At 44.7% G+C, this 288,358-nt stretch overlaps 2 protein-coding genes and 1 long non-coding RNA gene across 4 annotated transcripts; 2 read left to right on the top strand and 1 right to left on the bottom strand.

The window, feature by feature from the left end:
- Positions 1-69,906: 69,906 nt before the first annotated feature.
- Positions 69,907-233,972, top strand: MLXIPL (MLX interacting protein like). Of its 2 annotated transcripts, XM_069761396.1 has the most exons (17): positions 69,907-70,168; positions 131,136-131,242; positions 132,551-132,633; positions 132,779-132,868; positions 141,475-141,519; positions 144,056-144,233; positions 150,120-150,200; positions 211,892-212,028; positions 212,324-212,801; positions 215,580-215,641; positions 220,269-220,497; positions 222,320-222,396; positions 222,478-222,597; positions 225,662-225,789; positions 227,082-227,205; positions 229,448-229,577; positions 232,897-233,972. In XM_069761396.1, exons 1-17 carry the CDS (start codon positions 69,930-69,932, stop codon positions 233,016-233,018), a joined length of 2,430 nt encoding a protein of 809 aa, XP_069617497.1. In that variant the 5' UTR covers positions 69,907-69,929; the 3' UTR covers positions 233,019-233,972. The 2 variants fall into 2 exon arrangements, with proteins under 2 accessions (XP_069617497.1, XP_069617498.1); XM_069761397.1 differs by lacking the exon at positions 232,897-233,972 and having other exon boundaries at positions 225,662-225,763.
- LOC138671951 (uncharacterized) lies at positions 75,225-75,998 on the bottom strand. Its single transcript, XR_011319501.1, has 3 exons — positions 75,670-75,998; positions 75,519-75,578; positions 75,225-75,410 (listed from the first exon to the last, which is right to left on the bottom strand). It is a non-coding gene; the product is annotated as an uncharacterized lncRNA (long non-coding RNA).
- Positions 233,973-269,632: 35,660 nt separating the features above from the next.
- TBL2 (transducin beta like 2) lies at positions 269,633-286,114 on the top strand. Its single transcript, XM_069761395.1, has 7 exons — positions 269,633-269,775; positions 272,051-272,178; positions 273,813-273,997; positions 276,293-276,441; positions 277,316-277,442; positions 279,735-279,887; positions 285,581-286,114. Exons 1-7 carry the CDS (start codon positions 269,667-269,669, stop codon positions 286,035-286,037), a joined length of 1,308 nt encoding a protein of 435 aa, XP_069617496.1. The 5' UTR covers positions 269,633-269,666; the 3' UTR covers positions 286,038-286,114.
- The last annotated feature ends 2,244 nt before the right edge of the window (positions 286,115-288,358 follow it).

Genomic DNA, 288,358 nt, shown 5'->3' with positions numbered 1-288,358 from the left:
TCCTGACCGGCCTGGGGGCTTTGGTGAGGGTTCGGTGACCCCTCCTCAAGGGGGGGGTACTGTTGTGAATTCTGCTCTTGGGCTCCCTCCGGTGGTTGTTGATGGTAATGCAGTTATTCCTGAGCAGCAGTCTTGGACAGATGTTTCTGCTAATTGCAATTCAGACTGGGGTATTTAGCAGTGCAGGACTCATTAGTCCTTGCTAGTAGTCAATGTTCCTTTGGAAGTGTTGGTCGTCTGCCTGGCCTCTCCTGCTTGCTGCCAATTCAGTTAAGATAAGTGTTTGCTTCATTTTTTTAGACACACTGCTGTGTGTTTATTTTCTGTGCTTATCTTGTTTCTATTTTGTTCCTGCTAGACTGTGCCTGATGTTTTTCTCAGTCTAGTTGGACTCGCTGGATTCGCAGATATACTCTCCACATCTTTAGTTAGGTGGTGGAGTTTTTGTATTTTTCTGCTGTGGATATTTTGTAGTGTTTTATGCTGACCGCATAGTATCCTGTACTATCCTTTCCTATCTAGGTAGTAGTGGCCTCCTTTGCTTATCCCTGTTTTCTGTCTGCGTGTGTCTTTTCCTCTCCTACTCACAGTCATTATTTGTGGGGGGCTACCTATCCTTTGGGGGTCTACTCTGAGGCAAGAGAGTTTTCCTATTTCCATCTTTAGGGATATTTAGTCCTTAGGCTGTGTCGAGGTGTCTAGGTCTGGTTAGGCACATCCCACGGCTACTTCTAGTTGCGGTGATAGGATCAGGGTTTGCGGTCAGTATAGTTACCACTGCTCCAGCGAAGGTCATTTCATGCTGCTCCAAGGCCACCTGATCATAACACACCACATTAGATGTGATGCAGCTGAAAGTACCTGGGATCTTGTAGTCCTGATGTGAGTTGGGGATCTTTATCTTGTCCGTGGTCATTATAAATGGACAGGTTTTACATTTTTTCTGGTTGCAAGGAAGGGTTCCTGCAGCTGTTTGAGAGGACAGGGATCTTCTGACAATGATACTTCTTAGATTTGGGGGCTTGTTGTGAATTCTGTGGTCAGGCTCCCTCCTGTGGTCATGAGTGGTACTTCGGCTGGTTCTGTCCATGAGCTTCCTTTGGTGGATGTGAGTGGGGCTGCGGCTTCTGAATTTCCTTCCTCAGGTGACAAGGTTAAGTCGTTAGGTGCTGCTCTATTTAACTCCACCTAGTTATTTGTTCCTGGCCTCCAGTCAATGTTCCAGTATTGGTCTTGCTCTCTCCTGGATCGTTCTTGTGGCCTGTCAGCCTGGCATAAGCTAAGTTCTGCTTGTGTTACTTTTGTTTGCTATTTTTTCTGTCCAGCTTGCTATATTGGTTTGTCTTGCTTGCTGGAAGCTCTGGGACGCAGAGGGAGCACCTTCGTACCGTTAGTCGGTGCGGAGGGTCTTTTTGCGCCCTCTGCGTGGTTGTTTGTAGGTTTTTGTGCTGACCGCAAAGCTATCTTTCCTATCCTCGGTCTATTCAGTAAGTCGGGCCTCACTTTGCTAAAATCTATTTCATCTCTGTGTTTGTATTTTCATCTTTACTCACAGTCATTATATGTGGGGGGCTGCCTTTTCCTTTGGGGAATTTCTCTGAGGCAAAGTAGGCTTATTTTTCTATCTTCAGGGCTAGCTAGTTTCTCAGGCTGTGCCTGAGGCGCCTAGGTCTGGTCAGGAGCGCTCCATGGCTACCCCTAGTGTGGTGTTATAGGATTAGGGATTGCGGTCAGCAGAGTTCCCACGTCTCAGAGCTCGTCCTATGTTATTAGTAACTATCAGGTCATTTTCAGTGCACTTAACCACCAGGTCCATTGTGGTTCTAAATCACCAGTTCATAACAGTACTGGAGGCCAAAAGTACTAATGCTTCTCAATAGAGGGAAAAGAGTAGTTCTGAGACCATTTTTTTTTCTCTGCACTGTGTTTTGTCTTTCTTTTCCCCTAGACATTTGGGTGGTTCAGGACACAGGTGTAGTGATGGACATTAAAGGCCTGTCTTCTTGTGTGGATCATCTCACTGCAAGAGTACAAAATATTCAAGACTTTGTGGTTCAGAATTCTATGTTAGAACCTAGAATTCCTATTCCTGATTTGTTTTCTGGAGATAGAGCTAAGTTTCTGAGTTTTAAAAATAATTGTAAACTATTTCTGGCTTTGAAACCCCGCTCCTCTGGTGACCCAGTTCAACAAGTTAAGATAATTATTTCTTTATTATGTGGCGACCCTCAAGACTGGGCATTTTCCCTTGCGCCAGGAGATCCTGCATTATGTGATATTGATGCGTTTTTTCTGGCGCTCGGATTGCTGTATGATGAACCTAATTCAGTGGATCAGGCAGAGAAAAATTTGCTGGCTCTGTGTCAGGGTCAGGATGAGGTAGAGATATATTGTCAGAAGTTTAGGAAGTGGTCTGTGCTCACTCAATGGAATGAATGTGTGCTGGCAGCAATCTTCAGAAAGGGTCTCTCTGAAGCCCTTAAGGATGTCATGTTGGGATTTCCTATGCCTGATGGTCTGAATGAGTCTATGTCTTTGGCCAATCAGATCGATCGACACTTACGTGAGCGTAAAACTGTGCACCATTTGGCGGTATTATCTGAGCATAAACCTGAGCCTATGCAATGTGATAGGACTTTGACCAGAGCTGAACGGCAAGAACACAGACGTCGGAATAGGCTGTGTTTTTACTGTGGAGATTCCACTCATGCTATCTCCGATTGTCCTAAGCGCACTAAGCGGTTCGCTAGGTCTGCCACCATTGGTACGGTACAGTCGAAATTTCTTTTGTCCGTTACTTTGATCTGCTCTTTGTCATCCTATTCTGTCATGGCATTTGTGGATTCAGGCGCTGCCCTGAATTTGATGGAATTGGAGTATGCTAGGCGCTGTTGGTTTTTCTTGGAGCCTTTGCAGTATCCTATTCCATTGAGAGGAATTGATGCTACGCCTTTGGCCAAGAATAAGCCTCAGTACTGGACCCAACTGACCATGTGCATGGCTCCTGCGCATCAGGAGGATATTCGCTTTTTGGTGTTGCATAATCTGCATGATGTGGTCGTGTTGGGGTTGCCATGGCTACAAGTCCATAACCCAGTATTGGATTGGAAATCTATTTGTCTGTGTCCAGCTGCGGTTGTCAGGGGGTACATGGTGATGTTCCATTTCTGTCTATTTCATCATCCACCCCTTCTGAGGTCCCAGAGTTCTTGTCAGATTACCGGGATGTATTTGATGAGCCCAAGTCCAGTGCCCTACCTCCGCATAGGGATTGCGATTGTGCTATCGATTTGATTCCTGGTAGTAAGTTTCCTAAAGGTCGACTGTTTAATTTGTCTGTGCCTGAGCACGCCGCTATGCGGAGTTACGTAAAGGAATCCTTGGAGAAGGGTCATATTCGCCCGTCGTCGTCGCCATTGGGAGCAGGGTTCTTTTTTGTGGCCAAGAAGGATGGTTCGTTGAGACCTTGTATTGATTACCGCCTTCTAAATAAAATCACAGTCAAATTTCAGTACCCCTTGCCGCTGCTGTCTGATTTGTTTGCTCAGATTAAGGGGGCTAGTTGGTTCACCAAGATAGATCGTCGTGGTGCGTATAATCTTGTGCGTATTAAACAGGGCGATGAACGGAAAACAGAATTTAATACGCCCGAGGGCCATTTTGAGTACCTGGTTATGCCATTCGGGCTTTCCAATGCTCCATCAGTATTTCAGTCCTTTATGCATGACATCTTCCGAGAGTACCTGGATAAATTCCTGATTGTATACTTGGATGATATTTTGGTCTTCTCGGATTGGGAATCTCACGTGAAGCAGGTTAGAATGGTGTTCCAGGTCCTGCGTGCAAATTCTTTGTTTGTGAAGGGGTCAAAGTGTCTCTTTGGTGTTCAGAAGGTTTAATTTTTGGGTTTCATTTTTTCCCCTTCTACTATCGAGATGGACCCTGTTAAAGTTCAGGCCATTTATGATTGGACTCAGCCGACATCTCTGAAGAGTCTGCAAAAGTTCCTGGGCTTTGCTAATTTTTATCGTCGCTTCATCAATAATTTTTCTAGTATTGCCAAACCGTTGACTGATTTAACCAAGAAGGGTGCTGATGTGGTCAATTGGTCTTCTGCTGCTGTGGAAGCTTTTCAGGAGTTGAAGCGTCGTTTTTCTTCTGCCCCTGTGTTGTGCCAGCCAGATGTTTCGCTCCCGTTCCAGGTCGAGGTTGATGCTTCTGAGATTGGAGCAGGGGCTGTTTTGTCGCAAAGAAGTTCTGATGGCTCGGTGATGAAACCATGTGCCTTCTTTTCCAGGAAGTTTTCGCCTGCTGAGCATAATTATGATGTTGGCAATCGAGAGTTGCTGGCCATGAAGTGGGCATTCGAGGAGTGGCGTCATTGGCTTGAAGGAGCTAAGCATCGCGTGGTGGTCTTGACTGATCACAAGAACTTGACTTATCTCGAGTCTGCCAAACGGTTGAATCCTAGACAGGCTCGTTGGTCGCTGTTTTTCTCCCGTTTTGACTTTGTGGTTTCGTACCTTCCGGGCTCTAAGAATGTGAAGGCGGATGCCCTGTCTAGGAGTTTTGTGCCCGACTCTCCGGGTTTGCCTGAGCCGGCGGGTATTCTCAAAGAGGGGGTAATTTTGTCTCCCACCTCCCCTGATTTGCGGCGGGTGCTGCAAAAGTTTCAGGCTGATAGACCTGACCGTTGCCCAGCGGAGAAACTGTTTGTCCCTGATAAATGGACGAGTAGAGTTATCTCTGAGGTTCATTGTTCGGTGTTGGCTGGTCATCCTGGAATCTTTGGTACCAGAGATTTGGTGGCTAGATCCTTTTGGTGGCCGTCTCTGTCGCGGGATGTGCGTTCGTTTGTGCAGTCCTGTGGGATTTGTGCTCGGGCTAAGCCCTGCTGTTCTCGTGCCAGTGGGTTGCTTTTGCCCTTGCCGGTCCCGAAGAGGCCCTGGACACATATCTCTATGGATTTTATTTCGGATCTCCCCGTCTCTCAAAAGATGTCTGTCATTTGGGTGGTTTGTGATCGCTTCTCTAAGATGGTCCATTTGGTACCCTTGTCTAAATTGCCTTCCTCCTCTGATTTGGTGCCATTGTTTTTCCAGCATGTGGTTCGTTTACATGGCATTCCGGAGAACATCGTTTCTGACAGAGGTTCCCAGTTTGTTTCGAGGTTTTGGCGAGCCTTTTGTGCTAGGATGGGCATTGATTTGTCTTTTTCCTCGGCTTTCCATCCTCAGACAAATGGCCAAACTGAACAAACCAATCAGAACTTGGAAACATATCTGAGATGTTTTGTTTCTGCTGATCAGGATGATTGGGTGTCCTTTTTGCCTTTGGCTGAGTTCGCCCTTAATAATCGGGCCAGCTCGGCTACTTTGGTTTCGCCGTTTTTCTGTAATTCTGGTTTCCATCCTCGTTTCTCTTCAGGGCAGATTGAGTCTTCGGACTGTCCTGGTGTGGATACTGTGGTGGATAGGTTGCAGCAGATTTGGACTCATGTGGTGGACAATTTGACATTGTCCCAGGAGAAGGCTCAACGTTTCGCTAACCGCAGGCGCTGTGTGGGTCCCCGACTTCGTGTTGGGGATTTGGTTTGGTTGTCGTCTCGTTATATTCCTATGAAAGTTTCCTCTCCTAAGTTTAAGCCTCGTTTCATTGGTCCGTATAGGATTTCTGAGGTTCTTAATCCTGTGTCTTTTCGTTTGACCCTCCCAGCTTCGTTTTCCATCCATAATGTATTCCATAGGTCATTGTTGCGGAGATACGTGGCACCTGTGGTTCCATCCGTTGATCCTCCTGCCCCGGTTTTGGTTGAGGGGGAGTTGGAGTATATAGTGGAGAAGATTTTGGATTCTCGTATTTTGAGACGGAAACTCCAGTACCTGGTTAAGTGGAAGGGTTATGGTCAGGAAGATAATTCCTGGGTCTTTGCCTCTGATGTTCATGCTGCCGATCTGGTTCATGCCTTTCATTTGGCTCATCCTGGTCGGCCTGGGGGCTCTGGTGAGGGTTCGGTGACCCCTCCTCAAGGGGGGGGTACTATTGTGAATTCTGTGGTCAGGCTCCCTCCTGTGGTCATGAGTGGTACTTCGGCTGGTTCTGTCCATGAGCTTCCTTTGGTGGATGTGAGTGGGGCTGCGGCTTCTGAGTTTCCTTCCTCAGGTAACGAGGTTAAGTCGTTAGGTGCTGCTCTATTTAACTCCACCTAGTTCTTTGTTCCTGGCCTCCAGTCAATGTTCCAGTATTGGTCTTGCTCTCTCCTGGATCGTTCTTGTGGCCTGTCAGCCCGGCATAAGCTAAGTTCTGCTTGTGTTACTTTTGTTTGCTATTTTTTCCGTCCAGCTTGCTATACTGGTTTGTCTTGCTTGCTGGAAGCTCTGGGACGCAGAGGGAGCACCTCCGTACCGTTAGTCGGTGCGGAGGGTCTTTTTGCGCCCTCTGCGTGGTTGTTTGTAGGTTTTTGTGCTGACCGCAAAGCTATCTTTCCTATCCTCGGTCTATTCAGTAAGTCGGGCCTCACTTTGCTAAAATCTATTTCATCTCTGTGTTTGTATTTTCATCTTTACTCACAGTCATTATATGTGGGGGGCTGCCTTTTCCTTTGGGGAATTTCTCTGAGGCAAGGTAGGCTTATTTTTCCATCTTCAGGGCTAGCTAGTTTCTCAGGCTGTGCCCGAGGCGCCTAGGTCTGGTCAGGAGCGCTCCACGGCTACCTCTAGTGTGGTGTTATAGGATTAGGGATTGCGGTCAGCAGAGTTCCCACGTCTCAGAGCTCGTCCTATGTTTTTAGTAACTATCAGGTCATTTTCAGTGCTCTTAACCACCAGGTCCATTGTGGTTCTAAATCACCAGTTCATAACAGGGGCTGCCTAAAACACAGTAGTGGGGGGTCTGGAAAAATGTATTGTTACCTGGCATCTTTTTGTAGTAAAGGTTGTAATTTCCGTGCAGCTCGTCTTAGTAACTCCAGATTTGGTTTGTAGGTAACTACTAGAGGGACCCGATTATTTTCTTCTTTAGCGTTGTAATGTAGCAGGTGATTCCTTGATATTCTAGTTGCTCTTGTAATTTGGTTTTGAATTGTTCTTGGATGGTAGCCCTGGTTCAAAAAGGTGTTTCTGAGGCGACCAAGGTGTTTGTCTCTATCCATGGTGTTGGAACATATACAATTGTATCTGATGGCTTGGCTGTAGACAATAGAGTTTTTTATGTGTTTTGGACGGAAACTGTCCCATTTAAGGTATGTTGGGCGATCGATTGGCTTCTGATACAGGGATGTTTCTATTTAATTGTTCTGCAGCCTAATGATGGTGTCCAAAAAGTTAATTTCAGTGCAGGAGTAGTTAAGTGTTCAGTTGATGTTGGGATGAAATTGATTAAACTGTTCATGGAACGTCTTTAGCTGTGGCTCAGACTGCGTCCAGATGATTAAAATATCATCAATGTAGCGGTAGTACGCCAGAGGCCTGATGGGACAGAAGGACAAAAAGTCGCTTTCAAGCTTGGCCATGAAAAGATTTGCATACTGTGGGGCCATTTTACTTCCCATTGCTGTGCCAGTCTCCTGTAGATAGATCTTCTTGTCAAATTCAAAGTAATTGTGGGTGAGGATGAATTTTATAAGTTTCACCACAGAATCAGCATCAGTCCCTGTGTTTTCAAGGAAGAATTTGCAGGCATTTAATCCATCCTGGTGTGGGATATTGGAGTACAAAGATTCCACATCCATGGTGGCCAGGATGGTTCCTTCTTGTAGAGGACCTATTGCTGATAGTTTATTCAATAGGTCAGTTGTGTCCAGAATGAAGCTGGGTGTATCCTTTACCAGTGGTTTAAGAATACCCTCTACCCATCCAGACACCTGCTCAGTAAGGATACTGATCACAGCATTATGGACATGTAATTACTTGTATTAAAAGGTAACTTCAAATCTCAGAGAGACAGAAGAGTCTGGGAATATAAGCTGATGATGACCTTTGACACACTCACTGCAGGAATGAATGTGTCGCATGGATTTATGTCTTTTTACATCAATTAAGGAATTTGCTCCCCAGACCATGTGGAGCATCATAACACAGAACCAGACCCCAGTCAGATGACAATAAAACATTCACACTCCTTATCTATGAACTGTTCCAATATTTATGGACATAGCTGTTTCTCACTCACATAATGGTAGTTCTGCTTCACGTCACCTATCTTATCTATGACATTATTTCTGTGCTGTGTTGTGCATAAATATGTGACTCTTCAGAATTTCTATTAGTCTATGTCTGATGAAGAGACCCGAGTAGTCTCGAAAGCTTGCAATTTGTTACCATCTTTTCAGTTAGCCATTAAAAGGTTTCAACCACTGAGGACTCTCAATTCTAAATATTTTTCCATTGACGACATACTGCACATCCAACTGAAAATAGTGTTGGTACCAGTGGGCCTTCTTCAGCCCCGTTAGCAGCTGGTACAGCCCAGCTCAGTGTTTTCTCAGTCAGCAAAAATTGTGAGCCCATCCACCAAACGTCAAGGTAATCTCAGATTGGATGGGTCCCTGACCTGTCTGCCTAGTGTGAACACTTACCTATGGCTAATAACATGGTAAAGCCTGCATTTATAGGAAGGTCGGAACCAACTTTGGTTGGTTCCGACCTTCCTATAAATGCAGGCTTTACCATGTTATTAGCCATAGGTAAGTGTTCACACTAGGCAGACAGGTCAGGGACCCATCCGATCTGAGATGGAAAGGATCCAGGAAAGGAAGAGAGGAAAGTGAGACTGCCCACACAGGACAGCAGAACAGACGCCACCAAGTGGTGAGAGAGTGGTCAGACAAGTCGAGTCAAAAGCACAAGATAGAAAGACAGTATAATAGGATTAGACAAACGGATAGTCAGAACATAGCCAGAGATCAGTAAACCAGAACGGGCAATATACAGTACAGTAGGGACAAACAGCAACGAAGTAAATAACCAAGCCAGGAGATCAGATTCTTTTTTCATGACACATTGTACTTCATATTAGTGGTAAAATTTATTCGATATAACTTGCGTTTATGAAAAAAAAAAAAAGAAATTTGGCAAAAATTTAGAAAATTTTGCAATTTTCAAACTTTTTTGTACCCTTAAGTCAGAAAGAGGTACCACACAAAATAGTTAATAAATAATATTTTCCACATGTCCACTTTACATCAGCAAAATTTTGGAAACATTTTTTGTTAGAACGTGATAAGGGTTAAAATTTGACCAGCGATTTACCATTTTTAAAAACAAAATTTACAAAACAATTTCTTTAGGGATCACCTCACATTTGAAGTGAGTTTGGGGGTCAATATGACAGAAAATATCCAAAAGTGACACAATTCTAAAAACCGCACCCCTCAAGGTGTGCAAAACCACATTCAAGAAGTTTATTAACCCTTCGTGTGCTTCCCAAGAACTAAAGCAATGTGGCAGGAAAAAAATGAACCTTTTTTTTGCTTTTTTCACAAAAAATTTACTTTGGAACCATTTTTTTCTTATTTTCACAAAGGTATCAGGAGAAAATAGACCACAAAATGTGTTGTGCAATTTCTCCTGAGTAAGCCAATGCCCTGTGTGTGGAGGAAAGCAACTGTTTGGGCACATGGGAGGGCTCAGAAGGGAGGGAGCACCATTTGACTTTTTAAACAAAAAATTGGCTGGAATCAATGGCGGCACCATGTCACGTTTGGAGACTCCCTGTTGTACCTAAACAGTGAAAATCCCCCCAATTCTAACTCCAACCCTTAACCCAACATACCCCTAATCCTAATCCCAACCCCAACCATAACCCTTACCACAACCCTAACCCGAACACACCGCTAACTCTAATCCCAACCCTAACCACAACCCTAATGCTACCCAGCCTTAACTGTATCCCAACCCTAACTGTAGCCCAACCTCTCTGGCCCCCAAATAGTATGATGTCCCCATACTGTTAAGGTGTCCATTATAGCGCCAATACAGTATAATGTCCCTGTCTTTGCCCCCTATAACGTATAATGCTCCCTCTTAGTCACTGCTTACATTGAAGTAAGAAAACACACAACACGATTCTACTCACCTATCCCTGCGTCCACGACAAACGACTCCTTCCAGCTCTGTTACAAGTCGCAGGCCGCACAGTGCAGTGATATCATATTTTGCCATCTGCAATGTCACTTGCTACCAATGACCTCCAATAGGCCAGCAGTGTGAGTAAGGTACTGTGGGGCAGGGAGCCAATAGCTCTCCGAGCTACAACACTTTTCAACTGGATGTGCGTCTGAGGACCTACTGACACAGGAAAGATATATATCTTGGTACCGTGTTAGCAAGTGGATAGAAAAATATTTAAAATTGAGAGTCCTCATTGGTTGATACCTTTTAATGGCTACCTGAAAAGATGGTAACAAATTGCAAGCTTTCGAGACAACTCAGGTCTCTTCATCAGGCATAGACTAATAGAAATTCTGAAGAATCACATATTTATGTACAACACAGCACAGAAATAAGCCATAGATAAGACAGGTGGCGTGAAGCAGAACTACCATTATGCGAGTGATAAACAGTTATGTCCATAAATATTGGAACAGTTCATAGATAAGGATTGTGAATGTTTTATTGTCCTCTGATTGGGGTCTGGTTCTATGTTATGATGCCCCCATGGTCTGGAGAGCAAATTCCTTAATTGATGTAAAAAGACAAATCCATGCGACACATTCATTCCTGCACTGAGAGTGTCAAAGGTCATCATCAGCTTATATTCCCAGACTCTTCTGTCTCTCTGAGATTTGAAGTTACCCTTTAATCCAAGTAATTTCATGTCCATAATGCTGTGATCAGGGAGACAAAAATGTATTGCCACATGTAGATCCATTCTTTTTTCTCATATTGTGTGGTGATGAGAGTTCATTCTTGTTCTAAGCTTTTGCCCTGTCTCCCCTACATACAAACCCCCAGTTGGACATTTAGTACAAATAATTAGGTACACCACTGTTGTGAATTCTGCTCTTGGGCTCCCTCTGGTGGTTGTTGATGGTAATGCAGTTATTCCTGAGCAGCAGTCTTGGACAGGTGTTTCTGCTAATTGCAATTCGGACTGGGGTATTTAGCTGTGCAGGACTCATTAGTCCTTGCCAGTAGTCAATATTCCTTTGGAAGTGTTGGTCGTCTGCCTGGCCTCTCCTGCTTGCTGCCAATTCAGCTAAGATAAGCATTTGCTTGATTATTTTAGACACACTGCTGTGTGTTTATTTTCTGTGCTTATCTTGTTTCTATTTTGTTCCTGCTAGACTGTGCCTGATGTTTTTCTCAGTCTAGTTGGACTCGCTGGAGTCGCAGATATACTCTCCACATCTTTAGTTAGGTGGTGGAGTTTTTGTATTTTTCTGCTGTGGATATTTTGTAGTGTTTTATGCTGACCGCATAGTATCCTGTACTATCCTTTCCTATCTAGGTAGTAGTGGCCTCCTTTGCTTATCCCTGTTTTCTGTCTGCGTGTGTCTTTTCCTCTCCTACTCACAGTCATTATTTGTGGGGGGCTACCTATCCTTTGGGGGTCTACTCTGAGGCAAGAGAGTTTTCCTATTTCCATCTTTAGGGATATTTAGTCCATAGGCTGTGTCGAGGTGTCTAGGTCTGGTTAGGCACACCCCACGGCTACTTCTAGGTGCGATGATAGGATCAGGGTTTGCGGTCAGTATAGTTACCACTGCTCCAGCGAAGGTCATTTCATGCTGCTCCAAGGCCACCTGATCATAACAGTACTACTGGCCAACAATGAGTTAATTGCATCTCAGAAGAAGGGAGGAAAGATCTTGAGCCATTTTTTTTCTCCAGTGTGTTTTGTCTTTTCCTCCCTCTTTATCTCTGGGTGGCTGAAGAGCCTTGTGCTAGCATGAGTGTTCAGGAATTAGTTTCTCGTATAGACCAGCTTGCTGCTAGAGTACAGGGTATTTCTGATTACATTGTTCAGACTCCTGATTTAGAACCGAAGATACCTACTCCTGATTTGTTTTTTGGTGACAGGTCCAAATTTTTGAGTTTTAAAAACAACTGTAAACTGTTTTTTGCATTGAAACCTCGATCCTCCGGTGATTCCATTCAACAAGTTAAAATCATCATTTCCCTGCTGCGTGGTGATTCACAGGATTGGGCATTTTCCCTGGAAACTGGGGATCCTGCTTTGCTTAATGTAGACTCCTTCTTTCAGGTGTTAGGATTACTGTATGATGAGCCTAATTCGGTGTATCAAGCTGAGAAGACCTTGTTGGCCCTGTCTCAGGGTCAAGAGGCGGCAGAATTGTATTGTCAGAAATTCAGAAAATGGTCTGTATTGACTAAATGGAATAATGATGCTTTAGCGGCAATTTTCAGAAAGGGTCTTTCTGAATCCGTTAAAGATGTTATGGTGGGGTTTCCCACACCCTCCAATCTGAGTGATTCTATGTCTCTGGCCATTCAGATTGATCGGCGCTTGCGGGAGCGCAGAACTGTGCGCGCTATGGCGTTATCCTCAGAGCAAATTCCTGAGCCAATGCAGTGTGATAGGATTCTGTCTAGAACGGAACGACAAGGTTTCAGACGTCAGAATAGGTTGTGTTATTATTGTGGCGAAAGCTTCCCATGTCATTTCTGTCTGCCCTAAGCGGACCAAGAGGATCGCCAGTTCATTTACCATCAGTACTGTACAACCTAAATTTCTGTTATCTGTGTCCTTGATCTGTTCATTGTCATCATTTTCTGTCATGACGTTTGTGGATTCAGGCGCCGCCTTGAACTTAATGGACTTTGAGTTTGCCAGGCGTTGTGGTTTTCCCTTGCAGCCTTTGCAGAACCCTATTCCTTTAAGGGGCATTGATGCTACACCCTTGGCTAAAAATAAGCCCCAGTTTTGGACACAGGTGACCATGCGCATGGCGCAAGCCCATCAGGAAGAGTGTCGATACTATCTAATAGACCTGACAGAATAACAAATCTGCAGGTGGTTGGGCATTTAGGAAATAGCGACCACAATATTGTGCAGTTTCACCTGTCTTTCACTAGGGGGACTTGTCAGGGAGTCACAAAAACATTGAACTTTAGGAAGGCAAAGTTTGAACAGCTTAGAGATGCCCTTAATCTGGTAGACTGGGACAATATCCTCAGAAATGAGAATACAGATAATAAATGGGAAATGTTTAAGAACATCCTAAATAGGCAGTGTAAGCGGTTTATACCTTGTGGGAATAAAAGGACTAGAAATAGGAAAAACCCAATGTGGCTAAACAAAGAAGTAAGACAGGCAATTAACAGTAAAAAGAAAGCATTTGCACTACTAAAGCAGGATGGCACCATTGAAGCTCTAAAAAACTATAGGGAGAAAAATACTTTATCTAAAACACTAATTAAAGCTGCCAAAAAGGAAACAGAGAAGCACATTGCTAAGGAGAGTAAAACTAATCCCAAACTGTTCTTCAACTATATCAATAGTAAAAGAATAAAAACTGAAAATGTAGGCCCCTTAAAAAATAGTGAGGAAAGAATGGTTGTAGATGACGAGGAAAAAGCTAACATATTAAACACCTTCTTCTCCACGGTATTCACGGTGGAAAATGAAATGCTAGGTGAAATCCCAAGAAACAATGAAAACCCTATATTAAGGGTCACCAATCTAACCCAAGAAGAGGTGCGAAACCAGCTAAATAAGATTAAAATAGATAAATCTCCGGGTCCGGATGGCATACACCCACGAGTACTAAGAGAACTAAGTAATGTAATAGATAAACCATTATTTCTTATTTTTAGTGACTCTATAGCGACAGGGTCTGTTCCGCAGGACTGGCGCATAGCAAATGTGGTGCCAATATTCAAAAAGGGCTCTAAAAGTGAACCTGGAAATTATAGGCCAGTAAGTCTAACCTCTATTGTTGGTAAAATATTTGAAGGGTTTCTGAGGGATGTTATTCTGGATTATCTCAATGAGAATAACTGTTTAACTCCATATCAGCATGGGTTTATGAGAAATCGCTCCTGTCAAACCAATCTAATCAGTTTTTATGAAGAGGTAAGCTATAGGCTGGACCACGGTGAGTCATTGGACGTGGTATATCTCGATTTTTCCAAAGCGTTTGATACCGTGCCGCACAAGAGGTTGGTACACAAAATGAGAATGCTTGGTCTGGGGGAAAATGTGTGTAAATGGGTTAGTAACTGGCTAAGTGATAGAAAGCAGAGGGTGTTTATAAATGGTATAGTCTCTAACTGGGTCGCTGTGACCAGTGGGGTACCGCAGGGGTCAGTATTGGGACCTGTTCTCTTCAACATATTCATTAATGATCTGGTAGAAGGTTTACACAGTAAAATATCGATATTTGCAGATGATACAAAACTATGTAAAGCAGTTAATACAAGAGAAGATAGTATTCTGCTACAGATGGATCTGGATAAGTTGGAAACTTGGGCTGAAAGGTGGCAGATGAGGTTTAACAATGATAAATGTAAGGTTATACACATGGGAAGAGGGAATCAATATCACCATTACACACTGAACGGGAAACCACTGGGTAAATCTGACAGGGAGAAGGACTTGGGGATCCTAGTTAATGATAAACTTACCTGGAGCAGCCAGTGCCAGGCAGCAGCTGCCAAGGCAAACAGGATCATGGGGTGCATTAAAAGAGGTCTGGATACACATGATGAGAGCATTATACTGCCTCTGTACAAATCCCTAGTTAGACCGCACATGGAGTACTGTGTCCAGTTTTGGGCACCGGTGCTCAGGAAGGATATAATGGAACTAGAGAGAGTACAAAGGAGGGCAACAAAATTAATAAAGGGGATGGGAGAACTACAATACCCAGATAGATTAGCGAATTTAGGATTATTTAGTCTAGAAAAAAGACGACTGAGGGGCGATCTAATAACCATGTATAAGTATATATAAGTATATAAGGGGACAATACAAATATCTCGCTGAGGATCTGTTTATACCAAGGAAGGTGACGGGCACAAGGGGGCATTCTTTGCGTCTGGAGGAGAGAAGGTTTTTCCACCAACATAGAAGAGGATTCTTTACTGTTAGGGCAGTGAGAATCTGGAATTGCTTGCCTGAGGAGGTGGTGATGGCGAACTCAGTCGAGGGGTTCAAGAGAGGCCTGGATGTCTTCCTGGAGCAGAACAATATTGTATCATACAATTATTAGGTTCTGTAGAAGGACGTAGATCTGGGTATTTATTATGATGGAATATAGGCTGAACTGGATGGACAAATGTCTTTTTTCGGCCTTACTAACTATGTTACTATGTTACTATGTATGTATGATTTCTGGTGTTGCATAATTTGCATGATGCTATCGTGCTGGGTTTTCCATGGTTGCAAGTACATAATCCTGTTTTGGATTGGAAGTCCATGTCTGTGACTAGTTGGAGTTGTCAGGGGGTTCATAATGATGTTCCTCTGATGTCTATCGCCCCTTCTCCCTCTTCTGAAATTCCGGAGTTTTTGTCTGATTTTCAGGATGTATTCGATGAGCCCAAGTCCAGTTTCCTTCCACCACACAGGGACTGCGATTGTGCTGTTGACTTGATTCCTGGCTGTAAGTTTCCTAAGGGCCGACTTTTCAACCTGTCTGTACCTGAACATACCGCCATGCGGAGCTATATTAAGGAGTCTTTGGAGAAAGGGCATATTCGGCCATCTTCTTCACCGTTGGGAGCAGGGTTCTTTTTTGTTGCTAAAAAAGATGGTTCCTTAAGACCCTGTATTGATTATCGCCTCTTGAATAAGATCACGGTCAAGTTTCAATATCCTTTACCTTTGCTTTCCGATTTGTTTGCTAGGATTAAGGGAGCTAGTTGGTTTACTAAGATTGGCCTTCGGGGGGCTTATAATCTTGTTCGTATTAAGCAGGGTGATGAATGGAAAACTGCGTTTAACACACCCGAGGGCCATTGTTAATAACTTGTGATGCCATTCGGACTCTCTAATTCTCCATCTGTTTTTCAGTCCTTCATGCATGATATCTTCCGGGATTATTATTATCTTGATAAATTCCTGATTGTATATTTGGACGATATTTTGATTTTTTCAGATGATTGGGAGTCTCATGTGCAGCAGGTCAGGATGGCATTTCAGATCCTTCGTGACAATGCCTTGTTTGTGAAAGGGTCTAAGTGTCTTTTTGGGGTGCAGAAGGTTTCCTTTTTGGGCTTTATTTTTTCTCCCTCGTCTATAGAGATGGATCTGGTTAAGGTTCAGGCCATTCATGACTGGATTCAGCCCACATCCGTGAAGAGCCTTCAGACATTTTTGGGCTTTGCTAATTTTTATCGCCGTTTCATTGCTAATTTTTCCAGTGTGGTTAAACCCTTGACTGATTTGACGAAGAAGGGCGCTGATGTGGCGAATTGGTCCCCTGCGGCTGTCTCTGCCTCTCAGGAACTTAAGCATCGTTTTACTTCTGCTCCTGTGTTGTGTCAACTGGATGTTTCTCTTCCGTTTCAGGTTGAGGTTGACGCTTCTGAGATTGGGGCAGGGGCTGTTTTGTCTCAGAGGGATCCTGTTGGTTCCTTAATGAAACCGTGTGCCTTCTTTTCCCGTAAGTTTTCGCCTGCTGAACGCAATTATGATGTCGGCAATCGGGAGTTGTTGGCTATGAAGTGGGCGCTTGAGGAGTGGCGACATTGGCTTGAGGGAGCTAAGCACCGTATTGTGGTCTTGACCGATCATAAGAATCTGATTTACCTCGAGTATGCCAAACGTTTGAATCCTAGACAGGCTCGATGGTCCTTGTTTTTTTCTCGGTTTGATTTCGTGGTCTCGTACCTTCCGGGTCCTAAGAATATTAAGGCTGATGCCCTCTCTAGGAGTTTTTTGCCTGATTCTCCTGAGGTCTTGGAACCAGTCGGTATTTTGAAGGAAGGGGTGGTCCTTTCTGCCGTTTCTCCTGATTTATGACGGGTTCTTCAGAAATTTCAGGCTGACAAACCTAATCGTTGTCCTGTGGGGAAGCTGTTTGTTCCTGACAGATGGACTAGTAGAGTGATTTCTGAGGTTCACTGTTCTGTGTTGGCTGGTCATCCTGGCATTTTTGGTACCAGAGACTTGGTTGGTAGGTCATTTTGGTGGCCTTCTCTATCGCGTGATGTGCGGTCTTTTGCGCAGTCCTGTGGGACTTGTGCGCGGGCCAAGCCTTGTTGCTCCCGTGCTAGTGGGTTGCTTTTGCCATTTTGCCATTGCCGGTCCCTGAGAGGCCCTGGACGCAGGTTGCAGCAGATTTGGGCTCAGGTGGTGGACAATTTGGTGTTGTCTCAGGAGGAGGCTCAATGTTTTGCTAACCGACGTCGCTGTGTTGGTTCCCGGCTTCGGGTTGGGGATCTGGTTTGGTTATCTTCCCGTCATGTTCCTATGAAGGTTTCTTCTCCTAAGTTTAAGCCTCGGTTTATTGGTCCTTATAGAATTTCTGAGATTATTAATCCGGTGTCTTTTCGTCTGGCGCTTCCGGCCTCTTTTGCTATCCATAATATCTTCCATAGATCTTTGTTGCTGAAATATGTGGAGCCCGTTGTTCCTTCTGTTGATCCTCCGGCCCCTGTGTTGGTCGATGGGGAGTTGGAATATGTGGTTGAGAAGATTTGGGATTCTCGTTTTTCGAGGCGAAAGCTTCAGTACCTTGTCAAATGGAAGGGTTATGGCCAGGAGGATAATTCTTGGGTTTCGGCCTCTGATGTCCATGCCACTGATTTGGTTCATGCCTTTCATCTTGCTCGTCCTGACCGGCCTGGGGGCTCTGGTGAGGGTTCGGTGACCCCTCCTCAAGGGGGGGTACTGTTGTGAATTCTGCTCTTCGGCTCCCTCCGGTGGTTGTTGATGGTAATGCAGTTATTCCTGAGCAGCAGTCTTGGACAGATGTTTCTGCTAATTGCAATTCAGACTGGGGTATTTAGCAGTGCAGGACTCATTAGTCCTTGCTAGTAGTCAATGTTCCTTTGGAAGTGTTGGTCGCCTGCCTGGCCTCTCCTGCTTGCTGCCAATTCAGTTAAGATAAGTGTTTGCTTCATTTTTTTTAGACACACTGCTGTGTGTTTATTTTCTGTGCTTATCTTGTTTCTATTTTGTTCCTGCTAGACTGTGCCTGATGTTTTTCTCAGTCTAGTTGGACTCGCTGGAGTCGCAGATATACTCTCCACATCTTTAGTTAGGTGGTGGAGTTTTTGTATTTTTCTGCTGTGGATATTTTGTAGTGTTTTATGCTGACCGCATAGTATCCTGTACTATCCTTTCCTATCTAGGTAGTAGTGGCCTCCTTTGCTTATCCCTGTTTTCTGTCTGCGTGTGTCTTTTCCTCTCCTACTCACAGTCATTATTTGTGGGGGGCTACCTATCCTTTGGGGGTCTACTCTGAGGCAAGAGAGTTTTCCTATTTCCATCTTTAGGGATATTTAGTCCTTAGGCTGTGTCGAGGTGTCTAGGTCTGGTTAGGCACACCCCACGGCTACTTCTAGTTGTGGTGATAGGATCAGGGTTTGCGGCCAGTATAGTTACCACTGCTCCAGCGAAGGTCATTTCATGCTGCTCCAAGGCAACCTGATCATAACACACCACATTAGATGTGATGCAGCTGAAAGTACCTGGGATCTTGTAGTCCTGATGTGAGTTGGGGATCTTTATCTTGTCCGTGGTCATTATAAATGGACAGGTTTTACATTTTTTCTGGTTGCAAGGAAGGGTTCCTGCAGCTGTTTGAGAGGACAGGGATCTTCTGACAATGATACTTCTTAGATTTGGGGGCTGCCTAAAACACAGTAGTGGGGGGTCTGGAAAAATGTATTGTTACCTGGCATCTTTTTGTAGTAAAGGTTGTAATTTCCGTGCAGCTCGCCTTAGCAACTCCAGATTTGGTTTGTAGGTAACTACTAGAGGGACCCGATTATTTTCTTCTTTAGCGTTGTAATGTAGCAGGTGATTCCTTGATATTCTAGTTGCTCTTGTAATTTGGTTTTGAATTGTTCTTGGATGGTAGCCCTGGTTCAAAAAGGTGTTTCTGAGGCGACCAAGGTGTTTGTCTCTATCCATGGTGTTGGAACATATACAATTGTATCTGATGGCTTGGCTGTAGACAATAGAGTTTTTTATGTGTTTTGGACGGAAACTGTCCCATTTAAGGTATGTTGGGCGATCGATTGGCTTCTGATACAGGGATGTTTCTATTTAATTGTTCTGCAGCCTAATGATGGTGTCCAAAAAGTTAATTTCAGTGCAGGAGTAGTTAAGTGTTCAGTTGATGTTGGGATGAAATTGATTAAACTGTTCATGGAACGTCTTTAGCTGTGGCTCAGACTCCGTCCAGATGATTAAAATATCATCAATGTAGCGGTAGTACGCCAGAGGCCTGATGGGACAGGAGGACAAAAAGTCGCTTTCAAGCTTGGCCATGAAAAGATTTGCATACTGTGGGGCCATTTTACTTCCCATTGCTGTGCCAGTCTCCTGTAGATAGATCTTCTTGTCAAATTCAAAGTAATTGTGGGTGAGGATGAATTTTATAAGTTTCACCACAGAATCAGCATCAGTCCCTGTGTTTTCAAGGAAGAATTTGCAGGCATTTAATCCATCCTGGTGTGGGATATTGGAGTACAAAGATTCCACATCCATGATGGCCAGGATGGTTCCTTCTGGTAGAGGACCTATTGCTGATAGTTTATTCAATAGGTCAGTTGTGTCCAGAATGAAGCTGGATGTATCCTTTACCAGTGGTTTAAGAATACCCTCTACCCATCCAGACACCTGCTCAGTAAGGATGCTGATCACAGCATTATGGACATGAAATTACTTGTATTAAAAGGTAACTTCAAATCTCAGAGAGACAGAAGAGTCTGGGAATATAAGCTGATGATGACCTTTGACACACTCACTGCAGGAATGAATGTGTCGCATGGATTTATGTCTTTTTACATCAATTAAGGAATTTGCTCCCCAGACCATGTGGGAGCATCATAACACAGAACCAGACCCCAGTCAGATGACAATAAAACATTCACACTCCTCATCTATGAACTGTTCCAATATTTATGGACATAGCTGTTTCTCACTCACATAATGGTAGTTCTGCTTCACATCACATATCTTATCTATGACATTATTTCTGTGCTGTGTTGTGCATAAATATGTGATTCTTCAGAATTTCTATTAGTCTATGTCTGATGAAGAGACCCGAGTCGTCTCGAAAACTTGCAATTTGTTACCATCTTTTCAGTTAGCCATTAAAAAGTTTCAACCACTGAGGACTCTCAATTCTAAATATTTTTCCATTGACGACATACTGCACATCCAACTGAAAATAGTGTTGGTACCAGTGGGCCTTCTTCAGCCCCGTTCGCAGCTGGTACAGCCCAGCTCAGTGTTTTCTCAGTCCACCAGTAGGTCTGTTCGACCCTGAACATAGATGTGCGAAACTGGCTTTAACCACTTCCCAAGATATGACGTACTAGTACGTCATATGCCAGCTCCCTGACTTTGATGCAGGTTTGTACCCTGAGCCCGCATCTTTCCCTGATTTAATTAGCAGCAGTTTTCCATGCGGTTTACAGTACCATGTAAACCTATGGGAAACCAAATCTGCAATGCACATGCTGCGGAAAATACCGAGCAGAAACGCTGCGGTTTATTTTCCGCAGCATGTCAATTCTTTGTGCGGATTCCGCAGCGTTTTATACCTGCTCCTCAATAGGAATCCACTGGTGTAAAACTGCAGGTGAAATCTGCACAAAAAAACGCAGGAAATCCGCAGGTAAAATGCAGTGCGTTTTACCTGCGGATTTTTCAAAAATGGTGCTGAAAAATCCACACACAAATCTGCAATGTGGGCACATAGCCTGATTCTCTTGCAGTAGATTCTAAGATATTCTCATATAATTCCAATGTCTCCAAGTTTGCCTAAATTCATAAACATAAACATTCGCCAGAAGACTCGCTACACTCATCAGGAGGGCGTTAAACTAAAAGAAGAGGGGACGGGGAGAAAAACATTAGACTTGAACAAAGAAGACCCAGGAAAACATACTCAGATGGGAGGTAAGAACATTTCTAAAACAATCCACAGCGAGGAGATTGGAACAAAACAAAATCCTCTAAACTGCATGCTCGCAAACGCCAGAAGCCTGACAAACAAGACGGAAGAACTAGAAGCAGAAATATCTACAGGTAACTTTGACATAGTGGGAATAACCGAGACATGGTTAGATGAAAGCTATGACTGGGCAGTTAACTTACAGGGTTACAGTCTGTTTAGAAAGGATCGTAAAAATCGGAGAGGAGGAGGGGTTTGTCTCTATGTAAAGTCTTGTCTAAAGTCCACTTTAAGGGAGGATATTAGCGAAGGAAATGAGGATGTCGAGTCCATATGGGTCGAAATTCATGGAGGGAAAAATGGTAACAAAATTCTCATTGGGGTCTGTTACAAACCCCCTAATATAACAGAAACCATGGAAAGTCTACTTCTAAAGCAGATAGATGAAGCTGCAACCCATAATGAGGTCCTGGTTATGGGGGACTTTAACTACCCGGATATTAACTGGGAAACAGAAACCTGTGAAACCCATAAAGGCAACAGGTTTCTGCTAATAACCAAGAAAAATTATCTTTCACAATTGGTGCAGAATCCAACCAGAGGAGCAGCACTTTTAGACCTAATACTATCTAATAGACCTGACAGAATAACAAATCTGCAGGTGGTCGGGCATCTAGGAAATAGCGACCACAATATTGTACAGTTTCACCTGTCTTTCACTAGGGGGACTTGTCAGGGAGTCACAAAACACTGAACTTTAGGAAGGCAAAGTTTGAACAGCTTAGAGATGCCCTTAATCTGGTAGACTGGGACAATATCCTCAGAAATAAGAATACAGATAATAAATGGGAAATGTTTAAGAACATCCTAAATAGGCAGTGTAAGTGGTTTATACCTTGTGGGAATAAAAGGACTAGAAATAGGAAAAACCCAATGTGGCTAAACAAAGAAGTAAGACAGGCAATTAACAGTAAAAAGAAAGCATTTGCACTACTAAAGCAGGATGGCACCATTGAAGCTCTAAAAAACTATAGGGAGAAAAATACTTTATCTAAAAAACTAATTAAAGCTGCCAAAAAGGAAACAGAGAAGCACATTGCTAAGGAGAGTAAAACTAATCCCAAACTGTTCTTCAACTATATCAATAGTAAAAGAATAAAAACTGAAAATGTAGGCCCCTTAAAAAATAGTGAGGAAAGAATGGTTGTAGATGACGAGGAAAAAGCTAACATATTAAACACCTTCTTCTCCACGGTATTCACGGTGGAAAATAAAATGCTAGGTGAAATCCCAAGAAACAATGAAAACCCTATATTAAGGGTCACCAATCTAACCCAAGTACAGGTGCGAAACCGGCTAAATAAGATTAAAATAGATAAATCTCCGGGTCCGGATGGCATACACCCACGAGTACTAAGAGAACTAAGTAATGTAATAGATAAACCATTATTTCTTATTTTTAGGGACTCTATAGCGACAGGGTCTGTTCCGCAGGACTGGCGCATAGCAAATGTGGTGCCAATATTCAAAAAGGGCTCTAAAAGTGAACCTGGAAATTATAGGCCAGTAAGTCTAACCTCTATTGTTGGTAAAATATTTGAAGGGTTTCTGAGGGATGTTATTCTGGATTATCTCAATGAGAATAACTGTTTAACTCCATATCAGCATGGGTTTATGAGAAATCGCTCCTGTCAAACCAATCTAATCAGTTTTTATGAAGAGGTAAGCTATAGGCTGGACCACGGTGAGTCATTGGACGTGGTATATCTCGATTTTTCCAAAGCGTTTGATACCGTGCCGCACAAGAGGTTGGTACACAAAATGAGAATGCTTGGTCTGGGGGAAAATGTGTGTAAATGGGTTAGTAACTGGCTTAGTGATAGAAAGCAGAGGGTGGTTATAAATGGTATAGTCTCTAACTGGGTCGCTGTGACCAGTGGGGTACCGCAGGGGTCAGTATTGGGACCTGTTCTCTTCAACATATTCATTAATGATCTGGTAGAAGGTTTACACAGTAAAATATCGATATTTGCAGATGATACAAAACTATGTAAAGCAGTTAATACAAGAGAAGATAGTATTCTGCTACAGATGGATCTGGATAAGTTGGAAACTTGGGCTGAAAGGTGGCAGATGAGGTTTAACAATGATAAATGTAAGGTTATACACATGGGAAGAAGGAATCAATGTCACCATTACACACTGAATGGGAAACCACTGGGTAAATCTGACAGGGAGAAGGACTTGGGGATCCTAGTTAATGATAAACTTACCTGGAGCAGCCAGTGCCAGGCAGCAGCTGCCAAGGCAAACAGGATCATGGGGTGCATTAAAAGAGGTCTGGATACACATGATGAGAGCATTATACTGCCTCTGTACAAATCCCTAGTTAGACCGCACATGGAGTACTGTGTCCAGTTTTGGGCACCGGTGCTCAGGAAGGATATAATGGAACTAGAGAGAGTACAAAGGAGGGCAACAAAATTAATAAAGGGGATGGGAGAACTACAATACCCAGATAGATTAGCGAAATTAGGATTATTTAGTCTAGAAAAAAGACGACTGAGGGGCGATCTAATAACCATGTATAAGTATATAAGGGGACAATACAAATATCTCGCTGAGGATCTGTTTATACCAAGGACGGTGACGGGCACAAGGGGGCATTCTTTGCGTCTGGAGGAGAGAAGGTTTTTCCACCAACATAGAAGAGGATTCTTTACTGTTAGGGCAGTGAGAATCTGGAATTGCTTGCCTGAGGAGGTGGTGATGGCGAACTCAGTCGAGGGGTTCAAGAGAGGCCTGGATGTCTTCCTGGAGCAGAACAATATTGTATCATACAATTAGGTTCTGTAGAAGGACGTAGATCTGGGGATTTATTATGATGGAATATAGGCTGAACTGGATGGACAAATGTCTTTTTTCGGCCTTACTAACTATGTTACTATGTTACTATGTATGTATGTGCACTGGTCCACCAGCTGGTGGCAGCACTAACCTTCTGGTAGTAGTTCTGCTTCTTTTGCTAGAAGTGGAGGCAGCAAATGTCTGTGCAACATAACAAAATCCTTTTATCTTATTCATCTATTTATCTTAAAGGGAACCTGTCAGTCGGTTCACGCTGTACAAAACATAGGCAACGTGAATCAGAGCATGATTATATTTTTTCTCTTAAACACTCTGACACTTAACCCCTTCAAGTCGCGGCCCTTTTTCATTTTTGCGTGTTCGTTTTTCGCTTCCCTCATTCCCAGAGCCATAACTTTTTTACTTTTCCGTCAATATGGTCATGTGAGGGCTTATTTTTTGCGGGACAAGTTGTACTTTTGAACGACACCATTGGTTTTACCATGTCTTTTACTAGAAAACGGGAAAAAAATTCCAAGTGCGGTGAAATTGCAAAAAAAGTGCAATCCCACACTTGTTTTTGTTTGGCTTTTTTGCTAGGTTCACTAAATGCTAAAACTGACCTGCTATTATGATTCTCTAGGTCATTTCGAGTTCATAGACACCTAACATGACTAGGTTATTTTTTATCTAAATGGTGAAAAAAAATTCCAAACTTTGCTAAAAAAAAAAAAAAAAAAAAAAAAAAAAAAAAAGGGCCATTTTCCGATACCCGTAGCGTCTCCATTTTTCGTGATCTGGGGTCGGGTGAGGGCTTATTTTTTGCGTGCCGAGCTGATGTTTTTAATGATAGCATTTTGGTGCAGATACGTTCTTTTGATCGCCCGTTATTGCATTTTAATGCAATGTCGCGGCGACCAAAAAAACGTAATTCTGGCGTTTCGGATTTTTTTCTCGCTACGCCGTTTAGCGATCAGGTTAATGCTTTTTTTTAATTGATAGATCGGGCGATTCTGAACACGGCGATACCAAATACGTGTAGGTTTGGTTTTTTTTTTATTGTTTTATTTAGGATGGGGCGAAAGGGGGGTGATTTAAACTTTTATATTTTTAAAAACATTTTTTTTTTTACTTGTGCCATGCTTCAATAGCCTCCATGGGAGGCTAGAAGCTGGCATAGCCTGATCGGCTCTGCTACATAGCAGCGATCATCAGATCGCTGCTATGTAGCAGAAATGCAGGTGTGCTGTGAGCGCCGACCACAGGAGGGCGCTCACAGCAGACCTGCATCAGTAACCATAGAGGTCTCAAGGACCTCTATGGTTACCTTCCTGATGCATCGCCAACCCCCGATCATGTGACGGGGGTCGGCGATGACGTCATATCCGGCCGCCCGGCCGGATGCGGTAGTTAAATGCCGCTGTCTGTGTTTGACAGCGGCATTTAACAGGTTAATAGCGGCGGGTGAATAGCGATTTCACCCGCCGCTATTGCGCGCACATATCAGCTGTACAAAACAGCTGACATGTCGCGACTTTGATGTGGGCTCACCGCCGGAGCCCACATCAAAGGGGGATTCACGGCATGCGCAGTAGATGTACGGCGCATGTCGTGAAGGGGTTAAAGGGGTTTTCTGGCCTTAGCTATCAAGTCCGCAGTTACTCGACTGCAGACTTATGAATCCTCACATCATGCATAGTGCGCGCTGTGAGGATTTTCCAGCAGCATGCGCATGACTTTGTTGGGGGGCAATTAATCAGATAATAGTAGCTTTATTACATAATTGCATCCATAATTTTCTAAATAAAAGCGAAGCAAGAGCCCAATTTATGCAAAGTGCAGCCTGTTTAAGGCCTGTCAAATACTAATGATGAATATTGATGATCACTACACTGTTATCGGTTGCTAAAGTAGAAGCGAGGCAGGGCTGAGAGGTGATAAGTAGAGCAATTGATCATAGTTTCAAAGAGCATCTGCATCAACTAAAAAAAAAGAGAACACAATGTATTACAGTTGTATTGAAGAGTGCAATCTTTGAATCTCCATCTCTTTGCCTAAGAAAATAATAATAATAATCTTTATTTTTATATAGCGCAAACACATTCCATAGCGCTTTACAGTTTGCACACATTATCATCACTGTCCCCGATGGGGCTCACAATCTAAATTCCCTATCAGTATGTTTTTTGGAATATGGGAGGAAACCCACGCAACACAGGGAGAACATACAAACTCTATAGGTACATCAGTAGACCCCACTGCACCATAATTGTACCCCATTGGCACATTAGTATACTCATGTCTCAGCTGGGGGTGCACCTTAGGTCTATTGCACATGGCCAAGACGGGGAAGACCAAGACACAAAGAGCAGAAGAGAGTTTGGCTGGACAGTTCACCCTGTAAAGGACTGATATTTGTGGAATGTTGGCACCTTGTGTGCCCGCTACCCACCCACCTGGTCTGTATAGGCATCATCCCTACACTGTTAGCCAGCATGGTGCACTACATGGAACTGTGATTGGTGTTGGTTTGCACCTGTATGATTGTAGTTATTGTGACAGTCACAAATGCAAATTGCAGAGGTGACTGGGTCTGTGTGCATTGTGTGCTGGGGCTGCCCGCCGTTACATGCACCGCTACACATGAGAATATTGTATGCTGTGATTTGCTCACATCGAGTGGTTTTTGGACAATCACTCGTGTGCACTAGTACAAAGTCTAATATTGGTCAGTATGCAGTCAACTGCACAATAAAGAAAAACAGAGCTGTGGCAACCTGGCCCAATCCTGAGCAGCCATCCTACTCTCAATCGATTCATGCTACCCAAACCACGGGCATCATGAATCCGAGCCTGGCTGTATGATGGCAGCCAAGTGCAATCAGCCCTATAATGCTCCAGAGCTTCAGAGAAAACATAGTTTACATACAGATCTATAGGCAAAGACTAGACTAGTTCTGCGCCTTCCCAGCCGGCTTCTCCCTGCTATGCTGTAATTGATTGACAGGTCTTGTCCAGTGTGGGGAGAACTATGACTCTAGAACTCTTAACTACTGTGGGCATTATAGTCCATGGTTGGATCATTTCAGCAAAAAGAAAAGACCTGGCTACAATCGTGCAGTCAGGCTCTGCTTTATGCTGCCCGCGGTTTGGGCAGCATGAATCACATGACAGGTTCCCTTTAATATAGCTAGGGTAAGTGAATGACACAATAATGGCTTCCAGCTGTGAGGGAGTTAACTTGCAGCATTGTCCACATGTTGCTCTGCTCAGGGTGTTTGCTCCAGCTGTTCATGAAGACCTTTGCACTTATTTTCTCTCCATTTGATGAAGCTGGCATTGCAGGTCACACTACTCTTCCCAGAGAGTATCGCTGCAAAACACAAAATGTCAATACATTGCATATGATAATCCTATGTAGATCCTTTTCTCCTAACATTACCCCACTATGTTACCATGTAATCAGATTTGCCCACATCACAAGATACCACACACCTTTGTTTCATCTAATGAATGATTTCCTGCAACATTTCACCAATGGATCATCACAAACGAGAGTCCAGAAGTGGTCATCCAGTATGGGGGCCTCAGATGAGACTGTCATATAGATGAGCACATTGTTATAAGTGTACTGTGGCTTGCAGCTGGTGATATGACAGAAGTAAGGCTGGTTTCACATTTGCGTTTTTTGCCGCTGCGTTTTTGCGCAAAAAGATGCATGCGTTTTTTTTCTATACTTAACATTAAAAACGCATGCGTTTTTTTGCATGCGCTTTGCTGCGTTTTGACGACGCATGCGTCGTTTCTATGCTTGCGTTTTGTTGCGGTAATGCAACATGTAGTAATTTCTAGAGGCTTTTTTTGCTGCAAAAAAACGTATTGCTGTCTATGTAAACGCATGCTTTTTTAAGCACATGCGTTTGCTTGTGTTTTTAAACGCATGCGTTTCAATAGAAAAACACAAGAATACACACTGATAAGCCACCCCCAACCCTAACCCTAACGGGATCCTAACCCTAACCTTAACCCTAGGGATCCTAACCCTAACCCTAGGGATCCTAACCCTAACCCTAGGGATTCTAACCCTCACCCTAGGGATCCTAACCCTAACCCTAGCTATTTCTGTTTATAGTGGGTTTTCTAGTTGATTTTGATGATTGGCATCTGTCACACACTTATCATGAGTTTCAAAAACGCAAACGCAGGAAAAAACGCATGTAAACGCGTCAAAACGCCGCGTTTTTTTTACCACATGCAAAAACGCATGCGTCTAAAAACCACAGCGTTTGCACGCGTTTACATGCGTTTTTCTCACCACATGCGTTTGCGTGTAAAACGCTGCGTTTTTAAACGCAAATGTGAAACTAGCCTTAGTGCACAGAACCAGCATGGCAGCATGCCAAGTCCCTAAGGGAATGTGCACAAAATGTATTTTTCAGGCAAGTATTCTCCCTAACCCACCTGAAGAGGCGCTAAATAAATGCGAAAAGGAAGGAACATCTGCCCTGCAATGTCAAAACAACTTTTTGGACCAATGTCTCAGTGTTTGATCCGTGTGTCCATTTTTACAATCAGTGTATCAGTGTTTTTTCACGAATCGATCGATAAAAGAACAAAGCTTCTTCTATACCTTGCAATATTAAATAGTGACAGCAGACAGATGGCTCACAGATTCCATTCTTGTGCTTTATGTGTTTTTTAAGGACCCATAGACTTCCAGGGGCGGACATATCACTGGTGCAACATGTGCAGTCGCACAGGGGCCCAAGAGATAAGGGGGCCCATGTATACATCCAGAGTAGGTGAAATTGTGCATTTTGATGAACTATTGGATTGGAAATGGCCCATATATTGTTATTGCCCAGGGGCCCTTTTCTGCCTGTGAAATTTTCATCCCTGATATTGGAGAAAATGTCTCAGCAAATTTTGCACAGACACACGGTCCATGAAAAAACACTGACGTGAAGCCCAGTAGACTATAATAGGTGCGCGCTTTATCTGTGAAACCAGAGGACATGTACATGCAACACGGACGTCTGAATGAGGCCTGATATACTGTTCAATAGTGTTTGCAGATCTAGAATATCAAATTGTTGTTTTTAGAATCATTGGGAAATGTTTTCTTTACATTTATAAATTAAAGGGAACCCGTCACCGTAAAAATGCAGTCTAATCTGAAGGTATCAATTTATAGAGCAGAAGAAGCTGAGCAGATTGATGTATCATGTTGTGGGAAATGATCCAGTATATCCGGTGTTTCAATCATTTAAACTTTGGCTCTTTCTGGGATTTTCGGTCAAGTGGGCGGTCCTATCAGTGACTAACAGCTTTCTATGTATAAGTGTGCATACAGACACAGTGCACATAATTATTTGCAATTATACCGTAGCAGTGATATTAATATTTACACTTAAAGGGAACCTTTCAGCAGGATTGCGCACAGTAACCTAAAGAAAGTGTCAGGTTGGCGCCGTTATACTGATTAACCCTTTTCTGGCATCAAAGCAGGGGATTTGATCTCGGACATACTATCCCGTCCGAGGTCGGATCCCCTGCTTTGATTTGGGCTCCGGCGGTGAACCTGCATCAAAGCCGGGATATGTCAGCTGTTTTGTACAGCTCACATGTGCCCGCAATAGCGGCAAGTGGAATCGCGATCCACCCGCCGCTATTAACTAGTTAAATGACACTGTTAAACACTGACAGAGGCATTTAACTACCGCTTCCGGCCATCGGGACTGAAAGGAGCGCATCGCTGACCCCCATCACATGATGGTTGTTGATGCCGGCTTGCTGTGAACGCCACCCTGTGGTCGGCGCTCATAGCAAGCCTGTAATTCAGCTACATAGGAGCGATCTGATGATCGCTCCTACAGTACAGACCAAAAGTTTGGACACACCTTCTCATTTAACCCCTTCATGACCCAGCCTATTTTGACCTTAAAGACCTTGCCGTTTTTTGCAATTCTGACCAGTGTCCCTTTATGAGGTAATAACTCAGGAACGCTTCAATGGATCCTAGCGGTTCTGAGATTGTTTTTTCGGGACATATTGGGCTTCATGTTAGTGGTAAATTTAGGTCAATAAATTCTGTGCTTATTTTTGATAAAAATGGAAATTTGGCGAAAATTTTGAAAATTTTCGCAATTTTCACATTTTGAATTTTTATTCTGTTAAACCAGAGAGTTATGTGACACAAAATAGTTAATAAATAACATTTCCCACACGTCTACTTTACATCAGCACAATTTTGGAAACAAAATTTTTTTTGCTAGAAAGTTATAAGGGTTAAAATTTGACCAGCGATTTCTCATTTTTACAACGAAATTTACAAAACCATTTTTTTTAGGGACCACCTCACATTTGAAGTCAGTTTGAGGGGTCTATATGGCTGAAAATACCCAAAAGTGACACCATTCTAAAAACTGCACCCCTCAAGGTGCACAAAACCACATTCAAGAAGTTTATTAACCCTTCAGGTGCTTCACAGCAGCAGAAGCAACATGGAAGGAAAAAATGAACATTTAACTTTTTAGTCACAAAAATGATTTCTCAGCAACAATTTTTTTTATTTTCCCAATGGTAAAAGGAGAAACTGAACCAAGAAAGTTGTTGTCCAATTTGTCCTGAGTACACTGATACCTCATATGTGGGGGTAAACCACTGTTTGGGCGCACGGCAGGGCTTGGAAGGGAAGGAGCGCCATTTGACTTTTTGAATGAAAAATTGGCTGCACTCTTTAGCGGACACCATGTCACGTTTGGAGAGCCCCCTTGTGCCATAAATTTGGAGCTCCCCCACAAGTGACCCCATTTTGGAAACTGGACCCCCCAAGGAACTTATCTAGATGCCTAGTGAGCACTTTAAACCCTCAGGTGCTTCACAGAAGTTTATAATGCAGAGCCATGAAAATAAAAAATCCGTAAAAATGAAAAAGTACTTTTTTTTCACAAAAAAATTCTTTTTGCCTCAATTTTTTCATTTTCACATGGGCAATAGGATAAAATGGATCCTAAAATTTGTTGAGCAATTTCTCCCGAGTACGCCGATATCTCATATGTGGGGGTAAACCACTGTTTGGGCACACGGCAGGGCTCGGAAGGGAAGGCGCGCCTTTTGACTTTTTGAATGGAAAATTAGCTCCAATTGTTAGCGGAAACCATGTCGCGTTTGGAGAGCCCCTGTGTGCCTATGCATTGGAGCTCCCCCACAAGTGACCCCATTTTGTAAACTAGACCCCCCAAGGAACTTATCTAGATGCATACTGAGCACTTTAAACCCCCAGGTGCTTCACAGAAGTTTATAATGCAGAGCCATGAAAATAAAAAATAATTTTTCTTTTCTCAAAAATGATTTTTTAGCCTGGAATTTCCTATTTTGCCAATGGTAATAGGAGAAATTGGACCACAAATGTTGTTGTCCAGTTTGTCCTGAGTACGCAGATACCCCATATGTGGGGGTAAACCACTGTTTGGGCGCACGGCAGGGCTCAGAAGGGAAGGCATGCCATTTGGCTTTTTAAATGGAAAATTAGCTCCAATCATTAGCGGACACCATGTCGCGTTTGGAGAGCCCCTGTGTGCTTAAACATTGGAGATCCCCCACAAATGACCCCATTTTGGAAACTAGACCCCCAAAGGAACTAATCTAGATGTGTGGTGAGCACTTTGAACCCTCAAGTGCTTCACAGAACTTTATAACGCAGAGCCGTGAAAATAATAAATACGTTTTCTTTCCTCAAAAATAATTTTTTAGCCCAGAATTTTTTATTTTCCCAAGGGTTACAGGAGAAATTGGACCCCAAAAGTTGTTGTCCAGTTTCTCCTGAGTACGCCGATACCCCATGTGTGGGGGTAAACCACTGTTTGGGCACACGTCGGGGCTCAGAAGGGAAGTAGTGACTTTTGAAATGCAGACTTTGATGGAATGGTCTGCGGACGTCACGTTGCATTTGCAGAGCCCCTGGTGTGCCTAAACAGTAGAAACCCCCCACAAGTGACCCCATTTTGGAAACTAGACCCCCCAAGGAACTTATCTAGATATGTGGTGAGCACTTTGAACCCCCAAGTGCTTCACAGACGTTTACAACGCAGAGCCGTGAAAATAAAAAATCATTTTTCTTTCCTCAAAAATGATGTTTTAGCAAGCAATTTTTTATTTTCTCAAGGGTAACAGGAGAAACTGGACCCCAGTAATTGTTGTGCAGTTTGTCCTGAGTATGCTGGTACCCCATATGTGGAGGTAAACCACTGTTTGGGCACACGTCGGGGCTCGGAAGTGAGGGAGCACCATTTGACTTTTTGAATACAAGATTGGCTGGAATCAATGGTGGCGCCATGTTGCGTTTGGAGACCCCCTGATGTGCCTAAACAGTGGAAACCCCTCAATTCTGATGCCAACACACCCCTAACCCTTATCCCAACTGTAGCCGTAACCCTAATCACAACCCTAACCCCAACACACCCCTAACCACAACCCTAACCCCAACACACCCCTAACCCTAACCACAACCCTAATTCCAACCCAACCCTAACCCTAAGGCTATGTGCCCACGTTGCGGATTCGTGTGAGATATTTCCACACCATTTTTGAAAAATCCGCGGGTAAAAGGCACTGCGTTTTACCTGCGGATTTACCGCGGATTGCCAGTGTTTTTTGTGCGGATTTCACCTGTGGATTCCTATTGAGGAACAGGTGTAAAATGCTGCGGAATCCGCACAAAGAATTGACATGCTGCGGAAAATACAACGCAGCGTTTCCGCGTGGTATTTTCCGCACCATGGGCACAGCGGATTTGGTTTTCCATATGTTTACATGGTACTGTAAACCTGATGGAACACTGCTGCAGATCCGCAGCCAAATCCGCACCATGTGTACATAGCCTAATTCTAAAGGTATGTGCACACGCTGCGGAAAACGCTGCGGATCCGCAGCAGTTTCCCATGAGTTTACAGTTCAATGTAAACCTATGGGAAACAAAAATCGCTGTGCACATGCTGCAGAAAAACTGCACGGAAACGCAGCGGTTTACATTCCGCAGCATGTCACTTCTTTCTGCGGATTCCGCAGCGGTTTTACAACTGCTCCAATAGAAAATCGCAGTTGTAAAACTGCAGTGAAATGCGCAGAAAAACCGCGGTAAATCCACAGCGGTTTAGCACTGCGGATTTATCAAATCCTCTGCGGAAAAATCCGCAGAGGACCAGAATACGTGTGCACATCCCGAACCCTAACCCTACCCCTAACCCTAGTTCTTACCCCAACCTTAGTGGAAAAAAAAAAAAATTATTTATTTATTTTTTTGTCCCTACCTATGGGGGTGACAAAGGGGGGGGGAGGTCATTTACTATTTTTTTTATTTTGATCACTGAGATATAACCTATCTCAGTGATCAAAATTCACTCTGGAACGAATCTGCCGGCCGGCCGATTCGGCGGGCGCACTGCACATGCGCCCGCCATTTTGGAAGATGGCGGCGCCCAGGAAAGAAGACGGACGGACCCCGGGAGGCTCGGTAAGTATAAGGGTGGGGGGGGAGATCAGGGCACGGGGGGGCGTCGGAGCACGGGGGGTGGATCGGAGCATGGGGGGGTGGATCGAAACACGGGGGGGTGGATTGGAGCACGGGGGGGATCGGAGTGCGGGGGGGTTTGATTGGAGCACGGGGGGAGCGGACAGGAGGATGGGGGAGCGGAGCACAGGACGGAGGGGAGCGGAGCACAGATCGGAGGGCTGGGGGGGCGATCGGTGGGGTGGGGTGGGTGCACATAAGTGTTTCCAGCCATGGCCGATGATATTGCAGCATCGGCCATGGCTGGATTGTAATATTTCACCAGTTTTTTAGGTGAAATATTACAAATAGCTCTGATTGGCAGTTTCACTTTCAACAGCCAATCAGAGCGATCATAGCCACGGGGGGGGGGTGAACCCCCCCTGGGCTAAACTACCACTCCCCCTGTCCCTGCAGATCGGATGAAATAAGAGTTAACCCTTTCACTGGATCTGCAGGGACGCGATCATTCTGTGACACAGCATATGGGTCACAGGTCGGATTGGCACCGACTTTCATGACGCATACGCTGTGTCACAGGTCGGGAAGGGGTTAAAGATTTTTCTGTATTTTCATGACTATGAAGATTGTACATTCACATTGAAGGCATCAAAACTATGAATTAACACATGTGGAATTATATACTTAACAAAAAAGTGTGAAACAACTGAAATTATGTCTTATATTCTAGGTTCTTCAAAGTAGCCACCTTTTGCTTTGATGACTGCTTTGCACACTCGGCATTCTCTTGATGAGCTTCAAAAGGTAGTCACCGGGAATGGCCTTCCAAAAATCTTGAAGGAGTTCCCAGAGATGCTTAGCACTTGTTGGCCCTTTTGCCTTCACTCTGCGGTCCAGATCACCCCAAACCATCTCGATTGGGTTCAGGTCTGGTAACTGGAAGTCAGGTCATCTGGCGTAGCACCCCATCACTCTCCTTCTTGGTCAAATAGCCCTTACACAGCCTGGAGGTGTGTTTGGGGTCATTGTCCTGTTGAAAAATAAATGATGGTCCAACTAAACGCAAACCGGATGGAATAGCATGCCGCTGCAAGATGCTGTGGTAGCCATGCTGGTTCAGTATGCCTTCAATTTTGAATAAATCCCCAACAGTGTCACCAGCAAAGCACCCCCACACCATCACACCTCCTCCTCCATGCTTCACGGTGGGAACCAGGCATGTAGAGTCTATCCGTTCACCTTTTCTGCGTCGCACAAAGACACGGTGGTTGGAACCAAAGATCTAATTTGGACTCAGACCAAAGCATAGATTTCCACTGGTCTAATGTCCATGCCTTGTGTTCTTTACCCCAAACAAGTCTCTTCTGCTTGTTGCCTGTTCTTAGCATTCGTTTCCTAGCAGCTATTTTAAGGCCTGCTGCACAAAGTCTCCTCTTAACAATTGTTGTAGAGATGTGTCTGCTGCTACAACTCTGTGTGGCATTGACCTGGTCTCTAATCTGAGCTGCTGTTAACCAGCGATTTCTGAGGCTGGGGACTCAGATAAACTTGGCCAAAAATTGTGAGCCCATCCACCAAACGTCAAGGTAATCTCAGATCGGATGGGTCCCTGACCTGTCTGCCTAGTGTGAACACTTACCTATGGCTAATAACATGGTAAAGCCTGCATTTATAGGAAGGTCGGAACCAAGATCTGAGATGGAAAGGATCCAGGAAAGGAAGAGAGGAAAGTGAGACTGCCCACACAGGACAGCAGAACAGACTCCACCAAGTGGTGAGAGAGTGGTCAGACAAGCCGAGTCAAAAGCACAAGATAGCATGACAGTATAATAGGATTAGACAGACGGATAGTCAGAACGTAGCCAGAGATCAATAAACCAGAACGGGCAATATACAGTACAATAGGGACAAACAGCAACGAAGTAAATAACCAAGCCAGGAGATCAGAACCGGAGAATCAAGCAGAGAAACAGACAGAGAAATACTGGGAAAAGGGCAGACAGGGGGAGTTAACAGACACAGGACAAGTCAGGGTTCACAGCAGGGCAAATCAAGAGCTACCAGCAGGATCAGGTTAACACACCAAAGGCGAAACTATAGCTGACACTGCCAGCAAGATTCATGGGAGCTAAATAGCAAACCTGAACCCAGAATGAGGCATAGCAAAGTTAACCCTTGACATGATCCATCGAGAAAAAAGGGCAGATACTAGAATGGATCATGACAGTACCCTCCTCTTAAGGGGGGGCCACCGGACCCCCTCGTTTCCCAGGATAACGTGCATGAAATGCCCGGACCAATCGATCAGCATGGACAGATCGCGCTGGGTCCCAAGATCGATCCTCAGGACCATAACCCCCCCAATGGACCAAATACTGAAGAGAACTACAGACTATGCGAGACTCCACGATCCGTTCTACTTCAAACTCGGTCTGACCATCCACAGAGACAGGAGGCGGAGGGGATGGAGGCCCAGCGGAAGATGGTACAAAGGACTTAAGAAGGGATTTATGGAACACATTGGGGATCCAAAGCGACTGAGGAAGGCGTAAATGAAAGGCAACTGGATTGACCACCTCAATGATCTCATAAGGACCAATAAACCTGGGACCAAGCTTAGCAGAAGGAATCTTTAGACGAATGTTCTTGGTAGACAACCACACTTTATCTCCTACCAGGAATATAGGTCCTACAGACCCGTCGCTTATCAGCAAAAAGTTTATGTTTGCCCTGAGCCTTCCCAATGTTCTTCTGGACCTCCCTCCACACCTCCCCCAACCGTTGCACTGCCGTATCAGCCCCTGGACATCCTGAATCCAGCCTAGAATATTCACCAAAATGGGGGTGAAAACCGTAGTTACAGAAGAATGTAGAGGTGCCCGTGGACTGGTTAATCCGATTATTAAATACAAATTCAGCCATGGGCAACGAAGAACACCAATCATCCTGCTCAGACGTAGCAAGACACCTCAAAATCTGTTCATATGACTGATTGGTAAGCAGAGGAGAAGGTCAAACAAATACCCAATCTTTTACAAAATGCCCTCCAAAATTTGGACACAAATTGTACTCCTCTATCAGAAACCACACTCAAAGGCACGCCATGCAGCCGTACAACGTGCTAAACAAACAATCTAGATAGTGTCTCAGCATTAGGCTTGCTTACTGAATCTGTCAACCACTACCCAGATTACAGTTTTGCCATTGGAAGGAGGGAGATCAGTGATAAAATCCATGGACAAATGAGTCCAAGGTCTATCTGGAATTGGCAATGGCATCAATTCCCCGGCCGGCCGGTTATGGGAGCTCTTAGCACGGGCACAGGTATCACAAGCAGACACAAACACAATGATATCAGAGTTCATGGAGGGCCACCAAAACAGCCTAGCAATAGCTTTCCGGGTGGCAGAGATCCCCGGGTGACCACTAAGAGCAGAGTCGTGGAACTCCCGGAGAATCCTCAATCGGTACTGAACTGGGACAAAAAGCTTATTGTCAGGCAAAGAGGGAGGAGCAAGAGACTGAGCCTTTTGAATCTCCTGCTCCAATTCAGAGGATACCCCTGCAACAACCACCCCGTGCTGAAGAATGGAGGAAGGAGGTTCGGGGGGGTGATATCGGATCAAAACTGCGAGATAAGGCATCAGCCTTGACATTCTTGGAACCAGGCCGAAAAGTGATTGAAAAATGAAAACGAAAGAAAAAAAAGCGACCACCTAGGCTGTCTAGGAGTTAACCGTTTGGCGGTTTAAATATAAGACAAATTCTTGTGGTCAGTAATCACCGTGATCCGATGAACCGCCCCCTCCAAAAAAATGCCTCCATTCTTCAAAAGCCAATTTTATGGCCAATAACTCCAGGTTCCCAACATCATAGTTCCTCTCAGCAGAAGAAAACTTACGGGAGAAAAAGGCACATGGTCTTAAGTTGGTCAAAGTAACGGGTCCCTGAGACAACACCGCCCCTACTCCCTCCTCTGATGTGTCCACCTCTACAATGAATGGTTTAGATGGATCGGGCTGAACTAATACAGGAGCAGACATAAAACATTTTTTTTATGTAATAAATACTTCAACTGCCAAGGATGACCAAACTTCGAGATCAGACTCCTTGCAAGTGAGATCGGTGAGTGGCTTGACTACCTGAGAAAACCCTTTGATGAATTTCCGGTAATAATTGGCAAAACCCAGAAATCGCTGCAACCCCTTGAGGTCTCTGGGTTGCACCCAATCAACAATGGCCTGTACCGTTCCGGGAACCGTCCGAAACCCATTCACAGAAAGGATGATCCCCAGAAAAGAAAGCTCCTGGACACAAAACAAACATTTCTCTGGTTTAGCAAACAAAGAATTTCCCCGTAACCGGTGAAGAACAGCACGTATATGACCAATGTGAGATTCCTTATCAGGCGAGAAAACAAGGATATCATCTAGGTATACAACCATAAAGCGCCCGATAAAATCAGAAAAAACATCATTCATGAAGTTCTGAAACACCCCGGGCGCATTTGTGAGACCAAAGGGCATGACCAAATTTTCAAACAGGCCCTCAGAGGTGAGAAATGCAGTTTTCCACTCATCCCCTTCCTGAATGCGGATAAGGTTATATGCTCCCCTATGATCGAGTTTGGAAAATCACTTAGCCCCAGACAATTGGTTATAGAGATCAGGAATGAGTGGGAGAGGGTAGGTATTTCTCACCGTAATTTTATTTAGTTCCCGGAAATCGAGGCATGGGCGTAAACCACCATCTTTTTTCTTGACAAAAAAACCCCGCGGCCACAGGTGAGACAGAGGGACGGATGTGACCTTTGCGTAGACTATCAGAGATATAGTTTTTCATAGCAGTACATTCCGGGCCAGAAAGATAGTACAAACGGGCTTTGGGCAATTTAGAACCCGGAATAAGGTTGATGGTACAATCATAAGGACGATGGGGTGGTAAGCCTCTTTTTCGGAGAACACATCACCAAAGTCCTTTAGGTACTCCGGAATACCCTCCGGACTAATGGCGGACACAAACAGCAGAAAGGCAACCATTGGAACAATTAGGACCCCATTTAACAATATCACGAGATCCCCAGTCTATAACAGGATTATGCCTCTGCAACCAGGGGAACCCCAACACCAGTCCCGCAGGAAGATTATTCATAGCATAACATGAAATTCATTCCTGGTGCAAAGAACCCACCTTGAGGAGGAACTCCTCAGAGACAAATTTAAGGACATTTTGAGCCAATGGTATCTTATCAATGGCAACGATATGGATGGGAGTCTCTAGCCTAACTGTCCCTAACTTTAACTTGGACACCAGACTATAGTCAATGAAGTTCATGGAAGATCCACAGTCCACAAATGCTGAAGTGGATGCAAAAATACCTCCATAACACAGTTCCACCTCTAACAAAACTTTTTGAAATCACGAAAATGGTACCTTTGAGTCTGGATGACCTCCTAGACCAGACCTGGGCAAGATGCGGCCCGCGGGCCGCATCCGGCCCGCCTGATGATTTTAAACGGCCCGCCAGCTAGCTGTCACTTCTGACAGCCGCCCCCGGCACCGCTCGGCCAGCCGCTTCTGAAGACCACTGGCGGCTGGAGTGAAGGTGACACGCTGTCAGAACTGCGCTTGCAGAGCTGAGGGTGATGAGGAGCCATGTTCCCCTGTGCTGTGTGAGCAGAGCTGCGGGTGATGAGAAGCCATGTTCCCTTGTGCAGGAGGATGCAGCAGCAGCGCCGCCAGGTTCCTGTTTCCTTCTCAATCTTCTGCCCTCCCCCCGCATCCCAGAAGTCAACATGTCGAGTTTGCACACAAGAGCAAGTAAGAGCTGCAGAAGAGGGGAGTCCTGGGCCGGTCATGGGGGCTGCAGGTGGGAGAGGAGGGGTGCATGCAAGGCTCGGGGCAGCCTGCCAGCGGGGGTGACTGGGGGGCAGTTGCTGTCTCTGTGTGGGGGGATAGGAGGGCTCCATGCCTGTGCACCTGTATAGAAAGCTCCTGCTTTGTATCATGCATTGTGTGTTCTATATAACAGATACAAACTCTGTACATCTAGTGCTGCGTGTGATCTCGGGGGGTGCGGAGACCCCATTTCAGTGTTTGGGTGGTCCCCCAGGACACTATGAGGCTGTTACAGATACCTCAGCACTTGGGGCTCCTGTCAGCCCCATAGCCATTGCACATACAGTATGTGTTCCACCACTTGGGCGCAGGATCTTGTGAGCAGACGATCCCTCCTGTGATCAGACAGACAGCTCTTTTCCTGTAGAGGGGTCATAATTGCTCTTCACGGGCCAACCCCTTTAAAAGGGAACTTCCTGGATGTTTTTTCTTTTAAATACGGAAGCAGTGGTGTAAATGTGTCAGTGCTTGTCCCCCCATAAAAAATGAGACTTTTTTTGTAATGATCCAATGTGCTAATCTTGAGAAATCTTGCATAGAAACCATATGCAAATCATGCAAAAAGTGCACTGTGGAATGTCAATGCACTTAAAAGACAATACTGCTGCAGTGACACGCCCCCAGTGCACGTCCAGCCTGATTTGCATGTGACGTCTATACTAGATTTCTCAATATTGGTCCGTTGGATTGCTATACAAAAGGTGTATTGTTATTGGGGACAAAAAGCTCCTCCACAGCAATATTCCTACTGCCAGCTGTAAAGACGCGCTGACGGGCCCCTTTAACCCCTCTGTGACCTTAGACGTACTATCCCGTCGAGGTGCCCTGGGCTTATCTGACCCTGGACGGGATAGTACGTCATAGCCGATCGGCCGCGCTCACGGGGGGAGCGCGGCCGATCGCGGCCGGGTGTCAGCTGCTTATCGCAGCTGACATCCGGCACTATGTGCCAGGAGCGGTCACGGACCGCCCCCGACACATTAACCCCTGGCACACCGTGATCAAAGATGATCGCGATGTGCCGGCGGTGCAGGGAAGCATCGCGCAATTGTTATTGGGGACAAAAAGCTCCTCCACAGCAATATTCCTACTGCCAGCTGTAAAGACGCGCTGACGGGCCCCTTTAACCCCTCTGTGAACTTAGACGTACTATCCCGTCGAGGTGCCCTGGGCTTATCTGACCCTGGACGGGATAGTACGTCATAGCCGATCGGCCGCGCTCACGGGGGGAGCGCGGCCGATCGCGGCCGGGTGTCAGCTGCTTATCGCAGCTGACATCCGGCACTATGTGCCAGGAGCGGTCACGGACCGCCCCCGACACATTAACCCCTGGCACACCGCGATCAAAGATGATCGCGATGTGCCGGCGGTGCAGGGAAGCATCGCGCAGGGAGGGGGCTCCCTGCGGGCTTCCCTGAGACCCCCGGAGAAACGCGATGTGATCGCGTTGCTGCGAGGGTCTCACCTCCCTCCCTGCTCCCTCCAGCCCCGGATCCAAGATGGCCGCGGATCCGGGTCCTGCAGGGAGGGAGGTGGCTTCACAGAGCCTGCTCAGAGCAGGCACTGTGAAGGCTGCAGCGCTGCATGTCAGATCAGTGATCTGACAGAGTGCTGTGCACACTGTCAGATCACTGATCTGTGATGTCCCCCCCTGGGACAAAGTAAAAAAGTAAAAAAAATTTTTTCCAAATGTGTAAAAAAAATAAAAAAAAATATTCCAAAATAATGAAAAAAAAAATATATATTATTCCCATAAATACATTTCTTCATCTAAATAAAAAAAACAAAACAATAAAAGTACACATATTTAGTATCGCCGCGTCCGTAACGACCCGACCTATAAAACTGTCCCACTAGTTAACCCCTTCAGTAAACACCGTAAGAAAAAAAAAAAAAAAAAACGAGGCAAAAAACAACGCTTTATTATCATACCGCCGAACAAAAAGTGGAATAACACGCGATCAAAAGGACAGATATAAATAACCATGGTACCGCTGAAAGCGTCATATTGTCCCGCAAAAAACGAGCCGCCATACAGCATCATCAGCAAAAAAATTAAAAAAGTTATAGTCCTGAGAATAAAGCGATGCAAAAATAATTATTTTTTCTGTAAAATAGTTTTTATCGTATAAAAGCGCCAAACCATAAAAAAATGATATAAATGAGGTATCGCTGTAATCGTACTGACCCGAAGAATAAAACTGATTTATCAATTTTACCAAACGCGGAACGGTATAAACGCCTCCCCCAATAGAAATTCATGAATAGCTGGTTTTTGGTCATTCTTCCTCACAAAAATCGGAATAAAAAGCGATCTAAAAATGTCACGTGCCCGAAATTGTTTTCAGTAAAAACGTCAACTCGTCCCGCAAAAAACAAGACCTCACATGACTCTGTGGACCAAAATATGGAAAAATTATAGCTCTCAAAATGTGGTATTGCAAAAAATATTTTTTGCAATAAAAAGGGTCTTTCAGTATGTGACGGCTGCCAATCATAAAAATCCGCTAAAAAACCCGCTATAAAAGTAAATCAAACCCCCCTTCATCACCCCCTTAGTTAGGGAAAAATAAAAAAAATGTATTTATTTCCATTTTCCCATTAGGGCTAGGGTTAGGGCTAGGGTTAGGGTTAGGGCTAGGGCTAGGGTTAGGGCTAGGGCTAGGGTTAGGGCTAGGGTTAGGGCTAGGGTTAGGGCTAGGGTTAGGGTTAGGGCTAGGGTTAGGGTTAGGGCTAGGGTTAGGGCTAGGGTTAGGGTTAGGGCTAGGGTTAGGGTTGGGGCTACAGTTAGGGTTGGGGCTAAAGTTAGGGTTAGGGTTTAGATTACATTTACATTTGGGAATAGGGTTGGGATTAGGGTTAGGGGTGTGTCAGGGTTAGAGGTGTGGTTAGGGTTACCGTTGGAATTAGGGTTAGGGGTGTGTTTAGATTAGGGTTTCAGTTATAATTGGGGGGTTTCCACTGTTTCGGCACATCAGGGGCTCTCCAAACACGACATGGCGTCCGATCTCAATTCCAGCCAATTCTGCGTTGAAAAAGTAAAACAGTGCTCCTTCCCTTCCTAGCTCTCCTGTGTGCCCAAACAGGGGTTTACCCTCACATATGGGGTATCAGCGTACTCAGGACAAATTGGACAACAACTTTTGTGGACCAATTTCTCCTGTTACCCTTGGGAAAATACAAAACTGGGGGCTAAAAAATAATTTTTGTGGGAAAACAAAAATATTTTTTATTTTCACGGCTCTGCGTTATAAACTGTAGTGAAACACTTGGGGGTTCAAAGTTCTCACAACACATCTAGATAAGTTCATTGAGGGGTCTAGTTTCCAATATGGGGTCACTTGTGGGGGGTTTCTACTGTTTAGGTACATTAGGGGCTCTGCAAACGCAATGTGACGCCTGCAGACCAATCCATCTAAGTCTGCATTCCAAATGATGCTCCTTCCCTTCCGAGCCCTCCCATGCGCCCAAACGGTGGTTCCCCCCCACATATGGGGTATCAGCGTACTCAGGACAAATTGAACAACAACTTTTGGGGTCCAATTTCTCCTGTTACCCTAGGGAAAATACAAAACTGGGGGCTAAAAAATAATTTTTGTGAAAAAGATATGATTTTTTATTTTTACGGTTCTGCATTATAAACTTCTGTGAAGCACTTGGTGGGTCAAAGTGCTCACCACACCTCTAGATAAGTTCCTTAGGGGGTCTACTTTCCAAAATGGTGTCACTTGTGGGGGGTTTCAATGTTTAGGCACATCAGTGGCTCTCCAAACGCAACATGGCGTCCCATCTCAATTTCTGTCAATTTTGCATTGAAAAGTCAAACGGCGCTCCTTCCCTTCCGAGCTCTCCCATGCGCCCAATAAGTGGTTTACTGCCACATATGGGGTATCAGCGTACTCAGGACAAATTAGACAACAACTTTTGAGGTCCAATTTCTTCTCTTACCCTTGGAAAAATAAAAAATTGGGGGCAAAAATATCATTTTTGTGAAAAAATATGATTTTTTATTTTTACGGTTCTGCATTATAAACTTCTGTGAAGCACTTGGTGGGTCAAAGTGCTCACCACACATCCAGATAAGTTCCTTAGGGGGTCTACTTTCCAAAATGGTGTCACTTGTGGGGGGTTTCCATGTTTAGGCACATCAGTGGCTCTCCAAACGCAACATGGCGTCCCATCTCAATTCCTGTCAATTTTGCATTGAAAAGTCAAACGGCGCTCCTTCCCTTCCGAGCTCTCCCATGCGCCCAAACAGTGGTTTACTGCCACATATGGGGTATCAGCGTACTCAGGACAAATTGCACAACAACTTTTGGGGTCCATTTTCTCCTGTTACCCTTGGTAAAATAAAACAAATTGGAGCTGAAGTAAATTTTTTGTGTAAAAAAGTTAAATGTTCATTTTTATTTAAACATTCCAAAAATTCCTATTAAACACCTGAAGGGTTAATAAACTTCTTGAATGTGGTTTTGAGCACCTTGAGGGGTGCAGTTTTTAGAATGGTGTCACACTTGGGCATTTTCTATCATATAGACCCCTCAAAATGACTTCAAATGAGACGTGGTCCCTAAAAAAAAATGGTGTTGTAGAAATGAGAAATTGCTGGTCAACTTTTAACCCTTATAACTCCCTAACAAAAAAAAAAATTGGTTCCAAAATTATGCTGATGTAAAGGAGACATGTGGGAAATGTTACTTATTAAGTATTTTGTGTGACATATCTCTGTGATTTAATTGCATAAAAATTCAAAGTTTGAAAATTGCGAAATTTTCAAAATTTTCGCCAAATTTCCGTTTTTTTCACAAATAAACGCAGGTACTATCAAAGAAATTTTACCACTATCATGAAGTACAATATGTCACGAGAAAACAATGTCAGAATCACCAGGATCCGTTGAAGCGTTTCGGAGTTATAACCTCATAAAGGGACAGTGGTCAGAATTGTAAAAATTGGCCTGGTCATTGATGTGCAAACCACCCTTGGGGGTAAAGGGGTTAAGCATTTTACCTTGTCATCCAGTCACTGGGGGTAGGTTTCCCTTTTTTAAGCAGTGATCAGACCCCAACTGGAAAATCCATAGTGCTTTTATGTTACAGTGGGTGGATTTGCTGTTTTAGTACAGTCTTAAAGGGGTTGTCCAAGATTAGGAAAACATGGCTGCATTACTCCAAAAACAGAGCCATCCCTGTCTGTTTGTTTATGAAAAGATAGCATATGTATACTACAGTATGGGTGAAAATGAGTTAATTATATTAGTCCGGCCCTCTAAAACCATCCCAATTTCTCATGTGGCCCCATGGCAAAATTAATTGCCCACCCCTGTCCTAGACCAGACCTGGGCAAGATGCGGCCCGCGGGCCGCATCCGGCCCGCCTGATGATTTTAAACGGCCCGCCAGCTAGCTGTCACTTCTGACAGCCGCCCCCGGCACCGCTCGGCCAGCCGCTTCTGAAGACCACTGGCGGCTGGAGTGAAGGCGACACGCTGTCGGAACTGCGCTTGCAGAGCTGAGGGTGATGAGGAGCCATGTTCCCCTGTGCTGTGTGAGCAGAGCTGCGGGTGATGAGAAGCCATGTTCCCTTGTGCAGGAGGATGCAGCAGCAGCGCCGCCAGGTTCCTGTTTCCTTCTCAATCTTCTGCCCTCCCCCCGCATCCCAGAAGTCAACATGTCGAGTCTGCACACAAGAGCAAGTAAGAGCTGCAGAAGAGGGGAGTCCTGGGCCGGTCATGGGGGCTGCAGGTGGGAGAGGAGGGGTGCATGCAAGGCTCGGGGCAGCCTGCCAGCAGGGGTGACTGGGGGGCAGTTGCTGTCTCTGTGTGGGGGGATAGGAGGGCTCCATGCCTGTGCACCTGTATAGAAAGCTCCTGCTTTGTATCATGCATTGTGTGTTCTATATAACAGATACAAACTCTGTACATCTAGTGCTGCGTGTGATCTCGGGGGGTGCGGAGACCCCATTTCAGTGTTTGGGTGGTCCCCCAGGACACTATGAGGCTGTTACAGATACCTCAGCACTTGGGGCTCCTGTCAGCCCCATAGCCATTGCACATACAGTATGTGTTCCACCACTTGGGCGCAGGATCTTGTGAGCAGACGATCCCTCCTGTGATCAGACAGACAACTCTTTTCCTGTAGAGGGGTCATAATTGCTCTTCACGGGCCAACCCCTTTAAAAAGGAACTTCCTGGATGTTTTTTCTTTTAAATACGGAAGCAGTGGTGTAAATGTGTCAGTGCTTGTCCCCCCATAAAAAATGAGACTTTTTTTGTAATGATCCAATGTGCTAATCTTGAGAAATCTTGCATAGAAACCATATGCAAATCATGCAAAAAGTGCACTGTGGAATGTCAATGCACTTAAAAGACAATACTGCTGCAGTGACACGCCCCCAGTGCACGTCCAGCCTGATTTGCATGTGACGTCTATACTAGATTTCTCAATATTGGTCCGTTGGATTGCTATACAAAAGGTGTATTGTTATTGGGGACAAAAAGCTCCTCCACAGCAATATTCCTACTGCCAGCTGTAAAGACGCGGTGACGGGCCCCTTTAAGCATTTTACCTTGTCATCCAGTCACTGGGGGTAGGTTTCCCTTTTTTAAGCAGTGATCAGACCCCAACTGGAAAATCCATAGTGCTTTTATGTTACAGTGGGTGGATTTGCTGTTTTAGTACAGTCTTAAAGGGGTTGTCCAAGATTAGGAAAACATGGCTGCATTACTCCAAAAACAGAGCCATCCCTGTCTGTTTGTTTATGAAAAGATAGCATATGTATACTACAGTATGGGTGAAAATGAGTTAATTATATTAGTCCGGCCCTCTAAAACCATCCCAATTTCTCATGCGGCCCCATGGCAAAATTAATTGCCTACCCCTGTTCACCCAGACTCGGCAGCTTGTTACTCTATAGACAAGAGGGGCAGTCCTTCTTCCAATTTCCCGGATCTCCACAATAAAAACATAATTTCCCATCACGTCGCCGTTTCCTCTCCTTCTCCTTGAAATTAATGGCACCAACTTCCATAGTCTCCTTGAATGACATCACCTCAGACTTGGCAGGCAAAACAGGAATCTCACGCTGGATAATTCTCTCCCATAATCTCCGGTCCATACGAATGGCCTGAGTCATGGCCTCCACCAGGGAACTGGGAGGCGTGTGAAGGGCCAGCGCATCCTTGAGATGATCAGAAAGTCCTCTCTCAAACAGGCGCCTCAGAGCAGAGTCACCCCATGACACCTCAACGGACCACCGCCTAAACTCAGAACAATACTGTTCAGCAGTGAGTTCATTCTGGGAGAGACTCATGATCATGTCCTCTGCTACCCTGACCCGGTCTGGTTCGTCATAAATAAGTCCCAGAGCCTCAAAGAATCTATCCACAGACACACGTTCAGGGGCAGAAGCAGGTAAAGAGAAAGCCCATGATTGAGGTCCCTCCCGCAGTAAGGAAATAATTATCCCCACCCGCTGACTCTAATCTCCAGAAGATCAAGGTCTAAGAGAAAAAAAAAGCTTGCAACTCTCCTTAAAGGTATGAAATCTCTCCCTCTCCCCAGAAAAGGTATCTGGGAGCTTGACAGTAAGTTCAGGAGAGTGCAGAGACATCAACAGTGTCAGAGTGCTTACAGTCAGTTTGCAACAATTTAACTGTGTCAAAAAGCTCCCTTTGCAGGTGGTTATGAGACGAGGACAAGGACCTCTGTTCCACAAACAGGTCTTGTATCATAATCGTCAAACTGTCCATTTGATTCGCCAAGCTATGGAGCGGATCCATAGCAAACAGAGCAGAGTAGAAAAAAAATGCAGAAAGCCCTTTAAGGCTATGTGCACACGTTGCAGATTTCCTGCAGAACTGCAGCTTTTTTTTCTGCGCAGAAACGCTGCAGATCTGCAAGTGATTTACAGTACAATGTAAATCAATGGCAAAAAAAAAAATGCTGTGCTGATGGTGCAGAAAAATCTGCACTGCAAACGCAGCAGATTAAAAAAAGGAGCATGTCACTTCTTTTGTGCAGTTCTGCTGCGTTTCTGCACCCATTCCATAATAGAAATCTGCAGGGGTAAAAAAAGGAAGAAATCAGCACAAAAATCTGCAACGTGTGCACATAGGATTAGACAGACGGATAGTCAGAACGTAGCCAGAGATCAATAAACCAGAACGGGCAATATACAGTACAATAGGGACAAACAGCAACAAAGTAAATAACCAAGCCAGGAGATCAGAACCGGAGAATCAAGCAGAGAAACAGACAGAGAAATACTGGGAAAAGGGCAGACAGAGGGAGTTAACAGACACAGGACAAGTCAGGGTTCACAGCAGGGCAAATCAAGAGCTACCAGCAGGGTCAGGTTAACACTCCGAAGGCAGAACTATAGCTGACACAGCCAGCAAGATTCATGGGAGCTAAATAGCAAACCTGAACCCAGAATGAGGCAGAGCAAAGTTAACCCTTGACATGATCCGTCCAGAAAAAAGGGCAGACACTAATAAACCCTGGAACGGTTCATGACTCTTTTGGTCTGTACTGTATGTAGCTGAGCCGATCCAGTTGTGCCAGCTTCTAGCCTCCCATGGTGGAGGCTATTGAAGCATGGCAAAAGTAAAAAAAAATGTTTAAAAAAATATGAAAAAATAAAAAAATATAAAAGTTTAAATCACCCCCCTTTCGCCCCATTCAAAATAAAACAATAAAAAAAATCAAATATACACATATTTGGTATCGCCGCGTTCAGGATCACCCGATTTATCAATAAAAAAAGGATTAACCTGATCGCTAAACGGCGTAGAGAGAAAAAAAATTAAAAACGCCCGAATTACTTTTTTTTGATCGCCGCGACATTGCATTAAAATGCAATAACAGGCGATCAAAAGAACATATCTGCACCAAAATGGTATCATTAAAAATGACAGCTCGGCACTCAAAAAATAAGCCCTCACACAACCCCAGATCACGAAAAATGGAGACGCTACGGGTATTGGGAAATGGCGCAATTTTTTTTTTTTTTTTAGCAAAGTTTGGAATTTTTTTTCACCACTTAGATAAAAAAGAACCTAGACACGTTTGGTGTCTATGAACTCGTAATGACCTGAAGAATTAAAATCGCAGGTCAGTTTTAGCTTTTAGTGAAACCAGCAAAATAGCAAAACAAAAAACAAGTGCGGGATTGCACTATTTTGCAATTTCACCACACTTGGAATTTTTTTCCCATTTTCTAGTAGACCACATGGTGAAACCAATGGAGTCATTCAAAAGTAAAACTCGTCCCGCAAAAAATAAGCCTTCACATGGTCATATTGATGGAAAGATAAAAAGTTATGGCTCTGTGAAGGAGGGGAGCGAAAAACGAACACGGAAAAACGGAAAATCCCAAAGTCATGAAGGGGTTAAAATAATAGCTAGGTTTTTTAGTATGTGCATATATTCATTATTTAACCCCTTTACCCCCAAGGGTGGTTTGCACGTTCATGACCGGGCCAATTTTTGCAATTCTGACTATTGTCCCTTTATGAGGTTATAACTCCGGAACGCTTCAATGGATCCTGATGATTCTGACATTGTTTTCTCGTGACATATTGTACTTCATCATAGTGGTAGAATTTATTTGATATTACTTCCGGTTATTTGTGAAAAAAATGGAAATTTGGCGAAAATTTTTAAAATTTCGAAATTTTACAACTTTGAATTTTTATGCCCTTAAATCACGGAGATATGTCACACAAAATACTTAATAAGTAACATTTCCCACGTGTCTACTTTACATCAGCTCAATTTTGGAACCAAATTTTTTTTTTATTAGGGAGTTATAAAGGTTAAAATTCACCATCAATTTCTCATTTTTAAACACCAGTTTTTTTAGGGACCACATCACATTTGAAGTCACTTTGAGGGGTCTATATGATAGAAAATACCCAAGTGTGACACCATTCTAAAAACTGCACATCTCAAGGTGCTCAAAACCACATTCAAGAAGTTTATTAACCCTTCAGGTGTTTCACAGGAATTTTTGGAATGCTTAAAAAAAATGAACATTTAAATATTTTTCACAAAAAATTTACTTCAGCTCCAATTTGTTTTATTTTACCAAGGGTAACAGGAAAAATTGGACCCCAACAGTTGTTGTGCAATTTGTCCTGAGTACGCTGATACCCCATGTGTGGGGGTAAACCACTGTTTGGGCGCATGGCAGAGCTCGGAAGGGAAGGAGCGCCATTTGACTTTTCAATGCAAAATTGACTGGAATTGAGATGGGACGCCATGTTGCGTTTGGAGAGCCACTGATGTGCCTAAACATTGAAACCCCCCACAAGTGACACCATTTTGGAAAGTAGACCCCCTAAGGAACGTATCTAGATGCGTGGTGAGCACTTTGACCCACCAAGTGCATCACAGAAGTTTATAATGTAGAGCCGTAAAAATAAAAAATCATATTTTTTAACAAAAATGATATTTTCGGCCCCAATTTTTTATTTTCCCAAGGGTAACCGAAGAAACTGGACAACAAAAGTTGTTGTGCAATTTGTCCTGAGTACGCTGATAGCCCATATGTGGGGGTACACCACTGTTTGGGCGCATGGCAGAGCTCGGAAGGGAAGGAGCGCCGTTTGACTTTTCAATGCAAAATTGACTGTAATTGAGATAGGACACCATGTCGCGTTTGGCGTGCCCCTGATGTGCCTAAACATTGAAACCCCCCCACAAGTGACACCATTTTGGAAAGAAGACCCCCTAAGGAACTTATTTATATTTGTTGTGAGAGCTTTGAACCCCCAAGTGTTTCACTTCAGTTTATAACGCAGAGCCGTGAAAATAAAAAATCTCTTTTTTTCCACAAAAATTATTTTTTAGCCCCCAGTTTTCTATTTTCCCAAAGGTAACAGGAGAAATTGGACCCCAAAAGTTGTTGTCCAATGTGTCCTAAGTACGCTGATACCCAATATGTTGGGGCAAACCCCTGTTTGGGCGCACGGGAGAGCTTGGAAGGGAAGGAGCACTGTTTTACTTTTTCAACGCAGAATTGGCTGGAATTGAGATCGGACGCCATGTCACGTTTGGAGAGCCCCTGATGTGCCTAAACAGTGGAAACCCCCCAATTCTAACTGAAACCCTAACCCAAACACACCCCTAACCCTAATCCCAACCATAACCCTAACCACACCCCTAATCCCAACCCTAATCCCAGCCGTAAATGTAATCCAAACCCTAACTTTAGCTCCAACCCTAACCCTAACTTTAGCCCCAACCCTAACCCTAACTTTAGCCCCAACTCTAACCCTAACCGTAATTTTAGCCCCAACCCTAACCATAACTTTAGCCCTAACCCCAACCCTAATGGGAAAATGGTAATAAATACATTTTTTTAAATTGTATTATTTTTCTCTTACTAAGGGTGCGATGAAGGGGGGTACGATTTACTTTTATAGCTGCTTTTTTAGCGGGTTTTTATGATTGGCAGCCGTCACACACTAAAAGACGCTTTTTATTGCAAAAAATAGTTTTTGCGTCTCCACATTTTGAGAGTTATAATTTTTCCATATTTTGGTCCACAGAGTCATGTGAGGTCTTCATTTTTGCGGGATGAGTTGACGTTTTTATTGGTACCATTTTCAGGCACGTGACATTTTTTGATCGCTTTTTATTCTGATTTTTGTGAGGTAGAATGAACAAAAACCAGCTATTCATGAATTTCTTTTGGGGGGGGGCGCTTATACCATTCCACGTTTGGCAAAATTGATAAAGCAGTATTATTCTTCGGGTCAGAATGATTACAGCGATACCTCATTTATATCATTTCTTATGTTTTGGTGCTTTTATACGATAAAAACTATTTTATATAAAAAATAATTATTTTTGCATCGCTTTATTCTGAGGACTATAACTTTTTTATTTTTTCATTGATGATGCTGTATGGCGGCTCGTTTTTTGCAGGACAAGATGACGTTTTCAGTGGTACCATGATTGGCAGTATTTTGCCTCTTTTTTTTTACGGTGTTCACTGAAGGGGTTAACTAGTGTGACAGTTTTATAGGTCGGGTCGTTACGGACACGGCGATACTAAATATGTGTACTTTTATTGTTTTTTTTTATTTAGATAAAAAAAATGTATTTATTGGAACAATATTCTTTTTCCTTATTTAGGATTTTTTTTTTTTACACATGGAAATATATTTTGTTTTACCTTTTTACATTATCCCAGAGGGGGACATTATGCTATAGTGTCAGATCGCTGATCTGACACTTTGCAGTGCACTGTGTCAGATCAGCGATCTGACAGGCACTCCAGGAGGCGCTGTGAAGCCACCTCCCTGCAGGACCCGGAAGGCCTCCCGCGGCCATTTTGGATCCGGGCCTGCAGGGGGGAGGAGGTAGAAGACGCTCGGAGCAACGCGATCACATCGTGTTGCTCCAAGGGTCTCAGGGAAGCACGCAGGGAGCCCCCTCCCTGCGCGATGCTTCCCTGTGCCGCCAGAACGCTGCGATCATCTTTGATCGCAGTGTGCCGGGGGTTAGTGTGCCACGAGCGGTCCATGACCGCTCCTGGCACATAGTGCCGGATGTCAGCTGTGATAGTCAGCTGACACCCGGCCCCGATCGGCCGCACTCCCCCCGTGAGCACGGCTGATCGGTGATGACGTACTATCCCGTCGGTGGTCATACGGGCCCATACCACCTCGACGGGACAGTACGTCAGATGTCAGAAAGGGGTTAAACTAGGGGGCAGGTCAGTGAGCGATCAGTGACCTGTCAGCAGTCTGCATAAGGCCAGTCTCACACGTCCAGATAATTCCGGTACCGGAAAAATCGGTACCGGAATTATCCGTGTCCGTGTGTCCGTGAGCTCACATAGGCCATCCGTGTGGCACACGTGTGGCAGCCGTGTGGCAGCCGTGTGCCGCCCGTGTGCTGATTGGGTACCACACGGAGCATGCAGGAGACAGCGCTAGAGATAAGCGCTGTCCCCTGCATCTGATGCTGAAGCCGCCATTCATATCTTCTCTCCAGCAGCGTTCGCTGTAGAGAAGATATGAAAAATCCTTTTTTTTTTGTGTTTAAAATAAAGATCCCTGTGCCCACCCCCCTCCCACCCCCTGTGCGCCCGCCCGCTGTTGTGGGAGCGGGAATTCAGAGCTCATGAATATGGAGGGCTACAAGGTAACAGGCTTACTACTCCTATAATGGTAATCTCCTGTTTAGCATAGGGGATATCTACAATAATGTTGGGGGGGTTCTAACCACTGGGCCCCCCACCAATTTCGGTAATTGGAGCTTTGAAAAGCCCTGTGTGAATGGAGCAGTGATCAATCATGCGCACTGCCACTACATTCATTATCTTAATGGGCCGCTAGATAGCTAAACACTGTGCTCAGCTGGTTTTCAGCATAAGAATGAATGGGACGATAGTGCAGGATTGATGACTGCCCCTTTTACACAGGGCCCTTCACAGCCCTGATTCTTAAGGTACCGTCACACATAACGATATCGTTAACGATATCGTTGCTTTTTGTGACGTAGCAACGATATCGTTAAGGAAATCGTTATGTGTGACAGCGACCAACGATCAGGCCCCTGCTGGGAGATCGTTGGTCGCTGGGGAATGATCAGGACTTTGTAGCTGGATCACCCGCTGACATCGCTGAATCGGCGTGTGTGACACTGATTCAGCGATGTGTTCACTGGTAACCAGGGTAAACATCGGGTTACTAAGCACAGAGCCGCGCTTAGTAACCCGATGTTTACCCTGGTTACCATTGTAAAAGTTAAAAAAAAACACTACATACTTACATTCCTGTCACGTCCTTCAGCGTCAGCTTCCCTGCGTCCCCCAGTGTCAGCGCCGGCCGGCCGTAAAGCAGAGCACAGCAGTGACGTCACCTCTCTGCTTTCCGGCCGGTGCTTACATAGTGCAGGGAAGCTGACGCTGGGGGACGCGACAGGAATGTAAGTATGTAGTGTTTTTTTTTTACTTTTACAATGGTAACCAGGGTAAACATTGGGTTACTAAGCGCGGCCCTGCGCTTAGTAACCCGATGTTTACCCTGGTTACCCGGGGACTTCGGCATCGTTGGTCGCTGGAGAGCTGTCTGTGTGACAGCTCTCCAGCGACCACACAACGACTTACCAACGATCACGGCCAGGTCGTATCGCTGGTCGTGATCGTTGGTAAATCGTTAAGTGTAACGGTACCTTTAGGATCAGTGGTGGTCCCTGCAGTCAGACCCCCAACGATCAGGCATAACTTCCAAACATGAGAATCCCCCTTAAATTTATATTTCCTGCAAATTGCATTTATTGCATTTCAAAGTGTGAAGTTTGCTGCAAAATTCACATAAATGTACATTTAGGCATTTTGAAATGAACCCGTCAGGTCCAATAACACCAGAAGTTACACCAGAAGGATACAAAGTCACTCACTGATGTCATGGGTGGATATTTTGTCCTGCTTAAGGTACAACAATGCTATGACCCTGCAGGTATGGGATTAATCTGCACGTTAATAGTGTTAAGGTGTGCTCACGTATAACATCCGATGAGTCTCTCATGCGCGAGAATCAGATGCTATAAGCAAATGACCCTCAGCTCAAACTCTGCTGTGAGTGTGCGCCGAGTGTCATTTTACTGTGATCTGATTCTCTCCCATGCAAGAATCGGATCACAGGTGCGGAGAATATGAGAATTTAATTTCTCCATCTTCTCCATTGTGTGAGTCGGTGTATATAAGCACTGCACTCAGATGACATCCGAGTGCAGTCTGATGTTTTGCATGCACCCATAGATTTGTATAGGTGCACGCCGTCCAATATATGCTGACAATTGCAACATGCAGTGATTTTTGTTCACATGCTGACTCAGCATGAGAGAAAAAAAATGCTAGTCGGCATTGCTCCATAATATAACATTGGAACATGAGCTGTCTGATGAAATATCAGATAGCACTCGTCTGAGTTATACGCTGGCTACTCGCCAGTGTGAGCGAACCTTTATGAAGGTGCTCGGCTGCTGTTCTGAAATTTCAGCACTTGGGGGAAAATGAACTTTATTTCTCCTGGAAGCCGTCAGCTTCCAGTCATGCAGGCAGAGCAATGACAGATGCTGCTCATAGCACTGAGAATGACAGCTGTAAGCATACCCTGGCACTGACTGACAGCTCACAGTGCATCAGTAGAGCCGGCTATCAGTCAATGTGCTGGCGGTGCTTATGGTCGCCATTCTCAGAGCGGTGGCTAATTGCTCCGGGCACGCCTGCATTACTGAGAATCGGTGGCTCTCGGGGAACAATAAAATTCATTTTCTCCTGTGTGCCGCACTTCCAGTACACTGGCCGGGCACCTTCTAAACTCTATTAACCTGCAGATTAATCCCACACCTACAGCTGTATAGCATTATCCAACCTGACAGGTTACCGTCTAAGCAGGAGAAGATATGCACCCATGACCCCAAAGAGTGACTTTATATCCTTCTGGCGTAACTTCTGCAGATGTTTCATTACACAATGAGAATACCATACTACTCGTTTACAGGCATTGATACTAGTTCACAATGTAATGTTATGAAATCTGGTACAAAGGTTAAACATGTTTGTGTAAATGTAGTACATGATGAACAGAAAAAGTATCACAGTAAGACCGGAGTCACACTACCGTAGAATACGGGCGAGTGCTATGCGAAAAAACATCGCATAGCACTCAGCTCAGTGTTAATCTATGGGGCAGCTCACATCACCGTTTATTTTCTCAGCTGTATTCGGCATGAGTGTAAAATCACACCATGCTGCAAATGTTGCAGAGACTCGACAATGCAAGCCTATGGGTGCGAGAAAAAAAAAATCACACTGCACTCGGTCCATGCGAGTGCTGTCCAATTTTTATGCACCAATGTAATTTGAAAAGCCGGCAATTCATTTGCAGCCTGCCATGTAGATGTAGCATAGCTAGACCCGTTGTGGGACAAATGGATTATCTTGATCTCTGCGGAAAGGTGAGGAATATTGTTTTTTTTTTTAACTCTTTTGCAAACGACAATGACATCAGTGGAATGGGAGAGGTCGTAAGTATGGTTTAATTAAGATTTATTAAAGGAGTCTGACATTCTTTCAATTAAAGAACTTTAGTCTGGGTGTCTGTTTTTATACGATAAGACTATGGGGTTAGTAATGGGGCGTCTTATTGACGCCTCTCCATTACTAACCTCGGGGCTTGATGTCACCTGACAATACAAAGGTGACATCAACCCCCCCAACCATCACCTCACTTGCCACCGCTACAGGGCAAGTGGGAAGAGCGAGGCCAAATGCCGGAATTAGCAGATCTTATAGATGCACCTTTTATTGGGGCAGCTAAGAGCTGCTTTTTTTTAGCCTAGGGGAGCCAGTATCCATGGCCCCTTCCTACGCTATAAATATCAGCCCACAGCTGTCTGCATAGCCTTTGCTGGTTATTAATTATATGGTGACCCTACGTCATTTTTTTCGGTTCCCCCATTGTAACAGCCAGTAAAGGCTAAGTATACAGTTGTGAGCTGATATTAATAGCCTGGGAAGCTCCATGGGTATTACCCGCTTCCGAGGCTATAAACTTCTGCCCCAGCTGTTGGCCTTCCCTCTGCTGGTTTCGAAAATTACGCAGGAGCCCACGCCATTTTTTACAGATAAATGATCTTTTATTAATTAAATACATGTACAGTATGCTGCACACACACTGTCCTAATTGTATTTGTCACTGACATCTGTATATCTACCTATTCTATGTGTATTTACTGTATGTAATCCATCTCTTCTATCCTGTCGGCTCCTGCAGTGATTTTACACTATGCGGCTGCTGGATTTTCAACTTTTCTTCTATCTATGTAATGTAATGTATTTACATATATATGCTTGTGTCACTGACATCTACATATCTATATATTGTATGTGCATATACTGTATGTAATCCATCTGTTCTATGCTATCGAATCCTGCTGTGATTTTACAGTAGTAGCTGCTAAATTGAATGATTTTTCATATGTTTAGTGTGATTCCAGCCTAGCAACCATCACCAGCGGCCAGAGACAAGAACTCGCTTCACCTGCTCTTGTCTGCTGAGATACACTTGTTTATGGAGTTCAGTTTTGCATTTACCGGAGGGAGATCAGTATGAATTACCAGCAATAAAAATACAACATGTTGATAAGTGCAGTTTCCTGATAGATTTGTGTCTGTGTCATTGACACATGGCCTTCAGTTACACTCCTGGCAAATACTTTGACCTGTAGACTTATTTTTAAATTATTGGATGGATACATGGGGGCAAGAATGGATATATAGGGGCCCAGATGGACATATGGGGGCCATTATGGACATATGAGGGCCAGGATGGATACATGGGGGCCAGGGTGGATACATGGGGAAAATAATGGATATATGGGGGCTAGTATGGAGATATGGGGGTCAGTATGGGCATATGGGGTCAAGAATGGATTCTTGGGGGCCAGGATAGACATATGGGAGCCAGGATGAATGTATGAGATCCAGGACAGACATATGGGTTCTAGGACGGAGATATGGGGGCCTGGGATGGAGATATGAGGGGCAGGATGGACATATGGGGGCCAGAATGGACACTTGGGAGCCAGGATGGACACATGGGGGCCAGAGTGGGTATATGAGGGCCAGGATAGACGTATGGGGGCCAGGATGGATGTATGGGGCCAGGATGGACACATGGGGGCTAGGACGGATATATCAGGGTCCAGAATGGACAAATGGGAGCCAGGATGGACATATGGGGGACAAGATGTACAAGGAACATATGGGTGCCATGATGGACAAATGGGGGCCAGGATGAACAAGGGACATATGGGGGCCGGGGTGGATACATAGGTTAAAGAATGAATGTATGGGGGCCAGGATAGACATATGAGGGCCAGGATGGGAATATGGGGTCAAGAATTGATATGTGGGGGTCACCATATACATATGGAGGCCAGGACAAATACAGTACAGACCAAAAGTTTGGACACACTTTCTCATTTAAAGATTTTTCTGTATTTTCATGACTATGAAAATTGTACATTCACACTGAAGGCATTAAAACTATGAATTAACACACGTGGAATTATATACTTAACAAAAAAGTGTGAAACAACTGAAATTATGTCTTATTTTCTAGGTTTTTCAAAGTAGCCACCTTTTGCTTTGATGACTGATTTGCACACTCTTGGCATTCTCTTGATGAGCTTCAAGAGGTAGTCTGTTATGAAAGGCAATTCAGTACCACAATGGACATAGCGATCAGAGCACATACAGTGATCTGACAATAACCCAAAATCATAGAACGAGCTCAGAGACGTGGGAACTCTGCAGACCGCAATCCCTAATCCTCTCCAAACAACACTAGAGGCAGCCGTGGATTGCGCCTAACTCTGCCTATGCAACTCGGCACAGCCTGAGAAACTAACTAGCCTGAAGATAGAAAATAAGCCTACCTTGCCTCAGAGAAATACCCCAAAGGAAAAGGCAGCCCCCCACATATAATGACTGTGAGTAAGATGAAAAGACAAACGTAGGGATGAAATAGATTCAGCAAAGTGAGGCCCGACTTTCTTAACAGAGCGAGGATAGGAAAGATAACTTTGCGGTCTGCACAAAACCCTAAAGAAAACCACGCAAAGGGGGCAAAAAGACCCTCCGTACCGAACTAACGGCACGGAGGTACACCCTTTGCGTCCCAGAGCTTCCAGCAAAACAAATAGACAAGCTGGACAGAAAAAATAGCAAACAAATAGCAAAGAAGCACTTAGCTATGCAGAGCAGCAGGCCACAGGAATGATCCAGGGAAAAACAAGTCCAACACTGGAACATTGACAGGAAGCCAGGATAAAAGCATTAGGTGGAGTTAAGTAGAGAAGCACCTAACGACCTCACAAGATCACCTGAGGGAGGAAACTCAGAAGCCGCAGTACCACTTTCCTCCACAAACGGAAGCTCCCAGAGAGAATCAGCCGAAGTACCACTTGTGACCACAGGAGGGAGCTCTGCCACAGAATTCACAACAGTACCCCCCCCTTGAGGAGGGGTCACCGAACCCTCACCAGAGCCCCCAGGCCGACCAGGATGAGCCACATGAAAGGCACGAACAAGATCGGGAGCATGGACATCAGAGGCAAAAACCCAGGAATTATCTTCCTGAGCATAACCCTTCCATTTAACCAGATACTGGAGTTTCCGTCTTGAAACACGAGAATCCAAAATCTTCTCCACAATATACTCCAATTCCCCCTCCACCAAAAGCGGGGCAGGAGGGTCAACAGATGGAACCATAGGTCCCACGTATCTCCGCAACAATGACCTATGGAATACGTTATGTATGGAAAAAGAATCTGGAAGGGTCAGACGAAAAGACACAGGATTAAGAACCTCAGAAATCCTATACGGACCAATGAAACGAGGTTTAAACTTAGGAGAGGACACCTTCATAGGAATATGCCGAGAAGATAACCAAACCAGATCCCCAACACGAAGTCGGGGACCCACACAGCGTCTGCGATTAGCAAAACGTTGAGCCCTCTCCTGGGACAAGGTCAAATTGTCCACTACATGAGTCCAAATCTGCTGCAACCTGTCCACCACAGTATCCACACCAGGACAGTCCGAAGACTCAACCTGTCCTGAAGAGAAACGAGGATGGAACCCAGAGTTGCAGAAAAATGGCGAAACAAAGGTAGCCGAGCTGGCCCGATTATTAAGGGCGAACTCAGCCAAAGGCAAAAAGGACACCCAGTCATCCTGATCAGCAGAAACAAAACATCTCAGATATGTTTCCAAGGTCTGATTGGTTCATTCGGTCTGGCCATTAGTCTGAGGATGGAAAGCCGAGGAAAAAGACAAGTCAATGCCCATACTACCACAAAAGGCTCGCCAAAACCTCGAAACAAACTGGGAACCTCTGTCAGAAATGATATTCTCTGGAATACCATGCAAACGAACCACATGCTGGAAGAACAATGGCACCAAATCAGAGGAGGAAGGCAATTTAGACAAGGGTACCAGATGGACCATCTTAGAAAAGCGATCACAGACCACCCAAATGACTGACATCTTTTGAGAAACGGGAAGATCTGAAATAAAATCCATAGAGATATGTGTCCAAGGTCTCTTCGGGACCGGCAAGGGCAAAAGCAACCCACTGGCACGAGAACAGCAGGGCTTAGCCCGAGCACAAATCCCACAGGACTGCACAAAAGTACGCACATCCCGCGACAGAGATGGCCACCAAAAGGATCTAGCCACTAACTCTCTGGTACCAAAGATTCCAGGATGACCAGCCAACACCGAACAATGAACCTCAGAGATAACTTTATTTGTCCACCTATCAGGGACAAACAGTTTCTCCGCTGGACAACGATCAGGTTTATTAGCCTGAAATTTTTGCAGCACCCGCAGCAAATCAGGGGAGATGGCAGACACAATTACTCCCTCCTTGAGGATACCCGCCGGCTCAGACAAACCCGGAGAGTCGGGCACAAAACTCCTAGACAGAGCATCCGCCTTCACATTTTTAGAGCCCGGAAGGTACGAAATCACAAAGTCAAAACGGGCATAAAACAGAGACCAACGAGCCTGTCTAGGATTCAACCGCTTGGCAGACTCAAGATAAGTCAAGTTCTTATGATCAGTCAATACCACCACGCGATGCTTAGCTCCTTCAAGCCAATGGCGCCACTCCTCGAATGCCCACTTCATGGCCAGCAACTCTCGGTTGCCCACATCATAATTTCGCTCAGCAGGCGAAAACTTCCTGGAAAAAAAAGCGCATGGTTTCATCACTGAGCAATCAGAACCTCTCTGCGACAAAACAGCCCCTGCTCCAATCTCAGAAGCATCAACCTCGACCTGGAACGGAAGAGAAACATCTGGTTGACACAACACAGGGGCAGAAGAAAAACGACGCTTCAACTCTTGAAAGGCTTCCACAGCAGCAGAAGACCAATTGACCACATCAGCACCCTTCTTGGTCAAATCGGTCAATGGTTTAGCAATACTAGAAAAATTGCAGATGAAGCGACGATAAAAATTAGCAAAGCCCAGGAACTTTTGCAGACTTTTCAGAGATGTCCGCTGAGTCCAATCATGGATGGCTTGGACCTTAACAGGATCCATCTCGATAGTAGAAGGGGAAAAGATGAACCCCAAAAATGAAACCTTCTGCACACCAAAGAGACACTTTGATCCCTTCACAAACAAAGAATTAGCCTGCAGGACCTGAAAAACCGTTCTGACCTGCTTCACATGAGACTCCCAATCATCCGAGAAGATCAAAATGTCATCCAAGTACACAATCAGGAATTTATCCAGGTACTCTAGGAAGATGTCATGCATAAAGGACTGAAACACTGATGGAGCATTGGCAAGTCCGAACGGCATCACTAGATACTCAAAATGACCCTCGGGCGTATTAAATGCAGTTTTCCATTCATCGCCTTGCTTAATTCGCACCAGATTATACGCACCACGAAGATCTATCTTAGTGAACCAACTAGCCCCCTTAATCCGAGCAAACAGATCAGATAACAATGGCAAGGGGTACTGAAATTTAACCGTGATCTTATTAAGAAGGCGGTAATCTATACAAGGTCTCAGCGAACCATCCTTCTTGGCTACAAAAAAGAACCCTGCTCCTAATGGCGACGATGACGGGCGAATATGCCCCTTCTCCAGGGATTCCTTCACATAACTGCGCATAGCGGTGTGCTCAGGCACGGATAAATTAAACAGTCGACCTTTTGGGAATTTACTACCAGGAATCAAATTGATAGCACAATCACAATCCCTATGCGGAGGTAGGGCATCGGACTTGGGCTCATCAAATACATCCCGGTAATCAGACAAGAACTCTGGGACCTCAGAAGGGGGGGATGACGAAATTGACAGAAATGGAACATCACCATGTACCCCCTGACAACCCCAGCTGGACACCGACATGGATTTCCAATCTAATACTGGATTATGGACTTGTAGCCATGGCAACCCCAACACGACCACATCATGCAGATTATGCAACACCAGAAAGCGAATATCCTCCTGATGTGCAGGAGCCATGCACATGGTCAGCTGGGTCCAGTACTGAGGCTTATTCTTGGCCAAAGGTGTAGCATCAATTCCTCTCAATGGAATAGGACACTGCAAGGGCTCCAAGAAAAACCCACAACGCTTAGCATACTCTAAGTCCATCAAATTCAGGGCAGCGCCTGAATCCACAAATGCCATGACAGAATACGATGACAAAGAGCAGATCAAGGTAACGGACAGAAGAAATTTTGACTGTACCGTACCAATGGTGGCAGACCTAGCGAACCGCTTAGAGCGCTTAGGACAATCAGAGATGGCATGAGTGGAATCACCACAGTAGAAACACAGACCATTCAGACGTCTGTGTTCTTGCCGTTCAACTCTGGACAAAGTCCTATCGCACTGCATAGGCTTAGGTTTAATCTCAGGTAATACCGCCAAATGGTGCACAGCTTTACGCTCACGCAAGCGTCGACCGATCTGAATGGCCAAAGACATAGATTCATTCAGACCATCAGGCATAGGAAATCCCACCATGACATCTTTAAGGGCTTCAGAGAGACCCTTTCTGAAAATCGCTGCGAGCGCAGCTTCATTTCATTGAGTGAGTACAGACCACTTTCTAACTTTCTGACAATATACCTCTATCTCATCCTGACCCTGACACAAAGCCAGCAAATTTTTCTCTGCCTGATCCACTGAATTAGGCTCATCGTACAGCAATCCGAGCGCCAGGAAAAACGCATCAATATTACTTAATGCAGGATCCCCTGGCGCAAGGGAAAATGCCCAGTCTTGAGAGTCGCCACGCAAAAAATAAATAATAATTCTCACTTGTTGAGCTGGGTCACCAGAGGAGTGAGGTTTCAAGGCCAGAAACAGTTTGCAATTATTTTTGAAATTCACAAACTTGACTCTATCAGCATAAAACAAATCAGGAATAGGAATTCTTGGTTCAAACATAGACTTCTGAACCACCAAATCTTGAATCTTTTGTACATTTATAACGAGATTATCCATTGAAGAGCACAGACCCTGAATGTCCATGTCCACACCTGTGTCCTGAACCACCCAAATGTCTAGGGGAAAAAAAAAGGCAAAACACAGTGCAAAGAAAAAAAAATGGTCTCAGAACTTCTTTTTTCCCTTTATTGAGAATCATTAGTACTTTTGGCTTCCTGTACTGTTATGAAAGGCAATTCAGTACCACAATGGACATAGCGATCAGAGCACATACAGTGATCTGACAATAACCCAAAATCATAGAACGAGCTCAGAGACGTGGGAACTCTGCAGACCGCAATCCCTAATCCTCTCCAAACAACACTAGAGGCAGCCGTGGATTGCGCCTAACTCTGCCTATGCAACTCGGCACAGCCTGAGAAACTAACTAGCCTGAAGATAGAAAATAAGCCTACCTTGCCTCAGAGAAATACCCCAAAGGAAAAGGCAGCCCCCCACATATAATGACTGTGAGTAAGATGAAAAGACAAACGTAGGGATGAAATAGATTCAGCAAAGTGAGGCCCGACTTTCTTAACAGAGCGAGGATAGGAAAGATAACTTTGCGGTCTGCACAAAACCCTAAAGAAAACCACGCAAAGGGGGCAAAAAGACCCTCCGTACCGAACTAACGGCACGGAGGTACACCCTTTGCGTCCCAGAGCTTCCAGCAAAACAAATAGACAAGCTGGACAGAAAAAATAGCAAACAAATAGCAAAGAAGCACTTAGCTATGCAGAGCAGCAGGCCACAGGAATGATCCAGGGAAAAACAAGTCCAACACTGGAACATTGACAGGAAGCCAGGATAAAAGCATTAGGTGGAGTTAAGTAGAGAAGCACCTAACGACCTCACAAGATCACCTGAGGGAGGAAACTCAGAAGCCGCAGTACCACTTTCCTCCACAAACGGAAGCTCCCAGAGAGAATCAGCCGAAGTACCACTTGTGACCACAGGAGGGAGCTCTGCCACAGAATTCACAACAGTAGTCACCGGGAATGGTCTTCCAACAATCTTGAAGGAGTACCCAGAGATGCTTAGCACTTGTTGGCCCTTTTGCCTTCACTCTGCGGTCCAGCTCACCCCAAACCATCTCGAGTGGGTTAAGGTCTGGTGACTGTGGAGGCCAGGTCATCTAGCGTAGCACCCCATCACTCTCCTTCTTGGTCAAATAGGCCTTACACAGCCTGGAGGTGTGTTTGGGGTCATTGTCCTGTTAAAAAATAAATGATGGTCCAGCTAAAAGTAAACCGGATGGAATAGCATGCCGCTGCAAGATGCTGTGGTAGCCATGCTGGTTCAGTATGCCTTCAATTTTGAATAAATCCCCAACAGTGTCACCAGCAAAGCACCCCCACACCATCACACCTCCTCCTCCATGCTTCACGGTGGGAACCAGGCATGTAGAGTCCATCCGTTCACCTTTTCTGCGTCGCACAAAGACACGGTGGTTGGAACCAAAGATCTCAAATTTGGACTCATCAGACCAAAGCACAGATTTCCACTGGTCTAATGTCCATTCCTTGTGTTCTTTAGCCCAAACAAGTCTCTTCTGCTTGTTACCTGTCCTTAGCAGTGGTTTCTTAGCAGCTATTTTACTATGAAGACCTGCTGCACAAAGTCTCCTCTTAACAGTTGTTGTAGAGATGTGTCTGCTGCTAGAACTCTGTGTGGCATTGAGCTGGTCTCTAATCTGAGCTGCTGTTAACCTGCGATTTCTGAGGCTGGTGACTCGGATAAACTTATCCTCAGAAGCAGAGGTGACTCTTGGTCTTCCTTTCCTGGGGTGGTCCTCATGTGAGCCAGTTTCTTTGTAGCGCTTAATGGTTTTTGCCACTGCACTTGGGGACACTTTCAAAGTTTTCCCAATTTTTCAGACTCACTGACGTTCATTTCTTAAAGTAATGATGGCTACTCATTTTTCTCAACTTAGCTGCTTTTTTCTTGCCATAATACAAATTCTAACAGTCTATTCAGCAGGACTATCAGCTGTGTATCCACTAGACTTCTGCACAACACAACTGATGGTCCCAACCCCATTTATAAGGCAAGAAATCCCACTTATTAAACCTGAGAGGGCACACCTGTGAATTGAAAACCATTCCCAGTGACTACCTCTTGAAGCTCATCAATAGAATGCCAAGAGTGTGCAATGCAGTCATCAAAGCAAAAGTTGGCTACTTTAAAGACCCTAGAATATAAGACATAATTTCAGTTGTTTCACACTTTTTGTTAAGTATATAATTCCACATGTGTTAATTCATAGTTTTGATGCCTTCAGTGTGAATGCACAATTTTCATACTCATGAAAATACAGAAAAGTCTATAAATGAGAAGGTGTGCCCAAACTTTTGGTCTGTACTGTATATGGGCGCCAGAAAGGACAAATGGGGGCCAAGATGGACATATGAGAGCCAGGATGGATACTTGGGGCCAGGATAGATACATGGGGGGTCAGGGTGGATACATGGGGAAAATAATGGCTATATGGGGGCCAGTATGGAGATATGGGGGCCAATATGGGTATATGGGGTCAAGAATGGATACTTGGGGGCCAGGATAGACATATGGGAGCCAGGATGGATGTATGAGATCCAGGACAGACATATGGGTGATAAGACGGAGATAGGAGGGCCTGGGATGGAGATATGGGGGGTCAGGATGGACATATGGGGGCCAGAATGGACACTTGGGGGCCAGGGTAGATATATGAGGGCCAGGATAAACGTATGGTGGCCAGGATGGACACGTGGGGGCTAGGACGGATATATCAGGGGCCAGGAAGGACAAATGGGGACCAGGATGAACATATGGGGCCAAGATGTACAAGGAACATATGGGTGCCATGATGGACAAATAGGGGCCAGGATGGACAAGGGACATATTGGGGCCAGGATGGACATATTGGGGCCAGGGTGGATATATAGGGTAAGGAATAGATATATGGGGGCCAGGATGGGCATATGGGGGCCAGGATGGGAATATGGGGTCAAGAATTGATATGTAGGGGTCACCATAGACATATGGGGGCCAGGACAAATATATGGCGCCAGAAAGGACAAATGGGGGCCAGGATGGACATATGGGGGCCAAGATGGACATATGGAGACCAGGATGGATATTTGAGGGTCAGTATTGACATATGGGGGCCAGGAAGGATAAATCGGGGGCCAGGATGGATATATGGGGCCAGGATGGACATATGGGGGCCAGGATGGACATATGGGGCCAAGCTGTACAAGGAACATATGTGCCAGGATGGACAAATGGGGGGTCAGTATGGTCAAAGGACAAATGAGGGCCAGGATAGACAAATAGGTGCCAGGATGGGCAAGAGACATATTGGGGCCAGGATAGACAAGATGCATATGGGGCCAAGATGGACAAGGGGACATATGGGGGCCAGGATGGACAAGGGACAAGATGGAGAAATATAGGGGCCCTGGATGTGGCACATTATTAAAAAAAAGGGGGGACAGGATGAGGGACTTAATTACCGTATGGGTGCCAGAATGAGGAATATACATTATTAGTTTATGGTAGCAAGTGGGGAACATAGGGGCTAGTTAGGGAACATTACTGCTGTGATATAATTTACTTTTTGGAGACTATTTTTCATGGGAGGACAAAAAAGGGGCCTGTTACTGTGCAGGGCGGCACTATGTTGCCTTTTTGCTTTATCTGGCATAGTGTATAAGTCGGGGAATAAGTGGAGAATGTGCTCTAGAAGCGGTCAGCTATTGATGACTGTGTGTTATTTTCTGCAGAGATGATTCCTGACTAGAAGAAGTGCTGCGGTCTGTGCCAGATGAAGAAAAGCGACGTTGATGGACTTCACCTAGAGATGTCACTGGTGAGTCACCGTATGACATATACACGCACACTATACACTATATTCAAAGTTCCTGTGTACACTGTCACTGGTGATCACGGTATTACCTGCACACTTACACTATATACAGAGTTTCTGTGTATGTCACTGGTGATCACTGTATTACCTGCACACTTACACTATATACAGAACTCTTGTGTTTAATGTCACTGGTGGTAATAACAGTGTTGTTAGTATTGGGCGTTTTATTCGATATCAGTACAGTAGTATTTGGACCCTATGGGGAGGTACTTTGTGGTCCGGTTTTTTGTATGTGGTGTTATTTGGTAGTTATATGCTAGGAATATGTGATCTGGCCATGGTGTGGTGGTATTTGTCCTTGTATGTGGTATTATTTGGTCACTATGTGGTGGCAATATCTGGTCTAGCCATGGCGTGGTGGTATTTGTCCTTGTATATGGTAGTATTTGGTCACTATGTGGTGGTAATATGTGGTCTGGTCATGTTGTTTTGGTGTTTGTTCCTTGTATTTGGTATTATTTGGTCACTATGTAGTGGTAATATCTGGTCTGGTCATGCTATGGCGGTATTTATCCCCTGCATGTGGTAGTATTCGGTCACTATGTGGTGGTAATATATGGTCTGGTTATGGTATGGCAGTAGTTATTTTTTGTATGTGGTATTATTGATCTTGATATAGTGGATTGTGTTGTATATGATGGTCATTTGTTCTCTCTGATATTAAATAAGATAAGATTCTTTATTTCCATTAGAGATTAAATACTCGGAACACTGCGGCAGAGATGCACTTATAGGGCTTCTCCAGGGGGAAAAGTAATCACCCCTCCACAGGATAAGTGATAACCTATTGATTGGTGGGGGTCTGACTGCTGGGACCTGCACTAATTGGCAGAATGTGGGGCTTTTATCCCCATTAGACTGGAGTGGCATGTCCGACTTGACCACTGATCCATCCATTCACTGTTTTTGTTTCTGGAAGCCCCAAAGAGAATGAATGGACTTGCGGTCAGATATCACGTGCCGCTCCATTTTAAAATGGGGATAAAAGTGTCCTGTCAGGGATAAAAGTTCCCAACTCTTCCGACCTGTGTGGTTTCCAATAGTTGGACCCCACCGAACACCCATCCTGTGGAGCCCATGGATCGGTGATAACTTGTTTTAACCAAATAACCACTTTAATGCAAACTACTGTAATTATACATCCCAGTTATGGTGGCGCACAGTAGATGTGCAGGAGCCGCCTGTGTTTTACAGTCGATACTCCACTATAACGTGGATAATGGCGAACAGGTATTTGCATATAGCTGTAGGATGGGCTCCTAGAGTCAATTCCCCCTATGGGCCCCAATCCAACCCTGGGCAAATGGGAGGTCGGATGGAGGAATGGGAGGTCGGATGGGAGAGTGGAAGGGTGTGCGCACCTCATCACTTTCGGGCCCTCATCTCCTACATATAATGGGCTGCAAGGGCCTGAGGCCCGCCAGCAGCTTAGGAACAGAGAGTGGGCCGGCAGCGTCTGAGGTCACTGCTGCGGCCATACAATTTAAGTAGCTGTGTGAGTGCCTGGGGCCCCAGGGCTTAATGCTACTTAGTCTGCCAGGCTGTACATACCGTGCTGCCTCAGCGCAGGCTGCGTAGTGTGTCTCACCCAGTCTGGGCCCCCCTTCTTTGCTTCTGCTAACCGGGCCCCGTACATCAGTAATGTTAGTAATGCCCTGATGGCGTTACTACATGGTTTACATTCTCGTCAACCTTGTCTAAAAGCAATCCATGCATCTGATGAAGGACCAAAACATTATGTATTAAACTGCAGATTACACATGCAAATAAAACAAAATAAATTGCAACTTTCTACTAGTGACATGTTCAATGTTATTATATGGGATGGCAACCTACTTAAAGGGACACTGTCACCTGAATTTGGAGGGAACAATCTTCAGCCATGGAGGCGGGGTTTTTGGGTGTTTGATTCACCCTTTCCTTACCCGCTGGCTGCATGCTGGCTGCAATATTGGATTGAAGTTCATTCTCTGTCCTCCATAGTACACGCCTGCGCAAGGTAAGATTGCCTTGTGCAGGCGTGTACTACGGAGGACAGAGAATGAACTTCAATCCAATATTGCAGCCAGCATGCAGCCAGCGGGTAAGGAAAGGGTGAATCAAAAACCCAAAAACCCCGCCTCCATGGCTGAAGATTGTTCCCTCCAAATACAGGTGACAGTGTCCCTTTAAGCACAAGCCTAAAATAGGAGCGCCATAGAGTCACACTCTATGTGACTGCAGACTTGTGAATCCTCACATTGAGCGCACTGTCAGGATTTGCTGGCAGCGGGATAGTGAGCGCAAATATGTGATTTGCATAAATGTGATCACATGCTGACAACATGGGCGTGGCCTTGATCGATACAAATGTATTGAACGAAGCTGGACACAGTCTAGTCTGAATGTGGTCGGAAGTATGAAAATCACACACTTGCAGTCACATGTCTGCCCTCTCCCAATGCTGGAGAATCCTCACAGACCATAGATTGACTGCAGACTTGTAGCTTAACACCAGACAATCCCTTTAAATTCTGTATTCTTGTTTGAAAGAAAAAAAGATTTTCACGTCCCATAGCGGCTCCATGCCAGCGATGTTGGTAGCAGGTCTGCCAGTGCTCGTGTGACATTGTTATACCATGTGATTGCTGCAGCCAATAAGCAGCAGGTACTGATTTCAGAATTTCATTAGAGGGAAGTAAGCACCCCGTCCGTGGAAGAGGATGAAGGCGCTGTACACTGAGGGAGAGGGAGAAGAATTTTACTTATGTGTATACAGTATATGGGGCAGCAGAATGGGGGACATTGTTATGAGAAGGAGACAAGGATGGGGACATTTCTATAAGATGGGGCCATGATGGGGACATTATTACAGGACAGGGAACATTATTATAGGCTGCTGGACATTATTACAGGACAGGGAACATTATTATAGGCTGCTGGACATTATTACAGGTCAGGGGACATTATTACAGGACAGGGGACATTACAACTTGATAGTAGAGATTATTACATAATGGTGGGCAGAATTACTATGTGGGGCTAATTGTAAAACTATGTTACTGTTTGGGTAAAAAAAAAGGAAAACATGTAAAAAAATTGTTAAATAATGGAATAATATTTGGCCACTATAATGTTGGTTTATGTAAAAACTGAAGTAAAAGACCTGTGTCATAACCTAAAAGATAAAAACCATTAGAAAGATGACCAAAATGTCATATAGAAAAATAATGGTGTCACTGAAAACGTTTTCTTCTCCAGCTCCAGAAATGCTTTACTTTGTGTGGCCCATTTACCACTCTGAGTTTGAGACCCCTGGAAAACAGAATTTAAAGTGGACAACCCCTTTAAAGGAGTGCTTTGGTTGTATTGGCTCCTGCTGGCCCTGCTGTAGCCACCATGCACACTCCGCGTTACCGGAGAGACTCCCTCAGTGACAGCTGCAGTAGGCTGCGGGCTCCTCCCTGGCTGCACTACCCGCCCAGGGCTGGCAGCACAATGCCAAGCTGATCAGCACTCACCTGACTGACACCTATACACGTGGGCGTGGCTATGGAGAGCCAGAGGCGAATTTGATTGGTGGGTTTGGCAATGAGAGTGTGAAATTCTTCTCCTCATTGGTGGTTGATAAGAGGGGGCGTGCCCTCTCGTTCTCGCTGTCCCTCGCTGTCACTTCCACAGGGTGCTGGCACCATGGCAGGTTGCAGCTCCGGGCAGCTCCGGGGCCCCGCTCCAGAGAGCGACACTGACTCGGAGTCTGAGGGGCTGCGGCCCCGGCTGCAGGTGATTCACAGCGGCCACTTTATGGTCTCCTCCCCGCACAATGATGACAGACACCGGAGTGAGGAGCCGCACAAGTTGGGAACGGTGTCTGCAGGCAGCATTGATCCCACGCTCACCCGACTGTTCGAGTGCATGAGCCTAGCGTACAGGTGAGACCTGGGTATAGCAAGGGTTAAGTGGGCGGCCCGGCGGCTGCCCTGGCACAGGCTGGCAAACTTATACAGAACTTCTGTAAGAATCAGTGATTGCAGCGAGATGCAGAAGGGTCCTCAGAATAAGGAGTGCTGCTGTAAGGGTTAATTGTAGGCTGATGGTAATAATGTGGCTATAATTGGGGCCAGCATGTCACCGGTATAACCAGGGAGGCATGTCAGCTATAACCAGGGCGGCATGTCACCGCTATAACCAGGGCGGCATGTCAGCTATAACCAGGGCGGCATGTCACCGGTATAACCAGGGAGGCATGTCAGCTATAACCAGGGCGGCATGTCACCGCTATAACCAGGGCGGCATGTCAGCTATAACCAGGGCGGCATGTCACCGGTATAACCAGGGCGGCATGTCACCGGTATAACCAGGGAGGCATGTCAGCTATAACCAGGGAGGCATGTCAGCTATAACCAGGGCGGCATGTCACCGGTATAACCAGGGCGGCATGTCACCGGTATGACCAGGGAGGCATGTCAGCTATAACCAGGGCGGCATGTCACCGGTATAACCAGGGCGGCATGTCACCGGTATGACCAGGGCGGCATGTCACCGCTATAACCAGGGCGGCATGTCACCGCTATAACCAGGGCGGCATGTCACCACTATAACCAGGACGGCATGTCACCGCTATAACCAGGGCGGCATGTCACCGCTATAACCAGGGCGGCATGTCACCGCTATAACCAGGGCGGCATGTCACCGCTATAACCAGGGCGGCATGTCACCGCTATAACCAGGGAGGCATGTCACCGCTATAACCAGGGCGGCATGTCACCGCTATAACCAGGGCGGCATGTCACCGCTATAACCAGGGCGGCATGTCACCGCTATAACCAGGGCGGCATGTCACCGCTATAACCAGGGCGGCATGTCACCGCTATAACCAGGGTGGCATGTCAGCTATAACCAGGGCGGCATGTCACCGCTATAACCAGGGCGGCATGTCACCGCTATAACCAGGGCGGCATGTCACCGCTATAACCAGGGCGGCATGTCACCGCTATAACCAGGGAGGCATGTCACCGGTATAACCATGACCGGCATGTCACCACTATAACCATGACTGGCACGTCACCGGTATAACCATGACTGGCATGTCACCACTATAACCATGACTGGCACGTCACCGGTATAACCATGACTGGCATGTCACCGGTGTAACCATGGCTGGCACGTCGCCCTTATAACCAGGGCTGGCACGTCACCGGTATAACCAGGGCTGGCACGTCACCGGTATAACCAGGGCTGGCACGTCACCGGTATAACCATGGCTGGCACGTCACGTGTTTCTCAACGCAAGCAATAAATAGCCAGGTCAATACCCCGAAACAGCTAATGTAGGTGACCGACAGCACTCTCTTATTCGGGCGCTCGTTCCATATCCAGGGAACCCTCCTGGGTAACACGTCACAATCTGCACAAAGAAACAGCGCTCCACCGGGTGTATAAATCCAAAGAAATCTTTATTCAGCCATTAAGCATAAGCAACGTTTCGACCATATGCTGGAAAAAGACCAGCATATGGTCGAAACGTTGCTTATGCTTAATGGCTGAATAAAGATTTCTTTGGATTTATACACCCGGTGGAGCGCTGTTTCTTTGTGCAGATTGTTACCCCGAAACAGCTGTCTGTGGATGGATACCATGTTTTGGCATAGGTGGTTTTCCTTTTTGGATGCTGCCCTTCCCGTGGTTGTTCCTTCCCGGTGAAAGACCTGGCTATTTATTGCTTGCATTGAGAAACACGTGATGGTGTCTCCGCGGCATTTCTACATGCATTTGCATATTTCCCATAAAGGATGGGGCAGTGTTCTGGATCACTGCGTTGAGAAACACGTGATGGTGTCTCCGCGGTGTTGGATGTTTTGATCTCCCCGAGGTCATTCATCCTTATGTTTATAGTCCTTTTACTAGGCACTGCTTCTAATAGCTAGTTTCCTACTCCACACTGATGAGGGGCAAATACCCCGAAACAGCTGTCTGTGGATGGATACCATGTTTTGGCATAGGTGGTTTTCCTTTTTGGATGCTGCCCTTCCCGTGGTTGTTCCTTCCCGGTGAAAGACCTGGCTATTTATTGCTTGCGTTGAGAAACACGTGATGGTGTCTCCGCGGCTTTGCTACATGCAACTGCTATAACTAGGTCCGGCATGTAACCGCTATAACCAGGGCCGGCATGTCACTGCTACAACTAGGTCCGGCATGTCCCCGCTATAACCAGGACCGGCATGTCACTGCTATAACTAGGTCCGGCATGTCCCCGCTATAACCAGGACCGGCATGTCACTGCTATAACTAGGTCCGGCATGTCACCACTATAACAAGGACATGCATGTCACCGGTATAACAAGGCACGGCATGTCACCATTATAACCATGGCCAGCATGTCTCCGGTATAACTAGACATGTCACGTCTATATCAAGGGTCGTAATGTCATTGGAGTAACCAGGGCCGGCATGTCACTGGTATAACAAGGGTCTGCACTTAAGTGTTATACCAGGGGCCGGCATGTCACCGCGGTAGTCGGGCCGGTATGTCACTGCTAAACTCTCAGATTGTGGATGATGGTGACGTCAACCCTAATATTCTGCGACCATATAGTCGCAATCGGCATGTAAAAACTGAAGCCTGGGACATCCATTCAATAAAGGAGACCAGTCACGGATTTTTGAACCTCAGGCGCTTATCCATTGGTCTATAAATGCATAAAAAGTTTGGTTAGGTTTTGGTAAGCTTCAGGGTCTCTCTTAGCCAGACCAGTAGTGGGCATTGAAAGTTATTGGGCAGGATGGGCTGTTTATTAGCTGTAATAAAAGGCATTTTGGCACCAGGAGGTCAATCACTACTTGGAAATAACTGCTGAACTTACCAGCATCAAGACCATTGAAAGTGGTCCTAATCACCTGCTAATCCGGCAGCGTTTGGAGGCCGAGCTGCTACAGGCCACCTTGTCATCATACCGGCACTCTGCTCAACACAATCCCGACCACCGGTAATAAGTCTTTCTCCTACCCTACTCCCAGCCTCCATTCTGCTGCACTCGGTTCTCAGCGCTCCATAAAAAAATAATGATGTTAATATGTACTGTCATCCATATACCATCCGCGTTTCCCTTTCTGTTTGCATTGGTCAGTGTGCTGTTTGCATTGGTCAGTGTGCTGTTTGCATTGGTCAGTGTGCTGTTTGCATTGGTCAGTGTGCTGTTTGCATTGGTCGGTGTGCTGTTTGCATTGGCCGGTGTGCTGTTTGTATTGGTCGATGTGCTGTTTGCATTGGTCAGTGTGCTGTTTGCATTGGTCAGTGTGCTGTTTGCATTGGTCAGTGTGCTGTTTGTGTGCAGTTTTGTATCCAGACAACACATGGACATTTACTACCTTTGTCTCCACAAGTCCTTATGCTCAGTAAATAGCTATTCTCTGCGTCCTCCGCAGACTTCGCCCCCTATTATGGCACCGTTCTCTGGTATAAGGGGTGCTAGGAGCTCCTGCCATTATCAGTACTGGTAACACTTAAAGCACCGAGTACAGGGTCTCTGCTCCCTCTCCAGCCCATGTTACCGGTACTAGTAAACAGGCTGTGGCTACATGTCAGTGAATAGACCCACAGTATGCAGCATTATGAATGATAGATCTCTTACAGCACATCTGCACTGTACTACTGTATCCAATGTATTATGTATTTTAAGAGTCGGTTGAATTTATTCCACCTCCACCAAAATGGACTCTGACTCCACAGCCCTCTCTTTATCTGCCTCCTTGTTGGCAGGTGACTTTGGCCTTTTGTATGTTATTCCAGATAGGTCTTTGCGTTGTCTGTATCTACGCCTAGCGATTCCAGGCTGCATTCCAGGTCACCTCATCACCAGACTATCATGCATTTGTGCCAAAAGCTCCAAGAGGCGTAAAGCCTTGACACCCATGAATCGTCATGAATACTGGAGCACTCACATGAGCTCTTTCTGTTCCGTCAGTCCCCAGAGGAAGAAACCCCACAGATCCTTTAGGCACCATTGTATGATCTCCATATGTGAGGCCTTCTGAGATCGCACTTCTTCTAGCACTATTAGCAACCTTGTTGCCTGCTGAGCTGAAGTCAGATTGTCTTTGGGCATGGAGTGAAAAGCACCACTTTAGCAGCAGAACATTCTCTGTTTGGTGGTTCATAGTGAGTAGCACTGTCAGGGGCAGCCGTAACGCGCTTTTGCTGTTTTGTGGTCAGTTTTAAGCCAAGTTGACCTTAAGGACTTTCACAAGTATTTCTCTAGACACTATTTTAGCGCCTTCAGGGTCCACAGTGGACTCACTTGCTAAATTTTGAAGAATTTGGTACAGAAAACCACAACAAATTCCACAAGACAAGAAAAGAAGAGTCAATAAAAAAAGTGATTAGCAGGTCCTTTGTTTCTGTGTCATGCTTTCATTTCATAGAACAGTTGATTTAGCTTATAAAGTGGGCACAGGGACTATAATTGCGAGGTTGGATACAGAATCAGCTTTCCACCTTATACCTGTACACGCAGATTGTTTCCACTTCCTTGGTTGTCAGATGGCCATTTCTGTTATGATAGCTGTTGTCTTGTTCTTACTTTGAGGTGTTTACCACTTTTCTGGAATAAGTGGTTCGTAAAGAGACTGTTGGCCCCCTCATTACTCATTATTTGGATGATTTTTTTATTTGTAGGCCTGACCGGGTCACCTTGGTGCCACTTTTTGTTAGAAACTTTTCACTTTATATCTCTGTTTGGTGTCCCCTCGTCTGGAAAAAAAAAATAAACCTTGAGCCCCGAGGGTCCTCTCCTTTCTGGAAATGGGAAAAATTCAGAAGTATTGTCTCGCTTGCCAGAGGATGAATTGCAAACGCTAAGGCTAGGTTCACATTGCGTCAAGTACATGGCGTCAAACGGATGCGTTAAACGCATGTACAGAAACGGAGCAAAAATATGTGAAATTCGTCGTCACGGTAACGCTAGCGTTAACGCATGTGATCGCGTTTTTTCATTTTGATGTCCGTTTACGAAGTATCCGTTTGTCTGCGTTTGTCACTGTCAATAAAGTTGTTCTTTTTTTTTTGTTGGTAAATATTGGATAGAATATTTCTATTTTATATTTACCACTGGCAGTTGTGGCGACGACAGACGGCTAGGGACCTTTTTTCTTTTTTTGTCCTCCTTGTGCCACAACCTATTGTGTATGTAAAATGTAAAAAAAAATATTTTAACATTAAATAATGTTAACATTCATTGGATCAATAAATTTATGCCTGAAAAATTCAACATGTGTGCTATGTACCTTTGTTGTTTTTGCGTGTTTTTTTGGGGGAGGTCTAACAGCCTTGGGCTCAGAAGACTCCTATTCACAATAAAACAATAAACAGGATTGTTATGCCTAGCTCAATACAATGGAGTTTCACACAACATGGTTTTTTAAAGTGCAAGCCTACCGACTCAGAAGAAAAAATCGCAGACACGCTGCTGCTGCTGACATCTGTATCCGACATCTGTGTGCAACAAAACAATACATTTTTAGTACACACACATCCGACGGACATTACAGACTCCCATGATGTATACAGAGATATATAATATATAGAAATGTACTTACAATTTAGCTACGGCAAAACACTCTGTCACGTGCAGGAGACTTTGTGTGAGTGGGATATTTTAATGGCCGAAGTCACATTTCCTGTCACATGACCACATGTGACCACCTTCAAAAGCTATTAAAACGTGTGGTTCTATTTGGAAATTTTTCATGATTTGCGTCTGACTGCGTTTGCCATAGCCTTCTATGGCAGAATGAACGCTTCCGTTAGTAGTGCGTTACCTTGGCCGGACCCGAAAACGCTGCAAGCCGCGTTGAAGGTCCGTCAGAAAAAAAACGTTATGTGACAAACGCATACCAATTTAGGGATGCGTCACGATGCGTCAGACAATGCAAGTCTATGGGCGCGTTAGTATGTGCGTTACATTGCGTTTTTACTACTTAAAAACGAGTCCGTTAGACGGACACACCTAGCGCAATGTGAACCCAGCCTAAGGGGTATATTAGATGTGTTTTTTGCCTGCCAAAAAATATGCAGTTACATTAGTTCTCCGGAGTAGACTGAATAATATTCATTTTAAGGCCCAACACAAACGCTAGTTTAATTAACACCACTGTGGAGTCTTTCATTTTCATTGGCAGTTTTTTTAAGCCTCCGTCCACAGACAGATCCAGAAGCGGGGTAGGACCCTTTTAGAGTAGGAACAGCAACAATGGCTAAGGACTTAGGATTCCCAGACGATGAGGGTCAGATGATTGGTAGGTGGCAATCTGAGTGTTTCACTGGGTATATTCGCCTCAATTTGCTCCTTCACTGATCTCTGTTTTTACAGATATATATGGATCATTGGGTTATTGGCCTGCTTAACATAAGGATATCCCTGTGTGTTGGTCTCTCTGAAATAGTTTGGGGTAGTAGGCACAAGCCGCTGGAAGGTGACATCAGGTGCCTCATTCTCCTTGATGGCGTGCATCTCAAGGGCTTTTGCATGAAAAAATTTTGCTATTCAAGATGGGATTGAGAAGGCTTTGTCATCATTGGTTAATGTAGGGAACGTATGCAACTTCCATATTGGCCGGAATGGTGATTATCCAGAATTTTACCTACAAGCCTGGACCGTTACGATTGGCATTCGGGTCAGGGTCCAATGTTTCTCTTTTATAAAAAAAAAAAACTTACATATGAGTTATATTATTGGTTTTCATTTTTAATATAAAGCTGTAGGTGACCCCTCAGTCAACCCACAAGTTATCCACACTTCGTTGTCAGTCTCTTAATTACATTTCCTTAAGACGTATCATTAAAATATATTCTTGGGGAGGCTGAGGGACCTGCATTAAATGTTTGCTAATATTAGCAGTTGCTTCTTCATTTTTAGGCTTTCTCAAGTATTGTGCAGCTTCCCAGATTTATTGTAAATCTCGGCATGGGCAGTTGTTTTATTTATGTATTCGAACAATAACACTGGTCTACAAAAACAAAAAAAAAAAAAATTCTGGCATGGACTTTAAGAACAGTTTTAGACTAATTTGAGGGTGCTGAATTCAAATCTGATCTTATAATTTCTCTATCACATCACGTTTTTGCGCTATAGGTATATAGCCCATTTTCATGAATTCCATGATAAATATAAGTAGTGTATGAAAAGTGCTGGTTTATACAGTTCACTAAGGTAAATTTAGTTTTCATTTAGTCTCCCAATAAATGTGAGAATATCTTTGTTTTCTTTGAACATGCATAATTCCCATTTGTTATGATAACACCCTTGTTTTCTGTACTACTGGGACAGTAGAGCTACAGCAGAGCATTGGGTGAAAACTGAATGGCCTCAGCGACAGCGTTTGGCATCTGGCGATAAGAATGTCATCCATGATCCTGTAGATAGGAAGAACATTGTCTTTCATCCCTTACACATAAAACTTGGATTGATGAAGCAGTTCGTCAAAGCTCTCAATCACAGTGGAGAATGATTTAACTATATACAGTGGGGCAAAAAAGTATTTAGTCAGTCAGCAATAGTGCAAGTTCCACCACTTAAAAAGATGAGAGGCGTCTGTAATTTACATCATAGGTAGACCTCAACTATGGGAGACAAACTGAGAAAAAAAAATCCAGAAAATCACATTGTCTGTTTTTTTAACAATTTATTTGCATATTATGGTGGAAAATAAGTATTTGGTCAGAAACAAACAATCAAGATTTCTGGCTCTCACAGACCTGTAACTTCTTCTTTAAGAGTCTCCTCTTTCCTCCACTCATTACCTGTAGTAATGGCACCTGTTTAAACTTGTTATCAGTATAAAAAGACACCTGTGCACACCCTCAAACAGTCTGACTCCAAACTCCACTATGGTGAAGATCAAAGAGCTGTCAAAGGACACCAGAAACAAAATTGTAGCCCTGCACCAGGCTGGGAAGACTGAATCTGCAATAGCCAACCAGCTTGGAGTGAAGAAATCAACAGTGGGAGCAATAATTAGAAAATGGAAGACATACAAGACCACTGATAATCTCCCTCGATCTGGGGCTCCACACAAAATCCCACCCCGTGGGGTCAGAATGATCACAAGAACGGTGAGAAAAAACCCAGAACCACGCGGGGGGACCTAGTGAATGAACTGCAGAGAGCTGGGACCAATGTAACAAGGCCTACCATAAGTAACACACTACGACACCATGGACTCAGATCCTGCAGTGCCAGACGTGTCCCACTGCTTAACCAGTACATGTCCGGGCCCGTCTGAAGTTTGCTAGAGAGCATTTGGATGATCCAGAGGAGTTTTGGGAGAATGTCCTATGGTCTGATGAAACCAAACTGGAACTGTTTGGTAGAAACACAACTTGTCGTGTTTGGAGGAAAAAGAATACGGAGTTGCATCCATCAAACACCATACCTACTGTAAAGCATGGTGGTGGAAACATCATGCTTTGGGGCTGTTTCTCTGCAAAGGGGCCAGGACGACTGATCCGGGTACATGAAAGAATGAATGGGGCCATGTATCGTGAGATTTTGAGTGCAAACCTCCTTCCATCAGCAAGGGCATTGAAGATGAAACGTGGCTGGGTCTTTCAACATGACAATGATCCCAAGCACACCGCCAGGGCAATGAAGGAGTGGCTTCGTAAGAAGCATTTCAAGGTCCTGGAGTGGCCTAGCCAGTCTCCAGATCTCAACCATATAGAAAACCTTTGGAGGGAGTTGAAAGTCCGTGTTGCCAAGCGAAAAGCCAAAAATATCACTGCTCTAGAGGAGATCTGCATGGAGGAATGGGCCAACATACCAACAACAGTGTGTGGCAACCTTGTGAAGACTTACAGAAAACGTTTGACCTCTGTCATTGCCAACAAAGGATATATTACAAAGTATTAAGATGAAATTTTGTTTCTGACCAAATACTTATTTTCCACCATAATATGCAAATAAATTGTTAAAAAAAACAGACAATGTGATTTTTCTGGATTTTTTTTTCTCAGTTTGTCTCCCATAGTTGAGGTCTACCTATGATGTAAATTACAGACGCCTCTCATCTTTTTAAGTGGTGGAACTTTAACTATTGCTGACTGACTAAATACTTTTTTGCCCCACTGTATGTTCAACTTTTCCTGGTCTTAGTGAAGAGAAGAAAAAGGCTGGAATATTTGATGGACCTCAAATTAAGAACACTTATGAGAGTCCCAAATTTTATCACCTCAATTAATGAGACAGAAGAAAGAGCTTGGAATGCATTTTGTAATGTGGTGCAGAATTTTCTAGGGAATAAGAAAGCAGACAACTATGAAGAGATTGTGGAAGAGCTACTAATGAGTCTGCGAAATCTTGGATGTAGAATGAGTATGAAGATTCACTATTTACACAGCCATTTGGACTTTTTTCCAGAGAACCTTGGGGATGTGAGCGAGGAACAAGGGGAGCGCTTTCATCAGGACATGAAAACAATGGAAGAACGGTATCAAGGCCGGTGAGACTCACATGTGATGGCTGACTATTGCTGGAGCTTGATGAGAGACAACCCAGAAGCTGTACATCACAGATCAGCCAAGAAAAGAAAGTTCAAATAACTGCCATTTGCCATTCATCTGTGTGCCGTATATATGTGTTTTTATATTTTGTAGTTTAATGCTGTAAGTATATTTGATTTGCTGTACATACACTTTGTAATCTTTGTTATTCCTTGATTAAAAATATACAAAATGTAGTACCGAAAATCATGTGTTTTTATCATAAAACATTAGGAGTAATTTTCATCAAAAATTGAAAATATCTCGAAATCCTGATGTGATAGCCAAAAACGGAGTTTATATTCGTAATCAGCAGCCAAAATTGACTTAAAATATGTTTTAAAACCTTTTACCAGAAAAATTGCATTGACCAGTGTAATAGAAACCTATTATCCTATTTTCACATTATTAAAGATGTTATGCATCAATTTAATAGCATAATAAGCTAAGTTATACTCCCATGCCCTTGCTTCCCAGTCGGCGACGCAACGCACAACGCAAACAAGAACGCATGCAAAACGCATAGTTTTGCGACGCATGCGTTCTTTTTTTGCCGGATTTTGGACGCAAAAAAAATGCATCTTGCTGCGTCCTCTGCGCCCTAACGCTTGTGGCAAAAAAGACGCAGGCATCGCAAAACGCATGCAAACGCATGTCTATGCGCCCCCATGTTAAATATAGGGGCGCATGGCGCATGCGTCGCCGCGGCTGCGCCCGACGCAGCCCGGCAGAACGCAAATATGAACGTAGCCTAACTCTTCATTTTCAGATACAAACCTTTGGCTCTGGTACGTATCCACACAGACAGCACACAGATCACACGGATAGCACCCAGATGCCACACAGATGTGACACACAGACACACGGACACGGATATCCCTGTACTGGTTTTTCTGGTACCGGAAATATCAGGATGTGTGAAACCGGCCTAATAATGTATGCAGTTTCTGTTGTTCAATATGGTGACATATCCACTTTAATCCTGCAGCCATTATTTGCTATGTTGTAGACATCATTAGTGATCTACCCCTACCCTGCTCTCCACTTGGAAGACCACCAAACTAAGTGCAGATCCTTGTTCCTGGAAATCTGCCTTTGGGTTTTGACATCGAGATACCGATGTTAAAGAACATGTGGTGATAGCGGCAGATACAAATGTTCAGGCTTTCTGTGACTACAGACCTGTAGGACTATTCCAGAGATCAGCACCCCCCAGAGAACTAACTATTCCAGGGTAATTATTTGTTCAGATGCACGTTGATAATGCTTTTCAATAGCAGTAGCAATGGTTTAGAGGAGTAAAATATAATGACGGGTTCCATTTAAATTTGTTTCTATTTCTTGATATTGGGCTTGTCCTAAAGAAAAATCTCATTATCCCTAAAACCAGAAGTGTTAGGTATCACAGATGTTAGACCAAATAAGTGTAACCTACTTATGAATCACTTAAGGTACCTTCACACTAAACGATATCGCTAGCGATCCGTGACGTTGCAGCGTCCTCGCTAGCGATATCGTTCAGTTTGACACACAGCAGCGATCAGAATCCTGCTGTGATGTCGTTGGTCGGGGCTAGAGGGCCAGCACTTTCTTTGGTCGCTGGCTCTCCCGCTGACATCGCTGAATCGGTGTGTGTGACACCGATTCAGCGATGTCTTCGCTGGTAACCAGGGTAAACATCGGGTTACTAAGCGCAGGGCCGCGCTTAGTAACCCGATGTTTACCCTGGACACCATCCTAAAAGTAAAAAAAACAAACGCTTCATACTTACCTTCCGCTGTCTGTCCTCCGGCGCTGTGCTTTCCTGCACTCACTGTAAGCACAGCGGCCGGAAAGCAGAGCGGTGACGTCACCGCTCTGCTTTCCGGCCGCTGTGCTCACAGCCAGTACAGAGAAGCACAGCGCCGGGGACAGACAGCGGAAGGTAAGTATGAAGCGTTTGTTTTTTTTAACTTTTAGGATGGTATCCAGGGTAAACATCGGGTTACTAAGCGCGGCCCTGCGCTTAGTAACCCGATGTTTACCCTGGTTACCGGCATCGTTGGTCGCTGGAGAGCTCTCTGTGTGACAGCTCTCCAGCGACCAAACAGCGACGCTGCAGCGATCCGGATCGTTGTCTGGATCGCTGCAGCGTCGTTTAGTGTGAAGGTACCTTTAGGGTGTAATAGACATTACTAGTGTGAAAGGCAGAAAATGCAAATAAAATATCAATCACTGTCAATTAACAAAACCTGGCAGTGGCTGTTCTGAGTTACATCTGCCTCTAAATTCAATACACGGAAATTAGAAGCCACCTTTACACCAGCTCTAGATAATTATAAATTATTGTCCTCTGCCTGGGACAATACACCATCAGATGACGTCTATATTTTACCAAAATTGGACTAAATGTGTCCATACACCTTTACGAAACCCTTATTTGGCCTCATTCTGTTCCTCTAAACTCCTTACACACTTTCTACTTTGCTCATCCTGGCATGCACGTAATCTGAATGAGACCAGATGGATCGGGCTTCCAAATTCAATATGCCAGATCCTTCCTTCTCCGATCACCTGTTAGGGAGAGTCGGGATGCCCCCATGTGTATAGGATAGTCAGCCGGTCCTGTCGTGCTCAACAAATTTGCTAATGCATACGTTTTTTAAAGGGGTTGTCCTCTACTTGGACAACCCCTGCTTAATCAGTTCAGTGCCCCATAGAAATTAAAACAATGTACACTCACTTACTGTCGTAGTGTCATTCCAGCCAAGGGCGGACATATCATTGGTGCAACCTGCGTGGCCACATAGGGGCCTAAGAGATAAGGGGGTCCATTTCTACTTCCAAAGCTGGTGCATTTTTGCCTTGGATTGCAAAGGGCCCATACAGTTAAGTCCATATATATATTTGGACAGAGACAACATTTTTCTAATTTTGGTTATAGACATTACCACAATGAATTTTAAACAAAACAATTCAGATGCAGTTGAAGTTCAGACTTTCAGCTTTCATTTAAGGGTATTCATATTAAAATTGGATGAAGGGTTTAGGAGTTTCAGCTCCTTAACATGTGCCACCCTGTTTTTAAAGGGACCAAAAGTAATTTGACAGATTAAATAATTTTAAATAAAATGTTCATTTCTAGTACTTGGTTGAAAACCCTTTGTTGGCAATGACTGCCTGAAGTCTTGAACTCATGGACATCACCAGACGCTGTGTTTCCTCCTTTTTGATGCTCTGCCAGGCCTTCACTGCGGTGGTTTTCAGTTGCTGTTTGTTTGTGGGCCTTTCTGTCTGAAATTTAGTCTTTAACAAGTGAAATGCATGCTCAGTTGGGTTGAGATCAGGTGACTGACTTGGCCATTCAAGAATATTCCGCTTCTTTGCTTTAATAATCTCCTGGGTTGCTTTGGCTTTATGTTTTGGGTAATCTGTAGTATGAAATGACGACCAATCAGTTTTGCTGCATTTGGCTGGATCTGAGCACACAGTATGGCTCTGAATACCTCAGAATTAATTCGCCTGCTTCTGTCCTGTGTCACATCATCAATAAACACTAGTGACCCAGTGCCACTGGCAGCCATGCATGCCCAAGCCATCACACTGCCTCCGCTGTGTTTTACAGATGATGTGGTATGCTTCGGATCATGAGCTGTACCACGCCTTCGCCATACTTTTTTCTTTCCATCATTCTGGTAGAGGTTGATCTTGGTTTCATCTGTCCAAAGAATGTTCTTCCAGAACTGTGCTGGCTTTTTTAGATGTTTTTTAGCAAAGTCCATTCTAGCCTTTTTATTCTTGATGCTTATGAGTGGCTTGCACCGTGCAGTGAACCCTCTGTATTTACTTTCATGCAGTCTTCTCTTTGTGGTAGGTTTGGATATTGATACGCCGACCTCCTGGAGAGTGTTGTTCTCTTGGTTGGCTGTTGTGAAGGGGTTTATCTTCACCATGGAGATTATTCTGCGATCATCCACCACTGTTGTCTTCCGTGGGCGCCCAGGTCTTTTTGCATTGATGAGTTCACCAGTGCTTTCTTACTTTCTCAGGATGTACCAAACTGTAGATTTTGCAACTCCTAATATTGTAGCAATTTCTCGGATGTTTTTTTTTCTGTTTTCGCAGCTTATGGATGGCTTGTTTCACCTGCATGGAGAGCTCCTTTGACCGCATGTTTACTTCACAGCAATACCTTCCAAATGCAGGCACCACACCTCAAATCAACTCCAGGCCTTTTATCTGCTTAATTGAGAATGACATAATGAAGGGATTGCCCACACCTGTCCATGAAATAGCCTTGGAGTCAATTGTCCAATTACTTTTGGTCCCTTTAAAAACAGGGTGGCACATGTTAAGGAGCTGAAACTCCTAAACCCTTCATCCAATTTTAATGTGGATACCTTCAAAGCTGAAAGCCTGAACTTCAACTGCATGTGAATTGTTTTGTTTAAAATTCATTGTGGTAATGTCTGTAACCAAAATTAGAAAAATGTTGTCTCTGTCCAAATATATATGGACTTAACTGTATATTGTTCTGTTGTGTCCACCAGTGGGTTCAGTGATGTTGGTGCTGTCGTTACCGGTGGGAGATGTGGCACTCCAGGCTGTGGACAAGCCGCTTGAAATCTGGCAAAAAAACCATGAGAAATAATTCCATAAAGAATAATTTTAACCATAACTGTTATTTCTATGCTAATTATTTGACATTTGTTCCACTAGCCCAAAAGGATAAAGTACTATTATTATTATTATCATGCTTCTACCGACTTTGATAGTCTGTTGCGCATTATTCCGTGCCCCACTAGCTCATGACTCCACAAGGCACTTTATTCTTACATAGAAAATTAACTTCAAGGCGAGAAAAGCGCTGTGATATGGCAGAAGGCCGGTATGCTACATATTCACACTAGAAAAACTAGCGATACTAAGCCTAGACAATCAGGATGTGTGGGAATCATCAGTGTTAACGCTGCAGCACAGATAGTTCTCCCTGACAATAGGTTAAATTAAAATGTATTTTATTTATTTATGGAGACCATTCTCCTTTTGGAAAGGGCTTACGAGGACAGCATGCAAGAGAGTACACTTTGGCGTTGCGCACTGCACTTGCTTGAAGAATTCACGATTTACTTAAAAAAAACATGGAGGTACAAGATGATTCATTATACACAATTATGTAATGTATCAGTGCGTGAGATCCCTTATCCCTGTTGACAGGCAACATTCTCTGAGATAATAATGATGGGTACAATGTTAATGTGGCGTTTTAGTGTATTTTTGTAATAATAAAAGAAATGAAACTCATCCTCCATGATCCATCAGACTTCTGGTTCTTCATTGGTTTTTACTTCGACCAGAAATCAAATACCAGAGAGACCAGGTGAGTACTGGAGCTGGATCTGTAGTGGATTAAGGAAGGTGAGTATTGTTTCTTTTATTACTTGAGAGCAAACTGAAACAGTCAAAAAATTCCTTGAAGCAACAGAACATAACCTAACTGATTCCAACTTCAAAATATCCTACTGAAGTCAAAGTACAAGTTCTTCTCACTAAATTAGAATATCATCAAAAAGCTAATTTATTTCAGTTCCTTAATACAAAAAGTGAAGCTCATATATTATATAGAGTTATTACAAACAGAGTAATCTATTTCAAGTGTTTATTTCTGTTAATGTTGATGATTATGGCTTACAGCCAATGAAAATCCAAAAAGTCATTATCTCAGTAAATTAGAATAATTAAAGGGACTCTGTCACCTGAATTTGACGGGACTGGTTTTGGGTCATATGGGCGGAGTTTTCAGGTGTTTGATTCACCCTTTCCTTACCCGCTGGCTGCAATATTGGATTGAAGTTCATTCTCCGTCCTCCATAGTACACGCCTGCGAAAAGCAATCTTGCCTTGTGCAGGCGTGTACTATGGAGGACAGAGAATGAACTTCAATCCAATATTGCAGCCAGCATGCAGCCAGCGGGTAAGGAAAGGGTGAATCAAACACCCGAAAACTCCGCCCATATGACCCAAAACCAGTCCCGCCAAATTCAGGTGACAGGTTCCCTTTAACAAAAAACACCTGCAATGGCTTTCTAAGCATTTAAAAAGGTCCCTCCGTCTGTTTCTGTAGGCTCCACAATCACGGGGAAGACTGCTGACTTGACAGTTGTCCAGAAGGCAGTCATTGACACACTCCACAAGGAGGGTAAGCCACAAAAGGTCATTGCTAAAGAAGATGGCTGTTCAGAGTGCTGTATCCAAGCATTTTAATGGAAGGTTGAGTAGAAGGAAAAAGTGTGGTAGAAAAAGGTGCACAAGCAACCGAGATAACGGCAGTCTTGAAAGGGTTGTTAAGAAAAGGCCATTCAAAAATTTGGGGAAGATTCACAAGGAGACGACTGCTGCTGGAGTCATTGCTTCAAGAGCCACCACACACAGATGTATCCAGGACATGGGCTAGAAGTGTCGCATTCCTTGTGTCAAGCCACTCATGACCAATAGATAACGCCAGAAGCGTCTTGCCTGGGCCAAGGAGAAAAAGAACTGGACTGTTGCTCAGTGGTCCAAAGTAGTGTTTTCAGATGAAAGTAAATTTTCTATTTGATTTGGAAATCAAAGTCCCAGAGTCTGGAGTAGGAGTGGATAGGCACACAATCCAAGATGCGTGAGGTCTAGTGTGAAGTTTCCACAGTCAGTGATGGTTTGGGGAGCCATGTCATCTGCTGGTGTAGGTCCACTATGTTTTATCAAGACCAAAGTCAGCGCAGCCGTCTACCTGGAAATTTAAGAGCACTTCATGCTTCCCTTTGCCGACAAGCTTTTTAGAGCTGGAAATTTCATTCTCCTGTAGGACTTGACACCTGACACACTGCAAAAAGTATCAATACCTGGTGTAAAAACAACAGTATCACTGTGCTTGATTGGCCAGCAAACTCGCCTGACCTTAACCCCATAGAGAATCTATGGGGTATTGTCAAGAGGAAGATGAGAGACACCAGACCCAACAATGCAGACAAGCTGAAGGCTTCTATCAAAGCAACCTGGGCTTCCATAGCACATCAGCAGTGCCACAGGCTGATCGCCTCCATGCCACACTGCATTGATGCAGTATTTGGTGCAAAAGGAGCCCCGACCAAGTATTGAGTGCATTTACTGAACATACATTTTAGTAGCCGAACGTTTCGGATTTTAAAATCATTTTTCAAGCTGGCGTTATAAAGTATTTTAATTTACTGAGATAATGACTTTTGGGTTTTCATTGGCTGTAAGCCATAATCATCAACATTAACAGAAATAAACACTTGAAATAGAGCACTGGGTTTGCAATGACTATATATAATATGAGTTTCACTTTTTGTATTGAAGAACTGAAATAAATTAACTTTTGATGATATTCTAATTTTGTGAGAAGCACTTGTATATGGTGATGGAAACTATTCTCTGCATGCCAATCAAGGAGGAGAAAGAAGCAGATAGTTTATGCCTATTTTCATGTGTACTATTGATTTTTTTAAATAAAAATTAAAACAATGGTGACTCTTTAAATTAGTGGCCACCAATGGATGAGCCAGGTTCTCTAGAGATGGAGCTCCTTTGACTCATACAAGGGGTTGTGATGGATGGGCCCATGTCTTTGATGACCAAATACCTTAACAGAAACCTCTGTTTACTGAGACAACCGCTTTTATCCACTCCCAGTTCTCAGCATAGTGCCAGGATCGTTCCTAAGGAATATGTAGGGTTTTAAATTGGTTTTGTCAGGCAATACTTGGCTAGCAACCAGGCTCAGATTACTCAGGTCTCTATCTTAAAGCAGAAAATAGACAGGGAACTTAGGGCTATTTCATGTGTTTTTGTTCAAGTCTACTGCTCCTGAGTGTCCACCTACACTAGTCGTATACGAGCCAAAATGATGCACGGCAGAGCGCACGTTGACTCTCTCGGGCACCATTATAGTACAGTATATGCATACTTCCGAATACAGTTTTGTTGGGGGGAGGTTTGGACGCAAGCCCCAACGGGACCAACGAACGTAGACAAAAGCGCTGTGTGAAAGACCCCTTAGCAGTTGTGAAACCCTGGACCCCTTAGCAGTTGTGAAACCCTACATTCATTCCTGCTAATCAGATTGGACTAAAAGTAGATGCAGACCGAAAACCTCTTAAATCAGATTTTGTGACAAGTCTACTCAATCACATTTCACTTTGTTCACTTTGTGCTATAAAGGACTGTGAACAGCTGGCGAATAAACACAATTTCAGATAACCAGTCTGCAGATAAAATAAAGATAACCCCGATGTCTCCCTCATTTATATTGTGAGGGATAATAAAATATCCTTCCCTCATAGGATCTGCTAAGTAGTGACATGATGGAAAATATCTACCTTTGTGAGTCACCTTCAAAACCAGGCTTTCTAATTAATAATTCTCGGAAAAACAGAGCCAGCTGCCTAACAACAAGACAAGTTGCCAGCAATACTAGCGTGTGGCAGAACCAAATATCCACAAGCCTGTAAAGGTCCAGTGGAGTCACTTACTATTAAGATAGCCCCTGCGTGGCCCAGGCCAGCATTGGATTCTTATGTAAAGCATTTCCAAACCTTACCCTTAAAGAAACACTGCAGCAGTTTTTTCCTATTGCCCCTTCACCGCCATTAGTTAGTAATCATTAATGTATTTGCATAATATTACTTAGGCCTCTTTCACACATCAGTTTTTTGCCGTCAGTCACAATCCGATAGCTCGACGGGTCGACGGATCCGGCGCAGATTGTGAAAAACTGATACAACTGATTAGTTTTTCAATGGATCCGACTAGCGGATCTGTCTAGTTGGATCCTAAATAAATCGGAGGATGCTCAGTTAATGGTGGATCCGTCGCTGTCCGATTTTTCACCGCACACAAAAAATGTTACTTTGACCGTTGTCTCTGGGGGCCAGACATACAATTTTCGACAGATCCGGCGAATGACGGATTAAATGTGAGGCCATCCATCACAATCCATTGCTAATACAAATTTATGAGAAAAAAACACATCCGGCGGCATCAGTCGCCAGATTAGTTTTTTTCAAATTTCGACGGATTCCGACTGATAGCAAAAACTGATGTGTGAAAGGGGCCTTTGCAGTCACTGTCTTCTGCCGTTTCCAGCACTGCTCCAGTCCTCTCCTGCACCATGTGACCACAGTTGAGACCAGGCAGCTCACACAGCGTCTTCTGTGTGGACAAGAAGTCACTTTCCCTATGTAAGTCTCTGAGACTCAGAAAAAGACTCTTTGACTTACATTAAGATAGAAACTATACAGGTCCTTCTCAAAAAATTAGCATATAGTGTTAAATTTCATTATTTACCATAATGGAATGATTACAATTAAACTTTCATATATTATAGATTCATTATCCACCAACTGAAATTTGTCACGTCTTTTATTGTTTTAATACTGATGATTTTGGCATACAACTCCTGATAACCCAAAAAACCTGTCTCAATAAATTAGCATATTTCACCCCTCCAATCAAATAAAAGTGTTTTTTAATAACAAACAAAAAAACCATCAAATAATAATGTTCAGTTATGCACTCAATACTTGGTCGGGAATCCTTTGGCAGAAATGACTGCTTCAATGCGGCGTGGCATGGAGGCAATCAGCCTGTGACACTGCTGAGATGTTATGGAGGCCCAGGATGCTTCAATAGCGGCCTTAAGCTCATCCAGAGTGTTGGGTCTTGCGTCTCTCAACTTTCTCTTCACAATATCCCACAGATTCTCTATGGGGTTCAGGTCAGGAGAGTTGGCAGGCCAATTGAGCACAGTAATACCGTGGTCAGTAAACCATTTACCAGTGGTTTTGGCACTGTGAGCAGGTGCCAGGTCGTGCTGAAAAATGAAATCTTCATCTCCATAAAGCATTTCAGCCGATGGAAGCATGAAGTGCTCCAAAATCTCCTGATAGCTAGCTGCATTGACCCTGCCCTTGATGAAACACAGTGGACCAACACCAGCAGCTGACATGGCACCCCACACCATCACTGACTGTGGGTACTTGACACTGGACTTCAGGCATTTTGGCATTTCCTTCTCCCCAGTCTTCCTCCAGACTCTGGCACCTTGATTTCCGAATGACATGCAAAATTTGCTTTCATCAGAAAAAAGTACTTGGGGCCACTTAGCAACAGTCCAGTGCTGCTTCTCTGTAGCCCATTTCGGCACCTGTAGCCCATTTCCTGCACACGCCTGTGCACGGTGGCTCTGGATGTTTCCACACCAGACTCAGTCCACTGCTTCCTCAGGTTCCCCAAGGTCTGGAATCGGTCCTTCTCCACAATCTTCCTCAGGGTCCGGTCTCCTCTTCTCGTTGTACAGCGTTTTCTGCCACATTGTTTCCTTCCAACAGACTTACCATTGAGGTGCCTTGATACAGCACTCTGGGAACAGCCTATTTGTTGAGAAATTTCTTTCTGGGTCTTACCCTCTTGCTTGAGGGTGTCAATGATGGCCTTCTTGACATCTGTCAGGTCGCTAGTCTTACCCATGATGGGGTTTTGAGTAATGAACCAGGCAGGGAGTTTATAAAAGCCTCAGGTATCTTTTGCATGTGTTTAGAGTTAATTAGTTGATTCAGAAGATTAGGGTAATAGGTCGAAAAGAGAACCTTTTCTTGATATGCTAATTTATTGAGACAGGTTTTTTGGGTTATCAGGAGTTGTATGCCAAAATCATCAGTATTAAAACAATAAAAGACCTGACAAATTTCAGTTGGTGGATAATGAATCTATAATATATGAAAGTTTAATTGTAATCATTACATTATGGTAAATAATGAAATTTAACACTATATGCTAATTTTTTGAGAAGGACCTGTACAATCCGCTTTGTAAGCCGACAAGAAAGAACTGTGGTTACATGATGCAGGTTAGGACTGGAGCAACTCTGAAAACGGCAGAACCCAGTGACAGGTAAGTGTTATAATGTACACAATCTATACATTACTGATAGCTAACGGATGCCGAACTAAAATGAAAAAAATGTTGAACCTCTCCTTTTAAAGCCCTCGTTCCAACTTTTAGAAATTGTCCTCAAAGAGATATGGGAAACTTGTTACCTAATTTTTTTAAAGCATAAATGCACCTCTTCTGGAGTTCATGTCCTATTCCTGCCCAAATCCTATTTGACTCACTTTCATTCTGTGTCACCCAGGAGACCGGGATACCCAGCACCGGACCAATGGAGTCTGTCTCTTGAGGGGGATGTCACAGGTGGCTTGACCCGGTGCTGTGGCCTCAGGCAATGCACAGTGTAAGGGGTATCGTGAGGGGACAGGCACTTACTTGATCAGCAGCAGGTTCTCCCAGCGGTGACGATACCGATCCTGGATAGATGGCTATTGTCCAAATGAAAGACTGAGGCACTGAAACGTTTAACCAGTTTACTTTAACATAAAAGGATTTACAACCAGTCCTGTCACCGGAGTCTGTATGGGAACTCTGAGTTACTTTGACCCTGCCGGGGTCTTCGCCTCTTATTGTGCGCAATTTCTGTGTGGCCCTGCTGCTGTATGTGAACTGGCTGCCGGCCCAATCTGTCCCCTCCGGGTCCTGGTTCGACGGGCAACCCGAGTCCTTTTATCGGCTTACCCCCTCCAGGAGTACCGCTGAACTCTGTGTCTGTTGCTGCGTCCGGCCCTAGTGAAGCTGATATCACCTCACGTTTTTCCGGTTGCTGTATTATATGTAATGAATACAGCCACGGATCCGGTATCCGTCTTTGCGCCTGTTCTGGGTAGTGATTAATGCTACCCGGTTCTCACAATGTCCTTTTTCTCTATCCCTCTTCTCCTCAGGCCGGTGATTTGGGCCTGGAAACCGTCATAGGGCTGTTAGAGATTCAACTGTATGACCTCTCACTTTCAGCTCCTTAGCCCAACTGCTATTTCTTCTCTCAGACCAGAATGGATCAAGGGGAGTCTCTGGAGCTCCCCCTTCTGGCCGGAGGTGGTAGTGCAGTCTTGCTATTTTAGTATTTGTACTTACTGTCAGTAACTATTTTTGTGGCAAATACCCCTAGGGGTGCCACATTCCCCCTTAGTTAAGAACAGTACTCCGGGACTGTGGGACAATAACATTTTGAAATAACAATTAATATGTACAGAGTCTTAAAATGAAAAGTTACAAAAACCACTCAAGGAAACAAAAATAGAGTTCTGTAAAAAGTCACTTCAAATAGCGTCCATTAATACAGTTCTATCCTTGAAGGTATTAGGAAAGGCACTGTACTTAGTGTCCAGGAATTTAGTTCCATTTTTCCAACGGAGTTATCAATATAAAGTCTAAAGAAAGTTCAAAAAGAGCAAAAAGCAAAGTTCAAAAAGCAGTCTTTCCGGAGCTTTGATTTAGTGCCTCCAGGCTGATAAAAAGTTCAAGAATATGCAATAAGTTCATACAGACAAGTCTCTGTAGGCACTGGGCTTAAACGTTGCAGACTGATAACAATGACTATACTACATTTTCTGTTTAACTATATATGGCATAACATATATACAATTCACATTATGAGCTTTATAGTTGGTAATCTGCATACCTGGCCGGTAATTGGCCCTGGGTACTACGCTGTGATCTACGTAATAGCGGTATCTCTTCATGTGGTGTACTACTGTCTACTGCGGATGTAGTATCTGCCCGCTCTGCTAAAGATAATTCCATGACTATGGAGTTGGCAAGTCCACCGTGAATGAGATTACTCTGATCAGGAATCTGTTCTTCCTGGCCTGGAACCTCCTGTAGTACGGGGTCAGCCTCTTCCTGTCTTGGGACTTCTGGTATTGGGTTCGGTGTTGGGTAAAAGGCCACCATGGGAACCACTACTGCACCATGGTATGTTAGTAGGGTTTTGGGAAAGTCCCCTATACAGGTGTGATACATTTCCTCTTCTTTTTCCTTTACTGGTTGAACCTGTATGGGTTGAATAACTTCTGGTTCTGGCTGGACAACTTCTGGCTCTTTCAATGCTTCCGGACACAATTTAAGATTGTCTCTTGACACTAGTACAGATGTTAAGCCTCCGTTTTTGCTAATGAGACACATTTTAGGATTATCCATTCTTATTGGTAAAACTGTGTAGGGTACGGCTTCCCACTGATTGTCTAGTTTATTGGTTCGACGATTTCTCTTGAGCACTTGGTCACCCGGTCTTAATGGGGTCGCTAGAGCATTCTGGTTGAAAGTTCGCTCTTGTCTTTCTCTAGTTTGCTGAAGGCTTCTTTCCACACTCTCTTGCACTTGGCGATACTGCTTTTGCCGTATGATATCCCAATTGGAGTCTTGAACTTCTGCGTCTGGTTTCAGAATTCCCATTTCTAGATCGATTGGTAATTGGCTGGGTCTTGCACGCATAAGGTAAGCTGGGGTGCAGTTGGTGGAGCTCACCGGGACATGATTATACAGATCCACCAAGTCAGGCAATTTCTCTGGCTATTGATTCCTATCTGTCTCAGGTAAAGTCTTTAGTAGGTCTATTACAATATGGTTCATCTTCTCGCATAAGCCGTTTGTTTGTGGATGATAGGCCGTCGTCCGGATCTTTTTGCAACCATACATATTACAGAATTCTCTGAAGATCTCTGATTCAAAGGCTGTACCTTGGTCGGTGAGAACCTGTTCCGGATATCCATGGGGTCTACAAAAGTACGTTTGGAACGCTTTGGCTGCTGTTTTTGCTGTCAGATCTTTTACTGGTACTACTACCAAGAAACGTGAATAATGGTCCACGATGGTCAAGGCATAGACATAGCCGGACCGGCTTGGTGTCAACTTCACGTGGTCCATGGCTACAAGTTCAAGTGGTTGTTTGGTGATTATGGGCTGCAGTGGTGCTCTTTGGTTCTTTTGATCGTTTCTTCTGAGGTTGCACGGGCCACAATTTCTGCACCACTGTTCGATTGATTTTCTCATCCCGACCCAATAAAATCTTTCTCTTAGAAGTACTTCTAACTTTTTCCAACCGAAGTGACCAGCACCATTATGGTAAGCTTCGAGGACCATCTTCACATCTTGTTTAGGCACAATAATCTGCCAAACCAATTCATGTGTTTTCGGATTGGTGTATCTTCTACAGAGCTTCCCTTGATACAGGAACATTTTGCTTCTCTCTTTCCAGAGTTGATGCGTCTCTTCTGGGGCATCCTCATCGGGATATGCACTTTGCTCAGTCAACAGTTCCTTCACCAACTTCACAGCCGGATTGCTGTCTTGGGTGTCAGCCCATCTATGGTGTGCTAACGGATTAAAATTCACCTCTTGTTGTTTCTGATAGGTACTTGACTGATGATGTTTTGCCTTGGGACGATGGAAGGCTGGTAGTTCAATTTCTTCAAGCTCCCCCGTTTCCTCTTCTACATCTCTCAAGTGTGGCATCCGGGATAGGGCATCGGCATTTCCATTCTTGCGACCTGCTCGATACTTGATTATGAAGTTGTAATTAGATAACCGGGCTATCCATCGCTGTTCTAACGCACCTAATTTGGCTGTGTCCAGGTGGGTCAACGGATTGTTGTCAGTATAGACAATAAATTCTGCAGCGGCCAGATAGTGTTTGAAACGCTCCGTCACAGCCCAAACTACTGCCAGTAGTTCCAATTTGAAGGAGCTGTAATTTTCTGAATTTCTTTCAGTAGGCCGGAGCTTTCTACTTGCAAAGGCGATGACTTTCTCCCGACCTTCTTGCTTTTGTGACAGCACCGCTCCTAGTCCCACATTACTGGCATCAGTGTAGAGGATGAAAGGTTTATGGTAATCTGGGTATGCCAGAACCTCTTCTCCGGTTAGTGCCTTCTTTAGTTGTTCAAAGGAGTCTTCCCTTTCGTCGTTCCACTGAAAAGGAGGGTTTCGGTTTGAAGGTTTCTTCGTCTGCCCTACCAAGGTGTCTTGCAAGGGTGCTGCCAACTTGGTAAATCCTTTTATAAATCTGCGATAGTAACCCACCAATCCCAGGAATTGTCTCACTTCTTTTGCGCTGGTAGGTCTTGGCCAATCCCTTATGGCGCTTATTTTCTCGGGATCTGGTGCTACTCCCTCCAAACTCACGATGTGTCCCAGGTACTGTACCTTTGGCTTGAGAAGGTGACATTTGGATGGCTTGACTTTCATGCCATACCTGGATAAGGCTTCGAACACTTCTGCCAGGTCTATTAAGTGTTGTTCGTAAGTCTTTGAGTAGACGATCACATCATCTAGGTACAGGAGGACGGTCTCGAAGTTCTTGTGTCCGAGGCAGCATTCCATCAGCCGCTGGAAGGTACCGGATGCGTTGCAGAGTCCGAACGGCATGCGATTAAATTCACATAGACCCATTGGTGTGGTGAATGCCGTCTTTTCCTTATCTCTCTCAGCCACAGGGACTTGCCAATACCCGCTTGTTAAGTCTAAGGTGGAAAAATAATTAGCAGATTTCAAAGCAGTTAAGGACTCTTCTATCCTAGGCAAGGGGTAGGCGTCTTTATGGGTGATGTTATTAATCTTCCGGTAGTCTACGCACATTCTCATGGTTCCGTCCTTTTTTTTGACAATCACTAGAGGGGCCGCCCAGGGGCTACAGCTGTCTCTTATTACCCCGGCCTGTTTCATTTCCCTCAGCATATCTTTTGCACATTGATAGTGAGAGGGCGGTATGGGTCTATATCTTTCTTTTATTGGGGGATGGTCACCTGTGGGGATTGTGTGTTCTACCCCTTCTATCCGTCCGAAGTCCAATGGGTGTTTACTGAAGACTTGTTCATATTCCGTCACTAGCCTATACACCCCTTGTTTTTGATGGGTAGGTGTTGAATTTATGCCCACGTGTAGCTGTTGGCACCAATCCTCCATTTCTCCATCTGAGCCATTGCCTTCCACCTGACAGGTTGGTTCTAAGGGCTCAATGGTTGTGATGGCATTGTTGTCAACAGTATATAGCTTTGCCATTGTAGCATACCTTGGCAAAGTGACCTCTTCCTCTCCACAGTTCAAAAGTCGTACCGGCACTCGTCCCCGGTGTACCTCGACTATCCCTCGTGCTGTGAGTATAGTGGGCCTGCTGTCGGTGTACACTGGTTCTATTAAGGCTTGATAATCTCGTCCCTTAGTACCAATGGCTGCTCTACACCATACCAGCATTTCTGTTTTTGGTGGGATTACAATAGACGTTGGATCACTTACCCTCACACTGCCGATTTCTCCACCTGCAACTTCTACCTGTTGCCTTAACATCAATACTTTTATTTCCCTCCGGAGAACTCTCTGCTGGCAGGATTGGGCAGTTTCAGCAATTTGCTGTAAGACAGAAATGACTTCGGAAAAGCAGTTCTCTAACACATTCATTCCTATCAATACAGTTGGTTCACAGTTCCGCCGGTCAACATCAACAACAATTATACCCTGTTTCTTCAGTTCTACTTTACCAATCTTTATGGTCATCTCCCTGAATCCTAGTTTCGGTACCAACTTACCATTACTGGCCCATATATCTAGTTCAACATCAGAGGGCCCTTTATCAATATCTGCATCAGCCCAGTACCTCTTATAAAGGATATACGGTATAGATGAAATCTGGGAACCTGTGTCCAGCAAAGCGTTGAGGGGAATTCCGTCCAGCACGATAGGGATAATGGGTCGTCCTCCGATGTACCTGTCGTGCCAGGGTGTTGGGCCTTGAAAGTTCATTCCTGCGAAGCGGCCCGCATTCCCAGGGGATTCCCGTTTAAATCACAATCTCGTGCAAAGTGGCCCGGCTGCTGGCAACGGCGGCAAATGGGCTGTCCATCCGGTTGGTAGCGGTCGCGGGGTCGTCCTCTCCATGTCGGGTATCTCCGGGGTCTCATCCATGGAACATCCTCTCTACAGTTTGCCAACTCCATCTTGTGTCCTCTCATCTCCTGCATGGTTTTAGCCATTGAAGCAACAACATCAGCTAAAGAGTCAAGCTTTTGTTGAAGAGCCTCATTAGTACTGGGCCCCAGGGGCTTAGCAATGGCCCCAGACATAGCTGATGTCACTGGCACTCCCTGTTGTTGAGGTGCCTCTGCCATGGGTTGTGCAGGATCCTGATCCCGAGGTGCCTCTGCCAGCTGGAGACGTATAGCGCTCTCCTTTAATTGGGCAAATGTCAATTCAGGGTTCTTAAAAACAAGCATGCTCACATGCCCCCGGTGAGAAGGGGTTTAGAGTCCCTCAATAAATTGATCTCTTAGCAGTTTATCCGCTCCAGTGTTAAAAATGGGTTCAGCCAGTGTAAGTGATTTAAGGGCTTCCTGCAGGTTTAAGGCAAAGTCTCTCACGCCCTCATTAGCTTTTTGTTTGCAATTAAAGAATCGTATTTTAGCTTTGCTGCTGGCAGTGGTTTCAAATGTAGCTTTTAATCCAGCAAATATGCGTTCAACAGTGCCTTTTAGATCAGCTGCCCATGCTGTGACTTCTCGCTTAGCATGGCCACTTAACTGCATCATCAGGAGACTAACACGCTGAACTTCACCCACAGGGAACATGTCAAAATGGGCCAGCATCTTTTCTCTGAAATCGTCAAGGGTATTAGGCTCACCTTCATACATTGGAAGCCATGGGCCACCCGGGGTATATGGCATCAGCACCGGCATGATGGGCGCCACTCCTTGCAGCGCTGCGCTGCCGGACTCTCTATTGATACTCTGTCTTTCAGCTGCATTAGCGTTGCCGGGTGCTGCGGCGTCTCCGTGCTGCGACATACTGTGCCCCCTTAGTTAATCCGGACCCTTCCGGTCCTCCGCTTCCGTCGGGATAGTGTAGATTCGTTCCGCTGTGCAGCAGGATCGATTTTCCCCTTGCTCTGATGTCAGAGCGCTCAGCTTGGTGCCGCCCACAATGACACGCCCCCTGCTGCTCCCACCCACCGCGCTCTGTAATGGCGGATTCTGAAGTTTTTCAGTTAGACTGGGGCTCAGGTGATAGCGTAGCTCAATTAACAGTCTCGTGCCTAACGGTTATGAAGTGATTACCTCAGGGGATGGCGGCCATCTTTACTCCATTATAACCAATGGGGAAAAGTCACTTTCAATAGTTTTCAATGGGGAATGGATTTTTCTTTAATAAAGTCAATTTTCAAGATTTTTCATCCCAGTTTTCACAGTTTTGGGCTCCAATCACGGCACACAATACCCGGTATACAGGCTGGCTAGATCCTGTTCGTGACGCCAATTGTGTCGCCCAGGAGACCGGGATACCCAGCACCGGACCAATGGAGTCTGTCTCTTGAGGGGGATGTCACGGGTGGCTTGACCCGGTGCTGTGGCCTCAGGCAATGCACAGTGTAAGGGGTATCGTGAGGGGACAGGCACTTACTTGATCAGCAGCAGGTTCTCCCAGCCGTGACGATACCGATCCTGGATAGATGGCTATTGTCCAAATGAAAGACTGAGGCACTGAAACGTTTAACCAGTTTACTTTAACATAAAAGGATTTACAACCAGTCCTGTCACCGGAGTCTGTATGGGAACTCTGAGTTACTTTGACCCTGCCGGGGTCTTCGCCTCTTATTGTGCGCAATTTCTGTGTGGCCCTGCTGCTGTATGTGAACTGGCTGCCGGCCCAATCTGTCCCCTCCGGGTCCTGGTTCGACGGGCAACCCGAGTCCTTTTATCGGCTTACCCCCTCCAGGAGTACCGCTGAACTCTGTGTCTGTTGCTGCGTCTGGCCCTAGTGAAGCTGATATCACCTCACGTTTTTCCGGTTGCTGTATTATATGTAATGAATACAGCCACGGATCCGGTATCCGTCTTTGCGCCTGTTCTGGGTAGTGATTAATGCTACCCGGTTCTCACAATGTCCTTTTTCTCTATCCCTCTTCTCCTCAGGCCGGTGATTTGGGCCTGGAAACCGTCATAGGGCTGTTAGAGATTCAACTGTATGACCTCTCACTTTCAGCTCCTTAGCCCAACTGCTATTTCTTCTCTCAGACCAGAATGGATCAAGGGGAGTCTCTGGAGCTCCCCCTTCTGGCCGGAGGTGGTAGTGCAGTCTTGCTATTTTAGTATTTGTACTTACTGTCAGTAACTATTTTTGTGGCAAATACCCCTAGGGGTGCCACAATTCCAATGTGTATTGGGATCTTAAAGAAGCCCTCTCATGAATTTTTTTTCTAAATCTGTGTATATGTTCATGTAGTGTGTGTATGTGTCACGTTGTGACCCAGGTAAGTCTGGCTGACGACACAGCATACAAAACTGAATAGAAAAGGGAGATCAAAGCCCTAATGGTAGGGAGCATGGGATGGAACACCTCCTGATACCAACCTGTGCCTGTCCCTTAGCTCCCCTAATGCCCTATGCAGGTACATTCCCCCGCCACCGTCAAGTGCCTATTCCCCGATTGTCATCTCAATATACCCTGGCTAGTGCACTGGCCAGCAAGGATGCTAGCCTCACCACTGCAGATGGTAAAACACAGAGGAAGTGACGAATATGGGACGGACAAAGAAAAAGGGGAAAATACTCCGCTTCATTCTCTGCTGCTAAGCTCCATAGCAGCAGAGAATGCGGCACCAGGAATCTGAACTCCCACAGCAATGACAGCACCAAAACAGAAGAGCCCTAAACCCCTAGCTGGTGTTCAAAGAAGTAACTCTTTTACCGACGATCAGCTTATGGGTCATGTGACTATTTAAAGGAAGATGGGGGGTTACCAACCAACTTCAGCTGATTAACCTTAAATAACAATCAGCAAAAGACTGACATTAACTTTTGCTGGGCCAAAAGGAAAAAACATTTAAATTTCAGCAGAACAAGAGCTGCCACGAATCCCATAATGAATTGTGACAGTATGTGTTAGGCTAGTGTTGTGAATGCAGCTTTTGGGCTCCCTCCGGTGGTTGTAGAGGGTAATGCAGTTGTGCCTGGACCGCAGGAGTGGACAGGTGTATCTACTAATTGCAAAACTGACTGGGGTATATAGCTTTTCTGGATCCTTTAGTCAGTGCCAGTTGTCCATTGCTCTTGAATGATTCACTTCCCTGCTGGTTTCTCCAGTTTGCTGTGTTTTTCTACAAAGATAAGTCCTGGCTTTGTTTTTGCTGTCCACCTGCAGTGGACCTTATAGTTCTGTGCATTTTCATGTTTTTGTCTTGTCCAGCTTGGTTTGTGAAGGATTTTTTGCAGCCTAGCTATTTCTCTGGAGATGCAGATATACCCCCCATGTCTTTAGTCAGATGTGGTGATCCGTATTTTCTGCGGTGGATATTTTCTAGTGTTTTTATACTGACCGCATAGTACTCTGTTCTATTCTTTCTTTTTAGCTAGTATGGCCTCCTATGCTAAAATCTGATTTCATATCTACGTATGTTATTTCCCTCTCCTCTCACAGTCAATATTTGTGGGGGGCTATCTGTTATGTAGGCAATCCAGTGACACAGTGTGCCAGCAATCAGAGCACATACAGTGATCTGACAATAACCCAAAAACAATAGAACGAGCTCTGAGACGTGGAATCTCTGTAGACCGCAATACCTGAGCCTATCCTAAACACAACTAAAGGCAGCTGTGGATTGCGCCTGTCACTACCTATGCAACTCGGCACAGCCTGAGGAGCTGACTAGCCTGAAGATAGAAAAACAAGCCTGACTTGCCTCAGAGAAATACCCCAAAGGAAAAGGCAGCCCCCCACATATAATGACTGTTAGCAAGATGAAAAGACAAATGTATGGATGAAATAGATTCAGCAAAGTGAGGCCCGATATTCTAGATAGAGCGAGGATAGCAAAGAGAACTTTGCAGTCTACAAAAAACCCTAAAGCAAAAAACCACGCAAAGGGGGGAAAAAGACCCACCGTGCCGAACTAACGGCACGGCGGTGCACCCTTTGCGTCTCAGAGCTTCCAGCAAAAACGAATAGACAAGCTGGACAGAAAAAGTAGCAACAAAAGCAAAGAAGCACTTATCTAAGCAGAGCAGCAGGCCACAGGAAAGATCCAGAAGCTCAGGTCCAACACTGGAACATAGACAAGGAGCAAGGAAGACAGAATCAGGTGGAGTTAAATAACAAAGCAGCCAACGAGCTCACCAGAACACCTGAGGGAGGAAGCTCAGAAGCTGCAGTACCACTTGTGACCACAGGAGTGAATTCAGCCACAGAATTCACAACAGTACCCCCTCCCCTTGAGGAGGGGTCACCGAACCCTCACCAGAGCCCCCAGGCCGACCAGGATGAGCCACATGAAAGGCACGAACAAGATCTGGAGCATGGACATCAGAGGCAAAAACCCAGGAATTATCTTCCTGAGCATAACCCTTCCATTTAACCAGATACTGGAGTTTCTGTCTAGAAACACGAGAATCCAAAATTTTCTCCACAATATACTCCAATTCCCCCTCCACCAAAACCGGGGCAGGAGGCTCAACAGATGGAACCATAGGTGCCACGTATCTCCGCAACAACGACCTATGGAATACATTATGTATGGAAAAGGAGTCTGGGAGGATCAGACGAAAAGACACAGGATTGAGAATCTCAGAAATCCTATACGGACCAATAAAACGAGGTTTATATTTAGGAGAGGAAACCTTCATAGGAATATGACGAGAAGATAACCAAACCAGATCCCCAACACGAAGTCGGGGACCCACACGGCGTCTGCGATTAGCGAAAAGTTGAGCCTTCTCCTGGGACAAGGCCAAATTGTCCACTACCTGAGTCCAGATCTGCTGCAACCTGTCCACCACAGAATCCACACCAGGACAGTCCGAAGACTCAACCTGTCCTGAAGAGAAACGAGGATGGAACCCAGAATTGCAGAAAAATGGAGAGACCAAGGTAGCCGAGCTGGCCCGATTATTAAGGGCGAACTCAGCCAACGGCAAAAAGGACACCCAATCATCCTGGTCTGCAGAAACAAAACATCTCAGATATGTCTCCAAGGTCTGATTGGTTCGTTCGGTCTGGCCATTAGTCTGAGGATGGAAAGCCGAGGAAAAAGACAGGTCAATGCCCATCCTACCACAAAAGGCTCGCCAAAACCTCGAAACAAACTGGGAACCTCTGTCAGAAACAATATTCTCAGGAATGCCATGCAAACGAACCACATGCTGGAAGAACAAAGGCACCAAATCAGAGGAGGAAGGCAATTTAACCAAGGGCACCAGATGGACCATTTTAGAAAAGCGATCACAGACCACCCAAATTACTGACATCTTTTGAGAAACGGGAAGGTCAGAAATGAAATCCATCGAAATATGTGTCCAAGGCCTCTTTGGGACCGGCAAGGGCAAAAGCAACCCACTGGCACGTGAACAGCAGGGTTTAGCCCTAGCACAAATCCCACAGGACTGCACAAAAGTACGTACATCCCGTGACAGAGATGGCCACCAGAAGGATCTAGCCACTAACTCTCTGGTACCAAATATTCCAGGATGACTAGCCAACACCGAACAATGAAGTTCAGAGATAACTTTAGTAGTCCACCTATCAGGGACGAACAGTTTCTCCGCCGGACAACGATCAGGTTTATTCGCCTGAAATTTTTCAACACTCGCCGCAAATCAGGGGAGATGGCAGACACAATGACTCCTTCCTTGAGGATACTCGCCGGCTCAGATGAACCCGGAGAGTCGGGCATAAAACTCCTAGACAGAGCATCCGCCTTCACATTTTTAGAGTCCGGAAGGTACGAAATCACAAAATCGAAGCGGGCAAAAAATAACGACCAACGGGCCTGTCTAGGATTCAAGCGCTTGGCAGACTCGAGATAAGTAAGGTTCTTATGATCAGTCAATACCACCACGCGATGCTTAGCTCCTTCAAGCCAATGACGCCATTCCTCGAATGCCCACTTCATGGCCAGCAACTCTCGGTTGCCCACATCATAATTACGCTCAGCAGCCGAAAACTTCCTGGAAAAGAAAGCACATGGTTTCAACACTGAGCAACCAGAACCTCTCTGTGACAAAACCGCCCCTGCTCCAATCTCAGAAGCATCAACCTCGACCTGGAACGGAAGAGAAACATCTGGTTGATACAACACAGGGGCAGAACAAAAACGATGCTTCAACTCCTGAAAAGCTTCCACAGCAGCAGAAGACCAATTAACCAAATCAGCACCCTTCTTGGTCAAATCGGTCAATGGTTTGGCAATGCTAGAAAAATTACAGATGAAGCGACGATAAAAATTAGCAAAGCCCAGGAATTTTTGCAGACTTTTCAGAGATGTCGGCTGAGTCCAATCCTGGATGGCTTGGACCTTAACCGGATCCATCTCGATAGTAGAAGGGGAAAAGATGAACCCCAAAAATGAAACTTTCTGCACACCGAAGAGACACTTTGATCCCTTCACAAACAAAGAATTAGCACGCAGGACCTGGAAAACCATTCTGACCTGCTTCACATGAGAATCCCAATCATCTGAGAAGATCAAAATGTCATCCAAGTAAACAATCAGGAATTTATCCAGATACTCACGGAAGATGTCATGCATAAAAGACTGAAACACAGATGGAGCATTGGCAAGTCCGAACGGCATCACTAGATACTCAAAATGACCCTCGGGCGTATTAAATGCAGTTTTCCATTCATCTCCTTGCCTGATTCTCACCAGATTATACGCACCACGAAGATCTATCTTAGTGAACCAACTAGCCCCCTTAATCCGAGCAAACAAGTCAGATAACAATGGCAAGGGATACTGAAATTTAACAGTGATCTTATTAAGAAGGCGGTAATCAATACATGGTCTCAGCGAACCACCCTTCTTGGCTACAAAAAAGAACCCTGCTCCCAGTGGTGATGACGATGGGCGAATATGTCCCTTCTCCAGGGATTCCTTCACATAACTGCGCATAGCGGCGTGTTCAGGCACGGATAAATTAAATAATCGACCTTTAGGGAATTTACTACCAGGAATCAAATCGATAGCACAATCACAATCCCTATGCGGAGGTAGGGCATCGGACTTGGGCTCTTCAAAGACATCCTGATAATCAGACAAGAACTCTGGGACCTCAGAAGGAGTGGATGACGAAATAGACAAAAATGGAACATCACCATGTACCCCCTGACAACCCCAGCTGGATACCGACATGGAATTCCAATCCAATACTGGATTATGGGTTTGCAGCCATGGCAACCCCAACACGACCACATCATGCAGATTATGTAGCACCAGAAAGCGAATAACTTCCTGATGTGCAGGAGCCATGCACATGGTCAGCTGGGTCCAGTACTGAGGTTTATTCTTGGCCAAAGGTGTAGCATCAATTCCTCTCAACGGAATAGGACACCGCAAAGGCTCCAAGAAAAACCCACAACGTTTATCATAATCCAAATCCATCAGATTCAGGGCAGCGACTGAATCCACAAACGCCATGACAGAATACGATGACAAAGAGCATATCAAGGTAATGGACAGAAGGAATTTGGATTGTACAGTACCAATGACGGCAGACCTATCGAACCGCTTAGTGCGCTTAGGACAATCAGAAATAGCATGAGTGGAATCACCACAGTAGAAACACAGACCATTCAGACGTCTGTGTTCTTGCCGTTCAACTCTGGTCATAGTCCTATCGCACTGCATAGGCTCAGGTTTAATCTTAGACAATACCGCCAAATGGTGCACAGATTTACGCTCGCGCAAGCGTCGACCGATCTGAATGGCCAAAGACATAGACTCATTCAAACTAGCAGGCATAGGAAAACCCACCATGACATCCTTATGAGCCTCAGAGAGACCCTTTCTGAACAAAGCTGCCAGCGCAGATTCATTCCACAGAGTGAGTACTAACCACTTCCTAAATTTCTGACAATATACTTCTATATCATCCTGACCCTGGCACAAAGCCAGCAAATTTTTCTCAGCCTGATCCACTGAATTAGGCTCATCGTAAAGCAATCCGAGCGCCAGGAAAAACGCATTGACATTACTCAATGCAGGGTCTCCTGGCGCAAGAGAAAATGCCCAGTCCTGAGGGTCGCCGCACAAAAAAGAAATAATAATCAAAACCTGTTGAATAGGATTACCAGAAGAATGAGGTTTCAAGGCCAGAAATAGCTTACAATTATTTTTGAAATTAAGAAACTTAGTTCTATCACCAAAAAACAAATCAGGAATAGGAATTCTTGGTTCTAACATAGATTTCTGATCAATAGTATCTTGAATCCTTTGTACATTTGTAACAAGATTATCCATTGAAGAGCACAGACCCTGAATATCCATGTCCACACCTGTGTCCTGAAACACCCAAATGTCTAGGGGAAAAAAAAGACTGAACACAGAGCTGAGAAAAAAAAAAATGATGTCAGAACTTCTTTTTTCCCTCTATTGAGAATCATTAGGTAGGCTCCTTGTACTGTTATGTAGGCAATCCAGTGACACAGTGTGCCAGCAATCAGAGCACATTCAGTGATCTGACAATAACCCAAAAACAATAGAACGAGCTCTGAGACGTGGAATCTCTGTAGACCGCAATACCTGAACCTATCCTAAACACAACTAAAGGCAGCTGTGGATTGCGCCTGTCACTACCTATGCAACTCGGCACAGCCTGAGGAGCTGACTAGCCTGAAGATAGAAAAACAAGCCTGACTTGCCTCAGAGAAATACCCCAAAGGAAAAGGCAGCCCCCCACATATAATGACTGTTAGCAAGATGAAAAGACAAACGTAGGGATGAAATAGATTCAGCAAAGTGAGGCCCGATATTCTAGATAGAGCGAGGATAGCAAAGAGAACTTTGCAGTCTACAAAAAACCCTAAAGCAAAAAACCACGCAAAGGGGGCAAAAAGACCCACCGTGCCGAACTAACGGCACGGCGGTGCACCCTTTGCATCTCAGAGCTTCCAGCAAAAACGAATAGACAAGCTGGACAGAAAAAGTAGCAACAAAAGCAAAGAAGCACTTATCTAAGCAGAGCAGCAGGCCACAGGAAAGATCCAGAAGCTCAGGTCCAACACTGGAACATAGACAAGGAGCAAGGAAGACAGAATCAGGTGGAGTTAAATAACAAAGCAGCCAACGAGCTCACCAGAACACCTGAGGGAGGAAGCTCAGAAGCTGCAGTACCACTTGTGACCACAGGAGTGAATTCAGCCACAGAATTCACAACAGCTATCTATCCTTTGGGGATTTTCTCTGAGGCAAGATAGGTTTCCTGTTTCTGTCTTTAGGGGTAGTTAGATCTTAGGCTGTGTCGAGGGGTCTAGGGAGCGTTAGGTACCCCCCACGGCTACTTTTAGTTGCACTGCTAGGTTCAGGGTTTGCGGTCAGTACAGGGACCACCTTCTCCAGAGTACGTCTCATGCTGCATGCATAGTAAACAAGTGACTAGCACACTACAAGGAATTGTGATGCAAATAAAGTGGGGTTTATTACATACAATGATCACAAACGTTTCGGTCTATTCTTTTGACCTTCATCAGTGTGCTAAGTACACTTGTATGCCTGTATGGGCCCCAATAGTAGATAATATATTATTGCATCAGTATAATATATCTGGTGGATTTGAACCAGACAGGGTTAGGCAGGAGGCTGTCCAAATTAGAGGTAAAGCCAAAACGAAAATAACAGCTGTACAAAACAGCCAATCAGCGCAAAAGGAGAGGATTAAGGTCTCCGCGGTGTCCACCGCAAGGTTTGGGCACCTATAGACTGTGCACCTCCCCTCTAGGCTGTGCTTTACATTTTCTATACCACTCATGCTGCATGCAGGCCACCAGATCATAACAGGCTAGGTTCACATTGCGTTAGGGCAATCCGTTTAGCACATACGCTAGCGGATTGTTCTAACGCAATGTCCCAAAAAATATTGCATTTGGCGATCCCACTAGCGCAGATACCTGATCTGCGCTAGCGAGGAACGGACCTCGCACACTGCAAGTAGCGTCTGCGGTCCGTCCGAAACTAACGGGGCATCGCTAGCGCATGCCAAAAATGGCATGCGCTAGAGATCCTTTAGCACATTGCAGTCAATGGGTGCGCTAACGGATCCGTTACATAGCGTTAATTGCGACAAATGCGCCATGTAACGGAGTCTGCTAGTGGACACCAATTAACGCAATGTGAACCTAGCCTAAATATTGTCAGTTATCCCTTCTCCGGGATCCAGCAACGTTCTCCTCTTCTCAGTGATGTCACCATACTTCAGACTCTCCGGCTCACTTTGTGCTCTGTGAGTGAGCCGGAAATCATTTACAATGTAAACCTATGGAGCCTCGTTATGATGCTCCAAGACTTGCATTGTAAAACCACTTCCGGGGCATGCAGATCATAGTATGACTAAAGAGTGATGACGTCACTCAGAAGAGGAAAAGAACGGCGCTTGATCCCGGCGATGACGGCGGTAGATGAGTATATTAACTCACTGACACTACACTACATATACACAGTATCAAGGTTCCTGGCTGAAACTACTGCCGGGTAGTAAGCAGTACCTGAACTATCTGACAGAGGGGGAGTGGCCATGGGCGGAGCCAGGCACTGGGGTGCAAAGGAAGCGAACAGCGCGGGAGAGTAGTCAAGCGTGCCGAGGTTAATAACCAGTGGACAAGCGAGGTACTGGAGGGTGAGACCGAAGGATAGTCAGGTGGAAGCTGGAGGTCCGAAAGCCGAGTGAGGGAATGAATAGAAACACAAAACAGGGAAGCCGAGAGCATGAAACAGACCAGATCAAGCACGGCGAGCGAATAAACCACACAGTATGCACACGCAGACCAGGGAGTCAGGCACACAGACAAAAGGAAAGTATAACCGACAGAGAATCCTAGTCCAGCGTGGGTATAAATATCCCTCCCAGACCCAAAAGGAGGCCACAACAATTAACCCTGAAAGGGCAGGGCATTAATCCTGTCCAAACCATGACACACAGGTTTAGTTACAAAAAACTTCTTGGGCTTGGGAAGGCATCTCTGTCTGTGGAGAACCTTCTCCATTACAGAGACAACATACTGATTTGAATGAGCACTGTGTAATGTCTAAAGCCCCCGTCACACATAGCGAGATCGCTAGCGAGATCGCTGCTGAGTCACAAGTTTTGTGACGCAACAGCGACCTCAGTAGCGATCTCGCTATGTGTGACACGTAGCAGCGACCAGGCCCCTGCTGTGAGATCGCTGGTCGTGTCGGAATGGCCTGGACCGTTTTTTGATCGTTGAGGTCCCGCTGGGTAGCACACATCGCTGTGTTTGACACCTTACCAATGACCTCGTTGACAGGACGTCCCATTGAATCATCATGAAATAGCATCGTTGTACAGGTCGCTACAGGTCGCCGCATCGCTCACCAGCGACCACATAGCGACGCAGCAACGATCCCTGACAGGTCATATCGTTGTCGGGATCGCTTAAGCGTCGCTATGTGTGACGGGGCCTTAACTCCTGTAACGGTGGTGCTGGATGATAGTGATTCAGAGCTGTTTCTACCTAGTTTCCCAACAGATTACTGGTGGAATTAGCAGGGCGCCATTATGGGAGTAGTTTTATTATTGGGAGATGATTCTAACATGTAGAAATTGTCTAAAGTAGACAATCTAATAAAGGCTCTGCACTTTGTGTTGTAGGATGTATTCGTTACATAAAAAAAGTCAGGCTGGAAAACGTACAGGAAATTTGCTGGATGGCAGGATAATATCACAAAGAAGGAAGTAAACATTGCTTTTGCCAAGATGATGATGTATCTGATAGTTCCAGTTTGGACAAGTTTATGGGAAACTTGAATATGCAGGATAGAGAACATTGTGATATTGCATTCGTATAGTTACACCTATGGCCTTCTATGAATTTTCATTTGTAAATAACATGATCTAAAGTTAGACTTAAATGAAAAAAGTATATCAACAACTAGAAAAAGCATACATGTATTATCAAAACCAATATGTCTGCTTTCTGTACAGAACGTTACATTTGCTTCCCAAGTTTAACCCCTTCATGACCCAGCCTATTTTGACCTTAAAGACCTTGCCGTTTTTTGCAATTCTGACCAGTGTCCCTTCATGAGGTAATAACTCAGGAACGCTTCAATGGATCCTAGCGGTTCTGAGATTGTTTTTTCGTGACATATTGGGCTTCATGTTAGTGGTAAATTTAGGTCAATAAATTCTGTGTTTATTTGTGATAAAAACGGAAATTTGGCGAAAATTTTGAAAATTTCGCAATTTTCACATTTTGAATTTTTATTCTGTTAAACCAGAGAGTTATGTGACACAAAATAGTTAATAAATAACATTTCTCACACGTCTACTTTACATCAGCACAATTTTGGAAATAAAATTTTTTTTTGCTAGGAAGTTATAAGGGTTAAAATTTGACCAGCGATTTCTCATTTTTACAACGAAATTTACAAAACCATTTTTTTTAGGGACCACCTCACATTTGAAGTCAGTTTGAGGGGTCTATATGGCTGAAAATACCCAAAAGTGACACCATTCTAAAAACTGCACCCCTCAAGGTGCACAAAACCACATTCAAGAAGTTTATTAACCCTTCAGGTGCTTCACAGCAGCAGAAGCAACATGGAAGGAAAAAATGAACATTTAACTTTTTAGTCACAAAAATGATTTTTCAGCAACAATTTTTTTATTTTCCCAATGGTAAAAGGAGAAACTGAACCACGTACGTTGTTGTCCAATTTGTCCTGAGTACGCTGATACCTCATATGTGGGGGTAAACCACTGTTTGGGCGCACGGCAGGGCTTGGAAGGGAAGGAGCGCCATTTGACTTTTTGAATGAAAAATTGGCTGCACTCTTTAGCGGACACCATGTCACATTTGGAGAGCCCCCGTGTGCCTAAAAATTGGAGCTCCCCCACAAGTGACCCCATTTTGGAAACTAGACGCCCCAAGGAACTTATCTAGATGCATAGTGAGCCCTTTAAACCCCCAGGTGCTTCACAAATTGATCCGTAAAAATGAAAAAGTACTTTTTTTTCACAAAAAAATTCTTTTAGCCTCAATTTTTTCATTTTCACATGGACAACAGGATAAAATGGATCCTAAAATTTGTTTGGCAATTTCTCCTGAGTACACCGATACTTCACATGTGGGGGTAAACCACTGTTTGGGCACATGGTAAGGCTCGGAAGGGAAGGAGCGCCATTTGACTTTTTGAATGAAAAATTATCTCCATCGTTAGCGGACACCATGTCGCGTTTGGAGAGACCCTGTGTGCTTAAACATTGGAGCTCCCCCACAAGTGACCCCATTTTGGAAACTAGACCCCCCAAGGAACTTATCTAGATGCCTAGTGAGCACTTTAAACCCTCAGGTGCTTCACAAATTGATCCGTAAAAATGAAAAAGTACTTTTTTTTCACAAAAAATTTATTTTCGCCTCAATTTTTTCATTTTCACATGGGCAATAGGATAAAATGGATCCTAAAATTTGTTGAGCAATTTCTCCCGAGTACGCCGATACCTCATATGTGGGGGTAAACCACTGTTTGGGCACACGGCAGGGCTCGGAAGGGAAGGCGCGCCTTTTAACTTTTTGAATGGAAAATTAGCTCCAATTGTTAGCGGACACCATGTCGCATTTGGAGAGCCCCTGTGTGCCTATGCAATGGAGCTCCCCCACAAGTGACCCCATTTTGGAAACTAGACCCCCCAAGGAACTTATCTAGATGCATACTGAGCACTTTAAACCCCCAGGTGCTTCACAGAAGTTTATAATGCAGAGCCATGAAAATAAAAAATAATTTTTCTTTTCTCAAAAATGATTTTTTAGCCTGGAATTTCCTATTTTGCCAATGGTAATAGGAGAAATTGGACCACAAATGTTGTTGTCCAGTTTGTCCTGAGTATGCAGATACCCCATATGTGGGGGTAAACCACTGTTTGGGCGCACGGCAGGGCTCAGAAGGGAAGGCACGCCATTTGGCTTTTTAAATGGAAAATTATCTCCAATCATTAGCGGACACCATGTCGCGTTTGGAGAGCCCCTGTGTGCCTAAACATTGGAGATCCCCCACAAATTACCCCATTTTGGAAACTAGACCCCCAAAGGAACTAATCTAGATGTGTAGTGAGCACTTTGAACCCTCAAGTGCTTCACAGAAGTTTATAACGCAGAGCCATGAAAATAAAAAAAAAAAATTATTTTCTCAAAAATGAATTTTAGCCCGCAATTTTTTATTTTCCCAAGGGTAACAGGAGAAATTTGACCCCAAAAGTTGTTGTCCAGTTTCTCCTGAGTACGCTGATACCCCATATGTGGGGGTAAACCACTGTTTAGGCACATGCTGGGGCTCGGAAGTGAAGTAGTGACGTTTTGAAATGCAGACTTTGATGGAATGCTCTGTGGGCGTCACGTTGCGTTTGCAGAGCCCCTGATGTGGCTAAACAGTAGAAACCCCCCACAAGTGACCCCATTTTGGAAACTAGACCCCGAAAGGAACTTATCTAGATGTGAGGTGAGCACTTTGAACCCCCAAGTGCTTCACAGAAGTTCATAACACAGAGCAGTGAAAATAATAAATACGTTTTCTTTCCTCAAAAATAATTTTTTAGCCCAGAATTTTTTATTTTCCCAAGGGTTACAGGAGAAATTGGACCACAAAAGTTGTTGTCCAGTTTCTCCTGAGTACGCTGATACCCCATGTGTGGGGGTAAACCACTGTTTGGGCACACGTGGGGGCTCAGAAGGGAAGTAGTGACTTTTGAAATGCAGACTTTGATGGAATGGTCTGCGGGCGTCACATTGCGTTTGCAGAGCCCCTGGTGTGCCTAAACAGTAGAAACCCCCCACAAGTGACCCCATTTTGGAAACTAGACCCCCAAAGGAACTTATCTAGATGTGTGGTGAGCACTTTCAACCCCCAAGTGCTTTACAGAAGTTTATAACGCAGAGCCGTGAAAATAATAAATACGGTACGTTTTCTTTCCTCAAAAATAATTTTTTAGCCCAGAATTTTTTATTTTCCCAAGGGTTACAGGAGAAATTGGACCACAAAAGTTGTTGTCCAGTTTCTCCTGAGTACGCTGATGCCCCATGTGTGGGGGTAAACCACTGTTTGGGCACACGTGGGGGCTCAGAAGGGAAGTAGTGACTTTTGAAATGCAGACTTTGATGGAATGGTCTGCGGGCGTCACGTTGCGTTTGCAGAGCCCCTGGTGTGCCTAAACAGTAGAAACCCCCCACAAGTGACCCCATTTTGGAAACTAGACCCCCCAAGGAACTTATCTAGATATGTGGTGAGCACTTTGAACCCCCAAGTGCTTCACAGACGTTTACAACGCAGAGCCATGAAAATAAAAAATCATTTTTCTTTCCTCAAAAATGATGTTTTAGCAAGCAATTTTTTATTTTCTCAAGGGTAACAGGAGAAATTGGACCCCAGTAATTGTTGCGCAGTTTGTCCTGAGTATGCTGGTACCCCATATGTGGGGGTAAACCACTGTTTGGGCACACGTCGGGGTTCGGAAGTGAGGGAGCACCATTTGAATTTTTGAATACAAGATTGGCTGGAATCAATGGTGGCGCCATGTTGCGTTTGGAGACCCCCTGAAGTGCCTAAACAGTGGAAACCCCTCAATTCTACCTCCAACACACCCCTAACCCTTATCCCAACTGTAGCCGTAACCCTAATCACAACCCTAACCCCAACACACCCCTAACCACAACCCTAACCCCAACACACCCCTAACCCTAACCACAACCCTAATTCCAACCCAACTCTAAGGCTATGTGCCAACGTTGCGGATTTGTATGAGATTTTTCAGCATCATTTTTGAAAAATCCGCGGGTAAAAGGCACTGCGTTTTACCTGTGGATTTACCGTGGATTTCCAGTGTTTTTTGTGCGGATTTCACCTGTGGATTCCTATTGAGGAACAGGTGTAAAACGCTGCGGAATCCGCACAAAGAATTGGCATGCTGCGGAAAATACAACGCAGCGTTCCCGCGCGGTATTTTCTGCACCATGGGCACAGCGGATTTGGTTTTCCATATGTTTACATGGTACTGTAAACCTGATGGAACACTGCTGCGGATCCGCAGCGGCCAATCCGCACCGTGTGCACATAGCCTAATTCTAAAGGTATGTGCACACGCTGCGGAAAACGCTGCGGATCCGCAGCAGTTTCCCATGAGTTTACAGTTCAATGTGAACCTATGGGAACCAAAAATCGCTGTACACATGCTGCGGAAAAACTGCACGGAAACGCAGCGGTTTACATTCCGCAGCATGTCACTTTCTGCGGATTCCGCAGCGGTTTTACAACTGCTCCAATAGAAAATCGCAGTTGTAAAACCGCAGTGAAATGCGCAGAAAAACCGCGGTAAATCCACGATAAATCGGCAGCGGTTTAGCACTGTGGATTTTTCAAATCCGCTGCGGAAAAATCCGCATAGGACCAGAATACGTGTGCACATACCGAAACCCTAACCCTAGCCCTAACCCTAGCCCTAACCCTACCCCTAACCCTAACCCTACCCCTAACCCTAACCCTACCCCTAACCCTACCCCTAACCCTACCCCTAACCCTAACCCTAACCCTAACCCTAGTTCTTACCCCAACCTTAGTGAAAAAAAAAAAATTTCTTTATTTTTTTATTGTCCCTATCTATGGGGGTGACAAAGGGGGGGGGTCATTTACTATTTTTTTTATTTTGATCACTGAGATAGGTTATATCTCAGTGATCAAAATTCACTCTGGAACGAATCTGCCGGCCGGCAGATTCGGCGGGCGCACTGCACATGCGCCCGCCATTTTGGAAGATGGCGGCGCCCAGGAAAGAAGACGGACGGACCTCGGGCGGCCAGGTAAGTATAAGGGGGGGGAGATCAGGGCACGGGGGGCGTCGGAGCACGGGGGGGTGGATCGGATCATGGGGGGGGTGGATCGGAACACGGGAGGGAGGATTGGAGCACGGGGAAGGATTGGAGCACGGGGTGAGGGATCGCTGTGCGGGGGGGGTGGATCGGAGCACGGGGGGGTCGCTGTGTGCGGGGGGGGGGATCGGAGTGCGGGGGGGTTTGATTGGAGCGCGGGGGGTGTGATTGGTGCACGGGGAAGCGGACAGGAGGACGGGGGAGCGGAGCACAGGACGGAGGGGAGCGGACCACAGATCGGGGGGCTGGGGGGGCGATCGGAGGAGTGGGGTGGGTGCACATAAGTGTTTCCAGCCATGGCCGATGATATTGCAGCATCGGCCATGGCTGGATTGTAATATTTCACCAGTTTTTTAGGTGAAATATTACAAATCGCTCTGATTGGCAGTTTCACTTTCAACAGCCAATCAGAGCGATCGTAGCCACGAGGGGGTGAAGCCACCCCCCCTGGGCTAAACTACCACTCCCCCTGTCCCTGCAGATCGGGTGAAATGGGAGTTAACCCTTTCACCCGGCCTGCAGGGACGCGATCTTTCCATGACGCATATGCTGCGTCATGGGTCGGAATGGCACCGACTTTCATGACGCAGCGTATGCGTCAAAGGTCGGGAAGGGGTTAAAAAAAAAATACATGACAATTATTATCAAAAGTAATCCTCATCTAAATTTTTTTTTCTAAGTAGTAAAAACTTGTTAACACTCTGTTCTGTTTTAGTAGATAATATATACATTTTAGGTATAAGGCTGCCGTCACACTAGCAGTATTTGGCCAGTATTTTACATCAGTATTTTAAGCCAAAACCAGGAGTGGGTGATAAATACAGAAGTCTTCGTTTCAAGAGGAAAGAAAATATGCGGCACTCAACCAGCTTGCGTTACACTGTAGCCTTTAATGAATGTACCAGGAATCCGGTTACAAACAATTCATGCGGCTCGGCAGGTAACGGTGAGGGTGCGGGGAGTGTGGAGGGGACGATGGCTGTTTTGCGCAATCAGCGCTTCTACGGGTCACGCAAGCTGGGTGAGTGCCGCATATTTTCTTTCCTCTTGAAACGAAGACTGAATAATTACTTGTGTATATGCAGGGCACCAACAATCAGTGGGGCGTACTACCGCATGTCAAAAGGAAAATCCAACAGAAAGGGCATTCTCTGCTCGGGACTGTATTCCTTGTGCCATTCATTATTTTGCTGCATAAATTCAGAAGTGGAGCATATGTTTCTTTTATACTTTTCCTCTATTTGTTCCACTCCTGGTTTTGGCTTACAAATACTGATGTAAAATACTGACCAAATACTGCTAGTGTGACGGCAGCCTAACAGATGAATAGCACAGTGCAAAGGTTTAAGAAAAGTTGCCTCGTCGTCATTTCATCAGGAATATATTATAGTTACAAAAATGTGTCAGAGAGACTCACTGAACCTTTCTAAAACTTTCCCAATCTGTGACGTACACATATAGGTGTGTTGAGGGTGTGTGGATCAGGCTCGGCAGCTGATCAAGTCTGTATTATTCAGGAGACTAACGCCAAGGTTCCAAGGGGAATAAGGGTTATGCCAGTTTTATTTGGCTGAACCACTGCTGCCTGCACCCTAGGGTTCCTTTGGATAAAGATATTTTGCAGTATGTGCTTTAGGAATACATATATTTATCAGATCGTCCCATTAGTGCACTAGCGTCATTGTTGGGATGTCATGCCTCCACCTTACACCTTCACGAGTTATATAGTCTACTTTTCATCTTGATCATGTGTGCTCAAGTGTTCCCACAGATAGCTGGAACCACCAAAAACAGTTATTATTTATATATTTATTTATAATTTATAGTCAGCCATCATGAACACTCTCATCATGTTTTCAAAAGAGAAAAGGAAAAAGTAAAATCTATTGCACTATGAAAGAAAAGGTCAGCAAACTTTATTTCAACGGAGTATTAGGCCCCTTTCACACATCCGTGTTTCCAGTACGTGTGGTGACAGTTTTCACACACAAATTAATGGGTTTGTGCACATGTCACTGTGTTTCCACGGACCATGTTCCCGTGGGCAAAACACGCCGACGTGTCCGGTTTTATTGTCAGCACAGGCCGCAAAACAACCCGCACACGGAGAACACACATTGATGTCATCCATGTGACACGCATCAGCACCGGGGAAGAAGTGCTACAGTAAGCGCTGTTCCCCGTCGCCGGGTGCTAAAGACAGCTCTCATCATTCTCGCCTGCTCTGCCAGCTGTCGGCGTGAGCAGAGAAGAATGATGAGAGTTGCATTAAAGTCAGAATGATGACAGCAGGTGGGGGCTTTTAGGACTCTTACTCCCATCATCCGACACCTGCTGTCGCTAATAACAGTGAGAGCAGGAGCGGATGATCAGGCTATTCTTCACACGCCACCAGCAATATAAATAAATGAATGAAAAACCCGGCATGGGTTTTCCCCCCCTAATTTCTTTAACCAACCAGACAAAACTCACAGCTGGGGGCTGCAACCCTCAGCTGTCAGCTTCAGCAAGGTTGGTTATCAAGAATAGAGGGGTCCCCACTGTTTAAATAAATAATTTTAAAAAAGGCGTGGGCCCCCCATTTTTGACAACCAGCCTTACTAAAGCTCACAGCTGTGGGCTGGTATTCTCAAGCTGGTAAAGGGCTATTGATATAGGCCCCCTAGCCTAAAAACAGCAGCCCGCACTGCCCAGGAAAGGCACATCTATTAGATGCGCCAATTCTGGTGCTTTGCCCTGCTCTTCCCACTTGCCCTGTAGCAAGGGGACTCCTCTATTCTTGATAGCCAACCTTGCTGAAGCTGACAGCTGAGGGTTGCATCCCCCAGCTGTAAGTTTTGCCTGGTTGGTTAAAAATATAATTATTCTTTCTTCACCGCCCAGTAGTGTAAAAATGTGTGAGTCACATGTGTGAATATGATCACTGCACTTCTAGATGAGTTCATTGAGGAGTGTAGTTTGTAAAATTAGGTTATGTTGGGGGGATTCTGCTGTTCTGGCACCCTCAAACCTTTCCAGTGAAATGTGAACTCGTACTTCTTCCCTTCTGAGCTTTACACTATGCCTCAAAAGTAGTTTTTGACCACTTCTGGGGTATCGTTGTACTCAGGGGAAATTGCACAACAAATTTTAGGGTATATTTTATATTGCTAGCCCTGTAAACATTTTAAAATGTGGGGCTAAAACAATGGTTTTGTGTGAAGAAACTTTTTTTTTTTTTTTTCATTTTCACAGATCAATGTTGTAAAAGTCTGTGAAGCACCTGGGGATTCAAGTGCTCAACACATGTCTAGATAAATTCCTTGAGGGGTCTAGTTTCCAAAATGCGGTCAATTGTGGGGGGTTCCACTGTTTAGGTACGTCATGGGCTCTCCAAATACGACATGACACCCACAATCAATTCCATCAAAGTCTGTTTTCCATAACGTCACTCCTTCCTTTCTGATCCCTGCCGTGCACCCAAACAATAGCTTTACCCCACATATGGGGTTACGAGCATACTCAAGAGAAATTGCACAACAAATTGTATCATGCAATTTCTCATTTTACCCTTATGAAAATGCAAAATGTTGGGCTAAAATACATTTTTGTGGGAAAAATGTAATTTTTTTTTTTAATTTTCCCAGATCAATGTTATAAACTCCTGAGAAACACCTAGGGCTTCAAGGTGCTCACCACACATCTAGATAAGTTTCCTGAGGGGTCTAGTTTCCACAAGTTGTCACTTGAGGGTTTCCACTGTTTAGGCACATCAGAGGCTTTCAAATGTGACATTGGCATCCCTTAATTATGCTAATATTGCATGAAAAAAGTCAAAAAAGTCAAATGGCGCTCCTTCAAAACCGAGCCCTGCCATGGGCCCAAACAGTGTTTTTTTCCAACATCGGTATGGGGGCTATTGGTATGTTCAGGAGAAATTGAACAACAAATATTAGGGTCCATTTTTTCCTGTTACCCTTATGAACATAAAAAAAATTGGGTCTAAAGTGAAATTTTTGTGAAAAAAAATTAAATGTTAATTTTTTCCTTACACATTAAAATAATTCCGGTGAAGTGTCTGAATGGTTAATCAACTTCTGGAATGTGGTTTTGAGCACCTTGAGGGGTGCAGTTTTTATAATGGTGTCACTTTTTGGTATTTTCTGTCATTTAGACCCCTCAAGTAACTTCACCTGTCCATGAAATAGCCTTGGAGTCAATTGTCCAATTACTTTTGGTCCCTTTTAAAAAGAGGGTGGCACATGTTAAGGAAACTCCTAAACCCCTCATCCAATTTTAATGTGGATACCCTCAAATGAAAGCTGAAAGTCTGAACTTCAACTGCATCTGAATTGTTTTGTTTAAAATTCATTGTGGTAATGTCTATAACCAAAATTAGAAAAATGTTGTCTCTGTCCAAATATATATGGACGTAACTGTATAGTAAGCAAAAAAAAAAAAAACAATGAGCACCTCCTAATGAACACGTAGCTATGAAAACTGCATAATATGGCCAAAAAAGAACACAGCAGCACATGTGCATGACTCTAGGCCTTGTGAAAACATGGAAAAACATTAAAAACATTCAATTTAGATTAAACTTCTCAAAAAAATGTTTCCAGCCAGCATCCAGTAACTTTTTGAGAGTTTTCATCTTAATTGAATATTTTTAATGCTTTTCTGTGTTCTCACATGGCCTAGATTCATGCACACGTGCTGCTGTATTCTTTTTGTCTGTATCTATCTATCTATCTATCTATCTTTACAAAGTTCCAAATTTTGTTTAACCCCCTTCACCACTTTGGGTTTTTCAGTTTTTTGCTTCATCCCAGAGCCATAACTTTTTTATTTTTCCGTCAATATGGCCTTGTGAAGGTTAGTTTTTTGTGGGACAAGTTGTACTTTTGAACGACACCATTGGTTTTGCTATATAGTGTACTGGAAAACAGATAGAAGACAGCCTGAATACATGTGGGAATTCCATAACAAACAGGCAATCCCTGCATGTGTTAAAGGGACTCTGTCACCTGATTTTGGCAGGCCCGGTGTTCGGTCCGATGGGCGGTGTTTTCTCTTGTTTCATTCACGCCTTCGTTTCTTGCTGGCCGCACTATTTCTTGAATGTGAGTTGGTTTCCTCCGTAGTACACACGTGCGCAATGCAATCTTGCCTTGCGCACGCGCAGTATGCTTTGCCCAACTGCGGGCAAAGCAGAAAAGCATTAGTGCGCATGCGCCGCCGCGCTATGTCCCGGAACACAGCAAAATACTTCCGGGACATAGTGCGGCGGCGTGTGCGCACTAATGCTTTCCGGCTTTGCCTGAAGTTGGGCAAAGCATACTGCGTGTGTGCAAGACAAGATTGCATTGCACACGCGTGTACTACGGCGGAAACCAACTCACATTCAAGAAAATAGTGCGGCCAGCAGGAAACGAAGGGGTGAATGAAACAAGAGAAAACACCGCCCATCGGACCGAACACAGGACCCGCCAAAATCAGGTGACAGAGTCCCTTTAAGGTTGTCTAACAGCTGCAAATTATGCAGCTGCGGGGACACAAACATAATCTACGAACACTCCCAAGATACTCGGCAAACACCCGAGCATGCTCGGAAAACGCGAGTAATGAGCACACTCGCTCATCACTAGTGGTGATTTGAATGTTCATCTATTTTTTTTTATATTTTTAAAAACATTTTTTTAACTTGTTACTTACTTCAATAGTCTCCATCGGAGACAAGAAGCTGCGATCATATCATCGCTTGTGCTACACAGAGCAGGGCTTTATCATGTTAGCATGCAGGCTCAGACTGGCCCATAGGGGAAAAGGGGAATCCCCCGGTGGGCCATTGTGCAGATATGGGCACCCCCAACCCCACTGTATGGGCAGTACTTGACATTATTCACTTGATTTGCTCTGAACAGAGAAAAGCAACATATCATCACTCATTAACCAAACTACCCTGTTTACTATTCTATAAAAGCATAGGTACATCTGTGAACAAGAGAAGAGTAATATTTTCATGCAGGTGAAAAGTGGATCCCCTAAAGTCATTGTTATTGGTGGGCCCATGGCACCTAGTTCGCCACTGTTAGCAGGCTATTTTTACCCCACATTGAATGTCTTAAATACAAAACTGGGATTAAAAGGGTGGAGCTTCAACCAACTTACAATTTTTTTTTATAGTTTTGATGCATTTATATTTGTTCTAAAGCAAAGAGTGGCTAAAAAAGAAGGGAGTTATATATTTATTTATTTCTTACATTCATCATAGGACTTTAATAATCTTGATTGTGATCCCCTGAAGCTCTACATCTCATTTATTGCTTACAAAGACGCAATCCTGTATGACTGGCACTACAGCCCTGACTCATTTACTTGGAGTAATGTGGGAGATGCAGAGTGCTAATAGTGCCAACCACAGTGCCTCCAGTGTTCAACCATTCAGAACGTTCCTCCATGGTTCTTACCATGGGACTGTTACAGGTCAGGTACAGTGGGACTAATCTGTTGTATCCAGCACTTTTTGAAAGGCTCACTACACCTATCTAGACCTGTCAGAGTATGAAATTGTCTGCCATCTGATGTAGGTCATAGGAAGCCGAATATAATGATACCTAGATATCGGCGATCCAGTGTCTTATTACAGAGAAATCCACATTTTTCTTACATATAAATGAGCTGTTCAAGACTATGGGCCGGACATAGATCTCCCTGAGAAACTGAGCAGAGTATTAGAGAAAGTAGTTGTGGTAGAGCCGGACCATGCATCACCATTGGCCTGCACCACAAATCACTATCACCAAGCTCAAATCAGGATTCATTGTCCATCCCATTTCAGTGGCCAGATGGAAGTGGAGCAGTATTGCAGCAAAGGGTTATGTATCCAACATGGAAGCTATGCAGGTAATAAAAGTATATTAGAAAAGTGATAGTAAAAATGGAAACATATAAAACGGGGTCAATTACTTGTGAGAAAACTCCTTTAAAAAAAAGATTCACAAACACCTGTACAATCTAATGGTCATGAATCTAAGAATATCCATTCATGGATATGAAAGAGGATTGACCATATTGTATTTTTTTGTCTGTCCCTGCTTTACGCAGAGAGGGTTAGGATCAATCACTTTCGGTTGGGGTACGCGGTAACTTTGGCCACAACATTATGCTGCAATGTAGTAGCTGCATAGAACAATATTGTCCAAAGTCACTTATATCCCCAGAATAACTCTCTTTTATCCATAGATATAGCATACATATTAATTCAAGCCAAAAGTGGACATTAGTAGGGAGCGGATGATTGCTGACTACACAACTTTAGCCCTCAGTTATTGCATATCTATCCAGTACAGTGCCTAAACGTTTTTTTTCAGCGCCATTAACATTGGATTAAGTGCTACAGCACATGCATAACCACCGCTACACTCCTGTATAAAGGTGGTAAAAGTCCATTGTAAGAGAGTCCCATTAACGATCTTTCAATTATGATTTTTATTTTTTTTAATATTACCGTACTTAGATTTTGAAGATGACAGTTCTTGACCGTTTTACTTCCAATAAAAGAGTTAAATCCAAAGGGTCTCTAATTGCTATTGGGTCAATATTCCAAATTGACACCAATATTTCGCACCACAATATGTCTTTTAGGCTAAGAGAACCTGGGCTGTAATACCGTCTGAGACTTTGATAAACTCCATTCTTTCAGTGCATCTGCATTCTGATTTCTTCTCTGCTTGGTTGATTCATTTACAGATTGTCACCAGTGGAACCATTGGAAGAATAACATATAAATATTTGGTTATCAGTATCCAAAACTATTCATGTTTTCATATTGTTTCAAGTAAAAATATATTAAAAAAGCAAGTCACTAATTGTTCCTGAATTATTTCTTTGCCTATAGGAGATTGCCATCACTTAAAATAGCTGTGTGAACATTCACAAGAACAAGTCAGCAATGAAGGTCATGTACTCATGTTTGACATGTGAACCATGCAGCTGCACGTATAGATCGCCAGCCTCAGTCTTCCATACATCTGGGTCTACTTCCTTCAATAGATAGTCAGATTTTGTCATAGTTCATATCTGAGCAGGGAATAGCAGCCAACCACACATCCGTCAATAATGACGTTGCTAAGATAGATCAAGAGTTTCATAAATGTTTTCCACTTGTGTGCAGTAATTAACTGTAGCATATGGCAGTAACACTCTTCATTAGCTTGTCAGAAAACAGGAAATTTTCCATTGATAAGAACAGGGAATGATGGCTCAGCAACTAATGCTTAGTAACTTGCATGATTTTTCAATGTTAGAAGACTCCAGACTTGAATCTATTTAGATCATGTAAAAATAGTGAATTTAGTACAATTCCTATTAATTTTACAGAGTCCTCAGAGACAACATGGGAGCTATACCACTAAAAGCATCAGAGGTTAACGGTTAGCTCTGGGGTAATGGTGATGTAAATGCTCAAATTAATTTCCCCTTAAAATCACAGATCCAATGGAGCTGTAAGTGGCTCTAGTTAATAGAGGACAATTCAATTTGGTTCCAATTGTTCAGCAAGCCATAAATGGTTATTTAAACAGTTGATGTTTATATGGGTATCTCTAACAAGGTTAGTTATCACCTCTCCCAAGGATAGATGACAGCTTGAAGATTTTTAAGGGATCCTGAGAACAGCCATCTAAAATGCCCCACTGGAATGGAACTTGTCTTTTACTCCAGTTGTGAGGGTGATCTCTTAAAGTGAGATCAATATGATTGCTTGTACCTGACCAAATATAAGCTGAGTGCGCGCTTAGAGGCTAAGAATGTATCAGATTCACAGAGACGATTCACACTGCTTCTCTCAGTCAAAGTTGGTGCCCAACTGAACTTTATTCTCAAAACAAAAGAATATACTAAGAGCAGGAAATAGGGGGGTCGCACAACTTCTGTACAGCTAGTCACTTTGTAATTGGTCCAGTCCAAGCTTCATTTTCAAATATGGTGTATTCCAGAGCCTTCACTCCTGCATTCCAAAGATTCCTTCCAAGATAGTTTCAAGGATCTCCCCAGTCATCTTGCCATGGGGTTGCCACGACAGTGTGGAGCCAGAAGACTGCAGCATATGATTGCTCCTACTCCGGCGCTGAGAAGAAGCACTTCTCCTTCATACTAAATGTGTTTATTTCTTCTGGCAGAACAGGGGTTAATTGTTGGCCATGTTGGATATCCCCGTGCTTAGATGTGCTCGGTTAGCCACTCCTTTTCCCTTTATAATCTGGGCTCTGTTTCTAATTCTCGTTAGAGGCAGCTTTATTGCTGCATGGCCAACAGAGGGAAAGGAGTTGGTATGAGAAGGAGAGTTGGAGAAGTTACTAGTAACTGTCGCATGGTAATTCCTTATCCTTCTCTATTTTGTTCTTTTCCTCTTCCTGCACACCCCGGTGGATTCCTCTGTTATATGTGAGTGAAAATTTTGTATGTCTGGAGTTTTGTTAACCCTTGTCTGTGTTACCCTGTTTGTCAGTGGGTGTACTGTGGTGCACAGTAGCGCCCCTCTTCCCTGGGTGGGGGAAGAGAACAGACGGAGGGCTAACTTAAGAGATAAGGCAAGGGTGGAGGCCCTTTCATCTTCGCCATCTGAAGTATCCCTGGGAGCAGGGGGAGCTAAGGCGCCCCCTAGTATTGGGGTCAGGAAAGGAGCCTCTGGTCCCGAGTCACCTGATAGCTGTGTCATGACACATCTACTTAAAAACCTTTTATAATTAACGATTGCTCTTTGCTGTTAAAGGAGTTGTCCTGGATTAGTCAAAAGCTGGTAGATGCCTCAGAAATAATAAATGAAACTGTTACTCACCCTCCCCAACTCCATCAAAGACTAGATCAGCAGCAAGGGAGGTAACACTGCCAATGCCTCCTTGGTAAAACCATAAAATTAGCATATTGGGCACACTAAATGAAATGGCTCATATCTCTGGAACGATATGGTGGATTTAAGAATACTCAGAGGAGAAGCAGGAATGAAATAAGAGCAAATCATGACCACTTTTAGACTGCAGTGTAGAGAACTTTAACTCCTACAAGAAACCAAGGACTGCAGGAGGAACCATACATTGGTAGCCAGATGCAGCAGTGATCACAAGACAGGAACAAAAACAATCATGGTGTGTGGAACAGGACTATAGTCACAGGACTAGAACGTGGTCTAGGGAATGGAACCAGGCTCAGACGCAGATGTACTTCTTGTGTTAAACTTGTTACATCAGGTGGTGAACTTTGATTTTTGCCTTGTTGAAAGATTACTGGGACAAACAGGTCTTCGGTGAACACTTATGAAAAGTGTCTTTTTAATATCTCGGCCTTTTCTTTGTCGTCTATAATTATCTTGTTTTTATTGTCTTTTAAGGGGCTGATACCATCTGTCTTTTTTCTTTTTGACATTGATGTATTTATAACATTTTTGGGGATTCATTTTAATGTCATTTCTTTTTTACATTTCTTATTTACCGTAGATCTTTTTACTCCTGAAATGCTATTTCTGTTTTCTCAGCCTTCAGGATTTTGAATGCTCTTTCTTTTTGTCTTATTAAAATTTTCACTGTCTTATTTATCCATAATGGGTTCTTTATATTCCTTTACATTACCAGGGGGTATAAGTTTTCTACAGGATTCTGGTAGTATTTACTTAAACATGCCCCATTTATGTTAGGTATCCCCAGTTACCATTACATGATCCCAGTCTACGTGATTACGTTCTTTCCTTAATTTGTTGAAATCCTCTTTTTTAAAGTTCCAGGTTTTTGCATTTCCCCTTTTGAGTGTTTGATTGAAAATTACATTGAAACTCACCACATTATGGTCACTGCTTACCAAATGTTCCCTGACCTGTAGATCTGAAATTGTATCTGGTCTATTTGACAGAACAAGATCCAGCAGATTACCTCCCCTGGTTGGTTCATCTACCAGCTGACAGAGCTAATTGTTCTGAACTCTGGAGAAGAACTTGCAGCTTTTAGCACAGCCAGATTATATGTCTGAATAGTTAAAATCCCCCATAATAAGGACCCTATTATATACTGCCTTTTTAATTTGTTGCAGCATTTCATCCTCTACCTGTTCAGCTATATAAGAGGTTTGTAGGAAACTCCAATTAGCAGCTTTCCATTATTGCCATCCCCATGTACATTTACCCATACTGAATCTACATTGTTGCAGCTCCCCCAATGTCGTCTTTGAGCACAGGTTTTAAGTTTTTTTATCTTTCCCGTCCTTTTTAAATGTAGTGTAACCCTCTACGTTCGTCACCCAGTCATGGCTTTCATCCAGCCAGATTTCCGTAATGCTCACCACATCATATTCTGTGACCAACATGAGTCTCCAGTTCATTCATTTTGTTTTCAAGGCTTTTTGCATTTGCCAGCCGACATTTGATACCATTAGCACATTTGTTATGCCTACTCGGCTCCCTACGTTCTTTGCATATCCCAGGTCCCCCCTAAATCCTCATTCATTCTCATTCTCTCACACCCTTTGTCTACTCTATCTATCCCCTTATTAGCACAACTATCCTTGCTCCCCCCAGATTCTAATTTAAAAGCTCCTCCATCCGTCTGACCATTTTTTCCTCAAGCACAGCTGCACTCTCACCATTGAGGTACAGCCAGTCCCTAACGTAGAGCCTATAGCCGACGGATAAGTAGGCCCAGTTCTCCATGAACCCAAACCCTTCCTTCCTGCACCAATTTCTAAGCCACTTATTTATCTCCCTAAGCTCCTGATATCTTTCTAGTGATGCTTATGGCATTGTTGGTATTTCTGAAAACACAATCTTGGAGCTCTTGACCTTCAGCTTCTCTCCTAGTTCACTGTAATCATTTTAAGGACCTTCCATCTCCCTCTAATATTGTAATTGGTACCGATGTGCACCATGACCGCTGGGTTTTTCCCAACCCCACCCAGCAATCTTTCTATCCGATCCCCAATAATTGTTGATTTTAAGAACTTTTTTTCTTTTAGTAGCAACAGATATTAGGATGGTGCTACCTCCCCCCCAGACACTTCAATAGCCACACTTATTTTAGCTCAATTGGTCTTCCTAAAGTTATTCCAAATGAATCTCCATTCTCAAAGCACAGATTTCTGAATATTTATATGTGTATAAATATATATTATCAATTTTGTTTTCCACATTTCAGATAGAAATGTATGGTATGTTTTTACGCTTACTAAAAGCCTAGAAAAAAGCGCTACATTGAAGGGTCTTAAGAATAATCTCAGGTATACAATACAATTATTATGCCTATTAGGATATACTGTATGCATTTCATAAATGTTTTTTTCCAGGCATTATGTTGTATGGAGCATTATATAGGGTCCATGATTCTGTATGGAGCAATATATAGGACTCATTATACTGTATGGACCATTCATTATGTAGGGTTTATTATTCTGTATGGAGCACTATGTGGTGCCCATAATACTGTATGGAGCAATATATGGGGCTCATTCTATTGTATGGAGCAATATATGGGGCTCATTATACTGTATGGAGCAATATATCGGGCTTATTATACTGTATTGCACTTTATATGGGGTCATTATTCTGTATGGAGCAATATATCCGGCCTATTATATACAGTATGGAGCAATATATGGGGCTCATTATGCTGTACGGAGCAATGTATGGGGCTTATACTGTATTGCGCTTTATATGGGGTCATTATTCTGTATGGAGCAATATATGGGGCCTATTATATACTGCATGGAGCAATATATAGGGCCTATTATACTGTATGGAGCAATATATGGGGCTCATTATTCTGTATGGAGCAATATATGAGGCTCATTATACTGTATCGAGCAATATATGTGGCTTATTGTACTGTATGGAGCTTTATTTGGGGCTCATTATTCTGTATGAAGCACTATATGGTGCCCATAATACTGTACGGGGTAATATATGGGGCTTATTATACTGTATGGAGCTTTATATGGTGGTCATTATTCTGTATGGATCAATATATGGGGCCTATTATATACTGTATGGAGCAATATATGAGGCTCATTATACTTTATGGAGGAATATATGGGACGCATTCTTTTGTATGGGGCTCATTCTTTTGTATAGAGCAATATATGGGGCTCATTCTGTATGGAGCAATATATGAGGCTCATTATGCTGTACTAGATTGTGGCCCGATCCTAACGCATCGGGTATTCTAGAATATGCATGTCCCCGTAGTATATGGACAATGATGATTCCAGAATTCGCGGCAGACTGTGCCCGTCGCTGATTGGTCGAGGCAACCTTTATGATATCATCGTCGCCATGGCAACCATTATGACATCTACGTCGATACTGTGCCCGTTGCTGATTGGTCGAGGCCTGGCGGCCTCGACCAATCAGACGCGCGGGATTTCTACGTCGATGCTGTGCCCGTCGCTGATTGGTCGAGGCCTGGCGGCCTCGCTCAATCAGAGAGGTGTGATTTCCAGGACAGACAGACAGACAGACAGACAGACGGAAAAACCCTTAGGCAATTATATATATAGATGAAGCAATATATGGGGCTCATTATTCTGTATGGAGCAATATATGGGGCTCATTATTCTGTATGGAGCAATATATGGGGCTCATTATTCTGTATGGAGCGATATATGAGGTTCATTATGCTGTATGAAGCAATATATGGGGCTCATTGTTCTGTATGGAGCAATATATGGGGCTCATTATTCTGTATGGAGCACTATGTGGTGCCCATAATACTGTATAGAGGACTATATTGTCCGATTTCTGAGCTGTTGTAGAATTTACAATAGATATCACTCATGTAATGTAAGAAGAGAGTGAAATCTTTGGTATTGTACTATATCTATATTTCTATCTGTGCATCAACAATCATGGTATGTGTTAAAGGGGCCCACAGAGACTCTTTCGCCTGAGGCCCACGAAAACTGGAGCCGGCCCTGCTTGTTTGCTATACCAGCATAGCTGCTCTTTTCACATGCTGGTTTGGAGATACCTACATCTGACGTAGCTGATAACACAGCATGTTACACATAGGAAAAAAAGTCTGATTAGAACATTAAGTCCAAGACATTGATTGTTACCATACCTTTCCCCTCATTCTTTAACCTTTTGTTACCATCTCTTTCTCTTTATTCTGATGCTTTATTGTAAAGCGAATCTGAAATAGGCAGAAATAAACTCTTGAAATAGATCAATCTGTTTGCAATGACTCTATATAATATATGAGTTTCACTTTCTTATTGAAGAACTGAAATAAATTAATTTTTTGACGATATTCTAATCTAGTGAGAAGCACTGGTATGTTCTATAGTTGAAAACTTAGCAAGAACATCCGATAAATTCTACAGTTTGTTCCAATTCCTTTAATTACGTCAGAACTTTTTTCTTTCTTACGTTGCATAACTTGTTAAAACAATAAACTTTTAAATGGAACCTGTCACCCCCAAAATCGAAGGTGAGCTAAGAGGTTGGATTATACTCACCCAGGGGCGGTCCCGGTACGATGTGTCCCGCAGTGTGTTATGCATTATGCACATTGCGGGCTGGGATTCACAAGGTGGGCAGCCGCACAGGCGCAGTCTGCGAGACTGCATCTGAGGTCAGACGGGCAGCGCTCACTGCGCCTGCCCCAGGCAGAACAAAGCAGCGCAGGCACCGGATTTGACTTGAAAACAGCGCGGAGGGGCAGTGCCCGGCGCCGAAGAAGCCTTGAGTGACGGCAGTGCGGCGTGTGCAGCAGGGGGGTTAAGACCTGCTTCCAGGGCTAAAGACAGGTATTTTTGCGAAATTATAAAACGCTTTATTTCTGCTTTGACTGCACCAATAACTAAAAGAGCCACCTTGTCAGAATGCAGCATTACTGCTGCACAAGGTGGCTCTTTTAGTTTCTAACGGCTGGAGGGGTGATAAAGTCGCTTTAAAGTTTTTGTTAGAAATGGAGAAGTGGTGAGGGTGATGACTTAGGAGTTTGGTGCTCTGGTGTCAGTCCGTGTGAATTGTGTCCATGTAGTGAGTCATAAAAGGAGACCTTCAGCACGGTAGATATTTGGTGGTCTCTGAACTTTCCCAGCAGCAAATACTTAAATCAAAACTCAATAAACCGTACCTGATCTAAATTCTGTTGAAATTAAGTCAGAAACTGTGCTACACTTATTGGTGTATATTCCCCTTATATGTCTGACAGATGAAGGTCCAAAAACCCTCACATAGCCATTTTCTCAGCTGCTTCTCCATTCTTGAAGCATGAGACTGGGCCATGTTCTTCGGACAGATGCAAGTCCCAAATGTGGGATCAGTATGTATCAGATATTTATGGCATATCTTGTTTTTCTTCCAAAACTGAGAAGTGGGAATCTCTAAAGGAAAATTCCAGAAGGTACATGAAATCAGAAACACTACTCCCTACCTAGCACACATAATAACCATGTACTTTTTTACCCCCATGCCACTTCTAACTTGCCTTTCAAACAAAAAAAATCCACATTCTGTTGGCCTTTGTTGTAGAAATCATTGTCCAGAGCCAGAAGCTTTGCTAACTGCATGTCCCGTAATGTCTTTTTCTGCATTGCAAATGTAGCGGTGACCTGATTTACAATTTACTAAGTACATTTATATAGATTCATTTTAAATTGTAGAATGGTTGCTGGATAGCCATTAATGTAGACCTACGGTAGTAAAAGGCGCAGCAGAGGCTATAGGCTATACCTGTAAATCAGCATTCATGGCACAGGCAGGGTGCAAACTCATGTTCCTTCTCCTTCTAAAGCCACAGTGGGAGCTGAAAACAGCTGATCAGTAGGGATGTTGGGTTTCGGACCCCACCAATCTGATAGTCATAACTTAGGCTTCATTCAGCTGTTCGCATTTCATGGACAAAATGTGTTATGTGTATCTCACGGATAGAGCATGTACCCATTACTGTCTATGAGCATGTTCACATGTCATGTCCGTTCTGTTTCTTTATTTGCAAACTAATTGTCTGAAAAAGTCTAAAAAAAAAGGGAAATACATAGTGGATGCTTTCCTGAAACGGAAAGTACTTGCAAGCAGCATAATACAAAGAATAGCAGGTTTACCCAGAATCCTTTGCAGTAGGCGGAGCTATGCAAATCATCTCTTTCCACCCCAGTCTAATCCACAGCGCTTGGAACCGCCAAGCGTGCAATGCTGCGGATTAGTTTCTAAATTTACACAGCCAACCAATTCCTAGGAATTGGTTGGCTGTTTAAATTTAGAAACTAATCCGCAGCATTGCACGCTTGGCGGTTCCAAGCGCTGTGGATTAGACTGGGGTGGAAAGAGATGATTTGCATAGCTCCGCCTACTGCAAAGGATTCTGGGTAAACCTGCTATTCTTTGTATTATGCTGCTTGCAAGTACTTTCCGTTTCAGGAAAGCATCCACTATGTATTTCCTTTAAGTAGAGGGCTTTTCGGTCTCTTTCGTCCCGCTACATTTAGCCCAACTTGGGTCTCTCCCTAAGGTGGCTAGCATATATGTAAAAAAAAAGGAGACATTTAAGTTTTTGATCCTAATTGTGCCAATCACTTCTTGAATAAGAAGGTTAAGACTCACATGCAGGGCCGGACTGGCCATGTGGCAATTCTGGAAAATGCCAGAAGGGCCTGTCTGGTCGTGGGCCTCTTGTCTGCTACATTGTTAACAGAATCGGTGTTCTCAAGACACCCATACTGTTAACAGTTGTGACTTAGCACAAAGTTGCTGAGTCTGTCACTTACCCCAGCATGCCACCGGTATCATTAGAAATATTGGTCTTGTAGTAAATCTTGCTTTCCTCCATCCAGGGTAATATTAGTAATATATCCACATCTGGTGCTTGTGGACGGGGACATCATGTGCCTGTATGATTTTAATTTCCAGGGCTGAATTTCAGTCCTAGTCCGTACCTGCTCGCATGCCATCCATTTTTACTGTGTTTATGGGTAAGAGAAGTTTGGATTTTTATGCATGCAAGAAAAATTGAGGCAACATCGTTGGCAAAACAGGACATACAGACCAAAATGGATGACAAATGAAAAAAAAAACTGTCTAAAAAATGCAAACAAAACCCTCCCATTTCTGTCCCCCACCACCAAATCAATAAAAATGTCCAAAGAGGCCTCATACTGAGGATAGGTCATCAGAATGAAAATCCTGGGCAGCCACTTCACCCTGAGTTGCAAAGTATCTGTCTAACTTAACATATTGAAAATATTATTTGAAAAAATAGCATGTTGTCTTTCAAAATGTTGCTTCATGTAAGGGTGTGCACACAGTTTTTCTTTAGGAGTTTTGGGGGCAAAACTGAGCGGAAACTCTCCAAATTCTCCTCAAAAACTTAGACGCTCTGCTCAGTTTCTGCCTCAAACACTCTGCAAGACTCCATGTGCACAGTCTTTGAAAAAGTACCGTACTTTCAGTTGCAAAACATTGCTTTTTCAAACATCTGTTCTGTGTCAGAAACATTTATTATTTAACATTACTTTCTCATCTGAACAATTCAATTAATATAGTTGTGCTAATTAATTGTGTGATACACTGTGAGGCGAAGGAGATGATAAATGTATTCACTAATCTCTTGTAACGTGATTGTTTTCAGCGGCAAACTGGTATCTCCCAAGTGGAAGAATTTCAAGGGTTTAAGACTATTATGGAGAGATAAGATCCGTCTGAATAACGCCATCTGGAGAGCTTGGTACTTACAATGTAAGTAAATCGTGTAAGGCTGATATTTGTCTTAAAGAGGTTTTCCCACGAACAAAAGTATATTTTAATCAATACATCTTGGAATAATAAATAATAATAAGTCCCACAATTGGATGTGTTTAACAATATTGTTCCCGGGCCGAGATAATCTTATAAATGTGCCCCTACTGTGTAACGGCCGTGTCTAACTGTACAGGAATATGGTCTGATCATACCAGATCTCCTGGGCATGGGGGGAAGCAAAAAAGTATACTGACAGGACAGCTCGGGATCACAGCTGATTCTTTTTTTGTGAGTAGAACATTTCCCTGCCTATTTCTAAACAATATTTTACCTAAAAGAAAGAATCACCTGTGATCCCGGTTGTAATGTCTATATACTGTTTTGCTTATCCCCATGCCCGGAAGCTGTGATATGATCAGACCATGTTCCTGCACGGTCAGACACAGCCATTACACAGTACACAGCAGGGGCACATTTATAAGATTATCTCGGCACAGGAATATTTTTCTTTAAACACATTCAATTGTGGAGCTTCTCTCAATTTCCACTATGCAAGCACTCTTGACTTGGCAAAGTGTGCAGCTGTTCTGTAAAAGGATAGGAGAGGAAAGCCCCCATGCACATTAGACCAATGTAGTTCAAGCCTGCCGATATCGATTGGTTCATCCGAAATATATGTGTATGTGCACACCGGCCGGCTGTTCATTGGGAGCGATGTTGATCAGGCGTATCTGATTTTGGACTGCTGACCACTTTGCTCTTCCAGTGATAAGCTGCCGGATGGAAACAAAGACTCCTGTGTATGGGAAGACGGCCGAGATGGCTGTTGGTTGAATGATCGGCCAAAGCATCATTTGGCTGACAGCGATCTAATCCGTATGTCTTCCTTAAATTGCTGGTGGGCATATCTGGTGATGGTTTATCCTCAGGGTGAATAAAACGGATCATGTGTTAAAAATCTAGATTGTTTGTCTGGGGATAGCTAGGAGGCCCATTTGGGAGCTGGAAATTGAGAATTTAAATTTTTTTTTAATTTATAAGTAAGGTAACTTTAGGAAGAAAACTGCTATGATGGACGGTAAAATACTAAGTTTTAAATAATGAAAATAAAATAAACTTGGGGAAAGTACTGGTTCTCATTAAAGTAATCAGCTGAGTATGAAGACTAAGAGGCAAGAAAATGTTTAAATTGTATTGTTTATTATATTGTTATGTGTATATACACTATATCATGTTGTTGTTGTTTTTTTTATTGTAACAAACAAAAGAATACAATATAAAAATGAACGTCATGTGGTTTTATAGATATAGAAAGAAGGAAAACCCCAGTATGTGGATTTGTGACCCCACTGGATGGATCAGAAGGAGACGACCACCGTAAACCTGAGGTAAGACCGACAAGCAGAACATCTTACAGAGACATATGAAGTCATTAGTTCAATAAGTACTATAAAGTTCTCGTGTACAAATTATAGTGTTCTTTACCTTAATGATTTCTCACAGTAGACGGAATTGTGTCTTCTTATTGTACAGGCTGTGGTGCTAGAGGGGAACTACTGGAAACGGAGAATTGAAGTGGTAATGAAGGAGTATAACAAATGGAGAATTTACTACAAGAAACGCGTAAGAGACTTTCAGTGTTTGACTTTCTTGATTTAGATCAGTGTTTCCCAAACTTTATTCTTCACAGCCCCAACAGGTCACGGTTTCAGGATTTCATTAGTATTGTTCATGTGATGGAATTATTATCACAGGTTCTCTCACCTGAGCAATACTCATGAAGTCCTGAAAACATGATCTGTTGGGGCAGTGAGGACTGGTGTTTGGGAAACGGTGGCCTAGATGGTTACCGCTGTGCCTTACAGCATTTGGGACTGTGGGTTCAACTCCACTAAGTGCAACATCTGCATGGATGTTTTACTGTGCAAGTTCACCTCATTTTACTTATAAGTTTAGTGAGGATTACTGAATTTGGCCCCAGTGCATTGTTAAGACCCCCATATAGATTAGGAGCGGTTGGTCGAGCGAGCTCTCCTGTTTATGGGAGTACGGCTGAGATGGCTGTCAGCCTAACCATTGGTCAAAGCATCGCTCGGCCGACAGCCAGCCATCTAATGTGTGTGGCCAGCCTCCTTGAGAGGGCAGCTATTTTTCCTGACCCCCAATACACATGCACTGTCAGTTTGGCCAAGTATGTATGTGCAGCAGTCAGGGTTGCCAACTTGTTTTTGTATTTTTTTCTGGACAGCTTCTTAAAAAATCACGGACAACCAACTTTTTTTTCTGGACACATTAGATGACCATAATATTTCATTAAGATTATACCGTAAGTGATATTTGTCTATAGACCATTTTTCCCATAATAAGACATCAGATGCATTCACTGTGAACTGTAAAAATATGATAAATGTAGTTAGAAAAATCTGTTCAAGTCTCTCCAGCTTGAAAACAATCACGGACCGCATAACATTATATTATGGACTAGATGGTGGCCCGATTCTAACGCATCGGGTGTTCTAGAATATGTATGTATATAGCAGCCACATACTATATAGCACAGGCCACGTAGTATATAGGAGCCATGTAGTATATAGCATACAAATAGTACGTGGCCTGTGCTATATAGTATGTGGCTGCTATATACATACATACATATTGTAGAATACCCGATGCGTTGTATATAACGCAGCCCTCGCAGTATCTAACACAGGCCACGTAGTATACAGCAGCCATGTAGTGTATAACACTGCCCACGTAGTATATAGCAGCCATGTAGTATATAGTACTGCCCACGTAGTGTATAGCAGCCATGTAGTATATAGTACTGCCCACGTAGTATATAGCAGCCATGTAGTATATAACACTTGCCACGTAGTATATAGCAACCATGTAGTATATAGTACTGCCCACGTAGTATATAGCAGCCATGTAGTATATAGTACTGCCCACGTAGTATATAGCAGCCATGTAGTATATAGTACTGCCCATGTAGTATATAGCAGCCATGTAGCCAACGCAGCCCACGCAGTACTTAGCAGTGTGGGCACATATCCCTGTTAAAAAAAATGAATTAAAATAAAAAATAGTTACATACTCACCCCCTGGGATCCAAAGGCGCTGTGGCGATGAGCGCGCGGCTACCGCCATCTTCAGTTCCCAGGATGCATTGCGAAATTACCCAGAAGACTTAGCGGTCTCGCGAGACCGCTAAGTCTTCTGGGTAATTTCGCAATACATCTCTGGGACCGGAAGCTGGCGGAAGGCGCGAGCGCATCCTCAGACTACGGAGGGTGAGTATAGCAGGTTTTTTTTTTTTTATTATTATTTTTAACATTAGATTTTTTTACTATTGACGCTGCATAGGCAGCATCAATAGTAAAACGTTGGGGACACACAGGGTTAATAGCAGCGCTAACGGAGTGCGTAACCCGCAGCATAACGTGGTCCGTCACCGCTGGCATTAACCCTGTGTGAGCGGTGACTGGAGGGGAGTATGGAGCGGGCACTGACTGCGAGGAGTAGGGAGGGACTAATCGGACTGTGCCCGTCACTGATTGGTCGCGGCAGCCATGATAGGCAGCTGGCGAGACCAATCAGCGACTTGGATTCCATGACAGGCAGAGACCGCGACCAATGAATATCCGTGACAGACAGAAGGACAGACAGAAGGACTGACAGATGAAAGTGACCCTTAGGGTACCGTCACACAGTGCCATTTTGATCGCTACGACGGTACGATTCGTGACGTTCCAGCGATATCCATACGATATCGCTGTGTCTGACACGCAGCAGCGATCAGGGATCCTGCTGAGAATCGTACGTCGTAGCAGATCGTTTGGAACATTCTTTCGTCGCTGGATCTCCCGCTGTCATCGCTGGATCGGTGTGTGTGACACCGATCTAGCGATGCGTTCGCTTGTAACCAGGGTAAACATCGGGTTACTAAGCGCAGGGCCGCGCTTAGTAACCCGATGTTTACCTTGGTTACCAGCGCAAATGTAAAAAAAAACAAACACTACATACTTACATTCCGGTGTCCGTCAGGTCCCTTGCCGTCTGCTTCCCGCACTCACTGACTGCCGGCCGTAAAGTGAAAGCAGAGCACAGCGGTGACGTCACCGCTGTGCTTTCACTTTACGGCCGGCAGTCAGTGAGTGCGGGAAGCAGACGGCAAGGGACAGACACCGGAATGTAAGTATGTACTGTTTTGTTTTTTTTACGCTGGTAACCAGGGTAAACATCGGGTTACTAAGCGCGGTCCTGCGCTTAGTAACCCGATGTTTACCCTGGTTACCCGGGGACCTCGGCATCGTTGGTCGCTGGAGAGCTGTCTGTGTGACAGCTCTCCAGCGACCACACTACGACTTACCAACGATCACGGCCAGGTTGTATCGCTGGTCGTGATCGTTGGTAAATCGTATAGTGTGACGGTACCCTTAGACAATTATATAGTAGATGGGGGAAATAAAGTGCCCTGTTTTTATGGCCTGTCGAGGAATTTCTGGAGGGTTGACAACCTAGGTAGCAGCAGCTTATCTCTCCCGAGAACAAAATGATAAGGCATTGAAATGCAACATGGCTGATCCTTTTTTCCCCTGCTATATCTGTCAGTGGTAAGTCCAAAGCCAACAATGCACTTTTGATGGCTGTCAGCCTAATGATTGTTCGGTAAATCGTTCAGCTGACAGCTATCTCACCGAACTCTCCTATACATCCTGTGGATTTGGAGAGCTCCTGCCGAACATCTCTGGTGGCAGCTTTTCTCTTAGAGAATAAAAGTGTCAGCAGTCCGAAATTAGACATAATGGATACTTTTGTCCCCCAACTGTCATCTGTTGGGGGCCCCATCTACTATATAATTGTCTAAGGGTCACTTCCGTCTGTCTGTCTTTCTGTCTGTCATGGAAATCCAAGTCGCTGATTGGTCGTGGCAAAACAGCCACGACCAATCAGCGATGGGCACAGTCCGGAAGAAAATGGCCGCTCCTTACTCCCTGCAGTCAGTGCCCGGCGCCCACATACTCCCCTCCAGTCACCGCTCACACAGGGTTAATGCCGGTGGTAACGGACCGCTTTATGCCGCGTGTAACGCACTCCTTAACCGCTGCTATTAACCCTCTGTTTCCCCAACTTTTTACTACTGATGCTGCCTATGCGGCATCAATAGTAAAAAGATCTAATGTTAAAAATAATAAAAAAACAAAAAACCTGCTATTCTCACCCTCCGTCGTCCGACGATGCGCTCACGCCTGCCGCCATCTTCCGTTCCCAGCAATGCATTGTGAAATCACCCAGAAGACTTAGCAGTCTCGCGAGACTGCTAAGTCATCTGGGTAATTTCGCAATGCATCCTGGGAACGGAAGATGGCGGCAGCCACGCGCGTATCACCGGAGCTTCGGTGGATCCCAGCGGGTGAGTATATAACTATTTTTTATTTTAATTATTTTTTTAACAGGGATATGGTGCCCACACTGCTGTATACTACGTGGGCTGTGTTAGATACCACGTGGCTGCTATATACTACATAGGCAGTGTTATATACTATGTGGGCTGTGTTATGTACTGTGTGGGCTGCGTTATATACTACATGGCCACTGTTATATACTGCGTGAGCAGTGTTATATACTACGTGGCTGCTGTATACTGCGTGGGCAGTGGTATATACTATGTGGCTGCTATATACTGCGTGGGCTGTGCTATATATTACGTGGTCAGTGTTATATACTGCGTGGCCTGTGTTATATACTACGTCGCCTGTGTTATATACTGCGTGGCTGCTATATACTGCGTGGGCTGTGTTATATAGTACGTGGCTGTGTTGTATACTGCGTGGCCACTGTTATATATTGCTTGGCCTCTATTAACGCATCGGGTATTCTAGAATATGTATGTATATAGCAGCCACATAATACATAGCACATGCCACGTAGTATTTGTTTGCTGTATACTACATGGCTCCTATATACTACGTGGCCTGTGCAATATACTATATGGCTGCTATATAATAATAATAATAATAATCTTTATTTATATAGCGCAAACATATTCCGCAGCGCTTTACAGTTTAACAGTTTCAAACACAAAAGTCATAAGTAACAACGTTAACAATACAATAATTAAAGCAAAATAAGACGACCCTGCTCGTGAGAGCTTACAATCTACAATGAGGTGGCGGAGATGCAAAGTACAGGTGTGTATTTACAATGATGTATTTACAGTCATGGTCCAGCCATCTTCAGGGGTTGGGGAATAGATGGGGATAGTGAATTGGCTACACACACACACACAAACATAAAATGACTTTGATTAGTGAACGTGATAGGCCGCTCTGAACAAATGTGTTTTGAGCGAGCGCCTAAAACTATGCAAATTATGGATGGTCCTAATATCTTGGGGTAGAGCATTCCAGAGAATTGGCGCAGCACGGGAGAAGTCTTGGAGTCGGGAGTGGGAGGTACGGATTAGTGCAGAGGTTAATCGAAAGTCATTTGCAGAGCGCAGTGGTCTGTTAGGCTGATAGACAGAAATGAGGGAGGAGATGTAAAGGGGTGCCACACTGTGGAGAGCTTTGTGGGTGAGAACAAGTACTTTGAATGGTATCCTGTAATGAATGGGTAGCCAGTGTAATGACTGGCGAAGAGCGGACGCGTCCGAGTAACGATTAGCCAGATGGACGACCCTGGCTGCTGCATTAAGGATGGACTGGAGAGGGGAAAGTCAAGTGAGGGGTTTGGCCAATTAATAGAGCGTTACAGTAGTCCAGGCGGGAGTGGATCAGGGCGACAGTGAGGGTTTTAGCTGTCTCCATGGTGAGAAAAGGGCGGATTCTAGAGATGTTCTTTAGGTGTAAGCGGCACGAGCGGGCAAGAGATTGTATATGGGAGGTGAAGGAGAGATCGGAGTCAAACATAACACCCAGACAGCGCGCCTGCTGCCGGGGTGTTATTATGGTGCCACCCACGGAGAGGGAAATGTCAGATTTAGGGAGGTTAGTAGATGGTGGGAGCAGAAGAAGTTCAGTTTTGGAGAGGTTGAGTTTCAGATAGAGAGCGGACATGATGTCAGAGACTGCGGACAGACAGTCAGTGGCGTTCTGTAGTACAGCGGGAGTAAGGTCAGGGGATGACGTGTATAGTTGTGTGTCATCAGCATAAAGATGGTACTGAAAGCCAAATCTGCTGATGGTCTGTCCAATTGGGGCCGTGTAGAGAGAGAACAGAAGGGGGCCAAGGACTGAGCCCTGAGGTACCCCAACAGCGAGAGGAAGAGGAGATGAAGTGGAGCCAGAGAACCGAACACTGAAGGAGCGGTCAGAAAGGTAGGAGGAGAACCAGGAGAGAGCAGTGTCCTTAATGCCTAGTGACTGGAGCCTAGAGAGAAGGAGAGGGTGGTCAACAGTGTCAAAAGCTACAGAAAGGTCGAGAAGAATGAGCAGAGAGTGGTCACCATTACGTTTTGCTGTCAGAAGGTCATTGGTCACTTTGATGAGTGCAGTTTCTGTCGAATGTAGGGGGCGGAAACCGGACTGTGAAGGGTCTAGGAGGGAGTGAGTGGAGAGGTAACGGGTAAGGCGGGAGTATATCAGGCGCTCCAAGAGTTTAGAGATGAAGGGGAGATTGGAGACCGGTCTGTAGTTGTTTGTGCAGGATGGGTCAAGGGTGGGTTTCTTTAGTAATGGAGTAATGATAGAGTGTTTGAAGGAGGAGAGGAAAATGCCAGAGGAGAGGGAGAGATTAAAGATTGTAGTTAGGTGACTTGTGACAACTGGAGAGAGAGACTGGAGGAGATGTGAGAGAATGGGGTCGGTAGTGCATGTAGTCGGACGAGAAGAGGAGAGGAGCTTGGAGACTTCTTCTTCTGTGATGGGATCGAATGTGGAGAGTGAGCCAGGGGCAATGAGGGGAGGGATGGGAGTCACTGAACTTAGTTGTTGGGAGCGGATTTCCTGACGGATATTGTCTATTTTCTCTATAAAGTGGGAGGCCAGGTCACCAGCACAAATGTCTGTGATAGGGGCTTGTGCTTTTGGCCTGAGGAGGGAGTGAAAGGTGTCAAAAAGTTTCTTGGGGTTGTTGGATAGTGAGGAGATCAGAGTGGTAAAGTAGGTCTGTTTAGCGAAGTGAAGGGCAAAGTTATAGGTCCTTAACATAAATTTGAAGTGTATGAAGTCTTCTGGTGTGCGTGTTTTCCTCCATAAGCGTTCAGCACACCTAGAGCATCGCTGGAGAAATCGGGTTTGCGATGTGAGCCAGGGCTGTTTTATTCTGTGTTTGGAGGTTCTGAGGGTGAGGGGAGCTACTTGGTCAAGGGTGCTTCTAAGAGTGTCATTGAAGTGATGTACAGCCAGATCAGGACAGGAAAAGGAAGAGATTGGGGACAATGATGAGCGTAGGGAGTCTGAAAGTGTAAGAGGGTTAATGGCTTGTAGATTTCTGACTGAATGGTATGTAGGAGGGTGCTGGGGTGAGCGAGGATATGTGAGTGTGAAGGAGAGAATGTTGTGGTCAGAGAGGGGAAGCGGTGAGTTATCTAGGTAGGAGATTGAGCAGAGCCGGGCAAAAACCAGGTCCAAGGTGTTACCGTCTTTATGTGTTTCAGAGGTTGAGAGCTGTGAGAGGCCGAGAGAAGTGGTTAGTGACAGAAGCTGGGATGCAGATGTGGAAGTGGGGCTGTTAATGGGGATGTTGAAGTCTCCCAGGATAAGGGTTGGTAGTTCTGAGGACATGAAGTGCGGCAGCCAGGCAGAGAAATGGTCCAGGAAGTGGGTGGGTGAGCCTGGAGGCCGGTATATGACCGCTACTCTGAGGGAGAGGGGATGAAAGAGCCTGATTGTGTGGACCTCAAAAGAAGGGAATGAGAGTGATGGAACTGAGGGGATGACCTGGAAAGTGCATTGTGGGGACAGGAGTATGCCAACTCCACCACCAGGTCTGTTTGTTGGTCTCGGGGAATGGGAGAATTGTAAGCCACCATGGGTAATGGCAGCAGGAGAGACAGTGTCAGAATCCTGAATCCAGGTTTCCGTGAGGGCCAGCAGATCCAGAGAGTTTTTCAGAAAGTAATTGTGTAGGAAAGGAAGCTTGTTACATACAGACCGTAGATTCCAAAGGGCACAATTAAAAGAAGGAGGATATGAAGGAGTGCAATTAATATTAGTAAGATTATTAAGGTTTCGATGTGAGGTAGGGTAGGGGTTGAGGTTGGTGGATGGTGGACCGGGATTTGGGGAGATGTCCCCTGATATCAGCAGGAGTAGGAAGATAAAAAGCAAGTAGCTTTTGGGATTGTATGAAGTTTTTTTATGCAGTCTGTTTGCGTAAGATGGACTGAGGTTTTTCAGGAAGGTGAGAAGTGCATGGGAGCTGTACATGGGAGAGGGAAGGAGAGAGGAGTTGATGTATATGAGTCGTGTTGGAGGGGGGATTGGGCGGTGAATGTGGATTGCAAGGGAACATAGGAGGATAGGAATATAGCACATGGATAGACGGGAGAGCAGAGTGTGGGTTACCTGACTCCTGCCCTACATAAATACATATTCTAGAATACCCAATGCGTTAGAATCGGGCCACCATCTAGTAATTGTAATAATGTGTGATTACGTCCATTCATTTAGTATATTTGTTAGCAGGGACAGACAATTATGGGAACTTGTTCTTTCCCATTACAGAAATGGATCAGACCGTTTTTCTAGGCAGATGATTACATGAGCTATTTTTAGGGGTGATGTTTTTAAACTGAAAGAATCACTCCCACCCAGATTTTTCATTCATTAAATGTGTGTATATGTGCATGTAATGAAGTGTGAGTGTAATAACATACTCATCTACCGCCGCTCTGCAGTCTCTCCGGGTCATGCTGCGCTCTCTCTGACCACAAAGCGGTTTTTACAATGAAGGTCTGTGGAGCTTCATAACAAATCTTCATAGGCCAACACTGTAAAAGAAACTTTCGGCTCACGCATAGAACATAGAGTGAACCGGCAAGTCTGAAGAGCAGACACTGGATCCTGGGGAGAGCGGTGGTAGGCGAGTATATTAATACTCTCACACTACATTACATGCACATATTAGCAGATTTAATTAATGAAAAAGTTAATAGCAGTGCTTCTTTAACACAAAAAAAAAAGCATCACATTAAAAACCTGCCAAATCACATGGGCAATATCAAGTATAAGGTGTGATTCAATGTCTGCACTACACTCATTTTATTATTTCTTTTAAATTGACAGCTGAGGAAGCTTCACCAGGATGGGAAGTTATCTGAAGGACAAAAGGTTGGTATTGTTGTTAAGAAAGTGAAGAATTGTGTGTAGAGATGTTATTAACAGATCAGATCTGTGGAGATCCGAGGAATCCTTTTACTGAGAGGTGATCGCAAATGGATCATCAGTGCTGAAAATTGAGATGGTTACAATTACTAGGAGTGTAAGTTATTTGGGCACAGATAGTACTGCCTACCTGTCTCTTGTGAATTGTAGAAAGCACTGGCCCCATTTCTCTTCCGGTAAGTTATGTAGACACAGAAATTACTTATTCCATGACTCTCCCTGCACATCATACAGTCATACAATTCTGTCTCTCCAGAAATGAGAAAATAGTATTGCCTTACAGGAGGTCTCTAACCTTATGTAATAGATGTCTTATCCTTGGGGCATGTATCAATATCAGATCAGTTGGGGTCTGACACCCGGCAGCGCCATCAGTCAGCTGTAATCTGCTCCGGAGCTGCCCTGCAGTGCATGGTAATGGTCATTACACAGGGTATGGAGTTCTGATGTTTTGGTTTTCTTCGGCCGTCACCAGAGCTAAAAACAGCTAATCAGTAAGGGGCAGTGTTGGGCTGGGGTGGCAAGGGTCCCCTACTAACATGGACTCCAGAAGCTCACAGTTCAACTGCATGCAAGTATTACATTACCCTCTTTCAGATATCTGCCCCTGCTTCTTATAAAATAATAATATGGGTAGTTTGTTGAATGAATGATGAGATGCTGCTTTTGTCTGCGTAAGTAGATTACTCCTGCACAGGGGCCCACCAGGGGATTACCCTGTTCCCCTGTGGGCCAGTCCGATCTTGAGCTGCGCTACCAAGTACCAGACTATCACTGATCTGATATTGATATCTATCCCAAAAATAGGTCATCAATATCATAGCGCTCAACAACCCCTTTAAGCTGCATTTACACTGAAAAATAATTTGCGTTTTTCACTATAAACTTTCAGTGTAAACAGGTTTATTTATTGGGTGAAATGATGCTTCCCCAAGAGCAAAAAAATCATTGTTTTCCGCAGTGCATCGTGCTGTCTAAACTGGACTCACACTTCCAAGAAGAATGGTAGCCTATGCACTCTGAGCGATATACTACAATTCACTCAGTGTGGATCATTTACTGTGGTCTGCCTCTGTAAACAGGCTGTTAAACGACCGCCGATTGGTAAAGGTTTACAGTTTGGTGGTCGTATCTTGCCGCTGGGAGGTCCCTTAATGTCTCCCTTTGTCAATGTTGTAGACGGGATTTGGATGTTTCGCGCCCAGCAATTCGCCCCCGGGTACATTTCGCCCTTGTACCCTGTGTTACCCCCAGAATTTTGTGTTTGGATGTTTCGCCAGTTGGTCTTTGTGGTTCATGAATTCCCGTCCGTCATCAATCCACATATCACAAAAGTACTGTACAGAGCGCTGCACTTTTGTGACATATTAAATCAACTGTTTCCATCTGACGTCACGGGGAACCTCTAGACTACACTCTGTGACCCAAGGAGCTGTAGCTGCGACATGTAAGTATCATCCTGGGGGCCAAATGCTGGGGACGAAATGTCCGTGGGCAAAATTTACCCGGGGGCGAACTGCTGGGGGCGAAACATCCTACAACCGTTGTAGACAGATAACATTGCATCTATATCTCTGTTTCAATGATGGAGACACACAACGTCCCTGTCTTTTCCTCTTAAAGGGAACCTGTCACCCCGAAAATCGCGGGTGAGGTAATCCCACCGGCATCTGGGGCTTATCTGCAGCATTCTGTAATGCTGTAGATAAGTGTTACCTGAAAAAGGAGAAAAAGACATTAGATTATACTCACCCAGGGGCGGTCCCGCTGATGGTCAGGTCGGATGGGCGTCTCCGGTCCGCTCCGGCGCCTCCTATCTTCTTTCCATGACGTCCTCTTCTGATCTTCAGCCACGGCTCCGGCGCAGGCGTACTTTGCTCTGCCCTGTTGAGGGCAGACAAAGTACTGCAGTGCGCAGGCGCCGGGCCTCTGACCTTTCCGGCGCCTGCGCACTGCAGTACTATCCTCTGCCCTCAAGAGGGCAGAGCAAGGTACGCCTGCGCCGGAGCCGTGGCTGAAGATCAGAAGAGGACGTCATGGAAAGAAGATAGGAGGCGCCGGAGCGGACCGGAGACGCCCATCTGACCTGACCAGCAGCGGGACCGCCCCTGGGTGAGTATAATCTAATGTCTTTTTCTCCTTTTTCAGGTAACATCGGGGGCTTATCTACAGCATTACAGAATGCTGCAGATAAGCCCCTGATGCCGGTGGGCTTACCTCACCCGCGATTTTCGGGGTGACAGGTTCCCTTTAATGTATTAGGAAATACGGCTTGGTTCTCCTTGTAAATGATGTGCACACACAGTGCTAAGTAACATGGAGAAAATAAAACTATAAGTAATATAAGCATATTCACATGTAACCGTTATCTGACAGAAAATGAGGAGGAAATTGCAAAACAGTGTTTAAAATGAAAAAAATCCCCTGTCTATGAAATAAAAGTTTAGAAATGTAACATTAAGAACATACTGTTTTCTGTCAGAACGGCGCCCCCACATGGAGAGGGGGTGAATTATTTGCCGCGTGTCAGCGTATTGAAGACGGACGTGGAAAAGAGGACGATATGCTGTATGATTTGGATTACTTCTTAACTGATATCTCGGACACTCTGTTCACCACCACTCAGAACATGCCCCCATCATATCAGTATCCAGATTTTGGTATGTGCTGTTTTGTGTGTGTGTGTGTGTGTGTGTGTTTTTTGTTGTTGTTGTTTCATATTCTCAGTACGTCTGTATAACCCCTTTAATGACCTGCTTGTGCCAGGGCCTATATGATTTTTTTTATTTTAGCTTATGTTAGCTACAAATTATTTTGTATTGTTTTATTGATGTGAGTTTATCTGGACTTGTTTTATAAAGTAGAAATTTTCTTCAGGGCTGTTTAAGGTTACCGAATCTTACTCCAAGTCTTTTACAGTCACTCGAGGGTTTATTACCACCCATCAACTCTCTCCACGATGCGATTGCCGATGGGTTTCCATGATAACCAAGGATCTGCTGAAGACGCCCCTCCCATGCCTGTCATGACGGTGATGCTATGAAGGCCAACCTGTAGCTGCCGTTTATAAAGAGACTGTAATTTTGTTCTATATACAACAATGCTGTGGTCTTGTTGTGTATAGCACAAGTGATCAGCCAATCACAAGTTCAAGTGGCCTAAGAGGACTACAAAATACAGTCAAAATTAGAGAATATTAATAAAAAAGTACAAATCCCCCCTCCTTTTTGCCAAAACAAAAATTAAAAAATAATTTAAAAAAATATATAGGTGGCAAAGACAACGTGTTTCGGGGAATCAACACTTAGAACAAATGGTTGAACTCCTGACATCTAGTCTGGTCAGGCACTGTATATCATCAAGAGGACAGTTGTAAGGGTCAAGAAGTGTCTCGTAGCATAATGGAGAAAAGGAGTACATACCCTTTTGTACTGATAGCATTTCTTTTTTGGTAAATACCCCATTCTAGTTTTATTACATTATTCATTTTATTCTTCAGCTCTGCAAAGGAGAGGGATGAAGGATCTAACCAATGACAGGCCAGCAACTTACTGACTTGAAACAACATGTGAGAAATACCCGATGCCACTGGAGAATCCAAATAAACTCCCTCCCCCAAGAGACCCCAAATACTGATCCTAGGATCTGGTCGCAAGTGAATATTGCCTACTTGCTTAGGCTTCTTTCACACTTCCGTCTTCCAAATCTGCACAGGATCCGTCAAGACGTTGAAATGACGGATTCTGTGCAGATTATAGAAAATGTGTGCACTGGGCCCGTCTTTCTGACGGACCCGTCGAGGCTATGTGCACCTGTTGTGTATGCGTCTTCGCAGCAGTTTTCCACTCCGAAAAAGCATACACAACACAAACCAGGTTAAAAAAAATAAAAAATCGCAGTATTCGCACCTACCGGCGTTCCCGCACAGCGATGCTCCCAGCAGCTAGCGTTCCTAGTAATACATTGCAAAATCGTCTCGTGAGTAATACACTAGGAAGTAACGCTAGCTGCCGGGAACATCGGTGACGCAGGGCGGGATCGCCGGTAGGTAAGAATATTGCAATTTTTTTTTTTTTTTATTAAATTATTTTTAACATTATATCTTGTTACTTTGATGCTGCATAGGCAGCATCCATGGTGAGAAAGAGCGCAAGCGAGAGAATATTTTCCTGACTGGAATTCTTCCACGCATGCTCAGTTTGAAAAGACGAGACCCGTTGCTGGATTCCTGCTTTTCACAGGCAGCGACGCATCCTGCGCCCATAGGCTTCCATTGTAGCCAGTGACGGGCAGCGCAGGATGTGTCGCTGACCGATTTTCCGACGAGGAGAAAAACGTAATAATAATCTTTATTTTTATATAGCGCTAACATATTCCGCAGCGCTTTACAGTTTTACACACATTATCATCGCTGTCCCTGACGGGGCTCACAATCTAAATTCCCTATCAGTATGTTTTTGGAATGTGGGAGAAAACCGGAGTACCCGGAGGAAACCCACGCAAACACGGAGAGAACATACAAACTCTTTGCAGATGTTGTCCTTGGTGGGGTTTGAACCCAGGACTCCAGCGCTGCAAGGCTGCAGTGCTAACCACTTCGCCACCGTGCTGCCCACTGAACGTTTTCTCTGCCCGACGGACCGCTTTCTTATGCAGGATCCAGTGCAAGACAGATGAAACGGATGGCTATCCGTCACAATCCGTCGCTAATACAAGTCTATGAGAAAATGCAGGATCCTGCAATTTTTTTTTGATGGATCCTGCATTCTCAAAAATCGACGGATTGTGACGGAAGCTGAAATACGGAAGGGTGAAAGAGGCCTCAATCAAATCTAGAACGTCACTCCAATAGGCCCCTATGTTTACACAATCCCACATCATGTGTATGAGCTGAGCATCATCATACCTACATCTACGGAATTACACACATGGTCTAATACCTACACACATGGTCAAAATTGTTGGTACCTCTCGTTTAATGACTTAAAAAGCCTCAATTTTCACAGAAATAACTTGAATCTGACAAAAGTAATAATAAAAAATCTGTGAAAATGAATACATGAAAGTCAGACATTGCTTTTCAATCATGCTTCCACATTATTAAAAAAACAAAAACAAACTCATGAACTAGGCCTGGACAGAAATGATGGCACCCTTAACTTCATATTTTGTTGCCCAACCTTATGAGGCAATCACTGTAATCAAAATGATTCCTGTAACTGTCAATGAGTCTTCTGCATCTCTCGACAGGTATTTTGGCCCACTTCTCAAGAGCAAACTGCTCCTGTTGTCTCGTGTTTGAAGGTTGCCTTTTCCAGATGGCATGTTTCAGCTCTTTCCAAAGATGCTGAATAGGATTTAGGTCAGGGCCCATAGAAGTCCACTTCAGAATAGTCCAATGTTTTCCTCTTAGATATTCTTGGGTGTTTTTAGCTGTGTGTTTTGGGTCATTATCCTATTGCAAGACCCATGACCTGCGACTGAAACTAAGCTTTCTGACATTGGGCAGCACATTTCTTTCTAGAATCCATTGATAGTCTTGAGATTTCATTGTACCCTGCAGAGATTCTAGACACCCTGTGCTAGATGAAGCAAAGCAGCCCCAGAACATAACAGAGCCTCCTCCATGTTTCACAGTAGGGACAGTGTTTTTTTTCTTGATATGCTTCATTTTTCCATCTGTGAACATAGAGCTGTACTGCCTTGCCAAAAAGTTCCATTTTTGGCTCATCTGTCCATAGGACATTGCCAATAGCTTTGTGGCTTGGCAAATTCCAGTCTGGCTTTTTTATGATTTTTTTTCAACAATGGTGTCCTCCTTAGTCGTCTCCCATGAAGTCCTGGCTCATACAACGAAGGATGGTGCGATCTGACACTGATGTTCCTTGAGCTTGAAGTTCACCTTTAATCTGTTTAGAAGTTTTTCTGGTCCCTTTTGTTACCATTTTTATTATCCTTCTCTTTGATTTGTCATCAATTTTCCTCCTGCGGCCAAGTCCAGGGAGGTTGGCTACAGTCCCATGGATCTTAAATTTCTGAATAATATGGAACTGTAGTCACAGGAACATCAAGCTGCTCGGAGATGGTCTTATAACTTTTACCTTTAACATGTTTGTCTATAATTTTCTTTCTGATCTCCTGAGACAACTCTTTCCTTCGCTTCCCCTGGTCCATGTTGAGTATGACACATACCATGTCACCAAACAGCACAGTGAGTATCTGTAGCCCTATATACAGGCCACTCACTGATTCCAAGATTGTAGACACCTGTGGTGTTGGTTAGTGGACACACCTTGATTTAACATGTCCCTTTTGTCACATTATTTTCAGGGGTGCCATCATTTCTGTCCAAGCCTATTTCATGAGTTTTATTTTTTTTTAATTCTGTGGAAGTATGGTTGAAAAACAATGTCTGACTTTCATTTGTTAATTTCCATAGATCTTTTATTTATTATTACTTTTGTCAGATTCAAGTTATTTCTGGGACCATGGTGGGATTTTCTGTCATTAAACGAGGGGGACTAACAATTTTGACCATGTGTGTATTTTACAGAGTAGGTTTTTTGAGTGTTGTAAGCCCTGTGGATTAGATTTATTGGAGAAAGTCTTTGTACTTCAGACTCCAAACATTTGGGAGTATTTTTAAACTTTCAGTCCAATGGTCATCAGACAGGACCTCACCGCATATTCAGTGTACAGACATCCTCGTCATCCTTTCAAAGTTTTTTTGGGGAGACTGCACAGGGCTCACTAGTTCTAATTCTTTCACCCAGAAACTCTGCCAATGGGATATTCCTTTGGGAACAATGTATCACCTATCTGTGGGATAGGTGCTGCTGCATTTAAGATGGTTGTGGGTCTGTCCAATGAGACACCCACCAATCACCGGAATGCAAAACTTTTATCTCCTTTAGAATTGAGCAGCAGTGCACATAGTCAACTGCTGCCCCACCTATAGGGCTCCCGTAGAAGTCAAGTACCCATTCTTGAATGGAACAACGCATTGAACTCTGACCAGTATTACTAAATGAGTCAGTGCTCATCTGCAAAAGTTTTTCTTCATCTCTAATCGGACTGAGGACAACAATTCCAGCATACTGCGATTGGATGAGAGAATAGGATTGCATTCACCAAAGCAAGTCAATGGGTACGAGAAAAAATTGGACGGCACAGGTATGTGCCATTTGATTTTTACGCACACAAGGAAACCCCGACATTTCATAAGCCAAGTACAGTAAATTCACCGCCAGAACCGTCAGAATAGATAGGATAGATGTCCTGTAGATATTTAATGTCACAAGCCCCCTACATATAATAAATTAGCACCCTGTAGTGCCTTTCATGTGGCACTAAAGGGTGTTTAACCTATTAAATAAATAATTTAAAAAAAATGACAAGGGGTCTCCCCTATTTTGTATAACCAGCCAAGGTAAAGCAGACAACTGTGGGCTTATATTATCAGGCGGGGAAGGTCCCTGGTAATTGGACCCTTCCCAGCCTAAAAAATACAAGCCCGATCCGACCCAGAATTGGCACATCACATTTGATGAGCTATTTCTTGCACTTAGCCCCAGCTCTTCCCAAAATATTTGTGTTAGTTTGTTTTTTTTCTTTCAACATACTGGGTTAGTAATAAGGGTGTCTTATAGACGCCTCTCCATTACTAACCCCTGGGCTTGATGCCATCTGTCATTACACAGCTGACATCAACCCCATAAACCATTACCCCGATTGCCAATGCACCAGGGCAGTCAGGAAGAGCCAAGGCAAAGGGCCAAAATTGGAGCATCTATTGTGATGTGCCTCTTCTGGGGTAGCTGCTGGTTTGTATTTTAGGCTGGGAAGGGCCCAATAACCAGGGATCTTCCCAACATGATAATATAACCCCACAGCTGTCTGCTCTACCTTGGGTGGTTATCAAAAATAGGGGAGACGCAAGTCATTTATTTATTTATTTATTTATTTAATAGGTTAAATAAGGCTAAACACCCTCTAGTGCCATATGACAGGCACTGAAGGGTTCACATGTTTTATATGGAGGGGGCTTGTGAAATTATATGTCTATAGGATATCTATCTGTTATTTATCTATATATAAGATTGTTTTATCAGTCAGTAAACTAGCTTTAAATTACTTAGAGAATTAGAGTATGTAAAATATGGTGTTAAAAACGCATTGCATACAGATTGCATATGCATGTCATATGTATGTTAGGTGAGGAGGAAAAAAAACATAATTTGTTCCATCTAGATTCCACTCGTCCAACCTTTCAGAAGCAACATCAAAGCTTTTTTTTATTCCCTAATGCCAACAAGCTCTTAAGGAATTAATCCGCACAAAAATGTTGAATTGTTTGATTTCTGATCCTTTTCTGTTCTTGATTACCTGACTAACATTAACTCTGGATTTAGGATCTTCCATGTGAAGAATGACTACAGACATGAAATACACTGACGTGAATGAGACCTTAATCATTTTACAGCTTTATGTCTGTTTTATATATTTCTAGTATATTTTGAGTAATTTAGTTGTAAATTATTTTACAGATTATGTTGGAAATGCAGATATGATCCAACCAGAGCTGGCTACATTGCAGCCTAGTCTTGATGATTTCATGGACATATCCGGTACGTTGTAACTGCTGCATTACTTCTTATTCTTTAAAGGGTTTGTCTAGGGATTTAAAAAAAAAATAATATCCATAAAGTACGGTGTGATAAAATAACAAAATAATATTATTATATATTCGCCCAGTGAGATCCCATACAGCTTCAGTGGCACCGCTTTGTTGACCTGGAAACTTCTTTATCTGTTGTCCATTTCAAGGATATATTTTATAACAAATATGCACACCAAATTCATGTTTTCTGAATGAATTCAATTTTATAATACCTATGTGATGGAAATCCAAAGAATATGACATAATGTCATATGCAGTATTAGCCCTCTGTGTCTGTACTGCTACATACTTAGGCAGTTAACTGGTTCATGCAGCTTTACATGAACACCTGAGCCTTACACTATAGCTGGTCCGAATAACTAAAGCAATTGTTACCATCCACCTCTCGTGTCTCCCCTTTTCCCCATAGTTTGTAAGCTTGCGAGCAGGGCCCTCACTCCTCCTGGTATCTGTTTTGAACTGTATTTCTGTTATGCTGTAATGTTTATTGTCTGTACAAGTCCCCTCTATAATTTGTAAAGCGCTGCGGAATATGTTGGCGCTATATAAATAAAATTATTATTATTATTATTATAATGTATTAGGTAGTGTTCAGACATCTGCGTCAATTTACAATACATGTAGATGGGAATTTAAAGGGAATCTGTAACCAGGTTTTTACTACCCCCATCTGAGAGTAGCATAAGGGTTAAAGACCCTGATTCCAGCAATGTATCACCTACAGGGTTGCTTGCTGCAGTTTTGATAAAATCACTGTTTTCTCTGCTGCAGATCTATCAGTTCTCTGAATGCTGAGCCCTGTATAACCGTGCCCACACCACTGATTGGCAGCTTTCTGTGTAAACAGCTCATGAAAATGGAGGACTACATGGCAGCAGGTTTATTAGTCCTGTACTGATAATCTCCTGCTGATAAAGCAGTGTTTTTTGTCAAAACTACAGCTATCAGCTCAGTCATTGTCATATTGCTGGAATCAGGGTTTCTGATTATACATTATGCTGCTCTCAGACTAGGTCACAAAAACACGATGACAGATTCCTTTTAAAACACATGGAAATCGACACACATACTTATTTTACTTACTTATATAGCTCCATTAATTCCACAGAACTTTACAGACATCATCATCACTGTCCCCATTGGGGCTCACAATCTAAATTCTCTATCAGTATGTCTTTGGAGAGTGGGAGGAAACCGGAGAACCCGGAGGAAACACGTAGGGAACATACAAACTCCTTGCAGATGTTGTCCTTGATGGGATTTGAACCCAGGAACCCGGCGCTGCAAGGCTGAAGTGCGAACCACTGAGCCACCGTGCTGCCCATATTTAAAAAATGGTTGTCCAAGTAGTGGATAACCCCTGTAAGACAAAAAATATGCTGTCTAACATTGCTCCCTGGCTTATAGCAATGTTAGACAGTACTTCTGTAACAGTCACATGTGTTTCCCTGGGAACGCTGTCCACACTTCTAATGCCAAATCTAGCAATGCTTCATACTTGGGAGCAATATGAGGTATCACAGGATCCGTTTCGATCTTGGCTGGTTTATTTCAGTCCTCACAAACCACATAACGGGAAAACTCAAATACAGCCCTTGTCCAGCACAAAGTAAAACATAAAGCAAAAGTCCAAACAATAGTGCTGGTTAGAGTCCAGCTCCTTATGGTACCTTCACACTCAGCAACTTTACAACGAGAACGACAACGATCCGTGACGTGGCAGCGTCCTGGATAGCGATCTCGTTGTGTTTGATACGCAGCAGCGATCTGGATCCCGCTGTGATATCGCTGGTCGGAGCTAGAAGTCCAGAACTTTATTTCGTCGTCAGGTCGGCGTGTATCGTCATGTTTGACAGCAAAAGCAACGATGCCAGCAATGTTTTACATGGAGCCAACAATCAGCGAGAACGATAAGTGAGTCGCCGTTATGTCACTGGATCGCTCCTGCATCGTTCTGGAGTTACTGTGTTTTTTTTTTTTTATCAGATAGATTTTTATTATCCGCAAAGAATAAACAATCAGAATAATTCTCATGGCAATGTTTCATTAAACATTTACAGATAACTTTTTCCCCCCGACTCAGAGCCCCCCCACCCCGCCCAACCCCAGAGACCTCAGCCAGAGCCACCCCACTTCCCATCATCATATAAACATTTGAATAAACATCCGTTATATTTCCATTGAATACTAGGTTCCCTATATTCTCATTTATCATCCTAATTCAAGTCCATCCACGGTTGCCACAGCTTGTGGAAGATGTCCAGCTTATTCCTTTTGGTGTAGATACTTTTCTCCAAAGTAAGTATATGCTCCTCTTGCTTAAGAAAGTCTTTTCTTGTTGGAGGTTCCTCTCTAATCCAAAATTTGGCGATCAATTTCCTAGCAATGAATAACAATCGTGCAATAGCTATTTTAAACATGTTGTCCGTAACAATTTCCTCCACATATCCCAATATGCAAGTCAGTGGAACCCTAGGGACAGAACATCCATACACCAGTTCAATACGATTTAAAACAACTATCCAGAAGGAGGACAGTCTAGGGCACTGCCACATCATATGCAATATCCCCGCCTGGGATTGTGAGCACCGAGGGCATTCCGAGTTCTGCCTAAGCCCAGCCTTGAACAACCTGTCAGGGGTTCTATAGGCCCTATGGATTACGAATAACTGTGATAGCCTGCCTGGTTCACTCATTGATATCTTGGGTACATATTCTAGGACCGACTCCCATCTATCATTGTCAATTATTCCCAATTCAGCTTCCCATTTCCCTTTGGCTCGGATGGGATATTTTTCCAGGAAAGAAAAAAGTAGAAACCCATATATTTCTGAAATCGCCCCCTTCGTGCAGCTATTCTTAAGGATATAGTCGAGCATGAGATCAATCTGTACCACTATGGCTCCCCTTTTATTCTGTGCCTGATAAGCATGAGAGATACGATTATACTGGAACAATTCAGACCGTGGCAACTGAAATTCTTCCTGCAACTCCTCAAATGTTTTAAGTCTGCCCTGACTTATCAGCTGCCCCAGCCGTTTAATACCTGCTGCAGACCAAAAGTGAAAACCCTCCCTCTGCCTAAATTCCGGTAGATAAATGTTGTCCCAAATAGGCGAGAATCTGGTGAACCCACTCACTTCCCTAATGAGTTTGACTTTTTCCCATACTCTGTGAATTAATTTGATAGTGCACCCATGTGAACCCATTTGTTTGAATTGTCCTCCCTCCAAACTGTCACTCAAAACGTCTGCCTGTAGTAAGAACCTCAAGCTATTAGGTATTTGCACACTCCCTGCCTCCTCCCCCCATCCTTTGAGATGTTGACACTGTGCTGCTAAGAAGTATAGCCATGGATTAGGAAGTGCAAGACCCCCCTCTGTTTTGGCCCTCTGAAGTATCTCCTGTTTAAACCTAGGACTCTTTCCTCCCCATATTAATTCCCCAAACAAAGACCTAATCTTACGGAATCTGCATTGTGTAATCCAAATGGGAGAGTTATGTAGCACGTACAACAACTGTGGCATTACAATCATCTTTAAGAGGTTGACCCTACCAACCACCGATAAATGTAATTTGTTCCATGCCGCAATCTTGGTACGAATTTTCTGCATTAATGGACTTAAATTCAGTTCCTCAAAGGTAGTTAGAGGAAGAGCAATCTGAATACCCAAATATTTGAATTTTTGAACAATCTTTAATTTTGTGGTTATCGCCCTCTCTCCACTGCCAATACTGTCCCCCTCAATCAACAACATACAAGACTTATCCCAGTTTATTGTGAGACCCGAAAACCGACCAAACTTCTCAATCAAAGCAACCGCATTGCACAGGGACCTTTCAGAATCCTCCAGGAACAACAAAATATCGTCAGCATATAATGCAATTTTGTCTTCCCTCCTACCATAGATGAAACCTCTAACCTCCTGAGCACCTCTTATTTTAGCCGCTAACGGCTCCACGGCCAGAGCGAAGAGCAACGGGGACAGCGGACACCCCTGTCTGGTACCCCTAAACAGCGGGAAACTCTCTGACAAATTATTATTAACTCTAATTTTTGCCGTTGGGAACGAGTACAGCAACTTAACCCAGGAGATGAATTTTGGACCAAACCCCAGGCGATCCAGTACCGACCACAAGTAACTCTTTTTCCGGCATTGTCTGCAGGAATTTGCATATCTAAAAATAGCCTTCTCAAGTTAATTGCCGTGGATTTATTGGGCATAAAGCCAGACTGGTCTGGGTGAATCAATTTATCGATCACTTGGGACAGCCTGTTCGCCAGGGCCTTCGCCAAAATCTTTATGTCAGCCGTTAGAAGTGAAATTGGTCTATACGACTCTGGCTGTTGAGGATCTTTATCAGCTTTAGGAATAACCACCACAATGGCCTCTCTCATTGATGGAGGCAGCACTCCCCTCTCCAATGACTCAGAGAACACTCGCTCCAATTTGGACATTAACTCTGCATTAAGAATTTTATAAACCTCTACTGGGATACCGTCCGTCCCCGGAGCCTTGCCCCCCGCCATATCCGCCAAAGCCGCCTTCAATTCTTCCTCCCCAAGCGGTCTATCCATCCACTCCCTTTCCTCTCTACCTAGTCTGGGTAAGTCAACCTCTTTCAGATATCTATTCATTTCCTCAGGACTTTTATCCACCCTAGAAGAATATAATTTACTATAAAATCTCCGAAAAACGTCTAAAATTTCCTCCCCTTGAGTAACCGTTTTACCTTCCTCTGTTCTTATGGAGTATACATGTGAAGAATCCCGCTGCGCAGAAACCACCACCGAGAGCAAATGTCCCACCTTCTCTCCCTCAGAATAAAATGTTTCCTTTTGAAAGGCTCTCAACCTATCTGCCCTACGCATATGGAGTTCATCGACCGCTACCTGAGCCGCCCTCATACGAAGTTGCGCTTCTCTTGAATTCTGAGAGGCCAGTGTCTCTTCCGCCACCCTCAGTTCCTCCATCACTGCATTGTCTTGAATTTTAGACTTAGTTTTATGTCTCGAGATGTCCCGGAATAAAATTCCTCTCAGGTATGCCTTCATGGTGTCCCACACTACAAGATTCCCCGCACTCCCTTCATTAATCCTGAAAAACTCCCCGAGTTCAGTTCCCACCTGTTCCATATCCAAATACTGTAGCCAGGAGGGGTGAAATTTCCATCCCAACCCCGTCAGACCACTCTTCCCAGTCATTTGTACCGAGACCAGTACTGGGCTATGGTCCGATATTACTCTAGGCCTATACTCCACCTCATGTATTAGATTATTCACCCCCCCATTTCCCAAAGCCACATCAATGCGAGATAAAGATCCGTATGTAGCTGAATAACATGAGTAGGCATATGTCCTAGGATTACGCACCCGCCACAAATCTATCCATCCTATTTCTCTTAGATAATTTCCAAAAGGAGTAGAGTTCCCTTCACTTCTCAACTCCACATGTCTACCCTTGTCCCAGTGATCATTAGATATATTGTTCACATCCCCCACTATAAGGAGGGGCACCCCATCCCACCTACCCATAATTTCCAGAATCTCCTGTATCTTTTTCTTGGAATATGGTGGTGGAATATAAATTGACACAATACAAATTAACCTGTTAAATATCTTGCATACTAAAAACACAAATTGGCTGTCTTTATCGGTGGTTACCTCAATCTCTTCAAACGGAACACTAACGTGTATCAAAATTGACACACCTCTGGCATAATTTGAGAACAGTGAGTGATACGCCTTTCTCACCCATCTCTTCTGTAGAATAGCCACCTTTTCCTTCACTAGGTGAGTTTCCTGCAGACATATCACTGAAGGCCTCTGTTTCAGTACATATTGGAAAATAGCTGTTCTTTTAGTAGCATTTGCAAGGCCCCTAACATTCCAACTTAGGATTTTAACCTCCCCACCCATTGTAGCTTATAGAAACAATGAATGAGTTCAAGCTCCCTAAGGTCTCAACCCCAACTCCCACCCCCTCCCTCCTCCCCCCCATCCCCAATTCCCAACTGAAATAACTCTCCATCTCTCCCCTCTCTTAAGCCCACCCAACTCCTCTCTACTCTTAGAATATCAAAATAAACTCTCCCTCTCAATTTGAGATCTGGGAACGCTGTTTCACAGCCTAACGATAAAAACTCTGCGTTCCTTCAGCTCCCCCGCCCACCATAGCCAAAATGCAAATTCCGTTGCGCCGCCGAACACAACCTGATGATATCAATATACCATAAAGTCACAGTATAAGTACCAGTTAACTATCAAACCAAACATAACAGTGAAGGGTTAACAATTGCCTCAGTAGCACTTAAATCAGTTTCAGCGGGTCTGCCCCGCTCTGACATGCTTAGTATTGAGATCCAGCCATTGTAACGCCTCCTCTGGATTTTGGAAAAAATGCACCCGATCCAGAGCCACCACCCTTAATTTTGCTGGGTAAATCATTGAATAACGGACATCTAAGTCTCGCAACCTCCTCTTGACCTCTCCAAACTTCATCCGAAGCTTTTGGACCGCCGCAGAGTAATCCGGATAAAGGGAGACCCGATTACCATCAATGGTCAGCTCATCACAATTCCTGGCTTTCCTCAACAAAATGTCTCGGTCCTGATAGTTCAGAATTTTAGCCAAGATAACTCTTGGGGCCGAGCCGGGGGGGAGGGGTCTGGTGGGCACACGGTGCGCTCTTTCAACGGCAAACATCTTAGTAAGGCCATCTCCACCCACAGCGTTTTTTAGCCATGCCTCAATATAAGCCGTGGGGTTGCTCCCTTCCGCCTTTTCTGGGACCCCCACAATCCTTAGGTTGTTCCTGCGGGATCGGTTTTCAAGGTCATCAGTCTTAAACTCCAGATCAGCAATACGTTGGATATACTTTTTTTCCCTGTTTAACAATTCACCAATCCGATCTTCTGCACTCCCAACCCTTTCTTCCACCTTTTCCACTCTCTTTTCAACTTTACGCATAGCAGAGTTTAAAGCGACCATCTCTCCCTTTAATTCATCCGCTCGTAGGTTTAGAGCCCCCAGGGCAGACTTACAGTACATCACCACTGAAAATATGTCCTTCAGAGTCGGCTCCTCCATTTCTGGCATGTCAGACTGTGCAGGCAGAACAGCTCCTGCGGCCCTTGTAGGAGATCCCTGGTCTGACCCACTGCACTGTAGCTGAGCCCCTCCTTCCTGCTGTTCTCCGGGGGCACCAGCTGCTCCAGACTTCACACCTCCAGCCTCTGACTGCAGATTTACAGCCTCCTCTGACATGGCAAATCGCTCCAACTTAGCAATCACATCCATCTTCCTCTGATAAGCAGCGCTTGCCCTCGCCGCCTCCTCTGCAGTCTCGGCGCCATCTTGGGCCTGTGAGCTTCCCGCAGCTGTCAGCTCCTTCTGTCTCCTGCGTGTCATCCTCAGATAAGATTCCGCTCCTTCGGGTCACACCTCGCTCCCCGAGACTATGTGCACTCCTGAGAGTATGATTTGCGTTCGGCGGCGCCTCTAAGGGGTTAATACAGAGATAATGAAGCGGGAGAGCTCTGTTGCACGTCTGTTCACATCGCCTGCCAGGCCACGCCCCCCTGGAGTTACTGTGTTTGACGTCTCTACAACGACCTAAACAGCGACGCTCCAGCGATCGGCTCGTTGTCTATATCGCTGCAGCGTCGCTGAGTGTGACGGTACCTTTAGTCCTTAAGCAAAGGCAGTCAATCCAAGAGATCTGCACACCTCCGTATACACAGACATGGGTGAGACAAACAGGCCTTATTTTACAAAGTGAACCACACCCAGGGGTGGAGATATGATGAGCAGCCATCTCTCTCAACTCTTCAGCTGCTCACAATCAACCTGTCATGGCTGATTAACCCCTTTTAGTCTACTAAAGCATTACTTCAGGTTTATCTCTCTTCCACTATGTGTCCAACAGCCACCTTACATTATCTATCTATCTATCTCTGTATGTAAGATTGTTTTATTAGTTAGAAAACTAGCCTGAGGTGACAGAGAATTACAGTATGTAAAAGATGATGTTACATACTCATGTCGTATGGATGGTAGGTGAGAAATACCGCACACTCGCATAGCACTTGCATGATATACGGATGCTAGATGAGAAAAAAATGCAGGACACCCGCCAACCTTTCTGGCTGAGAATCTGAGTGAGTTTATATACGCAGATGTGAGCGTACCCCAATACTGTGATAGAACCCCACTTGCAATAGTAGGATAATTATCGCACAGTGCTGTGAAAAGGGCAGCAATGGTGGCTTGTCACAGTAGGACAATGCTTGTATTCCTGTCATGATCTATTTTCACTTACCTTTTTAGTAATGCATTAAAAGTCCCGCCTCTAAATAAAAACCACAATGGAAACTAAGGGTAGCATTACTATTTTTATCATCTATACAAAGTGCACATTTTGAAGAAATTACATGACAGCCAAAGAAAGAGGATATGAGGAACACGAGGCCCTTTGAGTGGAAGTACTTGAGGAGAGGAAGAAATGGCTCTCTCCAGACACCCTTCCCCCACTGTGGAACTTTTCCATTTCAGCTTGGCTGATGCAACTAGGCCAAATTTTGAATTGTCTGCTTGTCGCTCCATTGTAATCCATGTGTCTCTCCTTTGCTGCTGCGGTACATCCAGCAGCTGGAGGGTAGGTTGGCGGCTCTCGAGCGCTCAAACCTCAGCTGTTCAGGCTGCTAGCGTGGCTGCAGCAAGTTTGTCCACTGCCACCCCTGTTCCGACCTTATCTCGCCTCCCGCTGCCAGATAAATATTCTGGTAATAGTAAATCTTGTAGGGGTTTCATGAGCCAGTACGCAATACACCTCGAGCTCCTGGCTGCACGTTCTCCCACAGAGCGGGCAAAGGTGGGATTCATTATATCTCTCCTGTCGGACAGGGCGTTGGAGTGGGCTACGCCGCGTGGCGATCATGTGGTGCAGAGTGCTCGGCTGTTCTTGAGCACTCTGAAACAGGTCTTTTTAGGACCTCGAGTCACCCATGATGTGGCGCTCCAACTGTTGGCATTGACTCAGGGCTCGTCCATGGTCAGCCATTTTGCCATCCACTTCTGGACTTTAGCATCTGAGCTGGAGTGGTCGGATAAAGCCCTCATCCCTGTATTTTGGAGGGGGCTGGCTGACCATGTGAGGGACGCTTTGGCCACTAGGGAGATTCCTGCCACACTGGAGGAGCTAATAGTTGTATCTACTACAATAGATCTTCGTTTTAACGAACGAAGGTTGGAGCGAGCCCAGTGTAGGCAGAGGTTTCGGCTGGTTCTCACCTTCAACAATCATTTGGAATCTCCGGTCCAGGAGCCCGAGTCACATGAGGCCATGGAGGTGTCACGAGCGGGATCTAAGTCCCAGACCGCTCATGCACTCAAGGTCTGTCATGTCTGCTGGCAGTCAGGACATGTTGCCTCCAGATGTTCCCAGCGGTTGGGAAAACGTCAGCGTCTAGTGGTTGTAGGAGGAGGTACACTAGACAATTACCATAGGCTCATCCACTCATTCAGTAGAGCTTTGCGTGGATTCCGGGGCGGAGGGCAATTTTATGTCATCTGCCTTCGTCCAACGACACGCAATACCCCTGGTGATGCTCGCCAAACCAGTGAACGTACGAATGGTGAATGGGTCGACACTGCCCTCACAGATAACACACCAGACCATCCCATTTACTCTATGTCGCCATCTCATCAGGAGATTATTTCTCTACTCATCATTCCTGAGGGAATTGATGAGGTCCTGTTAGGGATACCTTGGCTATGGTACCACTCCCCTCTTATAGAGTGGTCCACAGGCAGAATTTTGGGATGGAGTGAATCTTGTGAGGATAGATGTTAGAGGGAGTGCGTTCAGGTTGCTACTACTGAGGTACCCGCAGATCTTTTTTCTCTCCCCCCCCAAGCAATATTGGCCCTATGTGGACGTGTTCTCAAAAAGGGCTGTGGAGACCCTTCCACCTCACCGCCCCTATGACTGTCCTATTGACTTCTTGCCTGGTGCTGAGCCTCCCCGAGGTCGAGTCTACCCGTTATCTCTCCCGGAGACGGAGGCAATGTCTCAGTACATCTAGGAGAATCTGGCAAGAGGATTCATTAGGAAGTCAGTGTCACCTGCAGGGGCTGGGTTCTTCTTTGTGCAGAAGAAGAACGGAGAATTACGTCCATGCGTAGATTACAGGGGTTTAATTAAGAAAAAAATAATAGTGCCAGGGGAAAAAAATTAAAGTGTAAATCATGTAATCCCTTATAAAAACTAACTTTAATAGAAAAATATTAAAACGCACCCTCCCAGTGCAAATATCACAATATAAATATATATGGTCTAAACATAACCTACAAAAACCCTATAATTTGCCTGCTAACCCTTCCTGACAGCGGGGGTTGGCGCCCTAAAAGAGTCGATTTCTTTGGCGCCCCCACTCCACGACGGCTGTCCCAGACTAACCCTGATAATTCCCTGGTATACTATAGGTGGGAAAACAACAAGAAAATTAAAGAGATGAAGGGATAGTACTTATTAGATAACAGAGTAGGCTATGTGCTAATTGACACCCTTGTCCATAGCTATTGTGTGCCAGGCGGCTTTTATAGGTCCTATATAACATGAATAGACCTTATGGACCCTTATTAATTGGTCAGAGCCTGCACACCAAAGAACAAAAACCAAGGTGCCATATGACTAGCCTTACTGATACAGTTTATACATGATAAACCCGCCACTTTTGAGTGCAAACAGCAAGTGACTACACATCCATTGACTGGCTCTACATTTGTTGCCTCCTGATGAACCGCATAGATGGGGAAACGCGTCGAGGCTGGAAGCTAAGTTTGGGCTAAACGCCAACTGTGTTTATTTATCCGCTCATCTGTTTTTTACATAGCCACAGGTTCCACTGTGGCTGGAGAAGAATGGGAGACCGCAGCGGACATGGTTCGACATTCCCCCTGTGCAGCGGCGGGAACTCAACACCTATTACCCCCCTCCTAGGGCCCCCCTCCTTGGGCCTCGCTACGTTCAAAGGCTGCAATGAGCAGCGGAGCCCAAATGTGCTCCACAGGTTCCCAGGTTCTGTCCTCTGGGCCCTGCTCAGCGGAGACGTCAGTCCCAGCGCCTGGCTCGGACAGATACTGCACGTTTGGTTACTGCTGCATTTCCAGGTTCAGCCATTATAACCAGTACTGTTCGGCGGCAATGCGCTCCTGGGACTAAGTCCTGCTTTTCTCCTTCTGAGCATGCCCTAGGGAAGACTTCTCATTGGAGGTCGGGGGTCACACGCTCAGGTCCTGTAGCAGCTCCTGTTGGTCCATTAGGAAGGTCCTGGAGAGCTACAACTATAAAAGGTTTGCATGGCCGCACGGCCATGCGCTAGTATCATTTGTGTTTGGCTGTTGCCAGTGGATACTCTACCACTCAGTTCATATGTGGTGTGAGTCTGTTTAGCTTTGGGGCTGTACACTCAGGCAGGCAGCTAGCGTCAGTGGGGGCAATTAGCCTTGGCTTAGCATCTGGTTCCTTCATGTGTGCGGTTAGCACGGAAGGGTTCAGAGCAAGCACAACCCTAGTTAGGGTATTATTCTCTGTGTACAGCGCGACTCTGTGAGGCAACAGAGCTCGCTTTCATTTCACATGGGGTGAAGTTTAACCCACGTGTGAGCTCAGTGTCCATCCGCCATTACTTTGAAGCAGGTATCTCTGCACTGTGGACCTCGGGCTGCGAACGCACCTCATATCAATCTCTCTATTACTTGGTGCGTTCCAATAGCCCTAACATTTACTTGTTTATAAACAATTACAATATTTCCTGAGATGGATGGAGCGAGATGTTAAAGAATCAAAGAAAATCAGATGCTTTGATACTATTTATTGCGTTGTTTGCAATCCATCATCCATATGTCCTAATGTTAGAAAAGCTTATATATTTGTGTCCTTTTTTACTAGATGGTGGGAGATGGTATCAAACTGAAATTATCACAAATTGTGTAACAAATTCTTTAACCAAAAAACATAAATGTGGACACATACTTTTGTACACACAAGAAAAACTAACATAGGGAAAGATCGCTGCCACTAATACTCCTGTACAGCTATAGGAGTAACTTCACCAGTAACCCTCATAGGCCGACATACTGTTTCTGAACAGCTAGTAATCGCTCTTTGTGCATATAAAATTGGCGTGTGCAATGTGAGAAAAAAATCGCATTGCAACTTGCAAAAATGTTATTCAATTAGCAGTGTTCATCTGCGAGTTTTTCCTCACCTGGAATTGTAATGAAGAAAAAATTGCAGCATGCCATGTAAAACAGTCAAGACTCGCCAATGCAAGTCAATGGCTGTGAGAAAAAAAATCGGACAGCACACTGACCATCCGATTTTTATGCACCCATCTCATAGGAAACCTGACATTTTATCAGCCGAGTACAGTAAATTCAGTCTATTAAGATCACCCGAAACCTGTCTGCTTAGGCTTTGTTGGTTATTAAAAATTATGGGGGAAGCCCACTTCATATTTTTTGTGCCTCCCCTTTTTAATAACTAGTAAAGGCTAAGTATTAACATGGGAATCTCCATGTTTATTGCCCCCTTCCCAGACTATTAAGACTAGCCCCCAGCCGTCTGCTTTCCGTTAGGCTACGTTCACATTTGCGTTGTTGGGCGCAGCGTCATCGACGCAACCCACAACGCATGTACACAACGCAGCGTTTTATGACGCATGCGTTGTCATAAACTTGTAAAGTTCTGGAATTTTGGCGCAGGGAAAACGCTACAAGTAGCGTCGTCCGCGCCCTGTCTGGTGCGTCAAAGTGACGCATGCGTCGTAAAACGCATTACAACGCATACCGGCGCATGTCCATGTGCCCCCCATGTTAAAGATAGGGGCGCATGACGCATGCGTTGCTATGCGTCGACGACGCTGCGCCCAACAACGCAAATGTGAACGTAGCCTTAGCTGGTTCATAAAAGTAAGTGGGACTACACACCCTGTTTTTATTTTATTTATTTATTAGCTAAATACATGTACAGAAAACTACACATGCAAAGCACTGATTATAGATCTCACTGGCATATTTCTCACTATCTATCTATCTATCTATCTATCTATCTATCTATCTATCTATCTATCTACTTATCTATCTAATTGTTTTATTAGTTTGAAAACTAGATTGAAATGACATGGAGAATTACCTTATGTAAAAACTGATGTTAAAAACACATTGCATACGGATTGCATACACATGTCATACGGATGCTAGGTGAGAAAAAAAATGCATGACACACTCCAACTTTTCTGGCTGAGAATCTCCGCTGCTTTATATGCACAAATGTGAGAGAGCTCAAACTCCAGTCCTGATGGCCCCCCAACTTGTCATGTTCTCAGGATTTCCTTAGTATTGCACAGGTGATGGAAGTGTCAACATTATCTCACCTGTACAACACTATGGAAAGCCTGAAAACATGACCTGTTAGGGTCCATGAGGACTGGAGTAAAGGTACCTTCACACTGAACAACTTTCCAACGAGAATGACAACGATCCGTGACGTTGCAGCGTCCTGGATAGCGATCTCGTTGTGTTTGACACGCAGCAGCGATCAGGATCCTGCTGTGACATCGCTGGTCGTAGCTGAAAGTCCAGAACTTTATTTGGTTGTCAGGTCGGCGTGATTCGTCATGTTTGACAGCAAAAGCAACGATGCCTGCAATGTTTTTTCATGGAGCAACAACCAGCGAGAACGATAAGTACGTCACTGGATCGCTCCTGCATCGTTCTGCTGTTGCCGGTGTTTGACGTCTCCTAGCGACCTAAACAGCGACGCTGCAGCGATCGACTCGTTGTCTATATCGCTGCAGCGTCGCTTAATGTGATGGTACCTTAAGGCCTGAGTCACACTACTGTATAATACGGCCGAGTCCTATGTGATAAAACGTCTTATACTATGGGACAGCTCACATCTTTGATTTTTTTTTTCTCATGCCGAGAGAAAAATCACAGCATCATGCGATTGGCAGCGAGACTCGGCGAGTCTCTCACCCATACATGTCTATGGGTGCGTGTGAAACATTGGACTGCACTCTGATGTCATACCAGTGCCGTCCAACATACGCCAAGTCAGGAGATGGAGAAATTGCTTTCTCTGTTGTGAATTCTGTGGCTGAATTCACTCCTGTGGTCACAAGTGGTACTGCAGCTTCTGAGCTTCCTCCCTCAGGTGTTCTGGTGAGCTCGTTAACTGCTTCATTACTTAACTCCGCCTGATGCTGCTATCCTTGCTCCTTGTCAATGTTTCAGTGTTGGATCTGAGCTTCTCCTGATTGTTCCTGTGACCTGCTGCTCTGTATAGCTAAGTGCTTTTTGCTTTTTTGTTGCTTTTTTTCTGTCCAGCTTGTCTTTTGTTTTGCTGGAAGCTCTGAGACGCAAAGGGTGTACCGCCGTGCCGTTAGTTCGGCACGGTGGTTTTTTTTTTGCCCCCTTAGCGTGGTTTTGCTTTAGGGTTTTTTGTAGACTGCAAAGTTCGCTTTACTGTCCTCGCTCTGTCCTAGAATATCGGGCCCCACTTTGCTGAATCTATTTCATCCCTACGTTTTGTCTTTTCATCTTACTCATAGTCATTATATGTGGGGGGCTGCCTTTTCCTTTGGGGAATTTCTCTGGGGCAAGTCAGGCCTATTTTTCTATCTTCAGGCTAGCTAGTTTCTTAGGCTGTGCCGAGTTGCCTAGGTAGTTGTTAGGCGCAATCCACAGCCGCTTTTAGTTGTGTTTAGGATAGGATCAGGTGTGCAGTCTACAGAGTTTCCACGTCTCAGAGCTCGTTCTTGTATTTTTGGGTATTTGTCAGATCACTGTGTGCGCTCTGATCGCTAAGCACACTGTGTTTCTGGATTGCCTTCATAACACCTGTCATTAGCAAACATAACAGTACAAGGAGCCAAACTAATGATTCTCAATAGAGGGAAAGAAAAAGTTCTGACATCATTTTTTTTTTTTTTTCTGCTCTGTGTTCACTTTTTTTTTTTTTCCCCTAGACATTTGGGTGATTCTGGACACAGGTGTGGACATGGATATTCAGGGTCTGTGCTCTTCAATGGATAATCTCGTTATAAATGTACAAAAAATTCAAGATACTATTGATCAGAAATCTATGTTAGAACCAAGAATTCCTATTCCTGATTTGTTTTTTGGAGATAGAACTAAGTTTCAAAAATAATTGTAAGCTATTTCTGGCCTTGAAACCTCATTCTTCTGGTAATCCTATTCAACAGGTTTTGATTATTATTTCTTTTTTGCGCGGCGACCCTCAAGACTGGGCATTTTCTCTTGCGCCAGGAGACCCTGCATTGAGTAGTGTCGATGCGTTTTTCCTGGCGCTCGGATTGCTGTACGATGAGCCTAATTCAGTGGATCAGGCTGAGAAAAATTTGCTGGCTTTGTGCCAGGGTCAGGATGATATAGAAGTATATTGTCAGAAATTTAGGAAATGGTCAGTACTCACTCAGTGGAATGAATCTGCGCTGGCAGCTTTGTTCAGAAAGGGTCTCTCTGAGGCTCTTAAGGATGTCATGGTGGGATTTCCTATGCCTGCTGGTTTGAATGAGTCTTTGTCTTTGGCCATTCAGATCGGTCGACGCTTGCGCGAGCGTAAATCTGTGCACCATTTGGCGGTACTGCCTGAGGTTAAACCTGAGCCTATGCAGTGCGATAGGACTATGACTAGAGTTGAACAGCAGGAATACAGACGTCTGAATGGTCTGTGTTTCTACTGTGGTGATTCCACTCATGCTATTTCTGATTGTCCTAAGCGCACTAAGCGGTCCGCTAGGTCTGCCGTCATTGGTACTGTACAGTCCAAATTCCTTCTGTCCATTACCTTGATATGCTCTTTGTCGTCGTTTTCTGTCATGGCGTTTGTGGATTCGGGCGCTGCCCTGAATCTGATGGATTTGGATTATGCTAAACGTTGTGGGTTTTTCTTGGAGCCTTTGCGGTGTCCTATTCCATTGAGAGGAATTGATGCTACACCTTTGGCCAAGAATAAACCTCAATACTGGGTGTTGTGAATTCTGTGGCTGAGTTCATTTCTGTGGTCACAAGTGGTATTGCAGTCTCTGGGCTTCCTCCCTCAGGTGTTTTGGTGAGCTCGTTGGCTGCCTTGCTATTTAGCTCCACCTGAGTCTGTCTTCCTTGCTCCTTGTCAATGTTCCAGTGTTGGATCTGAGCTACTGCATCTTTCCTTGGGCCTGCTGCTCTGCTAGATAAGTGCTTCTAGTTTGTTTTCTGTTTTTTTCTGTCCAGCTTGCTATTGTCTTTTGCTGGAAGCTCTGAGAAGCAGAGGGGTGCACCGCCGTGCTGTTAGTTCGGCACGGTGGGTCTTTTTGCCCCTTTGCGTGGTTTTCGTTTTAGGGTTTTTTGTAGACTGCATAGTTCTCTTTGCTATCCTCGCTCTGTCTAGAATATCGGGCCTCACTTTGCTGAATCTATTTCATTCCTACGTTTGTCTTTTCATCTTGCTAACAGTCATTATATGTGGGGGGCTGCCTATTCCTTTGGGGTATTTCTCTGAGGTAAGTCAGGCTTGTATTTCTATCTTCAGGCTAGTCAGCTCCTCAGGCAGTGCCGAGTTGCATAGGTAGTTGTTAGGCGCAATCCACTGCTGCTTATAGTTGTGTGAGGATAGATCAGGTACTGCAGTCTACAGAGATTCCACGTCTCAGAGCTCGTCCTATTGTTTTTGGTTATTGCCAGATCTCTGTATGTGCGCTGATTACTGCACGCTGTGTTGCCTGATTGCCAGCCATAACAGTACAAGGAGCCACACCAATGATTCCCAATAGAGGGAAAAAAGAAATCCTGACATCATTTTTTTTTCTTAGCTCTGTCTTCAGTCTTTTTTTTCCCCTAGACATTAGAGTGCTTCAGGACACAGCTGTGGACATGGATATTCAGGCTCTGTGCTCCTCAATGGATAATCTCGTTGTAAATGTACAAAAGATTCAAGATACTATTGATCAGAAATCGATGCTAGAACCAAGAATTCCGATTCCTGATTTGTTTTTTGGTGACAGAACTAAGTTCCTGAGCTTCAGAAATAATTGTAAGCTATTTTTGGCCTTGAAACCTCATTCTTCTGGTAATCCTATTCAACAGGTTTTGATTATTATTTCTTTTTTGCGCGGCGACCCACAGGACTGGGCGTTTTCTCTTGCACCAGGAGATTCTGCATTGAGTAATGTTGATGCATTTTTCCTGGCGCTCGGATTGCTTTACGATGAGCCTAATTCAGTGGATCAGGCTGAGAAAAATCTGCTGGCTTTATGCCAGGGTCAGGATGATGTAGAAGTATATTGTCAGAAATTTAGGAAATGGTCAGTACTCACTCTGTGGAATGAATCTGCACTAGCGGCTTTGTTCAGAAAGGGTCTCTCTGAAGCTCTTAAGGATGTAATGGTGGGATTTCCTATGCCTGCTGGTTTGAATGAGTCTATGTCCTTGGCCATTCAGATCGGTCGTCGCTTGCGCGAGCGTAAATCTGTGCACCATCTGGCGGTACTGCCTGAGAGTAAACCTGAGCCTATGCAGTGCGACAGGACTATGACTAAAGTAGAAAGGCAAGAACACAGACGTCTGAACAGACTGTGTTTCTATTGTGGTGATTCTACTCATGCTATTTCTAATTGTCCTAAACGCACTAGGCGGTTCGATAGCTCTGCCGTTATTGGTACTGTACAGTCCAAATTCCTTTTGTCCATTACCTTAATGTGCTCTTTGTCATTGTATTCTGTCATGGCGTTTGTGGATTCAGGCGCTGCCCTGAATCTGATGGATTTGGATTATGCTAAACGTTGTGGATTTTTCTTGGAGCCTTTGCGGTGTCCTATTCCGTTGAGAGGAATTGATGCTACACCTTTGGCCAAGAATAAGCCTCAGTACTGGGCCCAGCTGACCATGTGCATGGCTCCTGCACATCAGGAAGTTATTCGCTTTCTGGTACTGCATAATTTGCATGATGTGGTCGTGTTGGGGTTGCCATGGCTACAAGCCCATAATCCAGTATTGGATTGGAACTCTATGTCGGTAACCAGCTGGGGTTGTCAGGGAGTACATGGTGATGTTCCATTTTTGTCTATTTCGTCATCCATTCCTTCTGACATCCCAGAGTTCTTGTCGGACTTTCAGGATGTATTTGAAGAGTCCAAGTCTGATGCCCTACCTCCGCATAGGAATTGTGATTGTGCTATCGATTTGATTCCTGGTAGTAAATTCCCTAAGGGTCGTTTATTTAATTTGTCCGTACCTGAACACACCGCTATGCGCAGTTATGTGAAGGAGTCCCTGGAGAAGGGACATATTCGCCCATCGTCGTCACCATTGGGAGCAGGGTTCTTTTTTGTAGCCAAGAAGGATGGTTCGCTAAGACCGTGTATTGATTACCGCCTTCTTAATAAGATCACTGTTAAGTTTCAGTATCCCTTGCCATTGATTTCTGACTTGTTTGCTCGGATTAAGGGGGCTAGTTGGTTCACCAAGATAGATCTTCGTGGTGCGTATAATCTGGTGAGAATCAGGCAGGGAGATGAATGGAAAACGGCATTTAATACGCCCGAGGGTCATTTTGAGTATCTGGTGATGCCGTTCGGACTTGCCAATGCTCCATCTGTTTTTCAGTCTTTTATGCATGACATTTTCCGTGAGTATCTGGATAAATTCTTGATTGTTTACTTGGATGACATTTTGATCTTCTCAGATGATTGGGAGTCTCATGTGAAGCAAGTCAGAATGGTTTTCCAGGTACTGCGTGCTAATTCCTTGTTCGTGAAGGGATCAAAGTGTCTCTTCGGTGTGCAGAAAGTTTCATTTTTGGGGTTCATCTTTTCCCCTTCTACTATCGAGATGGATCCGGTTAAGGTTCAGGCCATCCAGGATTGGACTCAGCCGACATCTCTAAAAAGTCTGCAGAAATTCCTGGGCTTTGCTAATTTTTATCGTCGCTTCATCTGTAATTTTTCTAGCATTGCCAGACCATTGACCGATTTGACCAAGAAGGGTGCTGATTTGGTTAATTGGTCTTCTGCTGCCGTGGAAGCTTTTCAGGAGTTGAAGCATCGTTTTTGCTGTGCCCCTGTGTTGTGTCAACCTGATGTTTCTCTTCCATTCCAGGTCGAGGTTGATGCTTCTGAGATTGGTGCAGGGGCGGTTTTGTCACAGAGAGGTTCTGGTTGCTCAGTGTTCAAACCATGTGCTTTCTTTTCCAGGAAATTTTCTGCTGCTGAGCGTAATTATGATGTGGGCAACCGAGAGTTGCTGGCCATGAAGTGGGCATTCGAGGAGTGGCGTCATTGGCTTGAGGGTGCTAAGCATCGCGTGGTGGTATTGACTGATCATAAGAACTTGACTTATCTCGAGTCTGCCAAGCGCTTGAATCCTAGACAGGCCCGTTGGTCGTTATTTTTTGCTCGTTTTGATTTTGTGATTTCATACCTTCCGGGCTCTAAAAATGTGAAGGCGGATGCTCTGTCTAGGAGTTTTGTGCCCGACTCTCCGGGGTTATCTGAGCCGGCGAGTATCCTCAAGGAAGGAGTCATTGTGTCTGCCATCTCCCCTGATTTGCGGAGAGTGTTGCAGAAATTTCAGGCTAATAAACCTGATCGTTGTCCGGCCGAGAAACTGTTCGTCCCTGATAGGTGGACTAGTAAAGTTATCTCTGAACTTCATTGTTCGGTGCTGGCCGGTCATCCAGGAATCTTTGGTACCAGGGAGTTGGTTGCTAGATCCTTCTGGTGGCCATCTCTGTCACGGGATGTGCGTGCTTTTGTGCAGTCCTGTGGAATTTGTGCTAGGGCTAAGCCCTGCTGTTCACGTGCCAGTGGGTTGCTTTTGCCCTTGCCGGTCCCGAAGAGGCCTTGGACACATATTTCGATGGATTTCATTTCTGACCTTCCCGTTTCTCAAAAAATGTCGGTCATTTGGGTGGTCTGTGATCGCTTTTCTAAAATGGTCCATCTGGTGCCCTTGGTTAAATTGCCTTCCTCCTCTGATTTGGTGCCTTTGTTCTTCCAGCATGTGGTTCGTTTACATGGCATTCCTGAGAATATTGTTTCTGACAGAGGTTCCCAGTTTGTCTCGAGGTTCTGGCGAGCCTTTTGTGGTAGGATGGGCATTGACCTATCTTTCTCCTCGGCCTTCCATCCTCAGACTAATGGCCAGACCGAACGAACCAATCAGACCTTGGAAACATATCTGAGATGTTTTGTTTCCGCTGACCAGGATGATTGGGTGTCATTTTTGCCGTTGGCTGAGTTCGCCCTTAATAATCGGGCCAGCTCGGCTACCTTGGTCTCTCCATTTTTCTGCAATTCTGGGTTCCATCCTCGTTTCTCTTCAGGACAGGTTGAGTCTTCGGACTGTCCTGGTGTGGATTCTGTGGTGGACAGGTTGCAGCAGATCTGGACTCAGGTAGTGGACAATTTGACCTTGTCCCAGGAGAAGGCTCAGCTTTTCGCTAATCGCAGACGCCGTGTGGGACCCCGACTTCGTGTTGGGGATTTGGTTTGGTTATCTTCTCGTCATATTCCTATGAAGGTTTCCTCTCCTAAATTTAAACCTCGTTTTATTGGTCCGTATAGGATTTCTGAGATTCTCAATCCGGTGTCTTTTCGTCTGACCCTCCCAGACTCCTTTTCCATACATAATGTATTCCATAGGTCGTTGTTGAGGAGATACGTGGCACCTATGGTTCCATCTGTGGAGCCTCCTGCCCCTGTTTTGGTGGAGGGGGAATTGGAGTATATTGTGGAGAAGATTTTGGATTCTCGTGTCTCTAGACGGAAACTCCAGTATCTGGTCAAATGGAAGGGTTATGCTCAGGAAGATAATTCCTGGGTTTTTGCCTCTGATGTCCATGCCCCAGATCTTGTTCGTGCCTTTCATGTGGCTCATCCTGGTCGGCCTGGGGGTTCTGGTGAGGGTTCGGTGACCCCTCCTCAAGGGGGGGGTACTGTTGTGAATTCTGTGGCTGAGTTCACTTCTGTGGTCACAAGTGGTATTGCAGTCTCTGGGCTTCCTCCCTCAGGTGTTTTGGTGAGCTCGTTGGCTGCCTTGCTATTTAGCTCCACCTGAGTCTGTCTTCCTTGCTCCTTGTCAATGTTCCAGTGTTGGATCTGAGCTACTGCATCTTTCCTTGGGCCTGCTGCTCTGCTAGATAAGTGCTTCTAGTTTGTTTTCTGTTTTTTTCTGTCCAGCTTGCTATTGTCTTTTGCTGGAAGCTCTGAGAAGCAGAGGGGTGCACCGCCGTGCTGTTAGTTCGGCACGGTGGGTCTTTTTGCCCCTTTGCGTGGTTTTCGTTTTAGGGTTTTTTGTAGACTGCATAGTTCTCTTTGCTATCCTCGCTCTGTCTAGAATATCGGGCCTCACTTTGCTGAATCTATTTCATTCCTACGTTTGTCTTTTCATCTTGCTAACAGTCATTATATGTGGGGGGCTGCCTATTCCTTTGGGGTATTTCTCTGAGGTAAGTCAGGCTTGTATTTCTATCTTCAGGCTAGTCAGCTCCTCAGGCAGTGCCGAGTTGCATAGGTAGTTGTTAGGCGCAATCCACTGCTGCTTATAGTTGTGTGAGGATAGATCAGGTACTGCAGTCTACAGAGATTCCACGTCTCAGAGCTCGTCCTATTGTTTTTGGTTATTGCCAGATCTCTGTATGTGCGCTGATTACTGCACGCTGTGTTGCCTGATTGCCAGCCATAACAACTGGGCCCAGCTGACCATGTGCATGGCTCCTGCACATCAGGAAGTTATTCGCTTTCTGGTGTTGCATAATCTGCATGATGTGGTCGTGTTGGGGTTGCCATGGCTACAAACCCATAATCCAGTATTGGATTGGAATTCCATGTCGGTATCCAGCTGGGGTTGTCAGGGGGTACATGGTGATGTTCCATTTTTGTCGATTTCGTCATCCACCCCTTCTGAGGTCCCAGAGTTCTTGTCTGATTATCAGGATGTATTTGAAGAGCCCAAGTCCGATGCTCTACCTCCGCATAGGGATTGTGATTGTGCTATCAATTTGATTCCTGGTAGTAAATTCCCTAAAGGTCGATTATTTAATTTATCCGTGCCCGAACACGCCGCTATGCGCAGTTATGTGAAGGAATCCCTGGAGAAGGGACATATTCGCCCATCGTCATCACCACTGGGAGCAGGGTTCTTCTTTGTAGCCAAGAAGGATGGTTTGCTGAGACCGTGTATTGATTACCGCCTTCTTAATAAGATCACTGTTAAATTTCAGTATCCCTTGCCATTGTTATCTGACTTGTTTGCTCGGATTAAGGGGGCTAGTTGGTTCACTAAGATAGATCTTCGTGGTGCGTATAATCTGGTGAGAATCAGGCAAGTAGATGAATGGAAAACTGCATTCAATACGCCCGAGGGTCATTTTGAGTATCTAGTGATGCCGTTCGGACTTGCCAATGCTCCATCTGTGTTTCAGTCTTTTATGCATGACATCTTCCGTGAGTATCTGGATAAATTCCTGATTGTTTACTTGGATGACATTTTGATCTTCTCAGATGATTGGGAGTCTCATGTGAAGCAGGTCAGAATGGTTTTTCAGGTCCTGCGTGCTAACTCTTTGTTTGTGAAGGGATCAAAGTGTCTCTTCGGTGTGCAGAAAGTTTCATTTTTGGGGTTCATCTTTACCCCTTCTACTATCGAGATGGATCCAGTTAAGGTCCAAGCCATCCAGGATTGGATTCAGCCGACATCTCTGAAAAGTCTGCAAAAGTTCCTGGGCTTTGCTAATTTTTATCGTCGCTTCATCTGTAATTTTTCTAGCATTGCCAAACCATTGACCGATTTGACCAAGAAGGGTGCTGATTTGGTTAATTGGTCTTCTGCTGCTGTGGAAGCTTTTCAGGAGTTGAAGCATCGTTTTTGTTCTGCCCCTGTGTTGTGTCAGCCAGATGTTTCTCTTCCGTTCCAGGTCGAGGTTGATGCTTCTGAGATTGGAGCAGGGGCGGTTTTGTCACAGAGAGGTTCTGATTGCTCAGTGATGAAACCATGTGCTTTCTTTTCCAGGAAGTTTTCGCCCGCTGAGCGTAATTATGATGTGGGCAATCGAGAGTTGCTGGCCATGAAGTGGGCATTCGAGGAGTGGCGTCATTGGCTTGAAGGAGCTAAGCATCGCGTGGTGGTATTGACTGATCATAAGAACTTGACTTATCTCGAGTCTGCCAAGCGCTTGAATCCTAGACAGGCCCGTTGGTCGTTATTTTTTGCCCGCTTCGACTTTGTGATTTCGTACCTTCCGGGCTCTAAAAATGTGAAGGCGGATGCTCTGTCTAGGAGTTTTGTGCCAGACTCTCCGGGTTTATCTGAGCCAGCGGGTATCCTCAAGGAAGGAGTCATTGTGTCTGCCATCTCCCCTGATTTGCGGCGGGTGCTGCAAAAATTTCAGGCGAATAAACCTGATCGTTGTCCAGCAGAGAAACTGTTCGTCCCTGATAGGTGGACTAATAAACTTATCTCTGAACTTCATTGTTCGGTGTTGGCTGGTCATCCTGGAATCTTTGGTACCAGAGAGTTGGTGGCTAGATCCTTCTGGTGGCCATCTCTGTCACGGGATGTACGTACTTTTGTGCAGTCCTGTGGGATTTGTGCTAGGGCTAAGCCCTGCTGTTCTCGTGCCAGTGGGTTGCTTTTGCCCTTGCCGGTCCCAAAGAGGCCTTGGACACATATTTCGATGGATTTCATTTCTGACCTTCCCGTTTCTCAAAAGATGTCAGTCATTTGGGTGGTCTGTGATCGCTTTTCTAAAATGGTCCATCTGGTGCCCTTGGCTAAATTGCCTTCCTCCTCTGATTTGGTACCTTTGTTCTTTCAGCATGTGGTTCGGTTGCATGGCATTCCTGAGAATATTGTTTCTGACAGAGGTTCCCAGTTTGTTTCAAGGTTTTGGCGAGCCTTTTGTGGTAGGATGGGCATTGACCTATCCTTTTCCTCGGCTTTCCATCCTCAGACTAATGGCCAGACCGAACGAACCAATCAGACCTTGGAAACATATCTGAGATGTTTTGTTTCTGCAGACCAGGATGATTGGGTGTCCTTTTTGCCGTTGGCTGAGTTCGCCCTTAATAATCGGGCCAGCTCGGCTACCTTGGTTTCTCCATTTTTTTGCAATTCTGGGTTCCATCCTCGTTTCTCTTCAGGACAGGTTGAGTCTTCGGACTGTCCTGGTGTGGATTCTGTGGTGGATAGGTTGCAGCAGATCTGGACTCAGGTAGTGGACAATTTGATCTTGTCCCAGGAGAAAGCTCAACTTTTCGCTAATCGCAGACGCCGTGTGGGTCCCCGACTTCGTGTTGGGGATCTGGTTTGGTTATCTTCTCGTCATATTCCTATGAAGGTTTCCTCTCCTAAATTTAAACCTCGTTTTATTGGTCCGTATAGGATTTCTGAGGTTCTCAATCCTGTGTCTTTTCGTTTGACCCTCCCAGACTCCTTTTCCATACATAATGTATTCCATAGGTCGTTGTTGCGGAGATACGTGGCACCTATGGTTCCATCTGTTGAGCCTCCTGCCCCGGTTTTGGTGGAGGGGGAATTGGAGTATATTGTGGAGAAGATTTTGGATTCTCGTGTTTCTAGACGGAAACTCCAGTATCTGGTTAAATGGAAGGGTTATGCTCAGGAAGATAATTCCTGGGTTTTTGCCTCTGATGTTCATGCTTCCGATCTTGTTCGTGCCTTTCATGCGGCTCATCCTGGTCGGCCTGGGGGCTCTGGTGAGGGTTCGGTGACCCCTCCTCAAGGGGGGGGTACTGTTGTGAATTCTGTGGCTGAATTCACTCCTGTGGTCACAAGTGGTACTGCAGCTTCTGAGCTTCCTCCCTCAGGTGTTCTGGTGAGCTCGTTAACTGCTTCATTACTTAACTCCGCCTGATGCTGCTATCCTTGCTCCTTGTCAATGTTTCAGTGTTGGATCTGAGCTTCTCCTGATTGTTCCTGTGACCTGCTGCTCTGTATAGCTAAGTGCTTTTTGCTTTTTTGTTGCTTTTTTTCTGTCCAGCTTGTCTTTTGTTTTGCTGGAAGCTCTGAGACGCAAAGGGTGTACCGCCGTGCCGTTAGTTCGGCACGGTGGGTTTTTTTTGCCCCCTTTGCGTGGTTTTGCTTTAGGGTTTTTTGTAGACTGCAAAGTTCGCTTTACTGTCCTCGCTCTGTCCTAGAATATCGGGCCCCACTTTGCTGAATCTATTTCATCCCTACGTTTTGTCTTTTCATCTTACTCACAGTCATTATATGTGGGGGGCTGCCTTTTCCTTTGGGGAATTTCTCTGGGGCAAGTCAGGCCTATTTTTCTATCTTCAGGCTAGCTAGTTTCTTAGGCTGTGCCGAGTTGCCTAGGTAGTTGTTAGGCGCAATCCACAGCCGCTTTTAGTTGTGTTTAGGATAGGATCAGGTGTGCAGTCTACAGAGTTTCCACGTCTCAGAGCTCGTTCTTGTATTTTTGGGTATTTGTCAGATCACTGTGTGCGCTCTGATCGCTAAGCACACTGTGTTTCTGGATTGCCTTCATAACACCTGTCATTAGCAAACATAACATTTCTCCGTCTCCTCCGCACCAGTGCTGTGATTCATTCGAGAGGATCGGAGCCAGACGCATGACACTCAACTCATGCTCGCAGCAGAGATGGAGCCGAGGGTCATTAGCATATTGCATCATATGCTCTTGCATTGGATGCCATACGGTAGTTGATTTCCAGCCTTAGGGAAACACTGGTCTACAAGAACATTACTAAATGTTAGCGACGCTGATTGCACACTGCTACGTGCTGTTCCACACGGGTTCTCCTCCGGCATCCAGGCAACCTGAATCTATAATTGATATTACGGGCTGGATACCCTACTTGGGCACCATTAACTGATTATCGTATGAGTGCCGTGTTTTTTGTCGTATTCTATTTAATGAAAATGGCAGTCATTGAGCCGAGATCTCACTCTGCGTATGTGCCACCTCTGGCGCCATTTTCCTGAAGACCACCAGAGCTGGAGTTGCGCATGCACCGACGCTATTTTCATGAATACCACCACCATCTGAATTTGCAAGAGCGCCACCCATATCTAGGACAGAACCAACCCAAAATTTAGATTACGAAGATAATGAATACAACAGAGGCAGCGGAGGGGCCGTGGCTGAGCCCTCTTAGCCGAAGTCTCTAACCACAATCCTGCCCTAAAGCATGAAGAGATGAGGAAACTGAAATTTATCATGTTGATTTAATGAAAACCAGGCTGCAGAGTTTTACACTAAAGATGTTTATAAAATCAGTATGACAGTGCCATTCTGTCCATACCTTTAGTTTAACATGGACATTCCCGCTGACAGGTTCTTTTTAAGCACCCTATATACTTTAGATGGCTGTAAATAATCTCACCCGACTCCCCCATGTATAGGGCTTTCACTTTGCCAAACGCCCCAGTGTTCTCTTTGAAAGATCTGCTAGCGGACATCTCTGGTAAGAGTTTCTCTCAAATAACAAAAGGGTTAGCAGTCTGAAATCAGACGTGACTGATTCTTATCTCCCTCAACATCATCCTTTGGGGGCCCTCATTCATTTTAGACTGTTGAATAAACCTGTGGGTATCAGGGGGTTCCGCTGCCATTACTCTATTTTGTATGGTGGCCTTAGGCTATATTGTCAAGTTCAGTATTTAGTCAGTATTTAATTTTACCTCAGTATTTGTACACCAAAACCAGGGCTGGAACAATCAGAGATAAAATATAATAGAAACACATCACCACTTCCGCATTTATCACCCACTCCTGGTTTTGGCTTACAAATACTGAGGTAAAATACTGACCAAATACTAATTGTGTGACCATAGCCTAAATGTTCTACTTTTTGCTGTTGTATAGGGAATTGATAACTCAGCTGGCACTTAATATAATGTACGCCAATTATCAATCATGATTTATTTAGTTAAGAACCCATCTGACTAAACAACTTGCCGGAAAAAACTAGGGTAAAAATTCCTATACAATCCATCCTCTCCTTCTCCATTTACTCTGGATTTTGCAGTAGCTTGCAATCCAGAGTCCATTAGCCAACTACATGATTCTAAGAACCAAGGCCTGGGGAGAAATGAAACCCTCAGAACATGGACTGAGTGACCTCTATAAGACAAACCTATGGCCCATTGTCTATTCCTTAGGTTCTAGATATATGCGATATAACGACAGATCTTCCAAGCTATAAGTGCAGAGTAGAGAAATGAGGAACCACCTGCAGTAAGAGACCGATTGAGATTGGTGAAAGTATGTGTGACACTGAAGCAGATAGAGCAGAAGAAGGAAGAATTTACACAGAAACCACAGAAGGACAGAGAAAGGAAAGGAATAAGGATTGTTTCACTGTGAGAGATGGCTGGACTGCAGAATTGGTCCATAGGTCATGCAACGGGGGTCACAGGTAACAAAAAAAAAACCTGTTAGGCCGACTGCCTTAAAGATGTTTGCACATTGCCTTAATTCACTTTTTACTTGGCTTCTTATGTTTGGGTTTAGCTTTCTATGGACGTCTATGCTGTAATGTAATGATCTCACTGAACAGGAGGGCAATATATGTGTTCTGGGTAGTAATGCTTCTGTGGCAGCTGAATGAAGATATACAGTATACTGAAAAATTCTTTATTTCTACTAGGCTATCTGCAGACTGTGTGCAAGGCTTATGTTTGGCATGTATACCTGGGGAAACTCCCAGGATAAAGTCAAATGTATCTATGTATTGGACTATATCTAACGAAGGCTAAAAAAGTGTCATTTTGGCTTTGTTCAGGATAGTAAACACTAGAAAACTTTTTTTTTTTACTGTACTGAAAGTACAGAAGAATGTACTTTTCTTTACAGTGTGTCACTTAAAAAAACCTACACCATACCTTTTTTTAACTTTATAGACAATGTGTTCCACACTATATGGTGGTATATGTCAGAACCCTGTGTCAGTGCGATACATCAGGAAACCTTCCCACATGTATCTGTAGATGTGGTTTGCTCTGAGGATAGTTTTGGTAGTTTCAGGCAATTTTTTAATTTTTTATGTAATAGAGTTTAATTTTAGTGGAAGCTGATATTCCTGGAACAGTTATAAATGAGGAAATGAAAAAAATGGTCATTTCCATACTTTCATTCTTTAAACTATTTCGTTGTATATAGATAGATAAAGGATGTCTTAGTATAAGTTTTTGCAGGAATCTGAATGGAACCGGTTTAAATATTGGAAGATTGCATTGCCAGCATGTGTAAATAAATAGAATATCTATAGTGGCATTTAAAATTTTGGGCACCCCTAGTCAAAATTTCAGTTATTGTGAAAAGTTAAGCAAGTTGAAGATGAAGTGATCTCTGAAAAGCCTAAAGTTAAAGATTACATATTATTACATATATGTAAAAAAATTCATATATATATATATACAGTGGGGCAAAAAAGTATTTAGTCAGTCAGCAATAGTGCAAGTTCCACCACTTAAAAAGATGAGAGGCGTCTGTAATTTACATCATAGGTAGACCTCAACTATGGGAGACAAACTGAGAAAAAAAAATCCAGAAAATCACATTGTCTGTTTTTTTAACATTTTATTTGCATATTATGGTGGAAAATAAGTATTTGGTCAGAAACAAAATTTCATCTCAATACTTTGTAATATATCCTTTGTTGGCAATGACAGAGGTCAAACGTTTTCTGTAAGTCTTCACAAGGTTGCCACACACTGTTGTTGGTATGTTGGCCCATTCCTCCATGCAGATCTCCTCTAGAGCAGTGATGTTTTTGGCTTTTCGCTTGGCAACACGGACTTTCAACTCCCTCCAAAGGTTTTCTATAGGGTTGAGATCTGGAGACTGGCTAGGCCACTCCAGGAACTTGAAATGCTTCTTACGAAGCCAATCCTTCGTTGCCCTGGCGGTGTGCTTTGCATCATTGTCATGTTGGAAGACCCAGCCACGTTTCATCTTCAATGCCCTTGCTGACGGAAGGAGGTTTGCACTCAAAATCTCACGATACATGGCCCCATTCATTCTTTCATGTACCCGGATCAGTCGTCCTGGCCCCTTTGCAGAGAAACAGCCCCAAAGAATGATGTTTCCACCACCATGCTTTACAGTAGGTATGGTGTTTGATGGATGCAACTCAGTATTCTTTTTCCTCCAAACACGACAAGTTGTGTTTCTACTAAACAGTTCCAGTTTGGTTTCATCAGACCATAGGACATTCTCCCAAAACTCCTCTGGATCATCCAAATGCTCTCTAGCAAACTTCAGATGGGCCCGGACATGTACTGGCTTAAGCAGTGGGACACGTCTGGCACTGCAGGATCTGAGTCCATGGTGGCGTAGTGTGTTACTTATGGTAGGCCTTGTTACACTGGTCCCAGCTGTCTGCAGTTCGTTCACTAGGTCCCCCCGCGTGGTTCTGGGATGTTTGCTCACCGTTCTTGTGATCATTCTGATCCCACGGGGTGGGATGTTGCGTGGAGCCCCAGATCGAGGGAGATTATCAGTGGTCTTGTATGTCTTCCATTTTCTAATTATTGCTCCCACTGTTGATTTCTTCACTCCAAGCTGGTTGGCTATTGCAGATTCAGTCTTCCCAGCCTGGTGCAGGGCTACAATTTTGTTTCTGGTGTCCTTTGACAGCTCTTTGGTCTTCACCATAGTGGAGTTTGGAGTCAGACTGTTTGAGGGTGTGCACAGGTGTCTTTTTATACTGATAACAAGTTTAAACAGGTGCCATTACTACAGGTAATGAGTGGAGGAAAGAGGAGACTCTTAAAGAAGAAGTTACAGGTCTGTGAGAGCCAGAAATCTTGATTGTTTGTTTCTGACCAAATACTTATTTTCCACCATAATATGCAAAAAAAATGATAAAAAACCAGAAAATGTGATTTTCTGGATTTTTTTTTCTCAGTTTGTCTCCCATAGTTGAGGTCTACCTATGATGTAAATTACAGACGCCTCTCATCTTTTTAAGTGGTGGAACTTGCACTATTGCTGACTGACTAAATACTTTTTTGCCCCACTGTATATATATATATATATATACCATATTTTCCGGCATATAAGATGACTTTTTAACCCCTGAAAATCGTCTCAAAAGTCAGGGGTCGTCTTATACTCCGGGTACAGCGTGTGCAGGGAGTGGTCCTGGATGGTTCCCTGCTTAACTCCAATAGATCTTCAGAAGGATTTAGCAGTTTCTGGACTTGTAGTATGTTGGTCTACTGATCAGAGACACCTGCACAAATATGGCCTTCATGAAAGCGTCATCAGAAGAAAACCTCTCCTGTTTTGTCACAATAAATTTCAGTGTAAAAAGTATGCAAAAGAACATCTAAACAAGCCTGATGCATTTTGGAAACAAGTCCTGTGGGCCAATGAGGTTAAAATATAACTCTTTGGCCACAATGATCAAAGGTATGTGTGGAGGTAAAAGAGAACAAAGTGCACTGAATTTCAGGAAAAGAACATCTCACCAACCATTAAGCATGGGGGTGGATCAATCATGCTTTGGGGTTGTGTTGCAGCCAATGACACAGGGAACATTTCATGGATAGAGAGAAGAATGGATTCAATGAAATTTCAACAATTTCTTGATGCAAAAAAAAATAAAGTCTATTTAATAACTTTAATAAAACTCAGCTAGAAAACAATCAGAGCCTTTTTTATAATACCTGTATAAATTAAGGGAAACAAAGCTAAATGTATGATTATGAGCAACAAAAATTAATCCAAAATCTCATTTATACGTGTAAAAAATGTCCCCATAAGTGGCTGCGATGAGGTGTACAGTGATGTTCTTTACTACATATGATAAAGTGTCTTACGAGCAAATGAAAATTCTAACTAGGACATCCCATAAATTACCAGCTCAGAGCTTGTAGACACAAAATCAGATTATAGACCTCACAAATAGACCTGTCTTCTTTGCACCATCATTTCTAGTGATTTGTTTTCTATATTCCTTATTAATTATTAAATACAGGGCTATAACATAACTTAGCCGTGCTGCAATATCATAGCGATTGCTCATTGTCTCATGTATACACATATTTTTACTCTTGTTACCTTTGAAGAAATTCCAACTACTTTATGTACAGCTTCAGGATCCTCTTATATTAAAAGTTTATTTTTATAGTTAAAGTAGTGGTCTAAACCTAATATTGATTTCATCCTGAGATGAAATACACAAACCAGCCCTGCCCTGGAAGTCATGCTGGTCTCTGCTTTTCCTGCTCACCTGGTAATCTCCTTACAATGCACACTGACCATGCACTCTTTTTTTTGGCTTGTCACTTCTCATCAGAGCTGGTGAGGAAGTGAACTGTCACTCACTGTTCACTGATAAGAATATTGCACAGTGAGAAGGGAGCTGTACTGAGCATGCTCAGTGGAGCATGGGAGCTAACCCAACCCATGAAACGGATGTCACTGATGATGCTCCATTTCAGGGTGGGGACAGAGGCTGTGACAGTGAACGCAGTGACTGCCCCTGACGACATCTCGCTTGCATATCCCAACATGCATTGGAGGTTCCCAAACAAAGCAACAGAAAAACAGAAAAAAAGGTTAGATTAGAGAGGGATCTTTTTGCCATTTTTTTAAAATCTATTATATTATCAAAATAAATAGAAACATTTAGTGTGAAAATCAATATTGGTTTCGGACCATCCTGTTAATACAGTTTTCTAGAGTTACTTAGCAAAAGTTAATTGTAAAAAAAAAAAACAGTTCAATGAAATAATAAGCAGGAACACAATAAACTTTCTTGGAAAAAAAAAGATCCCATCATAGCAAGGTTGGTGGGGGTCTTAGACGCAATACTGTTGTTTAGAATGATCTAATGTATAATGAACAGGTGCTCTGCTTGTTCTGCTGATTGCTGTTTTGCGCATTCACCGGTTTGCACCAAATATTTTTTCATCTTTGTGTTATTAAATCAAATTTTTGCAAATGATACCCATCTTTGCAGAAAAATACTCCTTTAAAATAGAAAGAGGAGCACTTTGAAAAATCCTTAGTGCCCAGGTCCCTTTAACAGAAACTTAAACTTTCATAACCCTGAGCTCATGCAAGTTATGGTTTCTTAACCTTGTAAGCTGTGATGGAATTTTCCATCACTTTCACACAACTATCATTCCTTTAAAAAAATGCTAATCCCACAGCGTCCAGTGATCGATTGTGTGCATATGTTATAGATCTTAGATCCACTAAGCAATATCTAAATTTTACCTTAGTATTCGAGCTCGTGTATGTAGTTATGTGGCGTTACAGAGATGGCAGAGTACAGCACTTAGCTATCTGCACCAGTACTATAGACAATGAGCACTGTAGCGCCAATATTTGCATTTGTCAGATTTTTTTTTATACAAATCCAAGTGGCCAATAAACACACGTTGTTTTTTGTGACTGGAAACCCATCCAACAATGGTGAAAACATACACGTTACAGATGTTACTTAGGATTTGACCAGGAACCCAGTGTTCAAAGGCCACAGTGCCATCCACTAAGTCTTCATCTTAAAGGGAACCTTTCAAGTAATTCATACTGTCCAAACCTCAGGCAGCATGTATCAGAGCCTGGCTGCATGATTCAGAGAAAATATACTTTAAAGTTCCAGCTAGGAACCATAGCAGAAAGGAGACTAGGCATGACACATTTCACATGTTAATTAAAAAAAAACTTTATTCCCTTTGAAAAACCCTTTCAGAATAATTTTTAATTAATTTTTTTTTAATTGTTGGCAATTTTGTCTTCTATTTCGCAATCTGTATTAAAATATATCATATCAATAGTTTGAGCCTCTATGCGCTTTACAAAAAATGTAACTCCAGTCAATGACTGGAGTAAGGCCCTTTCACATATCAGTTTTTTGCCATCAGTCACAATCCGTTGGCTAGACGGATCTGTCACAGATTGTGAAAAACTGATGCGACGGATGTTTTTTCGATGGATCCAACTAGGGAGGCTGGATAAAGGATCCTAAAAAAAATCGGAGCATGCTCCGTTAAAAAAAACGGAATCCATTGCGGGATTCCATCATTTGACGGATCCAGCACCCATAGGCTTCCATTCTAGCAAACGACGGATCCATCTCCGTCCGTTTTTTCGACGGAGACAAAAAATGTTACTTTGTCCGTCGTCTCTGGCCACCGGGCAAACAATTTTTGACGGATTCAGCAAATGACTGATGAAATTGCTAATACAATTCTATAAGAAAAAATGGATCCGGTGGCATCAGTCGCTGGATCCGTTTTTTTCAAAATTCGATGGATTGCGACTGATGGCAAAAAACTGATGTGTGAAAGGGGCCTAACATTTCTGGAGGGGGAAATGCTGCCACTTTTCATGAATCTGATGGGTGGGCAAAGCCTCAGTGAGCAGGTCCTGAACCAGACTTTTGTATTGAAGCTTTTAATGAACATGTACAACGGTCATTGTGAAAGCAGGGGAGCAGGGTCAGCTGGTGAATCCTGTGTCATCAGCTGTGTATAGAAGTGTTATCAATCATTGCAATCCTGCCTCTGATGATAATAAGCATTGCTGAAAACTCTTTCTGATAGACAGGAAGATTCTAAAAAAGCTTCCGTGACCAGTATGAAAATAAGATTGCTGATTTTGTCTTTTAATAAAGATAGTGATATGAAAGAAACCAATGCCAAAATATATTTTAAAAAATGTGTAACACAAAAACCTAATTTAAACAGTAGGTCATTTTCTGATAATGACAAAACCAAAGAAATTAGCTTGAACACATGTTGGTATAAACGCAATGTGTAGGTGAGCAATCACACTATGGCCATTAACTAGCAACCTAGGATGAAAACAAAATGAGCAAATAACCTGCAGTAGGTAAATTAGTATATGCTGATAGTAGATGTAAATAACTTTGGGTACTTAGTTGAAACTATCAAAAAAATATCAAAAAAGCAATCCCACCGCAACAAGGTGTATCCCAATCAGGATGGTCCTATCACCGGTATTAAACCTCTCTGTGTCAGCAGGCCTCAATAGACCGGGGCAAAGCAGGACCCAGGCCTGAATGTATAAACATCTTCTGGTGGTAGCTTCCCTTTAATCCTTTTAAGTCTTTCACTACAAGTCTAAATCTTTATAAAATCCATGTATTTTTGAGTGATTCCAGTTTGTATAGTTATTTGTATATTTTTGTTTATCCAACCGATTATGTTCATTATCAAGTAGCCCTACCATAAGTTTAGATATCAAGCATTATATGTATTATGTACCATATTTTCTCTAGAAATCTTAATATTACAGGGAACCTGTCACCCCGTTTTTTCAGATTGAGATAAAAATACTGTTAAATAGGGCCTGCGCTGTGCGTTACAATAGTGTATGTAGTGTACCCTGATTCCCCACCTATGCTGTGAAATACATTACCAAAGTCGCCGTTTTCGCCTGTCAATCAGGCTGGTCAGGTCAGGTGGGCGTGGTGACATCGCTGTTTCTACCCCAGCTTTCCGTTGGTGGCGTAGTGGTGTGCGCATGTCCGTGCCGAATCCACTGCGCGCAGGTGAAGAAAAAGCGCGCGATCTGCGCTATTACCCTTGTCATCGGTGGGGGCGGCCATCTTCCTGAGGCCGCGCGTGCGCAGATGGAGTGCTCTGCTGCACGGGGCTTCAGGAAAATGGCCGCGGGATGCCGCGCGTGCGCAGATGGAGATCGCGGTGGCCATTTTCCCAAAGCCGAGTTTGCATCTCGGCTTCAGGAAAATGGCTGCCCCCTGACGAAGCCAACGCGAAACGCGCGTTGGGGCTGCGGCGGTGACCTCCCCTATGACCGGAGATTGAGTATATGGGTAAGAGCCATCATAACCGCTTAGAATGTAATATAGGCCGGTCTGTGGTCAGCGGCATCCCACTTGGGAAGATGGAGATGTTCATTTGCGGACTATATGTAGTGGTGTCTTGACCCTAAGAATTGCACTTTAGAGCATGTATACTAGAAACCTGAATTAGTGGTGTATGGGGGTCTTCCGTCCTTTTTATATTTTCAGTGCTATCCTTAGTTTCCCCCACTGTATGACTCTGTATATGTTATTACTTTATGTTCATGTTTTTAAGATTGGTATAAATAAAAATGTACTTTTATATTTTGGGACATGTACTCCATGGTTTCTTTCTAAGTATGTCTCTACACTTTTTAGTAATGTCTACGGCTATCTTTAGCTGTTATACCTCTGTAAATGATCTGCTGTGCAATTAGCTCTTTGTAAACTCTTATGTGATGCTAGTCACTACTCACGGATAAGCCATACGGCGGGGTAGCCAAGAGGTCTGAGGTCAAAAGCCAAAAGAGTACATCATAGACAGGGTAGTGTTGTGAATTCTGTGGCCAAGCTCCCTCCTGTGGTCGTGAGTGGTACTGCGGCTGGTTCTGTCTATAAGCTTCCTTTGGTGTTGTGAATTCTGTGGCAGAGCTCCCTCCTGTGGTCACAAGTGGTACTTCGGCTGATTCTCTCTGTGAGCTTCCGTTGGTGGAGGAAAGTGGTACTGCGGCTTCTGAGTTTCCTTCCTCAGGTGATGTGGTGAAGTCGTTAGGTGCTGCTCTATTTAACTCCACCTAGTGCTTTGATCCTGGCCTCCAGTCAATGTTCTAGTATTGGACCTGTTTCCTCCTGGATCGTTCCTGTGGCCTGCTGCTCTGCATAGCTAAGTTCCGCTTTGCTATTTTGTTTGCTGTTTTTTTCTGTCCAGCTTGTCTATTTGTTTTTTCCTGCTTGCTGGAAGCTCTGGGACACAGAGGGTGTACCTCCGTGCCGTTAGTTCGGTACGGAGGGTCTTTTTGCCCCCTTTGCGTGGTTTTTGTAGGGTTTTGTGTTGACCGCAAAGTTACCTTTCCTATCCTTGCTCTGTTCAGAAAGTCGGGCCTCACTTTGCTAAATCTATTTCATCTCTACGTTTGTCGTTTCATCTTAACTCACAGTCATTATATGTGGGGGCTGCCTTTTCCTTTGGGGTATTTCTCTGAGGCAAGGTAGGCTTATTTTCTATCTTCAGGCTAGCTAGTTTCTCAGGCTGTGCCGAGTTGCATAGGGAGCGTTAGGCGCAATCCACGGCTGCCTCTAGTGTGGTTGGAGAGGATTAGGGATTGCGGTCAGCAGAGTTCCCACGTCTCAGAGCTCGTTCTATGATTTTGGGTTATTGTCAGGTCACTGTATGTGCTCTGACCACTATGTCCATTGTGGTACTGAATTACCTTATCATAACAGTACTGGAGGCCCAAAGTACTAATGATTCTCAATAGGGGGAAAAAAGAAGTTCTGAGACCATTTTTTTTTCTCTGCACTGTGTTTTGCCTTTTTTTCCCCTAGACATTTGGGTGGTTCAGGACACAGGTGTAGCGATGGACATTAAAGGTCTGTCTTCATGTGTGGATCAGCTCACGGCAAGAGTACAAAATATTCAAGACTTTGTGGTTCAGAATTCTATGTTAGAACCGAGAATTCCTATTCCTGATTTGTTTTTTGGAGATAGAACTAAATTTCTGAGTTTCAAAAATAATTGTAAACTATTTCTGGCTTTGAAACCTCGCTCCTCTGGTGACCCAGTTCAACAAGTTAGGATCATTATTTCTTTTTTACGTGGCGACCCTCAGGACTGGGCATTTTCTCTTGCGTCAGGAGATGCTGCATTAAGTAATATCGATGCGTTTTTCCTGGCGCTCAGATTGCTGTACGATTAACCTAATTCAGTGGATCAGGCAGAGAAAAATTTGCTGGCTCTGTGTCAGGGTCAGGATGAGATAGAGGTATATTGTCAGAAATTTAGAAAGTGGTCCGTACTCACTCAATGGAATGAAGGTGCGCTCGCAGCTATTTTCAGAAAGGGTCTCTCTGAAGCCCTTAAGGATGTCATGGTGGGATTTCCTATGCCTGCTGGTCTGAATGAGTCTATGTCTTTGGCCATTCAGATCGGTCGACGCTTGCGTGAGCGTAAATCTGTGCACCATTTGGCGGTATTACCTGAGCTTAAACCTGAGCCTGTGCAGTGCGATAGGACTTTGACCAGAGTTGAACGGCAAGAACACAGACGTCTGAATAGGCTGTGTTTCTACTGTGGTGATTCCACTCATGCTATCTCTGATTGTCCTAAGCGCACTAAGCGGTTCGCTAGGTCTGCCACCATTGGTACGGTACAGTCGAAATTTCTTCTGTCCGTTACCTTGATCTGCTCTTTGTCATCGTATTCTGTCATGGCATTTGTGGATTCAGGCGCTGCCCTGAATTTGATGGACTTGGAGTATGCTAGGCGTTGTGGGTTTTTCTTGGAGCCCTTGCAGTGTCCTATTCCATTGAGAGGAATAGATGCTACGCCTTTGGCCAAGAATAAGCCTCAGTACTGGACCCAGCTGACCATGTGCATGGCTCCTGCACATCAGGAGGTTATTCGCTTTCTGGTGTTGCATAATCTGCATGATGTGGTCGTGTTGGGGTTGCCATGGCTACAAGTCCATAATCCAGTATTAGATTGGAAATCCATGTCTGTGTCCAGCTGGGGTTGTCAGGGGGTACATGGTGATGTCCCATTTCTGACTATTTCGTCATCCACCCCTTCTGAGGTTCCAGAGTTCTTGTCTGATTACCGGGATGTATTTGATGAGCCCAAGTCCGATACCCTACCTCCGCATAGGGATTGTGATTGTGCTATCGATTTGATTCCTGGTAGTAAATTCCCAAAAGGTCGACTGTTTAATTTATCTGTGCCTGAGCACGCCGCTATGCGGAGTTATGTGAAGGAGTCCTTGGAGAAGGGGCATATTCGCCCGTCATCGTCGCCATTAGGAGCAGGGTTCTTTTTTGTAGCCAAGAAGGATGGTTCGCTGAGACCTTGTATAGATTACCGCTTTCTAAATAAGATCACGGTTAAATTTCAGTACCCCTTGCCATTGTTGTCTGATTTGTTTGCTCGGATTAAGGGGGCTAGTTGGTTCACCAAGATAGATCTTCGTGGTGCGTATAATCTTGTGCGTATTAAGCGAGGCGATGAATGGAAAACAGCATTTAATACGCCCGAGGGCCATTTTGAGTATCTAGTAATGCCATTCGGACTTGCCAATGCTCCATCAGTGTTTCAGTCTTTTATGCATGATATCTTCCGAGAGTACCTGGATAAATTCCTGATTGTGTACTTGGATGACATTTTGATCTTCTCGAATGATTGGGAGTCTCATGTGAAGCAGGTCAGAACGGTGTTTCAGGTCCTGCGTGCTAATTCTTTGTTTGTGAAGGGATCAAAGTGTCTCTTTGGTGTTCAGAAGGTTTCATTTTTGGGGTTCATCTTTTCCCCTTCTACTATCGAGATGGACCCTGTTAATGTCCAAGCCATCCATGATTGGACTCAGCCGACATCTCTGAAAAGTCTGCAAAAGTTCCTGGGCTTTGCTAATTTTTATCGTCGCTTCATCTGCAATTTTTCTAGTATTGCTAAATCGTTGACCGATTTGACCAAGAAGGGTGCTGAGTGGTCAATTGGTCTTCTGCTGCTGTGGAAGCTTTTCAAGAGTTGAAGCGTCGTTTTTCTTCTGCCCCTGTGTTGTGTCAACCAGATGTTTCGCTTCCATTCCAGGTCGAGGTTGATGCTTCTGAGATTGGAGCAGGGGCTGTTTTGTCGCAGAGAAGTTCTGATTGCTCGGTGATGAAACCATGCGCCTTCTTTTCCAGGAAGATTTCGCCTGCTGAGCGAAATTATGATGTGGGCAATCGAGAGTTGCTGGCCATGAAGTGGGCATTCGAGGAGTGGCGTCATTGGCTTGAAGGAGCTAAGCATCGCGTGGTGGTATTGACTGATCATAAGAACTTGACTTATCTCGAGTCTGCCAAGCGGTTGAATCCTAGACAGGCTCGTTGGCCGCTGTTTTTTGCCCGTTTTGTCTTTGTGATTTCGTACCTTCCGGGCTCTAAAAATGTGAAGGCGGATGCTCTGTCTAGGAGTTTTGTGCCCGACTCTCCGGGTTTATCTGAGCCGGCGGGTATCCTCAAAGAGGGAGTAATTGTGTCTGCCATCTCCCCTGATTTGCGGCGGGTGCTGCAAAAATTTCAGGCTAATAAACCTGATCGTTGCCCAGCGGAGAAACTGTTTGTCCCTGATAGGTGGACGAATAAAGTTATCTCTGAGGTTCATTGTTCGGTGTTGGCTGGTCATCCTGGAATCTTTGGTACCAGAGAGTTAGTGGCTAGATCCTTTTGGTGGCCATCTCTGTCGCGGGATGTGCGTTCTTTTGTGCAGTCCTGTAGGATTTGTGCTTGGGCTAAGCCCTGCTGTTCTCGTGCCAGTGGGTTGCTTTTGCCCTTGCCGGTCCCGAAGAGGCCTTGGACACATATCTCTATGGATTTTATTTCGGATCTCCCCGTCTCTCAAAAGATGTCAGTCATTTGGGTGGTCTGTGATCGCTTCTCTAAGATGGTCCATTTGGTACCCTTGGCTAAATTACCTTCCTCCTCTGATTTGGTGCCATTGTTCTTCCAGCATGTGGTTCGTTTACATGGCATTCCAGAGAATATCGTTTCTGACAGAGGTTCCCAGTTTGTTTCGAGGTTTTGGCGAGCCTTTTGTGGTAGGATGGGCATTGACTTGTCTTTTTCCTCGGCTTTCCATCCTCAGACTAATGGTCAGACCGAATGAACCAATCAGACCTTGGAAACATATCTGAGATGCTTTGTTTCTGCTGATCAGGATGACTGGGTGTCCTTTTTGCCTTTGGCTGAGTTCGCCCTTAATAATCGGGCCAGCTCGGCTACCTTGGTTTCGCCGTTTTTCTGCAAATCTGGGTTCCATCCTCGTTTCTCTTCAGGGCAGGTTGAGTCTTCGGACTGTCCTGGTGTGGATACTGTGGTGGATAGGTTGCAGCAGATTTGGACTCATGTAGTGGACAATTTGACCTTGTCCCAGGAGAAGGCTCAACGTTTCGCTAATCGCAGACGCTGTGTGGGTCCCCGACTTCGTGTTGGGGATTTGGTTTGGTTATCTTCTCGTCATATTCCTATGAAGGTTTCCTCTCCTAAGTTTAAACCTCGTTTCATTGGTCCGTATAGGATTTCTGAGGTTCTTAATCCTGTGTCTTTTCGTCTGACCCTTCCAGATTCTTTTTCCATACATAACGTATTCCATAGGTCATTGTTGCGGAGATACGTGGCACCTATGGTCCCATCTGTTGATCCTCCTGCCCCGGATTTGGTGGAGGGGGAGTTGGAGTATATTGTGGAGAAGATTTTGGATTCAAGTGTTTCAAGACGGAAACTCCAGTATCTGGTTAAGTGGAAGGGTTATGCTCAGGAAGATAATTCCTGGGTCTTTGCCTCTGATGTCCATGCTCCCGATCTTGTTCGTGCCTTTCATATGGCTCATCCTGGTCGTCCTGGGGGCTCTGGTGAGGGTTCGGTGACCCCTCCTCAAGGGGGGGGTACTGTTGTGAATTCTGTGGCAGAGCTCCCTCCTGTGGTCACAAGTGGTACTTCGGCTGATTCTCTCTGTGAGCTTCCGTTGGTGGAGGAAAGTGGTACTGCGGCTTCTGAGTTTCCTTCCTCAGGTGATGTGGTGAAGTCGTTAGGTGCTGCTCTATTTAACTCCACCTAGTGCTTTGATCCTGGCCTCCAGTCAATGTTCTAGTATTGGACCTGTTTCCTCCTGGATCGTTCCTGTGGCCTGCTGCTCTGCATAGCTAAGTTCCGCTTTGCTATTTTGTTTGCTGTTTTTTTCTGTCCAGCTTGTCTATTTGTTTTTTCCTGCTTGCTGGAAGCTCTGGGACACAGAGGGTGTACCTCCGTGCCGTTAGTTCGGTACGGAGGGTCTTTTTGCCCCCTTTGCGTGGTTTTTGCCCCCCTTTGCGTGGTTTTTGTAGGGTTTTGTGTTGACCGCAAAGTTACCTTTCCCATCCTCGCTCTGTTCAGAAAGTCAGGCCTCACTTTGCTAAATCTATTTCATCTCTACGTTTGTCGTTTCATCTTAACTCACAGTCATTATATGTGGGGGCTGCCTTTTCCTTTGGGGTATTTCTCTGAGGCAAGGTAGGCTTATTTTCTATCTTCAGGCTAGCTAGTTTCTCAGGCTGTGCCGAGTTGCATAGGGAGCGTTAGGCGCAATCCACGGCTGCCTCTAGTGTGGTTGGAGAGGATTAGGGATTGCGGTCAGCAGAGTTCCCACGTCTCAGAGCTCGTTCTATGGTTTTGGGTTATTGTCAGGTCACTGTATGTGCTCTGACCACTATGTCCATTGTGGTACTGAATTACCTTATCATAACACTTTGGTGGATGAGAGTGGTACTGCAGCTTCTGAGTTTCCTTCCTCAGGTGATGAGGTTAAGTCGTTAGGTGCTGCTCTATTTAACTCCACCTGGTGCTTTGATCCTGGCCTCCAGTCAATGTTCTAGTATTGGTCTTACTTCCTCCTGGATCTTTCCTGTGGCCTCTCTATCCTGCATAAACTAAGTTCTGCTTGTGTTATTTTTGTTTGCTATATTTTCTGTCCAGCTTGCTATATTGGTTTTTCTTGCTTGCTGGAAGCTCTGCGACGCAGAGGGAGCACCTCCGTACCGTTAGTCGGTGCGGAGGGTCTTTTTGCCCCTCTGCGTGGTTGTTTGTAGGTTTTTGTGTTGACCGCAAAGCTATCTTTCCTATCCTCGGTCTGTTCAGTAAGTCGGGCCTCACTTTGCTAAATCTATCTCATCTCTGTGTTTGTATTTCATCTTTACTCAGTCATTATATGTGGGGGGCTGCCTTTTCCTTTGGGGAATTTCTCTGAGGCAAGGTAGGCTATTTTTCTATCTTCAGGGCGAGTTAGTTTCTCAGGCTGTGCCAAGTTGCATAGGGAGCGTTAGGCGCAATCCACGGCTACCTCTAGTGTGGTGTGTTAGGATTAGGGATTGCGGTCAGCAGAGTTTCCACGTCTCAGAGCTCGTCCTATGTTTTTGGTAAATGTCAGGTCACCTTGTGTGCTCTGAACTTCAAGGTCCATTGTGGTTCTGAATTACCTGTTCATAACAGTACTGGAGGCCCAAAGTACTAATGCTTCTCAATAGAGGGAAAAGAGAAGTTCTGAGACCTTTTTTTTTTCTTTGCACTGTGTTCTGTCTTTCTTTTCCCCTTTACATCAGGGTGGTTCAGAACACAGGTGTGGACATGGACATTCAGAGTCTGTCCTCTTTGATGGATAATCTCACTATAAGAGTACAGAACATTCAAGATTTAGTGGTTCAGAATCCTATGTTAGAACCTAAGATTCCTATTCCTGAGTTATTTTCTGGAGATAGAGCTAAGTTTTTGAATTTTAAAAATAATTGTAAACTGTTTCTGGCTTTGAAACCCCGCTCCTCTGGTGACCCAGTTCAACAAGTTAAAATCATTATTTCTTTATTACGTGGCGACCCTCAAGACTGGGCATTTTCCCTTGCGCCAGGAGATCCTGCATTATGTAATATTGATGCGTTTTTTCTGGCGCTCAGATTGCTGTACGACGAACCTAATTCAGTGGATTAGGCAGAGAAAAATTTGCTGGCTCTGTGTCAGGGTCAGGATGAGATAGAGATTTATTGTCAGAAGTTTAGAAAGTGGTCCGTGCTCACTCAATGGAATGAATGTGCGCTGGCAGCTATTTTCAGAAAGGGTCTCTCTGAAGCCCTTAAGGATGTCATGGTGGGATTTCATATGCCTGCTGGTCTGAATGAGTCTATGTCTTTGGCCATTCAGATCGGTCGACGCTTGCGCGAACGTAGATCTGTGCACCATTTGGCGGTATTATCTGAGCATAAACCTGAGCCTATGCAGTGCGATAGGACTTTGACCAGAGCTGAAAGGCAAGAACACAGACGTCAGAATGGGCTGTGTTTCTACTGTGGTGATTCCACTCATGCTATCTCCGATTGTCCTAAGCGCACTAAGCGGTTCGCTAGGTCTGCCACCATTGGTACGGTACAGTCGAAATTTCTTTTGTCCGTTACTTTGATCTGCTCTTTGTCTTCCTATTCTGTCATGGCATTTGTGGATTCAGGCGCTGCCCTGAATTTGATGGACTTGGAGTTTGCTAGGCGCTGTGGGTTTGTCTTGGAGCCCTTGCAGTGTCCTATTCCATTGAGAGGAATTGATGCTACGCCTTTGGCCAAGAATAAGCCTCAGTATTGGACCCAGCTGACCATGTGCATGGCTCCTGCGCACCAGGAGGATATTCGCTTTCTGGTGTTGCATAATCTGCATGATGTGGTCGTGTTGGGGTTGCCATGGCTACAAGTCCATAACCCAGTATTAGATTGGAAATCAATGTCTGTGTCCAGCTGGGGTTGTCAGGGGGTACATGGTGATGTTCCATTTCTGTCTATCTCATCATCCACCCCTCCTGAGGTCCCAGAGTTCTTGTCTGATTACCGGGATGTATTCGATGAGCCCAAGTCCAATGCCCTACCTCCACATAGGGATTGTGATTGTGCTATCGATTTGATTCCTGGTAGTAAGTTTCCTAAGGGTCGACTGTTTAATTTATCTGTACCTGAGCACGCCGCTATGCGGAGTTACGTGAAGGAGTCTTTGGAGAAGGGTCATATTCGCCCGTCATCGTCGCCATTGGGAGCGGGTTTCTTTTTTGTGGCTAAGAAGGATGGTTCGCTGAGACCTTGTATTGATTACCGCCTTCTAAATAAAATTACGGTCAAATTTCAGTACCCCTTGCCGCTGCTGTCTGATTTGTTTGCTCGGATTAAGGGGGCTAGTTGGTTCACCAAGATAGATCTTCGTGGTGCGTATAATCTTGTGCGTATCAAACGGGGCGATGAATGGAAAACAGCATTTAATACGCCCGAAGGCCATTTTGAGTACCTGGTTATGCCATTCGGACTTTCTAATGCTCCATCAGTGTTTCAGTCCTTTATGCATGACATCTTCCGAGAGTACCTGGATAAATTCCTGATTGTATACTTGGATGATATTTTGGTCTTCTCGGATGATTGGGAGTCTCATGTGAAGCAGGTCAGAATGGTGTTCCAGGTCCTGCGTGCTAATTCTTTGTTTGTGAAGGGGTCAAAGTGTCTCTTTGGTGTTCAGAAGATTTCATTTTTGAGGTTCATTTTTTCTCCTTCTACTATCGAAATGGACCCTGTTAAAGTTCAGGCCATTTATGATTGGACTCAGCCAACATCTCTGAAGAGTCTGCAGAAGTTCCTGGGCTTTGCTAATTTTTATCGTCGCTTCATCGCTAATTTTTCTGGCATTGCTAAACCGTTGACTGATTTAACCAAGAAGGGTGCTGAGTGGTCAATTGGTCTTCTGCTGCTGTGGAAGCTTTTCAAGAGTTGAAGCGTCGTTTTTCTTCTGCCCCTGTGTTGTGCCAACCAGATGTTTCGCTTCCGTTCCAGGTCGAGGTTGATGCTTCCGAAATTGGAGCAGGGGCTGTTTTGTCGCAGAGAAGTTCTGATTGCTCGGTGATGAAACCATGCGCCTTCTTTTCCAGGAAATTTTCGCCTGCTGAGCGAAATTATGATGTTGGCAATCGAGAGTTGCTAGCCATGAAGTGGGCATTCGAGGAGTGGCGTCATTGGCTTGAAGGAGCCAAGCATCGCGTGGTGGTCTTGACTGATCACAAAAACTTGACTTATCTCGAGTCTGCCAAACGGTTGAATCCTAGACAGGCTCGTTGGTCGCTGTTTTTCTCCCGTTTTGACTTTGTGGTTTCGTACCTTCCGGGCTCTAAAAATGTGAAGGCGGATGCCCTGTCTAGGAGTTTTGTGCCCGATTCTCCGGTTTTGTCTGAGCCGGCGGGTATTCTCAAAGAGGGGGTAATTTTGTCTGCCATCTCCCCTGATTTGCGTCGGGTGCTGCAAAAATTTCAGGCTAATAGACCTGACCGTTGCCCAGCGGAGAAACTGTTTGTCCCTGATAGGTGGACGAATAAAGTTATTTCTGAGGTTCATTGTTCGGTGTTGGCTGGTCATCCTGGAATCTTTGGTACCAGAGATTTGGTGGCTAGATCCTTTTGGTGGCCGTCTCTGTCGCGGGATGTGCGTTCTTTTGTGCAGTCCTGTGGGATTTGTGCTCGGGCTAAGCCCTGTTGTTCTCGTGCCAGTGGGTTGCTTTTGCCCTTGCCGGTCCCGAAGAGGCCTTGGACGCATATCTCTATGGATTTTATTTCGGATCTCCCCATCTCTCAAAGAATGTCGGTCATTTGGGTGGTTTGTGATCGCTTCTCTAAGATGGTCCATTTGGTGCCCTTGTCTAAATTGCCTTCCTCCTCTGATTTGGTGCCATTGTTTTTTCAGCATGTGGTTCGTTTACATGGCATTCCAGAGAACATCGTTTCTGACAGAGGTTCCCAGTTTGTTTCGAGGTTTTGGCGAGCCTTTTGTGCTAGAATGGGCATTGATTTGTCTTTTTCCTCGGCTTTCCATCCTCAGACAAATGGCCAGACTGAACGAACCAATCAGACCTTGGAAACATATCTGAGATGTTTTGTTTCTGCTGATCAGGATGATTGGGTGTCCTTTTTGCCTTTGGCTGAGTTCGCCCTTAATAATCGGGCCAGCTCGGCTACTTTGGTTTCGCCGTTTTTCTGCAATTCTGGGTTCCACCCTCATTTCTCTTCAGGGCAGGTTGAGTCTTCGGACTGTCCTGGTGTGGATACTGTGGTGGATAGGTTGCAGCAGATTTGGACTCATGTAGTGGACAATCTGACTTTGTCCCAGGAGAAGGCTCAACGTTTCGCTAACCGCAGGCGCTGTGTGGGTCCCCGACTTCGTGTTGGGGATTTGGTTTGGTTGTCATCTCGTTATATTCCTATGACGGTTTCCTCTCCTAAATTTAAGCCTCGTTTCATTGGTCCATATAGGATTTCTGAGGTTCTTAATCCTGTGTCTTTTCGTTTGACTCTTCCGGCTTCTTTTTCCATCCATAACGTGTTCCATAGGTCATTGTTGCAGAGATACGTGGCACCTGTGGTTCCATCTATTGATCCTCCTGCTCCGGTTTTGGTTGAAGGGGAATTGGAGTATATTGTGGAGAAGATTTTGGATTCTCGTGTTTCGAGACGGAAACTCCAGTATCTGGTTAAGTGGAAAGGTTTTGGTCAGGAAGATAATTCCTGGGTCTTTGCTTCTGATGTCCATGCTGCCGATCTGGTTCGTGCCTTTCATGTGGCTCATCCTGGTCGGCCTGGGGGCTCTGGTGAGGGTTCGGTGACCCCTCCTCAAGGGGGGGTACTGTTGTGAATTCTGTGGCCAAGCTCCCTCCTGTAGTCGTGAGTGGTACTGCGGCTGGTTCTGTCTATAAGCTTCCTTTGGTGCATGAGAGTGGTACTGCGGCTTCTGAGTTTCCTTCCTCAGGTGATGAGGTTAAGTCGTTAGGTGCTGCTCTATTTAACTCCACCTGGTGCTTTGATCCTGGCCTCCAGTCAATGTTCTAGTATTGGTCTTGCTTCCTCCTGGATCGTTCCTGTGGCCTCTCTATCCTGCATAAACTAAGTTCTGCTTGTGTTATTTTTGTTTGCTATATTTTCTGTCCAGCTTGCTATATTGGTTTTTCTTGCTTGCTGGAAGCTCTGAGATGCAGGGGGAGCACCTCCGTACCGTTAGTCGGTGCGGAGGGTCTTTTTGCCCCTCTGCGTGGTTGTTTGTAGGTTTTTGTGTTGACTGCAAAGCTATCTTTCCTATCCTCGGTCTATTCAGTAAGTCGGGCCTCACTTTGCTAAATCTATTTCATCTCTGTGTTTGTATTTCATCTTTACTCACAGTCATTATATGTGGGGGGCTGCCTTTTCCTTTGGGGAATTTCTCTGAGGCAAGGTAGGCTTATTTTTCTATCTTCAGGGCTAGTTAGTTTCTCAGGCTGTGCCGAGTTGCATAGGGAGCGTTAGGCGCAATCCACGGCTACGTCTAGTGTGGTGTGTTAGGATTAGGGATCAGCAGAGTTTCCACGTCTCAGAGCTCGTCCTATGTTTTTGGTAAATGTCAGGTCACCTTGTGTGCTCTGAACTTCAAGGTCCATTGTGGTTCTGAATTACCTGTTCATAACAGGGTAGTGAGATAAAGGCGTAGTCAGGACACAGTCTGAGGTCAATATTGCAAGAAGGTAGCTGATCACGACAAAAAGGGCAAGGCAAATGAATGGTCAAGGCAAATCCTAGGTCAAACAGCAGCGATCAGAATACCAGACAAGGAGCACAGAGCAAGTATACACCTAATGAGCAAAGCTACAATTGGCAGCAATCAAAGAACTGGTTAAATAGCCAGGTAATTACTCATGACAAAAGACACATGGATGAAGCCCCGGCACACCCTTGTCCTGATTGGATGGCTAAACTGTCACTCCAGACATTGATAGCTCAGCACGCCCCATTCACAGACTGGACGGCAGAACTGTCATTCGCTGCATCCAGGCGCTGAAATAGGAGGAATCGTGACACCAGATTTGCCTCTTGGCACTTTTCTAATTTGCTTGTACACATCAAATTAATATTTTTAACTAAGTGGAAACAGCCAAAAAAAAATGATGTGGCTATTTTTCCTACTTTCCTTTTCAACAACAGTGATCAAAATTAGTCAATATATATGCCTTGAAGAAATTAAAATATGTTTTGCAAAACAACAACTACCGTATTTATTTTTCTGCATGGTAAGTAGTGAGGAAATGCATGAATGCAGTATAAATAAATAGTAATAATGAAAAACGTTCAAAAATTTCTTGGTCCAAAATAGACTTGGGATAGTCTCCTAAACGTTTTTGCCTTACATGCTGCATATGCCATAAACGTCTAATATATGTGCAGCGTCGGACTGGAGCACCTTGGGCCCACCAGAGAAAATCATTCTTGGGGCCCACTATGTAGCTACATAGAAATAAATACAAGACCACCAATTGTGCGATAAAACACGCTAATATCAGGGTATAATATAAGGTAGTGCACATCTTAATTATGTAGCAGGGGTTGGGGTAGCCCCCTCAAACAAAATAAACAAAGTAGCCCCCTCATAGGGTACAATGTATCCCCCTCACAGAATATAATGCAGCCCACTATAGAATGTAATGTAGCCCCCCCCCTAGAATATAATGCAACCAGCCTGAGTATAATGCAGCCCCCATAGGGTATAATGTAGCCCCCTTAGAGTATAGTGCAACCCCCCTCATAAGGTATAATGCAGCCCCTTCATGGAATATAATGTAGCCCCCTCACAGGGTATCACGCTGCCCCCTCTCATAGGGTATCATGCAGCTTCCCCCATAGGGCATCATGCAGCTCACTCCCCCCATAGGGCATCATGCAGCTCACCCACCCCATAGAGTATGAGGCAGCTCACCTTCCCCATAGGGCATCATGCAGCTCACTCCCCCCATAGGGCATTATGCAGCTCACTCCCCCCATAAGGCATCATGCAGTTCATTCCCCCATAGGGCATCATGCAGCTCACTCTCCCCATAGGGCATTATGCAGCTCACTCCCCCCATAAGGCATCATGCAGTTCATTCCCCCATAGGGCATCATGCAGCTCACTCCCCCCATAGGGCATCATGCCACTCACCCTCCCCATAGGGTATCAGGCAGCTCACCCTCCCCATAGGGCATCATGCAGCTCACTCCCCCCATAAGGCATCATGCAGCTCACCCCCCTCCTTGCCCACTGGGAAGGAGCACCCCAATGATTGCCCCCCTGAAGCGTGGTGCCGATGTGGCACTTGGGGGCCTTATAAAGGCTCTCTGCTCTGCCATCTATATACTCCTACTAGGCATTGCCGGAATCTGGGCACACAGAAGTAATGGAGTTTTAGAGAAGAGATCAAAATGATGAAAAAAAAGTTGTAAAAGTTTTATTACATAAAATGGAAATTGCTGCATCCGTTACGTTACGACACAAGAATAATGCATTAAAAGGAGCGTCCCTACAAAAAAAAAAGCCAAAATATCCCAGAGAAAGACTCTAAATGGAATTTTACAGATTCCACCAATTTCGTTCTCACCTATTGGGCTATGCTAGGGGTGAGGAGTGCAGTTTTAGGTCATATCACAGAGTATAAAAGCCTCAGTTTTAGTGGGAATCCGCCATGAAGTGAGGTCAGCGAGTCCAGAGGGGATGCAGGGACAGGGCACTCTGGTGGGGTCTCACAGACAGTAGAGTCGCTAGGGGGGATCCTATGTTTTCCCCCTATAGAAGTGACGATGGCAGCCTTTCCCGGCCATTTCCTGCCGGGTGTCCTCTCCATCCTAACGTCACCCCGTACAGACCTCTCTCACACTACCCCGCTCTCCCAGATCCCCATCCTCTACCTCTGCTCTCATCACCTCCCTCTTCTCCTTTCTTCTGCCAGGCCCATGGGAAGTGAGTCCTACCGCTCACCCACGTTACGTAGACTCACCAGCGACTGAAATGATTAAAAATCCTCCCCACCAGGAAATCCCTTAACACTTTAAACGACTTTTCCTCAGAGAGATGAGCAATAAAAATGAGCAAAAAAAATAAAAAATTCTGAACGAAATTCTCCAGCGCTGACGTTACGCCATTTATCCCTATAAAACCCGAAATGCGGATAAACGAACACCATGTAAACTAAACAAACAGCCCGGTCCCACAGAAGAAGAAGTAGGGGTCTCGCTACGGGTCGCCATGGAGATGTGGTTCGCAGTATTCTGAGGCCTAGCGGCTGGAAAGTGCGGCCTATGTTTACATTTTCGTCGCTGTGAACGTGCGCGTACAAACCGCGGGCTAATCCGTCTACTGTTTGTGAATGGGAAGGTATACTGAGGAGGGCGGCCATTTTTTTATTTATTTATGTTTTTTTAAGAGACCCCCTTTTTTTTGGTCCCAGAAGGAATTCTCTCACACATCTCGCTTTCTCTCTTGTCAAACATTCGGGGAGAGAGTTATCTCTGGAAATATCTCATGTATAGTGGGGGCCGTGAGAGAGGGGAGGGAAAAAGAAACGAGAACATGGATGTCTGAGGGAATAACACAGGTCGAGCCACGTGAGAGGGACGAAAACAAACTGTGAGAAGAGGAGAATGACATAACTAAAAGAAAAAAAAAATGATGTCTCCTCTCAGTTTTTTATTTAAGGGTTGTCCCACAGAACGTTCTCTGTGCTATAAAATATTATAAAAAATATTATATTCCATCTCTCCACTGCAAACAGAGCATGAAGCAATCAACCATAGCAACCAATCAGACTCTAGCTTACATTTTTTCATAGTATATTTGAAAATGATAGAAGCAATCTGATTGGTTGCTACATGAAACTACCCCAATTTCTGCCTGCAGTTGTTTTCGTAGACCAGGGCCTATATGTACACCTTAGTTTTGTATATTTGTCCTCTGCTGAGAGTCCACCACCCCAGACACGTCACACATACAACCAGCCAGGACTGGTCAATAATAAAGAAAACACAAAAAAAAGCACAATACTCACCTCTCCTGCTCGCTCCCACGCTGACTCTAGCAGCGGCTGTGCTCCGATGTCAGGAGCTGCGGCCTCACACACAGCAGGTGCGCGATGAAGTGACGTCATTGCGCACCTGCTGTGTGTCAGCGGCGAGGGGAATCATGGGAGAGGGAGCGTCATCTGACGCTCTCTCCACATTAATGAGCGCTGGGGGCGGCGTTGGCACCGGGACCCCTGGCTTACGGCCCCATAGCGGCCGTGTGAGCAGGGGGCCCCTGAGGGAGCAGCGGGGGGGGGGGGGGCCTGGTCTGCGGGCACTATTAGCGGGCAGTGTTTAGTTGCAATTTGCGGCAAACGCTGCCCGCTATTATAGTGAAATGAATTCACTCCTCTCCACGCCCATGGGGGCGTGGGGAAGCGTGAATATTCATTTCACTTTAGCAGTGGGGACAGGCTTAGGATACCTGTCACCCGCTGCTTCTCCACTGGTACCGGGGGCCCCATAGCAGCTGTATGGTGTGCGCTATTAGCGACACCCCACTTGCTGGGGGCCCCTGGAGCAGCGGGGGCCCTAAGCTGCTGCTGGCACTGTATGCCAGCAGGTGTCAGGGCCTGGGCCCACCGGAGAATCCTCCGGTTCTCCGGTGGGCCAGTCCGACCCTATATATGTGTGTCCCACATCTGGGACCCAAACATACAGTTGCAGTCTTAATTATTCAATCCCCACCCCCCCTCCATTGCTAACTAGGTTTATTAGGACAATTTACAAACTTTCTAATGTTTGCGATAAACCAAACAAAAACTGTTTAAATAGTTCATCACTACTAATATAATTAGTGGTTTCTCCAAATGCAACACAATATGCCACTTTTCTGACTCCTGCAGTCTCAGAATTATTTACCCCTTCACTACAAACATTTTTTACCTCTTAGTAGAGCACATTTAGCTGTTATAACCTGATTCAAACGAGATGAATAGTTAGACATCATCTTTTGCCAGCGTTCCCGAGGAATTTTACCCCATTCCTCATGGGCAATGGCCTGAAGTTCACTAATGTTCTTTGTTTGCATGCTACAACCCCTTTCTTGAAATCCCATCTAAGATTTTCTAAGAGGTTCAAGTGAGTGGATTGTGTCGGCCATTCTACGCTCTTCTGGGACTGCAGTGGACTTTTAGGTATTCTTGGAATCATTGTCCTATTGGAAGATCCAATGGTGCTCAAGCTTTAGCTTCCTCACAGAAGGAATGATATTATATTCTTGGATTATAGCTAAAAGGTTCTCTCTAATTGGGATTTTGTGTTGAATTTGGAGTTGTGTTGAGCTATTTACATTGTTCTTATTTTATTGATTTATTCCAAACAGAAAAAAGGTTGTAAATTGTATAAAACTTAATTTGTAATAGGCGTTGAATAAAATTGATGTTGTTTAATGACTTGCCCAGGGGAGTCGGTGAGGGCTGTAACATCCAGGTGGAAAACTAAGATGGCTGCCCATGTTCATGGCTCGCTTAAGTTACTTTTGTTTGTCATAAAAACATCGGAAGAACTGAGGAACATGCAACTCAGACATTTATGGCATATCTTGTGGATACACCATGAATGTGTAAGGGTCCATTTATGCCAGCTGATAATCAGCCAATGATTACTCATTCCCAATGGTCACCCTGCAAAAAAGAGAGAGAAACCGACAAATAGTCCAATATATAATAAATAAAGAACTTTATTGAAAAATCATATCAGTTTGGTAAAAAGTGGGGAACACCAGAGGAAGAAAGAGGGCACAACACAATGGACAAGATAAATGTGCACAAATAGATAAGATTATAAAATATGTATATATCAACTAGATGGTAAAAAAATCACTTAGATTTTATAGCACAAGAGCAGCCAGATACAGGTAAATAAGAAAATTATACATGAAAAAAAAATATGTATGTATTCAGTGCAGTGGACACTGATGGAGACAATGTGGAAAAGTGGTAACTTATATGGTGCAGGGGTACTGAAAAAAGTTAATGAATACCTCTCAAAAATAAGGTAATGTTAAAGATGACAAAATAGCGGCAGGACATGTGATAAATGGGGTAAACTATTTCAGTGAATAAAGTGCTGGTGCCTGGCATATATAGATATGTAAAAGTGGTAACTTTGGCAAATATACCAATATGGTGCATGGATACTGAAAAAAGTTAATTAATACTGCTCAAAAAGAAGGTAATGTTAAAGATGACAAAATAGTGGCAGGACATGTGATAAATGGGGTAAACTATTTCAGTGAATAAAGTGCTGGTGCCTGGCATATATAGATAAAATAATAACCATGTACACAAATCATAATTATAATATATAGATTGCTAAATTTAAACATTACCTGAAGATGTGCAGGGAGTCCCTTGGCTGCGCTCACCCCTGACGAAGGCTGACGCCGAAACGCGCGTCGGGGTGAGTGCATCCAAGGGACTCCCTGCACATCTTCAGGTAATGTTTAAATTTCGCAATCTATATATTATAATTATGATTTGAGTACGGTATATGGTTATTATTTTATCTACATATCCAAGGCACCAGCACTCTATTCACTGAAATAGTTTGCCCCATTTATCACATGTCCTGCCACTATTTTGTCATCTTTAACATTACCTTCTTTTTGAGCAGTATTAATTAACTTTTTTCAGTATCCATGCACCATATTGGTATATTTGCCAAAGTTACCACTTTTACACATTAGCACCATCAGTGTCCACTGCACTGAATACATACATATACCGTAATTTTTTTTCATGTATAATTTTCTTATTTACCTGTATCTATCTGCTCTTATGCTATAATCATCTAAGTGATTTTTTTTACCAACTAGTTGATATATTTGTAGATTGTGAGCCCTCGCGGGCAGGGTCCTCTCTCCTCTTGTACCAGTTGTGACTTGTATTGTTCAAGATTATTGTACCTGTTTTTATTATGTATACCCCTCCTCACATGTTAAGCCCCATGGAATAAATGGCGCTATAATAATAAATAATAATAATATACATATTTTATGATCTTATCTATTTGTGCACATTTATCTTGTCCCTTGTGGTGTGCCCTCTTTCTTCCTCTGGTATTCCCCACTTTTTACCATACTGATATGATTTTTCAGTAAAATTCTTTATTTATTATATATTGGACTATTTGTCGGTTTCTCTCTCTTTTTGCATGGTATGTTCACCGATTATGTCCTTTGATTATGTCCATGTGAGCACATGGCACCACCTCTAGATCCACAGAGGTCTCCACTCACTTATGATCCACAGCTATTTAGTTTATGTGCTCTATAGCTGTGAGGTTTCTCCTTTACCAATGATCACCTTGTATAAACATGATGCAGATTACTGGCGAACAAGCACAGTCTGTTTGTTGTCTTTTTGGATTGCATATAGAGGCAAATAATTATTGTTGTTGAAAGCACATCGCCCTGTGTAAACAGGAATATGTTGCCAACAACATGCCTGCTGTATGACGTATGATCGGATTAACGATCGCTCTGTCCCCATACAGTTGTGTAGGACTGTAAATGAGCGCTGATCAAGTTGTATATAGTCGGCCAGTGCTTGTTTATGGTCAGAAAACAGCCTGTGCAAATAGGGATTACTGTGGGAATACTTATTTAAAAGGGTTCAAGAAGAGCCTTTTTTAGTTTTCACATCTTCTTTACATAATGTTATTGTAGTAAACATGTAGTATTTGTGTAATTCACAATAAACTTTCTATCCCAACTATTGGAGGACTGTTGTGCAGTTGACTTGTAATATTAAATGCTACTGAAAGTTGTACTTTTCCTGTTGTGGCACATGATGTCTAGACAATCTGAGAGGGCCGCTAACTGCGTTTGACATTGGCAGATGACCTCTTGCATGTGATAAAGTCAGGTTCCTCTGCCATGAGTCTTTCCTTCCCCACGGTTAATGGTAAACACTGGCACACGAAGCAGGAAGTTTTATATTTCACAACTTTTACAAATGTTACATCAGACACTATTTACCAACAATCCCAAAAAAGAACATTCTATGGTATAAAAGTGAACTAGCTGCTCCGTTTCCTTTCATTGTAGCATTGTATCGTTGCAAGAATTGCTACAGAAAGTAGCTCCAGTGATTATTAACCTGTCAAATATTGTTCTTTTAGATTCTTCTAGCAACAGGTCTAGAATTTAGCAATTGTTTTTTTTTTTTTTTTTTAATTCGTTTATTGATTTCAGGAAAGATCATACACATTTTGCTCGTATTCATCATTTTCCATTAATTACAGGAAATTACCATACATAGCCATGTATAAGATATTATAAAGATAATAAATTGTGCATGTTGATCATTAATGCCTTATTTTAAAATTTTAACTGTAACTACATTAACTTCTAATAAAGCCTTTAATACAAACGTAATGCCGCTTACAAAGAAGAGTTCTAAATACATCCCGCTCTGTTGGTAAATAATATCTAGAGAATCATACACCCTTTTCTTATGCGTATATTGAGTCCTTTTAACTTATACAGTGTGACAAGATGAATTCCACCTTCCCCATATCTTCTCGAATTTAGTTGGACAACCCCTATTCTGATATAGCGTCCGCTCATACGGAATAATTGAATTTATTAAGTCAACCCATGCTCTAAGAGATGGACCAGAGCCTCCCATCCAACGCAGTGCCAACACCTTTCGTGCCATGAACAGTGACTCCCTCAGAAATATTCCTGTGTGGTGATCCCAAGCCTCCGCATCCCATACTCCAAACAAACACACCAATGGCTCAAGTGGAACAGGGATCGACACCAAAGATGTCAATAGTGCCGTCACTTCTCTCCAATATTGAAAAATAACAGGACATTTCCATATCATATGAATAAAATCTGCGTCACTAGAATGACATCTCAAGCAGTTTGTTGAATGAAGACGGCCCATTTTAAAAAGACGAATCGGGGTCAAATAAGATTGATAGATTATATTTAATTGGATCATCTTATTATTGATTGACGGGGAGACCTTTTAGCAACTGTTTTTAAGGGGCATACCAAATCTAGACCAGTGATCCCTCATAAAAACTAGGTTGTAGGCAAGATGACTATTTTCATGAGTGGATATGTACGGTAGTCATATTTGTCTTGCATATCCGCTATGTCTCAGATAAGTTTCTTCTTGATTCTTTACGATTTTGTTTCCCCTCTTTACACTCTACCTAAAACTGCCCATCGACTAACAGATAAATCTAATGGTCACTACTCCCTTTTGACTCTCCAGGATCTCTGCAGCATTCGACACTGTGGATCACCAGCTCCTCCTCACTATCCTCCGCTCTATTGGTTTTGAGGATACCTGTGTCTTGGCTTTCTTCCTAACTCTAACTGCTCCTTCACTGTATATTTTGCTGGCTCCACTTCCACTAACCATCGGGATCCTCAGGGTTCAGTCCTAGGCCTCCTCCTCTTTTCTCTTTTTATACAGCCACTCTTGGACAAATCTTCAGTAGATTTGGCTTTCATTACCGTCTCTGTGCTGATGACACGCATCTCTTGATCTCAGCCCTGCACTACAGCCAAACACCAATGATTATCACTGTCTCTAACATAATGTCTTCTATATATCTAAAACTGAATCTTTCCAAAACTGTGCTACCTGAGATAAACCTAATTTTTCCATTCCCATGTGTGGTTCTACCAGAACTCCCAAGCAGCACGCTCGCCGGATTGATGTTATTTTTGACTCAGATCTTTCCTTCACTCCCTCTATTCAATCACTTGCTTGTTCATATCACCTGCACCTCAAAAGCATTTCCATAATTCAATCTTATCTTGACTTTTTCAACTATTACCTTGGTTGATGAAATCAGTCTTGTTGTTGTTTCTTAATCTTTATTTTTAGTTTTGTGTTAATGATATGCTTGTGTCCTAAGGCGGGGTTGGTGGCCCCTGCGCTGCAGCATAATCGCATGGTTACTGTGAACTAATTCCCTTTTGCAGATTTACTTGAGCAAGGTAAAAAAAAAAAAAAGTCACTTTGAAAATGGCGCCAACGCGCCTGCGCAGTAGCAGCTATCCGTTTGTAAAGAGATCTGATAGCTGCTATTGCGCAGGTGCCGGCGGCACCATCTTGCTTGCACAGTAGCTGCTCTAGGAGATCGCTGACAGCTGCTATTGCGCATGTGCGGACGGCGCCATCTTGGTGGAGGAGTTTTTTTTTCTTCTCCAGCAAGATGGCACCGCCGGCACCTGCGCAATAGCAGCTATCAGATCTCTATACAAACGGATAGCTGCTACTGCGCAGGCGCGGTGGCGCCATTTTCAAAGTGACTTTTTTTTTTTTACCTCGCTCAAGTAAATCTGCAAAAGGGAATTAGTTCACAGTAACCATGCGATTATGCTGCAGCGCAGGGGCCACGGCTGGCACCTGCCTGCAGAAGCGTTTTTTTTTTATTCAGTGTGTACAGGTATTCATTATGCAAACTACGGAGCGGGTCAGTGAGGGATCAGTGACCTGTCAGCAGTTTTCATTATGAATACCTAATCAGAGCACCACATACCACAGCCCCGCCATAGGGTACGAGTATATCATTAACACAAAACTAAAAATAAAGATTAAGAAACAACCACAAGACTGATTTCATCACCCAAGGTATCATTTTATTCAGTATAACAGCGCCAATCTGACAGTGTCTGTAGGTTACTGTGCACAATCCTGCTGACAGGTTCCCTTTAAGCATGCCCTAAAAACACATCTCTTTAGACGGGCTTGTAACTTCACAAAACCAAACTAACTACTCTCTGTTCTCTAATCCAAAATTTTTCTCACAATCTGATCTTATCATCTGTTCCCGTACCCTCCTTGTACTCAGTAGCACTTTGTACCTGGATATATACAGAGAGTGGTTGGTGACCAGTTCATGCAGCTTTACTTTATTTACCTTATCTACTATATACTGTAATTGTCTAAGGGTCACTTCCGTCTTTCTGTCTGTCCTTCTGTCTTTCTGTCACAGATATTCATTGGTCGCGGCCTCTGTCTGTCATGGAATCCAAGTCGCTGATTGGTCGTGGCCAGGGGTGAACCTAGCCTCTCTGCTGCCTGAGGCGAACGGAAAAATGGCGCCCCCCCCCCCCCCCCCCCCCACAGTCCCTGCCTGTGCACACACATCCCTCCACCGGACCCGGTAATCGCCGCTCGCAGTGGCATACCGGCAGAGGTGTATCTAGGGATTCTGGCACCAGGGACAAGAATTCATTTTGGTGCCTCCACCAAGGACATATGCTATTTGCACACTTAGTCATGTACCCACGAGCTCCTCTCCCTAATGCTCTCAATGTTCAGTGAAAAACTGAGAGAAGCAGAAGAGAAGCTCGATGTCACAGGACCATAAGTATGAAAATCACATATCAGTGAAGTGTCCATGTAACGACTACTAGAACCTGCAGAGCTGAATCCAGACATCGCAGCTTCTGAATTCTCACAACGCATGCACTGCACACTACTAGGATTCTCCCTTGCCGGTGGACGGTCATGTCAGCACAAGCATGTGATTTGTATACTTCTGACCACATTCCGCCTAGACATGCCCGGCCTCGCTTAGTTCATTTTCAATGACGGAGGCTACACTTGTCTAGTCAGCACGTGACCGCGTGTATGTAAATCACCAGCACGAAAGAATCCTGACAGCGTGCAGTTCGCACTGTGAGAAGTCAGAAGTCTGCAGTCACGAAGAATGACTGCAGACTCATTACAAACCTGGACAACCCCTTTAAAGCTCCTAACATAAATAAAAACATGAGAATTAGTTAGTATCACAAATAACATTTACATCCAGGTACCTTATAGATGGCGTTGACTCTGGAGCCGTTCTTCTTTTCTTCATCTTGTCCAGACCCCATGATGAGTTTTCTCAGCCACAGCCATCTCTGCAGACTTCCATATGTTCCGCTCTTTTGCAGAAAATCTCCACAAGACGACCTGAAAGATACAAGTGTCATTATAATGCTCCGGAATAAAAAATTGCCCCTCACTATATTGTCTGCACAAAATATGACCCCCACACTGTCCCTCTTATGGTACATGCTCTTCACACTGACCTCTCCTTTCTATACCGGCCCCCTCTTCACACTGTGTCCCCCCTATAGGGCCTAGTATTTATACTCCATATTTATACTCCATCCTCCCACCCTGTGTACATGGCTCCCCCATCCTTCTCCCCTGCGTGCATGGCTCCTCTATCCTCCCACCCTGCGTGTATGGCTCCCCCATCCTTCTCCCCTGCGTTCATGGCTCCCCCATCCTTCTCCCCTGCGTTCATGGCTCCCCCATCCTTCTCCCCTGCGTTCATGGCTCCCCCATCCTTCTCCCCTGCGTTCATGGCTCCCCCATCCTTCTCCCCTGCGTTCATGGCTCCCCCATCCTTCTCCCCTGCGTTCACGGCTCCCCCATCCTTCTCCCCTGCGTTCGCGGCTCCCCATCCTTCTCCCCTGCATTCGCGGCTCCCCATCCTTCTCCCCTGCGTTCACGGCTCCCCCATCCTTCTCCCCTGCGTTTGCGGCTCCCTATCCTTCTCCCCTGCGTTCACGGCTCCCCCATCCTTCTCCCCTGCGTTCACGGCTCCCCCATCCTTCTCCCCTGCGTTCATTGCTCCCCCATCCTTCTCCCCTGCGTGCTTGGCTCCCCTATCCTTCTGCCCTGCGTGCATGCCTCCCCTATCCTCCCACCCTGCGTGCATGGCTCCCCATGCTTTTTCCCTGTCATACTCACCTCTCACCGCGCGGCACAGAACAGTACTTCCTGGCATCTCTTCTGCAGTGTCTTCCTTCCGGTCTTCAGCGGTCACATGATAGAGCTAATTAAGGTCATGAATATGCGCATATTCATGACCTTATATGAGCGGTACCATGTGACCGCTGAAGACCGGACGCGCTGCCGGCGCTGAGACACAGTTGCAGCCACTGCTGGAGGAAGGTGAGTATTACGTCTTCAGGGAGGGGGGGCAGGAGGGAGGGAGGAGGGGGGCGGGCACTTGACCCCGGAGTTTTATAAAAAAAAAACAAAAAAAAACCTAGCAGCGCAAATCCAGTTACTACGGAATCTGCCGCCCCCTCTCTTCTGCCGCCTGAGCCAAAGGGCTCAAATCGCCTAATGGAAGCAGCGTCCCTGGTCGTGGCAAAATGCCCACGACCAATGAGCGACGGCCACAGTCCGGCGGCAATATGGCCGCTCTTTCCTCCCCGCAGTCAGTACCCACTCCATATTCCCCTCCAGTCATTCAGTCAGGCCTCACACAGGCTGTTACGCAGCCATTAACCCTGTGTGACCAACTTTTTACTATTGATGATGCGTATGCAGCATCAATAGTAAAAAGATCTAATGTTACAAATAATAATAATAATTAAAAAAAAACATTTCTCACCCTCCGACGTGGCGTCCTGTCTTCGGCAGTGCAAGCGGCAGGTTCCGGTGCTAAGGATTTTATGCGAGAAGGACCTTCCAAGACGTCACATGACCGTGACCTCGACATCATCACAGGTCCTGCGCTCATACCAACCCTGGGACCGGAAGCTGCCGTGTGCACCGCACACAGGCGATAGTACTACAAGGGGCCCTCGGAAGGTGAGTATATGTTTATTTTTTAACCTGTTACATACGTGGCTGGGCAATATACTACGTAGCTGGGCAATATACTACGTGACTGGCCAGTATACTATGTGACTGGGCAGTATACTACGTGTCTGTGCTATATACTACGTTGCTGTGCAGTATACTACGTCACTGGGCAATATACTACGTGACTGGGCAATATACTACGTGGCTGGGCAATATACTACGTGGCTGGGCAATATACTAGGTGACTGGGCAATATACTACGTGGCTGGGCAATATACTACGTAGCTGGGCAATATACTACGTGGCTGGGCAATATACTAGGTGACTGGGCAATATACTAGGTGACTGGGCAATATACTAGGTGACTGGGCAATATACTACGTGGCTGGGCAATATACTACGTGACTGGGCAATATACTACGTGGCTGGGCAATATACTATGTGGCTGGGCAATATACTAGGTGACTGGGCAATATACTAGGTGACTGGGCAATATACTACGTGGCTGGGCAATATACTACGTAGCTGGGCAATATACTACGTGGCTGGGCAATATACTAGGTGACTGGGCAATATACTAGGTGACTGGGCAATATACTAGGTGACTGGGCAATATACTACGTGGCTGGGCAATATACTACGTAGCTGGGCAATATACTACGTGGCTGGGCAATATACTACGTGGCTGGGCAATATACTACGTGGCTGGGAAATATACTACGTGGCTGGGCAATATACTACGTGGCTGGGCAATATACTACGTAGCTGGGCAATATACTACATGGCTGGGCAATATACTACGTGGTTGGGCAATATACTACGTGGCTGGGCAATATACTACGTAGCTGGGCAATATACTACGTGGCTGGGCAATATACTACGTGGCTGGGCAATATACTACGTGACTGGGCAATATACTACATGGCTGGGCAATATACTACGTGGTTGGGCAATATACTACGTGGACATGCATATTCTAGAATACCCGATGTGTTAGAATCGGGCCACCATCTAGTTTATTATAATGATGGCTGGACCGTACGCTACAAACACTTTATACCTTTTGTGTCTCCCTTGTAGATTATAAGCTTGCATGGCTCTCATTCCTCCTAATTGTGAATTATGTGATATTCTGTATTATCTGATACTGTTTGTACACGTCCCCTCTGAATTATAAAGTACTGTAAAATATGTTGACGCTATATAAATACAATCATTCTATTTGTAAGAATGAGCTAGAGCAGAGAGCATTAGGGTAGTGCATAAGGGTGAGGGGGACTAGTAGTGAAGCATGAAATGGGGCTCCCCAGCCATAGAGTACTTTATACCTGTGTTCTCCATTTCCTTTTGTAAACCTTGGGCTAATCACCCAACAGTGAAATAAGCCATTCTTATAAAGGATATAGCCAACTATGTTCTGGGCCCCCACACTCCAAGGGTCCAGGAACAGATTGCATACGATGTCCCTTACAAGTCTAGACCCAATGTAGATTTCCATGCTTTTTCCCATTGTTGTGCTCTTGTATATGAAATATATCCTGTGCTTTCTCACTGGAACTGCATTTGCTTTATGATCTTTTTATAGCAATTACTCCCATTTTCTATTTATGTTTCAAGATTTTTTCGGTGGTCCTCGGTCTCTTCATTCGCAACAACCTCCTCTTTGTTATCAAGAAGGTCATGGCTACCCAACATATAATGATGGAACCAGCAGCCAACCACATCCTACCATTGCGTGCCCAAGAATATCACAGGTTGGCAGCTATCTGTTTTTACTTAACTGCTGTGCATGTGAGAACTTTTCTTCATGTGGGTTTCTTCTTTTTTTTTTTTTTTACTGTTTTGTCTGGTTTAGATGGTATATTCTATTTTTTTCCTCTTACCCTTTCCAGTTCCTCTTACACTAATTGTAATATTTCTCTGATTCCTTCCTCTGACTCACTTCTCTTTCCCATTTTGATAGTCTTTTTTTCTTGTGTGATTAAATATAACTTTACCTGTTTATTGTCCATGTGTTGATGTGTATAGTCAACCACTTTATTTTATCAGCTCCACAGCTCTTATATCTCCCGGTCCGATTCCTGCTTTCCTACTTCATCAGGATATGGTGCTGCCGCAATGCCGTGTACCCCTACGAACATTGAAACCAAACCACTGTGCCACTACCCAGAATCCAGTGACAGATACCCCACTGAATCCTTTCCTTCTGCCCCAGCTGTACCCATGCATTGCAGCTCTTCAAATCTTCCAGTTCAGGATCAAGACCTGATGTTCCCACCAGTTTCCTGCCCCAAACACCCCTATGACTCCGTGGCCAGTGATGCCACAGTCTTAAATCGTGCTCTCCCTCCCTCCACCCATGTAGATGTCTACCCTCTCTACACAGAATCATCACCACATATTGAAGCCCCCCATGTCTTTCCAATTCCCAAAACTAATACTCGAATTGCACCTACCAAACCCAGAAGACCATCTATGGAGACAACAGTAAGATCTCGCTCCAGTGTCAGTCAACAGCAGATTTCAGGTAAGGACAGCTAACATACCATTTGGTAAATGCTTCCTGTAGGTTATCCAGGAATAAGACTAGTCAATCAATGGTTAACCCACCAAAAACATGTAAGTTGGCTTTCTCCGAGAAGGAAGAAAATTAACTTGTTAATGTCAGCGATTGGGAATAACTACTTTCTGAATCAATGTCTGGCCATGCCCATGACCATATTAGGCTAGGTTCACATTTGCGTTCAGGAGGGCTGCGGATGGCAGCATACTTCCTCCCTGAAGCTCCGCCTAGACTCTGCCTACTTCTGTATGTGTCCTGCGTTTCCCTTCATACCTATCTTTAACATTGGGTATGCAGGGACATGCTTTGTTTGCGGATGCGTCCGCATGCGGCGATTTGACGTGTGCGGCGACCACATGGAAACACAGAAGTAGTCAGAGTACACTCTGAAGACAGTGAAGCATGGTGGTGCCAGCATCATGATATGGGCAGGTTTACTCTTACTATGGTGCCGGACCAACTTACCGCATACCAGGGATCATGGACCAGTTTGCATATATTAAAATGCCTGTAGAGGTCACGATGTCTTATGCTGAAGAGGATATGCCCTTGAAATGGGTGTTTCAACAAGACAACAACCCTAACCACACCAGTAAACGAGAAAAATCTTGGTTGCAGTCCAACAAAATTGAGGTTATGGAGTGGCTAGCCCAATTCCTGGACCTTAATCCGATATAACATTTGTGGGGTGATGTTAAAAATGCCGTTTCTGAGGCAAAGCCAACAAATGCCAAAAAATTATGGGATGTAGTCCAAGCATCCTGGGCTGGAATAAGTTGACAGGGGCCAGAAGTTGGTTGACTCTATGCAACATACAGTAAAAAACTGTTGAAATTCAACTAAGTATTAGGTTAGGCTGGTTTCACATTTGCGTCTGTGTACGCAGCCTTTTATCCACATGCGTCCTGCGTACATATCTTTAGCAAAAAAAAGGGAAGAAGCCAGCACTGCTTATGGTCAGAACGCAATAACTGAAGTGCAATTGCACATAAATTCTAACTATTTCAAATGTGAGACATTTAGCAAACAATTGATCAATTCTTTGAGCTACCCCGCCACTTCACGGCATTCTCATAATGGGGCAGTCCTAATCTACGTATTTTATTTACGTTGTGCCATTATGGCCTTCTGAATGTATAAAGAGTATAAAAAAAAAAAGGACCACATTACATGCGAACTGTACCTGGAGCATTTTCAGAATCACTCCCTTGGTGCCAGGAAAGGCAAGCGCAGGTAAAGGCCGATCAGGTCCAGTGCGGACATTTCAGATCTGGCTTCCACACTGCCAAACCCGCACCAAAGATGAAGGGTGAGACAGGCTGAGACACAGGTGCACAATTAACTGGAGCCTGAGGCAGGGCAGGGCTGCTGTGTGTGTGCACAGCAGCCTATCAATCACAGTGAACACAGAAAGAATGGCGCACATAACCCAGCGTGCGCGGCAACAGTGGTGGTCAGCCACATACCAATGCAAAGCAAAAAAAAGGGAAGAAGCCAGCACTGCTTATGGTCAGAACGCAATAACTGAAGTGCAATTGCACATCAATTCTAACTGTATTTCAAATATGAGACATTTAGCAAACAATTGATCAATTCTTTGAGCTACCCCGCCACTTCACGGCATTCTCATAATGGGGCAGTCCTAATCTACGTATTTTATTTACGCTGTGCCATTATGACCTCCTGAATGTATAAAGAGTATAAAAAAAAAAAAAGGACCACATTACATGCGAACTGTACCTGGAGCATTTTCAGAATCACCCCCTTGGTGCCAGGAAAAGCAAGCGCAGGTAAAGGCCGATCAGGTCCAGTGCAGACATTTCAGATCTGGCTTCCACACTGCCAAACGCGCACCAAAGATGAAGGGTGAGACAGGCTGAGACACAGGTGCACACACACAGCAGCCCTGCCCTGCCTCAGGCTCCAGTTAATTGTGCACCTGAATCTGAATTAAGTTGGTGGTCTTTGTTTGCTTATATTACATTTTTTGCAGCAATGCTGTGCTGTACATACACTGGCCTCATCTCTTAGACTAGACTGCAGCAGTCCTTGTATATGCGGCACCAAACCGCTGCAAAAAGAGTATACAAACATAATAAGGAGAACACTGGGTAATGTGTTTTTTTTTTTAAAGAAGCAGTCCCATCAAAGTTTTTCTCATCTGAATATATTGCAGTCATTATATTATACAGCACTGTGTACTTACAATTGCTCATTTTGCCTTTCTACGCAGATAATTCTTCTCTTGTCTCTGCTCTATGTAGAAACAGAAAGTATCTTGTCCCTAGAAAAATCATTCCCCTCTTCAACTCCTGACCCAGACCCAGCTGTTCCTTCCTCTCCCTGCCTGAGACTTTTCCAGTGACAAATGACTCATACAGGAGAAGTTGACTTCCTGTTCCTATAGAGTTTAGAAAGATTCAGCCAGTCAGTTATCAATCACGCGATGCCATAGACCTAAAGGAAAAAGAAGAATTATCTGAGCAGAAAGGCAAAATGAGCAATTGTAAGTACACAGTGATATATAATATGATGGCTGCAATTTATTAAGAGGATAAACATTTTGATCAAGTTTTTTTTTTTAACTCCCCATACAGTTCCAAAAATATGGGCCTTTTTTATTTTCTGCTAATTTATTGATAGTGCAGCTTTTTTGTCACATATCATACAAATTAAATGTTTTAACATGTCACATGCCTGTCTGGAAATAAATTAGTGTTTCACAGAATTTTTTTTTTTCAGTACCTAACCCAGACTCTTCTTCAAATATGCAATCATGTGGACCTAATGGACTCAATAAAACGGTAATTGTGTCGTTGAATGTTAAGCACCTTATTAAAATCTAATTATGCATTTAGCATACTGTAGTTTCACAGTTTAAATCTACTACAAAAATCAAAGACCTCGATCTGTCACTAGATGCTCATTTTAATACCTGGATTTTCAAAGAAAGTACCCCAGCCTTTCCAGGTCTAAAAGTTCTAATTAATTGTATAAACAGTTTGTATTGTGAAAGTGACAGGTTCACTTTAACGTATGTTTTTTTTATATTCATGTGCAAGCTCCACTTCACTATGAGACATGACTGTACAATGACCTCTAACTGCAGAGCTTCCTTGTGCTCCCTTTTAGGGCTCTTTCACACATCCGTGTCTCAGGTACGTGTGGTGACAGTTTTCACACGTACTGGAGACACTGACACATAGAAACATTGAAATCTACGTTGCTGTGCACATGTGTATTTCCACAGACCGTGTGTCCGTGTAACCCACACGTAGACATGTCTGTTTTTGTTCCAGCAGCACGGGCTGCAAAGCGCCCCCACATGTGCACAAGGATGACACACTGGAATTTCATCCGTGTGACACGTCCCGGCGCCTGGGAAGCAGCGGTACAGTAAGCTCTGTTCCCAGGCGCCGGGTGCTGAAGACGGCTCTCATCATTCTCCCCTGCTCTGCCAGTGATCAGTGCAAGCATGGAGGAATGATGAGATTTATATTCAATTGATTACAGTGAGAGCAGGCAGTGGCTGATGAGACTATTACTCCCATCAGCTTACACCTGCTGCCACTAATAACAGTGACAGCAGGAGCGGATGATGGGACTATTCATCACCCGTCGCCTGTGCTATAAATAAATGTAAAAAACGGCATGGGTTCCCCTGTATTTTCTATAAGTAGCAGGCTGCAACCCTCTGCTGTCATTTTTTCAAGGTTGGTTATCAAGTATAGAGGTCTCCCCACGCCGTTTTTTTAAATTATTTTCCCCCATTTTCGACAACCAGCCTTGCTAAAGCTGACAGCCTGGGGGCTGGTATTCTCAGGCTGGTAAAGGGCCATGGATATTGGCCCCACAACCTAAAAATAGCAGCCCACAGTTGCCCAGAAAAGGTGCATCTAACGAGCCAATTCTGGTGCTTTGCCCAGATCTTCCCACTTGCTCTGTAGGGGTGGCAAGTGAGGTTCATATTTGTGGGGTTGATGTCACCTTTGTATTGTCAGGTGACATCAAGACCACGGCTTAGTAATGGAGAGGCGTCTATGAGACACTTATCTATTACTAATCCTATAGTTGTATGGTAAATAAAGACACAGCCAGAATAAAGTCTTTTGTTAGAAATGAAACAAAACACACTTTTCCATTTTTATTTAAAAATAACAAACACAGTTATACTCACCTAACACTTTATTCCACTGAATCCCTCATCTTCTGTAATAAAACAAAAATAAAAAATACAACAATATCCCTCACTTCTCTTTCGTTCTGTCTCGCGTCACAATCCATGTCTTGGGGATAAACAGTTTTCAACCTGAACAGTGACAAGATGCGACCATCCAGGCTGAGAACCACTGAGGAATGAGCTGCTGCAAGTGCAGCGTCATTGACCAGCAGTGACATAATCATGGTTACCGCCTGTCAGTGAGGCTGAGTTCTCAGCTGGGCTGAACTACGGTGACCTCAGCACCGTGGGAAAAAGTCAGTGATGAGGTCACTGCGGTTCAGCTCAGTGAGTTCACAGCAGATCACTGTGAGAATTTCGAGGGATTCAGTGAAATTAGGCATTAGGTGAGTATATACACGTGTTCAAAATTGTTGATACCCCTCATTTAATGACAGAAAAACCAACAATGGTCACTTAAATCTGGCAAAAGTGAGAATAAATAAAAGATCTATGAAAATGAACGTCAGACATTGCTTTTTAAAGGGAATCTGTCACCCCAAAATTTGCCTATAAGCTGCGCCCACCGGCATCAGGGGCTTATCTACAGCAATCTGTAGTGCTGTAGATAAGCCCCCGTTGTAACCTGCAAGATGAGAAAAACGAGTTAGATTATACTCACCCAGGGGCGGTCCCGCTGCAGGTCCGGTCCGATGGGTGTTGCAGTCCTGGTCCAGCGCCTCCCATCTTCATCAGCTGATGTCCTCTTCTTTGCTTCCTGCCGCGGCTCCTACACAGGTGTACGTTGTCTGCTGTTATGATAAGGTAATTCAGTACCACAATGGACATAGAGGTCAGAGCACATTCAGTGACCTGACAATAACCCAAAAACATAGAACGAGCTCTGAGACGTGGGAACTTTGCTGACCGCAATCCCTAATCCTCTCCAACCACACTAGAGGCAGCCGTGGATTGCGCCCAACGCTCCCCATGCAACTCGGCACAGCCCGAGAAACCAGCCAGGCCGAAGATAGAAAATAAGCCCACCTTGCCTCAGAGAAATACCCCAAAGGAAAAGGCAGCCCCCACATATAACGACTGAGTTAAGATGAAAAGACAAACGTAGAGATGAAATAGATTTAGCAAAGTGAGGCCCGACTTTCTGAACAGAGCGAGGATAGGAAAGGTAACTTTGCGGTCAACACAAAACCCCACAAAAACCACGCAAAGGGGGCAAAAAGACCCTCCGTACCGAACTAACGGCACGGAGGTACACCCTCTGCGTCCCAGAGCTTCCAGCAAGCAGGAAAAAACAAATAGACAAGCTGGACAGAAAAAAACAGCAAACAAAATAGCAAAGCAGAACTTAGCTATGCAGAGCAGCAGGCCACAGGAACGATCCAGGAGGAAACAGGTCCAACACTAGAACATTGACTGGAGGCCAGGATCAAAGCACTAGGTGGAGTTAAATAGAGCAGCACCTAACGACTTCACCACATCACCTGAGGAAGGAAACTCAGAAGCCGCAGTACCACTTTCCTCCACCAACGGAAGCTCACAGAGAGAATCAGCCGAAGTACCACTTGTGACCACAGGAGGGAGCTCTGCCACAGAATTCACAACAGTCTGTCCTGTTGAGGGCAGAGCAAAGTGCTGCAGTGCGCAGACGCCGGGAAAAGTCAGAGAGGCCCATCGCCTGCGCACTGCAGTACTTTGCTCTGCTCTCAACAGGGCAGACAAAGTACGCCTGCGCAGGATCCGTGGAGGGAAGCAAAGAAGAGGACATCATCATATGAAGATGGGAGGCACTGGACCCCGACCGTGACGCCCATCGGACCGCACCGGGACCGCCCCTGGGTGAGTATAATCTAACTTGTTTTTCTTATCTTTCAGGTTACATCGGGGGTTTATATACAGCATTACAGAATGCTGCAGAGAAGCCCCTGATGCCGGTGGCCTTAGCTTATAGGCGAATTTTGGGGTGACAGATTCCCTTTAACCATGCTGCCACAGAATTTAAAAAAAATAAAACTCATGAAATAGGCCTGGACAGAAATGATGGTACCCTTGAAAATAATGTGACAAAGGGGACATGTTAAATCAAGGTGTGTCCACTAACCAGCTTCACGGGTGTCTACAATCTTGGAATCAGTGAGTGGGCCTGTACATAGGGCTACAGATACTCACTGTGCTGTTTGGTGACATGGTGTGTATCACACTCAACATGGACCAACAAGGAGAAAGAGATAAGTGGTCAAGGTGTTTTCAGATGAAAGTAAATTTTACATTTCATTTGGAAATAAAGGTCCCAGAGTCTGGAGGAAAAGTGGAGAGGCCACAATCCAAGCTGCTTGAGGTCTAATGTGAAGTTTCCACAATCAGTGATGGTTTGGGGAGCCATGTCATCTGCTGCTGTAGGTCCACTGTGTTTTATCAAGGCCAAAATCAGTGCAGCCATCTACCAGGAAATTTTAGTGCACTTCATGCTTCCCTCTGCCGACAATCTTTTTGGAGATGGAAATTTCATTTTCCAGCAGGACTTGTCACCTGTCCACACTGCCAAAAGTATCAATACCTGATTTACAAACAACAGTGTCACTGTGCTTGATTGGCAGCAAACTCGCCTGACCTTAACCCAATAAAGAATCTACGGGGTATTGTCAAGAGAAAGATGAGAGACACCAGACCCAACAATGCAGACGAGCTGAAGGATGCTATCAAAGCAACCTGGGCTTCCATAACACCTCAGCAGTGCCACAGGCTGATCGCCTCCACGCCACGCCGCATTGATGCAGTATTTCATGCAAAAGGTGCCCCGACCAAGTATTGAGTGTACTGTATTTACTGAACATACATATCAGTAGTCCAACATTTCAGATTTTAAAATCATTTTTCAAGCTGGTGTTAATTAGTATTCTAATTTACTGAGATAATGACTTTTGGGTTTTCATTGGCTGCAAGGCATAATCATCAACATTAACCGAAATAAACACTTGAAATAGATCGCTCTGTTTGTACCTACTCTATGTAATATGAGTTTCACTTTTTGTATTGAAGAGCTGAAATAAATTAACTTTTTGATGATATTCTAATTTTGCGAGAAGCACCTGTAGAACCAATAAAAAAAGACCATGGATAGGTGATTGGTTTCAGAAAATATTTTTTCAGTTAAATAGGTGGATAGTAGAATCAGGGTTATAACTTCCAGTAGAAATCTCGTTGATCACATAGGAATGTTGGTAAAAGGCTTATAATGTTGTATTCCCTCCCAGACAGGTGACCGGTCTGATGAGATGTCTTTTCCTGGCATTGCTGTGCACGTGGTTTCACCTTTACCTTCATCTTCCACGAGAGGCCCTCTGAATTTCGCTCCTCCTCCAGCAATATATCTTAGTCCTGTTTTATGTTCCTCAAGCAACAAAACAGTTTCTGGAACCACCAACTTGACATGTTCTCCCCTACTACCTAAGCCTGAAAGACTGTCGCCAACAACCACCTGCGGTGAGTACATTGTCATCATCTTTACAGTCTTTCTCCAATTGTGCGTTATTATTGTATTATTTTCCTTTCTATAATTGTATAGTATTCCATAGTATACTGATTCTTCACCTTCATCACCACGTTGTTTTAGGCCCCAAATTTTGTTCTGATAAATATCTAACTATATCGTGATAGCAGTCAAAGTTTCCATTTTTGTTATACAGAGCTCTAAGGCTATGTACACACGCTGCGGATTACTCTGCAGATTTTTCCGGACTGATTTTGGTAGATCCGCAGGTAATACGCACTGCGGATTTCCTGTTGAATTACCGCAGATTTACTGCGTTTTTTTTGCATTTTTTATGCGGATACCACCTACGGTTTTACACCTGCGGATTCCTATAATGGAGCAGGTGTAAACCGCTGCGGAATCCGCACAAAGAATTGACATGCTGCGGAATAAAAAACGCTACGTTTCCGCATGTTTTTTTCCGCAGCATGTACACTGCGGATTTTGTTTTTCATAGGTTTACATGGTACTGTAATCTCATGGGAAACTGCTGCGAATTTGCAGCGACCAATCTGCTGCGGATCCGCAGCAAAATCCGCAGCGTGTGCACATACCCTAAATCCCTTGCAGTGAGCTGAGGATTTTCTGCTTATTATTTAAAGGGATTCTCCAGTGAAGATCCTCAGCATAGGTGATAACTTATAGGATGCGACCTATGTGGGGGTGCGATCAGTAGAATTGGGAACTTTTATCTTCGTCAGAATGTAGTGGCAATGTGCATGCCTGACCGCTGCTCCATCCATTCCCTACAGGGCTGCTGAACTTGGCGCCCAGCTGTTTCTGAGAGTGAATAGAGCGGAGATCAAGCACGCGCACAGCTGCTCCATTCTAACAGGGATAAAATCGCCCTGTCCTGCTGATCAGTGCAGGCCCCAGGTCCTGTGATTTTTAAGAGCGATATTACCGCCAGCCAATATCGGTCATGCGCACAATGTTCTCCATCCATGAGAATGCGTAATGAAGTCGACTGTACGTTCTGGCTTCATCACCACATTGCCCATGTTGGACTCAAACAGCTGTAGAGGAACTCCACATTTACAGGTCAAAAACGTACGTTTGGTCTTACAGCCCCCATATGCCACCAATGAATCACACAAACCACTAATTTTAACTACCGTATTTTTCAGATTATAATATGCACTTTTTTTCAAAATTATTAAGGAGGAAAAAAGGGGAGGGGGGGGGGCTTATAATGCGAAGGTATCTTACTGGGGGGCTGCAGTGAAGTGGGGTCCTCAGGAGTAGGGCGCTGCTGTGGGCGAATGGTTGAGAGGAGTAGGTGTCCCAGTGGTTTAAAGTTGTGGGCCCTGGGCTCTCATGATAGCGGTCAGAGATCGCGTCTCCTGAGATCTCAGTGTCTGCACATGTGCTGCCTCCAGAGGGGATTTTCCTGAAACCCACCACAGGGTATTTAATAGGAAGGAGGACTCCGCTCAGCGCCAACATGTTAGGAGAGCCCAGCGCCTGCAGCTTCACCACGCTGGGACACTTCCTCTTCCCAGGCCCTGCCTCCTGTGACCCTGCTCCACCGCCGCCGCTCCCGTAAACTACCATAAAAGGGGACTATAAGACACACCACCATTTTATTTAAATACATTTTTTTTCCTATTTTACTCCCCAAAAATAAATATATTTCTTAAAAGAATTACTGTTCACTTGTCATATCTATCTAATCCATGTGATCGATGATAGACATCCGCACCTATGGTTAAAGGTTGTTGCACCTATATTAAAGGTTGTATTTCACCCTCCTTTATCCATTCGGCATCTTAGGGGATGACCGCAAAGATTTGCTGACTATACCTTGTGCACAGACTACTAACTCTTGGAACAGACCTGAGGCTAAGAAGGCAAGTATGTATAATATTTATTTAGGTGCCGTTCATAAAATATTAGCCTACTAATGTATATGTTATTTCCGTGTGTCTCAGGTGGAGAGCCGACGTATAACCCATATCTCAGCTGAGCAGAAACGTCGTTGTAACATTAAACTGGGCTTTGACACCCTGCAGAACCTGGTGACGAATCTACATGTACAGCACAACAACAAGGTATCACACGAGTCTATCAATGCACATAAATGTCATCACTACTTACCCACATCTAGTGATTACCAGCTTCTAGAAAAGAACCTGCAGACAATCAAAGATGATATCTAGTAGTGATGAGCGAGCGGGTTGGGATAAGGCGTTATCTGAGCATGCTCCTATGCTAACTGAGTGTTTTGGGCGCGTTCGCATAATATGTTCGAGACCCCGCAGCTGCTTGTCTCGCAGCTGTTAGACAGCTGCAACACATGCAGGGATTACCTAACAGCTGCGAAACATTATTCGAGCACGCTAAAGACACTCAATTAAAACCCGAGCATGCTCAGATAACACCTTATCCGAGCACATTCGCTCATCACTAATATCTACCCAATAAGTAAAATTATTCATACATAAGTAAATAAGACGCTAGTGCAGCAGCTGAAGTTCGGTTATTACTTCTTACTGTTTTTACTTTTAGAGAATATTTAAAAAATAATAATTTTTGCAAGACAAAACTATATTTCAAAACAAGATAATACAAAGTGACAGCCACTATGATACCACTTTCTGTTGTCATGTTTGCAAAAATGCCAATAGTGACAACAAACAGTTAAATGTCATTTTCTGGGAAAGTTGAAAAAAGGAATTACCAAATGTTCCTGTTAATTACTATGGAGAAACAGATTGTGAAAACGGCAGAAAAATAAACGCCATACCAGGAGCAAAATTACTAAAAACACTTCAAAGTAACAGCTGCCTGTAGTGCATTACATTATGGACTATAAAGTATCAAGTAATATCCCGGATCATAAAAAAGGCTAAAAACACACTGCAACAAAAACACCATTATGGCTTCAGGGGACACTGCATGTCCAGGCATTGTAAGAACAGCCCAGTCAATAAGTGCTGTGCAATGCTTCTCCTCGCCTGTGGAGGTGCTGTAGGGAAATGGAACACTTTCTGCCAGCTTCCATCACAATTAGGGCTCGCTCACACAAGCGTGTAAGGCCTCTTTCACACTTCAGTCTTTTGGCGTCAGTCACTACCGACATAGTGACGGATTGACGGATCCGTCACAATTGTTGCGAAAACGGTTCTAACGGATCCGTTTTTTTGACGGATCCGTTACTTGGGGGTTGTCTGGGAGAAGTATCTACTTTTTGGAGCATGCGCAATTGAAAAAACGGATTGGGGCGACGGATCCGCCGAAAAAACGGTTGCGGCGGATCCGTCGCCCATAGGCGCCCATTCTATGGAATGGCGGACGCGACGGATCCGTCGCGATCCGCCATTTCGGCGTTGACAAAAAACGTTCCAATGTCCGTCTATTTTCAGAAAACGTCCGCCAAATGTCGACGGATCCGTCGCATGGCGGATGGAACGGACGACCATCCGTCACAATCCGTCACTAATGCAAGTCTATGGGAAAATAACGGATCTGTCAAAAAAAATGACGGATCCGTTATTTGAGGAAAATGGCGGTTTTAGACTGACGCCAAATAACTGAAGTGTGAAAGAGGCCTAACATGGCCGAGTGCTCTCTGGTATTTTATCAGATAGCACTCGGACCAATGTTATACTATTGGGTAGTGCTGATCTGTGATTTTTTTTTTATTATGCCGATTCGCCATGAGAAAAAAATCACAGCATGCTGCGAGTGGATCTGTAAATCTGATCAGGCACACCCATTCAAGTCTATGGATGCATGTGAAACAGCAAACAGCACTCGGATGTCATCCCAGTGCAGTCCGACATCCATAGATTCAGACCGTGGGAAGATGGAAAAATTAAGTTTACCATCTTCTCCGTACCTGTGATATGATTGTCTCATCTGAGAGAAACAGATGACGGTAAAATGACAGAGCAATCTCTGATTAGAGATTGGGCCGAGTGACATTACCATCACCGATCCGAATCTCATCCCTCTGGAGAGCGAGCCTTACCAGCTGATTGCTGGAGGTCTCAATATGGAAATCCCTGTCAATATATTTTATGGTTGGGCAATTCTTTAAAGGAAATCCGTCTCCCCAAAATGCATTTTAAATGGGCTATATAGTGTTGTAGGTGACATATAACGATAACTAGCACTGTACCACTTACTGGTACTTAGCCTGAGAAAATAAGTTTGAATTCATATGCAGATGAGGAGGCTTCAGTGCACCCTTGGTGTGGCCAAGAGATTGGTGCACCATTACGTCTCCTCTTTTGAATGTTTGCACCATCCTCCTCTTCTGATTGACCGTCTCCAGAGCAAGCAGTGTGTGTGCGGCCGTGCTCACAGTGTCTCCTGCATTCTCCTTTGTCTCCTTCTTTTCTAACTCTGCTCGCTGGACTAATATACCTGGAAATGTAGCGAGTGGCGTCAGAGGAAAGGAGACAAAGAGGAGAACGCGTCCAACCACTGCATGCGCACGTGACCGCTCACTTGCTGGCAGCATTCAGACAATCCTTGCCCTCGAGACTGTCAGTCAGAAAAGGAGGAAGGCCCCAATATGTAAATGAGGAGATATAACTGTGCACCAATCTCTTGGCCACACCAAGGGTGCACCGAAGCCTATTCATTTGCATATGAAATAAGTGCCACATTCGTCTCATAATTTATATCCTGATCAACTCTTTTCAGCTGTCTCATAAGTCGCTAATATTGAGTGACTATAAGGCTACTTTCACACTAGCGTCGGCCCGTCGCAGTGCGTCGGGCCGACGTACTGATGCATCCTGTCACAACGTAGTACAACGGGGCAGCGGATGCATTATTACAACGCATCTGCTGCCCCATTGTGAGTTCCGGGGAGGAGGGGGCGGACACAACGCATCAAAAAACGTTACAAGCAACGTTTTTTGGTGCCGACAGTCCACCAGAACACGACGCAACCGTCTCACGATGGTTGTGACATGTAGCAATGCATTGCAATGTGTCACAATGAGTCGGTGCAAAGACAAGAAGAAGTAAGAATCTATTGGTTAGATTGGATCTAGTTGCAAATAGTGATTCCACATATTGCCATAACTGTGATGTGTGAATAAGGTCTTATATGCCGTAGTTAGTATTCGCCAAGTAGTAACACAGCACTGATCTTCTTAGTTCAGCAAGGCCACCATCTTGCAGAAGACGGCTGATTATATCTATAAGCTGCAGCAGGAGAGGACTCAGCTACAGGAAGAATCCCAGTGTCTGCGCCGCCAGGTACAGGAGCTCAGTGACACCATCAAGTAAGCAAGAAAGATCCATTTATTAGGCATGGAAATATTAACATACACCAGAACTAAGCTGAGGGCGGAAAAAAAGAAATATGGCGCCTCCTAGCGACATAACTTCAAGATGAGTCTGTAACCTCATGTTATTACAACCCAGCGCATTAGATTGCACGCATTCCATCCATTAGCCAAGATCTTACAGATGGGGAATTGGTGGGATATCTGAATATAATGAGAAAATTCTATTTTTTTTTTCCTATTACGGTATGTACTGTATAAGAAGATTTACTTCAAACATAGTTATTTGGGTGAAGGTTGAGATATTATATCTGAACCTCCCATTAACAAAAGGTCCAGAGGAAAATGCGGAGCCTGGGTGGATCCAGAAGGCTGTAAAGTCAATAAATGTTTTTTTGTTTGTCTTTTAGACTTTTGAATAACATTTGATTTTTCAATCATAAAATTAGAGGTATAAATTTCATACAACACATCTCAACGCTGGACCGGTGCCGTCATCAAGTGAAGCTCGGCATATTCCTCTGAACTGTTTTATTAATAAACTCGAGATCTCCTCATTTGTATATTTGTCTTTTTGAAATATATTTTAGAAAAATATTGTGTTAATTACTATGTCGTTGCAAATGTAAAATTAAAACAACTGTTTGTTGATAACCAGATTTTCCCATGAACTGAAGATCGGGTTTATGCTCCTGTATGTGAAAAGGCCAATTTGGGATACAAATGTCATTAGCGTGAATAAGTAGGAATTAACATGTGGACGTACGATCATACACTTCTATAACCATGATGAACAGAGCTAGGCTGTTTTTGTGGTGTTTATTGGTCCAGTATAGTGTGATGTCACGAAGTATGGCGGCATCACAGTGGGTATGTGATAAAGGACGGGCACAGGAGCTCAGGATTTAATTAAATATTACTACTATGTGGCCATCACCAAATAGCAGAAGACGTCTTATCACAGTCTTATGTTTTGAATTGTATCGAAAGGGAATTTATTAACTATATTGTACGTATATTAATATGCAGTTGATGCAGGTGTGGATCAGTCCTATGAGCGGCATTATAATCCGTGGCATCACAAATGATTGATCTGGGTGCAGACCATTTCTGAAGTTTACAAATCTGACTGCTTTTATGCTCTAACAGTGGCCTCTCATTAGATTGTTGCTTTTGCAGGGACATCTTTGGTGAAAACAAGATTACTTGAAGCTTGAAGTTACGTTTAGTGTCATCAATAAGCTTTTGGTGCTGAAAAATAAGACGATGTGTTTCTTTCCCTATTATAGTGTCTGTCAGCAGCAACTTCCAGCCTCTGGGGTGCCAATAACACAGCAACGCTTCCAGCACATGCGTCAGATGTTCCAGAACTATGTCCAGAGTAGGACCTTACAGAACTGGAAATTTTGGCTAGTATCCTTATTAATTGATCCCTGATATTACTTTATATCATGAAACTATTTATCCTACAATTAGTTTATACTGGTGGTGGTGGTAATCTATAGGTAAGACCACCACCACTTCTATACCAGGAAAGATCTTTGAACAAATTACTAAACAGCATGTATGTAAGTACTTGGATAATAATACAGTAATTGGCCAGAGTCAGTATGGTTTGTAGCAATCAAGTCATGCCAGACTAATCTAATTTCCTTCTATGATGGAATCACTGACTGGGTGGATCAGGGAAATGCGGTAGATATAGTATATCTCGACTGCAGCAAAGCGTTTGATAAAGTATCTCAAAATATTCTTATTGAAAAAAAATGACCAGGTATGGGATTGACAAGGCTACGGTTAGGTGGGTTCATAACTGGCTCAATGATTGTACTCATACTCAGTGTTGTTCAACATTTCTATAAATGATCTAGATAAGGGAACTGAAGGTAAACTAATCAAATTTGCAGACAATGCAAAGCTAGGAGGGACAGCTAAAGGTACCGTCACACTCAACGATATCGCTAGCGATCCGTGACGTTGCAGCGTCCTGGATAGCGATATCGTTGAGTTTGACAGGCAGCAGCGATCAGGATCCTGCTGTGACATCGTTGGTCGGTGCAGAAAGTCCAGAACTTTATTTAATCGCTGGACTCCCTGCAGACATCGCTGAATCATACTTACCTTCCGCTGTCTGTCCTCCGGCGCTGTGCTTCTCTGCACTGTGAGCGCCGGCCAGCCGGAAAGCAGAGCACAGCGGTGACGTCACCGCTGTGCTTTCCGGCTGGCGCTCACAGTCAGTGCAGAGAAGCACAGCGCTGGGGGACAGACACCGGAAGGTAAGTATGTAGTGTTTTTTTTTTTTTTTACGTTTACGCTGATAACCAGGGTAAACATCGGGTTACTAAGCGCGGCCCTGCGCTTAGTAACCCGATGTTTACCCTGGTTACCAGGGGACCGGCATCGTTGGTCACTGGAGAGCTCTCTGTGTGACAGCTCTCCAGCGACCAAACAGCGACGCTGCAGCGATCGGGATCGTTGTCTGGATCGCTGCAGCGTCGCTAAATGTGACGGTACCTTAACACTAGAGAAGACAGGAGAAGGATTCAGAAGCATCTAGATAAGCTTGGACAATGGGCAGTGAATAATAGAATGGTATATAACAGGCAGAAATTCAAGATTCTACATCTAGGCAAGAAAAATGAAAATTACATCTAGAGAATGGAGGAATAAATCTAAGCAACAGTAAATGTGAAAAAGACTTGGGTGTACTAAAAGATCAGAGACATCACATGAGTCAACAGTGTGATGCAGCAACAAAAAGGCAAACACAGTTAGGATATATTAAGAGAAGCATAGAGTCTAGATCACGTGAAGTAAATATTCCCCTCTACACCTCCTTGGTCAGGCCTCCTCTTGGATACTGTGCCCAATTCTGGGCACCACATTTTACAAAAGACACTGAAAAACTGGATCAAATTCTGAGAAGAGCTACCAGGATGGTGAGTGGAGTGCAGAGTATGTCCTACGATGAACAGTTAAAGGATTAAAAAAAGGTCTAGCTTGCAAAAAGAGAAGGCTAGGAGAAGACGTAATAGCTGTCTACAAATATCTGAAGTGATGTCCTAATGGAGAGGGATCATCCTTATTCTCATTTGCACATGGGAACACGAAAAGCAATGGAATGAAACTGAAAGCAAGAAGATACAGATTAGATATTAGAAAAAAAAAACTTTTTGACAGTGAGGGTGATCAATGAGTGGAACAATCTGCCACAAGAGGTGGTGAGTTCTCCTTCAATGGAAGTCTTCAGAGGCTGGACAGGCATCTGTCTGAGTTGATTTAGTGAATCCTTTGCTGCATTGAGCAGGGAGTTGGACAAGATGACCCTGGAGGTCCCTTCCATCTTTAACATACTAGGAGTCTATGAAAACCTTATGTATTTAGACATTTTACATGGTCAAACCTATATACCTATCCAAATATGACTATCAATATAAATCATCATAACGAATGAATGATTGCATGATAAATAAATCCAATAGGTGATTTATTAATATATAGCTGCAATTATAAATGGAAAGCATATGCTGCAGCACTTTCAATAGATTTTGTTTTTGCTTTGAAGTGAATACATGTGACAGGTACAGATGTTTTAGGCTTTTATGTAATGTAAAGAGAAAAAAAAAATCCTGTTGCTTCCCTTAACTGGTCTCAGTTCAGCATCCTCATCCGTCCCCTCTTTGAGTCTTTCAACCGCATGGTTTCTACTGCAAGTATGGCAGATTTAAGGGAGACATCACTGGAGTGGCTGGACCAACACTGCTCTCTGCCGGCACTGCGACCTAGTAAGTGTGGAAAGTGCTGTTATATGACTTCTGCTCCTGAAGTGTTCCCATCGTATTATATAATTATTGTAAGAGACCATGCACACCTCAGAGCCGCAAACGTGTCACTTGGGAACTATAGTTGGTTGTATCTTATCTCCATGATTTACACCAAGGGGCTCCCATCCTCACCTAGCTTGGGAGCCACTTTCAAATATAGCCAATTGTGGTTTTAAGCCTACCGTACACATTAGATTAATGTCAATTGAACCTACTTATTTTAGTGGAGCCAACTGACCAAGAGGTGTGTATGGGGTCTTTCTAAATCTCCATTGATAGAACATGTAGGGGAAGAGCAGGATGGGGAAGTTGAATTCATAGGATCGGGGATTAGATGTCAAACACCCCACATATCTCTGGCAGCGACTTTCTCCTCTCTCAAATGAAAACAAATGAGTTCTTGATCTAGCCAAGGGATGCACAACATTTTTTTGGCCCAAGGGCCACATTGCCATACTGAACCAATCCCAAAGGTCACAAAAAATGTTAAAGTGGTACTTGCATGAATACATCAACAGAACTACCATTGGTACATTAATAAATAATCAGAACCAAGTTTTGAGCATTTGAGGAGAATTTGGAAAGTTTCTTCTATATAAAAATAAATGCGAACACATGCTAACTTAAACTGACTTTTTGGAGCAGTAACTCAACAAATCATCATTCTAATCTCAAAGTTATGGTTTGCTACATGTAGACAAGATCAGTACCACCATTAGCACATGAGGGTGGGGAAAGAACCAGTCACTACATGAATGCAGCATCATAACCACATTCAGTACATAAATGCTGTATCAGAACCACTGTCAGCACATGAATGCAGCTTCAGAACAACTGTCAGTACATGAATGCAGCATCAGAACAACCGTCAGTACATGAATGCAGCATCAGAACTACCGTCAGTATATGAATGCAGCATGAGAACCACCATCAGTATATGAATGCAGCACCACAACCATCTTCGGTACATGCATTCAGCAACAGATTTACCATCAGTACATGAATGCAGTGCCAGAGCCACTCTTAGTACATGTATACAGCACGAAGCATAGTACATCTATCAATTCTAATGTCAGGTCAGCCCCATATATAATTGTATAGCATGAACCTAAAATTCCCAGAATGTCCTTAACAATGGTAAGAAGATACTGGAAGTTATCAGTGATTTTGAGATGCTGACCATACAGGAACCAGAGTACTGAATACTGATGAGACATGGTCAGGATCACAAATTAACATTTACATCCAGGTATCTTATAGATAACATCTTCTGTGATTGGAGTCATTACCATCCCTTTAGGCTGTGTGCACACGTTCAGGATTTTTTACATTTTTTCGCTATAAAAACACAATAAAACCGTGAAAAAAGCATATATTAAGCATCCTATTATTAGAATGCAATCTGCAATATTTGTGCACATGTTGCGTTTTTTTCCCCGACGGAATCGCATTCTGGAAAAAAAACGCAGCATGTTCATTCTTTGTGCGGAATTGCGGAGATTCCGCATGCATACATAGGAATGCATTGATCCACTTACTTCCCGCATGTGGCTATGCCCACCATGCGGGAAATAAGCGGATCATGTGCGGTTCGTACCCAGGATGGAGGAGAGGAGACTCTCCTCCAGGCCCTGGGAACCATATACCTGTAAAAAAAAAAAAAAGAATTAAAATGAAAAAATCGTGATATTCTCACCTTCCGGCGGCCCCAGCAGCCTTCCCACTCCTCGCGATGCTTCCGTTCCCAGGGATGATTTGCGGCAATGACCTGTGATGACGTAGCGGTCTCGCGTGATGCCATGTCATCTGGGGTCATTGCCGCCAGGCATTACTGGCAACGAGAGCATTGCGAGGAGCGGGAAGGCTGCTGGGGCCGCCGGAAGGTGAGAATATCACGATTTTTAATTTTTTTTATTATTTTTAAAATTAGATCTTTTTACTATTGATGCTGCATAGGCAGCATCAATAGTAAAAAGTTGGTCACACTTGTCAAACAGTATGTTTGACAAGCGTGACCAACCTGTCAATCAGTTTTCCAAGCGATGCTACAGATCGCTTGGAAAACGCTAGTATTCTGCAAGCTAATTACACTTGTAAAACGCTAGTGTTTAGCGGGAAAACGCATGCCAATTCCACATGTGTTTTACCCACGGCACAGTAGCGGAATTGCCGTGGAAATTTCCGCGGCATTTCCGGACGTGTGCACATAGCCTTAGTTTCCATGTAGTACAGACTCCATGATGACTCCACGCCCAGAGCTTATCTCTCCAGACTTCCATCTTCTCCGTATTCAGCAGCACTTCCCAACACAGTGTTCTTAAACATAAAAATACCAGTATACTACCATACAAATAAAAATATCTCCCATGCTGCACCCCTGAATAAATAATTGCCCCTCACTGTGCGTCCTGCATAAAATCTCCACCCTCACTACCTTTCTTAGTAATATCGCCTTACACTGCCCCTCTCTGTAATGTCCCCCCACAAAGCTCCTGTCTATAATGTACACTGCACACTGTCCTTCTCCATAATACCCCCACACATTACCCCTCTCTAAAATATTCTCCCAAACTGCCCCCTTCAGTAATATCCCCCCACACTGCCTCTTTACATAATATTCCCCCACATTGCCTCTCTGCATAAAGTACCCCTTCCCCTCACTATACGGTGCCCCCTTTCATATTCCCCACTATTGCCTCATAATGTGCCCTAACAGTTACACTTCCCCTCCCCCCAGGTACCTTCATCTAAAATAACATGAAATTTTATTTTCAGCTCCTCCATACAGCACTTACCGTTGCCCGGCATCTCCATAGGACTGTGGTGACAGCAGCAATGTGATGAGGTCAACAGCTTGCTGACCTCCTGATGCCACTGCACATCGGGGCTGGGGCTGATGAGCGCTTCTTTGCCCCAGTCCTAGCTCTCAAGTGTTCAAATGTATTCGAAACTGAAAGACACAAATATATTTGAATATCAGAAGAATGGAGCAGACATCTCTGGGTTCTCGCAACAAAAAATGGCTGGCCACATGAGGCTTGCGGGCCAAATGTTGAGCAGGCCTGGTCTAGCCGAATGTTCATAGATGGGGAGGCGGAAGAGATGGCTGTTGGTGAAGTTAGTTTGTTTGATCCACAGCTCTCTGATGTATGGATAGATGAAAATGAGGATTGAAGCTCTTGGAAGAGAATACTTGGAGCACTTACAAAATATTTTCTGTCTATGAAGATGATTTATACCCTAAATAACCTGTATTTTTCTCTTATTTCTCTTAATCTAGCGGTACTAAGTTCATTATGTCAGCTCAGTACTTCAACTTCCATTCTCACCGACCCATCCCTGATGCCAGAGCAGGCAATGCAAGCAGTGACACAAGAAGAGAGCGGAGATGGCTTCTTCTAAATCAGCATGGCATCTTCACCAAAGTCTGTCTCCTATAACGTTTACTAATGACATACACATTCAGCAATATCCAGCATATGAAGATTGCTCATGGCGGAATTTTACATGGTAATGAAGTGTTCTCCAGCCCTTGGGATCTTTTTTCTTCATGGGTTAAAAAAAAATACGACATTCATACCTCTGGGTTCTTTAGCTTTCTATGGTGCTGGTTACTTGTTTCACTGCTCGTGGCCTTATGGAAAAACTCATTAGTGCCAATTTCCAGCGCTGCGTAATTGAAGGTGTACAGAGTGCACATTGGTGTGAGACTCAGGATTGCTGGGCTTATCTGCCTTGTGCCTAATACTCTTTAGGATAAACCTGTGATCATGGATCGCACGGCCGACATTGTAATAATTTGGATCAACAGCACATAGGGTATGCACATTTTTACAAGTAAAGTTTTCTTTTCCTCTAAAATCTTTCCTTTCCTCTCCTAAGATGAACTTTATTCCCCATGTTTAAATCCCATATTGGACTGGAATTGAAGGGTTCAGAAGTACACATCTATCAAGGATGATGTCATAACTGGCAGAAAATACCATTTTAAGATAGGAAGCTATTTGTACGCGGGACTTTTGAGGATTCACTACCACTGAATGGTGGTCCTCTGATGAATATGATAACCTGACTCCAGTCTGGGATTTCAGGCTGTCAAAACTTTTACTGTCTATGTACGTGGATGTTATTAGTGGCTGCTTTTATTAGGGTACTTTGTACTTTATCTTTATTGGTTCTGTCACGGAAATGTCGACAATTGCACAGATCCCAATGTCCGTGTGAGCTCTGTGAGCCAATGTTCAGTGTTTATGCTCTATACAGTATACACCAAGTGTTAACATTGTCCCGATTTTTCATATTTTCTCTATGAAAGTGAACTTGTGATTTTGCAATTATATTCTCTTGCTCAAAGTTTATCATGTGTTTGTTGTGTTTTTTTTTAATTATAATATGTTAGCTAATCTTAATGTAGCAATCGAATTCTAGATGGGCTTCTTCTTTAAAATGTTACTGGGTCACTGTGGAAGTATGACGTAACAGAGACACCGCTACTTCAATACTGATGGTGTGACCGCAGCCTAAAGCCGGGGTCACACTTGCGAGTGCAATGCTAGAAACTCGCGCATCAATACCCGGCACTGCCGCCGGCACTCGGGACCAGCTGCATGTATGTTCAGCTGCATGTATTTCTATTCAGCCCAGGGGCGGATTATCAGAGGGTCAATATGGGTGGTAGCCCAGGGCCCAGTGGTCTGGGGGGGCCCTGGGCTACCGCACAGATTGACCCTCCGCTAATCGTCTGAATGCCCGCCGGCATTTGTGTGCCCCCGGACCCAGTGGGCAGAGAGAGGGGGCCCGCATCGGGCCCCTTCTCATCTGCTCACCGGGCCCCTTCCGGCGCTGCGGCGGTTTTCTATTGACGTGCGGGCACATGCCCGCACGTCAATAGTTAATAACAACAGCCGCCAGCCAATTGGAGGCTGGCAGCTGATGTCGGCCGCAGCGCACACGTCGCCGGCGTCTGACGTCATTGTCAGTCGCCGGCGAGTGTGCGCTGCTGAAGAGAGCTCGCCGCCTGGAGCGCAGACAGGTGAGGAGACTGTTTGTTTTTTTTTTTGTTTTTTTTTTTATCAGTTAACGGTGGACACACTGGGGGGCAATGCTGGAGGACACACTGGGGGCAATGCTGGAGACACTGGGGCAGATTGCTAGAGACACTGGGGCAGATTGTTGGAGACAGTGGGGCAATGCTGGAGACAGTGGGGCAATGCTGGAGACAGTGGGGCAATGCTGGAGACAGTGGGCAGATTGCTGGAGGACACACTAGGGGCAATGCTGGAGACAGTGGGGCAGATTTCTGGAGACAGTGGGGCAATGCTGGAGACAGTGGGGCAATGCTGGAGGACACCCTGGGGCAATGCTGGAGGACACACTAGGGCAATGCTGGAGTCACTGGGGCAGATTGCTGGAGACAGTGGGGCAGATTGCTGGAGACAGTGGGGCAGATTGCTGGAGGACACACTGGGGGCAATGCTGGAGACAGTGGGGCAGATTTCTGGAGACAGTGGGGCAGATTGCTGGAAACAGTGGGGCAGATTGCTGGAGACAGTGGGGCAGATTGCTGGAGACACTGGGGCAATGCTGGAGACAGTGGGGCAATGCTGGAGACACTGGGGCAGATTGCTGGACACACTGGGGGTAATATGCTGGACACACTGGGGCAGATTGCTGGACACACTGTCTGGGGGCAATATGTTGGACATACTGGGGCAGATTGCTGGACACACTGGGGGGTAATATGCTGGACACACTGGGGGTAATATGCTGGATACACTGGGGGTAATATGCTGTACACACTGGGGGCAGTACTGGAGGCATGGGCAGAATGGAGACACAGGGTAGAATGAAAGACATGGGGCACAGTGCTGGACACAGATGGGGCAGGATTGGATCATGGGGCAGGATGGATACGATGGAGACAGATGGGGCAGGATGGGGAGATCATATGGTGTAGAATGGATACTCATGAGTGCAGGATGGGAGAACATATGGCTGGAGCCAGGAATGAGACACACGGGGCCAAGATGGGGAATATTATTACCATAGGGGCTAATTAAGGGATATTATTACTGCAGTGATGTATTTATTTTATTTTTTGAGTATACTGTTTTAAATGGGGGGGGGGGGCGGTCCTGTTACTGTGCAGAGTGACACTATATTGCCTTTTTTTCTTCATGTGGTGTAATTTAGAAGTTGTGAAAAATTAAGTAATGTGTTCTGCAAGCGGAGCTCGAGATAACTGTTATTTCCTGCAGAAACGAGTCCTGGCTGGAAGAAATGATGGCGGTCTGTGCTGGATGAAAGATGAAGGACTTTACCTAGAGACGTCACTGGTGAGTCAGTGTTACCTATACACTGACACTATACACTGTATACTATAGACAGAGGTCCTGTGTACAATGTCACCAGTGATCACTGTATTACCTCTACACAGACACTGCATACTAAGTACAGATCTCCTGTGAATACTGGCACTTATGGTGATAGTATTGTGTTTTTGTTTTTTTTTTATTACTGATCAGTATTGTAGTATTCAGTCACTATATGGTGGTAATATGTGGTCTGGAAATGGTGTTGTGGTATTTGTCCCTTGTATGTGCTATTTGGTCACCAAGTGGTAATATGTGGTCTTGACATGGTGCGGTGGTATTTGTTCCTTGTATGTGATATTATTCGATCACTGTGGTTGTAATTTATGGTCTGGTCATGGTGCGGTGGTATTTGTTCCTTGTATGTGATATTATTGGTCAAGATATATCTAAATTGTATTGCAGATTTTAACAAATATTTAATAGGTTACAGTAGAGTAGGGCCCGGCCATTTTTCTGGAATAATCTGGTTCGGGTATATCATGACCCCCGTCACATGACCCCCGTCACATGACCCCCGTCACATGACCCCCGTCACATGACCGGGGGGGCCCACAGTGTGTGAACAGCCCGGGGCCCTGGCTACCCTTAATCCACCCCTGATTCAGCCGCATGCTCCGGTCCCGAGTGTCGGTGGCAGTGCCGGGTATTAATGCGAGAGACTCACGCGAGTTTCTTGCATTGCACACGCAAGTGTGACCCCGGCCTAAGAATGTAAAACCAGCATCCATCAATTTGTTATATGGGTGCTCCTTGTGGCAGAAATTTGCCCTCATAAAACTCAAATCACACTTAGGCCACGTTAACACATTCAGTATTTGGTCAGTATTATACATCAGTATTTGTAAGCCAAAACTAGCAGTGAAACAATCAGATGAAAAGTATAATAGAAACACGTCACCACTTCTGTATTTTTAACCCACTTCTGACTTACAAATACTGAACGTGTGAACGTGGCCTCAGGCTAGGTTCACACAAATATTTAAAACATTGTCTGAGTTTCATCTAGAAAACTTGAATGATTGTATTCTCATGTGCCATCCATATGGCATCTGTTTTTACACACTAGCAGTTATTAAAAATGTACCAGACTAAACACCATTTCGAATGTTAAAGAATTGCAATATATCCGTAGCTGATTTTCTTTGCGCAATTATAGAGTTGAGTGGGCGAGTCTCATCTGACGCACGGAATAAACAATTGCATGGTATGATATTTTTCAAGCACAGATTTGGTCTGTTAAAAAAAACGCTCATCTGCACTGCCCCATTGAATACTATTAGTTTGAATGCTGTCTGTATACTGGCCATTTTTTCACGAAAAGCAATGACCCTACCCTTAAAAAAAGCACTCCCATAAAAATCCTATTTTGTCATGAAGAAAATTAAAATCCATGATAAAAGATGAGAGAAAAGAACTTGCGCTCCACAGGCTGTCTTCAAATTTCACTCTCTGCAGCTGACCCCCTCTTTTGGAATTAGGTAACTAAGGAAACTCCCAATGGCTAACAGATGTGAAGCCCTGCTTCAAGAATGTGGAGCAGATTTATGACCAAGATAAGAGTTTGAAAAACATAAAGATCTACACTGTGTTCCAAATTATTATGCAAATTGGATTTGTGTCATAAAGATTTAATTGTTTTGTTTTTCAAATAAACTTGTGGATGGTATTGTGTCTCAGGGCTCAATAGATAACTGAAATCAATCTTAAACACATGTGATAATTAGTTTTCCAGGTGATTCTAATTAAAGGAAAACTACTTAAAAATTATGTTCCACATTATTAAGCAGGCCAAAGGTTTCAAGCAATATGAGAAATAAAAAGGATCTCTCTGCTGCTGAAAAGTGTTAAATAGTGCAATGCCTTGGAGAAGGTATGAAAAAATTAGATACTTCACAAACACTTTGTGATCATCATACTGTGAAGAGATTTGTGACTGAAACAGAGCACAGACAGAGTTCATGCAGATAAAGGCATAATGAGGAAGGTTTCTGCCAGACAAATTCATTGGATTAAGAGAGCAGCTGCCAAAATACCATTACAAAGCAGCAAACAGTTATTTTAAGCTGCTGGTGCCTCTGAAGTCCCTCGATCCTCAAGGTGTATGATCATTCGACGGCTTGCTGTGGTGCATAAACCTACTATTTGGCCACCCCTAAACAGTGTTCATGAGCAGAAACGGTTGCAGTGGGCCCAGACATACATGAAGACTAATTTTCAAACAGTCTTGTTTACTGATGAGTGTCAAGCAACCCTGGATGGTCCAGATGGATGGAGTAGTGGATGGTTGGTGGATGGCAACCATGTCGCAACAAGGCTGCGACGTCAGCAAGGAGGTGGAGAAATCATGTTTTGGGCCGGACTCATGGGGAAACAGCTGGTGGGGCCCTTTAACCCCTTCAAGACCCAGCCTATTTTGACCTTAAAGACCTTGCCGTTTTTTGCAATTCTGACCAGTGTCCCTTTATGAGGTAATAACTCAGGAACGCTTCAACGGATCCTAGCGGTTCTGAGATTGTTTTTTCGTGACATATTGGGCTTCATGTTAGTGGTAAATTTAGGTCAATAAATTCTGCATTTATTTGTGATAAACACGGAAATTTGGCGAAAATTTTGAAAATTTCGCAATTTTCACATTTTGAATTTTTATTCTGTTAAACCAGAGAGATATGTGACACAAAATAGTTAATAAATAACATTTCCCACATGTTTACTTTACATCAGCACAATTTTGGAAACAAAATTTTTTTTTGTTAGGAAGTTATAAGGGTTAAAATTCGACCAGCGATTTGTCATTTTTACAACGAAATTTACAAAACCATTTTTTTTAGGGACCACCTCACATTTGAAGTCAGTTTGAGGGGTCTATATGGCTGAAAATACCCAAAAGTGACACCATTCTAAAAACTGCACCCCTCAAGGTACTCAAAACCACATTCAAGAAGTTTATTAACCCTTCAGGTGCTTCACAGCAGCAGAAGCAACATGGAAGGAAAAAATGAACATTTAACTTTTTAGTCACAAAAATTATCTTTTAGCAACAATTTTTTTATTTTCCCAATGGTAAAAGGAGAAACTGAACCACGAAAGTTGTTGTCCAATTTGTCCTGAGTACGCTGATACCTCATATGTGGGGGTAAACCACTGTTTTGGCGCACGGCAGGGCTTGGAAGGGAAGGAGCGCCATTTGACTTTTTGAATCAAAAATTGGCTCCACTCTTTAGCGGACACCATGTCACGTTTGGAGAGCCCCCGTGTGCCTAAAAATTGGAGCTCCCCCACAAGTGACCCCATTTTGGAAACTAGACGCCCCAAGGAACTTATCTAGATGCATAGTGAGCACTTTGAACCCCCAGGTGCTTCACAAATTGATCCGTAAAAATGAAAAAGTACTTTTTTTTCACAAAAAAATTCTTTTAGCCTCAATTTTTTCATTTTCACATGGGCAACAGGATAAAATGGATCCTAAAATGTGTTGGGCAATTTCTCCTGAGTACACCAATACCTCACATGTGGAGGTAAACCACTGTTTGGGCACATGGTAAGGCTCGGAAGGGAAGGAGCGCCATTTGACTTTTTGAATGAAAAATTATTTCCATCGTTAGCGGACACCATGTCGCGTTTGGATAGCTCCTGTGTGCCTAAACATTGGCGCTCCCCCACAAGTGACCCCATTTTGGAAACTAGACCCCCCAAGGAACTAATTTAGATGCCTAGTGAGCACTTTAAACCCTCAGGTGCTTCACAAATTGATCTGTAAAAATGAAAAAGTACTTTTTTTTCACAAAAAAATTCTTTTCGCCTCAATTTTTTCATTTTCACATGGGCAGTAGGATAAAATGGATCATAAAATTTGTTGGGCAATTTCTCCTGAGTACGCCGATACCTCATATGTGGGGGTAAACCACTGTTTGGGCACTCGGCAGGGCTCGGAAGAGAAGGCGCGCCATTTGACTTTTTGAATGGAAAATTAGCTCCAATTGTTAGCGGACACCATGTCGCGTTTGGAGAGCCCCTGTGTGCCTAAACATTGGAGCTCCCGCACAAGTGACCCCATTTTGGAAACTAGACCCCCCAAGGAACTTATCTAGATGCATATTGAGCACTTTAAACCCCCAGGTGCTTCACAGAAGTTTATAACGCAGAGCCATGAAAATAAAAAATAATTTTTCTTTCCTCAAAAATGATTTTTTAGCCTGGAATTTCCTATTTTGCCAAGGATAATAGGAGAAATTGGACCCCAAATATTGTTGTCCAGTTTGTCCTGAGTACGCTGATACCCCATATGTGGGGGTAAACCACTGTTTGGGCGCACGGCAGGGCTCGGAAGGGATGGCACGCCATTTGGCTTTTTAAATGGAAAATTAGCTCCAATCATTAGCGGACACCATGTCACGTTTGGAGAGCCCCTGTGTGCCTAAACATTGGAGATCCCCCAGAAATGACACCATTTTAGAAACTAGACCCCCAAAGGAACTAATCTAGATGTGTGGTGAGGACTTTGAACCCCCAAGTGCTTCACAGAAGTTTATAACGCAGAGCCATGAAAAAAAAAAAAAAAATTATTTTCTCAAAAATGATCTTTTAGCCTGCAATTTTTTATTTTCCCAAGGGTAACAGGAGAAATTTGACCCCAAAAGTTGTTGTCCAGTTTCTCCTGAGTACGCTGATACCCCATATGTGGGGGTAAATCACTGTTTGGGCACATGCCGGGGCTCGGAAGTGAAGTAGTGACGTTTTGAAATGCAGACTTTGATGGAATGCTCTGTGGGCGTCACGTTGCGTTTGCAGAGCCCCTGATGTGGCTTAACAGTAGAAACCCCCCACAAGTGACCCCATTTTGGAAACTAGACCCCCAAAGGAACTTATCTAGATGTGTGGTGAGCACTTTGAACCCCCAAGTGCTTCATAGAAGTTTATAATGCAGAGCCGTGAAAATAATAAATACGTTTTCTTTCCTCAAAAATAATTATTTAGCCCAGAGTTTTTTAATTTTCCCAAGGGTAACAGGAGAAATTTGACCCCAATATTTGTTGTCCAGTTTCTCCTGAGTACGGTGATACCCCATATGTGGGGGTAAACTACTGTTTGGGCACATGCCGGGGCTTGGAATTGAAGTAGTGACGTTTTGAAATGCAGACTTTGATGGAATGCTCTGCGGGCGTCACGTTGCGTTTGCAGAGCCCCTGATGTGCCTAAACAGTAGAAACCCCCCACAAGTGACCCCATTTTGGAAACTAGACCCTGAAAGGAACTTATCTAGATGTGTGGTGAGCACTTTGAACCCCCAAGTGCTTCATAGAAGTTTATAATGCAGAGCCGTGAAAATAATAAATACGTTTTCTTTCCTCAAAAATAATTATTTAGCCCAGAATTTTTTATTTTCCCAAGGGTTACAGGAGAAATTGGACCCCAAAAGTTGTTGTCCAGTTTCTCCTGAGTACGCTGATACCCCATATGTGGGGGTAAACCACTGTTTGGGCACACGTCGGGGCTCAGAAGGGAAGTAGTGACTTTTGAAATGCAGACTTTGATGGAATGGTCTGCGGGCGTCACGTTGCGTTTGCAGAGCCCCTGGTGTGCCTAAACAGTAGAAACCCCCCACAAGTGACCCCATTTTGGAAACTAGACCCCCCAAGGAACTTATCTAGATATGTGGTGAGCACTTTGAACCCCCAAGTGCTTCACAGACGTTTACAACACAGAGCCGTGAAAATAAAAAATCATTTTTCTTTCCTCAAAAATTATGTTTTAGCAAGCATTTTTTTAGATTCACAAGGGTAACAGGAGAAATTGGACCCCAGTAATTGTTGCGCAGTTTGTCCTGAGTATGCTGGTACCCCATATGTGGGGGTAAACCACTGTTTGGGCGCACGTCGGGGCTCGGAAGTGAGGGAGCACCATTTGAATTTTTGAATACGAGATTGGCTGGAATCAATGGTGGCGCCATGTTGCGTTTGGAGACCCCTGATGTGCCTAAACAGTGGTAACCCCTCAATTCTAACTCCAACACTAACCCCAACACACCCCTAACCCTAATCCCAACTGTAGCCATAATCCTAATCACAACCCTAACCCCAACACACCCCTAACCACAACACTAATTCCAACCCTAACCCTAAGGCTATGTGCCCACGTTGCGGATTCGTGTGAGATATTTCCGCACCATTTTTGAAAAATCTGCGGGTAAAAGGCACTGTGTTTTACCTGCGGATTTTCCGCGGATTTCCAGTGTTTTTTGTGCAGATTTCACCTGCGGATTCCTATTGAGGAACAGGTGTAAAACGCTGCGGAATCCGCACAAAGAATTCACATGCTGCGGAAAATACAACGCAGCGTTCCCGCGCGGTATTTTCCGCATCACGGGCACAGCGGATTTGGTTTTTCATATGTTTACATGGTACTGTAAACCTGATGGAACACTGCTGCGAATCCGCAGCCAAATCCGCACCGTGTGCACATAGCCTAATTCTAAAGGTATGTGCACACGCTGCGGAAAACGCTGCGGATCCGCAGCAGTTTCCCATGAGTGTACAGTTCAATGTAAACCTATGGGAAACAAAAATCGCTGTACACATGCTGCGGAAAAACTGCACGGAAATGCAGCGGTTTACATTCCGCAGCATGTCACTTCTTTGTGCGGATTCCGCAGCGGTTTTACAACTGCTCCAATAGAAAATCGCAATTGTAAAACCGCAGTGAAATGCGCAGAAAAAAACGCGGTAAATCCGCCATAAATCCGCAGCGGTTTAGCACTGCGGATTTATCAAATCCGCAGCGGAAAAATCCGCAGAGGACCAGAATACGTGTGCACATTCCTAACCCTAACCCTAGCCCTAACCCTACCCCTAACCCTACCCCTACCCCTAACCCTAACCCTACCCCTAACCCTAACCCTACCCCTACCCCTACCCCTAACCCTACCCCTAACCCTACCCCTAACCCTACCCCTAACCCTAACCCTACCCCTAACCCTACCCCTAACCCTATTCTAACATTAGTGGAAAAAAAAAAATTTCTTTATTTTTTTATTGTCCCTACCTATGGGGGTGACAAAGGGGGGGGGTCATTTATTATTTTTTTTATTTTGATCACTGAGATAGATTATATCTCAGTGATCAAAATGCACTTTGGAACGAATCTGCCGGCCGGCAGATTCGGCGGGCGCACTGCACATGCGCCCGCCATTTTGGAAGATGGCGGCGCCCGGGAGAAGACGGACGGGACCACGGCTGGATCGGTAAGTATGATAGGGTGGGGGGGGACCACGGGGGGGGGGATCGGAGCACGGGGGGGGGAATCGGAGCGCGGGAGGGGTGGAACGGAGCGCGGGGGGCGTGGAACGGAGCACGGGGGGGCTGGAACGGAGCACGGGGGGGTGGAACGGAGCACGGGGGGGGGGGTGGATCGGAGTGCAGGGGGGGTGATTGGAGCACGGGGGGGTGATTGGAGCACGGGGGGAGCGGACACGAGTACGGGGGGGAGCGGAGCACAGGGCGGAGGGGAGCCGGAGCAGTGTACCGGCCAGATCGGGGGGGGTGGGGGGGCGATCGGAGGGGTGGGGTGGGGGCACACTAGTATTTCCAGCCATGGCCGATGATATTTCAGCATCGGCCATGGCTGGATTGTAATATTTCACCCGTTATAATGGGTGAAATATTACAAATCGCTCTGATTGGCAGTTTCACTTTCAACAGCCAATCAGAGCGATCGTAGCCACGAGGGGGTGAAGCCACCCCCCCTGGGCTAAACTACCACTCCCCCTGTCCCTGCAGATCGGGTGAAATGGGAGTTAACCCTTTCACCCGATCTGCAGGGACGCGATCTTTCCATGACGCCGCATAGGCGTCATGGGTCGGATTGGCACCGACTTTCATGACGCCTACGTGGCGTCAAAGGTCGGGAAGGGGTTAAGGTTTTTGAAGATGTGAAAATGACCTCTGTAAATAGCGTTTCTGACTGACAACTTTCTTCCATGGTCTAAAAGCAGAAACGTGCCTTCAGGAGCAAAATCATCTTCATGCATGACAATGCCCCATCTCATGCTGCAAATAAAACCTCTGAGTCATTGGCTGCTATGGGCATAAAAGGAGATAAACTCATGGTGTGGCCACCATCTTCCCCTGACCTCAGCCCTATAGACAACCTTTGGAGTATCATCCAGCACAAGATCTATAAGGGTGGGAGGCAGTTCACATCAAAACAGCAGCTCTGGGAGGCTATTCTGACTTCATGCAAAGACGTACAAGCAGAAATTATCCAAAAACTCAAGAATGCAAGAATTGTGAAGGTGATATCAAAGAAGGGGTCCTATGTTAACATGTAACTTGGCCTGTTAGGATGTTTTGGAGTTAAATAGCTTTTTTGTTCAGTGAATGTGACCTCCTAATGCTGCAAATTCAACAAATGAGCATTTTCAGTTCTTTAAAACATATCAAATGTTTAGAAATTCTACTGTGCCTAATTATTTGGAACAGTGCATTTTGAGTTTTTATTCATTTTGGAGATTATACTGTTATCATTGGGAGGTTTCTTCAATAAAATTCGATGTATACTCTAACGGGTGATGACTTTTATTAGACTGACTGTCATTTGCACTGACCATTTAGGAAAATTCGAGAAAAATGTCATCTGCATAATAATTTGGAACATAGTGTAGATATCTTTGTCTGTTTACTCGAACTTAAAGGGAACCTGTCACCCCGAAAATCGCGGGTGAGGTAAGCCCACCGGCATCAGGGACTTATCTACAGCATTCTGTAATGCTGTAGATAAGCCCCCGATGTTACCTGAAAAAGAAGAAAAAGACGTTAGATTATACTCACACAGGGGCGGTCCCGCTGCTGGTCAGGTCGGATGGGCGTCTCCGGTCCGCTGCGGCGCCTCCCATCTTCTTTCCGTGACGTCCTCTTCTGATCTTCAGCCACGGCTCCGGCGCAGGCGTACTTTGTTCTGCCCTCTTGAGGGCAGAGGATAGTACTGCAGTGCGCAGGCGCCGGAAAGGTCAGAGGCCCGGCGCCTGCGCACTGCAGTACTTTGTCTGCCCTCAACAGGGCAGAGCAAAGTATGCCGGAGCCGGAGCTGTGGCTGAAGATGGGAGGCGCCGCAGCGGACCGGAGACGCCCATCCGACCTGACCAGCAGCGGGACCGCCCCTGGGTGAGAATAATCTAATGTCTTTTTCTCCTTTTTCAGGTAACATCGGGGGCTTATCTACAGCATTACAGAATGCTGCAGATAAGCCCCTGATGCCGGTGGGATTACCTCACCCGCGATTTTCGGGGTGACAGGTTCCCTTTAAGAAGGGAGGTTTGCATCAACATCATATTTTTGGAAACGTGATGAAGTGGTGGATACAAAGCATGGTTTCACGTCGCTGAGCGATGACCAGAATCCTTTCAATTGAATACTGGTCAAATAGACGAGGCTACACCTGTTATATTTGGTCTCTATATAAAGATAAAATCATGATAAAAAATATGACGTCAATATCGAGCACCTGCGACTCTCCAGAGCAAAGGTATCGTCAATGTCTGAAAATCTCATAATTTTCTGAAACTGAAGCAACATCCCATGTCCAGCCCTGGTAGGAGTCATCAAGGGGAGGTGTGTTGGTGTAAATTAGGAGCTAATAAAAGGCAAATGACAACTTTCGGGCGTTATCAGTACTTGGCAGTGCAGTTCACTGTGGGTGCTGTCCATTTACCCGAAGTGCCTCCCTCCATAAATCTGAAGTCACTGCTGTGATGACAGGTTTACCAACTTTCTTTTGTTTATTTTCTTATGTAACTGTATATGCTGTATCGTTATGTCCCCTTTGTAAAATCTCCTGCGTATTTTTTTTTTATAAACACTGCTTATCGTTCTGAAGCAAATATAAAATGTCTGATGCTTTTGTTTTGTAAACCGCACCTGAAGCTATACACCAGAACCAGGCCTACAGTGACCCTGTTTAAAAAAAACAATTGATGGTGGCAGTGTGTAGTACTTGGGTTATTGTGGCGTTATTAGTGACCGTATTGGGGTATAGAAAATCAATTGTTCACCGCACACTCTTAAGATTCGTAATTAAGGAATTTATTAGAGTCCATAGAGCAGAATCAACAGTTCATGGGTGCAAAACAAGTAATCTTACACAAAGCGACTATAATAACTCAGAAGTCTACACAAGGAGTGCTTGGTGTGGTGGCCTGACGGTCAGAGTTTGGATGACCGCGATCTCATGCATTGCTGGTGTGCACGCGGGAGCGCTGCCAACCGAACTCTGACCTTCAGGGCACCAGCATTTCTGGCAGCCACCACACCAAGCACTCCTTGTGTGGACTTCCTAAAGACAATTCTGATTCTTTACTATGCTACCCATCCACTTGATACAGTGACTCAATGAGTAAGACCCGGGACGGGTCGAAACGTCTGAGTTATTATAGTCGCTTCAGGGGCTTTCCAGCCCATTACATCGTCACCTCACCTACTGGACAGAGTGCACGCTAATATTGTTCCTTTCATACAAAAAAAGTCTGCAGTTGAGGAAGTCTTTCCTTATCATCAAATATAGCAATGCCCTTTTTTATATGAAATAACAAAAGTTGGAGGGCACCAAAGGACAATAATAAAGGGGATCGACCCAAGGCCCAGAGAATAACAATGAACACACAACAAAGACAAGCTAGGGCCATAAAAGGGTGATCACCACACAATAAATGAAATAATAAAAAGTTTTTATTGAATGCAAAACGTGAGACAAAATAGATAAAATTATAACCCATAATGAGATGATACCCATAACACAATGACACTAATAGTAAAAACCTATATAAGTAAAAAAAATGCAAGATACAAACAGCACACCATATGAAAAATAAATAAGGCTAGGTTCACAATGCGTTAAAACAGCCCGTTCAACACATGCATTAAACGGGCTGCGTTAACGCAAGTGCCGACATGTCATATCGCTAGGTCAGATAGAGCTAGTAGATGCCGGACCCGGAAACGCTGCAGCCCGCATCCCAGAGTCTGTCACTCAATGACGGCACATCACGTCTCTAGCGATGCACCTGAAATAGAGCTTAATGGCAGCGTTAACGGACTGCGTTACGCTGCGTTATGCCACGGTAAAACACTGTCTAACGGACTTTTAAAACGTAATGTGAACCCAGCCTAACTGATGTGGGTGGACAATAGCAAAGCATTTTTATATGGAAATATATGGCCCCACATAGCGCTCCATACAGTATAATGGCCCCACATAGCGCTACATACAGTATAATGGCCTTACATAATGCTCCATACAGTATAATGGGCTCCACATAGTGCTAAATAAGGAATAATGGACTTACATAATGCTCCATGCAGTATACTGAACCCCACATAGTGCTCCATACAGTATAATGGCCCCACATAGTGCTCCATAGAGTACAATGGGCACCATATAGTGCTCCATACAGTATAATGGCCTCACATAGTGCTCCATCTACTATATAATTGTCTAAGGGTCTTTCTGTCTGTCTGTCCTTCTGTCACGGATATTCATTGGTCGCGGCCTCTGTCTGTCATTGAATCCAAGTCGCTGATGGGTTTTGGCAAAATGCTCACGACCATTGCCACGACCAATAAGTGACGGGCGCAGTCCGGCGGCAACATGGCAGCTCCTTCCTCCCCGCAGTCAGTGCCCGCTCCATACTCCCTTCAAGTCAGCGCTCACACAGGGTTAATGGCAGCGCTAATGGACCGCATTATGCCGCGGTGTAACGCACTCCATTAACGCTGCTATTAACCCTGTGTGACTGACCAACTATGCAGCATCGATAGTAAAAAGATCTAATGTTAAAAATAATAAAAAAAATTAAAAATCATACACCGTACTCACCTTCCGGCGCCTTTCCCGCTCCTCGCGACGCTCCGGTGGCCAGTCCATGCATTGCGATCTCGCGAGATGATGACGTAGCGAGGAGCGTCAGTAAACGCTTCCTGGATCCAGGGGCCAACGGAAGGTGAGTATATAACTATTTTTTATTTTAATTCTTTTTTTTAACAGCGATATGATGCCCACATTGCTATATACTACGTGGACTGTGCAATATACTACGCGGGCTGGGCGATATACTACACGCGCTGTGCAATATATTACGCGACTGGGCACTATACTACGTGACTGGGCAATATACTACGTGACTGGGCAATATACTACGTGGTTGGGCAATATACTACGCGACTGGGCAATATACTACGCGACTGGGCAATATACTACGCGACTGGGCAATATACTACGCGACTGGGCAATACACTACGAGACAGGGCAATATACTACGTGGTTGGGCAATATACTACGTGGCTGGGCGATATACTACGTGGACATGCATATTCTAAAATACCCGATGCGTTAGAATCGGGCCACCATCTAGTATAGAACCATCTTTTGACTAGCACTTGCTTATTACTGTGATTTTTTTTTTTACAACAGAGTATTTTTGACCTCACTGTGCTCTTTTGTGTCTTCACCATCTAGTATAGTATAATGGGCCTCACATATTGCTACATACAATATAATGGCCTCACCTAGTACTCCATACATTACAGTGAGCACCACATAGTGCTCCATACATTACAATGGGCACCACATAGCATTACATACAGTGTAACAGGATTCATATAGTGCTCTGTACAGTATAATGGCCCCACACAGTCATCAATACAGTGTAATGAGCACCACATAGTGCTCCATACAGTATAATAGTAACATAGTAACATAGTTAGTAAGGCCGAAAAAAGACATTTGTCCATCCAGTTCAGCCTATATTCCATCATAATAAATCCCCAGATCTACGTCCTTCTACAGAACCTAATAATTGTATGATACAATATTGTTCTGCTCCAGGAAGACATCCAGGCCTCTCTTGAACCCCTCGACTGAGTTCTCCATCACCACCTCCTCAGGCAAATAGTAACATAGTTAGTATGTTAGGCCTCACAGTCTTCCCCACATAGTGCGCCATGCAGTGTAACGGCCTCACATAGTTCTCTATACAGTATAATATGCTCCACGTTAAAAAAAATAAACTCACCTCTGTCCATTCCCCCTCTGGTCTGGTCTCTTCATGGTGTCTTCAGATCCCCTACACATCTTGGCACAGCGGTTGCGTTGTAATGACGTCATCACATCTGCTGTGCTGAGACGTCAGAAGCAGAGGGGTGATGATGCTCTCTCCTTCATCATTGCTTTAAACTGTACCGACATCAAGGATGCCGAGGTAGTTGAAAGTGTGAGGCCGGGCGGGGGACGAATATTCTGGGGGGACGTGTCAGGCGTCGTGGGCCAAATATACTCGCCCTGCGGGCCAGAATTTGACATGAGTGCACAAAGGGGTAAAAATTCTGTAAGGAGGAAGACCGGGCTGTGTGAGTACCTGTACCGAGCCGGAACTGTTAAGGCTGCCTCCCTTGCTGCCTGGAGGAAAGAATGAGGAGTCGAACCAACCTCATGGCCCGGGTAGGAGGGGCAAGATGAAAGCAAAAGCGCACACAGTTTGGCGCAAACTAGCAGCAGTGCGCAGCCGGGTGAGCAGCGTGCTCTGTCCCCTGAGACCAGCACCGCCGTCTCCAGCGGGGCTGCTGAGGAGAGAGGTAACGTGCGCTCAGTAACTGAGAGTACCGCGCGTGAGCAGAGGAGAGAAGGCCAAGCATTGGACAGAATTGTGTGGCCTTCCCTGCCAGTGACTTCGCGTCCGTCCCCATTTGACACTGGAGGTGTCGCAGCCTTGGCCGCACGTGTTTATGGACTAGGGGTTCAGCGGAAGGTACCGGAGACCGACCGCTGCCGCCAGAAGACAGACCATCGTGTAAAGGACCCCATCTGAGGACATCTTCCCAGACGCTCCCGCTGCTACAACCCTCGCGGGATCACCTGCTGAGGAGAAGCAGAAAGGACACGATAAGTTTCTTAACTGGACTGTTATTGTTTTATTTTCATTATTCTTATTAACCATTCTTTAACCATTTACCTCCCTGCAAGGAGTGAATACTCTGTTTCATTAAATTGTTATATTTGGTTAACCCTTGCTCTGCCTTCTGTCACTGCATCCCGCAACCTGCTTACAATTCCACCATATCTTTTTTCTTGTGGACTACTGCTGGGATCTTGTGCATATTTGATGCAATTTTATTAGTAGAAATTACAGTAAAATAAATGTAAATTTAAGTAAAAGATGTAATTAAAAACTAAAAGCTCACATACCGGGACATGACCAGTGGCAGTATGGGAGCACTATTGATGTGTGCACGTGGTATGTAACCTAATAGTCAGGGGTGGACATATCTGGTGCAACCTGTGCAGTCATGGATCGGCCTGCCAGGACCGTGGGGTGCTCGGTACCGGGCCGGTTCTTAAAGGGATGTGTCATGGCAGCAATGACCCGGTCCGTTGCCCTGGGTGTCAAATAAGAGTCGATGTAATTAAAGGGGAAAGTAAAGGTTTATAGGGGATTTATTCGTGACGCCACTTGTGGTACTTGGCAATAAAGGTGTTAGCCGACGCTGCTTCAGAGTCCACTGGGGCCGATGGTGATGCAGCAGAGTTGGTGCAGCTCTCCACAGGTAGAGCTAGACCCCAGGGCAACTGTATGAATAGATTATGAGATGATGGTGGTAGTGGTAGGCCGGGCAGGTATTGTAGAAATAATGCAAAGACACAGCAAAGTGCACTTTCCACTTTTACTCACAGTTCTCCAGTTCACAAACGCCAGCTGGATGCTGTGTTCTCTGGGTCAGTGGTCCAGCAAACTCCCAGGTAAATTGGGATGCACCTTTCCAGGACACCTTTCATATGCCTTTCTCTGGCCGTCTCACTACGCTGACTTCCACTTCTCCTGCTCAGTGCCTTACCCACAGTGTCCCAAGCCAGCAGCCATGAACCTGGTCGGGCGACGTCTTCTCAGTCCCCTGGATTTTATACAGCTGCCTTTTTGGCGAAGTAGGGGTGGATGTGGCTGTGACTCTTGCAAAGCCACAGCCTCTGGTTTCTTAGCTGAACTGGATTTGGATCGCCCCCGGAGGTCAGTGGGTTACTCGGTACCGGGTCCTTCGGTTCTCAAGGGGGATATCACGGTGGCTGACCGGTCCGTGGCCCTCGGGACGTCCGTTGTAAAAGGGGAAAGGTCTTTAAAGGGGAAATGTTCGTGACGTCACCTGTGGTATTCGGTCAGGGTGACCGACGCTGCTTAGGGGTCCGCTGGGGTGATGTTATGGCAGCTAGATGGTATACCTTCCCACAGGTGAAGTATGTCCCCAGGGCTTCCCAGAGTACAAAATGGTGGATGGTAGATGGTGTGAGACGCAGTGAAGAACGAGGACACAAGGTTGCAGTCTCTTTACCTTTTTACTGAGGGTTCAGCATCCACAGTCCAGAGCACCAGATCACAGGGCAGGCAGAGTCCGGCTGGTTTGGAGGCAAATCCAGAGTCCCCTTAGGCCGGATTCACATTAGCGTTTAGAGGAGCTGCGGACAGCTGCAGACTTCCTCCTTGAAGCCCCGCCCTCGGCTGCACCTCCGACGCTAGCTCCGCCTACTTCTGCATGCGGCCTGCGTACCTATCTTTAACCTTAGGTACGCAGGTTGTGCCGCTGTATGTGGATGCTTCTCCATGCGTCGTTTTGACGATGCAGCGACCAGCGTAGGATGCAGCTTGTAGCAATTTTTATTTCTCCGCATCGTCAAAACAACACATGCGGAAGCATCCACATTCAGCGACACAACCTGCGTACCTAATGTTAAAAATAGGTAAGCAGGCCGCATGAACGCCGCATGCAGAAGTAGGCGGAGCTAGTGGCAGAGGTGCGGCCGAGGGCGGGGCTTAACTGAGGAAGTCCGCAGCCCTCCACAGCTCCTCAAAACACTAGTGTGAAACTAGCTGTCATGATTGGACTGGCGAGTAAACTGGGACGAGGGGCACCTTTCCTGGCCCTAGCTCTAGGGGGTGCCCTAACTCGCCCTGTTCCCCGGGATACCTCACCCGGGGGAAGAGAGGCGCTACTGTGTACAACTGTACACCAACCCGACAAACAGGGGAACAAAGACAAGGGTAAAAAGAAAACTCCACTCACACAAAATACGCTCTCACAAATAACAGAGGTATCCACCAGGGTGTGAAGGACGGGGAGGGTAAATAAAGCAGGTAAGGATGAGGAATTTTCCAAGCGTACAAACCATACAACTGTCGCACAATAAAATTCCTCCAGCTCTCCAAACACCAGCTCCTCACTACTCCAGGTCTTTCAAGCAAGTGCTATCTCAGACAAGGATCTGACCAGAAGGCCTAGCTTTTATAGAACAGAGGAGTGGCTAACCGAGCACAGCTGAAAGCAGGAATTTCCACAAGCCTATTAACCCCTGTCCTGCTGAAAGAAAACAAAACACTTTTAATACACAGGAGAAGTGCTTCTTCTCAGCGATGAAGCAGAAGCCATCAGACGCCGTGGTCTTCTGGTACTGCTCTGTCGCGGTAACTCCATGACACTAGCCTTATCCAGGTGGAAATCATTAGCCTTCCTCTAGCGCCTGGGTGTTGTAGTACCTTCCTGCTGAGCTTCTCGTAAGGTCCTCACAACTGTTATAGATGTTCTAGATGTTATGTCTCTCTCTCTGTCCCCCAGATGGATTGGAACAAACCCGTATGGCTGATCGCCTGAGGCTTTTTACAGGGACTCTAGCACGCCCCGGCCCCCACAAGTTGCCACCGTGTCTCCTGGGTATAGCGCGGATCAGTAACTTGGAGTTAACTATCCTGCCGGTCTCTGGAGCAAGGCATGGAGACTGTTGCTCCCTCGGTGTTCCGGCTACCGCATCCTGTGCCTCAGAAGGAGGCAGCCTGTGTAGGGCAGAACTAATTCTGGTTTCCTCTCCTTTTGCTATGACTTTGTTTCTCACCCTCTACAATACAATTCGCTGTTCGTGTCTCTTCCTTAGGATGCTGCCGCACGTGGGGCAGGTGTTGTGAATTCTGTGGCAGAGCTCCCTCCTGTGTTCACAAGTGGTACTTCGGCTGATTCTCTCTATGAGCTTCCGTTGGTGGAGGAAAGTGGTACTGCGGCTTCTGAGTTTCCTTCCTCAGGTGATGTGGTGAAGTCGTTAGGTGCTGCTCTATTTAACTCCACCTAGTGCTTTGATCCTGGCTTCCAGTCAATGTTCTAGTATTGGACTTGCTTCCTCCTGGATCGTTCCTGTGGCCTGCTGCTCTGCATAGCTAAGTTCCGCTTTGTTTATTTTTGTTTGCTGTTTTTTCTGTCCAGCTTGCTTATTTGGTTTTTTCTTGCTTGCTGGAAGCTCTGGGACGCAGAGGGTGTACCTCCGTGCCGTTAGTCGGTACGGAGGGTCTTTTTGCCCCCTTTGCGTGGTTGTTTGTAGGGTTTTGTGTTGACCGCAAAGTTACCTTTCCTATCCTCGCTCTGTTCAGAAAGTCGGGCCTCACTTTGCTAAAATCTATTTCATCTCTACGTTTGTCTTTTCATCTTACTCACAGTCATTATATGTGGGGGGCTGCCTTTTCCTTTGGGGTATTTCTCTGAGGCAAGGTAGGCTTATTTTCTATCTTCAGGCTAGCTAGTTTCTCAGGCTGTGCCGAGTTGCATAGGGAGCGTGAGGCGCAATCCACGGCTGCCTTTAGTGTGGTTGGAGAGGATTAGGGATTGCGGTCAGCAGAGTTCCCACGTCTCAGAGCTCGTTCTATGTTTTTGGGTTATTGTCAGGTCGCTGTATGTGCTCTGACTTCTATGTCCATTGTGGTACTGAATTACCTAATCATAACAGTACTGGAAGCCAAAAGTACTAATGATTCTCAATAGAGGGAAAAAAGAAGTTCTGAGACCATTTTTTTTTCTCTGCACTGTGTTTTGCCTTTTTTTTCCCCTAGACATTTGGGTGGTTCAGGACACAGGTGTAGCGATAGACATTAAAAGTCTGTCTTCATGTGTGGATCAGCTCACGGCAAGAGTCCAAAATATTCAAGACTTTGTGGTTCAGAATTCTATGTTGGAACCAAGAATTCCTATTCCTGATTTGTTTTTTGGAGATAGAACTAAATTTCTGAGTTTCAAAAATAATTGTAAACTATATCTGGCTTTGAAACCTCGCTCCTCTGGTGACCCAGTTCAACAAGTTACGATCATTATTTCTTTTTTACGTGGCGACCCTCAGGACTGGGCGTTTTCTCTTGCGCCAGGAGATCCTGCATTGTGTAATATTGATGCGTTTTTCCAGGCGCTCGGATTGCTGTACGATGAACCTAATTCAGTGGATCAGGCAGAGAAAAATTTGCTGGCTCTGTGTCAGGGTCAGGATGAGATAGAGGTATATTGTCAGAAATTTAGAAAGTGGTCCGTACTCACTCATTGGAATGAAGGTGCGCTCGCAGCTATTTTCAGAAAGGGTCTCTCTGAAGCCCTTAAGGATGTCATGGTGGGATTTCCTATGCCTGCTGGTCTGAATGAGTCTATGTCTTTGGCTATTCAGATCGGTCGACGCTTGCGTGAGCGTAAATCTGTGCACCATTTGGCGGTATTATCTGAGCATAAACCTGAGCCTATGCAGTGCGATAGGACTTTGACCAGAGTTGAACGGCAAGAACACAGACGTCAGAATGGGCTGTGTTTCTACTGTGGTGATTCCACTCATGCTATCTCTGATTGTCCTAAGCGCACTAAGCGGTTCGCTAGGTCTGCCACCATTGGTACGGTACAGTCAAAATTTCTTTTGTCCGTTACCTTGATCTGCTCTTTGTCATCGTATTCTGTCATGGCATTTGTGGATTCAGGCGCTGCCCTGAATTTGATGGACTTGGAGTTTGCTAGGCGATGTGGGTTTTTCTTGGAGCCCTTGCAGTGTCCTATTCCATTGAGAGGAATTGATGCTACGCCTTTGGCCAAGAATAAGCCTCAGTACTGGACCCAGCTGACCATGTGCATGGCTCCTGCACATCAGGAGGTTATTCGCTTTCTGGTGTTGCATAATCTGCATGATGTGGTCGTGTTGGGGTTGCCATGGCTACAAGTCCATAATCCAGTATTAGATTGGAAATCCATGTCTGTGTCCAGCTGGGGTTGTCAGGGGGTACATGGTGATGTCCCATTTCTGTCTATTTCGTCATCCACCCCTTCTGAGGTCCCAGAGTTCTTGTCTGATTACCGGGATGTATTTGATGAGCCCAAGTCCGATACCCTACCTCCGCATAGGGATTGTGATTGTGCTATCGATTTGATTCCTGGTAGTAAATTCCCAAAAGGTCGACTGTTTTATTTATCTGTGCCTGAGCACGCCGCTATGCGGAGTTACGTGAAGGATTCCTTGGAGAAGGGGCACATTCGCCCGTCATCGTCGCCATTAGGAGCGGGGTTCTTTTTTGTGGCCAAGAAGGATGGTTCGCTGAGACCTTGTATAGATTACCGCCTTCTAAATAAGATCACGGTTAAATTTCAGTACCCCTTGCCGCTGTTATCCGATTTGTTTGCTCGGATTAAGGGGGCTAGTTGGTTCACCAAGATAGATCTTCGTGGTGCGTATAATCTTGTGGGTATTAAGCGAGGCGATGAATGGAAAAATGCATTTAATATGCCCGAGGGCCATTTTGAGTACCTAGTAATGCCATTCGGACTTGCCAATGCTCCATCAGTGTTTCAGTCCTTTATGCATGACATCTTCCGAGAGTACCTGGATAAATTCCTGATTGTATACTTGGATGATATTTTGGTCTTCTCGGATGATTGGGAATCTCACGTGAAGCAGGTCAGAACGGTGTTTCAGGTCCTGCGTGCTAATTCTTTGTTTGTGAAGGGATCAAAGTGTCTCTTTGGTGTTCAGAAGATTTCATTTTTGGGGTTCATTTTTTCCCCTTCTACTATCGAGATGGACCCTGTTAAGGTCCAAGCCATCCATGATTGGACTCAGCCGACATCTCTGAAAAGTCTGCAAAAGTTCCTGGGCTTTGCTAATTTTTATCGTCGCTTCATCTGTAATTTTTCTAGTATTGCTAAACCATTGACCGATTTGACCAAGAAGGGTGCTGATGTGGTCAATTGGTCTTCTGCTGCTGTGGAAGCTTTTCAAGAGTTGAAGCGTCATTTTTCTTCTGCCCCTGTGTTGTGTCAACCAGATGTTTCGCTTCCATTCCAGGTCGAGGTTGATGCTTCTGAGATTGGAGCGGGGGCTGTTTTGTCGCAGAGAAGTTCTGATTGCTCGGTGATGAAACCATGTGCCTTCTTTTCCAGGAAGTTTTCGCCTGCTGAGCGAAATTATGATGTTGGCAATCGAGAGTTGCTGGCCATGAAGTGGGCATTCGAGGAGTGGCGTCATTGGCTTGAAGGAGCTAAGCATCGCGTGGTGGTCTTGACTGATCATAAGAACTTGACTTATCTCGAGTCTGCCAAGCGGTTGAATCCCAGACAGGCTCATTGGTCGCTGTTTTTTGCCCGTTTTGACTTTGTGGTTTCGTACCTTCCGGGCTCTAAAAATGTGAAGGCGGATGCCCTGTCTAGGAGTTTTGTGCCCGACTCTCCGGGTTTATCTGAGCCGGCGGGTATTCTCAAAGAGGGAGTAATTGTGTCTGCCATCTCCCCTGATTCGCGGTGGGTGCTGCGAAAATTTCAGGCTAATAAACCTGATTGTTGCCCAGCGGAGAAACTGTTTGTCCCTGATAGGTGGACGAATAAAGTTATCTCTGAGGTTCATTGTTCGGTGTTGGCTGGTCATCCTGGAATCTTTGGTACCACAGAGTTAGTGGCTAGATCCTTTTGGTGGCCATCTCTGTCGCGGGATGTGCGTTCTTTTGTGCAGTCCTGTGGGATTTGTGCTCGGGCTAAGCCCTGCTGTTCTCGTGCCAGTGGGTTGCTTTTGTGTTGTGAGTTCTGTTTTTGGGCTCCCTCTGGTGGTTACTGATGGTACTGGGTGATTTGTGTTCTGCTGTCTCTGGTGTCCACCTGTTCTATTAGGATTTGGGAGTTTCCTATTTATCCGGGCTTTCTTGTCATTTCCCCGCCGGCTATCAAGGTTATCAGAGTGTTTTGTTACCTCAGCTTCTGGCTTCAGTAATCTTCAGGACAAGCTAAGTTTTTATTTTCTTGTTCCACGTTTTGCTTTATTTTTGTCTTGTCCAGCTTGCATTTAATTGTCTCTTTGCTGCTGGTTGCTTTAGTGGGCTGTAATTGCTCCTCATGTTCCATGAGTTGGAACATGAGTTCAAGTAATTACAGGATGGTTTTTTGAAGGGTTTTTTGCTGACCGCGCAGTTTACTTTTGTATCCTCTGCTATCTAGTTTTAGCGGGCCTCATTTTGCTGAATCTGTTTTCATACTGTGTATGTGCCTTCCTCTCATTTCACCGTCATTATATGTGGGGGGCTGCTATTTCTGTGGGGTATTTCTCTGGAGGCAAGAGAGGTCTGTGTTTCTTCTAATAGGGGAAGTTAGATCTTCGGCAGGTGCGAGACGTCTAGGATCAACGTAGGCACGTTCCCCGGCTATTGTTATTTGTGTGTTCAGGTTTAGGGTCGCGGTCAGCTCAGGTTCCATCACCCTAGAGCTCGTTGGTGCTTGTCCTTTTGTGATTCCTTGCCATTGGAATCATGACATTATAGCCGGCCTAAATGTTTGGGCTGAAGTAGGAGGAAAAGTAGTCTGAGGAAGTTTTTTTTTTTTTCTCTCCTCTGACGTTGCTGCCTAGCCTTAATTGCAGCCAGGCTGATTTTTTTTTTTTTTTCCTCCTCTTAATCCTTGAATGGCTCTGACCTTAGCTGTTTATCATGGACGTCCAGAGTTTAGCTTCCAGCTTGAATAATCTTGCTGCTAAGGTTCAAAATATACAAGATTTTGTTGTACATGCTCCTATGTCTGCACCTAGAATTCCTATTCCAGAGTTCTTTGCTGGAGATAGATCTAGTTTTCTGAATTTTAGGAACAATTGCAAGCTGTTCCTTTCTTTGAAATCTCGCTCTTCTGGAGACCCTGCTCAGCAGGTTAAGATTATTATATCTTTCCTGCGGGGTGACCCTCAAAATTGGGCATTTGCATTGGCACCAGGGGATCCTGCGTTGCTTAATGTGGATGCGTTTTTTCTGGCATTGGGTTTGCTCTATGAGGAACCTAACCAGGAGATTCAGGCTGAAAAAGCTTTATTAGCTCTCTCTCAGGGGCAAGATGAAGCAGAAATATATTGTCAAAAATTTCAGAAATGGTCAGTGCTTACTCAGTGGAATGAGTGCGCCCTGGCTGCAAAGTTCAGAGATGGCCTTTCTGAGGCCATTAAAGATGTTATGGTGGGGTTCCCTGCACCTACGGGTCTGAATGAGTCTATGACTATGGCTATTCAGATTGATCGGCGTTTACGGGAGCGCAAACCTGTGCACCATTTGGCGGTGTCTTCTGAACAGGCACTTGAGACAATGCAATGTGATAGAGTTCAGTCTAGAAGTGAACGGCAAAACTATAGGCGGAAAAATGGGTTGTGCTTTTATTGTGGTGATTCAGCTCATGTTATATCAGCATGCTCTAAACGCACAAAAAAGGTTGATAAGTCTGTTGCCATTAGTACGTTACAGTCTAAGTTCATTCTGTCTGTGACTCTGATTTGCTCATTATCATCCATTTCCGTCGATGCCTATGTAGATTCAGGCGCTGCCCTGAGTCTTATGGATTGGTCATTTGCCAAGCGATGTGGGTTTAGTCTTGAGCCTCTGGAAGTCCCTATTCCTTTGAAGGGAATTGACTCTACACCTTTAGCTATGAATAAACCTCAGTACTGGACACAAGTGACCATGCGTATGACTCCCGTTCATCAGGAGGTGATTCGCTTCCTGGTATTGTATAATTTACATGATGTTCTAGTACTTGGTCTGCCATGGTTACAAACTCATAATCCAGTCCTTGACTGGAAAACAATGTCTGTGTTAAGCTGGGGATGTCAGGGGGTTCATGATGATGCACCTCCGATTTCTATCGCTTCATCTACTCCTTCTGAGGTTCCTGTATTTTTGTCTGATTATCGGGATGTTTTTGAGGAGCCTAAGCTCAGTTCGCTTCCTCCTCACAGGGATTGCGATTGTGCTATAGATTTAATTCCTGGTAGTAAATTTCCTAAAGGTCGTTTGTTCAATCTGTCAGTGCCAGAGCATACTGCTATGCGGGATTATGTTAAGGAGTCCTTGGAAAAGGGACATATCCGTCCATCTTCGTCCCCTTTGGGAGCAGGTTTTTTTTTCGTGCCCAAAAAAGATGGGTCCTTGAGGCCTTGTATAGATTATCGTCTTTTGAATAAGATTACCGTGAAATATCAGTATCCTTTGCCTTTGTTGACTGATTAGTTTGCTCGCATTAAGGGGGCTAAATGGTTCACTAAGATTGATCTTCGGGGTGCGTATAATCTTATACGAATAAAGCAGGGTGATGAGTGGAAAACCGTGTTTAATACGCCTGAGGGCCATTTTGAGTATTTGGTAATGCCTTTCGGACTTTCTAATGCTCCTTCAGTCTTCCAGTCCTTTATGCACGATATTTTCCGTGAATATCTGGATAAATTTATGATTGTGTATTTGGATGATATTTTGTTTTTTTCTGATGACTGGGAGTCTCATGTTCAGCAGGTCAGGAAGGTGTTTCAGGTCCTGCGGGCTAATTCCTTGTTTGTAAAGGGCTCAAAGTGTCTCTTTGGAGTCCAGAAGATTTCTTTCTTGGGGTATATTTTTTCCCCTTCTACTATTGAGATGGATCCCGTCAAGGTTCGGGCTATTTGTGACTGGACGCAGCCTGCATCTCTTAAGAGTCTGCAGAAGTTCTTAGGCTTTGCTAATTTCTATCGTCGTTTTATAACTAATTTTTCTAGTGTTGTTAAGCCTTTGACGGATTTGACTAAGAAGGGTGCTGATGTTGCTGATTGGTCTCCTGCGGCTGTGGAGGCCTTTCGGGAACTTAAACGCCGGTTTTCTTCTGCTCCTGTGTTGCGTCAGCCTGATGTTTCGCTTCGTTTCCAAGTTGAGGTTGATGCTTCCGAGATTGGAGCGGGGGCGGTTTTGTCACAGAGAAGCTCCGATTGCTCGGTGATGAAGCCATGTGCGTTCTTTTCTAGAAAATTTTCGCCCGCTGAGCGGAATTATGATGTGGGTAATCGGGAACTTTTGGCCATGAAGTGGGCATTTGAGGAGTGGCGTCATTGGCTGGAGGGTGCTAGACATCGTGTGGTGGTCTTGACTGATCACAAAAATCTGATTTACCTTGAGTCTGCCAGGCGTCTGAATCCTAGACAGGCTCGTTGGTCACTGTTTTTCTCTCGTTTCAATTTTGTGGTTTCATACCTGCCAGGTTCAAAGAATGTGAAGGCGGATGCTCTTTCTAGGAGTTTTGTGCCTGACTCCCCTGGAAATTCTGAGCCCACTGGTATCCTTAAGGATGGGGTGATTTTGTCCCAGACTTGCGACGTGCTTTGCAGGAGTTTCAGGCGGGTAAACCTGATCGTTGTCCGCCTGAGAGACTGTTTGTTCCGGATAGTTGGACCAGTAGAGTCAACTCCGAGGTCCATTCTTCTGCGTTGGCAGGTCATCCTGGAATATTTGGTACTAGAGACTTGGTGGCCAGGTCTTTTTGGTGGCCTTCCTTGTCGAGGGATGTGCGTTCTTTTGTGCAGTCTTGTGAGGTTTGTGCTCGGGCTAAGCCTTGCTGTTCTCGAGCCAGTGGATTGTTGTCACCTTTGCCTATCCCGAAGAGGCCTTGGACGCACATTTCCATGGACTTTATTTCGGATCTCCCTGTCTCTCAAAAAATGTCTGTCATCTGGGTTGTGTGTGACCGCTTTTCTAAAATGGTTCATCTTGTACCCTTGCCTAAGTTGCCTTCCTCCTCTGAGTTGGTCCCTCTGTTTTTCCAGAACGTGGTTCGTTTGCATGGGATTCCGGAGAACATTGTTTCTGACAGGGGATCCCAGTTTGTGTCTAGATTTTGGCGGACGTTCTGTGCTAAGATGGGCATTGATTTGTCCTTTTCGTCTGCATTCCATCCTCAGACGAATGGCCAGACGGAGCGAACTAATCAGACCTTGGAAACTTATTTGAGGTGTTTTGTTTCTGCTGATCAGGATGACTGGGTTACCTTTTTGCCGCTGGCTGAGTTTGCCCTTAATAATCGGGCTAGTTCTGCTACCTTGGTTTCTCCTTTCTTTTGTAATTCGGGGTTTCATCCTCGTTTTTCCTCTGGTCAGGTGGAGCCTTCTGATTATCCTGGAGTGGACATGGTGGTGGATGGGTTGCATCGGATTTGGAGTCATGTGGTGGACAATTTGAAGTTGTCCCAGGAGAAGGCTCAGCAGTTTGCTAATCGCCGTCGCCGCGTGGGTCCTCGACTTCGTGTTGGGGACTTGGTGTGGTTGTCTTCTCGTTTTGTTCCTATGAAGGTCTCTTCTCCTAAGTTCAAGCCTCGGTTCATCGGTCCTTATAGGATCTTGGAAATTCTTAACCCTGTGTCGTTTCGTTTGGATCTCCCGGCATCGTTTGCTATTCATAATGTGTTCCATCGGTCGTTGTTACGGAGGTATGAGGTACCTGTTGTTCCTTCGCTTGAGCCTCCTGCTCCGGTGCTGGTGGAGGGAGAATTGGAGTATGTTGTGGAGAAGATCTTGGATTCTCGTGTTTCCAGACGGAAACTCCAATATTTGGTCAAGTGGAAGGGTTATGGTCAGGAGGATAATTCTTGGGTGGTTGCCTCTGATGTTCATGCTGATGATTTGGTCCGCGCTTTTCATAGGGCTCATCCTGGTCGCCCTGGTGGTTCTCGTGAGGGTTCGGTGACCCCTCCTCAAGGGGGGGGGTACTGTTGTGAGTTCTGTTTTTGGGCTCCCTCTGGTGGTTACTGATGGTACTGGGTGATTTGTGTTCTGCTGTCTCTGGTGTCCACCTGTTCTATTAGGATTTGGGAGTTTCCTATTTATCCGGGCTTTCTTGTCATTTCCCCGCCGGCTATCAAGGTTATCAGAGTGTTTTGTTACCTCAGCTTCTGGCTTCAGTAATCTTCAGGACAAGCTAAGTTTTTATTTTCTTGTTCCACGTTTTGCTTTATTTTTGTCTTGTCCAGCTTGCATTTAATTGTCTCTTTGCTGCTGGTTGCTTTAGTGGGCTGTAATTGCTCCTCATGTTCCATGAGTTGGAACATGAGTTCAAGTAATTACAGGATGGTTTTTTGAAGGGTTTTTTGCTGACCGCGCAGTTTACTTTTGTATCCTCTGCTATCTAGTTTTAGCGGGCCTCATTTTGCTGAATCTGTTTTCATACTGTGTATGTGCCTTCCTCTCATTTCACCGTCATTATATGTGGGGGGCTGCTATTTCTGTGGGGTATTTCTCTGGAGGCAAGAGAGGTCTGTGTTTCTTCTAATAGGGGAAGTTAGATCTTCGGCTGGTGCGAGACGTCTAGGATCAACGTAGGCACGTTCCCCGGCTAATGTTATTTGTGTGTTCAGGTTTAGGGTCGCGGTCAGCTCAGGTTCCATCACCCTAGAGCTCGTTGGTGCTTGTCCTTTTGTGATTCCTTGCCATTGGAATCATGACACTTTTGCCCTTGCCGGTCCCGAAGAGGCCTTGGACACATATCTCTATGGATTTTATTTCAGATCTTCCCGTCTCTCAAAAAATGTCAGTCATTTGGGTGGTTTGTGATCGCCTCTCTAAGATGGTCCATTTGGTACCCTTGTCTAAATTACCTTCCTCCTCTGATTTGGTGCCATTGTTCTTCCAGCATGTGGTTCGTATACATGGCATTCCAGAGAATATCGTTTCTGACAGAGGTTCCCAGTTTGTTTCGAGGTTTTGGCGAGATTTTTGTGCTAGGATGGGCATTGACTTGTCTTTTTCCTCGGCTTTCCATCCTCAGACCAATGGCCAGACCGAACGAACCAATCAGACCTTGGAAACATATCTGAGATGCTTTGTTTCTGCTGATCAGGATGACTGGGTGTCCTTTTTGCCTTTGGCTGAGTTCGCCCTTAATAATCGGGCCAGCTCGGCTACCTTGGTTTCGCCGTTTTTCTGCAAATCTGGGTTCCATCCTCGTTTCTCTTCAGGGCAGGTTGAGTCTTCGGACTGTCCTGGTGTGGATACTGTGGTGGACAGGTTGCAGCAGATTTGGACTCATGTAGTGGACAATTTGACCTTGTCCCAGGAGAAGGCTCAACGTTTCGCTAATCGCAGACGCTGTGTGGGTCCCCGACTTCGTGTTGGGGATTTGGTTTGGTTGTCTTCTCGTCATATTCCTATGAAGGTTTCCTCTCCTAAGTTTAAACCTCGTTTCATTGGTCCGTATAGGATTTATGAGGTTCTTAATCCTGTGTCTTTTCGTTTGACCCTTCCAGATTCTTTTTCCATCCATAACGTATTCCATAGGTCATTGTTGCGGAGATACGTGGCACCTATGGTTCCATCTGTTGATCCTCCTGCTCCGGTTTTGGTGGAGGGGGAGTTGGAGTATATTGTGGAGAAGATTTTGGATTCTCGTGTTTCAAGACGGAAACTCCAGTATCTGGTTAAGTGGAAGGGTTATGCTCAGGAAGATAATTCCTGGGTCTATGCCTCTGATGTCCATGCTCCCGATCTTGTTCGTGCCTTTCATATGGCTCATCCTAGTCGTCCTGGGGGCTCTGGTGAGGGTTCGGTGACCCCTCCTCAAGGGGGGGGTACTGTTGTGAATTCTGTGGCAGAGCTCCCTCCTATGGTCACAAGTGGTACTTCGGCTGATTCTCTCTATGAGCTTCCGTTGGTGGAGGAAAGTGGTACTGCGGCTTCTGAGTTTCCTTCCTCAGGTGATGTGGTGAAGTCGTTAGGTGCTGCTCTATTTAACTCCACCTAGTGCTTTGATCCTGGCTTCCAGTCAATGTTCTAGTATTGGACTTGCTTCCTCCTGGATCGTTCCTGTGGCCTGCTGCTCTGCATAGCTAAGTTCCGCTTTGTTTATTTTTGTTTGCTGTTTTTTCTGTCCAGCTTGCTTATTTGTTTTTTTTCTTGCTTGCTGGAAGCTCTGGGACGCAGAGGGTGTACCTCCGTGCCGTTAGTCGGTACGGAGGGTCTTTTTGCCCCCTTTGCGTGGTTGTTTGTAGGGTTTTGTGTTGACCGCAAAGTTACCTTTCCTATCCTCGCTCTGTTCAGAAAGTCGGGCCTCACTTTGCTAAAATCTATTTCATCTCTACGTTTGTCTTTTCATCTTACTCACAGTCATTATATGTGGGGGGCTGCCTTTTCCTTTGGGGTATTTCTCTGAGGCAAGGTAGGCTTATTTTCTATCTTCAGGCTAGCTAGTTTCTCAGGCTGTGCCGAGTTGCATAGGGAGCGTGAGGCGCAATCCACGGCTGCCTTTAGTGTGGTTGGAGAGGATTAGGGATTGCGGTCAGCAGAGTTCCCACGTCTCAGAGCTCGTTCTATGTTTTTGGGTTATTGTCAGGTCGCTGTATGTGCTCTGACTTCTATGTCCATTGTGGTACTGAATTACCTAATCATAACAGGCAGGCGAAGCTCCGTGACCTTCCATCTAGGCCTCTGAAAGGGTCCCACCCTGTCAGGGACAACCCTGTCGGCAACTGCTAGATGTTCCTCCTTCCTCTCTGTCTGCCTGACAAGGACTGACTGAGTGAAGCTCAGCCAGCTTCTGACTAACTTCCTATCCAGACCACCAGTTTTACCTAATTGTGAAGAGTGCCCTAATAAATAGGAGCTTAGCTCCCCCTGGTGGACTGGAGTGTGAAGTGTGTGGCATGTTTGTGATACTTGGTAAAGAGATCTCCTTTCTTGCCTTCAAACGCAACATCACTCCCCCCTAGAGGAGAATGATAGTACTGCAATGACCAGGACCCTGGGGCGCTGCAGAAGATTTCCACTAAGTTGGGGCCGGTCCCCTGAGTGCGACCTGGTTCCTCCACCTGACTACGGTCGGCGTGGATGTGGGCCCCATGGGTGGCTTCTGCTCTTCCCGTGCCCCTAGGGCCTCTTCTGTCCTCCTGGGATCTTCATTCTTGCTTTCCCTCTCAATTCTCTCTTCAGGCTGTCAGGAGCTGCAGACCCTCACGTCTGCTCAGCTCCACTTCTCCTTTCTCTTTGGTCTCCTAGGACCAACTGCTCTGAACACTATTCCTGCTTTATATGTTTCTCCCCTTTTCCTACCTACCCCACTCACTCCCACCACCCATTCCTATCCAGCCTAGGATGAGGCCTTCCTCCCTAAGGGTACGCGCAGGTACCCTGACTGAACTGTTATGTGTTGGATGTGAGTGTTAGAGTCCCCCTCCTTACCTGAGAGTGGGATGCCACACTTCTGGATGAGGTGCATTACCTCTATGGTGACTGGACCCCAGGGGCGCCACAGTCACATGAGGGGCCATTGTCACCTTCAAAGCAAGTGGGATTGTGCATTGGGTTGCAAAGGGCCTTTATACCGCTCCTGCATCGGGGCCATTATACTGCTCCTGCACAGAGGGCCCTTATACTGCTCGTGCACAGAGGGCCCTTATACCGCTCCTGCACAGGGGCCCTTATACTGCTCCTGCACAGGTGCCCTTATACTGCTCCTGCACAGAGGGCACTTATACTGCTCTTGCACAGAGGGCCCTTATACTGCTTCTGCACAGGGGCCCTTATACCGCCTCTGCACAGAGGGCCCCTATACCGCTCCTGCACAGGGGCCCTTGTACTGCTCCTGCACAGGGGCCCTTGTACTGCTCCTGCCCAGGTGCCCTTATACTGCTCCTGCACAGGGGCCCTTGTACTGCTCCTGCAGAGTTACCCTTATACTGCTCCTGCACAGGTGCCCTTATACTGTTACTGCACAGGGGCCCTTATACTGCTCCTGCGCAGGGGCCCTTGTACTGCTCCTGCGCAGGGGCCCTTGTACTGCTCCTGCACAGTTACCCTTATACTGCTCCTACACAGGGGCCCTTGTAATGCTCTTGCACAGTTGCCCTTATACTGCTCCTGCACAGGGGCTCTTGTACTGCTCCTGCACAGTTGCCCTTATATTGCTCCTGCACAGAAGGCCCTTATATCGCTCCTGCACAGGGGCCCTTATACTGCTCCTGCACAGAGGGCCCTTATACCGCTCCTGCTCAGGGGCCCTTGTACTGCTCCTGCACAAGTGCCCTTATACTGCTCCTGCACAGGGGCCCTTATACTGCTCCTGCACAGGGGCCCTTGTACCGCTCCTGCACAGAAGGCCCTTATACCGCTCCTGCACAGGGGCCGGCGTCACACTCAGCGTAGGGAAATACGGTCCATATTTTACAGGCGTAATATGCAGAAATGATCCCAAAACAGTGTTCCGTATGTCATCCATAGGCAAGGTGTGGCTGCGTCTTTTACGTATGTTAACCTCCGTATGTAATCCGTATGGCATCTGTACTGCGTTTTTTTCTCGCCACCTTGCAAAATGGACATAGAATGGATCCATGAGCTCAAATATTCGTGAAAACATATATACAGTCTATATATATATATATTTCAGTGAGACACACACACACACACATACATATATATATACTAGCTATTGAACCTGTTCTACGCCCGGGTGGCGAGCATTTATATTGGTATATGGTCTCCATCCTGGTATGTGCTGCTCCATCCTGCGTCCCCATCCTGTCATGTGCTGCTCCATCCTGCGTCCCCATCCTGTCATGAGCTGCTCCATCCTGCGCCCCCATCCTGTCATGTGCTGCTCCATCCTGCGTCCCCATCCTGTCATGTGCTGCACCCATCCTGCGCCCCCATTCTGTCATGTGCTGCTCCCATCCTGCGCCCCCATTCTGACATGTGCTGCTCCCATCCTGTGCCCCCATTCTGACATGTGCTGCACCCATCCTGCGCCCCCGTTCTGTCATGTGCTGCTTCCATCCTGCGCCCCCGTTCTGTCATGTGCTGCTTCCATCCTGCACCCCCATTCTGTCATGTGCTACTGCCATTCTGCGCCCCCGTTCTGTCATGTGCTGCTCCCATCCTGCGCCCCCGTTCTGTCATGTGCTGCTTCCATCCTGCACCCCCATTCTATCATGTGCTGCTTCCATCCTGCACCCCCGTTCTGTCATGTGCTGCTGCCATCCTGCGCCCCTGTTCTGTCATGTGCTGCTCCCATCCTGCGCCCCGTTCTGTCATGTGCTGCTTCCATCCTGCACCCCCGTTCTGCCATGTGCTGCTGCCATCCTGCACCCCCGTTCTGTCATGTGCTGCCCTATTCTGTCATGTGCTGCTCCCATCCTGCGCCCCCGTTCTGTCATGTGCTGCTGCCATCCTGCACCCCCGTTCTGTCATGTGCTGCCCTATTCTGTCATGTCAGTTTTTGACAGGTTCAGTTTCAGATAGAGGGAGGACATGATGTTAGAGACAGCGGTAAGACAATCACTGGTGTTTACTAAAAAGGTTGGTGTGATAACAGGAGAAGTGTATAATTGGGTGTCATTAGCATAGAGATGGTACTGGAACCCAAATCTACTGATTGTTTGTCCAATAGGGGCAGTATACGAAAAGGAGGGGGCCTAGGACTGATCCTTGAGGAACCCCAACAGTAAGGGGAAGGTGAGAGAAGGAACCAGCAAAAGATACAGTGAAGGAGCACTCAGAGAGATAGGAGGAGAACCAGGAGAGAACGGTGTCCTTGAGGCCGATGGAGCGGAGCATAGTGAGGAGGAGCTGATTCATAGTGTCGAATGCTGCGGAGAGATCCAAGAGAATTAGCATGGAGTAGTGACCGTTAGATTTAGCTGTTAGTAGGTCATTAGAGACTTTTGTGAGGGCAGTTTCAGTAGAGTGTAAAGAGCGGAAATCAGATTGAAGAGGGTCGAGAAGAGAGTTATGATAATGTTACTAGTGTGTGTGCAAAATTTGGGGGCTCTAGCTGTTACAATAAAGGGTTAAATCGCGGAAAAAACTGGCACGGGCTCCCGCATAATTTTCTCCTCCAGAGTGGGTAAGCCAGTGACTGAGGGCAGATATTAATAGCCCAGAGAGGGACCATGGATATTGCCCCCCCGGCTGAAAAGATCTGTCCCCAGCCATCCCAGAAAAGGCACATCTGTAAGATGCGCCTATTCTGGCACTGAGCCACTCTCTTCCCACTCCCATGTAGTGGTGGGATATGGGGTAATAAAGGGTTAATGCCACCTTGCTATTGTAAGGTGACATTAAGCCTGGTTAATAATGGAGAGATGTCAATAAGACACCTATCCATTATTAATCCAATAGTAGTAAATGGTTAATGAAAAACACACACATTAGGAAAAAGGTATTTTATTGAAATAAAGACACAGGGTGTTGTAATAGTTTACTATACTCTTAATCCGAATGACGACCCTCGTTCTGTAAAAAAGGAAAAATAAAAAAACAACAATATCCCATACCTTTCCGCCGTTACAGTCATGTCCCACGATGTAAATCCATCTGAAGGGGTTAAATAATTTTACAAGCAGGAGCTCTGCTAATGCACCTGTGCTCCTGACTTGTAAAATCTGGGGAATTAATTGAAAGCAGGGGAACCTAGCTACCTAGACTTGCGGTGCTGCACCCCCTGCTGGCATAACCTCATATGAACTCTAGCGTGGGAATTTTTCTGAATATTTTCTCACGCTAGAGTTCATAAGAGGTTATGCCAGCAGGGGGCGCAGCACCGCAAGTCTAGGTAGCTATGTTCCTCTGCTTTCCATTCATTCCCCAGATTTTACAGTCAGGAGCACAGCAACCCTTTATTTTAACAGCTAGAGCCCCCAAATTTTGCACACACACACTACTAACATTTGTAGTGAGGAATATGCAAAAAAAAGGGGCTATGAAATGGTTTACTGTATGTAAACCATGTCTCATATGTCGGGTTTGGGAAGGAGATAGCAAAAGCCGGCAATTGAATTACCGGCTTTTCTGCTATCTTGCGCTGTATGAAATAAAAATATATGTATATATATGTGTCTTACTGATATATATATACCCCTATACTATGTGTAGACATTTATTTTAGCTATTCTATTCTAACCTGTCAGTGTGATTTTACTGTACACCGCGCTGAATTGCCGGCTTTTCTCTCTAACACCGCTGCGTATTTCTCGCAAGTCACACGTATGGTCCGTGTGTAATCCGTATTTTTCTCGCCCCCATAGACTTTCATTGGTGGATTTTTTTGCGCAATACGCTGACAAACGCAGCATGCTGCAATTTTCCACGCCTGTAAAATAGGCTGAGAAATATACAGCAGATAGGAGCTGCCCCATAAAGAATCATTGGTCCGTGTGCAATGCGTAGTTTTTGCGCCTCTCATACGTCCGTAAAACTCTGTAATGTGACGCCGGCCTTATACTGCTAATGCACAGGGGCCCTCTCATGACTGTGCCTGCCAGTGCCTACAGCACCCAGTCTGCCCTCCCCAGTGCCCTCAGTTCCCCAGCAGCTGCCCCTCACTGTGCAGTCACAGTGTAGTAATCTATGAGGACCTCCTGCCCCGGACATGGATGAAGGCTGTGCCACAATAGGTAAATGTCTGTGGTGAGTCTCTCCATAGTCATCCCTTGTGTACGCCGGCCTAAAGATGAAAAGGTTATTATGATACTGTGACTGTCTCTACCGTCCGCGTACAATAAAGTTAAGCAAAATAAAAAAGCAAGAAGCAATGCGCGCCCCCGTGGGGTATGACGTGGCCGAGTGAGGCGCGGACATGGAGGCGGTGGCGCTGGTGGCGGTGACTGTGCTGCTGGGGGGAATAGTCGTGTTCCTGGCATTATGGGGCAGAAGGGCAAAAGAGGGCGGCGAGCTGGAGCCCGGGGGTGAGTGACCCGAGTGTGGGCTGCTGCGTGTGACCGGCACACTGCTCTGCCCGGTACCGACACTCGGCTGCTCCGTCACCTCTGCTGCAGAACGGTGATCGCTGTCCAGCAGCTGCGCAACTACAACTCCCAGCATGCTGCCCCAGACATGGCCAGGCTCTGCTGAGAGTTGTTGCATTGTGGCTTATTCCCATCACTGACTGTTTCTGCAGAGCTGGGGGGCGACAGCCAGTGACGTGTAATGGGGGCAGTGTTGGCAGGGACCCATCTAGGACTATCATCATCTCATATCTATGGGCCCCTTACAGCGCTACTCCATGTTACTCCGGGGCTGAAGGAGGCCGGGTTGTCCTTGTTATTTTCCTCTGCTAAGATATGAAATATTAGCTAGTAATCTGTAGGATCGCTCTTGTGTAGGATCGCTCTTGTGTGGAATCGCTCTTGTGCGGGATCACGCTTGTGCGGGGCCGCTCTTGTGCGGGGCCGCTCTTGTGTAGGATCGCTCTTGTGTGGAATCGCTCTTGTGTGGGATCGCTCTTGTGCGGGATCGCTCTTGTGCGGGATCGCTCTTGTGTAGGATCGCTCTTGTGTAGGGCTGCTCTTGTGCGGGATCGCTCTTGTGCGGGATCGCTCTTGTGTAGGATCGCTCTTGTGTAGGGCTGCTCTTGTGCGGGATCGCTCTTGTGCGGGATCGCTCTTGTGTGGGGCCGCTCTTGTGCGGGATCGCTCTTGTGCGGGATCGCTCTTGTGCGGGATCGCTCTTGTGCGGGATCGCTCTTGTGCGGGATCGCTCTTGTGCGGGATCGCTCTTGTGCGGGATCGCTCTTGTGCGGGATCGCTCTTGTGCGGGATCGCTCTTGTGCGGGGCAGCTCTTGTGTAGGATCGCTCTTGTGTGGAATCGCTCTTGTGCGGGGCCGCTCTTGTGCGGGATCGCTCTTGTGCGGGATCGCTCTTGTGCGGGATCGCTCTTGTGCGGGATCGCTCTTGTGCGGGATCGCTCTTGTGCGGGATCGCTCTTGTGCGGGATCGCTCTTGTGCGGGATCGCTCTTGTGCGGGATCGCTCTTGTGCGGGATCGCTCTTGTGCGGGATCGCTCTTGTGCGGGGCAGCTCTTGTGTAGGATCGCTCTTGTGTGGAATCGCTCTTGTGTGGGGCCGCTCTTGTGCGGGATCGCTCTTGTGCGGGATCGCTCTTGTGCGGGATCGCTCTTGTGCGGGATCGCTCTTGTGCGGGATCGCTCTTGTGCGGGATCGCTCTTGTGCGGGATCGCTCTTGTGCGGGATCGCTCTTGTGCGGGATCGCTCTTGTGCGGGATCGCTCTTGTGCGGGATCGCTCTTGTGCGGGGCAGCTCTTGTGTAGGATCGCTCTTGTGTGGAATCGCTCTTGTGTGGGGCCGCTCTTGTGCGGGATCGCTCTTGTGTAGGATCGCTCTTGTGCGGGGCCGCTCTTGTGCGGGATCGCTCTTGTGCGGGATCGCTCTTGTGCGGGATCGCTCTTGTGCGGGATCGCTCTTGTGCGGGATCGCTCTTGTGCGGGGCCGCTCTTGTGTAGGATCGCTCTTGTGTGGAATCGCTCTTGTGTGGGGCCGCTCTTGGCTTGTGTAGGGCTGCTCTTGTGTAGGATCGCTCTTGTGCGGGGCTGCTCTTGTGCGGGATCGCTCTTGTGCGGGGCCGCTCTTGTGCGGGATCGCTCTTGTGCGGGATCGCTCTTGTGCGGGATCGCTCTTGTGCGGGATCGCTCTTGTGCGGGATCGCTCTTGTGCGGGATCGCTCTTGTGTGGGATCGCTCTTGTGTAGGATCGCTCTTGTGTGGAATCGCTCTTGTGTGGGGCCGCTCTTGGCTTGTGTGGGGCCGCTCTTGTGTAGGGCTGCTCTTGTGTAGGATCGCTCTTGTGTGGGGCCGCTGTGTCCATCCCTGTGCAGTGCTTGTACCCACAAATATTGGAACAGGTAGCAGCTGGACAATGCTAGTTCTGGGGTCAGACACCCACCGATCTCATAGTGTTGATCTATTAAGTGTCAGACAACCTGTGTAAAGAAAATCCGACATCTGATACATGCAGCACAAACCATGGACCGCATGTATCCGCCTCTGACGTGTGATCACTGCCATATACCTTTGTCTCCCTCCTTTGGCTGCATAAAAAGTTCTGCTGTCAAAAGCAAGTGTGAACCTAGTCTTATGATAACTACCAATCATTATTATTACTATTTTTCTTTAAAAAATTGCCTTTTGTTGAATATATTTACAATATTCACTATTCTACATTTCAGCCGAGAAAGCAAATGGCGAAGCATTTTCAGAAAAGCAGTCTGCAAAGAAACAGAAACTACGGAAGCCCCGTAAAGAGAAAACGCAGAGCCACAGCTTCTCTCACCCACTCCTGGCAGCGGCTCTCAAGGTATCCTGATAAATAATGAAAACTAATTGTCTAGTTTATTTCTCCTTATGTAGGTGGAAGTCTCATGTTACTCGAGCTATAAATACATGCATGTGGGAACAGATGACGATAGGATACGTTAAACACTGTTTTTTTTTTTCCTTCTATCCTCTGTTTAAGGCTTCCACTTGTATTTACAGTGAAAACCTATTACGGTATTAATTCTGGAGAAGTTCTCCTTCTCTTCATATGAATTCTGTAACATTGGAGGAGTTTTCCTATCTCCATAAAGTGATGGCCAATCTTTAGGATATGGCCTCAGTTTGTGATCATTGTATCATGTTAGCCAGTTGAAAAACAGATCAGTGGGAGAAACAAAATGATAATCTTGCAGTTATGATACCTTTTAATAGCTAATAAAATACCGGACAGCACGGTGGCGCAGTGGTTAGCACTGCAGCCTTGCAGCGCTGGGGTCCTGGGTTCTAATCCCACCCAGGACAACATCTGCAAAGAGTTTGTATGTTCTCTCCGTGTTTGCGTGGGTTTTCTCCGGGCACTCCGGTTTCCTCCCACATTCCAAAGACATACTGATAGGGATTCTAGATTGTGAGCCCCAACGGGGACAGTGATAATAATGTGTGCAAAACTGTAAAGCGCTGCGGAATATGTTAGCGCTATATAAAAATAAAGATTATTATTATTACCGTAAGTGATCTTACAAAGCAAGCTTTCAAAAATACTTAGGTCTGTTCATGCTATAACAAAGTATCTGCAGAAACACACATATAAACAATAAGAGCAGAGACATGACGTAAGGGTATGTGTCCACGGCTAGGATTACATCCGGACTAGCTACGTACAACCGCACCGTTCAACCCGCAGCGTCCAGATGTTACAGCATAGTGGAGGGGATTTTATGAAATCCCGTCTCCACTATGCGTATGAACACGCATCTGGCGGCCCTGCGTTTACGGACATGCGGCTTGTCTTTTAAGAACACAGCATGTCGGTTTACCTTGCGGCGATGCTCTGTCGCCGCAAGGTAAATAACACAGTCCTATGTATAGGGTGCGGAGATTCCGGATGTGTTCAATGAACACATCCGGAATCACCGCATGTACAGCAGGTTTTCCACCCCCGTCCAAAGCGCCGACTATCCGGACCGTGGACACGTACCCTAAATGAACTTTAAAAAAAAAAAACACAAGAAACAACCTGAGCTCAGAGAATGAATCCTTCCTTAGCTTAGATAAGTGGTGTGAACGTTTATTTTTCCAGAAACTGAGGGCAAGGTTGAGATAAACATTTCTGTGGTCCAGAACCCCGCATAGACAGCATGACAGTTGTTATATTAAAAGGCAAATTCAAATCGCAAAAACGCTTAAGGGTCTATGAACAAAAGTGTTAAAAGAAATCTAAGCTAATGAAGGATTCATTCTCTGATCTCAGCCTTTGTTCATTTATTGTGTCATGTATTTTCCCTTTTTCTGTATATATTTGTGTTTCTTCATATACTTTGTTATACCATCCCTGGTGAAGAGTCCTAAGTAGTCTACAAGATGATTATGTTGATTCTCCCACTGAGAACAATCTTTATACATGCTGTTAGTATGGCTAATGACTGAAAATTCTTTCTTGATTGTTTCCGCCAGGCTCACAGTGGGAACATAACCTGTTTGGATTTTAGCAGTAATGGTAAATATTTAGCTTCATGTTCAGACGACAGAACTGTCAGGATATGGAGCACTAAGGACTTCCTTGAACGGGAGCACAATTGTATGAGAGCCAATGTGGAGTTCGATCATGCTACACATGTCCGTTTCAGTCCAGACTGCAGGTAAAATGTAATAAGTCTGAATTCTGTTATTTAATTTCCAGTGATTTTTTTTTTTTTTCCAGAATTTCTATGGTACTACTTAGGCTATGTGCACACATTGCAGATTTGACTGGAATTTTCTGTGCAGATTACAAATTTCTTGGCAGAAAACGCAGGTCAGAATCTGCACCTTTTTTTGCTCTGTGCACACGTTGCAGATTTTTGTGCGGATTTCTTCCTTTTTTTTTACCCCTGCAGATTTCTAAAATGGAAGAGGTGCAGAAAGGCAGCAGTTCTGCAAAAAGAAGTGACATGCTCCTTTTTTGAATCTGCTGCGTTTTCTGTGCAGATTTTTCTGCACCATCAGCACAGCATTTTTTTTGCCATTGATTTACATTGTACTGTAAATCAATTGCGGAACTGCAGCGTTTCTGCACGGAAAAAAAAGCTGCAGTTCTGCAGGAAATCTGCAACGTGTGCACATAGCCTTAATGATGAAACCCTTATTGAAGTATTTATTTATTTTACTCACTTTGGGCTCGACTATATCGGTCCGAGTGCAGTCTGACAAAACATCGGATCTACGAGACAGGGAACAGAGCTGGAGTAGCAGAGGCTTCAGATCTACAAATGGTTCTTCTATCTCATTTGCAAATCAATTCAAATTCTGATTTCTCTGTAACTGAGGAACAGACTGGTCATGTAAAGGTGTTGCTGGACTTGCTTTTGAAGGAGTTAAGGTACCGTCACACTCAGCAACTTTCCAACGATCACGACCAGCGATACGACCTGGCCGTGATCGTTGGAAAGTCCTTGTGTGGTCGCTGGAGAGCAGTCACACAGACAGCTCTCCAGCGACCAACGATGCCGAAGTCCCCGAGTAACCAGGGTAAACATCGGGTTACTAAGCGCAGGGCTGCGCTTAGTAACCCGATGTTTACCCTGGTTACCATTGTAAATGTAAAAAAAAAAAACACTGCATACTTACATTCCGGTGTCTGTCACGTCCCTCGCCGTCAGCTTCCCGCACTGACTGTGAGCGCCAGCCGGCCGTAAAGCAGAGCACAGCGGTGACGTCACCACTATGCTTTACGGCCGGCGCTCACAGTCAGTGCAGGAAGCTGACGGCGAGGGACGTGACAGACACCGGAATGTAAGTATGTAGTGTTTTTTTTTTTTTTACATTTACAATGGTAACCAGGGTAAACATCGGGTTACTAAGCGCGGCCCTGCGCTTAGTAACCCGATGTTTACCCTGGTTACCAGTGAACACATCGCTGGATCGGCGTCACACACGCCGATCCAGCGATGTCAGCGGGTGATCCAGCGACGAAATAAAGTTCTGGCCTTCTAGCTCCGGCCAGCGATGTCACAGCAGGATCCAGATCGCTGCTGCGTGTCAAACACATCGATATCGCTATCCAGGACGCTGCAACATCACGGCTCGCTATCGTTATCGTTGTAATGTTGTTCAGTGTGAAGGTACCTTTACATGCGCATATAAATAGTTTGGAAGGTGAAATCCTGCAGAAAGATTCAGTTGACAGCAAATTCTTCTCCAAAATCGTTGGGTGAATTGATTTTTAAGCCGGCTTAAATCGTTCTCGACAGCACATCAGTCATCCTTTGTAAACAGGACTTGAGCTGCTGAGTACAGTGGCAGCCTATGCGCATCAAAAATACAGTCTGCCTGTCTATAGTGGCTATTAAGCGACTGTCGATTAGCAGACATTTAGCTGATTGGCAGTCGTATAACGCTGAATGTTGAGTGGTGGAAACCCGCTAGAGTAATAAACTGGCAATAGTAATCTGCTCCTCCTCTCAACACTGCCAACACATCTCAGCAGAGATGAGAGCTTTCCTTTAGGCTTTTTATTTTATTTATTATGCTCTGTTTATACAGAGCTATCATATTCCGCAGCGATTTACAGACCTCATCATTGCGGTCCCCATTGGAGCTCACAATCTAAATTCCATATCAGTATGTCTTTTTGAGTTGTCATCTTGCGTCAAGAAGTGGAAAATTCTGTCAATTTTTATTTTTAACTTGTCCAATCCTCTTTTTACCCGGTGTGGTTATTTTTGTGCTTTTTACTTTACATTACCATACATGTTTCTTGTGAGTCGCCATCTACCATTTTTTGTGTCTGTGATGGCTCACCTGAATTAGCCCTGATAAGAATTGTTTTAATAATATTTTCCTGTTATAAAATAATAAATGTATAATTTATACACAGATGATTGGATCATTGTTTTAAAGCATTTTGATACCTTACAACACAGGCCATGCTAAATGTTGTCCCCTTCCTTTTTAAGAGCCTTTATTGTGTTCTTAGCAAATGGAGATACAATCCGAGTGTTTAAAATGACCAAGAAAAACGATGCATTTGGCTTCTCTGCTGCTCCTGAAGACTTCCCTAAACGTCATAAAGCCCCGGTCATTAATATTGGAATAGCGGAAACAGGTGGGTTGTAAAGGAAGTATAAACTTGTAGCCATAGCAACCAAGAAATGATTCATTATCGTAATGTATATTTGTCATATGTAATTATGCGGGAAACACAATAGAACATTTTTACTTCTGACCATGGTGAGAGATTATCATAGTACCACAAGAAGAACACCGACGCCAGTCTCCTTGGTTGGGGAGCGGTTTTTCTTCATCACACAGCGCAGGATTGCTGGCACTCCCATGAAGCTGCTCTCCGCATCAATCTCTTGGAGATCAGGGCAATTTTCTTTACCCTTCACAGCTGGCAAACCACCTCGCCGGCCAGCCGGTCCACATACAGTCATGGCTTACATAAACCATCAAGGCGGGATTTTCTAAATGTGAAAATACATTCTAATACAGGCTTTGTCATGTGTAATGAAGGCATTACGTTTTTGTTTTTAATTTTAAAAATCTTTATATTCATGGCCTATTCTAAAGATTTTGGAGGGGGGGCTGACACCTACTGATCAATTGATAGAGCAAAACATGGTGCTGATTTTCATTGTTTATCAGGCACAGCTCCATACTTTTTGTCTTGGCAGTGGCCAGTCATGCAGATAACGTAATTCCCATTGATTTGATAGCTGCAGTACCAGGCACAACCGTTACTAAATTTGTGGCAATAACTGGTAAACAGTGACACAAACACTGAATCTAACCCCGTCAGCTGATTGGATGGAGTACTAGGAGCCAAATCACCTAAGGGAAGGTTATCCTCATCGGTGCTCTCTGCTAAACAATGTACAGTTAAAAAAAACTAGAGCAGAATCATTTATACGTTCTCTGACCAGTTTTTCTTTTTTTTTTTTTTTGAGCATTTCTAATTCTAGATTATCTCTCTGCAGGGAAGTTTGTTATGACTGCATCAAGTGACACCAGTGTTTTGATTTGGAGTCGGAAAGGTGAAGTCCTGTCAACTATTAATACCAATCAAGTTACAAATGCCTATGCTGCGGTGTCGCCTTGTGGGAGGTAACCGGCACTTTTTAGTTCCACTTCTCAATGTCTTATTATATATTGTTTGGTGTTCAGACTAACTTTTAACCCCTTCAAGACACAGCCCTTTTTGCGTTTTCGTTTTTCGCTCTCTTTCCCAGAGCCATAACACTTTTTTATTATTCCATCAATATGGCCATGTGAGGGCTTATGTTTTGCAGGACAAGTTGTGCTTTTGAACAACACCATTGGTTTTACCATGTCTTGTACTAGGAAACGGGAAAAAATTCCAAGTGTGGTGAAATTGCAAAAAAAAGTGCAAGTGTTTTTTTGTTTGGCTTTTTTGCTAGGTTCACTAAATGCTAAAACTAACCTGCCATTGTGATTCTCCAGGTCACTACGAGTTCATAGACACCTGACATGGCTAGGTTATTTTTTAGCTAAGTGGTGAAAAAAAAATCCAAACTTTGCTTTCAAAAAATGTGCCATTTTCCGATACCCGTAGCGTTTCCATTTTTCATGATCTGGGGTCAGGTGAGGGCTTATTTTTTGCGTGCCGAGCTGACGTTTTTAATGATACCACTTTTGTGCAGATTCGTTCTTTTGATCGCCCGTTATTGCATTTTAATACAATGTCGCGGCAACCAAAAAAACATAATTCTGGTGTTTAAAATTTTTTTCTCGCTATGCCGTTTAGCAATCAGGTTAATGCTTTTTTTTTAATTGATTGGGCGATTCTGAACACGGCGATACCAAATATGTGTAGGTTTGATTTTTTTTTTAAGTGTTTTATTTTGAATGGGGCGAAATGGGGGTGAATTAAACTTTTTTATATATTTTTTTTATTTTATTTATTTTTTCATATTTTTTAAAACATTTTTTTTTTTTTACTTTTGCCATGCTTCAATAGCCTCCATGGGAGGCTAGAAGCTGCATAGCCTGATCGGCTCTGCTACATAGGAACAATCCTCTAATCACCCCATGTAGTAGAATTAGGGCTCTTTTCCATTTGCAAGAAACACATCCGTGTCTCGCATGTGAAAACCAAGCTGTGGCGCCCGCACTTGGGAGCGGAGCGTGTGGCTGCATAGCAACACATGGAGCCACACGATCCGCTCTGGAGTGCCGGCGCCACAGCTTGGTTTTTCACAAATGAAAAAGAGCCCTTACAGGTTGGTATGAGCGCCGATCATAGAGTGGCACTCACAGCAAGCCGGCATCAACAACCATAGAGGTCTCAAGGAGACCTCTGGTTGTTATGCTAACTCATCGCTGACCCCCGATCATGTGACGGGTCGGCGATGCGCGCATTTCCGGCCCGATGGACGGAAGCGGTAGTTAAATGCCGCTATCAGCGTTTGACAGCGGCATTTAACTAGTTAATAGCGACGGGTGGATCGCGATTCCACCTGCCGCTATTGCACGCATATGTCAGCTGTACAAAACAGCTGACATGTCGCGACTTTGATGTGGGCTCAGCGCCGGAGCCCACATCAAAGGGGGAGACACAACATGCGCAGTACTAGTACGGTGCATGTCGTGAAGGGGTTAAGGTTCACAATTGGTGATTTTTATTTTAATTTTTAATCACTCTCTGTATTAAAAGTTGGCACTTCCTGATGTTTTTTTGAGATCACTTTCCAGTAGTCATGTATTATCTCAGGCGGGGTAACGCCAATATATTGAAAATACAGGATTCACCATGCCCTTCTCTGCACCGATCACAGAACATGCTCACAACACTCCACTAGAGAAGTTACCTAATTAGCATCTGTAATCTACTGATCTGTATAGTGCATGTGGCTGTTGTGAAGAAGATCTCTGAATGTTTTGAACTACATCTCAGACAAGATGACTGCCCCGTAATCACAAGCAGAAAATATTATAAATTGACCATCGGAAACTAAAACTATTTTAGAAAAAAAAAAGGATCATTATCTTTTTCGTTAGTGATACATAAAGGTGACACATTCCTTATAAAGAACACTTGCACTTATATTTGGTTGATAAGCAGATTTCCATCACCCAGCATATTTCATTCCTAAGGAACGATGTCTACCCTTGTGTTCTAAATGGAAGCACAATTCTCAAGTTATCTGTGGGGAATTCTCAGGGTTTTTTTTTTTTAGTGAGCCATTTAAGATAACAACATAACAAGTCAATTATCACAGGAATTTGTCCTGTTGGGTCTGGATGTAGCAGATGCCAGTTCCACCAGCTTATCCAGATATCTTGTGAAATATGCTTTACAAGTTAAGAGCATTTTGTATTGTTTTCTTTGTGAGTTAAAGCATCATTGAGGTTTCCACATATGTCTGTTTCTCATAGGTTTGTAGGAAGTTGTGGCTTCACTCCAGATGTGAAGGTTTGGGAGATCTGCTTCGGTAAATCTGGAGAGTTCCGTGAAGCCTCTCGTGCATTTGAGCTGACCGGCCACTCGGCTGGTGTCTGTGGATTTGCTTTCTCCAATGATTCCAGCAGGTGAGGATTACATGTGTGATTCTAAGTGGAGCAAAACAAGAAAGTAAAGCTTTTTCTTTTTATTCTCAATTTGTGGCTCCGAAACAGTCACTCTTTAATAAATCTGGAAGAAAAACTAGTTGATCTTGAGTTCTGTGCATTTGTAACCCACTTGCACACCCTGATGACTATAACTGTAAATCATGGTTTTTTTTTAGCCCAAAGGCATCATGACATTTACATCACAGTGATTGCATGGCCACAACTTAATCAACAATACCGCTTTACTCCTAGAAAAAAAAAATCACTGTATATAATCCCATTAGGCTCTGTTCACGTACCAATATGTGAGGACCTGATCCGTATGTGCCCTGGCTGCTCTTGGTACACATACTTTTTCTATACATTCATGGTATGTTTTTCTTCTTGGCACACTTTGCAGCATCCAATTGGAAATAAAAAGCCAGGGAATACTTCATACATAGATATCTGCAACAGGGGGAAACAAATGTGTACCGACTTTTAGATGCCTGAATCAATTTTATGATTTTTAGTAGATTCAACAAAGGGAAAGTTCTCCTTACTTTTCTCCAGTGGGCAACATTTGCTACCTTCCCCACTTTCCAGCACCGCTCTGACCCTCTACTGAACCATGTGACTGCTTTTCAGATTTGTTGGCTCACACAGCATCTACCGTGTGGGTGCTGCTTTTCCAATGTAAGTCTATTTAACTCAGAATAAGACTCTAGCGACTTCCAGTACACATACAATCCCGTTTTGAGCCGGCCAGTCTGATTTTAGCTCAGATGAGGATCAAAGCAGCACTAGAAATCACAAAGACTGCAACTGGTAAATATTTTAATACACTTGCACTACTTCACATACATAATTATAAGGGACTAGGAAACAACATGCACTGCTTTAAAAAATAAAGGGAACACTTAAACAACAGAATATAACTCCAAGGAAATCAAACTTTTGTGAAATCAAACTGTTCACTTAGGAAGCAACACTGTTTGACAATCAATTTCACATGCTGTTGTGCAATTGGAATAGGCAACAGATAGAAATTATTGGCAATTATCAAGACACACTCAATAAAGGAGCGGTTCTGCAGGTGGGGACCACAGACCACATCTCAGTACTAATGCTTTCTGGCTGATGTTTTGGTCACTTTTGAATGTTGGTTGTGCTTTCACACTCATGGTAGCATGAGACGGACTCTACCACCCACAGGTGGCTCAGGTAGTGCAGCTCATCCAGGATGGCACATCAATGCGAGCTGTGGTAAAAAGGTTTGCTGTGTCTGTCAGTGTAGTGTCCAGAGGCTGGAGGCGCAACCAGGAGACATGCCAGTACACCAGGAGACGTGGAGGGGGGGCAAAGGAGAGCAACAACCCAGCAGCAGGACCACTACCTCAGCCTTTGGGCAAGGAGGAAACAGGAGGAGCACTGCCAGAGCCCTGAAAAATTACCTCCAGCAGGCCAAAAATGTGCATGTCTGCACAAAGGGTTAGAAACCCGACTCCATGAGGATGGTCTGAGTGTCCGACGTCCACAGATGGGGGTTGTGCTCACAGCCCAACACCGTGCAGGACGCTTGGCATTTGCAGTCTGGGGATGCCGTGGAGAGCGATCTGCTGCCTGCAACATCCTTCAGCATGACTGGTTTGGCAGTGGGTCAGTAATGATGTGGGGTGGCATTTCTTTGGAGGGCCGCACAGCCCTCCATGTGCTCACCAGAGGTAGCCTGACTGCCATTAGGTACCGAGATGAGATCCTCAGAGCCCTTGTGAGACCATATGCTGATGCGGTTGGCCCTGGGTTCCTCCTAATGCATGACACTGCCAGATCTCATGTGGCTGGAGTGTCAGCAGTTCCTGCAAGATGAAGGCATTGAAGCTATGGACTGGCCCACGCGTTCCCCCAGACCTGAGTCCAATTGAACACATCTGGGACATCATGTCTCGCACCATCCACCAACGTCATGTTGCTCCACAGACTGTCCAGGAGTTGGCAGATGCTTTATTCCAGGTCTTGGAGGAGATTCCTCAGGAGACCATCCGCTGCCTCATCAGGAGCATGCCTAGGCATTGTAAGGAGGTCATACAGGCACGTGGAGACCACACACACTACTGAGCATTATCTCCTTGTCTTGAGGCATTTCCACTGAAGTTGGATCAACCTGTAACTTCATTTTCCACTTTGATTTTGAGCATCATTCCAACTCCAGACCTCCGTGGGATATTAGTTGTGATTTACATTGATCATTTTGAGCAGTGTATTTTGTGAGACTTTTTTAAACATGAGAACTGGCAGCCTGTATGCAGAGACCCTTCTCTAGTGTGCGTGTGAGGGTCTCATAATCATCGTCATCATGAATAATAGATACTGTGTAGAAAACTAGATCTCTGTAGGTGTTCCTGCAGCCTCCCCTTCTAACTCACTGCTCTTCTCTATGTAATCTAATCCCTCAGTGACGAGCGCTAACAATTCTCAAGCTTCAAATTTTTATGATTTTCAGTGTGTGCAGAGTTTCTGAACAGTTGTAGGCAATTAAAAATAGAAGTTTACCGGAGACAGAAAGATAATAATAATTTTTATTTATATAGCGCCAACATATTCCGCAGTTCTTTACATTATAGAGGGGATTTGTACAGACAATAGACATTACAGCATAACAATAAACACAGATGAAAACAGATACCAAGAGGAGTGAGGGCCCTGCTCGCAAGCTTACAATCTATGAGGAAATAGGGGAGACACGAGAGGTGGATGGTAACAATTGCTTTCGTTGTTCGGACCAGCCATAGTGTAAGGATCGGGTGTTCATGTAAAGCTGCATGAACCAATTAATAGCCAAAGTATGTAACAGTACAGACACAGAGGGCTATTAACTGTATAAAGTGTATGAGAACATGATGTGAGGAACCTGATTATGGTTTACGTTTTTTTTTAATGGGCCACACAGGGATAGTTAGGTTAATGCGTTGAGACGGTAGGCCAGTCTGAACAAATGCGTTTTTAGGGCACGCTTAAAACTGTGGATTGGGGATTAATCGTATTAACCTGGGTAGTGCATTCCAAAGAATCGGGGCAGCACGTGTAAAGTCTTGGAGACGGGAATGGGAGGTTCTGATTATTGAGGATGCTAACCTGAGGTCATTAGCAGAGTGGAGGGCAAGGGTAGGGTGGTAGACTGATACCAGAGAGGAGATGGAGGGTGGTGCTGAGCCATGGAGTGCTTTGTGGATGAGGGTAGTAGTTTTGTACTGGATTCTTGAGTGGATGGGTAACCAGTGTAATGACTGGCACAAGGTAGAGGCATCGGTGTAACGGTTGGTGAGGAATATGATCCTGGCTGCAGCATTCTGGACAGATTGGAGCGGGGAGAGTTTGTAAGAGGGAGGCCGTTTCGTAGAGAGTTACAATAGTCCAGATGAGAATGAATAAGAGAAACAGTAAGAGTTTTTGCAGAGTAAAAACTAAGAAAAGGTCGAATTATAGAAATGTTTTTGAGGTGCAGATAACAAGAGCGAGCCAATGATCGGCTGTGGGGAGTGAATGAAATCTCGGAATCAAGTATGACCCCAAGGCAGCGGGCATGTTGCTTTGGAGTAATGGTGGAACCACACACGGAAATGGCAATGTCAGGCAAAGATAGGTTAGTAGAGGGACAAAACACGAGGAGTTCAGTTTTTGACAGGTTCAGTTTCAGATAGAGGGAGGACATGATGTTAGAGACAGCGGTAAGACAAACACTGGTGTTTTCTAAAAAGTCAGGCGTGATATCAGGAGAAGTGTATAATTGGGTGTCATCAGCATAGAGATGGTACTGGAACCCAAATCTACTGATTGTCCATTAGGGGCAGTATACAAAGAGAAGAGGAGGGGGCCTAGGACTGATCCTTGAGGAACCCCAACAGTAAGGGGAAGATGAGAGGAGGAGGAATCAGCAAAAGATACAGTGAAAGAGCGGTCAGAGAGATAGGAGGAGAACCAGGAGAGAACAGATTCCCTATTGATTTGTGGAGGAGAAATGTAAACTAAATGTACACTGCATTGAACATGGTGGCATACATCAAGGTGCTTTTAGATGCTTTGATGGTGAGGGAGGACTGCTGTATTATGTACCACTGATGTGATTGGAGTAATCTTCAATCTTGGGAGTTAAATTGTCCGCTCCCATGCTTAAATGTGATTACAGCACGTACCATTGAACATGTGATCATTATATAGACAAACAAAAGACACAAAACTCATTTTTGTAACATGTATTATAAATGTATACCCCCCACTTCCCCCGTCATTTAGGTCAACAAAGAAAATCAAAATCGCAATGTGGGAAAATGACACTTTGTCCATGAAAAGAAAAAAGACTATTAAATTGTGCAGAGACTAGCGCCCGCACAGGTGACGTCACTGGTCTGCATGAAAGGTATTCTGACAGTGTGCTCTGTTGCCGACTCATTACTACTGATTTGAGCTGATGAGAGAGCGCACTGTCATTGTGCACAACGCATATCGTGCAATGAAAGCACAGCCCCTGAAACGAGCATCACTGATGATGCTTCCTTTCAGGGATGGGGCAGAGGCTGCGGCAGTGACACACCATCTACCCCCTGACGACACTTTGTTTCAGTATCCCAGCAAACACTGGAATTGTCAAAGAGTCATCAAAAGGGAAATAGAATTTAAAAACAAAAAAACAGTTGGGTAGTATTTATCGCTTCATTGTGGGACACAGGTAACCATGGGACATCCCAAAGCAGACCCGAGGGTGGGAAACAGAGAAAACGAAAAAGTAACGGCCTTAGGTCAGACAGCGAGCAACCTCAGCCTGCAGCACCTTCCTTCCCAGGGATGCATCAGATGAGGCATTGGTATGAATGCTGTAAAACCTCACAAAGGTGTGCAAAGATTACTATATACTGCTGTCGCTAGGAGGCTGAAAAATGAAAAATAGCTCCTCCTGAGCAGTATACACCCACCGACTGGCACAAAGAACATTAGTTAGTGTTAAAGCAGTAGGAGAAGCAATCAAAGCTCAGCATATGTAGAAACCCAACAAAAAGGCGCTTAGGCCCAATATATGTACCAAAGTTAGGGAGGGTGCTGTGTCCCCAATGAAGGCTCCAAGAAAAATTTTGTGGTGATGAGCGATTGTACTCGTTGCTCAGGTTTTCCTGAGCACGCTCGGGTGACCTCCGAGTATTTGTTAGTGTTCAGAGATTTAGTTTTCATTTCGGCAGCTGAATGATTTACATCTATTAGCCAGGCTGAGTACATGTGGGGGTTGCCTGGTTGCTAGGGAATCCCCACATGTAATCAAGCTGTCTACTAGCTGTAAATCATTCAGCTGCAGCAAAGAAAACTAAATCTCCAAGCAGTCATAAATACTCGGAGACCACCCAAGCGTGCTGGGGAAAACCCGAGCAACGAATACACTCGCTCATCACTAGTGAGTACCAAAAATCCCTCTATTTGGGGAGGGATAGGGAATTTTTAATTCAAGTATATTAGAAAATATTTTAGATTTAGGTTGAAAATAAGCTGATTTCGGACCACCCCTTTAAAGGCCAAAAAATGTTATTCTGAAATAATTTTAATTGTGTGTAATGAACAAATTCTGAAGAAGAAAAATCTTTGTATGAGAGAGACATTGTAGCTATTTGTTATATTTTAATACGAATTCTCAATATATTTTTTTATAGGATGGCATCTGTTTCTAAAGACGGGACATGGAAGCTCTGGAAAACAGATGTTGAATATAAAAAGCAACAAGATCCTTACTTGCTGTTTACAGGGAAATGGGCCGGCAAGGAGCCTTGTCGTATAGCTTTGTCTCCTGATGGTCGGGTCGTTGCTATAGCCAGCGTATGTGATATCACAGTGTACAATGCTCAAACGGGAGACGTAGAGGAAGAATTCAAGTCTGTACATGGAGACGTCATCTCAGATCTTGCATTTGATATTAGCAACAGATTTTTGGTCTCGACTGGAGATCGTGTAATACGTGTCTTTCATAATTCAGCTGGATACAGAGCTGCTATTGCTGACATGAAGGACATGCTTAAGAAATCCACTACCAAGGGCACAAAGGACAGACTAGAACAACAAATAAAGGATGCCCAACGAGCACTAGATGATTTGTACAAACAGAAGAATTAAGACTGTTTTTACAATTATTTTGATACAAAAACGATTATACTTTCTAAAATTAAAATATTTCTGTGGAAATCTTACAATTTGTGCCTTAACAATGTTTCTTTTGTTATACAAGCTGCTCCTCACTTTAAAATTGTAGAAGGATATAATGATGTGACACGTGATTAGCTCGAAGACCCAGCCAATCAGCTCGCTCATTTTTCTCATTGGCTACTGTGAAGAGCCAATAAATAAATCACATGAAAGTCCAATCAGTGGCTGGTGCATTAAAGGGAACCTGTCACCCCTCCCCCCAAATCGGATGAGCTAAGCCCACCAGCATCAGGGGCTTATCTACAGCATTCTGTAATGCTGTAGATAAGCCCCCAATGTAACCTGAAAGATGAGAAAAAGAGGTTAGATTATACTCACCTGGGGGAGGCGGTCCGGCCGATGGGCGTCCAGTCCGGGGCCTCCCATCTTCATAGGATGACGTCCTCTTCTTGTATTCACGCTCCGGCGCAGGCGTACTTTGTCTGCCCTGTTGAGGGCAGAGCAAAGTACTGCAGTGCGCAGGCGCCGAGAAATGTCAGAGAGGCCCAGTGCCTGCGCACTGCAGTACTTTGCTCTGCCCTCAACAGGACCGAGAAGTGCGCCTGCGCAGTAGCCTGAAGACAAGAAGAGGACATCATCGTAAGAAGATGGGAGGCCCCGGACCGGACGGCGATGCCCATCGGACACGGACCGCAGCGGGAACGCCCCTAGGTGAGTATAATATAACCTCTTTTTCTCATCTTTCAGGATACATCAGGGGCTTATCTACAGCATTACAGAATGCTGTAGATAAGCCCCTGATGCTGGTGGGCTTAGCTCATCTTCGATTTTGGGGGTGACAGGTTCCCTTTAAGAAATGCTGATTGGCTGTGTAAAGCCGCCTTTATACAGCTCAGAACTACATAGCTAAATAGGTTAAAGAAAGACCAAGGTCGATGAAGTTCAACCTTTCTCCCCCAATTATACTATCTTTGTCACTACATTATCTATAACACACAATGCCATTTGTGCTGGAGAAACCATCACCCCTTTTGCATTCCACTGCTTTGTACTCGGATGAGATACCCACTTGATGGCATAAAATACATGTTTTCTTTTGATTTATTTTACTGACTTCTATAGCGCCATTAATTCCACATGGCATTATAGATAGAGCTGCCTGAGCAACCATTATTGTTAGTGGTTTTGCTGTGTGCAAATGTCTTTTAACCCCTTCATGACTAAAGTTTTTTTGCGTTTTCGTTTTTCGCTCCCCATCTTCCCAGAGCCATAACTTTTTTTTTTTTTAATTTTTTTTCATCAATATGGTCATGTGAGGGCTTATTTTTTGCGGCACGAGTTATACTTTTGAACGATGCCATTGGTTTTACCATGCCTTGTACTAGAAAATGGGAAAAAAATTCCAAGTGCGGTAAAATTGCAAAGTGCAATCCCACACTTGTTTTTTGTTTGGCTTTTTCGCTAAGTTCACTAAATGCTAAAACTGCTAAAAAGTGGCGAAAAAAATGCCATAGTTTGCTTAAAAAAAAAAAAAAAAGATGCCATTTTCAAGAGACAATTTTTCGCAATCTCGTGTTGGTTGAGGGCTTATTTTTTGCGTGTTGAGTTGAGGTTTTTTAATTATACCAATTTTGTGCAGATACGATATTTTGATTGCCTGTTATTACATTTTAATGCAATGTCGCGGCGACAAAAAACCCCGTAATTTCATATTTTTAAACAAATTTTTTTTTTTACTTTTGGCATGCTTCAATAGCCTCCATGGGAGGCTAGAAGCTGCCACAACTTGATCAGCTCTGCTGCATAGAGGCGATGCTCAGATCGCCTCTGTATAGCAGAATTGCAGACTTGGTATGAGTACCGACCACAGGGTGGCACTCACAGCAATCTGGCATCAACAACCATAGAGGGGTTGTCATGCAGACACACCAATGACCCCCGATCACGTGACGGGGGTTAGTATTTCCGTCCCGATGGCCAGAAGCACGCATTAAATGCCGCTGTTAGAGTTTGACAGCGGCTTTTAACTAGTTAATAGGCAAAAGTCATAACTAAGTGGCTCGGTTACCAAAATGTAATCTTGGGGCCATGGCCAGAAAGCTCCCCAGATCTCAATCCCATTGTGAATCTGGTCAAAGCTCAACAAGCTTTTTAATCCATATTTTTCAGAAGACAAAGTAGTAAAAAAAAAATCTGGCATTTGTTTTTTTTCCTTTACTTACAGCAGCACTGGTCATGTTGGTAGACTGCATGTACCTATCGCAGTGAACAAACCAGAGACTGGTGGCCAG

This window comes from Ranitomeya imitator, chromosome 3, assembly GCF_032444005.1.
Source record: "Ranitomeya imitator isolate aRanImi1 chromosome 3, aRanImi1.pri, whole genome shotgun sequence".
NCBI classification, from domain to species: Eukaryota; Metazoa; Chordata; class Amphibia; order Anura; family Dendrobatidae; genus Ranitomeya; species Ranitomeya imitator.
This window is presented reverse-complemented; position numbering and strand designations above follow the sequence as displayed.

Excerpts from the sequence above, each read along its gene's own strand:
- MLXIPL (XM_069761396.1), top strand. The coding sequence starts at position 69,930 with ATGGCAGGTTGCAGCTCCGGGCAGCTCCGGGGCCCCGCTCCAGAGAGC. Across the intron at positions 131,243-132,550 it reads GAGAGCTTGGTACTTACAAT|ATATAGAAAGAAGGAAAACC; the intron begins GTAAGTAAATCG and ends GTGGTTTTATAG. Across the intron at positions 225,790-227,081 it reads GAGCTCAGTGACACCATCAA|TGTCTGTCAGCAGCAACTTC; the intron begins GTAAGCAAGAAA and ends TCCCTATTATAG.
- TBL2 (XM_069761395.1), top strand. The coding sequence starts at position 269,667 with ATGGAGGCGGTGGCGCTGGTGGCGGTGACTGTGCTGCTGGGGGGAATA. Across the intron at positions 273,998-276,292 it reads CGTTTCAGTCCAGACTGCAG|AGCCTTTATTGTGTTCTTAG; the intron begins GTAAAATGTAAT and ends TTCCTTTTTAAG. Across the intron at positions 276,442-277,315 it reads TATTGGAATAGCGGAAACAG|GGAAGTTTGTTATGACTGCA; the intron begins GTGGGTTGTAAA and ends ATCTCTCTGCAG.